Raw genomic sequence first — 243693 nt, forward strand, 5'->3', positions numbered from 1 at the left:
ACACCTGGAAAAGTGCAGTGACGAATGCATACTGATGGAAAATTTAGCAGTAGGTTGAGAGCATACTTTTTAAAACTATTCAGTAAAGATGCACATTTTGGTTTATTCATTCGTTCATTTTATTAATTCCATATAAATATAGAAATATATACCTAACTTGACATTTTGAGACAATAAATTACATTTTTGACTCGCCTCTGCCTGACAATTATTTATTTATTGAATTATTTATTTATTTTTAAGTGGTGGAAACAAGTAAAATATTGCATTAAAAACAGCACAATAAAGTAATTAAATAGTAAAACTGTATTTATAAAACTGTCTTTTTTCATTAAAACTTTTGATAGCATGATTTTACAACAAAAAAGACAGCATGGTAAGCCAAACATAAGTAAATACATAAAAGAAATGAAGCAAAAGTTCCTCATCATTTCAAATTTAAATATGAAAAAATTTAACTTTGAAAATTATAGAAAAAAATACACAAGAAGTACTGTGATAAGGCCATTGAATAAGTTACTTTAAGAAAAAAGGTTATTTTTGTGCTGAAAATACTTCTGTGGTGATAATAAAATGTTCAGTTTTAGTATAAATTTGTTAAAGGTAATAATAATAATTATTATTATTATTAATTTATTATTTGAAAAGAGTCAGTCCTCAGTCTGAAACACTGGAGTTACTCGGCTTGTGACTGAACTCTGAATGCTTTGAGTCGAAACGGATGAACGAGTCGTTCGCGGACTTCCCATCCGCAGATGACAACAACAAAACAAGCACAGCTACTAGAGAGGGTGTTAGCGTAGGTAGCCACCTGAGATAAACAACTAGTGGTTTAGTCCGTGTGCTACACCATTACGGCTGGAGTTTGCCAAATTAGAACGTTATTATACTGAAGCATGCTTACTTTGTGGAACTAATTATGACTGTCAGTTATTCTTCTCTGGTTTAGTATACCCAACGTTAGCTGAGGGGCTTGCTAAGCTAGCTCTATGTATGCCAATCCAAAACGGGTTAGCTAGCTAGCTAGAGTGCTAGCTTTTTAGCTAGCCAGCTCGCCAAGGCGAAGCCAAGAGCGAGAAGAGGGAGATGAGCAAAGTGAGGTAAGACTAAAGACATCGTTTATTTTAAAAATCCAACATGATATCTCATTCTCATAAATTATAAATCCAAACTAATGATTGTAATTCCTCTGGTTTATGGTTCTAAATTTGTCAAATTTATCGTCGTTAGTGTTGACTATCCTGCGCTAGCTCGTTTTAGCTAATAGCCAGTTAGTCAACGGGTTATTATTGACTAGCTAGCCTGCTAGCAGCTGTTGGTGACCACTTCATCGGTGTTTATGATGACGGACTGGAGGCCCGGAGGTTACTAACAGCGGTTGAGTGTTTTCAGTAGACATAAAAATAGCAAACATGAACCCCGGTACCGGAGTATCTCTAAAGGACTGGAGGCCCCGCAGATATACAAACCGTTAACGTTGTTAAAGACAATTAACAGACAAGCAATTCTGAAAGCAGTGTGGCTTTTAAGTTGTTTATCGTTGTAACGGCTAACATAGCGCTAACTATTTTTGTTCTATCTTCAACTTTAATTAGCGCAGCCCATTTTGCATTATTAATTTCAGAATAAACGCAAACCTGTGTGAAGAATCTACTACTTCAGGTAGTTTCAAAAGACAGATTGTGTCTTTGGTTAGAATAATATGTTGGGTCACTATCTGGTTACCAAACAACTAGCTAATAGCCCAGCCTACCGTGTAGTGACTCAGCTACCAGGCTAATTATTCGGTAGGAAACAATGCACGGGCTGTCTTTAGAAAAGTAAAATGTAGTTATATTGCCTTTTTGTTGTTGAGTTAATTTATATGACTGTACTGCATAAGCACACTCTATAGACTCTGTAAAGTATATTGTTATAACTACTTATAACATGCGGTGTAACAGTATAATATCAGTATAATATAAATATTAATCAAGTAGTTTTGTGCTCTGAATAAATGGCACCATTACTTGTCTTCAGAATAGAATAGAATAGCCCTTTGTTGTCATTGTACATGCACAACAAAATTATGGGTGCTCCACACCAACTTTGCAGGGATAAAATATTAATGGTAAGACAGCAGGTATAAATAATAAACAGGAGAAATAAATACAATCAAGAGGAATATATAATTCAATTTAATGATTTCAGGGATGTTTTTATTGTCTGTTCTCAACTACATTTTATGCGTTATTGTGTAATTTTGCAGGGTTGTGGTGAGTGACTAAATGAACAAGACAGGCAAGAGGGAAGAACTCTGGGAGATCAAACATGAAGTTGTATGTGTTCCAGGTCAACAATGGCAGCACACTGACATTTGATACTGACCTTGCTGTCCAAACGTAAGAAGCTGGCATTGTAATATTAATTTGAAACAGTGGTCAGTACGCCTTGCTTAGTGTGACCTAAAAAGTGTTTTCCCTTTTCTCAGTGTACAGGAGCTCAAACATGCCATCCAAGCCAAATATAAAATTGCAATTCCACATCAAGTCCTTGTTGTTAATGGAGGAGAATGTATGGCTGCAGAGAGACGGGTCTGCAGCTACAGTGCTGGCACTGTGAGTTTTTCAGTTTAAGTGTTGATTTTATTTCCTTGAATATATATAATGCTCTAAACACTGTTATTTTTATCTTTAGGAAACCAATCCTATATTCCTGTTCAACAAAGAGATGATCTTGTCTGACCGGGATCCAACGATCCCCAAAACCACCTTCTCAATTGAGAGTGAGATTCAGGTCAAGGTGGAGGAGTCTCTTTTGATGCCAGCTGTCTTTCACACTGTTGCCTCTCGAACACAACTTGCTCTGGTAGTTAACAGCATTTTTTTTTTTTACCTTGGCCTGAAAAAAGTTTTTGAATGTATTTGCCATGAAATGTTTTTCAACTGAATTTCATTACAAAAAATAATAACTAATCAATCATCTGTAGAATACTCTGAAAATGTTCTAATGTTGACTTAAATATTTGTTAATCCCTCCAGGAAATGTTTGAAGTTGCCAACAAACTTTGCTCTTTCTGTGAACGTTTGGTTCATGATGAACACCTTCAACACCAAGGCTGGGCTGCTATAATGGCAAATCTGGATGACTGCACCCTATCTTATCAGAAGTTGCTTATAAAATTCAACACAGCTTATACAAATTATCAGCATGATCTGGAGGAAATCAAAGTGAAACTTACAAAGTAAGTGTTACTGTGTAACTGTGTAATGTAAGTAAGTGTTGCTTTGCTGATCTTTTTCAATAAGTTTAACCCTAAAATGCAAAATATTGTGTTTTTATTGGTAAATAAGTCTACAGAGAATATGCTAGAAGAACCATTTTAAATAATGTAGTTATAATGTTATTTTTTAAAAACAAATAAAATAGTAAAGAAATTGAACAAGTCTCAACTCACAAGAAGGTTGATTCTGATCATCTGGATGTAGTGTTTTCAGTCGGAGAAATGTTTCGTCACTCATACAAGTGCCTTCTTCAGTCTCAGCTGACTGCAGGTTTCTCCAACCTTGTAAACAGTACATTTGCACAAAGATTGAAACTAGAATCAACCTTTTGGGATTTACTTACCTGGATGATTGATTGAGCATGCATCAAGACAAGTCTCAACTCACCTTTTGTTATAATTGCAGGTTAGGGACAGCAGTTTCAGTAATGGCCAAGATACCTCTGCTGGAATGTTTAACACGTCAGAGTTACAGAGAGAGCATGGAGAAGTCCAGCTCAACCCCTGCAAAGGATTCAGATGAGACGGAAGAAGAAAAATCGACTGACTCTGTGCTCTGCACAACTGAAACACAGATGCCCTCCAAGTCATCAGCATCCTTCTCCGCTTCAGGGACAGTCACTTGTGAGCCAGCTGAGGACCAGGAATCAAATGAAATGACTGACAGTGGTGGCCTGAGAGCTGCACTATTAGATGATGACACACCAGAGCTCACCAACCCGTCCGTGTTCAATGTTACATTATTAGATTGGATCAACGTCCAGGACAGGCCCAATGATGTGGAATCGGTTGTAAGGAAATGTTTTGACTCCATCAATAGGGTAAGTCATTGATCTATTTGTAAAAAGGTCTTGGTAGATTTTTAAATGTGCTGTGTTAAATTGGAATAAGAGGTTTGACTTTGATTTTGTGTCTTTCAGCTTGACCCGCGGATCATTCAGCCTTTCCTAACAGAATGTCATGACACAATTTCCAAGCTAGATAATCAAAACATGAAATCCATCAAAGGGCTTGAAGACAGGTTGTATGCTCTAGACCAAATGCTTGCAAGCTGCAAGAAGTTGGTGAATGAACAGAAAGAACTTGCTCAGGTAAGCAAAGAAAAGCAGTATTAAATAGTTTTCTCTGCTTTTTGTTGTGTTATGAATTGTGCTCACATGTTTTTGCTTCCAGGGATTTTTGGCCAATCAGAAGCGGGCTGAAAACCTGAAGGATACATCTGTTCTGCCTGATTTGTGTATGAGTCACACCAACCAGCTGATGATCATGCTGAACAACCACAGAAAGCTGCTGGAAATTAAAAAGAAGTGCACCACTGCCAAACAAGAGCTAGCAAACAACCTTCAAGTCAGACTTAAGTAAAACCGGAAACCATTTCTTCTTCCATATTAATTGCTGATCCTGACTAGGGATGTGCGATATGACCAAAATCTCATATAAGACATCTATCGTCTGATAATGACATAAATTACAAAAATTTTACATTTTCTGTAAATTCTGTGAATCTCGGGCAGCTCGACTTCCGTGAAGTGTTTCCAGCTGGGTGTCGTGTACCTGGAGTCGAGTGTTTTAATGATGTATGAAACTATACATTTTTAGACATAAGTTGTAATGACCGCCGTTTTCTTTGTGAGCGTTTATTACACATCGTGCTGCGGGGAAAAGCCTGTTCTAACGTTTGAGTCTAAGGTTTATTTTTTAGCACCTGACAGCTCTTTTTCGCTTCTCATCTGTGAATACTCTGCATACTCTTTCACGTGATTCAGTTTATTTTGAAAAGTCTCAACAGGATCTTGAGCTTTATTGTGAAAGGTTTATATGGAAAATAAACAAGCAGACACGCGATGGTTTTACCATTGTTGTTGCTAACCACAACGCATAAAAACAGTCGCTTGTCCGTCTGTAGTGTGATTATATTAAATATAAGAGAAAGAGAGAACTTTAAGAAATTAATATAGCCACTACAGTGATCATCAAAACGATGAAAAAATATTGCCGTAAACAGTTTATTTTGCGACACCACGAAACAAACGATAGCGTAAAATGAAACGATAGACGTTTTTATATCGTCATCCGATATATATCGTTATATCGAACAGCCCTAATCCTGACTGTGTTTAATGAATTGTACCTTGCTGTATTTAATACATGTTTAAAAAAATGTGATTATGAGAATTATGTTTTCAAATTCTAATGATTGGAATAATTTTAGATGGTGCTGCTACGTGATGCTTCATGCAGACCAGGATGCAGAGAAGCTTCAGGCTCTATTCAGACTTCTAACCGAGCTAATGGAAAGAGTGAGGGTGGTGGAGGCCCTCAGTACCGTGCCCCAGATGTACTGCTTGGCAGTCGTAGAGGTAGTCAGGAGAAAAATGTTCATGCGCCACTACAGAGAGGTCAGTACTGTTATTAGAAACTAATCATGCATTCAGATGTAGCAATTTAAAAAAACAGTCATCTCAATAAGATTTACAGAAATGACAATGTACATGTATGAAATCATATAATGAAAAATAGTATAAAGTACTTAAAACCACAGATATAGTCTAAAGAAAGGTTTTCTTTTAAGAATATTCTGTGTGAGTTCCATCTGGGTACTTACACTTCCTAAAAAGTTATCTCTTTATATTAATTGGTTATTCAAAATTATAAAGATGTGAATGGTGGTCTGTCACTGTGTGTTAGCCCTGCAATGGACTGATGACCCAATCCTGAATTAAATATGATGAGGGAAATGAATGGATGGATGGTCTTTGGAGGTTTTGTTGTGAGAATTCATCTCTGTTTCAAGTGTGTAAGAAATAACATTATCAACACAAAGCTGCAACCATTGGGCAGCCTGCGCTAAAAGGGGGAATTAAGATACTGTAATCAGCTATGAAGTGTCTAGATGTGTCCAATTTTCAAACATCTGGCCATTTGTGGTGTGCTGTGTTGGCAGCAGCAGGAAAAGAAAATAATGCCTAATTTGTGATATGTTATGACAGCTAAAGGTGTGTGACTTGTGTCCAAGCAATGTACTGTCTATGGTAAAGGTGCAAAAAGGGTGCTTAGCTCTGAGAAGGTTTGACTAATAAGACAGATTTTTGATGACTTTGATGAAACTTTCCTTCAGTTAAGCTTAATTTCTGGTCTTTATTATTTCACAGTGACAAGAAAGAATAGAAGTTAATACTTTATGTTTTGGGAATTGCTTGAAAGATTGCTCCTCTGATTGGTGTAGTTTTAGGCTAAAAATGTAACTGCTCGTTTTGACGGACACTGCATACATATTGGCTTTTTTTGAAGAGTGCCTGCAAGCCTTCCATTAAATTATGTCTAAATGCTCAAATCTAAATAACATTAAAACGATGTTAAGGAATGTAATCTTCTTGTGAAAATGTTTTTGAAACATAATTATTAATTTATTGCATAATCTTAATTTAATTTTTCTTAAATCTTTTCAGTGGGCCAATGCACTTGTCAAGGATGGAAAACAACTGTATGAGGCAGAGAAATTTAAACGGGAATCCTTTGGGAAACTCTTTCGTAAGTGTTTTTGAGAAACTCTGATTAAATAACACACCAATTCCACGTAAGAACAGAATTTTGACCCAGTTACTGTTTTATTTATTATTTAGGAAAGTCTTTTCTCCGAAATCGGTTGTTTAGAGGACTTGATTCATGGCCTCCAACATCATTTTGTGTAAGTTTGTATCGTGTTTGATTGAATTATTGTGTGTATCACTTTTTCTTTGTTAGCACTATTGTTTCACACTGTTTGACAGTCTATTTTTTCATGGTTCTTAATTGGCTATAGACCCGAAGGCCAAGAAGGTTTGATGATGAACTTCCAGACATCTCACTTGAGGACCTGCAGTACTTGAAATCTTGTTGTCCTGTTGAGGTGCAGCCTTTCCTCATGTAAGTCACTGTCCTGAATCATTAGAGTGGCTTTAAATATCATTAAATGGGGTTTTTTGAGAAAAAATGGAAAAACTATTTGTTAACTACCAATAGTTAACATAACTGAATTTATGGTTTGTTATCAAAATAAGCTGTTTGGTGTCCAACCAGTTCCCTGGCACTGTTTGTTGGTTTATTTAAATACATTTATCTTTGGTTTATTTAAATAAATAACACAATAAAGATATAAAAAACTTTAGATATGTAAGAAACTGAATAATGAATAAATCATGGGACATGTTGTGGTTGGTTTTACTTGGGAACTAAGTATGTCATAGTTGGAGTTGTTTATTGTCCTTTATGATAGAGATTATGTGAATAACCTGAATATAGTCTGAATGTGGTCTTACAACATTTTATGCAGATTGCACTTTGAAATGCAGGCTCTCTAATACTGTAGAGCAAAATATTTCAGTTTAAACTAGATATTAAAAAGTTAATTTTAAAAGTCAGACTATAATTAAGTGCTAATAACCAGAATTATTATAACTTGGTAAGACTATAAAGTAAAGATCCGATATGATTATCTATAAGTAAACGATCTAAAGTATTGTTTGAGCTTTATTTTTATTTTCAGTTGCCGTCAGTTGCATTCGTCACTGCAGTGATACATAGTTTCATGTATCACATAGTTCACAGTTTTAATTCTACTGAATTAAGGCTTTGCTCTTTATTTACCCATTACTGTAGTGATCATGGTCTCAGAACTCTGTTAATTATGCCTTTTTTTCATTTGCCATGTACTCTCTTAACTAAAAGGGAACATACTTGGAGTTGATCAGCCTAACTCTTAACAACTGTTTAATCCTTGATTAAGTTAATCAATTCAAGAAATAAGTTTCAGCTTTAGACTCAGTTTGCTTTCTTGAACAGATTCTTGGTGTGAAAAGTGGCCTAAATTTATTCCGTTATCTCTTAATGGCATCAAGTTTAAGACCTTCTAAGCAGTCTTTTTAAACGGAAGAAATTCACAACATAGTTTTTTACCAATATGTCCTTGTTTGCTTGTTGTTTGTTTACAAAAAAAACTTTTTCTGCAGGCTTCCCACAGTGTGCAACTTTGAGCCCTTAAATCACCACATAGAGACACTTCACCAGCTGGTCCAAGCTGCGCAGAGCGTGGACGAGATGTCACAGACGATTACTGACCTGCTAAGTGAACAAAGGGTAATGATTTACCTTGGTTATATTACACATATATGTATTTGCTGTCCTAGTCTGAAATGAACACATAACTTAGAACAGCTATCAAAAAGCAAACAATACTGAGGTGTAACTTTAGGTCAAGCATTTTCTAATTTTTTTCTTTCTTTTTTTGTAATAATGTATAATTTCTCTTTTCGTATTAAGATTAAACTCCAACTTTAAGAATATATTTATTTAAATCTTGGGTGTTTGTTTTTTTGTCCCTAGGCATTTTGTAGTCAGAGTGCCCACAGATCAACTACATTGTCTCCTCAGTCTGAAATGCCTGCTACCACAACAGCGGTGTCGCCCAAAACTCCTTCCTCTCTCAGCCTTCAGGGCCCCAGCTGCCAACCCCTTCATGTTCCTGTCCCAGCTCCTCTAGAGGACTTATCGCCAGACAGCATTGATGCACAAACATTTGACTTTGAAACCATTGGCCATCCAAACATGGATCCAGTCCTACAGCAGGGATCCCTTGATTTAGATTCTCTGGCAGAAAGCCCTGAATCAGACTTCATGTCTGCTGTCAACGAGTTTGTGATTGAAGAGAACTTGACCTCTCCAAACCCTATCAGTGATCCTACTAGCCCTGAAATGATGGTGGAATCTTTGTATTCTTCAGTCATTAATGCTATTGATAACAAGCGAATGCAAGATACCACAATACTAGAGAGAGAGAACTCAAAGATCGCTGTTCTTCAGCAAGTTATTGAGAGGTATCGAAGTGCTGCAGAGGAGTCCCATTCCAGCTTAAGAAATGTAAAGGATGACCTGTGTCATTTACGAGGTCTAGTATTTAAAGAACAACATGACTTTGGCTTTGTTCTGCGTAGTATGAGCACAGAGGTGCACAATATTGTGGACAGCATCCGCCAGACCCATGAACAAGCGTTGAAGGAGCAGCATCAAAGTGAGCTTCTGGCCATACGGCAGGACTTTGAGAAGGAGGTAAAGACACTAACCGAGGAAAACCAAGTAAACCAGAATATTGTTAGAGATGTTCAGCGTGCAATGCTGGAGCTCGAAGGGCTTATGGAGCGCAAGGAGAAGGAACTGACTCAGCTTGAGAATGAGAGAGAGCGATGGATTCAAACGGATGGTATTCAGACTGATAAGATCACCAACCTGGAACAGATTATCAGTGATCAAGCTGAAGAAAATAAGAAGCTTGCAGCCTCAAGAGACTCTTTGGCCACTCAGCTTGAGAATCTGCACTTTGAGATTGAACGCAGTCAGCAGAAGATCCGACAGGAGCTGGAAGTTGTTGCACAGAACAATTTAAAAGAGTTGGAGGACAGAATGAAGCATGAACACAAGGCAGAAATGGAGACACTGACCAAGGGTAACCAAGAGGCTCTGGAAAATCTTGCTGTTGAAAATAGTGTTAAGTTAAGCGAGGCAGCTGATCACCATGCCACTGCTATAAAAGAGAAGGACAGTCAGGTCAAGGACTTGGAGGCTCGGATAGCTGAGCTTGCAGAACTCCGCTGCAAGTTAGAGGTGGAGTTAGCCCTCAAAGAATCAGAGACAGAAGAGTTAAAGCGCTTGTTTGAAGAGTCCAGGATACAGCAGGAAGAGGCTGTCAAATCCCAAATAGAGGCTCAGACCAAAGTTCTTGGTGAAGAACTGGCAGTTGTCAAAAAAGAGCTTCAGCTAAAGAATGAAGAGTATGAAGTGGACCTAGCAGAGCTCAGGACTCTCATGAGGATTGAGAAGGACCACTGCATCTCCGAGCTTGTTGACAGACACGAAGAGGAGACTATTTTGTTGAGCAACAAGCTCTCTTCCCTGCAGCAGCAAGCCCAGGAGGCTGAGAGGAACCACGCTGAACAGCATCGGAAACTTAAAGAGGAATTAGATCAGCAACTGGCTGCTGTCTGTGAAGAAAAAGAAAAGCAACTGAATAGTTTCCAAGAACGGGAGCAGGAGTTGAGGACTGTTATCAGCAGTTTGCAGCAAGGAAATGACCTGCTTTCGCAAAAAGTAGAGCAGGACAGACTTGCATTTGAGAAACATTTAGAGAAAGAAAAGGCCACTGAGGCTGCAGCACCAGATGGCTTTAAAGACTTAGAGCATGAGAAAGAGGAGATGGAGAAGAGACTCTTAGGCAAGATTAGACAACTTGAAAATGAGCTTCATGAGGTCCGGTCCTCAAAAAGGTAAATGTTTAATCCAAAACAAGTGTGCTCTTCATGTTTCTTCACATTATTTTCACAGTTACAGGTTCATCACTTGGCTGATTAATGTTTTTGTTAGAGGTATTATGATTTTGCATTTTCTGTAAGTTGTTTTTAGTTTTAAATTTGGGTTTTCAGTTTAGTTTCCACAGTTTCCTGTGCTTAGGTTAGTTTAACATTCCTTTTAGTATTAATTTTAATGTTATTATTATTATTATTATTATTATATAGGTCGTTTTTTCAGAATTTAAGATGTAATAAGTTAGGAAAAGTACAGTAATAAAGTGTAATATTGTGGCCAGACATCGTAGCCTCTGGATTTCTATTATCTATATTTATTTCAGTTAAAGTGTTTTTCATGGTTAGTTTTAAGTAGTTTAAGTTGATAACTTTGTTTGCTATGTGCCTTTCAGTGATGAAGGGTTGTCCCTGCATGCTGACGGACGTGCAGATGCTGGAGCACCTCTGTCTCTAGACTCAGCACTACAAGAGCGTCTGCAACAGGAAAGGGCCTCTCTGCAGGCACAGATGGAGCTCATGGAGAAAAAGAAGAATGAGGAGATACAGAACATCAAAACATCACTTATTGCAGAGCAGCAGGTTTGTATTTGCTCTCCTTAAGCTTATTTTAGGGTTCTGCTTTTGTTGATATTTGTCTACACGGGGTGGAGTGCGGACCTATGCTAACATTCTTGTGTGCAGTCTTCCAAAAATCCAACCGCATGTGACTGAACGTGGATGATGCTGTGCATAGGTTGAATGCCTGCTGGTTGAAAAGCAAGCTGGAACAGAAAAGAGAGCAACAGCGGAGTTCATAATAAATGGGGGAACTGTGGGGGAAAAAACCCCATCAAAGATCATCACACACAGACAGTCACTGCAGTAGATGCAGTAGAATTTATTTAACACAATTCAGCTCTCTTGTATTTTCTAACTTTGCTCCTCTACGCGGTCTTTAAGTCTGACGTTATTAGGCGTTTCTGAGTCCAAACTCTTCAGTGATGTAAGTCAAACAAACACTGCGACATCACTAAGAGATGAAAAACTCTCTAAATTATTTCATCTGTAATAAAATGATTGGTGTGGCTGCTCTACCAGGTGTAACAATTAAGTTTAACATCCAGGCATCCATGAAAACAGAATTTCTGAAATTTAACGGAGTTAGAAATTAGCAGGGAGTTAGGTTGCTAGTTTCCATCTAAATGTAATATACCAGGTTCTGACTGAGAGATTTCTGAAACAAATTAAGATGTACAGCTCTGCTATCACTTCTGACATAAATGAAGACAGAAAACTAAACAGCAGTGACGTGTGTAGTGTTACTGAAGTTGAACTAGCTTGTATATAATGATGTACTACGTGAATGCTAGCAACACAGCTATGTTAGCATAATATAAACACAGTGAATCCGGAGGATGAATGCTAACTTTTTTCCAGTCGATAAAAATTAACGCAATGGTTAGGGACAAATGTGATTGCATGGCAGGATGCTGTCAGGAGAACAACTGAGATAATCCATCCACAATATGAGGTTAGTCAATAATATACTGCAGCATGGGCTGGGCAGTAGTTACATTGTATGATTTTAAAAACTGAGCGTTAAAATGAATAGTGGTAATAAAACCTGAGAGAGAGGCCGACAGTGATCACTGCCCTTTTTTAGGGTCTTGTCCAGATTAAATAGAACAAGATACAAGGAATTAAAACATGTTAAAAACAGCCTTAATAAACGCAGAGTAGTTTGGACCTGGAAGCAGGGTTCATACGTCATCACTTAAAGACCAGATAGTTGGCTGAAGACCAACAAGAGCATTACCAAGAGTAGCCCACAGACCGCTTGTTTGTGACACTGCACCCAGGCGACAGCAAACAGCTATAACATGTAGTAAACAATCTGCAAAACTGTTCATAGACTCTGTGTATGTCGATGAATGGGAATAGTAGTAGTAGCACTAGCGTGTTTCCTTGGCCATAGGAGAGTGAATGCAATTAGCAGTGGCCATCTTCATTTAGTCAGTCATAAAGTGTGTTGTAAATGGAAAAAGCTGTTTGTGAAGGGGATAAGACCTAAACTAACTCAGCTGGAAGCAGCATACACAAAGGAAGAAACTAGCGGCAATTTGATTACCACAGACTTGCAGCACTGACAGGCTAAATAACCTTTAGCTGTGCAAAGAGGGGTGGATGCCTATTTAAACTACTGTCAGTTTTGAGGAGAGCAATTATTGCTGCAAACAGTGGGAGCAAAGAGATACCATTGACTGACATGACAGTGCGGGGGATGTATAAGAGGGTTACCAGTGAACCTTAGCTTAAAATGTCCACTATAGTGTCCAGCTGTCAGCTACAAGCGATGCACGGTGACCCAATTTCTTTATATATGCACAACGCTTCTTGTTTGGCAGCAAAGATTTTAGCATGGCAGGCTGCCATGGAGAAATATTACCAGTAGAAAAAGTGCTTGTCAGTATAGTGTTATGGTAGTGTGAAATATTTTAAATACAGTTCATCCTCCCTATAGACAAAAGCCTTCAACATGCCATCAAAAGTTTCAGTATTGACCTTACAACCCTTGAGTACTGAGTATTCAGTACTTAAGGGTCAGATCTCATCAATTTTTTAAAACCTACCTTTAGTTTTCTGTCTTTTTTTCCCCACCTTCCTAAGTAAAAGTAGGGATGACTAATAAATTTGCAACTGGATGAATGACACTGTTTACATTTTACAGGTCATAAAATATTTTTCAGGATCACCCAGGAAACCAGAGTCTGGATTTTCCTCTAGGGACCAACTAGCTACAATGCTATGGACGATGAGCAGATCGCTTCATATGTGGATAGACATTTATTTTACTGTGCTATAGATTTTGTATTATTTCATTTACTGTTTACGAAAAAAAAAATTGGGGACATCTCACCTCACTTTGCTACACCTCCCTTTGTAGTTGAACCTGATAAGACAGTTTGATTTCTTTTGTTATTTTGTTATTTACTGTCTGGTGTAATACATGGATGTACAATACAAAAATATTAAAATACTAGGAGTAAAAGCTAACAAAACAACTGTAACTCCCATGGCTGCATGCTGATCTGTGTCCTCAGAAATTGGCAATTAAAAATGAAATAATTTGTGCTTTGATGTAAATGCTCTGTTCTCACTAAAATGGTTGTTAAGCTTGTTTTCAAATTTCTAAAATGTTAATAATAATTATTATTAATCTTTTTATCCAGACAAATTTCAACACAGTTCTAACACGAGAGAAGATGAAAAAGGAGCAGATCATCAGTGATCTCACGGAGAAGTTGCATAAAGTTACCCAGCAGCAGGAGAAAGATAAAGGTGAGTGTGTACTGTCCACATTTCTTACAATTTTGGAAATGAGACATCATGGTAGCACCTCATGAATATTCATTACTTGTCCTGTTCGCTTGTTCTCACTGCGATAATATTCATTTTTAGGCTTTTGTCAAAAATAATGTTATTTTGTGTTTGTCAGTGATTTTTATTTATACTTTTATTCCAGCTCTGATAGAGAAACTGTCTGAGGACCGGGCTAGTGTGATGCAGGAAAAGAAACATTTGGAAGAGGAGCTCAACCGTTTGCGCAGCACTGCACTGGTGTCCTCTGCCTTCTTCAACCCTAACCCCTCAGCTCAAGATGCCTCAGAAGCCGGAGCAGCAGCAGCTAGAGCTCTGCCCGTTGCTGGGGCTTGTTCTTCTGAGCCCCTCACTGAAACTGACAGATTGGCCTCTGTGGCAGCCATTCGAGATGACGAACATGTTGATTCAGCAGTGGAAGCCAGCATGGTGACCGTCCAGTAAGCATCTACTCTAAAATAAACATTGTCTTTAGAGTCTGAAATACGTCCACGTGATTATGTGCCCGACACTATGACTGCTCATGGGGAAAGAAAAATCAGAGTAGCACACATGGTGCTTAGACGGGTATCCTAACCGGTTATCCTATCCTAACCTCACCTGGTTAACACCTGTGTGGGCTGCATTTGGACAATGTGTTTATCCTTACTCCACACTTTATATTTCAAAAAACATTTGCAAAATATGTAAGAAACCTGCTCACCTGTGCATGATCTTGTAGCCACAGTTTATAGAGAGGTCCATGTAAAAGGAATGCACAGAATTTTGGTTATTCTATACATAATAGTTTTTGTGGAATCTGTGATGCACAATGTAATGTAAGTCCAGAAGTTTGGATAAACTATCCCTGGTTAAAATTTTAACAGTATATCCCCTTCAAGGTCATCTCCTGGCGTAGTGATGCATAGCTTGCAGCTCCTGCTTCACTGAGATTGCTCCCTGGATGGCCGTTCTGACCACTTTTATGTGTGCATTTTTTATTTCATCGTTGAGCTCACATTTACTTTGAAAGCAGACAGTAACGTCTGCATCAAACTGGCCAAACCTCACAAAGCTCATTACTATTAATGAGAACCAGGGCTCAAATGACATGACAGATGAATCTGCACTATCTAAACTCAAAAAAGTCCATAAAGTCAGGGGAATGACAGTGTTCACAAGAATGTACACAGTAAAATCATCCCATATTGTCAGGTGCAGTTGATCAGAGCAGTACGTGGATTTTATTGCACCAACATGTTAATCTCAAACAAATCCATAGTGAAACCTAAAAAGGTTTCCTTCATAGACAGTGAGTTTTGTTTAGATGCCGTCAAATTGATTGCGAGCCAGAGAAACAGACTTTTGTGTTGTGTTTCGAGAGCCAACTGTATAAACTAGCCAAAAATGGACGAACAGAAGAGACATTTGACAGTCCAAGGAAGGGAGGCTAGGAACCGAGAGTGTAAGTTAAAATAAATAAATAATTTTTTAAATTCTTAATATTAAGAAGCGCCTAGTCAACAAGTCAAAAAATGTTATGATTTATTTATTTAGTTTTACCTTTTGTATACTGCATCTTGTTAATTTTTGTTGTTGTTTTTTTTGTAGTGATACTATGATGTCAGAGGAGAAACAGCGGATAATCTTACTTGAGAGGGTAATTAAACATGCTGCATCTTTATCATTGCATCTGACTGGATAAGAGTTTGTTTGTGTAGGCATGTCTGACTAATTCATTTACTGTATGTTGCAGACTTTGCACATGAAGGAAGAAGAAAACAAGCGTCTCAGTCAAAGACTGGTCAGTTTATCATTTTCATTATAGGCTATGAAACAATTTCTCCACCAGGTGGCACTAGCATCAAAGAGTAAAATCCTGACCCAGGAGGCCAGCGAGCTCAGTGAATAAAAACGAGTCTTTAGGAAGAGGATCATTGAAATGTACAAGGGGGTGAATTTTAGTGAAGCACAAACTTGTATACTAATACAAATGTCAAAAATGTACTTTTCTGGTGTGAAAAGATTTAGTCAATACTAATATTGCATAACTCGAAGACTGGTATAGTTTAGATTATGATATAATTCTGTCAGGTGGTAAAAGTATGAGAGTTCAAAGCCTATGTCACAGACAAATGATTTAATAATCCCCAGTGGAAGTCAGTTCTTGTTAATATTATTAATTTTGCTTTGATAACATGAGTAATGTTGCCCTTTTCTTCTGTGTAGATGTCTCAGAGCATGTCGTCTGTGTCATCACGGCATTCAGACAAAATCGCCATCAGAGAGTAAGTGAATTTAAAAAAACAAAGCACACAGGGCCTTAACATGTCCTTGTTGGTGTGTGTGTGGTTTTTCTGTCATTATTATGTACATTATTATGTATGTAGGTATAATTATACACATATGATTACCGTTAATGTATTTTCTTTTGTGTTTTCATTTTGCAATTTGGTTTCATCATCATTTGGTCTCTTTATTGTTCTTTTTAATGTTTCAGTTTCCAGGTAGGCGATTTGGTTCTAATCATCTTGGATGAAAGGCATGACAACTACGTGCTCTTCACAGTTGGTCCCACCCTCTACTTCCTCCATTCTGAGTCTCTTACTGCACTGGACCTCAAACCAGGTCAGCTTCATCAAACCCTTTTGAGTTTAGCGTTGTATCGTTGAAATTTATTTTACACATTTCTTTTTTAATAATAAAATAAAAAGGCACGACTGATTGTTTTCTGATTTTATATATATATATAGTAATCAAACATGAGAGCTTTGTGTGCTGTGTACATGGGTGCTAAAATAAAATGTAGTTTAATCTTTGTTCTTGCTACTGATGCTTGTTGGCTTTATTTTACACATAGAATTGGTGAACATTTTCACGTTTATTTAACGATGCGATTTGTTTTCTTGTTTAGCATCAGGGACCTCAAGACGGCCGTGGGTGCTTGGAAAGGTGATGGAGAAGGAGTATTGCCAAGCAAAAAAGGTACTTAAGTACTAAAAATACTTTTAGTTTACATATTCGATTAATATTTAACCCTGTTTTACTTACAGTTTCAACTGTAGGCCTATAAGTGTCTTTTTTTTAAATAATTTTTTAAAAAAAATCAGAGTTGGATTTTTTTAAAGTCATGTCAGTAATGTTCTTACAATTAAGTACAAAGTTTGAACCTTCCTTGTTTCTTGTAATGATCTCTCTTTCCTTCTCTTCCTCTCCTTTTTCAGGCCCAGAACAGATTCAAGGTTCCTTTAGGAACCAAGTTCTACAGAGTGAAAGCTGTTCCATGGAATAGAAAAGTATAATAGCCAAGTAATGAGCTAAAATGTATATTTATATAGTTTAATTTTTGAACAGAAACATCACATCATAACTCATAACTTGAAAATCGAAAGACCTAAAAAATGGAAAGAATTAAGATCGCCATCATATTGTTTTGCATTTTATTTTAAAATCCCACCTGCTATCACTTTTTTTGTTCTTTTAAACCCAGATTTGTTATTGTGGACCAAATGCTATTAAACTTATTAGGGCAATGCCCTATACACTGTGGCATAATGCCATCTGACCTGTATGTAAAATTAAACGAAATTTGGATGTTCAATATTAGTTCTCATTATCAGCATTTGTCCTTTTGTGGAAAATACTGTCATTATCAGCATAATTAAATGAAAAATATACATTTATTATAAATGTTTATGGAGGAATGTTCATGGCATGCATATTGATATATTTTCTTTGATTTACTTATCCAGATAAATGTTGTAGTTGGAAATGTAGTTAATGCTGTTTGTTACTCACAAAACAGTATGGCCCTGTGTCAATACTGAAATGTACATTATGACTGACTAATGGAAACAGTCGTCTTTGCAATCCTTGAAATGCACTTTCAAAACAATGCTTTTGTTGATTTGAAAAGGGAAGTTAATTGAGCTGTCAGAACTAAGTAAATATATCAGCACAAACTTCTCACTATCATAGAATATTGATATGTAGAAAGGAATACTTTGTGACTGTGTTTCATTATCGGGAGACATTGTATATTACCCATCAAATCACATGTAACAATAAATTACTGTATTGTAAAAGCTAGAGTTTTGAAACAATAAAGGACTGATCCCAAATGGATTCAATAGTTTTTTTCTTTCCTTTTCATTCTTTCCTCTGATGCAGAAATGTAACAAATACTTATGTGCACATTAATATTACAGGCGAGATATTTCACGTTTCATTGGGGGGGGAGAAAGCCGACAATTATTATTTTTCACTGACACGTCATTCTAACCATTTTGTATAAAACAAAAACAGCAGAAGCTTTTAAGGCATATATAGTAAATGGCACCTATAATGATGATTTTTAAAATTTCCTGGGGGAAATTCAGGAGTCAATGTGGAATAGCATAGTATAGTGTATTCATTTGATTTAGCATTTTTGCTTTTGTGGAAACATTAATGTTGGCACGGTGCTGCAGGAAACAGACTTCAAAAAGGCTTCAAATCGGGGCCCAAGAACGATGCGGCCCTCATGGAGAAGGAAGCCCACCAACATCACTTTCCCAGTTCACAGCGGGGAGCATAGCAGCTCTCCGCCGAGCACTCTCTACCATGTGGGTCTAGGGGTGTTTTAACAATGTTTAGCTCTATTTTCTCCATTTAGCATAAGCCTGTTGTCACATTTGGATGGCTCCTTCATAAATTGATGGTGTGATTCCTACAATTTCGGGACAGGCCTGAATGACAAAATATGCAACACAACATTCGATACCGAGGTGCCTGGCAAGCACCAACCATGTGCACTGGACAGGCTCTTAGTGTAAATGTTTACAACCCCCCACTGAGCTCAGTGCTGCTGGGAGTCACTCTCATCAGGCTGAATGGGATTTAACACTGCCATGTGTAGTCTCAAGCTAGACTAGTCTCAAGACTTTTTTTTGTAACATTTTTGAATTCTTATCTTTAGTAATGAATGTGAAATTTGGTTGCATGCTTAGTAAGTCATAGTGTAGTGTCTGTATGTAGTTTAATTTCATCCATTAAAAGAAATGGCACCAGTTTAATTTATTTATATCTTTAACACGCACACACATACATAATGAGCTTTAATGAAATGACAATTAGCAAAAATTATGTATATATATATATATATATATATATATATATACACATACATATACATATCTCTCTCTATATATATATCTATATCAATATATATATGTATATATATATATATATATATATATATACGTATGTGTGTATATATGATCAACCAGGTCATTTAAATTAGATTTGATTAAATATGAAAATCTGATTTCATAATAAAAGGATTTAAATAAAAATTACTGTAGTCTGAGTTAATCAGGTAGTTCCTTCTGCAGTTTGGACAGTTACACTTTAAAAACCAATTTTAATCAAGGGGTATAACAATGAGAAAAAATTTTCTTCCAACTTGCACTTGATTATTTAAGAAAAAAAAAATTGCAAGACTTGATATTTCTTTCACATCTTTGTTAGTAAACACGGAAAATAGGTTACTGTATACGGAACATTGTAAAGAACACTAGGAAAACAGTCCCCTTGCAAAACATTAGGGACAGACTATAGCTTTTCATGCACAGGCTGGAATTGTATTTCATTTATAACTAGCATGAAAAAGTAAAAAAGTAATAAACTTGTTAATATGCTGAAGCACTCGGAAGATTCATTACAAATATACTCGGGTAATTGTGTAAGGACAGGTATATTAATGCAGCGCTCTAATGCCATCAGCTAAAAGTCAAAGACACATTATAAATACCTTTGTTTGCATGTCAACATATGCCAGAGGCACTAAATGAAGGTTTAGATGAGTAAATGTGAAATATCAAAATGATGTCAAAGACGACTCACAAATAATGTCTTACAGTCTGAGATCTTGCGCTTTGTTGCTGATATATTCTGTATTTGAAGATAATACACAAGTTGTATTTGATTTTCCAATATCTCTGACACTATACTAGATAGATGGTGCTGCAAATAAACAAGCATTATTTGTAGAGTAAATATATGCATGAACTTCAAATGATGGATAAATGAAAATAAATAGGAAAGCCTTAACGTAACATTTATATTTTAGAAATCTAAATGGAACGAGTGTGTTGAAGAAGAGCCAAGAGGCATTAAGGCTGAAACTGCAAACCAAGGAGTAAATCGACTTAATGCCATCACATTTCCACCCTATTCATGCCTAAGAAAAGGGTTAGGGAAAGAGATTAGGTTATATATCTGCTGTCAGGGACTGAAGAGACCAAGTAGAGAACTTCACCTAAACAGAATGATGATCAAACAGACATGCTTTAACAGACATGCTTCATAATCTCATCCGTTATTGTCCTCTCTCTGCCTTGACTACAGGTTCAGTAGAAAATCTTAGACAGGGGCAGATTAAATGTGTGATGAAATGTCTGAGAAATATGTGAGTATGTGAGAATATAAAGATGGTTGATTTTCTACCCACATGACGAACATAATCACTATTAGTAACACATATCTACATAAATATGATAATTCAAAATTTAAACACATTTATTGGGTTCATATTGGAAATCATAACCATCTGATGGCATAGTTTTATGGATAATTACCGTTATAGAGATAATGCAGCATGTGAAAGAAAAGCTTTGAGGCTTCTCCACTCACTGGGAGGAGAGTGCGTAGGTTTAGTTGTGCATCGGAGCTGTACCCAAAAGGCAAATATGTGGAAAGTTTGGTGACAAGCATCCAGGCGTGTGGTTAACAAGATTGCATCTGGTGAGCAGAAAGTGTAGGATATAGCTTAACTATGTATTTAAAGGGCAAATTATTTTCACATTAAGTTCAATGCCATCAGTAATCCTTCCAAATATAGATAGAACTATTTCATTTTCAGTAGAAAATAATTATTCAAATACCCTATAGTGCAAATCCCTTTAATTTAGTGCATGACACAGTTTTTGATTTCCTACCACAGAACAAAAACGGAGAAGAATCCAGTAAACATTAAAATCTGTTGTCTTATTTTGGTAATCTGGCTGCTTACTGACAAGTAAATAATCAATACAAATAGTTCCGAAGTGTCTGAAAATAGACAGGCGATTTAAACTGTAACTAACAGCCATGCGTTTTCCAGCTGCAGTGCAGTGTTGAGGAAATGACACCAGCTTTGATGGGCTGTATAGCTTTTGAGATGAGCCTCTTTATGCCGCTTGCAGTTCCATTATGGCTTTGTTCGAAAGCTTGTTTACCTGCTGATAACATACACTGGTGGATTCAGGAGCACCGATCCAAAATCTGCTGCCAAAGTCACTCAAGTCTCATTGTACTGCAGGAGGGGAAGAATGAAATGTTTATGCGGAGGGGAATGCAAATGCTAAATGTGAAATCAAACTATGGGACCAATAAGGGATCAGAATAACTTTGCCAGGTTTTATTTTTAGCCCAGTTGCAATGCTAGCTTTGTGGAACACTCTTCACTTTAGCCTCTGTGCATCTGTGTGCTTAGGTTTTGCTCAGTGCAAAACTGCTGCTCCAATTTTACAAATAAATTAACTGTAAGTTGTTTTGTTTTTTTTGTCTTTTTTTTTTAAAAAAGGGGGAGGTTAATCTGCTTCCATCACACGACACATGACTCTGATTAAACTGAAATATCCTACCTGACTAAAGACAGCCTGAATATGTTGTTGTTTGTCTGTGATAAGGCTTAATATCAAACAGCCAGCAGATCAAAAACGGTTCATCGAATCTCATCGTTGTACATCACTTGAATATTTTTGGATTTCACTGTTAGAAAAGCTACGGTCTTGGGTCAAAGGAATAGCCCCTTGGTTTGCATATTAAAGAGGATTTACTAGACCTCTGTTAGCCATGCATCCCCATGCAGGCCAGTCTCCAGGGGGCCAGCAGGGCCCCACAGACGGGCAACTAGGGGGCCAGGTGACCCTGTCTCTGAGGTTAGCAGGAAACACTAAAGAGGGATGGGCAGGGAGCTGAGGAGCCACTGAGTGCGAGTGTGCAAGGCTGGTGATGGCAGCTGTCAATGGTTTGGAAGGAGAAGCAGACAGATTGTGCGTTCTGTTGGTGCAGCCAGTTCGCCACCTGGCAGGCTTTTCCTTGTTAGAACTTCTTGCTGTTTCTGTTCTCATCAGAGAAATGTTTTTCCTCTTATCCTCTGTGTTCATGGGAAGTTAAATTTGTCAGAATGTTTAAAGATGTTTAATGAAAAGCAATTGTTTAAAGTATGCTCTGTGCATTGTACAGAATGGCTGCCGCTCGTGTTTGCCATGAAATGCAGTCAGGAAGCCCGATTTATTAATGTAAACCTTCCGTTTTTGTGATAAACTGCATTTTTTTTAAAGAAATTAAATTACGGATGAAGAGAATGTATGCAGTATGCCTTCTCGGGGTTGACCTTAGCTGTATTATTTAAGTGTTCTTTAAGAAAAGAAGGTGTAGGATTTGCTTAGAAAAAAATAATCTGTAACTTTCAAATCCCATCATAGCCATAAATACTGCACCATGATGCTCAGTTGTTATGAAAAAATGCAAGCAGAAACCATGAAAAGCTTAAAAGTACATTTAAAAATCTAATTTGGCAGTGAGTCCTTGTTCCAACAGGATTAAAAAAAAGTCTTTCATTTGATATAAATATATGCAAAGAGAGTGGTGTGGTGATCTGGGTGCCAGAGGTGGCGCTTTACTCTGGATATTCTGGCTTGGGCCGGTAAGGGACATAAATTAACATGAATTAACACATGCATGCAATAAGAAAATAATTAATTCAAGTTATCAGTCACCTCTTCCATTCCAGGAATCTGATTGACAAGATAAAGTAATGTGCAAACTGCTTTTCAAAGCTAACAGCCTGGAGCACCCCTCCTATTAGTTAGTCATTCCCTCAGTATCACACCCGGAATCTGTCATTTCACAATTTTCTCCTATAATGCATATGTGCCGCTCTCACCACTCCACTACAGCAACTGCCATCTAACAAGTTGACACAGAGAATGATACAATTCACGTCCAGTATTCAGTTCCATATACAGCAAGCATCTGAGGCAGACGGGTCAAGAATATGGTACATTCTGTTCTCTCTCAAAATTGCTTTTCCAGGACTCTAGAGGAGGTAGATAAAGCTCCCGTGATATCCTCCAGACACCTAAGGGAAGTTTTTAGGGTTAAAAAGTCTCATCAGGTGTAAAAATAGGTTGTAGCGATGAAATTATGGGATATTTCCTCTTAAAAGACTCATGCCTGCATAATTTTCATAGAACGTGATTCTTGGTAGGCATTTAAGTGTCTATATACACTCTATAAAAACAGCATCCTCCTAAGAATTGTTAACTCAAACTCACAAAGCACATAAAACAATCACACAACAAATCTAAAATGCATACATCCTTTATATATAATTGACAGTAATAGCCTTATTTTTTTTTAAATTATTCAAAAAATTTTAGTGTTTTCAAATACCAGATTATTGCAAACACATTTTGCACAGTAAAAAAAAAATTGTTTTGTACCAGGGGTCCCAGTGCTACAGCAAGTATAATACCATTTCCAAGAAGTTGAGATTCTGTTTAAAATGTGGATAAAAATACCAAGTCCGATGTTTATCAAATCATTTAAACCTTTTATTTTATTAATAATTGTACAAAGACAGCAGAAAGTACACCATAAGAGTACTAAGACAAACTCTTAAAAAAAGAGAGCATGAACAGGGGCATGTTTACTGCTGGGTTGCATCATCTCTCCTTTTAACAACACTGTGTTTGGCAAATGAGGAGACCAACTGCTGTAGTCTTTAAAGCAAATGTTTTCCTGTACTTGCAGTATTTCAGCAGCTCAACTTTCAGTGTTATATTTTTCATTTTATAATGTTTCTTTCAGTGAGGGACAGATCTTGAGTGCAGGTGAGCTAGTTTAGTGGCCTGAATAAATTACCACAGCGCCATGTTTTGTACAGGGTTAGATGGACATTGTTTTGCTGATATTAGCAAGGCCTTCCCTGAAAAAGACGTACGGCATTAATGGTGCCTTCACATGTGCGAGTTAACCCACGTACATGTTGTTTATATGTTTGTTTGTTTTTTTGTAGATGTTGGACTTCCTGACTAACTTGCGGGGATGCGGGGACTAAGTGTGCTTTCTGTTTTCACTGTTTTTGAGCTCTTGACTGATCTCTACTACAGAATAATGTCCATTTTTAAAGCAGCTATCTCAGGGCTCAAAGATCAGTGACCCTCAAAAATTATTTTTAAATTGAACTATCTGCTGAAATAGCTATATAGCTCACCATGTGAAGGACAGAAAAACCCATGCTCTCTAGAATGTGTTTTTTAATACTCCGACATGTTTGTTAATTAACCTAATTAACCCAGATGCTTTTTGTTTAACTTTTCCAGCGTTGTCCTTATGTCTGCCAGCTTCTAACTTTACTAAAATTGCTGTCTTTGCACTATTTCTAATAATAATAATAATAATAATAATAATAATAATACAGGGTGTCAGTGATATGCATACAATTATATTCTACTTTTATTTATAGTTTATACAGCATTCCACAGAACATGTAGGCTACATGTTACAGACACGTTACAGTAGGTTACATGATACAGAAAAGTCCAGGGTTGTTCATCTTTGTGTAGACATGATGCTTTTCTCAGCCCCTCCTCAGAAAAAGCGTGTCAGTTTCAGCACAGGCCATTTAAAGCATCCTTATCCCTTAACTTGTTGTCTGTTACCTTCCAAACATACTTTTGATAGTACATCAGTTACCCAAGCATCTCAGTCTGTGAACGGTGCCCGCTGTGCTGGCTAGTTTAACTTGGTGTTTAAGTGCCCCCTACCTAGTTGCTTTATTCACGCTACCAGCAATTAAAAATGTTTTAAGCCTTGCTCCATTTTTCTCAATTTTTGTTCAACCAGTCTAGTTACCCTGGTAAGAGCGCTGCTTAAAAGAGCTCTGGTGAAATTTGTCTGCTCACAAATAGTAAGTCTGAATAAGTCGAATAGCATCAGAATTTCTGTTCACCCACAATTAAACAATTAAGTATATGTGTGTCTCGTAGCATCTGTGTACACATGCTTTTAATGCAAATGACCACATCTATTATCGAGTTTTTAGCTTTGCAACATGTTTTATTTTTTAATGTCAATCATATAACGTTCTTTAAAGAATATAATCTTTAAAGAATATAATCTTAAAACCAAATTTTTTACCAGACAGTTTTTTGCTTTTTAAATTTGTCAGCAGTCTAAGGGGGATGAGGTAGAGCAAGCTGTAAACCAAAAAGCCTGGTTGTCCAATTTTGGGTGACAGAAAAAAAAAAAGGCTCCAAAGGACGATAGTGTGCACAAAAGTTGTTCTGTTGGCTGTGAGTGTGGTGTCAGCCGGTCCCAGTCCCTGTGGCCCTCACCGTGCACTGTGCAGGCCTGATGGGAAACTGACTGCAGCACAGGACATGGCCTCGTTTGTTCACGGTCCCCCCTCTCTGAAAAGAGTTATGCTGTCTGTTTTGAATGGACAGCGTTTTTCTTTGTGTGCTCGATCAAAACACAGGGCAAAGTTAGTCAGCAAGTTGCATAGCTTCTGCATTCTGATTCTTCAAGCCTCTTTTGTATGAAGTTTAGCACAATGTTTTACACTGTGTTTGACCTGAATGGCATGCTGAAGGTAGGAACATTTTTTAAAAACTATCAAATAGAAAGGAGTAGAAAGTCATTTTCATATGCAGTTTATTTTCTCACTCATTTCTCTGTGATAGAACAAAGTAAGTAACACGATCATATGGGGTTAAAAAAGCTCTGCTGTAATACAGGAAATGACAGAGTGCAGTGTTGCTGAAATATTTATATGCTTTTATCTGATCTATTTCCTAACCACAAGGTATTTGCCTGTGAATCCCTGGCACTTTTGATATTACCTGAAGGCAAATGGTATATAGATTTATACAAGTTATTTACAACAACAGCCAAGCCATTCCTCTGGAAACTAGGCTGCAGATCAAAGGATTGTTTTGATCTCTACTTAGCATATTTGTTTAACCTAGCCAGTGATTCTGAAAAGTGCACAAGCTTTTCGGTGATATGCAGAGCACCCTTTATCCGTCTTTTTCTTCTGTTAGCTCTGGATTTAAGTACTTTCTGTATTTAGGAGACAACTGGATTTGCCAGCTTTTGAAATTTAGTTGCCCACTGCTAGCAGTCTTGGCACTCAGAAATAGATAACTAGGTATGTTCCACTGCTAATCCTGATCGGCCTTGTAATAGTATTTGTGGACTGTACAGCACTCAATTAGGGCATAATGTGCTATTTTTATTTCCTTTAAGTTGGATTAAATATGAAAACATGTTTGTTTGTTTTTTTTTCAGCTTCCATCTACTGTTTACTGTGTGGGTACTTTGCAAAGTATTGTTTTATACTGTTTCAATCAGTACGACTCTCTCCACACAGGATTGTAAAATGTCAGGAGAAAAACAATGTCCAAGCGCTCTCTCTACAAAAGATGCCAGGGCAATCAGGAAATTTTCTGGAATGCTTAAGAGAATGCATATGCACACAATGCCCTAATTCTCTCTTACTTTGGGTTTGGAAAAGATGAGCCCAGGTTTATTGAGAGCCAAAAAAAGGGGGCAGATGGCTCACAAGAGGGATAAACCTGGGAAGTCATGCTGTAAATGTGTTTTACAGAAAACAATGAAAGGAGCGGACAAAGCGATTGTGGCAAAGTCCTTTGGAAAATGGAAAAGCAGCTCTCTAAGGTCCAGGACCATGGAGAAGCCGGATGAGCCGTCCGAGGAGAGTAAGGAGAAGAGCCTTTCCAACTGCACCTGTGAAGCCCCCCAACTCGGCAAGAAACCAGTTGGTAAAAGTACACTATTTTCTTATTTCAAGTCTATTCATACTAATGTGTCTATCCACTTGTTTTTCTTGTGGCAATTTTAATTATTACTGCGGTGACTTGGGTTTTTTTGTGTGTGTTTTTTTTTCATTTGACTCTCTGGCCTGCCATATCCGGTGAACAAACAAACCACATTGTTGGGCAAGAGAATTCCTTTTGAGGGAAAGTGTGTCTCCGATGATACAGTGTTGCCAGAAAAAGACAAAGCAAAAAATAGCAAACACAAAAACAGTCACAGGTGCATGGGAAAAAGAGAGAACCGAGTGAATGGTCACTGCGGTCCCCAGGAGGTCTTTCAGTGTTAGCCAGTGCGGTGGGTGGACTTCTGACAAGGACGCTGGTTAGCAGCCAGGTGGAGTGTGTAACTGAGAATGCTCCTGTTTATTCTTTTCACATGCTAATGCGGCTCCTGTGTGACTTTAATGCGGCAAAACTTTTTCTTGGAGTTAACATTTTTGTTGTTTCAATACCTGCTCTTGTATCACAGCAGTGGACTGATTCAAAAGCTCCACACTCTTTTATAAATGATTGGGACTGTGCCAGGGAGAGAGATACATTAAGTATGGGCTACATGGGGGGGGGGGGGGGGGGGGGGGGGGATACACTGGTTGAATATTTTCAATGCAAACAGGTACTGACATTTTACTTTAAAATAGGCAGTCATTATTTGTGTTAAAATTATAAACATGGACAGTATTTTCAAGTTAAAGTGTCTAAATGGACAGCAGAAAGTGTCCATATGGGCTCTTTTGGTTTCGCTTATCTTGATTGCAGCATATTATCTCCCATACACTGAGTGTTTACATGCAGTGTTATTGAGTTTCATCTACCCAAAAAATAAAAAATAGATACCAGCTTTCCAAAACTCTGTAATGAAGGACTGCATGAGGACCCACGTTTTGAGCAAATGCACCCCTATGTGGTCAAACTAAGAATTTGAAAGAAACACACAGGCCGTGCAGGCATTACCAAGCTTTTATAGCCATGATATCTAACGTGCTCTGTCAGTATTGCTCTAAATATTCAAAATCACATCTTAAGCTTTTATTAGTGCTTTATTAGTATACAGCCAACACAATATCTAATTGAGGAGCACAAAAAAGCAATATGGCTTCACGCTATGGGTCTTTCCATACCTTGTAGTGTACAATCTGTAAATAGCTTCAAAGGCACTGCATCTGCCATCTGCACTTCTAGGAACTCTTCTGCATAACCATTAAAACAAGCTGTCTCAGAGGACATCATTCGTATTTCAGCCTCAACCCTGAATTACAGTGTGTTCATTATAATTATAAGGGAGGAGTGTTGCCAGGCTAGCCTGCAGAATGCCAGGTGCACACTTCCATAATCTACCATTTTAAACAACTCGGAGCATTAACAACAGTATCTACATGCTATTCAGCCATTAGTTCTCTTTGGCTTTCATGCTCAAACTCACATCATGCATCTGAGCATTTTGTATTCTGCAACAGACATACGAGCAGAAGAAAGTGCAATACTTTGTAGTGTTCCATTTTTCCTAAGCCTGCTTAGGTTATGTGACTGAGCCATGCCGCTGTGTGAAATTTTATCCCGATACTGGCACTGTATCCTTGTGAGGGAGTCTTGTAAAATAGGTTTACTTAGCGCCTTTGCTGGCATTTTCCGAAGATAGCAAATGCACACACACTGTCCGTGATCGGATTAACTCTTCAACAAAATGATGTAACTCTTTGTCTTTCTTGTGTGGCATAGGTTTCTGTGCTTAAGTTTAGTGGTCATCCGGTAGAGAATAGAAACACTTGAAATCCAGTCACAGCATTATAATCCATATATTATATATATAATAGATGACAGCCTTGGTTAATCATTCTTTGTCAGCCAAATGTGATATGTCACTGCCCAGAGTGAGTCATTCACCAAAAAAAGAAGAAGAAAAAAATATCCCTAGATTTTTTTCAGATACTGCCTCAAACCGCACAGCCACAATCCTTAATTAAAAGCAAATTCTAATTTGTAAAGCATTTATATTTGAACTTTGCCTGGTGTTCCTCTGTCATGTTGAGGCACAGGATTTAAATTTCATGTGATAAGTGTGAACGATTTTTTAAGCATCCAATACAGTAAAAAGTACGCAATGCCAAGTACACGGAGAACATGAATTTGCACCTGAGGACATATAGCTTTACATCCGGAGTCGCAAGGTGTGTCAAGACAAAATGTTAATTGCACAATTTATGAGAGAAATCAGTTGAAATATCTCCACGGATCCCATTTATTTACATTTTAATTACTACTATTACTTATTCTTATTTTTTGGATGTGACCATAGCAAGCCCAATTCCTCCCCTACACTAGAAAGAAGCAGAATGACTGTTTTCCACTGGAGGTTTAGATGCTTGTTTATCACTTTTAAATACCATCATCTTTGCTGAAATCCCCTCTCAAAAGAACCTTTCACTTGCTGGAATAAATTCAAATTAAAATTTAAATCCCTCTTTGCATTTCTTCAGCCTTTTTTAAAATAGCTGCCTCCTTTTAGAAAGCTGTTTATGTAGTGATCTGTTCATAATCCAGTTTGTTTCTCAACAGCGAAAAACACAGAAATCGTATTATCACTATCTTGGAGAGATGATGCGAGAAATCAGGAAGTATAAATGTCTGGATCTGTGGAAGTTTTCAAAGTTGTAAAGCTGAAGAATATGGCAAAAGCCTTTAAATAAAGTAGTCGGTAACACTCCAATTTGACTTGTAAATATGCTGCAAGTAAATTGTGCCGCAATATCTCAAACATATTTCCCCAACCTTTAGCAAAGCTAATATAAGTGTGCTCATTCAGTGAATACAAAACGTTTTAGCATGTTTCAGACAACAGATAAACAACATTTATCATACAACTTAGATAGATTTGATATCAGAAATCTTGATATGTGTTACAAACAGCTACTGAAGAGAGAACTGGAGGATTAACCCCTGGCACTGTAGCTGACAAGTCATGCAGATCTCTGTAAACAGCTCTTTCTAATCTTAGGAAGTGCTCACCTTCCAGTATACCGAGAAAAACAATATCTAATCAAAAATGTAACAAATATAAACAGAAACAGCAGACATTTACATGCAATGCCTTTTGATAACAATCCATTTCAGATGTAAAATGACGCAGAAGAGGCCATAGGGAAATTTAATTTGCTCAAGCTAGATTGGATTTATTGTTTGGAAACAAATTATAATTGTGTCTCCAGAAAGTTAACCAAGATCTAAACAAAAGGAAATCAATGACCCACCCCCATTAATCACTCAAAGCCAGCTACTTGTGCTGTAGAAACTTACTTCATAATCAATTTCTTTGTTTTGCTCAAAGGGCATTTGCATTTTCGTTCATGTCAGCAAGCTTCCTGTATCTGGCGCAATCAAAAATTGCAAGCCATCCACATTAATGGAGGTTTTTTTTCTATTTATTCAAGTGCATATCTCTGAATACTCAAGATGATTTTAGCTTATTATGCAAACAGCCCTGCAAATATTTTGTTGAGTGATAAAGTAAACTTTTCTGATACCTCATTTTCCCAGTGTCATGGAAAGAAATCTTTTATTTTAGTAGCCTACATACATCTGACACATTTTTCCTTTAGTTTTAATGACCAACAATCTCTAATGAATATCTTATCCTTAGGATCTTGCTACAGAGCACCTCTAGGACTTCTGAGACCAGACACAAATGCCTCTTGTTAGTTGTGTCTAGACATACTATTACAGCCACCAAGGTCATTATCAAAGCATGCATTATACACACCTGTTACCATTGTGTAGATGCTCGTTTTTGGCTGAACATCCAAGCTCCTATCTCGCCATTTATAGGCGTGTCTGCTTCATTGTCTGCCTGCCTGAGTGAAAAAGATGGGCACTCATATCTGGACCTAACCTCTCAATGACACAACAAAGTGAGTCTACAGGCCTTTGAAAAAGAAGACATCGACTGACCAATCAAGCGCTAATTTATTAAATGTAAGCAATCAGACGCTCTCAGTTTAGGCTGGTAAATGTAAGAACCAGTTGTGATCGTTGCCACTGATACTTATAGATGTAAATATATTTAAACCAAACTCTTATTTTGTTATTATTTTGTTTCTATGACTGCACTGTATAGATGTGAGTATAATGTTTGCTTGATTACCTGCCCCGTTTTGTAAAATCTGATCAACATGGGAAAAAGAGAAAGAGGACAAACAATCGCTGACTAATGAGGCTTTTCACTGAAATTGCTAAATACATTATATAGATAATTGTGGACTCTTTGTGTTATCACTTTTACATTGTTTGGGCTTAAGCTTACAATGGTAAAACGTCTTGGTAAATAGCAAATTGTGAGCTATGCCATATAAAACATAAAATAAAATGTAATCAATTAGAATTGTAATGCAGTCTTAATAATGGTTTCTGGATTTTATGATCCCGTGTGCAGCTTTTCCGCCTTAAAGTTTGGCTCTTTGGTTAATTCATCAGTCAGATAAATGCAAAGCTAATAATAAAAGCTCCTTTTCATTTTAAATGTACTGGATGTATGGATGCTAATTCCACTGTAATTATGTTAAACAATATTTCTTTCTATGTAGTTTCAGTAAACATTTGCAAGTGACATACAAGCTCACCTATAACCTTTTTCACCTCAAAAGTTTGGTCACCTGTTTCTTTTTTTAAAAACAGAAATTTGGCTACAGAGTAATTTGTATTAGTTCATTAAAAACTGTATTTCACACCCTACTAGAGGAGGATTTATCAAGTTTGGAGAAACTTTTTCAAACTCAAATATAACTGTGGCCCTACAGTAGCTCCAAAGGCATTGGTTCAATGAAGAGATAAATAAAACCAACCTACATTTGTTCACAAAACATTCCAAATGTTATTGAAGTATCTTCAAAGGACACTGAATAAACATATTGTAAGGTTGCCCACGGTCACACATAAATCGCCCAAAAGGGGATTGCTGGGAAGTAATCTAATCATTTCCTTTAACTGAGACACACTGACATGCAGTGTAGATAATGATCCCCATGAAAAATGCACTGTATTTTCAAAAGAATATTCCCTGTCTGTTGACATTAACATAAAGATAGTTCTACATCCTGGAGCCATATCAACAACATGTACTTATGTTTGGTTACCCATATTTGCATATGCAAATAATTTATTTAAAATTTAATTCAGTCCTTTTATGTGACTTTGTGGCGATGAACAAGCGGCATCAAGTGGTTGCACAATGAGGGTTCAGTACCACCAAGAAATACCATTTATGTCATTTTAGACCGAGCTTGAAGCATTACAGCCGAAATTAACCACAGTTCAATATGGATTTCTACGTGTCTATCAGAATTCAATGGGACAGTGAATATGCATTGTTGTTTGGCTGTACGGGCTGCCACGCAAAATTAGTCGTGTTGCTTTTTTGAAATTACAGGGCGGGGTGTTGAGTGAGGGGGTTTGTTGAAGTTATACCGCTGACATTTTGATCCTGCAGTACATTAGAAGAATTCAGTTAAACATATTTGTGTAGGTTTCACAGGAGGAAGGTATAGTGCTCAAAACAACAGGGTGCTGTGACACTTCACTTTGCTTACATAATTTGCAGCAGAATGCAAAAAGCTTTTAGACACAGATGTGACCCATTGTAATACCTTTCTAAATGCAATCAAACACTTTCTACAAATATGAGCAGGACTTTTTAAATGTGAACCCTTGTTTGACATGTAATTTTGTCCAACCCACTCCTCTTTCATTTCTCCATCAGCTCTCTCCAGTTATGCCCACATTTTCAGTTGATGAAATAGCTTGACAAAACACTAGTTTATGTTGCATGTTGGCTCTGAATGAGTTCTCTCTTTTTCGAGATCCGAACAGATGTTATGGGCAAAAGAAAATGTTACATTTTCGTAAATGGTGTTGTTGCGCGGTCTTCAATATGCTCTCACAATTTACCGGGACTGCTTAACACGAGTTGATTGTTTTTGTGTTTTCTTCAAACAAAGCTGATGTCTGGTCGTGGACATGAAATAATCATCCCTTAGAACAAGCTTGCCATGGCTTCACAGTGAGATTGTCTACATCAGGAATGAGAGAACATGCCATGTGATGAGATGGTTACATAGATGATCCTTTACTTTCATATATTTGTACGATTATCAGGTACAAATTGTGAAAAAAGAGGGTAAAACAGAGCATGTCTGCTCTCTTTGTATGTCTCTTTCACAGTGTACCATGAATTGGCTCTTGAAGACAGTTAGAAATTAGACTTTCAAATGAGGCATTAAACAAGGTGATGATCAACTGCCAAACCTTAAGTAATGATATTCTCCATCCTCAAGTCCCCAGCCTTGCATAACCAAATGCACAAATCACAGGAAAAAGAACTGAAAATTCATTATTATTACATATTGTGTTCACACGTCAGTCCCCGGGGACTGGGGGGACATCACCGTCAGATAAGCGTGTTTGGGTGGCCCCTACCATCAGCTGGGGAAGGGCTAGGCTTGGCTCTTGAGGGGGGGCCCCCTCACGGGTATCACTTATTTTAAATCCTGAGCCTCACCAACCCACCCCCCTCTTTTGCCCCCCTCGCCCCAGGCTCCACCCAGAAGTGTGGTTGCCTTTGTCATTGTAATCTGGCCCTGTTTGCTAAACGCTTCCACTGTTTACTCTCTGCTATGGGGGCTTGTATGAACAGGAGTCAGCAGGATGCAGGGTGACATCACTTTGGCTGGGGGGGTTGGTGGTGGTGGTGGTTTGAAAAGCTGCATTTGTGATTTCTCGGGGCCCCTTTCTTCTTTTATTCTTCCGTGTCTCTATCCAGGCCTGTCGAACGCATGAGCTAACTCAGGAGGCTAACATGGACTACAGGGAGGAATTACACCTAATTACTTGAATAACTGCTAGGCAGCAGCTTTCCGTAGTCACCAAAAATCATTTCCAGGTCTGTGCCTTTTAGTGATAGGCAGACTTCTGATGACAGAAAAACCTCAGACAAAGCTTTTACATTGAAATGGTCCAAGAGAAACGAAACAGGCGGACAGGTACAAACACTAAAAAGGAGGAGAATCAAATTAACAGACAAGGATTTCATATCATCTATTTTTGTTGTTGCCGTAGCGATAAAGTCGCAGACATTGAAACTGGTCTGTTCAGCCATTGTTATCATCCCTGGCCATCTGCTGCTGAGGAGTGACATTCCCTCTCATTTGCATGATGAGTGATGTATGAGGAGCTTGGGAGGGCATATGCCCTGGTCTTATTACAAACCAAGGGAAAGTTTTTTGTTTTTTTAAACACATAAAACGAAGATCAATATATGAATAAGTCTGGATGAAGGAGTTAAAAAAAAGAAGAAGGAATAAATCATCTGTGAGTGCACCGTGAGTGTATATGTGTCCACATGTGTGTTTGCCTGCATGTAGGCTGCATCCTCAGTAAGCGCACACAAATCTGTGGCGCCTGCGTGTGTGTCTGTGTGAGAGTACGCGCGCATGAGTAGAGCCCAGTGCGCGCATCTGCCTTCTTGTGTGCCTGTTTGTGTGTTTTGCGGATGTGGGAGTAGAGCGAGGAGGGGGGTTGGTGGCTGTTGATGTGCAAATGTGCATCATGTTGAAGGGCTGTGAATGGGGAGGTGTGACGTAAAAAGGGACCCGAACGCAGGTGCTTATCTCGAGGCTGTCAAAGGCACAGTATGTCATATTCCTGGGGACTACCTTTCAAAGCCACAGCACCAGCTCAGCTATCAAGAGACTGGGAGAAAATCAAACTTTTGGATCACAGCACTAGGTTGGTGTCAAAGTTCTTTTTATTTAATATACTGTCAGTTTGGTCAGCATTTGTCATCAGTGATATGCTGTATCGCAAATGTGAACGACAAGGCTTTTAGCTCACGCTGTTAGATGCTGTCCTGTGCGATCCAAAGCAGCAGCTGAAACGCACAAGTGTTAGAAACTTATTTAGATTTACACTTAGATTTTCGATTTTTGATTTTTTTTTACTCGGCTGCGGAACTCGCCTCGTCCAGATTTTGCATGACTATGTGAAAAAGAATTGTGCTGGCAGTTGTTTTTAACTGTGTCGGGGAGTGTTTGTTGTAGAAAATGTTGCACAGATGAACATGAACACTGCTTTCCTGATACAAATCAGTGTTCTTAAAATCTTTGCTGGAAAGCGAGCGCAGCTTCTGTCCAGGTTTCAGACAGTTTGAGAGGAGATTAAATGGCTCAAACTGCTTTTTGAGAGGCATGACCTACTTTTGATCATCCAGATAGCATGAGATACTGTCTACCTAGATTAAGTTCACAGCATTTGTGTAGAGTATAAGCTTGTCTTAGGAATAACACATGTTCGTATTGTGTGTAGAGACAAAGCATTGTCAGGTTGCCTGTGGCTTTGACAGTGACAGCTGTACATACAAGACCACTGAGCCTAATGCACTTAAACATTGACTCTGTGTTCCAATAACGTGTTTGAGCAGTCAGTCAAGTATTTTATTACATCCTGTCCTGGCTTTCTGTAATTTGTATTACAAGTCTGAAAAAGATATGTTAATAGTGATCATAGTTTGACAAAAAAAAAAAAAATCCACAAATCAGCTTTTGTGTTATTGTCTGAGGAAAAAATCTCAGATTTAGACAAATTCACAGGGCCGAAGCACTACAGTCTGTTTTGAATTTATGTTATCATTTGCATCATAACTGTGGCAAAGTTACAAAACTATATGCTAATGCCAAATGTAGTGAGACAGTAACACAGTCCACTAGCGAACTTTTGTGGTGGACGTGGGCAAGACTTAGCTTTGACCAAATTGTAAGGGGTCAAAGCACTCAAGAGTCTCCAGAGCAACTATTGATTTAAGAGGATGGATGCTGGTTGGAAAAGTTCATCATTTACTAGTAAGTTGGAGCACACTAATGGCTCAGAATCTGCTTGTATGACCCATCTTCAAGCTGATCCCTGTTTTTTTTATTATTATTTTTTATTTAAGGAGCATTTTCTTTTAAATGAGAGTCAAGAGTAGATTAGTGTATGAATTATTAAAACGTGAATATTGTTTCTCTGTTTTTTTCTGCAAAAAAATCTAAATGATATAAGCTAAATACTTCAGTATTTCTATACAACTTATATAAATGTAAAATAAATCTCTTATATCTGCAGGTGATTTTTATTTTTTATTTTTGTGAGGGAAACGATTATTTCTGTCATTGTTACATCAGAAGAATTCCCACTGATATGACTCAGTGGTAAAATATATTAAATGCCACATGTCATTGTGCCTGTTTGTCTCCATTTGATCATAAGTTTTGTCATCATCTCATGACAGTCAACACTCATCTCTTAATAAACATGAAAAAGACATCAGATGATACAGTATTGTGTAACACATCTGAGTAATCCTTTGAAAAGTTTGCCCTGTTATACAGAGATTAAAACATATGAGGAGAACGAAGTTACAAAGTTGCACCTCCACACTTTGTTTTAATTATAAAAGCAGCAGAGCCTGTGGTAGGGCTGTGTGCTAAAGCAGTGATAAGTAAGAGGCATTATTCCTCTCTGCTCCACACCCTCCTCTTCAAAGCACAGGGAAGTTAGTTGCTACACAACACATTAACGTAACCTCTGTTTGCCTCCAGGAACTGTCCATGGTACCTGCTGCTCAACAAAACTGGATTCACAAACCCATTCACATAGCTGAAATACACTTTAAATGACCGTGATGGCAAATTTGGTTTGTACCTATTTTCATGTATTTAGCACACAACTAAATGAATGTTATTTAACTTCTGGCCTCCTTTAAAAAAAAACCACGAAGAGCTTGTCTTAATTATAAACGAATTGCCGTCGGGTCTTCACATTGTCAAGTATAAAATGTATTTCAGACAAATACACAATGTGTTACCTGTTTTTCCACTGCTCAAACTTTCAGTTAGTTAATCCAGGAAAATGAATTATGTGGATTTAATTCAACAAGGTCTCAGAAATGATCCATCTGCTGTTGAGCAGCTGGTGAAAGGATAAATGTAATTAATTACTTAACTTTTGAAGAGTATTCCAGAAAAAAAACAGTGATGTTTGTTTGTCCTGCTGGAGAAAAATGTAAAGCAACAGTGTTAACAGTACCTTTCAATATTATTATTTATTTCTCTGAACATTTGAATATAATTTGCCTGCAGTCTGAAAGTACTGTTTAAATATGCTCTTTTATAAATGTAAAAAGCCACAATTTGTCACAGTGGAAATATGTCCCTTAAATTAAAAGAGGTGATATTGCATTGATTCAAATTGAGCCAGTAATAAAGTAAATATTATAATATTTAATAAGTTGTGCATAATTACTGATAAAGGCAATTTATGTTATATAAATTAAAACAGGTTTGAGCTGTATTTTTACTGATTGGTGCTTTAAAAGTGGAATGATTCTAACCAAAGCACTGTAACTGGGCATTTATTCCAAATCTTAATAAAATATTTGGAGCTGCTTATAATGTCACACATGTTTTTAAGCTTGTTGGAAGCATACAATAAAATGATCTAAAAATGTTAATGTTGAATCAGGTGGGATTTTCCTGAAAAGACAATAAAAGACAAGAGAAAAAAAAGGAGGTTTAAGTGAATACATATATTTGCCTGACAGGGGCAAGACTATGAAATGTTCCCAATTATTACTACATGGGATTTTTTAAAAATGCCTTTCTTTCCTTCTTTTTTTTCCCCTTCTAAATATATTTCAGAATTTACCTTGATTGTAATGTACCTCATTGGCTGTGGTTTTGTTTGTTGGCCTAACTATAAAGGATCTGCTTATACCCTTGTGGGTTGGGAAGAATTAGGATTTATGAATTTATTTCCTCTGTTGTATTGTTTAAACAGCTTTGGTTTAGTTTTGATCCCTTCCTCTTGCCTTTGAGGCTGTTCCACGGTGTCAGCTGTTGACTGATAGTAAGAGAACTGCCTCACAGTGTGAATGAAAGAAAACTAGCGGTTGGTAAACACTGATAAGGGATAAATAGAAAGCGGTCAGGCAGAGATAGTTCTGTGGGAGCCCAGATTGTGTGCGGTCTGTTAAAATGAGATTCTGAGCCTGTCCTTTTTATTCTTCCTCCCCTCCCCTCCCCTCCCCTGTGCGGCGTTTGTCTGGAAAATCTCCAGTGACCCGGCTCGGCAGTCCCAGGCTGCAGTATTCTCTTTTTTGTATTTGTTTTGTTTTCTAACAAGGGTCAAGTTGGCCAATAGACATGTCCCTGATGCTTATAGACAGCTGTCATGACTTCAAGTACTTACAATAGTTACATTTTATATGCATTCAGGGTTCGGCAACAACACACCAGCAAGCGAAGTGTTAAATAACTAAAGCTGTACCCAGTTTTAAGACATCTATTTCTTTTTAATTCAACTATGGTCATATAATTAATCTAGACGGTCCTCTTAAGGTTTTTTTCCCCCTTTAAGTTGGAGCACAAATTCTAATGCATACTGTATGTATACCGTCAAGTATCATCATTCACTTTTGTTACAGTAAAACCACTCTAAATGACTCTTGCGTTTAATTATTTCAGTTTATTTTTATTATCCTTTTTTTCCCATTTTATTAATTATTTTATATATTTTTGTATTTATTTATTTGTTTATTGATGGGCTACCTACCTTTCTTTGGTTTAAAAAAAAGACCTTCAGAGGTCTTACCTTGAAGATCACCATGTGGTGTATTTATACAAAAAATAATTCAGACCATTGTAGCCCAGCAGCTAATGAGATTGGTTGTTAAGTGAATGACACAAAGGCTACAAAAAAAAAGAGGGGGAAAAAAAGCTTAGCGTTTCGGGTGAATATCACAGTGTCCCTGCACACACGCACGCACACACAACACACACACACATACACACAAACCCCAACCAAACACACTCTCCTCAGCAGCGAGACTCTGGACTACCCTGTACCCCACCTCGGTATCCTTCTGCTCCGTCTACCTCCCCGATGTCCCCGGGAGATGCAAAACAAAGGCTAAAGGGGCATGGTAAGTCGAGCTCGCGATTCTGCCCTGTCGGACATGTTAACACGAGTGCATTTAGATGCAGAAGACAAGTGATTGTGGCTGTGTGAGGATGCGATGTGCTGTGTAAGCCTCGGGCTCAGATAAGTAGATTCATGGCCGGGTCAATAACAGTGATGCTGTTTTATGTGGCTCAGAGTAAGATCACCACATTTCACTTCACCATTCTTAACTTCTCAATTCCTGCTCAAACTTTTTTTTTCGTCTCTTTCCATACGCCACAAGGCTGCTTGAACTTTATGTTAGTTTACATCGGAGCCATGACTTGGTTGTTATTCACGAAAAAAAAATAGAGATGTTTATACATATAATGGTTTATTTATTTTTGCGATGGTCAGATATCTTAATGTTGTTGTTTTGCTCGGTTTTGCCTAAAATGCATTGAATGTTTAACGTAAAAAAAAAAGAGGCAGGACAGCACGAGAGAGGCTCGGTTTGTATCGACTGCTTTACTGCTTAGCTCGTTCAAAGTGAACGGACGTTTCAGTGCAAACACGCACATCTGAGCGCCGTGCAGATATCGTTTACCTTTCCTCCGACTCCTTATTTTGATCTTCACAATAGTAGCAGGCAGCGTCAGTAGTGGCTGCTGTAATACAAAATTTGAAGTGCATTAGCTTATCGTGCTCTTCTGTCAGGCTGGGAAGTGGGTGAAAGTCCATCTTGTATATTAAACCCTGGACTTAAGTCAAATTTACATTTTGTTAAAGATTACTCCTTTTATTGATGCATATAATCATATTCATGGACCATCTGCTGATTTGGCAAGCGTGGATCAAACTCACAAAACAGCCCTGCTAACCTTTTAAGTACAAAATAGTCTGGCTTAACTCTGCTATCCCAGAAGTCTGTGTGTGTGTGTGAGTGCGAGAGATTGTATGGATATTGGATAATACTTAATTTAGATCCTCCAGGCTGCTCATGCCATATTTTATTTTATCATGATCGCTTTGGTAGCAGACCAGGACTTGTGTTTGAACAACTGAGCAAATAATGCCTGACAATAAGCAAAGCAAAAGCTTGGAGTGAGGAATCTGATTAAACTCTTGACCACAGTGTACAGCTCTGAGTTTATATCTCTCACCATGGTTATGTGGATTTCACAGTGCAGCACTGCACACTTCCACCTGGATGCGAGCGGCCATACGGGTCTTACCTTTTGACCGTACTAAAGCACTGCTTCAGGCTTTTCTAGTTGTTCTGATGACTGATTTAGTCCTGAACTGTGTCCAGTGTGTGTTTCACAGAAATAGGAATTCACCACTGGGCATCCTTACTGCATGAAATACTTATGTTCGACTCATTCCAAACAAAGCTTACGCAGATTGAGAATTCATATGCCAGAGGTAAATCCGAGTTAACACGGATTTATACTGGCATGAGTTAAAGGACTAGAGTTTGTAATCCAGGTGGCCGAGGGATTTTACCATACAGTGGCAAAAATCACTTAAAACTCCCCCAACATCCTGAGCCACTGAGCCCAGTGAGTAGACAGATTGTTCAGAATTGATGACAGCACAACTATTACAGAGCTGGACTCTGTCTCTGTGTGTGCATGTATGTGTATCCGCATGTTTCTGTGTATGTACGTATGCTCGTGTTTGTGTGTGCGCATATGTGACCATGTTTGCTTCCTATATGTGCTCAATTAATACTAAAGGGTCTGTTTAGAATAAGACCTTGACAGATTGGTCTTATTTTTCCTCAGCAGGGTAGGGGAGGTGTGTTGGGACTACTGCCTTCTATCTGCATAAACATCCATAGCATAAATACAAATACAGCAACCTCCATTTCGGTGGCCACGACTGACTTGCAGTTTGACCAAAGTCACTTTAATATCTAAATAATGTTTTAACACTCTTTGATCACCGTACACAATGCATTAAATATAATGGGTAAGAAAAACAAAGGGGCATGTCCGGTGCGTGTGGCGCAGGTAGTCTGTGAGCGTGACCGTGCACACCCGTGTGCACTTGTGCACATGTGTGAGGAGGACAGAGGAGCAGAGATAGAGTGGAGTTGTTTAATGACAGGAACAGCTGACTCATTTAGAGAGAGCAGTGAAAGGTAATTAACCCTGGGAAAACTACAGCTGCCATGCGAGCTGTTCACTTGAGCGCAATCTGATTAGGAATCACTGCTCGAGTCCTGACTCCTTTCAGACACTATGTGTTCAAGGTAAACTTTTCCCTCTGCCCCGGAGAGGCCCAGAGCGCCGGAGACCTGCCTTTTGTGACGGGGGATTAGCTGGAACGGTTACTACGTTTCTCCAAATTGCAGACCACCTGGTAGCATTCATGCAACCTCCTTCATGAAAGGGGCTCCTTGGGCAGGAACAATGAGCAGGATTACTCTGCTCATTGTTACATCGGGGCTGGAACTTCTCTCTCCCCAAACACCTGTCCCCAAATTAGACAGGTTTGAAAAACCATGTACATGACAGAATTCAAAGATTCAAACTAACATGAGAGCGGTTTGGCAGGCTGGAGAGTTGCCAATGGATGAATTGTTTGCCGCTCCATTTATTATCCTATTGATGGATAGTGCAGTGAAAGGAGATACTAATTTTATTTGTCTCAATATTTTGGTGTCCGTAATTGGATTGAAATTCACAAATAAAATAGCATATCATCTAGCCTTTCATACGATAAGGGAACTAAAAGCAGCAGAAATTTGGTCAAAAACAGAAATTGGCTCTTTGATGTCAGAAGAAACAATCTGGACTTGGTGCCTCTGTGTGGTCCGGCTCCAGATGAACTCAATTTAGAGGGAAGGCTTTGGGATGACTTTGGAAAGCGATTACAAGATTCATAAATCACCTCGGCAAAGGTGTCACCATCTGACTCTTTTATGGGACTCTTGCTAACTCTGTCCAATAACAAGTTTCCCCTGTAGTTATGCCATCATAACAAATCATTGAAGCGTTAGTGGCTAGCCAGGCTCCTAATTGTCTGTTAAGAATTCTGTGAGCTATGTTCTTTTATTGAAGCATCTCTGTCTTGGAGAAGTGATAAGATGCCAATACGCTTCTCTATAAAAGTACTCTTTGGCAAAAGGCACAAACACTTTGCTTGGCCGTCAGGGTAGCTGTGAGGCTGTTATATCTGAAATCGCAGTTGACTTCAAGATTTTGACTGTGTCTGCATGAATCCAGAAACCTCCATTACACAGAGGAATGCTCATAAATTGCTGGCAGATTCTTTCTTTTTTAAGATACAGTATTTTTTTGCACATACATACTGCACATGTAAAAAAGCTTAATACTTTTATTTTTCTGAGCTCTTAAAGTAGAGTTGTGCAAAATAGTTTTTTGTTTATATAAGGGGAAATGCAAGACTGTTCATCCTCTTTTGTCCCTAGATTCAGGTGAAAATATGTAATAATATTATGAACAGAGCAAATCTGCCAGCGCCGTGAAGTGTTGATAAACTGTCAATTTTACCATGAAGGTAACTGACAATTAGACATTGTGAAATGTTAAAAAAAAAAACCTATAAATTGCACTTCTAAAAATTATGATCACTTCACCTTCTAAATTACATATTTTTTCTTGTGTTCATGGAAATCTCTCAAAAAGACATAAAAAGTCGCTTTGAACAGAAGTTTATCCATTTTCCATCTGACATAATTAAAAAACAACAACAACAAAATCTGTCATTTTAGCTGTGCATACAGTTTTACCTGCTTCTACAGAGATGATGGGATCACTTTCCAAGCAGGTAGCTCACCCTTTAGCTTCAGCTAGGCAGGCTGTATGTTTGGCTGGTTCTCAAACCTCCTATAGGGTCAGTATAAACTGAGATCAGTTCACAATTTCCTCGCAGAAATTCATTACAAGAAAATATGAAAGTAAAAGGTGCTATCGCCTGCCGTTCACTCTTTATTATACACAAACAGAAAACACTTAGCATGTAAAATTAATGTGAAAATTATTCCCGGGGTAAACTATAAACACAGAAGTTACCCCGCACATTTACCCTTTTTTTCTCCTTCCCCTAGATCAGAGTGTAATTGCCAGTAATCAGGTCTGTTTGCTGCTGATAAAACCACTCTGAATGCGAGGAACCCTCTTTGTGTGATGACTCAATTATGCCAGAAGTGGCTCATCAAACCTGGCCCATCAGCTGCTTTAATAAATAAGGAGGAAAACTTGCTGCAGGCGCATTATAATTCCATTCATTCCATAATTAAATCCATTCCAGTTTTAACCCTTCACTCAGTGTGCTTCTGGAGGAGGAAACAAAAACAGGGAGCGATGGGAGGAGGGGGGGGAGTACACACCAGACAGTGACCTTGCACAGAGCACCCATCCGTTCCCTATAATTCAAAATGATACTGTTGAAGAAAGGTTAAGAGAAAAAGACTCGCGGAGAAAAGGATGGGAATCAGTTAAGACGCTGCTCCTGTGTTTTATGTATGCATTGTTTCTACACACGCACAGCCTTAGACAGTAATTATATTAAAAGAGTAATCTAATCATAACAGTTGGTTGGTTGAGTGTGCAGCACTGACATTTTGAAATCTTATTTTGTGTAATCTCATTTGCCTCTATCATCTCGCCTGTACCCCCCTATCTAAAGGAAATGTAAATAATGTAATTAATTTTATGGTCTCCAGAATCTTACTTTGCTACTCTGGCCCGCTTTATTGGTTTCAAGATGAGGTATCTGCTCAGAGTTTTTTTTTTTTTTTTTACTCCATCACAATAATGTCTGCGTTAATTACACGAGAGCGTCCCAAGTGCACGGATAAGCTGGGAACAAGGGGACACAAAGACTCAAGGTCAGTGATGAATATCCACAGCAGCTGCACAGTATTAATAAGGCATTATTTGAAAATAATAATAATAGCATCACTTACAACAAAATGCGAGAGTGCGGTTTGAGTAACGTCAGGAGTGTTGGGGTGTTTTACAGACATTTGCTCTCCACCATCTCAGCTTGGATCCAGCCTCTCTGATAATGGTGCGAGGCAATGGTTATTCATGATTGCTGGACTGGGAAGGTCTCTCTCTTTTTCTATCCCCAGTCGCAGCCCATTCTCTCCTCTGTGGTGGGAATGCTAGCAGATGGGGTTAGGGGGGAATGGGCTGGGCTCAAGGACAGCTAGCAGCCAGATTAACACATAGAAAATCTCATGGACCCTCAGCATCAGGCTGCCTCCTTCCCCCTGAGAAATCTGCCCTAGACGCAGGGAAACCATCCTCTGAGAAGCATTATTTATGTTGGACTTGGGGTGTGTGTGTGTGTGTGTGTGTGTGTGTGTGTGTGTGTGCGTGTGCGGGGGGCATAAATATGATTCAGCAGATGACGAACAAGCCCGAATAGTAGTGAGTCTTTTTTCATATGCTAATGAAACTGAGTGAATAACCCCCACCCCCCTACTTTTCCCCCCAGTTTTGTTTTTCCGGGGAAACGCTCTGTGAGCTATAATTAAGAAGATGGTTTTTTTCTTTTTTTCAAAGCTAACAGAAATAAATAATTCCATAATAAGATCTGTGAAGTGAAGAGGCTTAATGCACTCATTGTGTTCATCCTTGTTTTCCCTCTTGGATGTTTTGTATTAATTAGAAGCAAGCAATTTGATCCCTGTCAAGCAATCAATTTGCATCGTGTTCCTTATTCCATGCGATATGTTAATATGCTCTTTCCACCTGTTTTCTGAATACATGTTCATGTTCACACAACAATTTAAAAATGTATGAATACAAACCCTCCAAAAGTTGGTTTTGAGATATATGAAAAAGTTACAGATTGTGAGGTAAGATTTTAAACTTGTACTTATGTCTTTTTTATTTTTTCTTCATAGATAATGAATTACATGATCATTTCCTGAAAGATAACAAGCGTGAAATCGTCAACCAGGGTGAACAGTGTGGATCTGGCATCTTAGTCTACAGAGCGCTTGGGAAACTACAATCAAAGGTAAATAATCTGTCGCAGACATGGCACAGACAGAGCCTAGAGTGTAAACACAAAGTAAAAAATAAGTTTTGTTAGGGACAGAAAGGGATAAATGCTTGTGTAACAGTGTTTTGGATAAGTAGCATGCTAAGTGGTGGAGTGCCACTGCCCCTTTGACCACAGTGATCATAAAGTGAGATTGGTTTTTACTTATGCAGGGCTGTGGGTGGCTGGCAGATACTATACTCTTTACAGGCTATTGCTGAATCCGCTTTTTGTTAAGTGATGATTGCCTTTTATATGTCAGGTTGTCTCAACTGGATTTGTAGCCTAGTAGAAAGTTTAGAGAGAGATTTACTCAGCACTATTTCAATGCAAGGACTTTAAAGACACACTAGTGTTTCACCAACATTAAATTATGCAAAATGTTGATCACTTACTCTTTTCCTTTTTGTGCTGCTTTTTAATGTGTAGGTGTGGAACTCACAAATATATCAGTAAAGATAAATCAGTGACTTCGTATAGACAAAGTATAAATACAGAAAAAGCTTATTAAGCTTTAAAATTTACTGTTGTCGTTATTCTTTCCTGTATTCTGTTCTAATTTGAGTGCATTTACAGCAACCCCATTTATTCCTCTATATTGTGTGCACAGTTGGAAGAAATTAAAAAAAGAAAGAAAAATATATATGTGTGTGTGTGTGTGTGTTTGTGTGTGTGATATAACTCTCTATATATTTATCTTTCTTTATAGATTTTGATTTTTAGATTTAGATCAGTGATCTAAACTTTTTCTGACTTGCACACCTTCAAAATCTGAAAAAAAAAAAAGTCTCACCACCTACTTTACAATTTTTACAAAGTGGATTTTTTCATGAATTTAAGTTCAGCAGAATAACTTAAACAAATTATATTTATTTAACTTGGTTTGGCTGAATATCACTGACCGCCGCCAATTAATTTGATTTTTAGCAGATAATTACGGTGGTTAATATGTTAGAATTAGAATATTATACAGTAAAAATATGCATATTTTAAATTCCAACGGTAAAATTTTATATTAACCTGTCCCTTTAACATTTTTAAGGACAGTCTATGTTTGTTAACACAAGATGTTTGTGAACAATTGTGACTTTTCCTCTCAGTACAGACAAGACATTATTACACCCGCCTGTCTTTATGAGCGTAGAGGGTTTGGGGCTGTACTTCCTAACAAATATAAATGATAAATTACATAAATGTGCAAAATGTTGTTTATAAATGCCATATGTGGAGGTTTGATATAGATTATTATTATTACCCTGTACACCATCACAAGTCACCCTGTAAAATGTATAATCCACTAACGAGAAGAACTGTAATAGGAGAAAAAAAATGAAAAGGTAACTTATATAATGATTTTAGCCAGATTGTTTAGGGGATGTCAATAAAAGCTCCCATTTGACCCTGATTGTATCTATTTGTTCTGCTTTTGTAAACACTCCACATCACATGTTTACCCATGTTGTTGCCATGCCAGGAATACCTGTTAGGAAACCACAGATACCTAACAAGGCCTTCCTTGTTTTATTGTTACGTGTCACTCCTTGTTATATGGATTTGATACAAACTGTACTGTGTCACGACGACTGCTAACAGTGCGTCAGAAATGCCTGCGTGTCTCCATTTCGGAGCAGCGCTCACAAACAGAAAGGTTTCTTGTCAGACTCAGACTTCTATACGTGAAACTGATTGATTGAAAAAGAAGCTCTAGTTAAATATACAAAACAGCCACTAAAACTATTTATATCAAAATTGTTTTTACTGGTTAGGCTTACAATACTTACCATCTATTATTCTTATTATTCCTGTTAATATAATCATTAATGTCATGAAGCTTGCTTACTTCACGTACATAACACACAATACTCTTGACTGATCAGAGAAAATGTAGATACTATAAAATAATATAAGAAAGTTATGTAAATATTTACATAAGATAGGCACATCTAAAATGTCACATAAAGAAAGGGGGGAAAAAACAATCTGGTAACATTATGAGTCAGCTGTGATATTTCAGTGCACTGATAACATCATTTGAACTTTGATTAATGTCCATGTTATAATCTCAGGTTGCGTGATGCAAGACCAACATTTTGCCTTCAGAGCAGCACATTTATACAAAATGTTAAAGCATGTCTGTGTGGAAAAGTGTTACAAACTAATGAGGTACATTCATTTTTACAGAATGTAATCTATAGTGTTTGGGAGTTGTTTGTCTCAATAGGCTCTAGTAATCAAAAGTAATGAACCTATTATGAGCAGGACCTCTGAGGGCCCGGCGTGGCATTAAGAGTGTGGCACATAAAAGGTTTATTAAAGGAAATTAAGGTCCATCACTGCCACACCTGCTCCCCTATTATAAATGTATGACAGGTCAGTGCCTTCAATCACAACAGCAAACGAGAGAGAGGAGTCATGTTTCCCATTACCAGGGAAAAGTAACAGCATATCCTATGACTCACAGATTTCACTGGCCTGTGACCACTATACGCCACCATCAGCCTGGAATAATTATGTTTAATAGGTTTTATTTGGGACCCACAAGCAACAGCCAGCGAGAGTGGATGGATTTTAGCAACTATTTTTGTCTAAACACACTCTCTGAGGTGCTGTCCGTACTTTAATGTCATTATTTAGTGTCATTACATTTTTACTCACCTTTGAAACTTTTTTTCCTGGCATTATACTTTATGTGTTTGCATATTACTGGTGTTTTTAGAGCTCTTTGTGATGTTGCCCCCCCCCCCCCCCCCCCCCCCCAAAAAAAAAAAAAAAAAAAAAAAAAGATTTTGAGGCTCAGTGGCTCTGGTTACCCTGCTTACCTGCCAAACAAAGCAAAAAAAATGCACATTAATCTATTAAGTATTTAAGCCTTTTGTCATTTTAGAGAATTTAATTAATACACATTAAATGGATTAAAATGTCTCTTTTAGTTGCTCATCTGTACATTTAATGGTTTATTGCAGATGGATTCTGAAGGTGAGGAGCAAACCTTGAAAACATGTGACAGTAACACAGGTGAGTGCAGCTTTCAGGTTTAGTTTGCTTTTAAATACGTGCACACACACACATACACAGATATGCACGCACACACACACACACACACGCATTCCACTTATCACCATGGGCTAGGGGTATCAGTTCAACAATCCAACTTTATAACTGTCAATTTTATGTATTATCTTACCGGTCTGAAGAGCACTGCACCGCCATTTCATTATTCAGAGGGGAATAACTTCATTAAATTGGAACACTGGCTCAAATTAGTTAAGGAGTGTGTATATATTGTGTGATTGAAAACCTCTAGACTGGATATGTCATTATGCAAGTGTTCAGGGCCTCTGAGGCCTTCCTGCTCACGCTGGAGCTATTACTACAACTGGGAAAATTCATGAAAAGTGTTATTATTGGTCGTGCTTCATGGGAGTAGGGGTAGAACTTGTGAATGAGATTTATGCAGGCCTCTGGGAAAATTGATTTACCCTTTTAGATCATGTTGTCAACACTGTCAAAAGATGAGCTACTGTTGGTTTCCCAGAGAATGAGTAGACTGAATGAAAAGCTTTTCAGATCAATGAAGAGACCACTTCTACATCCTTACGCTGATTATACCCGATGGCATTGTAAAAGGGAGTAAAAAATCTATGCTAAAAGCTTGGATAAAGCGCGGGTAGCCCATGTGGTATCATCCCTAAAACATTATCTACAAAACAAATATTTACAGTATGTTGTAAAATTTCGTGACTAATAGCCCAAAAGTAGTCAGTTGCCTTAAACCCTTAGATGAAATACATGTTGACAGATGCTGTGCTGCTGCAGTGGAAATGTAAACATAACTTTTTTTATCTGTTATTTCTTGGCCTTTATTTTTCACAGGGCTGGCTGACTCCATCACTGAGACTCACAGGTAAGCATTTTATGAAGTGTGCGCACATTTTCGTCTTTAAGCCAGAAAGGAAGCACGTTCTTCCCAAATCTTAGATGTGATTGCTAAAAAAAAACTGTAGTCTGAAGTTTAAAATAGGCCAACTGAGGCCTCCGCTGACCCTGCTGGGTTTTTCCTCTATTCCCTTGTTCCCCTCCAGCCCATATGGGTCCATGGCGAGGAAGAGGAGTGCTCAGGAAGGGGTGCAGGGTGCCCCCATCAACAAGAGAAAGTCCCTGCTGATGAAGCCCCGCCACTACAGCCCCAGCGAGGCATGTGAAGAGGAGAGTGAGGACCTGGCACCGCCACAGGACAAAGAAGAGCTGAGGAACATTGACACTCCAGCAGGTAAACAGATGTCCTGTTGTTTTGTCTGTTTTGATGAACAATTGACGCTGAATTTTAAAATCCCATCTGTTGCATTCATATTTCCCTCCCTCTACCATCAGCCAGCAGCCGCAGTCATTGTGCAGTGGAAGTGAAAGACTACACTGCTGGGTCCACATTAGTTGTGTCTCACATCCACAAATTGAAGTTTTGACAGCTGATCTGCCATGATATTTTTGGCGTGGCTTCACCCTCTTTTGATGAGGCCAAATTTCAGACCCCTCATCTGTCCTTTTTCAATAGCCAGTCCAAATCAATTGAATCCATAGAATGAGAAACTGAATGGAGGCGTGCACCAGTTCACTTTGATTTAAATTAAACTTCCTCCATTCTTTTCTACAAAATTTTTATTGAAGTTGCCTTTTGTGAAAAACAAATGAGCTGTCACCGCTGCTTGGCTGGCGTTCTGCTGTTTTACTCTTTTTTTTGTTTTATTTCTTTTTCTTTTACTTGTTTTTTTTTTTTTACTTACCCGCAGGAACACTTCATCTGCAGCAGTTAAAAATTGTTTATTTTCACTTATGCTGCCGTCCTTCTCACAAGCAAAAATGTTTTCTTTTTTCCTAATAAATTGAATTTTGTGCATTTTGGCAACAATGCTCGTGGTGTACATGTGCATTCTCGCCCACTATAATCTGCACTGATTTGGTATATTTTTAACGATGTAACTAAGCAACAAACGTAATTGTCCCTTTCAAAAGCTTTTGTTAGGCCCTCTAACACAGTCTAATACATAATTAGGCATAATGTCTACAGCTCATTATAGTACACATGTGTGTAGTTAAATGGACCAGGAGAGTAGCTCACTAAATTGTGTGGATTCATTGGAAATGGAATTTATTTGTTTCCTGGGTTCATATTACATTACAATTATCTAAGTTATTCACTGTGCATCACCAGTGTTTCCTTTTGTTGTTGTGTATTCCAGATACTTTTTCTATTTATCATTGATTGACTGCTTTATATATTTTTTCCCCTTATTTGAACCTGATATTCACTAAAACAAAACAAAATCAAGCCAGAATTTTTTTAAAAACTAAACAAAATCTGAATGTGTCAAAAGAACACGAATATTGATAAACATATTCAGAACATATTTTGCTGTGATTGTCAGATGTGGGGGCTATTTTCCTGTGGTAAAAACAAAAATTGGAAAAGTGGACTGGAGGCAGTAAGAATTTTTGCAGAAGGGAGCTGGTCATATCTGCATTTTAACAAAAAGGGAGAAAAATAAGCCTCTCGTTTGGTTGAGCCACACTGTGTTCAACTCCAGCCAACTGCAGCCCTGCTGCAGAGTGCTGGTAATGGCTATTCTGGAGTACAAACTGTTCACCTGTTCCAACACACAAACCACCGGAGGGATCCAAGTTTTTTTCCTCCGTGTCTTTCCTTTTTTCATTGCACTGCTGTGTATGTGTGTGTGTGTGCATATATATACGTGTGTGTGTGTGTGTGTGGATGTCTGTGTGCTTGTCTGACTGTATGCGGCTGTGTCAGGCCTGGGAGTCCATCTGGATGAAAAACAAAACCCTTGTTGCTTGCCTCATAAATGTAAATATGTGTAACTGGCTTTAATTTTTCATTCAACAGGGTTTGTCTTTAGACGCCTCTTTCGAAATATTTTTCACAGCAGGGAACAGATAGTAACACACCATAATGTCGCCTGAGCAAAAATGCATGTAAAAGCACAGACATGTCAAACCAGACATGTGCACTTAACAATGCAGGAAATCGTATATTTAGCTTTTCTTTTTTTTTTTTTCATTAGTGCCACATAATTTCTGTCGTTTTTTAAAGCTGTTTTGGCAAGGATTAGGTTTTTGTGTCGCTCCCATTAATGAGTCGCAGCTGTCTGATAATGCCTGTATCTGTACCGTCCTCTGGACTGTGTGATCTGATTCTCACAATCCATCTCTATCTATCTTCTCGATCTATTGAATCCTACTTTTTGGTTTGGCCTCTAATGTGTGGCTACTTAAGAGGATATAGACTTCCATTGCAGCCTACTGAAAGTAAAACCCCTCACAGTCCAAAAAGCTTTAATAGCGCATAAGTTTGTATGATTTTCGAGGATCAAGAGAGATTTTGTTGAATCAATCCAGATGATAGCTTTCCATTGTTAATCACTGACCATGACTTAATATGATCAGTGGCGTTAATAAAGCGTTGTCTCAGATGCATTTTGAGGGATAACCCTAACCCTCTTTGTCTGTTCCACTGATCAGACTTTCAGTGCATAAGGTTTCACACAATCTTGTGGCTTTCTGTGCGTATGACTGGGATTTTTGGATTTATTCAAAAAGATGGCAGGCCAAAGGTCGGTGCAAATTGAATTATTTAGAGCACTCAGCAAAATAAGCCGGAAAAAAGAGATTATATATAAGAAGACATGCGTGCATATTTTATTCATCTGCACTCGAAACATTATATGTGGTTTCTTTAACACCCACATAGGATACAGAATGCCAAAAGCTAAACACTGAGTAATTTGCTTGATTTAATAAAAATCTGAATTTGTTGAAGAGCTTTTATTCGTTAAAACTTTTTCGTAATGAATCTACCTCCTACTGCAGTATCCCGCCTTTGATTTTAATCTGAAATAATATTATATGTGGTTCAGCTTCCCAGTAAGCAGCAAATATGTCGAGGCAAAAAATAAATAAATTAAAGATCTTAATAAGCTCATTATATTACATGCACAAATTCAGGCAGCAAATAGCATGTAGAACACAGGAAAGGCTCGTATCAGCAGCTATTCTGTGCTCTGCATACAGTACACAATCACACATTGGACATGTCATTTCAATATTTCACAAACACCTGTTTTAATTTAACAGTTTCAGTCAAATTTACTCGTAAAAGCTTGATAATTTTTTATTTTCAGTTCAGCTTTTGACACTTTGACAACCATTAATTTTCCATGTAAATGCCCTGAAAATTATTATTTTTTAAAGCGCTGTAATGGCTCTTTTTTTTTTTTATCTAATCAAATTAAGCCAAAGATTTCACATTTTCAGCAAGTTTGGGTCAAATTCACTAAGTCTCTCATTTTTGTGGGCAAAGCGGGCTCCCGTTTGTACCCAACAAATATTATCGTCAGTTTTGTGACTGCAGTGTATGGCTGGCTTTTCCTAAATCAGGTTCTGCCACACACACAGCACCATCTTACAGAGATTTGTCGCTTTTATCTATTTTCTCTATTCTCTGTTTGCAGGAATCCTCTTCACTTTTCTTGCTCTTATCCCTCGAAACAAGATGTACATTATGTTTTTCAAATCGGTTTTTCGGATGACAACATGTTGCTGCTTGGCTTGCACTTTAAAATACACATAACTAATTATAAACTGATGTTTTCCACCCAACACAGTGTAAATCCTTTCATAATCTTGTCCTAAATCTATATTGGGTTGTTGCTCCAATTGGAAACAACAACAAAGTGGAAAAACAATTGTCTTCCTCATGTCTGGGTTTCATGTTGAACTAGCAGAATGAAGGTTTATGTATGTTATCTAAAATATGCTTGAGGAATTGCTTGGAAATCTGACAACCTTGTGATTATCTTTCCAGTGCATCATGTACTCTTTTAAATCCCATAAATGGTTATAAAAACATGTTTTTCGCAAGATATTTGTCATAGAAAAGTAACACAAAATCTAAAACCTTAAAAGGATTTACAGAAGATTACCATGGGCGCACAATTCTTATCATGTTATGTGACTGAAGGGTCACAAATGAGCAAGTTCAGCATGCAAAGACTTGAACATGTCGAATAATCAGTGTTGTCTTATTGTTTTAGATGGAAACTTAAACACAGTCAATGGAGTGACTAACAAAAATGGCTGCCATGATGTGGCAGCAAAATCCAGCAGTTCACTTGGATGGTCTGAAGTTACGTCTGTTGGCTCGCCACAGTGTGAGCCGGACACATCTGAACCTCTGATGGATGAAGATGACGAGGAGTTTCTTAATAATGAAGAAGACCAAAGTCACGACAGGATGAGCAGTACGTCCTCGCCACAGAGTCAATATGGAGACATGAGGGAAGCCGAGTGGGAGCCTCTGGCTCTGTCTGCCAAGGTGAACAGCTCAGACTGCAGTCCTTCCAGACTCTCTGAAGATGTTACAGGCAGGAATGGGCACATGAAAGAAGAGCCTCACTTAGAATTAGGTGGTCCACTGGGCAGAGCGAACATTTTTCAGGCTGAAGCTTTACGATACAGGCTGCTCCCCACGGAGGCGGACAGCGAAGGGGAAGCAGAGGCAGATAGGCCGCCTCGGCTAGATGCCTGGGCTCTGGGCCTCCATGAGAGAGGCCTTGAAATGAGCCGAGGGAGGGTAAACCTGAGCCTGCTGGAGCAGGCCATAGCTCTGCAGACAGAGCAAAGGCAGGTCCTGCACCATGCCTACAGAGAGATGGACCGGTTCCTCATGGAGCAGATGACCAGCGAGAGGAGGCACCATAGAATGATGGAGATGGATGGCAGACTCACCTATCATGGAGGAAAAGGTAATAAGAAATAAAAAGGTTGATCTAACGAAAAATCCAGTTTCATCCAGTTTAAATCAGATGGACCACTTGTGATTTGGATGATTGGGCGCTCAGAAAACATTAAAAGGAATAAAAGAAGCATTTTTTGAGGGGGGTGGGGTAATCAGAGGGAGGAAATCCTCTTAAAGACTAAAAACATTTTGGCAACAAGTGAAGTAATAAATAAACAGTCTAAAATAAAAAAAGAACAAAATTTTCTGATGGAATTGCGTCTACTCAGAATATTGGATTTTGATAGGAATCAACTGGATATTTAACCATGACCATAAGTCTTAAATCCTCCTAAAGTACCTCTCATGTTTCCCTCTGATTCTTCAAATGACTGCAGCTAAATGTGTAATCCTAGATGTAATCTTTCGATGGGTGGGCATTAAGAAGTGAATGCTCTCCGTTAAACTGCAGCCATAACTAAAATGACAGATTAATAGATGGTATTGTGAAAAAAAGAGAGGCTGACTTTGCATGATATTTCAGTTTCTTGACCTTTGTGTAATATGAATTCAGAACAATATATACAATATTATATGACTCTCTTATTTCTTTAGTTCTACTCTTAAAGACAGCGTAGCTGCATTCATTTTGCCATCACTTAGTGGTTATGGTGCTTTCTTTATTGTAAAATCTTTCTTTATTGACTCTACAGATTCTCCACGGGCAGATAAAAAGGATATAAAGTGTCCAACTCCTGGCTGTGATGGCACTGGTCACGCCACCGGCCTGTACCCTCATCACAGGAGTCTGTCTGGGTGTCCTCATAAAGTCCGAGTCCCCCCAGAGAGTAAGTCACATAAGCGGTTCTGTGTGTGCAAACAGTGTAATGGATGGTTTACACTCACAAAAACGGCCAGTTTTACATTTTACAATCAGCCGACGGTAATTGAAATCCTCTTAGCACGAGCCCAAAACAAGAAAGGCCTGCTTATACATTTAGCTGAATTCAAAGACGTGCACAAAACTTTTCAAATAAACTTAAAGGATTTTCTCTCTCCCCCTCCCTCTTTTTCTCGTAATGTGTTGTAATGTGTGAATATTGAATTCTTTTTTTTTTTTTTTCCCCCACATTGGCGATTGTTAAGTCATTTCAATGTAACTCAACAAACATTCAACATTAAACAGTAATGTTACAAAAGGAACAGAAAAAGTAATTAACTTTTTCAAAAAAGCACATGCTCTTAGACTGGAGGCCGTATTTGCAAATCAAAGGGCTAGCTAACGCAGTATTCAAAAATAAATAGACAACTCCAACAAACTAATTGGAGGATATGTACAGAAAAGAAGTTTCTAAGGATACAGAGCGGACCTTTAACGACGTGTTTGTTTTGAAGAATATAATCAGCTGTCTTGTTACGCTCTCTCTTTGCACTAAGCTATTTACATTTCAGCCACATTACAGCATTCCTCACAATGAGAAAAGCCGTTTGTGTGTGCGTGTGTGTTTTTTCTTCTTCTTCTGTCTCTGTAGGATCTTTGCTGTGTAGGCTCTAATGTGCCGGTTATATAAAGCTTCACTTAATGCAGGAAAATGTATTTGTTTTATTTCCAAAATGCTCGGCATATATATATATACGTTGTGTGTTTACCATCCTAATCTTTAAGCTTGATTATGTCTTGCATGTTGCTAATTTAGAAATGTTTATCTTTGCTTATCTGAGCTTATGTCATGTCTGTCTGTTCTTTGTCATCCCCTCAGTCCTGGCGATGCACGAGAACGTCCTCAAATGTCCTACGCCTGGGTGCACAGGAAGAGGCCATGTCAACAGTAACCGTAGCACCCACCGGAGGTACATCCACAGGAGAAATCCATTAGAAACTCTGCACCCTGTTTATACATGAGTTACAGTATTAGGCTAATGTGTTTGATTTCCTCCCCAACCAGTCTCTCAGGCTGCCCCATCGCTGCTGCAGTGAAAGTCTCCAAACCTCAGGATGAGAGCCTGAAATGCAGACAAACACCTGACCGCTCACCGAGGTATTATGCCACATGACGTTTTCAGTGCTCTCAGTGTGGTCACATGCAGGAAAATAATTACAGCGAGCTCTGTAGTGGACTGAAGTTCTACAGACATCACTGAGGTTATGCAAAAAAGTGATAAACACTATTACTGTTAAGGGCGGTGTAGAATATTTTTATTCAGCAATCCCAGCAGAACATGCCTATTTTGAGCTTTCCAAGCAGACATAAGCAATGGTTGCTGGTCCCTGTGAGTTTCTCTCTATTAGAGATGATAAAAGAGCAGAACTCTTTGTTCCCTGTGGATATATCATGGGCAGGATGCCCACTCCTACTATATTAATTAGTCTGGCAACCTGGCTGTGGATCTACAACACACATCAGATCCCAGACTCTGAGTGTACAAAAGCACTGGCATCCCTCAATGGTTAAAAACAATGTCTGCTCTTTACTGCTTTATATTAACTTTCCAAGCACCTTTCTCACAAGTTCCTAGGCAATTCTTTACCACGGTAAAGCATTTTATTGTCATCTGTTTTCCTCCTCGTAGAGCCCTCGGCCTAATAAAGAAATTCGAGATGAACCAGCTGAACTATAGGCTCTCTCACCCGGTAGCAGCCTTACAAACTAGCCTCACAAAAGACATGGACAAGTACAGCAGAATTCGCTTTGATTACGCCAGCTTTGATGCACAAGTCTTCGGCAAGCAGCCTCTGATGGGGCCCAACCAGGACCCAGAAATGATGCATTACCCTGATTGTAAGTTTCACACATTTTTTTTTAAAACAAAAACAAAAAAACACTTGTAAATAAGGATGTTGGATAAATGTGGATGCTTTTTTTTTTAGCCACTAATTACAACCTCTATCTACATACGGCACAGATCTACATTGTATATATTTGCAAAGACTGCCCTTTATTTAAATATCTGTGATTGATGCTAAAACAACAACAAAAAATCTCCTCTTTTTTCTGGGTACTTTTAAGTTTGGGTTGAACACCTGGTGTCTCAATATCTAAATGATTTGCTAATTATTTGTCTTTTAGCCCCTCAGCAGTATCCTGGCTTCCTTGGTGCTCCAGGTGGCCGCCTGCCCACCTCTGGTCAACACAGCCCGCCGAGTCAATTCAAAAAAGAAGACGGTCTCCAAGCCGCAGCAGCGACAGCCGCCATCCTTAACCTCTCCACCCGCTACCGGAAGAACATGGAGGCTGTCGCCGACCGGCCCTTGGCAACCTCCACAAAGGTAATCAAATTAGACCACTTGGAAAGGTATTTAATGTGGTCATTTTTAAAGGAACTCTGATTTGTGTATAAAAAGGGAAGACATCAAAAGACTGGATTTGGCAAAGAGAGCCTGGCACTCTGGTGGCACAAAAACAAGGAGGTTTCCACTCTATAAAGCTTTAATGTACACAAATGAAAATTTGTGTAATCACATCAAAAGAAGAAGTACAATCAGCCTTCTTCCTCAATTACAACTACTCGCCTTTTTTTTTTTAATAAAACATGTGGTATTGTATTTTGTTTCGACATCAGCTGGCATGTAAAAACCTTGAACTGTTGTCTGAGAATGCATCTTGCCCGCTGCAGATGGCAGAGGATATTTTGCTTAGTTATATGATCCAGCATAGGCTGTGTGTCTACACCAGATAGTCTTTAAAAGCATTTGAGTGGATTAAGCCCATCAGATAAAGGAGTTAACATAGCAAAAGTTTAATTCACACAAAATCCAAACTCTTTTTGGAGAAGAGCGTAGATCCAAAATCTCTTCTGCTGTCATTATCTGTAATATGGCATTGTAGTCAACTTTTTTTCCAAGTCACTTCATGATTAATATTGATCGCATTCTGTGGGTTACATACATGCACACTGTACTGTAGATGATTCAAGGTTTCCACACCTACACAGCACAGATCCTTGTCTCCCAGCTTGTTGAGCTGAGAATGTGGCCCTGTACCAGGTACCAGCCCACTGAATGAATAAAACAGTGTTAGCAAGTTAATCATCTGTTCTCGTTTACAGCTTAGTTGTCTTGGAGAGACGTACAAAATAAAGAACAGCTTTCAAGTCTGAAAAAAAGGGGGCCATATTTAGAGTGTGATATGTCGTCTGGTGCTTTAACTTATACGCTTTGAAATATCAAATGCAGAAAAACGCTCGCTGAAAACGGAATAATTTTGCACGTTTAAAGGCCGTATTTACGTGTCAGTTATATGGGAAAAAAAACATATAGATTTAGAGTCTTTGTTTTTAGCTTCAGCTGACGTTAGAGGGAAAATAAATCACAAAAAGTCTGCGTATCCTTTAGTTTTACAGTGATGTTATTTTGATTAGGTACACACACCATCAAATGGCTGGATAATTAAACTGGACGGCCTCATCCAGTGTTCATGAAAATTATCCCCTTTAATTAATTTGAAAGATCCCACACGCACACACTTCTCTTTGTTACAAAAAATAATGATGTATAGGGTCTAATGAAACATATGGATTGAATAATTGGTTCCATTTATGGGAAAGGATTTTAACATCTAATGAGGTACAACTTTTAATACCATAAAACAGCCATAAGTCATCATGCTATTGCGTTTCAGCACAAAAACGACAAACACATCTGTCAGCGGGGAAACTTATGCCACATTAAGCTTTTTAATTTTTGCTATAATAATGATGACCTAAAACCAGCAGCCACCCCCCAGCTGCCATCTTGGTTGTGTGTCCCAGAAAACAGATGACACAGCTGTCACTGAAAAACTACACACCAGTGATTATATTTTTTTTTTTGTGTTCAGCAGAATTAACGCTGGCTTAGTTTGGTACTTTGTCTGGTGTGAGATAACCACCGTATGTATTATTTAAATACACTGTTTGTTTGCGCTGCTTTTCAAGTCAGTTTTCGTGTTTACAGAGAAATGTTACTGGGGTTCAAGTCTGCCATATTGCCTCATTGTCATATTAATGAGGTATTGTGCTGTCTTATTTACATTCCTGTGGCTGTAATTAGAGAATGCCTTTTAATTTTATCCTCTGGCTTATTTGTTTTCATAAGCCACATCCGATTCATTGTACTCTTCTGTAGCACATCAGATTTTGTGCATTTCACCTTTGTTGTCTTTAGGACATGCTCATAGAGGTGGATGAAAACGGCACCCTGGACCTGAGCATGAAGAAGTGCAAGGAAAACGTAAAAGCCCAGAGCAGGACGCCTCCCGACGACCCGCTGTCTCCCCCTGAGTCCGCTGTGGCCAAAGGTGGGAGTGTGCTCATCAGCCCCGCCTTCTACCAGCCGCTGTGTGAGAGAGACAGCTGGGAGAGCCCCATCCCTGTCAACTTCAGCAAAGCTCGCGTTTTACAGGACAAAGAGGTAAAAAAAAAAAGAAATAAAATAAACAAGATTTGGATTATCCAAATCAGAAATGTTTGGGTCAAACGATGAATTTATATGCGAGACAAAATATAAATAAGAAAATAAACCAAATAAGTTAGTGCCTGAACTCCCTCCAGGACTAATTAGGTTCTTTTTTTGTGTGTGTTTAATTCATGTATTTAGCTATTAAATATACCGTCTGCAGTAATTTCCCGAAATCTACCCGCTGAATTCTTAATTCTTCAGTTTATCTGTCATTGTGACCAGATTACACAGATCTTGTAAGGAAACTGGGGGGAAAAATGAATTTTCAGGAATTTAGTATCCTGATATGTGTTACCATTTCATTTTCACCTTGATTGTTGTTTCATAGCATTTCCTTACCGACAGGAATTAAAACAAACAAAAAAATGTATCAGTGCTGCCAGATTTACTCAGTTTTACTCAATAGTTTGACTAAAAATAAACTTAAACCTACCTAAAAAAATAAAAAAAAGTCCAAGTGTAGACCTCGCCCCCAGGCTGAATGACATGCAGTGTTTCTAAGAGCATTTATGGAGACATGTTCTAAGACCAAGCAGAAGCTCGAGCCAAATCTGTTAATCTATAAGATGTATGAATTATATTTACACTGAGGACGTGCTTATCTATTGCCCGAGGGTCTGAATGAGTCTAATCTGGGCTCTAAAGGTTTCGTTTCTTTTGATCTCACAGGTGGTATTCATTTGTACCACGTATTAAGAGTTGTCACATTTGCCCTGCTTTTACATCACGCACAACATCTGGTGACAGCACAGAAAAGAAGGCCCATACGTCGAGTTTGTACATCACAAACAACACGTGGATTAAATATGACTTTAAATGGATGTGTGGTTTACTACTGCAAGTGTAATCTCGTCGGCGTCGTGCACCGCAACCCCCACGACTTGTTTTAAGAGTATTATTCAGGGATTTTGTTAATTATTCACTTTCAGGTCATTGCAGAGTGATGTCTGATACTTCGGACAGTTAAGGTCATGCTGTTATTTTATTTCTGCCTCAGCAGGAGGATTATGATCAGGTCTCCTTGGAAGACCAACACTACCAGGGAGATAGCAGCATGTTAAGCTCCAAGGCCAAGCTGCCATTACGGGATTCGAAGAAAGAGCTTCTGAGGTATGTGGGATTAAACAGCGAAACATCTCGCAGCAGCTTTATCGAGCCAGACACGTGTGATGTGATCATTCCTTTTAGCTGGCAGATGGTCAGTATTAATAAGAAAAAGTGTCACTCCAAACCATACATTTGTTCCAATAGTGGGTCAAAACACTGGAATGAAACTCACTGTGTTACATATGATTGTAACTGGTATGTCTGCAGGTTCATGTGGAGAAGAAATGTATCTATTTAAAAAGTGAGTTTTCTCCCCGTATGTCCGACCTAAGCTTAACACAACTCTTGACTCTTTGTAGTTAGAGTGCATGCTCTGCTGGGTCTCCTCACGAGAAACGTAGGATCCTCTAGTTTCCGCAGCACAGCACCCCCCCCTCCCCCAGATCCCCCCTGTGACATTCAGAGACATTATTAAACTGAATGTTGAGCAATGTAATGAAAAATTTCTACTAAACTTTCCGCTGTACTAACTCTTTTTTTCTCTCTCTAATGAACATAAAAAGGTTCCCCCTGTATAAGAAAGATTCAGTTCAAGCTTGGGAAAGTCTGTGGGAAGTGGAGTAATCTGCGTATTAAATGCTTTGTGTTCTCATGCAGCTGTCCGACCCCAGGCTGTGACGGCAGTGGCCATGTGACGGGGAATTATGCATCACATCGGAGGTACTGTAATTAATTACACTCTCATTAGTACCAGCTAGCAGATATATAGACAAGGGAAACAATGCTTATTGTTTAATTATGTTGATTATTACAAGTGAAAACTTGTCACTTGTAGCTCGTAGGGTTTTTTGCAGCATATGTCATGTGCTAAAAATGTGATGACACAAAAAAGCTTTCTCGTGACGAACAAGCAGAATTGTGTTTTTTTTAAAGTCATTTTGTATAAATATGCAGTGCATTGTATTAAGATTATTTAATTCAGTCGTGATCAAAGAGTGAATTAAAATGACTGTTAGCTCTTTATCCTCTCTAGTGTGTCTGGATGTCCCCTCGCTGACAAAACACTCAAATCACTGATGGCAGCCAACTCTCAGGAACTAAAGTATGTGTTCTGAAAACTGTTATTGTTGCTAAAGGATTTTTCACATTAAACTAGGCAGCTTGTTTTTGCTTCAGCTTGGGTCATCTTGTTTTCCTTCCTTTCCTTTCCTTTTCCTTTCCCTTTTCACTTCACATTATGCATGATTTCCATTTACTCAACATGAAGTTGTTTTCTATTTGTGCTACTTTTCTGCATATTAGCATGAATCCCCAGCTCTGCTCCCAGTCTTTTGCTGTAAAAAGCACCTGGTCTCTGTGTCTCTCAACCTGCAGGTGCCCAACACCTGGTTGTGATGGATCTGGACATGTGACTGGGAACTATGCTTCGCACAGAAGGTAGCTGAGAGAAATCATCACAACTGAGCATGAAATACATTTGTCAGATGCATGGCATTCAAACAGATGGTGAAAGTCTCACTTTAAAAACACGCTGCACTTTTTGATTTCTTGTTTTTCTCGATTCATTTGACTGCCTTTTTATCTGTCTATCCATCTATAGGCACATTTCAGCTACATATGTGCTAATGCAGTAAAACGTATTGTTTATTTTTTTTAAAAACATGCAAAATTGCAACTTCCTAAACCTCACGGCTGCCTGTACAATTCCAGCCTTTATTGTACTTCATGAATAGATTCTTTCAAGTTAACTCACTGTCTCCAACCATTTTCAGCTTGTCAGGATGTCCACGTGCCAGAAAAGGAGGTTTGAAGCTCACACCAAACAAGGATGACAAAGATGAGCAAGAGCTTAAGTATGATTTTCTTTCTTTCTTTCTTTTTTCTTTTTTGCTCATCCTATGCTGTCACGTTTGTTTGTTTTTTGTTTGCTTGTTTTTCTGTTTTAAAAATAAAACAACAGAAAACATTGGGGAAATGCGTCATGCTTTTGTGCCCGGGGGAATAGTACCTGGAGGCCATTAAGTTAAACAAAGAAAATAATACTTCTCTTGTCCTAACATTAGTGAATTATTTTCAAAGGATTAGTAACATGTTTTTTTTTCTGCAGGATTTCACCAGGGTTTTTGTATTTTTTTTTCTATTTTCTGAATGGGATATCTGGCTTATCACTCTTCACAGAGTGCTTTCTTTATAATTATAGTATATTAAGAAAATGTTGAATTGCCGGCTGTGATGGCATTGCACTCATTTGGAGCTTAATCACTGTTGTCTGTTAAAGTGTTATTGGAAAAAAAATATAATGGAATTGATTTGCAGCTTAAATCCAAAGTCTGATATATGAGCCCTTGTTTACTTATACATCTGGACACTGATTTTTTTTTTTGTTTTGTTTTTTTTAATTACTAATGCAAGGGCATGAGCTTAGGAATTAAACTGGAATAGATCTCATACACATTAAGAGAGAAAGGGAGAGAAAGGGGGAGGGTAGCAAATGTCCCTAGATTATTGTAAATAGTGGGCCATATGGCATGCCTCCATTGTCCGGGTGCCTTGCATCAAGCTACCTACCTGTGGTAGATGTAAGTAATGGGACCGGTGTTGTTTTGTCCTCTAAGTGCTGCTTTGCTGTTGAGTAACAAAATGCTGAAACAGGCTTTTTGCAGCAGCACTCCACTGCATGTGTGCCATTTGTATCATCTCAGGTGACCTTTCACCTTTATCAATAAGGGAAAGGGTTAGCCACCTCCAAATTACATTCTTTCGCATGAGGGGATACATGACAATTATCTGTAATTCATGTCACTCCATTACTGACCTGCAGAAAACAGGCCTGAAAATGCAACTGACAAACTCTTAATGATATTCAATGTGAGTTGTGCTTATGTTTTCAAACACAAATACCATCCACCTGGAAATGTATACAGTGAACAGAGGGCCCATTCAAACTCAAGTTTAGAGGATTAGTTACTTGCAGTTAATGTGATTTTTCATAGCCCATCTCTAGTTTTTGGCGACTTCATTTTTTAATCAGCATTTAGATGGATTAATCAACTTAATGGTTAACAAATCTTCCGGTCTAGTTATTGAAAGAGATTTTTTTTTTTTAATGGTCCCAGAGATTTTTTATTTTTTTTTGCAGTTTGACAATAAAGCAGTTGCTGTTGTTTTTGCGCAGCTGGATGATTTTGTTCAGTGGGTAGCACAAAAAATAACAAATGTTATTAAATGCAAGCTAGTTAGATTTTTCCGTAGTGTATGCATGTTTTCAGCGCCTCATCCTCTTTGTTTGTCACTACGGTAGGTGTCCGGTAATTGGATGTGACGGACAGGGCCATATATCGGGAAAATACACATCCCACCGCAGTGCAGGCAGTTGTCCACTCGCTGCCAAAAGACAGAAGGAGTCGTCCATCAATGGGATGCCCTTTGCCTGGAAGTCCAATAAACAGGAACTGCCCCATTGTCCCTTGCCTGGCTGCAATGGCCTTGGACATGCCAATAATGTGTTTGCCACTCACAGAAGGTGAGGCCGCCTGTCCTCCATTTTATCTCTAAACAATACCGCTAGTCGACATGTCGCAGTCTTACTCTATCCACAGTCTTGAAGATGTTAAAGTTTAGTAGTTTCGGTGATTTTCTCCTGTCTAAAATTGTCATTTATGACCTGCTGAACTAGTTTGTCCGGTTGCCCGCTGAACGCACAAAATATCAAGAAAAAGTACTCCGAGGAAGAGATGATGACTATCAAATTTAAAGCCAGCAGTGGTAAGCTACTCTGACATTTTGTGTGGCATGGCAAGTTTTTTTTCTATTAGTGACACATATACTGGTACAAAAAAAAAACAGTGAATGAATAAAAAAAAATCTGTGATCTCTGCTGGAACATGATAAATTAGACTATCTCCTCTAACCCAGGTGTTGAAAACAAAGATGATATTCAACATCTGGATCATGAAATAAAAGAATTGAACGAATCCAACATGAAAATAGAAGCAGACATGATGCAGCTCCAAACCCAGGTAAGTATTTACTCTCACAAAAGTCATTGGTTAAAATAAAGGCGCGAGACCTTTGCCCGCTCAATTTGATGAGATCCCTGTTGTTTTGTACCCGAAAGCAGATCTCCTCTATGGAATGTAACCTGAAGACAATTGAAGAGGAAAACAAGATGATCGAACAGCACAACGATAGCCTACTGAAGGAGCTGGCTCACCTAAGCCAAGCTCTTATTAACAGTCTAACAGACATTCAGCTCCCTCAAATGGTACAGTAAGCCTTGACCACAGTATCCACTCCAGCTCACAGTGTTTAACCTGTCCAGAAAAAAATAAATAATCATTTTCCTGAAATTGTCATTTCTGCTGTGCTGTTTTCACTAATAGTCAAACATGTTTTTGTTGCAGGGGCCCATCAGTGAGCATAATTTTGAAGCCTATGTGAACACATTAACTGATATGTACAACAACTCGGAGCATGAATACTCTCCAGAGTGCAAGGCCCTCTTGGATAATATCAAACAGGCTATTAAGGGCATCCATGTTTAAGCTGTGGAGCTACCAAGAGGTTTCTTTGACTTGGGATAATGACACTAGATAGCTCTATTTTACTGAAGAGTGCTGGCTTGGCTGCATGTATAAGACAAGGCTTTCGGAAATGTGTTTGGCATTTTCCGGTAAATACACTGCACTGAGAAAATTACCAGCCAGATTTGTAATGCTTCTACTGTTTCTGCATTCACTCGATATGTTTATCCTGGTGAGATTTGTTTTTTTTTTTTAACCCCTCTTGCACTTAATTATTTTGTATGGTTTGCTTGATTTTAATCTGTATGTGTTCATGTCACTCTTATATTATTGCTATTTATTACTATATTTGTTCATCAGTGTATTTATTTCCTCGATTTTTATTTATTTCTAAAAACTGTAAATGCGTAATATTTGAGAAATCAGTTTGACTTTCTGCACATTGTAAATTACATAGAAGCACATTCCAATTTCATGGCATACTTTCGCCACCTAGTGTTGAAAAACCTATATTATTGTTAGTATTATTATTATTATCATTATTATTATTATTATTATAACATAAGTTGAATCTCCCTTCAAAGTGAAAACCTACCAAAACTACTAAGCATCAATGTTTTTAAGCATTGCTTTCTTTCCTTATTGGAGACTGAATGTATGGTAAGACAAAGTGAACACCAAGATTTAAAAGAAAAAAAAAAGAAATTGCAATGCAAATGTACTGTACCTTTTTCTACTCAACCAATAACAGCTGAATGCAATGAGGAGGTGACACTGAGCAAAAATGCAACATCATTCTGTGAACTGAATGTCAGATACTGCTTTGCATAGTGTGGCCACAAAAAGAGTGCAACAAAAATCAAAACGATCACTTTGTCAAGATGTCTTTCTTTTTTTTAAAAAACAAAACAAAAAAATATAGATATTAAACTGCCTTCTGTGCACACTTTGGAGTGTGCATATAGTATGTGCCTAAATGTATATGAATCCATAAAAATATACAAGTACTATGTTTTGTGGTAGGACAGTATTATGTGAATGGTGTCTGATTTAATATACAGTACAATTATTTTCATAGGCGGAAACGTTCCTGATGACTGTTTGAAAGCCGTTGTCTCAGTAGCTGTAATCTCAGAGTCAGGTTTTGAAATATCATGACTGAGATTGAAAGTCTGGTGTTAATTTTTTTTTTTTTTGTTTTTTTTCTTTGATGGCGCAGAGAGGGGGCAAATAAGAAGGAGTGGATATCTCTTATCTGCTTAAAGGCCTTAACATTTCAGCCAGTCTTACAGTTTGAACATCCTTGGGCAGATTTGAATAGTAGCTATTTCAAAACCGAGCTGACGACCACTGCAACCTGCATTTTAGTTTCAATCATTACAAGCAAAAAAATAAAAAAAATATAGAAAAATGATAGTTGTTGGCTAATCGGTTGTTTGTTTGCATCAATTGCACTTTTGTATATGAGTTATTTTGTGTTTTTAGTTGCCCATACTGACCTTTGATAAAAGAAAAGGACCAGCTGGTTAATCCCCAGATAATTAAAAAAAAGAGCTATCCATTTCAGCAATACATTTCTTTTAATTTCTGCAAAAAGACATCAACAACATGTAGCCTAGGACATTTTGAAGATGAAAATGTAACAGCAGAAGAGCCAAATTACAGAAAAACAAGACCCTGTTTTATCCAAATACTCGACACATTTTAAACAATTTTAATCTTTTAAAAACTGGATCACAGTCTTTAAATCTAACGATCTTTTTCTTTGTAACTTCTTATATGTAATTCCTATACCACACATTGTTTGCTCAGGAAGTTTTGTGAATAATATTTATTTTTTTCCCTGTTAGTATTTGATGTTTTGTAATGTGAAATGCTTTTTTGTGGAACGATATTAGTATGATATGAAATTGTACTGTATTTTTCTTTTCTTTTACATTAAAATGTAATGCTTTTTTCAGTTAAGGTAGTTTGTAAATTGAAACTTCCTATTACTTTTAATATTTCATAATAAAGATATGCGCTGTGTTGTACAGTTTGTGTATGGTAGAAATAAACTTTTCAAATGGTTGTGTGGTTTCTCAAACGTTTTGAGTCCACCGTGAATTGACTGCATCCCGTTTTCCTCCCCAATAAGTCAGTAGGCGTCAGCTTTCACGATGCATTAGCATCACCTAGTGGTGAAAAACAGGGACTAGATCAGCAGACGCTGGCAGTTCTCTGTGTGCAGTTTTTGTGCCATTTGGGGCTAAAATGAAAATAAAGGGATATCATGGCTTTAGAGCTTTTAGCTGTTGACTGCCACAGGTTCAAGTACAGATATGTATCTTTGCTACATGCCAATCCTACCAATGAAAAACAGCGTAGACCTCAATAATGTCCCATATGTTCAGCTTAGAGATGCAACTAGTGATCATTATTGAAGAAACGCCCCAATATTCAATTATTTGTTTAGTATAGTGTATAAAATGTAAAAAAAAAAAAAAAAAAACCAGGTGAAAATAGCGTTTCCTTTAACCAAATGTGACATCATCCATTGCTTTTATTGTCTGACCAACAATCCAAAGCACAAAAACACACATCTTCACACTTCATAACTTACACTAATTCAGTTTTACTTCAAAAACAACATAAAGGGCCAATCAATTATTGAAATAGCCAGCTACACAAAAAAAGGAAAATATCAAGGTTATCCATCTAGACCAAGAGTCAGCCTTTTATTAAACAGAGATGTAATTATTTTAATAGAGTTGTGTCATTGCTGTGACAGCCCTCCTGTTGTCTCAATGAAAGTCCTGGCCTGTTTATAATGGTGAGTGGCTGGCATAGGGGAGACCTCAGCTAATGCAACCCGCCTGGGCTTTCCAGGTTATAACACCTGGATCAGAAAAACTGGTCAATCTCGCTCTTCCATTGCACTTGGCATCCACCGCATTTGATGTTTTATGTCTTGGTTAGCTTATGTTTTAAAAATGATCTATTATTCAAGTAAACCTTTTGTGTGGATCCCCTTTTTGTCACATAAATGCGACATTATGAAAGTTGTTATGGTCCACTAAAACAGTGTAAAATGTTTTGTGGACTTCAGGAAGAATACCTGCTGGATTGCTGTAATTAAAAGGCTATCATAGGGTGAGAGGCTGGGTACATCTTGGACACGTTGCCAGTCTGTCACAGGTCCAACATAGACAGACAGACAACCCTTCATGCTTACAATCACACCTTTAGTATCCCCGTTTAGCCTAACATGCATGTCTTTAGACTGTGGGAAAACCCAAAGAGAACATCAGCTTTCTTTGAACACAAGATTTTCTTACAGTGAGGTGACAGTGCTAACCAGTGCACCGTCGTGCTACCCTAAACAGAAAACTCTTCAATTAAAAAGTAATAATAATAATAATAACAAAACAAAAACAAAATGCAACTTTAATGAAATAATCTACATTTAAGAATGATTACTAAAAACAAGACAAAGAGGAAGGCCTTGAGACCGAAATAGGACCTGATCATTCCTAAAAACTTTAATCATTCAACAGAAAAATAAAAATATAAGTAAGTAGATAGTAAAATAGGCAAGTAAAAAATAAATAAATTAAAATGACAAAATCACTGTCACTATTTTTCAACTTCAGTGTCAATATTATTGGACTTTACATTTAAATTTTACCCAAACCATCATCATCACTATTATTATTTTATTTTTTATTGCTAAAGTAAAGTTAATTCCAGCATTTAGGCACAGGAGACAAAGCGGGTTGTCTACCGTCAGAAGGTCAATGGTTCGATTCCCAGCTACTCTAGTCTGTAGCGCCCTGTAGTGTTGTTCTTCAAGATACTGAACCCCAAGCTGCTCCTTATGCATCCATTGCAGTGTAAGCGTGTAAGAAGGTGCTTAGGTATAGAAAAAAGTCCTTGTATGAAAGTGTGGATGAGGCTTGTAGATAAAAACACTTTGGGTGCTCAGTTACAGTAGAAACGCACTAAATAAGTACCAGTCCATTTACTGTTTACTGTGATTACTATCAGGTAGATGGATCAGAGTTTATATCTAAAATGCCTTCCATATTTAAATGTCCTTGTTTAAAAATAAAAACCATCATATGTAGGCTTATGCTGCACCAGTAAAAGAAATATGAGCTAAAGTATAAAACCAAAGTTCAATATGTGGTGGGAGAAAACCACATACAAAGTTTGAGGCAGGCATGCAGACAGACACACACACACAGGGCATGCAAACGCATTTCCTGTCACACCACACAAGGTGCCGTCTTCCTGTAAAGGACATGTTGTGTGTAAACTGCGAGAATGTGGCAGATATCTAAAGCCTCTTGATGGCTACGTACACTACAGTCGGTTTGCAGTGAGTATAACATTTATAAGGATTGTGTGTGTGTGGAGAAGACGTGTGGGAACACTGTTGCTAGTAAACACTTTCTCAGGACGATCACACTGCTGTGCTCAGTATCACTAAAATCGCGAGCTGCAGACACAAATCATGATGCTAAAAACGTGCTATTAATGGAAACGTTGATCGTGTTTGATTTACTAGTCGGGCCTATTTAGTGGCCCATGAGTGACATGACTAATGATCCTGTATGAGGTATTCAATTACTAAAGACCCTCGAATAAACCCAAATTAGAGAGTCAGCTTCCTCGTGTATTTTGTACTTTTAATAATTTGTGGTTATGTAATTGGAGATCAATACCTCCTGCTATATAATTAAATCACTGACTGAGAAAGTACACAATTTCTACACAAAAGACGAGCATCTGCAGGGGTGAAGGAGCTTGCACCACAGTAACAGAAAGTAAATTCAGCAGAGTCCAACCAGATCATGTCTTTAAATATATTCTGTTATTTTTTATTTCTATTTTATGTAAAATCAGGGGAAATCTACTATTTTTTTCAGGGTTCCAGGTCTTTGACTCAGTGTTTGGTATTCTGGACTTTGTGAATCTTATTAATTTATTATTGCTTTGATCGTGAAGAGTGGGTTACATTTTCTCATTATGCTATTTATCTCTTGTGATTCAGGGTTATTTTAGGTTCTTCGGTTTCCTTTAGCGCTCCCCTCTTTCTGTCTTTTCCTCAGAGTCTCGTCTCTGTTTATTTACCTTGCTGTGTCGCTCTCTCTCTCTCTCTCTGTCCCTTGCTCTCTGTCCATCTCTCTCGCCCTCTCTTGTGCCCTCTCACTCTTTCCCTGCATCAAGTTGTGTGTCTTAGTCTGCATTTGAGTGTGTTTCCTGTTTTATTTTGATAGTCCTTGTCTCTTGTGTTTTACGGTCAGTTTCCTTCTCTTACTTGTTATGTCTAATTTGTTTCCACTGTGTTTCCCAGCTTGTGTATATATTGTCTCAGTCTCTCCGTGTCCCTTGTCGGAGTCTCTACTCGTTTGCCCTTGTGTCTCTCAAGTTTCGTATTTTTAGTATTTCCCACTTTAGGTTTTCAGTTCATTTTGGTTTTCCCTTGTTTTGTATCAGCTTTAAATGGCTTGTTTTTGTTTACTGGTTCCTGTTGTCCTGCGTAATCTGCTATTGGGTTCTCTCTCTTCCTCACACAACCTGCGGCCGCAGATATTGCCAATTTTTTCTTACTGTTAATTGAAAAGTAAACAAACAGGTGGTTCCCAGCCTGAGCAAAGACAATAAAAACATAGAGTTAAGCCCAAAAGTGACAAAACATTTTTTAGGTCAAGGGGTCTAAGAAATGCACTGCATTAACTGTTTAAGATGTACAGCCATTTTCATTCACAGTTCCCATGTTCAGAGGCTCAAATGTAATTGGACAGTGGTGTCATGGTCAGGTGAGTGATGGTCTTCCAATATTTTATGTAAATTAAAGCAGATATAATATCTGAAGATAATCCCAAGTGTCAAACTTGTGTTTTGTAGCTCTTCACTGGAATTCTTAACAGGAAATCCAAAGTGATATAGGTGATGGAGATCATCATTAGGTTGAAAAATTAAAATAAACCTACCACAGAGAGAGCAACAACTTCAGAAGTGGCCAAATCAACTATCTGGTTCAGTTTTGACAAGAATGAATTCACTGACCAACTCAGCAACGCCAAAAGGTCTGAAAGACGACAGAAGACAACTGAAGTGGATCATCACAGAAAATTTCCTTTGTTAAGAAAAACAACTTTACACCAACTAGTGAAGAACACTCCCGAGGAGGTAAGTGCATCATCATCAAAGCCTATAATCAGGAGACACGTTCACAAATGGTAATAGAACAAGTCTCACACCACTGGTTACACTTTAGAGCAGGAAGATCAGATTAGACTTTGCCAGAAAACATCTAAAAGAGTCTGCACAGATCTGGGAAAATAATCTGGACAGAAAACACTTTTACCAGAATGATTGGAAGAGAAAAGTATAGAGAAGAAGAGAAATAAACTGAAGCATATCACATTACCTGTCAAAAGGCATGCATGGGTGCCCATCGAACCAGGACACTGTTGTTTTTATTGATGATGTGTCAGCTGATAGAAGTCACAGGATAGATTGTGAGGTGTACACGGCATACTTTCTGCTCAGATTCAGACAAATGCAGCAAAATTGATCAGGCAGAAGTTCACAGTACTAGATAGATAATGACCCAAAGCACACTGCAAAACAAACCCGGCAGTTTCTAAAGGGAAAATCTTCAATGATCACCTGATTTCAACCCAATACTTCTCAATTATTAATACAAACTGGATGCAGAGAGACCCACAAACAAGCAGCAGCTGAAGGTGGCAGCAGTAAAGGCCTGGCATAAGATCTCAAAGGAAGAAACTAAAGGTTTGGTGATTCAGACAGTAACTGACTGCAAAAGATTTCTGCACTTCAATCACATCTTGACCATCTGATCTGTGTACAGAGGCATAACTTACATAAACTTAAACTTAAAATTAGAATCGTAAAACTTTGTTGCTCTGACTGCATGCTTTCCACAGTCTAAAACATTACAAATAGACAAGCCTCCTACTATGGGAAGTAAAACCTTAGTGCAATACAAAGCGTGTTTAGAGAGAGCAGACTTTAGACTCATGTGTGTCTGCTGACCACAACTGCTTCCTTATTAAACCTGAGGACCTTCCACTCCCACACACTTCCCCAACAGGCCAGAAACCATCTGCAGGCTAAATTTAGGCCTGCATATTAAGGGAGCTCCTCTTAAGGGAGCTGTGTGAGGTTAGAAGGTGTGTGGAGCTTTCCAGGATCTTTCTAAGTTTAGAGTCTTCCGTTAAAGTCACGGTAATGAACAAGAACAGTGTATCATGAGTGTAACTTACATGCTTTAAGATCAAAACATAGATGGAAATTATATTGCTGTAATGCACCGTCCTCTTTATAGTCTATAATTTGACTACACCTGACTCACAGTGAGGTTTTTTCATGGCTTTTTGAAAATGTTTGACGCAGATATATTAGGCTATAGGATGTAGCTTACAGTAAGTTTCTTATGTAATAGAAAGTATATCTCATATATTACACGAGCATCTTATCTGGTTTTGAAAATTTAAAGCTGAAAAGAAAAAAGAAGTTATAACCAATTTAACATGAGTGATGGCGATAATTAGTGATGATAAGGGGAAAGGCTCATTTTCACGAGGTGTAATAAATGATAGATTTCTTGCTGTCTGGGGCAAAGAAGTGTGTCAGACTTTTTAGATAATAGATTTTTTTCTATCCACTTTGATATCTGATTCCTTTTATAAGGGCATGAGGAGAGGAATATATATATATATCAGTTTCCTATAATGTTGGAGCCTGGCTATGATTGGAGGCTTTAGGGCTCTTTCTATGAAGTCCTTGGTATAATCTACCAATTATACAACACCTGAGTCTGAAACACCTCCAGAAACTACATGCACAGAAACTTGTGAAAACACTATAGGCAGCTACATAGAACTAATTAAAAAATAAACATTGAAGGTGATTAGTTTTCTTTGTCACGTAAAAAGGATAAAAGTCATTTTAATCTGGGGAAAACAGTGTTTTCTTACTTGGACATGGAATACTTTCCAGAAAGATCCGTTGATTTTTATAACCATAAATCCATCCAATCGTTCATTTTCTGAACAGCCTCTCCATTCGGGGTCACGGGGGTGGGTCTGCAAGCCTGTCTCTGTCGTCAAAGGGCGAATGGCAGGGTTCACCATTTACAGGTTGCTAATCTATTACAGAGCCAACACAGAGGGACAGACAGTTTAGCATTACCAATTAAACTAGCATGCATGCACCTTGATTGTGGGAGGAAGGTACAGTAGCCGGAAAGAATCCACACAAGGTCCGGGTAAAACCTGAACCCTCCATCCAGAAAAGCCTCAGCAAAGAATCCTCTAGCTGTTTGGTGACCGTGCCAACCACTGCACCATAATGCCACGATTTCAAATTGACCTAACCTTAGATATGTCATGCTTATATCTATTAGTGAATTTAAAGACATCATAATCAATGTGGTGATTGTTTTTGTCAGGGGTATTTGTGCATTACTAGTGCATCCAAAAAAGTTCTCTTTTTTCCTAATTTATTTCTAAAAGATAAACTTTAATATGTTTCATATTTATTGTGTGTAAATGTAAATATTTCAACCTTTTTTGCTTTAAATTTAATTTGATTATTATGGTTTGTAGCTCAAGATATTTAGCTATATTTCTTAAGATAGATCAAAAAAGGATTTAGAATAGAACTTCCGGAAAGCATGCTCATTTTATATGCTCAATACTTGATTCCGACCTCTTTGATGAAGTGCTGCATCAATGAGGCGTAGCGTGGAGGGTTCCAGCACTGCTGAGGTGTTGGTCTGATAGCAGCCTCGAGATCCTCTGTTTTTCTGGTCTGGGTGATTCTTATCATCGGTACTCGCAGTACTCGACAGAAATCATAGATTCTCTGTGGGATTCAGGTCAGAAAAGTTGGCTGCCCAATCAGACATGCCACACCATTTATTACTAGTTTTGGCACTGTGGGCATGTGCTAAGTCCTGTTGGAAAAGGAAATCATCATCTCCATAAATGTTGTCAGCAGATGGAAGCAAGAAGTGGTCTGAAATCTCTTGGTAGAGGGCTGTGTTGACTTTGGACTTGATAAAACACAGCTGACCAACCATCACCACCACCAGCAGGTGACATGGCACCCCTAATCATCACAGATTGCAGAAATGTCACACTGGACTTAAAACACCTTGGATTCTGTCCCAGTCTTCCTCCAGACTCTAAATTGTGTTTAAAACTTACTTTCATCTGAAACCTTTGGACCACTGGGCAGCAGTCCAGTTCTTTCTCTCCTCACCAGGGTCAGATGCTGCTGCTGATGTCACTGGTTCAGGCATGGCCTGATATTAGGAATGCAACAGTGGATATCCTTTTCTGCAGATGTCTGTGCGTAGTAGCGCTTGATGCACTGACAACAGCCTCAGTCCACTCCTTGTAAAGTCCAAGCTCTTCAGTTGACTTGTCCTGACAATTCTCTCTGGGCTGCGATCATCTCTGTTACAATCACACTTTTCCCTTCCAGGCAACCTTCTATTATTACGCTTCAATACATCACACTGCAAACAGCTAGCCTCTTCAGCACTGACCTTCTGTGGCCTAACCTCTTTGTGGAGGTTGTTGTGGATTTTCATCTTGACAACTGTCAATCAGCATTCTTCCCCATGATTGTGGCTGTGTCTAATAAACTAAACTGAAAGACACAAAGCAAAACTCCAGTGTCACCTCTCATTTCTTTATATTTAAGATCTTTTATATTTTTATATTATATTATGGGAAAATGGGAAATAGGTGCTGGGATTTATTGAAACATGTACAAACAAACATGGAAATACAGCATTTAAGACAAAAACGGAGGTTGTACAATTCTAATGAGCTTGAACATCAATAATTAGTATGACTACATTTATTCTTCAACACAGCCTAAACTCTGTCAAGATGATCCCGCCTCCATCATGTTTTACAGATGATTGTCGATACTGTTGTATCTCTACTTGACTTCCTTCGTACATATTGACGACAATTTGAACCAAAACATTTAAATTTGGATTCATCACTCCATAAGACCTGTTGCCACTTATTTTCAGATCAGTTCTCGTGTGATCTGGCATATAACAGCCTTTTCTCCCCTTTCCCCTCATTGAGAATGGCTTCTTGACAGCCATTCTTGAAATGAAACCATTTCTGAGCGGGCTTCAGTGGACTGGAACAGCTGAATGAACAGCTGCACCCCAGAAGGGGTGTCTGTAGCTCAAGAGGTAGAGCAGGACACCTACTAACTGGAAGGGTTGTCGTCCAGTCCTTGGCTGCTCCCGTCTGCATGCCCAAGTATCCTTGGGGAAGATACTGAACCCCAAGTTGCTCTCTGATATATTAATTATATAAAAGTATCAATGTGTGTAAATGTTAGATGGAAAGTCAGAAGTGTTAAGGAAAAAAGCACGTGTCAATGAGTGCATGTTGTGTAAAGCACTGAGTGCTAGAGCAGAAAAGTGCTATATAAGAATCATTGACTGGAAGACTACATTTACCATCTCTGAGGTGCTCTGTCTTTGCTAATTGTTTTTTTCTTTTTCTTTTTTCTTTAAGCACATGACTCTCAGACACTCTGATGCATTTTTTAGGCCTGTCACTTCTCGACATGTCCAGTTTCCTAAATATTTTAGGGAGGCATTGCACACCATGCTAAGATATGCCAAGTTTTCTGCACATAGCACTTTGGGATTCACCTTTTGGTGCAAAAATGATAAACTGTGTCAAATTTTGTTATCTCTGGCACTTTCCATAGATTCAACTAAAGAAATTTGAGCTGCTAGTAACAAAATGCCTAAAAAATGCCATTTAAAATTGTTTATTTGCTAAGTCATCTGTTATGTGTGAACAACACCGGTTCTTCCCTTTGGTAAGGTACTTTTTAATGCTTGGTTCATAGGTCAGGGTCAAGCGACTCAACAAAGAAACAAAAAACAAAAAATATTCTTCTTAAAATTATGCTTGTTTAAAGTTTGGAAAACCCAAAGAACTGTTATTAAAAACTCCTTTAAAAATTAAAAGAAAACACAGCTTTTTGGAAGTAAAATACAAAGAAAGGTGAAAAGTGACTCAAAACTTTTGCACACTACTTTTTGCTCAAAATCATAATGAAATATTCTAAAAAGTTGAGATACTGGATTTCTGAGTTTCATAAGCCATAATATTTAAAATTAAAACAGCAAAAACTTTAAAATGCTCTAAATAGACTTTTTAATAAAAATGTGAAGCAAAACAACTTTTTTCACGACATTCTACATTTGTGAGATGCACTAGGAGATTTGATGTTGTATATCTTGCATTCTAAGTTGTATTTTGTTGCATTTATAATATACTAAATGTGTGCTGCTACTATACCTCGAATACGTCACTCTTCTAGAAGAACTTTGATTTGAGCGGAACGTCCTGGTGAAATAAAGGTAAACAAACATAATTCAACACAAACACTAATAAAAGAAAAATCCCAGTTGGTTTTGCAAAGATAAACAGATAGCATAGATAGCAGCGAGAGCAACAGTGCTTCCTTCTAACGACGTTTTAAAACCACGTGACCTGTGTTTACATCCTCTTCTCAGCTGTTTCTTTCTTCTTCCACTTCGACACAACTGCTCGCTGTTGCTACTTTATCTCTCCAACCAACCAGCTGGTTAGTTAGCACAGTAAACTAGTACTTAACCAATTGAAGAAGCTGCTGGTGTGTGAAAGTAGCTGTCACTGACCGTCGTACTGAACAGCACTTTACGAGGAATGAGTAAATGCGACACGGCATTGTGAGTATTTCTTATTTGGATTTCGTTATTTAGCCAGCGGCTATTTGTGTAAGAGTTACACGCTTTGTGTTGTCGTTGGCAGCTGTATTAGCTTTTCGTGGTGTGACACGGTTAAGTAGCTGCGCTGTGTGTTTGCTAACTGTGTAACGGCAGGATAAAGAGACGAGCTTACCTAACCTGCTTTGTCTGTTTTTAGTGATGGCGCACTCAGGCCCACAAAAAGCTAATGTTAGCCCGCTTTAACTGCAACTCGCATAGCGTTGTGTTGCACTGAATGATAACTCAAACCCTCAGGTTCTACCTGGAACACATAATTTCACATCTAAATTCGTATTCTGCTTTATTTCTATGTTGAGGAGTGCACACGCTAAAGCTGTGAGTGGGCCCGGGGTGACTTTTCTAACAGAAGTACGAGCTTTCTCGGGCGAAATTATACTCCGAAAGATCTCTGATTTATGATCGTTTTTTTCCTGTGAGAATATTTCTGTTATGATACGAGTCTGATATTTTATCCTCTCCTTACCAAACCGGTTTAGCTAGTTGCTGCTAAAGATTGGGGTTAATCGCACTGCAGAGAGAGCTGGCCAGCAACTGCGTTTTGGTCGACAAGTGGGAACAAAAGCTGCATAAAAGCCTCAAACCACAGCCTCTCGCTGTTTGACAGCTGCTTTAATAAGTGCTTGGCGTATGTTTCTCACAGGTGCGGGCGGCTTTGATTGAGGGTGAGCCGTGATTAATAACGCTTGACAGGGTTTCATGAAAACGCCGTTGTTGTTGTTTTGCCCCATCGTCACACGCAGTGCGAAGAAAGTCTGATTGGCCGCTGATTGGCTGACAAGCTGCGGTCTGTGTGGCAACCGCAAACACGTGACCAGGTTGCGCGCGGATTGGCTTCACCAGGTGTCAGTTGTGGGAATTTGGGGAACATCTGTGTACACCATTGCATGTAAAAACCGAGAGACCAGAAAACGGCGCAAACCTGGGGACTGCATTCCTTCCATAAACAGCATCTCGCTGGGGAGGTGTCACTGATCATATTTTAGTCCAATCAACAGCCTAAAAACCCCAACTATATGTAGGTTGTGATACCTATATAGATATACAAGCACCACAACTTAAAAACTAAAGTATTTTTTTTCTGAATTCTGATGAGTATGACTGCAACTAACTTATCAAATAACCTCATGATTATTTACTTAATACTTATATGAGCAAGGGACCAGAAAATGGAAACCTTTAGGCAAAGCCCTTGCCATAAACCTCATCTTATTTCATCAGTGTAACTTTGTGCTGAACATTGGGGGGGTGTCAAGATCTCTGTCTAAATAAATAAATCTGGGTAAATTCCCAGATGATCAAACATGCAACTATTTTGCTGGTAATAACTGAAATGAGTGAAGAAAATCAACAGACTATTTATGCAAGATAATTCATAATTTTATTTGGGGGGGGAGGGGGGGGTTATATTGATTGGGTCTCAGGGCTCGCAAAATTTCAAATTTCCCTGGTAGCCCTTCGGGCAGGGACTCTTCAGTTTTTGGTAGCCCAAAATAAATTTAAGTAGCTCGAATAAAAAAGAGCAGTTTTTTGATTGATGTTTTGTTTCCTGTTTTGTTTCCTTTACAATATTATACATTAAAGTATAATATTGTAAAGGAAACAAAACATTAATCAAAAAATTGTTGAAACACAAATTACAACATTGTATAAAAATTACAATCATCAACTCAAATACTTGGTTCTAATTGAACAGAAATTTCTATGAACTTGTAAGAACTGTGTAGAACATGAATCAGTCTGTGTCAGATCCTGAATTTGAAATTTCCACTGAAGTCACGGGTAAGAGGCAATTGGAACCAAGATCTAGGACATTTGCTTTTTGAAGTTTGCAAAGACTGCTAAATTGTGCCAGTGGTAGTTCACTCTTTGCAACATAGTACGCTGTTCTAAACAGATTTTCAGGTTTATTTTTAGTATGTTATTTGCAATTGGTGTTTGTTCCGGGAAAGATATTGCAGACTGAGCAATAATGCATTTCTTGCATTTCTCATGGGTTCTAATGGGGGCCTTTCTTAAAATGACTGGTCCCAGTAACAAAGGCGCTTGTCGACTCAGAAATCGAGGGAAAACCAACAACACACCCGGCAGAACATTATGTTATTTACATGGGTGCACATAAGTGGTCCACATGTGCGCATTCGCTGTCAAAATAAAAGACGCGCACCAGATAAGAAGTAGCAAGGCGCGTTTGCGTCCATATAAAAGGCTGTTTTTGTCCGCTAGAGTGGGATTTTCACGGCACATTCTGCACCACATCTCTGTGCGTTCATCATTTGTTTGAAGCCAGCTCACCTCCTGCAACCACTTTTCCGAGAATACGCGCTTCTTTTGTGGTTCGGACTCCTTCTGACGTTTCTTTGGAGGTGGAGGAACACCAAAGTAATTGCTTAAAGGAGCTTTCTTCTTCGACATCTTTAAGAGTTCTAAACAAATGTCTGTCCTCCTCCTGAAAATCTTATGTACGCAAACACGCGTTGCAACTTCTTATCTTGTGCGCGTTTTTATTTTGACAGCGAATGCGCACCTGCGGACCACTTATGTGCAGCCCTGGTTATTATTTAGCTCGTCATATTGCAGCCACAGAAATTCTTTTGTCCATGAAACCATAAAGCTGCACTTTCTTTTTGCCTTATAGTCTGATTTGTCATAACTTTTCCGTTTTGTGGTAAGCTTTTCTTTGGCTGTCACTTCTTCACCCTGACCTGTCTTATTTGGCTTAGCAGAACTAAAATATATATCCTGCTGCTTTTACACACGCACTCACGTTGTCAGCGATTCTCTGCGTGATCAACCTCTCACATGTTTAAGCTTGCTGCGGGAGATTTCACTTGTGATGTTTGCATAGTAAGCTAATGATTGCTAAGACGATGTCACAGGAATTGGTGCGCAAATTATCGTCACTCACCAATCAGTGCTGTCACTCTCTATACACAGTTCGCACGCAATTGCAAAGTGAAAGCAAAAAACAAGCGCAAGTTCAAATGCGATTTCAATATGTCACATATTGACAGTGGCTCACTGATGCCAATGACATAATTACCCAGCTACATTTCCGAAAGAATGCAAAAGCATTGACATACATTTTTCCTTCCTACGATAGCCCAACGGGCAGGGCAGAGATAGATTTTGGTAGCCCGACTGGAAAAATCGCTAGCCCCGGGACGTCGGGCTAGCGATTTTGCGAGCCCTGGGTCTGATTATTGGGGGGAGGGCGGGGTCATAACCCCCCCTGGAAATTATGCCCCTGTCTTATTTTAAAGTTGTGGTCAGAAGTTTGCATACATTCATCATGGTGCGATTGTTAAAATAATTTGGGGCTTTTAGTGATTTCTTTCAACTGTTCTTTTTCCAGGATGGAGCGATTGCACAGCACACATTTAACAACTTAACAACTTAAAAAAAAAAAAAAAATTGGGTACACAAGTTTAAATTTGTTTTGGATTTTCTCTTATCCGTAAGGTCAGAAGTATACACACAGCTTAAATATATATACACTATAACATACCCTCGATATAGTTGTTTTGGTCCGCAACAAAGTGCGATTACGGAGTTCACACCTGCACCAAGGATGAAAACGTACCAGTGTTGCTGCGATAAGAGGAAATGGGTTAGGGTTTTCAGGAACCAGCAAGGATGCAGCCTGTCACAAACTGGAAACTGCTCAAACCGGAGTGTCTCTGTCCACAGTGAAATGAGTTTTACATCATCAATGGACGGAGAGGGTGCAGACCAAGAAAGAAGTCCCTACTCTAAAATCAACACCTTCAAGCTTGACTGAAATTTGCAGCTGCCCTCATCGACAAGGCAAATGCTTGGAGAAAAGTTTTATGGTCAGATAAAACAAAGATTCAAGTATTTGATCACCACGACAAGAGGCATGTTTGGAGAAGTAAAAGTGACGCTTTCAAACCTAAGAACACTGTAGCAACTGTCAAGCACGGTGGTGGTAACATCATGTTCTGCGGTTGTCTTGCTGCCAGTGGTACTTGTACATTGCACAAGGTAGATGGAATAATGAAGGACTACTTCCAAATTCTTGAACTTCACCTTAACTGTAACTGTACCAGCAGGCCATCGCTCAGTATCTGCATTTGCGCTTGAAGCCATTTATAATTCTTAACTTGTTTGATGTGCTTCTTACCACAACAAGCACAAGCATAAACTTTGGTCTTTTAACTGTATTTTCATAAGTTTTACAGCTTTTCCTACTAATGAAAACCTCCCTTATGGCCATTAATGCTACACAAAGTAATTAAACAACAAACTTGTTCCACCCCAATGTCCCTGGTACCAGAGGCGAGAGGGAGAACTCTGGTTTAACTCGATGTACCGCCAGATCTGTTACTTGATTATAGACATGGGTGGTATCCACTGAAACATCAGGATCTCAAAGCCCAAAAACCACTAAAATTCACTGAACTAGCAGCAAAAGAAGACCAAAACTACGCTTCACGTTTAAAAACAAACAAACAAACAAAAAAAACCCCCACTGACTGTAGTGATTTTTCTGTTACTTTTGCTTTCACCACGATAAAATCGTACTTCCTGCACTGCTTTCTCTCTGTGTACTTTGAGACCTGTAGTTTCCCATTAAAAATCTATTTGCTGCATTATTCGCTTTCTTATTTCGGACCAATCTACCATTGCTATAGAAATCTTTTATAACTAGTTTAATGACTAGTTAAAAAAAACAACAACAAAAGAAAACTGGACAGTCTGAGCAATGAGCTACCTGCTTAAGATCAAAGTGGGCATGATGTGGCCCACGGTGGAAAATGAGTTGGACACAGTTAGATGTTCCAACAGGACAATGATCCCAAACACACATCAGAACTGGTCTTCAGTAAAATGAAATCAATAAAGCAGGCTAACATTAATATTCTGGAGTAGTTTTCCTAAAGCCCTAACCTCAACCTTATTAAAAATGTGTTCACTATGCTTAAAAGCTGGGTGCGCACCAGAAAACCAATCGATTTTAATGGACTCCACCAATTCTGCCAAGAAGAGTGGTCAAATATTCAGCCAGAGTTATGCCTGAAGCTTGTTGATGGCTACCAAGGTCGAGGTGCAACTCGGTAAGAGACATTAAACTACTCAAATATTTACAAGGGTGTATTTATAACTTTGAGCCTGTATGCATGTATACTCAAAGAAATCATTAAAAGCCCAACATTACCATGACACTCATGCTGAGTGTATTTAAAAATCTGACCACAACTGTAGCTATATGACAGGTGCACAATAGTCCACAGGATTAACACAGAGCCAAAGCAGATAAGAACGATGAGTAGTAACATAAGGTAGACAATAGCTGGAAGCCAGAGGCAGGGAGTTCTTATGTTTCTGGATACTAAAAATTAGGTCTGCAGACATGACCCATGACTATCCACGCATTTAGTGTGACGGTGAGATGCACCACCATGCATGCTTAGATTGAAATTCATAAATGCCGTTGTGTTCAATATAGTTGTTGATACAGACATAAAAACAGACAGCAGTACTGTGTTCCAGGCTGATAGACCATCAAAAAGTCTGTGTTTGGGGTCCTGACCAGTGGTAAAGCTGCCTGTTGATGTTATTGCAATAAAGGTTTAAGCTCCACTGACCTGGGAAAAAATTCCAAAAGAAATATCTTGAAACAAAAGTAGGAAAAACATTTTTTCAGAGTATAATAGGAGCAGTTACAAAACCAGGTGTATTCCAAACTAATAAAGTGTGACATGTATATCTCAGTGGTTGATGTCTCAATGTATTATCAAAGGTAAATGAATACATTTTATATTACCTAGCTTATGACAATTATAAACCTTTAATAATACAAGGTATTAATTTTCTGATGGTAAATGCTGATAGTTCGACAACAGCAAGTTGCAGTCATAGTTATCTATTGATTACATTCTTATATTTGAGTAAAAATCTATAGATTTTCAGAAAATATCCTTGAATATCTTGTATTTTCTTTGCTCTCAAACTGCTATTTTAAATGTGTTGTTTAGGAAACTGTTTAACGGATTTCAAAGGCAACATACAAATAACTTCATTTTAACTTCCTTTTTTTTTTTTTTTCATCTAGCACCAAACTGAGATAAAGTAATTCCTACTTGAGTAAAAACATTGTTTTGATTTTGACCCAGAAATTCACTCTTGTCGTGGGACTGTGTGACTCCTAATCATAAGTACACAAAGACGGCAGGGGCAAAAATGAGAGGATTCAAGTAAAAGTAGCTGGTGGATTTTTAAAAAATAAATAAATTAATAAATCTGAGCGGGTTCGCACGAACGAAGAGTCGGCCCCTGTTGTTAGTCTGGTACAACACACACCTTTACTGTCATGTCCTCTCGCTGTTTGTGGCTAATTAACACAGAATCCCGTGGTGAAATTTAGACACGTAACAAAAACACTTTTTATTTGATCGCTACCACCACTAGCCTGATGATGCAGCCATAGGAAAAGCCTCTCCATGACCTGCTTGTACGCGGGTTGTACATTGGTGAGCAGGTCGTCATGGTGAGCGGCACATTGGACTCCAGGATCTTAGTTTGTCATGCAAATAAAAGATTAAATCTTAAAGAGCAATTACCGTTTGGACCATTTAGTGTAGATATGTGTGGGGAAAATGCTTAGATCTGGCCTTTTCAGTACAACACGAACAGGCTCAAATCCAAAGTAATTCTAAATGAAAATTCGCTCACCATCATTGCAGCTTCTCATGGGAATTGTGCAGATCTTGCAATGAAATGTATTTACTGTATCGTTAGGTGAACTTCACATGAACTAAGCAGATACAGACATGGATATGACACAATTAGGTTGAATCCCATTGGGTGCACTCTTTAAAATGGAAAGGTCCTGACATTGGAGTGCATTGGTGGTCTGCAGGTCAGAAAAATCCTGGCATTAAATCTAGGGGAGACACGACAATGATGGTGGTAGAAGTGCAATTTCCCAGCGGGGGAAAAAAGATTTTTATAGCCTTTTTATTTTGGGGAAAAAATGGACTGATTCTATACATGCAGTTCTGTATTGGAGACCACTGAAGTTAAGTGCATCTTGCTTCCAGGAGAACTTTGTGCAGATGCTACGAAGCAAACCTCCATTTACATGCTGTAGTTATGTATGACCTGGAGTCAAGTATGTTGAATGACCAGTAATGTAAGAGATCAGCTCATGCCACAGGGAAGATGTTAGTCATCCGATAGTGAAGTGAACCTCAGTGGAAAGACTGTAAACTATTCACTGTAGCCAGTTTAATGTGGTTTTTCCTTCTTTTTTTTCTTCCTTGCACTTCCACTGTTGCTTTTTTCCTCCTGTTCAAGCCAACGTTGTAAACTAATCAGCATTCAACCAATGCACAGCATCATTACTGTTGGGCAACGTGCTGTTAGCTTTGTGAAGGGCTGCATGCAAGTCCAGCCTCTGCCTTTGGTTGAATTCCAAAAATCTCTCTCTCTCTGCAGAGCAAAACAGACATCAACATTGTGCTAATAATTACTTACATTAATTATTACATAAACGGACAAAACAGGCAGTAGACATTTGATCCTAACTTTTTCTGCTGCAACTATCATAAATTTGCCTCAAACTTAAATTAAAACAAAAGTTGAATCATGAATGTCCTCATCTGTCACCAGTACAAATGAAGTACTCGAATACAGCTTCTTATGCAGGTTTAAAGTCCAGCTTTACAAGGTAAATAATTATGTAGTTACATAGTGACCTTGAAGTTGGACTGCATTTTATTAGGAGTTGTTTGCGTGGTAGAAATTCAGTAAACAGGTAATAGAATTAACTTCACTATGACAGTGTCAGCAAGCCTTAACATTATAGGTATCATAAAAGTAGACTTTATAGGTGAACAGCTTTAAGTCCTCCTATTGAACCTTGTATTTATTTTCATTGCTTGAATCCTAGCTTTACAGCATCAGAATGACTCCGGCCTGCTCTTTAAAGCACAATTGAGACTAGTTTCTGTACCTTTCTTACAGGATTTACTGATTAGTTTTCTGCAAATACAAATTCTGTTGGAAAAGTGCCGTGGTATTAAGCCACAGGCACATAGGTATTTAGTTTCTTGTTTTTTGCCAACAAGGCTGTAAATTGTCTGAGTTTACACACTAAATGCTATTAACCATCGGGATTATCAGTTTACCTCACACTGTCTGCTGATCGGTCGAGTGCTTGTGCTGGTGCACTGCCTAAACAGGCCTGTCGTATTTGGTTGCAGCTCCAGAGCTGATCCTGTGTTGCTGGAGGATCTGTTACACGTTCAGTGAGGTGTTTATAACCGGGTCAAACAGACACTCATGACCTGAGATGCTGACGCACTTTCAGTTTGTGGGGGGCCCAACTCGGGACGTCATGTGTGTGTTTACCAGTGAATACTTGTTACAAAGAGGTATTTTTCTTTGTTCAAAATAAGCTTATTGCCTGGCTGGTCTTTCTTGATTTGTCTTTAAAGGACTTTGTTGATAATCAGAGGTTTGAGTGTACAGCAGTGCCCAAAAGCACTTTTCTTGAATACCTCCACTGACCCATTTTCCTGGATTTTCTTTCAATGCTTACAGAGTGAAAAGGAGGATTAAAAAAAAAAAATACACTGCTGTACATCAAGTGATGGTGAGCGAATCAATGGTTCTTTTTTTGCCAATGGAAAATTACCTTACTAGGCCTCCCACTACAAAGTCACCTCTGAATTTAATCTTTATTAGCTGAGTCAGATGTGGAGATGCTGAGGAGGCAGAGAAGGAATTCAGAACCTGTCTTCGTCGGCTGCATCACAGGGTGTGAAGGGTTTGATATTTTTTGTTATCAAAGCATTTATAAAATGTTGAGAAACTGGCACATGTCAGGAGTTTTCTCTTTACAGCTACTCTGCTGTATTACATAGGAAATCCAGCAGGTCATTATTTGTAATGTAAGCACCAAAACAGCAGTTCATATTTCAGCTGAAGCTCAGCCTTAAATGGCAGGTTTCACAGCTGTTTGGCTTCTTTCCTTCCTTGTTCCTTTTTTTTGACACCTCATCTTTAGTCTGAGCTTAGTTGTAAGAAGTTCAAATAAACAGCAGTTTTATTTTTGTAATTGTGTTAAGTGGCCAGAAGCAGCTTAAGTATCTGGTCAATCAAAAGTAATAAAATATTTAAAGAAATTTTTTATTTTTTTTGTCTTTCTTTCTAAAGGGAAAAAACTCCCACTTAATTTGATTTAAACTTGAGATACAAATATTTAAAACTATTGACTCTTTGTGTTTGATATACTGGTCCTGTTGTGTCTTCACAAACTTCTTGAAACACTTTTGTTTTGCTTAATTATTTGACTTTGACATAGAATCTCAGTCGTCTTGGCTAATGCTAATTGTAACCTGCCCGATGGTGACTGGGTGATGCATTTTAGGGCAGGGCAAAGATGCACCTGTACAAAAGATTTAGAAGACAAAAAAATCCCTCCATAATATAACTGAAAATAAAAGTGGATTATAGGCAACATAACTATATTATGTGCACATTCTTGCTTATAACTAAAATATTTTTATAGCCCGACTGATAGGCCGATATTATCAGTCGATATTGGCCTATTTGTTTGTGATTTATCTACATGGAAATTTAAAAAGTAAAGATATGACAGGATTTGATGCTGTGTAGAGGGCGCATGCACAACCTCTCGATCCAAGCAGAGTCGGGGAGACTGTGAACAAGTGAATAACTCCACACACGTTTAAAATTCTATATTGGTTGAGCTCTAAATGGCTATGTTTACAATGTCTGTCCATCCATTCTCGTTTGTTTATCCTTGTTAGGGTCACCGGGGGCTGGAGCCTATCCCAGCTCCCATAGGGCGAGAGGTGGGGTACACCCTCGACAGATCGCCAACCTGATGCAGGCCTAACACAAAGAGACAGACAACCATTTGCACTCACATTCATACCTATGGGCAATTTAGATTCTCCAACTAACCTAACTCTACTAAGTGCATGTCTCTGAACTGTGGGAAGAAGCCGGAAGCCTTTTGTAGATATCTCTTATCATAATCTATCATAAACAAACCTGTAATTTGATTAGCATCAGGCTAATCTTTGGGCTTTGACATTTTGGTGATGTACAAACTGATAACTCTCACATTGCAGATTTTGCTGTTTTTTTTCTTTGGTATTTCTCAGCGTGCAGGCTCGTATAGCCAGTACTGAGGATCAGGAAGTCTTGCACAAGATTTGGATATTAATTTTGGCCTGGGAAGGAAAAAAACCCTCAAACTGTTGTGTTTTCTCATAGCTGTTTTAATGCTGTTTCTTGAAACTTTCATATGTGCTGTGATGGAAGCTTGTGTCCATCTTGCCCTCCTCTAATGTCAGCTTTCTGTTACATCACTCCACATCTGCCCTGTGGACAGAACAGACTGCACAGTAGAATATGACATGACATTGGGGCACAGAGTCTCAGCTGCAAATGCCTCGCAGCAGATTTTTATTGTGAAAATATCTGAAAGTCAAAGGATCCAATGTGATTCTGAAAATATTGGTGATTATTTTTACTGTTGATTTACTGGCAATTCTTTCTGTCCATCACAAAAATGTCCAGCACATCTTTGCAGGGCTCTAACAGTTTATAAATAGTATTTAAAACCTTAAATGATGAACTGTTGGCATTTGTCTTTTAAATATTCTCTTAAACAAATCTTTTCATCTACAGCAAAAGCAGACGGTGTGATACATTCTTCTTAAGCTTCTTTTATGTCACATGTTTTGTCTTGTTGTTGCAAGAGAAGCACAGATAACAAATTGCATTAATGATGCTTTTCTTCCATTAAGTATTTTCCTGTAAGCCGCAATAGCGAGCCATGTGTTATTCCACAGCCTCTGTGACAAAATTTAATTTAGGGTCACTAACTGTATTTGTGCTGTGACATGCCTGATATGTGTTGGGGAAAAGGGTCTACATACATTAGATAAAGCATAAACCAACAGTAGAGGGGAAGCCTGCTTGTCACTGTACTACTGGATTTGTTTCATCGTTACAGCTTGATGGCCATTCTTTTACAAAGGCACTGCAGATTTAACACTTTGTAAATCTGTTTCATCCTGAAGGGATACTTTAAAAAATGGTAGTAAAATACATGTTTCATTCTTTTAGTCCCTTTCTCTCACTCATCAATTTTTCATCATAAGACAATCCCAGTTGTGGATTAATAAAACTGTTTTAGCACTTTAAATCTGCACTTCACATGTAGATTTAACCAGACACTGCTCCCTCACAGGCGTTAATGTCATAGTGTGTTCATCTCACGTTTTTGTGTTTCTCAGGTCACTTGCAGCCTGGACATGAACTCTGTCTGAACTGACACTCGAGGAGCCACAGCGGCAGCACAGCCGTTCATCTCCATGCACCTCTGAGGACGAAACAGTCATCCTGAATACGAGTTCGTCCCTTAGGGTTCCTCTGCTCTTTTCACCATGGGGGGAGCTGTGAGCGCCGGAGAGGACAATGACGACCTAATTGATAACCTGAAGGAGGCTCAGTATATCCGCACAGAAAAAGTCGAGCAGGCTTTTCGGGCCATAGACCGCGGTGACTACTATTTGGACGGCTATCGGGACAATGCCTACAAAGATTTGGCCTGGAAGCACGGTAACATACACCTGTCTGCTCCGTGTATATACTCCGAGGTGATGGAGGCACTGAAACTGCAGCCGGGACTTTCTTTCCTCAATCTGGGCAGTGGAACCGGCTACCTGAGCACAATGGTTGGCCTCATCATAGGTAATCTTGGCATACCCTTATTGTGGGAGGTGTTTAGATGTTCTCTAAAGTCTACATGGACAAATTTAGAGGAAATGATTAAGTGACTTCAATAAATGACATCACTGATGCTACTGAATATTGTCTTCATCAATCAATTGGTTTATAATATGTTCCCCAAAAATAGCACTAAAAACCTAATAAATGTCAGACAAGCAGTGTATGTTTGCATATGTTCAGATTTGAGAAGCAGAAATCAGCAAGAATTGGGCTTTTTTTTTAATTTATTTTTATTTTTTTGGCTTAACGGAGGCCATGAATTAATATGACACATTTTTGTCCCCCCCTCCCTCTTAGGGCCATTTGGTGTAAACCATGGAGTTGAGCTCCACAAAGATGTCGTTGAATATGCCAGAGAGAAACTGGATGACTTCATAAAGAATAGCGACAGCTTTGATAAGTGAGTATATGCTTATATTTTTTTTTAAGCTCACTTTCTGACTACACATTCACCTGAATCTCTGGTGGTTGCCTGGTGAACGGCTCTCGGCAGGAAACCGCTATGCACATGACCGCCTGTAAAACGTTTGGGCAGTTTTTAGGCTGACGTTAGCCCTGCACCCAAAAAGCTTTTGCTGCAAAGCATTGTCCTTTGGCAAGGTGCCGCACTGGTTCCTCTCAGTATGCAAGTACTCATCCCTGGTAGATTTCTGCCTTAGTGAAATATGGAATTTCCTTTGCGATGCACCAATTTATCTGTCAAACATCAGAGTTGGCCAATTTAGTGTTATTGACTGCTGCTTGCAAAAAAGATTGAATACATTTATGCTTATTCAAAGATGGTATGTTGAGGGACTAAAAGAGTCATGCAGTTATTTTGGGGCGGAGGGTTATAGTGCAGACTTCTTTGATCTTTTTTTTTTTTTCGTACAGAAAAATAGATTTAAAAAAAACCCCAAGTTTTATTCATTGCACATAATTTACTTATAATAGTTGTGGCTTTTCACAGTTTTTGAATGTTGTGTGTGACTTTTACAAAGTGCTCTGCTCTGTTGTGGCATCTCATAAGCCTTTAAATGCATTAATCTGTTACTAATTGTCACACCGGTGCAATAAATGGGTTAGCTGTGCTAACCACCTGCTGGCTCCAGCTGCATATTTATCATAAAGACATGAGTGTGAGAGTCAATCCTCTTATCTAACGCCCTGCCAAAAAAAAGCTAATAAATGTATCCCCCAAAACATAGTGTCCTCTTGAAAAAGAAGTAGCTGTTACTGAATAGGAGGCACTAGTGACCGTTTGCCGTCTTAAAAAAGTAATCTCTCATGTATATTTCTGCCACAATCTACAAATGTGATGATGGGCTTTGCAAAAAAACAAAACAAAACATGATTTTATTCCTTACCTGTCTGATTATTTCTTTCACAGGTTTGAGTTCTGTGAACCTGTCTTTGTGGTGGGGAATTGCCTCGAAATCTCCACAGACAGCCACCAGTACGATCGCATTTATTGTGGCGCTGGAGTGCAAAAGGACCATGAAAATTACATGAAAGTACTGCTCAAAATTGGAGGCATTCTGGTGATGCCTATAGAGGATCAGGTAAGTGCTGCAAGTCACCGGACTGATACGAAATCGACACATTGTGATTGCTGCTCAAAATGCTAACGCACAAGGGAAAACAAGGGAAAATGGCTCTGACCTAGTAGGCTTAGTTATGAAACTTTCCCATGCATTATTGAGCCACGGCTGCACCTGGATTTAAGCAGCCCTGTACAGAGTACCCACAGTGCTGTATAAATAAATGTTTTATTTAAAAAGTACGACAGGTGAGTGTGGACAGTCTGCAGGGCATGTGAGAGGGCACTGAGGATATTTCGGGATGTTGGTGGGGAAACGGTTGACAGCAACCTTTTCCAGTAAGAAGTTTAAAGATTGTGACGGATTCATGGTCAGTGCATTTGGGGCATAAAAGGAACTGAAGTAAAGCGAAGCTTGGCCTTGATCAGATATCATGACCCAAGGGTTGAATGTTTTATGTTAGTAGTTATACAGGATGCCACTCTGAAGTCAGACCATAGAAGGAAAACATACTTAAAGGAAATCAATCGGATTTATTTATTTTTAATAAAGTAAAAAAGGGAGGGGAGAGGGGAGCAGCAAAGTTATTAATCATGGCAGAGAAAATAATTAACACAATTCTGATCTAACAGCTTGAAAGCACTAGATTTACCCAGGCCATGTTCACACTGATGTGGATAATTTTCAAAATGCATCTTTTTTTCCTCTGTTGTGGCCTTTCATCAGCACCAAGCTGACATCCCCCATCTCCTCTGGAGCTTTTTGAAATTACTCCCCAGAGTGGACAAATATGAAACACCCATTCAGTAACCGGAAAGGCGATGTGGAGCTTTTTGAAAATGACACCCTTCAGCACTGTTCAGATATTATGCTGTGTGGAAGCAGCATTAAGAAACTTTATTATCTGTATCCACCCCCCCACTCATTTTATACATTGACACAAGGAAGTGAATTTTATGGATGTCCAAAACAAACCATAAAAATCTTCATGCGTTCATTTGGGAATTACTGTTAGACTTGGAAAAATGTCAGAGTAAAGCCAAGGATTGCTCAGTTATGGCAAAAATACAGACTTTGGGAAAATTGTGGATTTATTATGCCATCATAAAGAAGATGGTTGTCTTAATCACACAGAGACTTCGCAGTACGTCTGTGCCCCTTACAGATGGCTATGAATGGATGGACTTCATAGCCTCTTCTTTATCAGCCCCCCTCCAAGCCTCATCACACTTCTCCCTGCGAAGTTCTAACGGTGCACACTGAGTCAGCAACCTCATATGACTTTAAATGTGTTTTGAGAACTGTCACAGTGCAGTCTCATTATGACCCGAGCCAACATAATGATGGGTGATTGATGTCTCATGTAATCATTTATGTCTCTTGGATTAATCTTCTGTCTTTTCATATTGATATGTCATGAAGCAAAAGGGCAAAGACTTTAAGGCTTTTAGCTTTTCAGATGCAAAATGTTACTGTTTCAATTTTATCTTTCACGGTAGAACCCGGCTGATTTATCAGCAGGTCAATGTTATCGGATGATGTCAGCTATGTGCCGCTACAGCACTTATAGTAGCCAATACATAAAATTTGGAAAAGTGTCAGGAGAAACTGTTCAACCAGTTTTGACATTGAATAGTTTGTCCAGTAGAGGGCACGCCGCAATTTTCCTGTTGGCAGTACTTGTTTGGAACAAGCAGCTGAACCTAGCAGAGTTGTCAGATCGTGATAAAGTAAATATGTTAGCAAAATCTGTTTGTGTGTCATGTGTCTGCAAGAAAGTAGAAAGCAAGTATTGGCTTATACATCGGATTTTAAATTGACAAATATTGGTATCGGCCAGATTCTAGTAAGAGCAGCAGTGGAGTGCTTGCATTGTGGCAGGCTGTATATTGCTGCTTCTTTTCTCTACTTGACTCTTCTCTTTTGCAAAAGAGATCCGATTAAAATAATTAATTAATAATTAAGAATTGTTGAATTTTCTGTGAATTAAATATCTTTTTTCAGGAGTTTAAATGCACCATATTAGCGGTTGCTTTTAAATAGCTAAACAATTTTATGCAATGCTCAGACATTTTTGAGTCTTTGCTGGAAGCTAATTGTATTTGGAAACTTTTATAATGTTAAAGTCTTTTCTTCTGTTTATTTAAAAAAAAAAAAAAAGTATGGCAATGAAATTTAACCCACAATGTAAGTCCATTAATAGCTCATTGGAAATAAATGCTAAAAGTCATCAAACTAAATGATGTTTCTGGCTTGAATACACTGGGTAAAGGTGAGAAAGAACGAGGAGCACAGACAGAAGTCGTCTCCTTGGTCCTCTGATTTTTATTCAGCGCCTGCAGGTTATAGCCGCTAGAGAAAGAGATTTGGGGCAGGGATGTCTAAGCCTGCAGCTAAGTTTACAAGAATAAGCCAAATTTGGAAGGTATATGCAAATTGAAGCTACCTTTAGCTTGTCTGTTCAATTCAAATGAGCCTAACAAGCATGCTGTGGTTGTGTAAGACTTGGCGCGTGTGGATGGAAGCAGTTAGAAGGATGACTTTTCCCCATGGTGGTGTGATAGAGGCCTCTTATTGGATTGGGATTTATTACACCCACAGTAACAGGTGTACATGTCGACTCGAGTAAAAGTCATCTTTTGATTCACCTGAGTCCAATGTTTCCACTCCTCCTTGCTAAATGTGAAGCATTTGATGTTTTTCAGTGTAAAGTTCAGTTTTCGTCTCTTTATACAGCTGACCCAGATAACCAGGACTGGCCAGAGCACGTGGGAAAGCAAAAACATCTTGGCGGTGTCCTTTGCCCCCTTGGTCCAGCAGAGCAGAGCTGATGGAGAGAAGCCTGACACTGTCCATCTGCGTAAGTTACCGCGCCTCATCAAACAAACAAACAAAAAAAAACCTCCCAGTTTTTGTGTTTTATTATCTCTAACTCATCTTGAAATGCAAAGCAGGCAATATTTTAAATTCAACGCGTGATGTGTCGAGTCCTGTAGCGATATTGGCTTTGACATATGAAGCTCGCCCCGCGGCCGCTTCCTAGACCCAGTTATTCCTCTCCTTGAAATACCGAGACACTTTTCTCTTTCACGTCCTCGCTCGTTCATGCTGACCTAGTTGAAGGACTGGTGCGGCTGTATGGATTATTCTTATTTGTGTGGCGCGCCGCCCTGAAGCACCGTGTCATCTCTCTTTGTCCTCAGCCCCAGTGACTGTCCGCAGCCTTCAGGATCTCTCCCGGATCTACATACGCCGCACTCTCCGAAACCTGGCCAACGAGGACAGCCAGGGCAAGGGGACGACGCAGAGAGTCCCCCAGAAGCGCAAACGCAGGCGCTGTCGCAGGCGACGCATCAACACTTACGTTTTTGTAGGCAACCAGCTGATCCCGCGGATGGTGGAGAGCGAAGAGGAGGAGCACACCGAGGAAGAACACAAAGAGGTGGAGGAAGAGGAGGACAGAGACATTGGCGACATTGAAATCCTCAAGCAAGTGAACGTGTTGAGAGACCAAATAATGGCTTTACCGCTGCCTGAGTCACTGAAGGCATATTTGCTGTATTACAGAGAGAAATGACTTATTCACTTGATATCCATTCTTAATGGGTGCAGCGAAATGCTGAAATGCTTTTCTTCATCTTTTTTCAGTACAAATGTAGCATTATTTCCACTTAATCTTGATGACAAAACTGTAACGGAAAGAGACGTCATAGATAATATTGGATAATAATGTTATGATTGTTGTGAGTGTTAATTTTTTTGTTGACATGTTTGTTTGTTTGTTTTTCTTTTGGTTTATAAATGGAAAAAAATATAAAGTAAATGAAAATAGTTTCAAAAATCAATTTTGAGATTCAGATTTTATCGCAATGTCAGAATTTCTGCAGAAATGTGCAGATTAAAAATTGTATTAAAAAAAAGAGTTCTTACTATATTTGTTAAAATACGATCATGCTAAGATGAAGACTTTTATTGCACCTTTTTTAGAAGCTTTAACTTACTTTCAGTGTCTGGTGATTTAATGATACTGAGAGGAGACACTGAAAGGCAAATAAAGCCACTTTCTCCCATTTTTTTTTATTTTATTTTTTTTCTTTTTAAAGAGAGTTAAAGAGTAAGATGTTCGATAAGCCCGAATGGGGCACGTATGTCATTACTCTTCTTGGTATTTCATTTCAGGGTAATGTGTTTTATAACTTCCTATTACAAGAGTTCACTGAAAGACCAGACTGGTTCATAATTTTTTCTACAGGGCACCTTTTAATGAAACTTTTTCTACAGGGTGCTGACATTCTTGTTTCCTCACTACTACCTGAGCTGTCGCGGGCCTCCTTCTCTCTTTTTATTTTGCCCTGTTCTGGATTCATATAATATAATATAATGATGTAATTCTTAGTATTTGAATAAACCACATCAGAGGTTTAAAATAAGGGTGACTTGGATACGATGGTGATTTAAATATTCACCTAATTTTGAGGGGAACTGGTGAAGGCATGATGTTCGTCCATAATGAATACATGCATGAATATACTGTACATGGGTGTTCCTGACTTTGCTTCTTGTGATTGGTCACTGGAGGTGATGTCCCAAGTGATCAAACTTTGAAATGTTTCTTTACAAATGACAAAAAAAAAGGTTTCATGATGGTGAACCAGATTGATGGCCTTGACACAAATCTCGAATTCTGTATAGTACTTTTCTTTTCTTTTTTCTTTTTTTTAAACAAAATCAACGACAATGCAAAATCTGACGCCTTTTTGTATCATGGACAACAAAGCACCTTAATCTGCAGTCCTCAAGACAGAGAAAAAAGGAAAAAAAAAAAAAAAAGATGACTTTTTTTGGGCTTCATTTGTATTGTGGACTGGACTTAATGTAATGTAAATCCTCTTTAAGTACAATTTGCTTGCAGAACCTTCCTGATAGTGATGACTTTTAAGTGCCAACATCCCTCGCCCCATCACATTAGGACTTCTGTGAGTTTTCCAGCACAGTAAATTTCCCCCATAAAGGATGATATATTTCTACAAAAACATTCCACAGTGAAAAAAAACAAAACAACAAAAAAAAACCAACAAAAAAACAAAGAAGAAAAAAAAGGGGGGGAAAAACCCTAAAAACAAAACGGCACATCACTGATCCGACAGGTCACCGTTTTTCTTCACGCTTTACCATCACAGCGTTTGGAAAGTTCCTTCATCTTACTTTGAATGCATAAATTTAGTATTCCAAAAGCTGAGTTGAATGTTGTTGATATTAATTCTATTCAATATTAAAGTGATATATCTATATATGTATTGTTATCATATGATTCTGCATACAGTTGAATTAAGTTGCAGTTGATTTGTTGTAGCGCCCTCTTGCTGTACTGTATCTTGACACTGGGAACTCTGTAGATCAAATCTCCACTGCTGTCTGTTAAATAGATAAGATATATTAGTGCTGTAGGTCTTCATTTTGTTCTGGTGTAATGACGAATATTTTGTTTGAAAACGGGGCTGGTTATTCTATTTAGTAGTTTTTGTGTGTGAAGAGGTAACATTTATTTTCTGTAAGGCTTTTTTTTTTTTTTAATAGATTAATTCATTGCAGAGCTGTGCAAGTAAGCAATAATGGAATAATTTCTCAGCTTATAATTACCAATAACAACATAGTCCCATTTTATTTGCCTGGTATCCATTAAAATTCACATGACCAATTACAGCCATGCAACAGTTTATATACCATTATCGAAAATGTAATTGCTAATTAGCGAGCACATTAAGTATTGAAAGCAGGGGACCTACAACCTCGACTCTCAGGTCGCGCCTTGCACCAAAGTTAATGGGACTGCTGTGATTACATTTAATGTGGATGAGATTCGACTACAAAAATGGCAGCCGGTAAATACCAAGTCATAACCAATTATGTGCTCTTATATTAAGATCATTTGTTCAGAGCCAAAAGAGTTCTATTCCTGTTTTTTTGTTAGCTTTTTTTTTTTTTTTCTTCAGGCATAGGTTGATTACTCACAGTGTGTGCAGTTCATTTTGAAAATGTGGTGTTTCTCCGTAACGTTTGGCACAAAAATAAAGGTCACGATCACATTATGTGTCTTCTAATCATTCTAACTACGCTGCTTTTCTGATCTTATTTATTTACCAATGATGTCTAAATGTCGTCTGTTAGTTAAAGGAGTCCTTACAATAATTATAATGTATTTTTTTTTTGTTCGATTTCTTCCCGCTGCTCTTGTGTCACATTGTAGTTGTGGAGTGAATAATATCTGATGACCCACTGGACCATGGTATATTTAAGCTAAGTCGGCTAATGTTTGATTTAATGGACTTTGGAAAGTTCGGTAAATTTATTGGCAGCAAATTTATGAATGTGAAATTTATGAACTCTGCAATTGAAAAAAAAAGTGACATGAAAAAGATCCATCCATCCATTCTCTTCACCTTATCCTCATCAGGGTCTGGAGCCTATCCCAGCTACCACAGGGCAGGGAACACTGTCTGTCGCAGGGCTAACACAGAGAGACAACCATTCGCACTCACACACCTATGACCAGCTTATAATGACCTATAAACCTCCAGTTTCCAGTTAGATTTCACAGTCACATATGACTCCAGAATACTTGCAGAGCAGTTCATGGTCAACTGAGTGACTGCAAGGTGTCCAGATCCTGTGGATGCAAAACAAACACAAATAATTACCCCTTCACCACAGTGCTTGACATGTGGTATAAAATTTGTGCTAACTTGTCGTGTTCGGTTTCTACTAAGCATGGCGCTGTGCATTATGGCCAAACATCTCTGCTTTAGTCTCATCTGTTCAAAAGAAATTGTTCAGGAAAGTCATGCAGTTTGTTCAGATGTAACACTGGAAACTCAGTTTTGCTGCCATGTTCTTTTTATAGAGAAGAGGCTTTTCTCAGAGACCCTGCTAAACAAGCTATCCTTGTTTAGTGTTTTTCTATCATATGTGACTGAGGCCTATATAGTCTATGATGTACTATAGCTCTTGGGTGATTTTTGCAGCTTCACTGAGCAATGTACAATCTGACCTTGGAGTGAATTTGCTGGGATTGTGGTGTTGTATTAAAACACAACTAAATGCTCCAGAGGGGCAGCACGGTGGCACAGTGGTTAGCACTGTTGCCTCCCAGCAAGAAGGTCCGCCATCTGTGTAGAGTTTGTGTTTGTGTGGGTTATCTCTGGGTACTCTGGCTTTCTCCCACATTCCAAAGATATGCAGTTAGTTGGGATAGGTTAATTGGTAACTTTAAATTGCCCATAGGTGCAAATCGTTGTCTGTCTCTATGTGTTAGCCCTGCAGCAGATTGGCGGCCTGTCCAGGGTGTATCCTGCCTCTAAGACAGCTCTAATAATATAATAATGTCAATATATAAAATATGTGTTAATATAATGTGCTTAGCACATTATAGTTGACATTAATAGTAGAAAGTAATGTGGATTTGGCTGCCCAGTTTAATTATGCAGCATCACAGTGCTGCTTGTTAAGAAAATGTACACTTTATGAATCTGCTTTACCCAAGGATTTTTATATTTAAGTAACACTAGGCCAAAAACAGTGTGGAAAAATGTTTTGGTTAACCAAAATAAAGGAAACTGGAGTTTAAAGAGAAAAATGAGAAGTGTATTCCCAAGACTAAAGTATAAATATGCACAAAGTGCCCTCAGTTGTGTGTGTTTGTCCCATAATACCTGATGTAAACGTCTCAAACTTTGGGTCTGACATACACCATCTGCGTTATAACAACGAAAAGCTAAAGCTAACAATGGAGCAATGTGAAAGAATAAAAACTAAAGTAAATGTGAGCTGAACTGAACCGAGAACAAAAGTTTAAAATAAACGAAAACTACTGGGAAAAAAAAGTCAAGTATATACCATTTGTTTAAAACTGATTTTTTAATTTGCACAAATATGAAAAAAAGGCTTCTCTGACTTTAAAGGGAGCTCAACGGCACACTGTGGGGACAGACAAAAGGCAGACACAAAGAAGAATATGTGAAAATGGAGCAGCGGCAGAGAAATCTTGACTTTGAGTACTCAATGGCATCTTTTATTCAGTGTTAAAAGTTTTTTTATGAACCTCAGCAAAGATGAGTATAATGACATCTCTAGCGCTGACAAAAAAAGGAAAGTTGACAAAATTGCTGTATGCTGCGGATATGTACTAGAATTTTAAAATACAACTTTGAGGACTTCTCAAGAAAAGTAAAGTGAGTTCTCTTCGTAAAATCAGCGGCGTAGCGAGAAACTGTAAAAAAGTAAAGCCGACCACAAGTGAGCCATGATATAAAAGGTCTCATTTATTCATTTATTACACAGGATATTTGTTAATAAAACATCTGCAAAAAATAAAATCAACCTCACTCTGTAGATCTCGTGTTATAAGGGTATATGCGACCAGGATAATTTTAAAGCACAAAAGCTCAGACTTTCTTTGCATAGACTGCACCACCATTAGTTCCCATCAAACACTCGTATCAGCTTAACAAGGCCGCACAGTACAAAGCACTGACCCCGTTTAATTCGCAATCCTCTAGAGTTTACTTACCAACGGGCCCCTTGTGTTTGGATTCCTCTTTGTAAGTGGAAGGTAAGAGCATCACTAATTGCACTAATTGACCTGAACTCTTTTTGACTATGATGGTTTAGCTGTCGCTCTGCAGCATTACAAACAGTTTGTGCAGAGTTTAAAGGGGTGTCTGGAACATCTGGAGGCAACGGTGCTACATATTTCTATTTTCCTCCTACTGTTTTCTCATTTGTGAATGTAAAGTTCCTCTTTGTTTTATTTACAGGTCAAAAAACAAAAGGTAAAATATTTTCAAAAATACACCATAGCTGATTTTATTCCTCTAAATTGGTCCATAGAGTAAATGATGAAGAGAGCACAAGGTTATGAGCTATCTACCTAGTTGTCTAGGGTGCACATCAAATTAACAAATGCCTTAATCCCTACAAGTAATCCCTCAAGTAATCACCATAATTCATAATTCTTTGAGTTCATTTGAATGTCAGTGTTTATTTACATAATCAGGTTTGGGAGTAAAAAATCAAAAGTGCTATAAACATCGTGGAAGGTGTTTCTAATCATGTTTCGAGTGTTTTCGTCCCTTTATGGCTGAGCTGATGGTGAAGCTGATCATCAAAGTGCCTTCATAGTCAGTAATCCAAGACATAGACATATTCTTACCTCACACAGATATATAAAGAAAAGAGGAAATTAATATAAAGAAATCCATTTCATCCAGCAACGCTGCCAGCGAACGTCTGTGTAATTAAATTTTGTCAAAATGAAACTGATTTTGTGTTATAAGACCAGACTGATGTTGCCATTTAGCTTTTAGTTAGACTCTAATCTGAAAAATGTTTTTTCTTTCAGCAAATTGAATTATGGATAAAAGTTTCCACCTCAAAAACACACCAAAAAAAGAAAACGTAAGGTATCAAGTATCACAAATTACACACCATACCATCATATCCAGTGTCCACGCTTTACCTTGCAGAAATTCAAGTGACGTACCATCTGACGTGGGGAAAAAGGCTAGAATCTATGTTGCTTAAATTGCAAGTGGTCAATAAAATTACATAGAAAAGCAGACTGGCTTGGGAAAAGAACTGCATTTTCTTTTGTAATTGATTATAAGGATGTCTGAGACAAAATCACATTAAAAAAACCCTTTTGAGTCACACCTTATGTGTCCATTGAGTCTTTCTGTGAAGTTTCAGCCCACAGTTGTTCCAGAAATCTGAGAAATCTGCACACACGTCAAGTAATCTCTCACAAAGAGGTCTTTTATTCCAGCAGTGTGCACAGCTGCCCCCCATAATGTCCGAGTTTGTACGTGTTCCAGGTCTCCTGTCCACCATCGACACAGGCCACATTCATGATTAAGTGCAGCGTCCTTTTTAAAAGGGGTCAGTGAAAGCAGCACCTGTCAAGTGGCGTATTTCAGCTTAGGTGTCTGTGAATTACAGGAGAGACTGGAAAGAGAAGCGATCCCAGTGGTGGTCGCGGTGCCTTGGCTCTCCACAAACATCGGGTCCAGGCAAGCGACTTTGGCAGCGAAAAAAGCGTGAATACAGTGAAGCACCGCGAAGAGGTTTGAGAACTCCAGCTCCTGAGAGAGACAGAAAATCAATCCTCAAATCACACACGAGCGATTAATTTTTATAGGACCGTGCTGCTTTGAAAATCTTGTTGACTTATTTTCTGGCATGCAACATTAAACCTCCGTCAAATTTAATTACCTTTGCTTCGATAGATTTGGAGTCTTGATTTTGGAATAAAAACTTGATCTTGCTTTTCCCGTCGTCAGACGACCCTTTTAGTTGGGAGAACTTGTATCTCCACAGCACTGCCTGAAACGCAAACGCAACAACATAACTAAAGCAAAAACAATATGTCTTTATTTTCCGCACTCGGATTTGTGAATCATTTCTGGTGTCAATTTTTTCATGAATAATTCACGTTAAAATCCACGCGGATCCGGTGAGAAATGGGGCACGTCAGCAGATCAACCAGAAACTGGAGTGTTATTTTTACCACTGGGAAATTTAACCAGCCACAGTAATTTCACCTGCATAGCAGAGCTTCGGTGATTCAATTAATGCCGAACCGAATAAACAAAAGCTGTGCATTGACTCAGTTTCATGGCTCCTCTTGTAGACAGCTAGCCAAGTTATTTGCACATTCCCATACTGTTGAAACAACTCCCACCAGCCTAATTAAAACTGCAACACCAGTCTGATTAAATCTTTTAGCCCTGCAATACAGATGAACATTTTTCATTTAACTTAAAGCAGATATTCACGAAGCATTTTCGGTGTGCAGCCGCAGAAGTGTCACCTCTCCTCTGCTTTGCCTTTAAAATTCAATCTGGCTCCCGCTAACCTTGTCAGAGGTGCCGATATCACCATCTCCTTCATGTCAATCACTGCATTTCATATTCTGTATCTTTCTTGCATGAAAGATAAAGAACAAAATCAGCTTCCTCCTAAAGTCACACCCGACCAGTGCAATGCTCATTTTTATTCCTGCTTTTACTTTTCCTCTATTTTGTACCACAAAATCAACACATTAATTTGCAGTTCATTTACAGATGAAAAGAAAGAAGTAAATATTGATACTCTATGATATGATTAAATTACCACAAATCCTGAACTAAATCAAAGCATCTCCATTTTGACTGCATGAAGCATTGAACCAAGGCTTGCACAGTACTGTGTCAGTATTACAATCCAAAATATAGCAGTACGAGTGCTTAATGACCTGTATAATGAGAATGTTTGTAACAATCATTTATATTGCTTATTTGTTTTAAATATGCCGTTTATTGAAATCAGATATTATTTTTCATTCACAGGGCAACTGTAATGCTTGATAAGGAGAAGCTGCTTGCAGTGAGTAGGTCATATACAGACTATATGAAAACCTATCATTTCAGCCTTGCTGTTCATTTCAGGGACAAATGATCCAATTAACTGCAAAATAACTCACCGCCCACTTTATTAGGCGAGTGTATACCCTCCTAGTTCCTTTCAGTATTGCACTAATTCCTCAGAGATTTGGTCTGTATTCACATGACATCATCACACAGTTCGGCAGAGTTGTCGGCTGCGCATCCATGATGTGAATCTGCCGTTCCACCACCATCCAAATGTGCTCACTGTCGTGTTCAAGAAACCAGTTTGTGCTTGTTTGAGCTCATGGTGTGTTATCCTGCTGAATCGATCAGAAGATGAATAGACTGTGGTTATAAAGGGATTGACAGGTTTAGCAACATTACCCAGGAAGGGTTTGGTGAGTAAATGATCAGTTGATATTAAGAAACAAAATGTGCTGAGAAAATACCCCCCAGACCATCAACACCACTACCACCAGCCTGAGCGACTGATACAAGGAAGCATGGATCTATGCGTTCATATCGTTTACGTCAAATTCTGGCATTACCATCTGAATGTCAGAGCAGAAATCGAGACTCTTCAAACCAGGCAACGCGTTTCCAGCCTTCTCTTGTCCAGTTTTGGTGAGCCAGTGTGAACTGTAGCCTCAGTTTCATGTTCTTAGCTGACAGGAGCAACACCTGGCGTGCTCTTCTGCACGCTGGTTGTAATGCGTAGTTATTTGAGTTACTGTTCCCTCTGCATCTGCTGCATCCTTTGATGCACTTTACCCCAAAGAACCGCCGCTCACTGGATATTTTCTCTTTTTTGGACCTTGTACTATAAACTCTAGAGACAGTCCTGTGGGAAAATTCCGGTTTTTGAAATACTCAGAGCAGCCAATGCTCAAAGTCACTGCAATCACCTTCCTTTCCTATTCTGATACTCAGTTTGAACTTCTGCAGATCCTGTGATGGGCTGATTAGATATTTTAGCTACCAAACAGCTGAATCTAATTAAGTGGCCAGAGAAATAGAACAAAATAAACAGAAAGAAGATTTTAAAGATGTGATGTTTTCAACGTTTCTCATTGATTGCATACTTTGTCTCCAGTAACCAAAGTTATCTAACATAGTGACCTAATGCTTGGTATTTGCCCTGCTTATTTTCTATTGTTTTGTATACGTTAAACAGCACTATAAGTGCCTCAGTTTTTTTTTCTCCAAAAATAAGCACCAGAGTGACTGCATTAGTCATCAGTTTAACAAGAGCAAGAGTGTCAGCGGGAACCATGAATTCTTTATTTCCTATATAAATCACTGTTACAACTGTTTCTTCCAGGGTGTACTTTTTTTTATGATGCACGAGTGGCCCTTTGATTTAAAATCTCCAAACAAACAACCATCAACAAAAAAAAGATATTTTTTTCTCATGTGTTTTTTTCACTCAGCCTGCAAAAGTGGAGGATGTGAATATTTGTGTTGCATGAGTGTAATAGTGCACTGTAGGCTGAAAAGAGACTGTCCAACACACAAGTTCTAGCCACATTTACATTATACATGTTCCTGTGTTTGTCATATTGTCTCCATATCTTATCTTATCTACTGTACTGATATCATACTGATAGCTTTCACCTTTAATTGTATGTTTCATTAAGATTTTTTATGGAAAGGCAAATTCTGATAAAAAAAAACAAAACACCTCAGTTATATTTCAGCCTTTTTTCTTCCTCACTGAAATTCACATTAACCCGGTTTTTAAATCCTGCCTTTTCCACCTTTCAATCATGGAGTAATTCTGCTCCATGTATTTGTCTGCACTTGCAGTTTAGATTTGGATTGTAATTTGTGCATATCTGCCTGTAAACAATATTCTGGCAACATTTTTTATCATCCCTGGGGGACACTGGAGCTTCATATTGCAGGAATTAGGGCCAAAATCTTACAGAACAATATGTCAGTGTTTGTGTCCTGCTCATCCACATAATGTACACCAGTTGTGTAGTCTGCTCTAAGACCTGGTGAAAGGCCAAAATGAACTGCAGGCAGGAGTGAGACGTTTGAGCTTGGGGGAACCAGCTGTCAAAACGAATGTGCTCAAACTCAAAATGCACACAGTGCAGAATAAGTTAGCAGCACCATAAAAAGGAAAAGGGGAAGCTGAGGTTCATCAAACTGGGTAAAATAATGAATCTCCTATTGTAAGTGTCCCGTTTTTGTATTGATGACAAAACACTGTCCTTCACTCACCTTTGACGCAGCATCAAAGCACACAAAGCCCATGCCGAAGTCAATAGTGAGTCCCATAAGGTGGCTTTCCATAATACAGGCGTATGTTTTACACTGCAGAACAAGAAAAGAAGATGTCAACCACAGGAGTTACATAAGGACACAAGAGCATCTTTGCTCTTCTGCTAAAAGTCATGTGGGCGTTATCAATCTCTGCACTAAAACAACTGAGAAGGAACCGCATGCAAGATTTAAACTGTCACAATTCCCGGCACGTTTCCTACTGTTCAGGCGCAGACCTGTATCCTCTCCACCTCCAGGAAAGTGGCCATCTGGAAAGCTTTCTCCCAGATCAACAGCTCACACTCCAGCTCCACACTGAAGAACATGTCCTCCCCGCTCTCTGTCTGAACACTGAAGCAGTGCTTCCTCTTGTCCAGAAGGTCACTGTCCTAAAATAAGTACAGCAAGGCAGTCTCCTGAAGCGAATTACTAAAGCATTTTAGCAGACAATGTTTTCCTCTAAGGTCTTTGCATAGCTTTATATAACCTAAATTGTACAGGCAGTCTAAGGTCAGATTGAATATGTGAATCTATATGAATTAGGTTTGCCATAATGAGTTTCTAGATAATGAACTCAAGATAAATTCCCACTATGAAATTCAAAGTGACCTCGAACCTGGAGAGAATGAACAATGAAATTTGAACCTTGAGTGTCTCTGTGGGACTGGAAAAGAACACATGCAAATTAATAAGTGAGTTATATAAGGGCATTCCTCAGATTCAGTTTGCTACTTAGTATTCTCAGTGTATCCGATCTGAGAGATGCTTCTGTAAATGTTCAGGGAAGCAGATTAAAAGAAGGACGGACGTACCTTTAAAATCTTGCACATTATCTCGTACACAGTAAAGCTTTTCTCTGCTCTCGTCCAGTCCCATGTTGTCACCTGAAAATGTCACATCCAATTTTCACATTTTATTTGAGGAATGTATTTGCTTTGGTAGAAATACTTATAAATAATATTGCAGTTATTTGCAAAAAAAAAAAATCAATGTCAGGACAACATAAAGATAAGTTCGTGTTTCATTCTTGAAATATAAAATCAAATAAAGAGCCACTATATTTACTATCCGGTCGTTAGGTCTGACGTCACTAGCCGTGTCTGGGCCTAAACTCCGCTGCAGGTCCATATATCAAACGATCACTATGGCATTACTGAGAGTTGAAAAACTGTCTAAAGTCTTTCATCTTTAATAAAATGATCAGCGTTCTGCTCTACCAGGTGTAACAATTGAGTTTAACATCCAGGCATCTATGAAAACGGAATTTATGACATTTAACGGAGTTAGAAGTTAGCTCGCTAGCTTCTATCTAAATACAATATAGCATGTCCTGACTGCGGGGTTTTGGAAACAAATTAAAACGTACAGCTCTGTTATCACTTCCAACATAAATGAAGACAGAAAACTAAACAGCAGTGATGTTTGTAGGGTTACTGAAGTTTGGCTAGCTGGTATATAATGATGTGCTACTTGACCGCTAGCGACACAGCTATGTTAGCATAATATAAACAAGCCAACTTTTTTTCCATTCAATAAAAGTTAACGTGAGTGTTCTCGGTGGTCAGGAACAAATGTAATCGCATGGCAGGATGCTGTAAAAGGACCAAACTTCAGCCAGGAGAACAACTGAGATAATCCATCCGAGGTTAGTCATTCATATACTGCTGCATGGGCTGGGCTGTAGTTAATAATAATAATGGATTGCATTTATATAGCGTTTTTCGGGACCCCTCAAAGCGCTTTACAATACCACTATTCATTCACTCTCACATTCATACACTGGTGACTACTTTAGGCCCGGAAGTAGGATCCTTCACGTCATCACTTAACGACCAGATAAACTCCAAAAACTGCAGTTCCTCTAATGACCACTTGAGGCTATCACCAAAAGAGAGCCAATCCCCATAGAAAGCCATCCTGTATTAGATTTGCTGATGTGATTGGGATCCCTGTCCTGTTACATGATCCAGTGTAACAGGACAAATTTTAGCTTCCAGAGTCAGACTGACATTCATGATGACTCAGTGACTGCAGGGTACCCAAATCATCACCCCTCCACCACCGTGCTTGACAGTGAGTATGAGGTGTTTGTGCTGATATGCTGTGATGTTGCACATTGTGGGTAACGTCTCCACTTTGGACATTGTCCCAGAAGTCTTGGAGTTTGTTCAAATGCAACTTTGCAAACCTAAAGCTGCCATGTTCTTTTAGAGAACAGAGGCTCTCTCCTTTCATACTTATTGAGTCTTTCTCTATTTGTACTGGCATGAACATTTTTTTTTTTTTTTTTTGCAGTTTCTCTGAGAATTGGGTCTTATCATGTAGTATATTTGCAGTGACATCCACTCCTGGGAAGACTGGCATTGCTGATGATCAGTTCATTGTTTAGCAGCACCTGGCTCCTACCTACCCTATAGATTCCTACAGAAGCAGTAATACTAATAGGTAACATCATGCTGGCTCTAAAAAGTTTATATAGTCTGTTGTACTGAGCAAGAATTGTTTTTACTGTAATCTTTTACCCACTGATATAAAACAGTTGGTTAATGTTATGTAATTTAGAACAAATCCGAGGTTACACTGTAAGTAATAACACAACACATAAAATGGTAAATGGCCTGCATTTGTATAGCACTTTACTCAGTCCCTAAGGACCCCAAAGCGCTTTACACTACATTCAGTCATTCACCCATTCACGCACTGGTGATGGCAAGCTACATTGTAGCCACAGCTGCCCTGGAGCGCACTGACAGAGGCGAGGCTCCTGGACACTGGCGCCACCGGGCCCTCTGACCACCACCAGTAGGCAAACATGGGGTTAGCATCTTGCCCAAGGATATTTGGCATGCAGCCAGGAGGCAGCCTGGGATCGAACCACCGATCTTCTGATTAGTGGCTGACCTGCTCTAGCACCTGCTCTGCCACCTGAGCTACAGCCACCCCAGATAAACTCATTTATCAATCTTTTACAGTTTAACGTTTACATTTTTGGTTTTGAAAAGTCTACAAAAAAGAAGTCATCAACCTATACTCTTTATACTTTCATAGAAATGTTTGAAATCCAAAGCCCTCGAGGCTTGCCGTGCCCATCCACAGATTTCTAAAACATGACTGTACAATAGCCATTTGTGTCCACAGTTATTGATGAATGGTTGTCGGATTCAGCTGTCTCCTTGCCACGTGAATGGAAATATTTTTCACAGGTAACTTCAACAATAAAGAATCTGGTCCTCACTGCTGAATAGGCAGGCTCCTACATCCCACCATCTATTCACATTAGCATTTTCCATTTATATCAGCACATTCACATTGAGAAGGCAATTTCAGTTATCTATCAATCTTTTCTCATCTCCCGGACCATCGACAGCTTATCCCTCTTGTCATAATCACCTAAGTGGCTGGCAGAATGTAAACAGATTTAATGATCGCCATCAATCAAGTGAAAGATCAATGCAGCACAAATGATTATGAGTGAGCTGCTTCCTTTTTGCCTAAGCATTTTCTCCCTAAACAATACATTAGCATCAAATGAAAATCTCCCGATGGAGCTGAATGACATCCATTCAAATGCAGACGCTGGCAGGAAAACTTACAGGAGGTGCTGAAAACTTGAAGAGGGAGGAACCCCTCAAAGCGAGGAACTTTGGTGAATACATTCGGTCCTGAACGGAGTCCTGCTCCTTCTCGTCAACCCAGCCCATGTAGATAATCTATCAGAGGGTAAAGACAACAATAAAAAGGCATGTTATTTTATGCCACTCTGTAAAATCTGCTAAAGTTTTGTTGTTTGTTTGTTGTTGTTTAGTTGTTGAAAAGCTCTAAAAACAGACTTTAGTCAGTTTAGTTTAGTGGTTATTCGGTGGTGCTATATTTGACCGAGTACAAATGGCTCAATTGGAGCCTTTAGCTTGTACAGTAGTCATAAAAGCAGTGCACTGTAGTCTTTTAGAGAAATACTGATTTCATATTAAAGTTGAATAAACTTTATGGGTTTTATGAACCTTTAATAACAAAAGATTTAAATTAAAATCTATTTTCCATCAAGCTCAGGTGTCTCAAACGTGTGGCTCCATGGCTACATACAGCTCTTTTTCCCATCTCCCTTTGGTTTCCTGTGGCTTTCACAAAAAATTAGATGAAAGGGAAAATAGCAGTTTAAAATTGTATTTCTCATCAAAGTAAAAAGAAAAAAAAAACTATAAAAAAAACTTTTAAAAAACTTCTAAAAAAAAGTATGTCTATGTTCAAGGGTGTGTCCAGAACCCCACCATGGGGTGGCACCAGCCCCCCTGAAATATTACTTGGTGTATTCTTCCCACCAAAGCATTATTTTGAAAGCTTTAATTACTTGTTATTTTGTTGTTAAAATGTATTATAACAGATTAACAACAATATAAGTGATTAAAATCAGTCATCAACAGCAGCAATATGAAGATTTACATGTCAGTAATTCAATATTCAGTAAATATTACGTATATGGCTCAGAAAGCGGTTATTCCACCTAATGAAAACATTTACTTTAGCTACTTTAAATATATTTTGAATATGCGACCTGCGCACTATTAAGCTACGTAAGTTGGATTGTAGTAAAAAGTCAAAATACTTTTTTTTCACTTTACAAAACAATTTCCCAACACAAAATGTTTTCTACACTGACTCAGTTTAAATACTCTGATTTCCTGTGGGCCCCCCTGCTAACTGAAACAGCCCCTGCCTTTAAATTAATTTGTTTTGCTAACATAAATTTATTTGCTGGCTTAGTTTATCTGTCGCTGGGTTTTAGTCAAAATGCGATTAAAACTGGCTAAACCCACACTTTTACTATTTTAAAGCTATTATATGTTTTATGCTATATATTTTATTTTTGAGCATTATTGATTATTATTGAGTCGTTAATACAAACACGTGTAGGACTCATTGAAGGAGTACACCCTGAACCTAGAGTTGCCAACGTCTCACAAAGCTAACTCTATAGTTTCTTAAAAGCAAATAGAACATGTTATTATTCTAATAAAAATCCAAAAATAAAGTACCAAATTATCAATTATTATAAATAACCCAGTTCAAATTGGCCAAGATCAGTGAACAAACTGGTGACTGGTTTTCAGGGTCCCTGCATTTTGGACTCAGGGTTTTGAGCTCTTTCTGAGTTCATGATTTGTTTTGGTTTTAAGAAATGATTTGTCAGGTCTCTCCACTCTGCCTTGTTCCCTCATGTGTGTATTTAAGTCCTCAGTTCTTTGTCATGTCGTCCTCTTGAGCTGCATGTTCCCTTTTACCTGTTTCCTCTTACATTCTGAGTCTCCTGCATTTTTGACTCCAGCTATCTTAGTTTTTGCATTTTAGTTTTCCTGTGAGTTTTCCAGCAATAAAGCTGTTTTGAGTTTAGTTCTGCTTCTAAATCCTGCAAATGGGTCCACACTGTGCCTGGTGCCGACCAGTGTTGTATGTGTGACACGTAATCTCGCGAAAGATGCTGGCTTGTTGTTTTACACTGTGTTTTTTTTAGAAAGATTAAACACATAAGCTACAAGGTATTAATCATTAAGCTTTAGAGATGTTGTAGGATTTTGTTATTTTTGGAAAGACTATCCTTTTCCCAATTTCCTGTCTCAATGCTGAGGGTGGTAGCTTCACGTTTAGCACAGAGAGTGACATCAGAGTCTCAGAAAGGACAGCGAATAAGTGAATTTACTAAAATTACAAACTTTTCTTTTAGGATTGGAAATCAGTAGTCTTTCTTTTTTTCCAACAGATTGAAAAACCTGATAAATTAAGGTCAGAAAGTAAACATAAAAACACAATATTAGAAAGCAACAGTTTATTATATTTGCCCACAAAGGTCTACAATGCCTACAGGTGTTTAATACTGCAGTATGACAGGTTTAGTTACCTAGTAACAGCATTTAATAAATAGTTTATAGCATTTTGTCCCATTGCTTTAAGCAGACACAAGACTTTTTTTAGGGGTTATATTTAATAAGGGGCCATCATTGAGCTTTTGTAGTGACCTACTGCAGGTGTTAGTTGTCGTGGCCCCTGTTGTTAACCTAATTTGCCTTGTAGGACAATAAACTATTGAATTGAACTGAGCTGAAATATATATTTGACCATAGCTTCATATCACCTGTAAAGCTATAGTGACTAATATTTGATTGTATTAGTGCATTTTTTCTTCTCTGATGAATTCGTTTAAAGTTTATTAATGTGAGTCAAAAAATTAACCCGAAAGTTTAATTTCTCACACTTTACGGATCTGTTTATGTGTCCAATTACACAAGTACACCTTTTCAGTCCTTTATATTGTAGTCTGACCAAAACAATTACATGTGATGTGTGTGGGTGAGGAAAGTTACAGAGAAAACTGACACTGATTCATGATGACACACGGCCATCAGCCACGAGATTAAAACCACCGGCAGGTGATGTGAAAAAACATTGGTCTTTTTGCTACGGTGCAGCGCTCTGCTCGGAAAGTTTGGTTCCTGACATTCATGTGATGTTACTTTGTCTGTTTTAATGTTGTGGCTGATGTGTGTACTTCATTCTTTTGCGTACCCCAGCAAACGCTTTGTAATTTAGCACTCGCAACAAGGACAAGCAGCTAGACAGATGGGGAAATGAAGAAAAAGAAAGCAAAGCCTCTATCGGCAGTGCTGCAAGACATCAGTTCAGATATTAAACATATCATAGCATCACTCTTCAGGAAGCCACCGGTTGACTGCGCCAAGAGAAGATTGTTTGTTTGCTTTTCTTTTTTCAGGTTTTTGTTTATTTATTTGGGGGTTTTTTTTAAGAATTTGCAAGCAAGTGAAAGATTTGCGACAAGCACGTCTCACGTTGTTTAATTTCTTGAATGAATTGTCAAGTGGATTCATGTCTCTTTGTGGGTCAGAAAACCAGATTGAAAAAGTAACAAAGAAGAGCCTTGCTGTGGTGTTTTAAATGAAAGATGACGCTCTGCGAGTTAACTGGCTGAAAGCGCTTAAACAGTTTTCTGATCATGTCTCAGTGGACGGACAAAAATGATGCAAACGCTCCTCTTGTGCTGCAATAGATGGCTTCTTTTTAATTTATTTATTTTTCTTGACTGGTTATATTCACTTCTGATTGTCAGGATAAGGATGAAATGAATGCCCGACAATGCAAAATGAAGATCTTAAGACGCAACCTCTGCAGGAGGAAAAACATCTTACCTGCTGGTTAACTGGAAAATTCCGGTTAATCTTCTTCACCTGTGAAATTTAATGAGAATGTCAATAACTCATTAAAATATCTCATGCTAACAATCAGACACAGCTGACAAGGTTGACATATTTGCAGGACCCCACGAGGCCCGCCAATCAGTAACAAAGCTTCCAAGAATAAATAAACATGAATTACAGTTTCCGTGCTAACATACTAACCGCGGCACTGAAGGAAAACAGTTTGAGCTACTTCATTTAGTCAAAGCATGCAAATTTCAAAATGAGATTGAGTCATTTCCACAAGGACCCGAGGCTGTTCCTAAAAGAAATCCTTTTTTTAAGATCCATTCTCTCTGTGGTAATAAAAGTGGGAGGACTACAGAGTGAGCAGTCAGCCTTTAAATTAAAACATTCTCCTCAGATCACAGGTATCACTTGCACCTAATCCACACTTTACTATCAAAATAACTCTTCTTTAGGAGCTGAACACCAAATTAAGCTGTCCGGTCCTCATGCCGTCCTCCTATAGAAGCAGGAAAATGTCGCAGCAGCTTACTGTGAGATGTAGCTGAAGTTTGGGTCCAGAGAGAAAACACGATTTTTGGGTTATTTTTCCAGAAGATGAACTGTCAGGATGTGAGCCGGGATTGAATATATGTGAGCGGTGACGGTGGGTTTGTTCAGATGGCAGGTCTATCCTGTTCTAACACAAATTAGGAAATCCTGAAGGGTCCGGTTTTTCAAGTTTTGCAGGAGCTTGTGCACATTTCACCGTATCTAAAAATACAAACAGGAGAAGTTTGACTGAAGTTTGTGGGCGCCCTGGAGGTGGCGTTTTCACACCTATAGTTTGTTCATTCTGCTCCCAATGAGTTGATGAGCTTGTGAACTTGCAGATTTTCCTCATTGTTTGGTTTCTTTTTGCACAAAGAAAACTCCAAGTGAACTCCAAGTGAACCAACATGCGTCACGAATAACCAGTCTGCTTACAGGCCGGATGTGTCTGAGGTAGGAGCCACAAAAGTAAACACAGGGAAAACAAAGCAATGTTTAAAGAGGCTAAAAACACCCTATGTCACAACAGGAGCTGGCAGTGGTGAAAGGAGTACTTGGACCCTTTCTTTGGGGGCATTTTCACACCTCATATTTAAATCAGCTGATCAGTTTGTAAAGTTGCAGGTTTTTCTTGTGGGTTGGTTTCTCAAAAGTGAATCAAAATGTGTCACTACACACCACATGAGAACGCTCAAGTCCTGTTATTGGGCAGATCTGTCTCAGGCGGGAGCAGCAAAAGTAAGAACAGGAAGAAGGTGCTGTGTTCTGGAGTAGCGGATATCAAGTGAGCCCTTGGTTCATTTTACACAGCTATGATACTTTTCCACATCCCGGGCTGGAAAGCATACCTGGCAACAGGATAGCATACACCTGGTAGTTGGGTTGGATCAGGCTTAGATCACATTCTCACCTGAAATAAACCACTTTGGAGTTTGTTTGTAACCGCACCAAGACCACCTTCTCCAAAAGGTCTGTTGGTGGTTGCTTGGTCCACAAATGAGTGCAAGTGCTGTGGTCACGCCTGCACAAATGAACTGCACCAAAGGCTAACGAGCCCAACAGCAAAAACACCCTATATTCATATAGTTATATAGTATAACTGCACAAATTTAGCCAGTAAGTGTAAAAATAAAAGTTATGATGAATTTGCTGGATTACACATTACACAGGATTGCACTTCATAGTAGAAGAAGAATACTATCCACTGGGTACCAGACTCTCCAACAGGTGATATATGCCAGTATATGATAAATATCAGGGGGTTTTAATAAATCCATATAATAAGCGTCACTGTTCAGCTTGTTGATATCTTCTAATTTACTTATTTGAAATCTTAAAGTTAACAGCTGCAGTTAAAACCTTTAAATGAATAAATATTGTTTAGTTCAAATGAAAATCATTAGAGAAAATATAAATAACTTTATATTTAAATACAGTACTTATATAAATATACTTGGGTGCTTCCCACCACTGGGGGCTTGTGCTTTATTCGGGTGTTTCTTGCAACTAAATAACAGAGCAATTCAGTCTTCGGCTGTTATAAAAACAACTAAATTGCCTTCCAATTTAAGAAAATTGGCCTCAAAATTCATGACAGCACACTGTAAACCAAACAACTGCATAATGAAAGGTGAACAGCTCGCTGACAGAGGTGGACAGACACTTAACAGTGGAGCTGCTCAATGCCACTGAGCTACAGCTTTGAAAATTGCCTCAGAATCGAATCAGCACCTCTGAGCCCAAGTCTCAGCAGAAAATACTGGAACGAGCTGGAAAACCAGAAGCACAGCTGTGCTAAAGAAACCACAAGGTCAAGGCACAAAGACGTAACCTGGTGTGGGGAGCAGTAAACAAGAAAGAAATGAGTCATGACGAATGAGTCACGATTCAAGCTCATTCTTACTTCTGATTTGATTCACAATTACATTTGGAAGGGAGGCGGCAGGACGAGTTCAGCCTACGATATCTGTTGCTTCGCTGTGCAGCTGACTAGTGGGAGTTGTTAGAAGCAATGGAGTAAAAAAAACTTCCCTTCATAATGTTTCCACACTCCTTCAAATGATGCCTTAAAGTGCGCTGCTAAATAAATTAAAGAGTGTTTTCATGAACACCGGGATGGCCTCTCCAGTCACCAGACCTGAACATCACGGAGACTTTATGGGGATTTGTGCAGTGCTGAGTGGATTTCCTCCTCCATCATCGCCCAGAGAACTGGAGGCACTTTTTTCGTGACGAATGCTTCAGTGTTTGAGTACAAACAGATCAGCTGAAATGTAAGCGAGCGAAGGATGACCCCCGGCCTCCATTAGAGCCTTAATTTTAATATATCTCTGTCTCGTTTCCATGATTTTCTCTGGTTCTTAAGTCACTATTAACATTTACTTTGAGCTCACGATGCAAAGCCACAAATAAGTTTGGCGGTTTTATAGCATTTTTAAAATCTTTGTAGGACAATTTGTGGCTGATGTGCAGCACAATCAACCAATCAATAAATCCTTTATTTGTCTCTGGAGCATAATCAGTTTTATAGTGGTGGAATAACAACAGGATGAAACCACAAACACATTAGCATGTAATATAAATACAATTATTATGCAAATTCTAAAATATGCCAGACCCTGACTGAGTAAAGTGTATCTGGACTCACAATGTAGCTGGAAAACGCAAATTAAATAGTTATGTAATACTCTCTAATACTTACAGTATGTGCGGTTAGCTACACTGTGCAGTCATGTTGGTCTGGTGATTTGCTCTAGACTAAAATATCTCAACATCTGCATCTGGATTTAGATTTTGGACAGATTTGTGATTCCCAAACATGCATGGAAGGAGTTGCCATGATGTCACCTAAAGCTTTTCCATTTCGAAGCACTAGCAGGAGGAGCCTTGATTTCTCCCGTAAGACTATTTTTTTTTATTTGGATCATTTATATATATATTTTCAATGTAGTAACTCAACAGCATAGTGATTTACACATGTGCCAACCATGGTTTGATGCTGTGAGGAGACACAAATTCCTTTGGGGTTGCGTCAGGAAGGGCATCAAATAGTGCTTTCACCATCACACTGCTTACTCAAAGGGGGCTGTTTATTGTTGGGGTTTTCTCTGTATCACTGGAGGGTCTTTACCTTACAACATAAAGCATCTTGAGACAACTGTTGTTGTAAATTTGAAGCCATAATAATTAAAATTGTACTGAATTCAACTGAAAATATGCAGAGCTACCCACTGCAGTGACTCCTTCTGAATAGGGGACTAGAAGAAAGTGTTCTTGGGTATCAGCAAACAGCAAAGAGAAACCTTCATAAACATCTATACAGTTTAATTAGGTTTAGGCAACAAAATTACCTGATTAGGTTCAAGAAAAGAGACAAATGCATATCTTCAACGAGTCTGTCTCACAGAAAGCTCTAAAGGCCAAGACAATACGCATGCCCTACTTTGTTGTTGATATTAAAAAAAATGGGAACATTTAATTAAAAAAAAAAAAAGACGCTATCTTGAATACGCTTTGAAATTAGCAATTGAGATCATAAATCATCAGCAAAATGTTTACTGAGGTAACAAATCCAGGGAGTACTACTTTTCTTGTAGCCCTACTGCAACCTTCTCCTTATCGTAATCAGATGAGTCGCCTCCTGCTGGCCATTAGAAAGAATGCAGCTTCCATTAGCTTTACCATTCACACCTCGAGGCTATATCTTTCAGTTAGTATAACAGATCCCAAGAAAACATAGTCCAATTTTAAGACAGGGAACCTCTGACATTTTTTCAAAGCCCATCTTCATCCTCTGACATTTGTGTTAACAACTGGACAGCTTGCACTCTCAGCCTTTTAGTCATCATCCTCTCATCATGAACTGTAATCACATTGATGATCACATAGTTTTAAATGTGGAGTTTTAATTTATTTGTGTGCAATATTTCACTGCATTTTCCTCAATCTGCTCACTCCTACGACAGTGAAAGGTTGTAAATGATGCAGTGTAAACAGCAACAATACAGTTTGTGACCATGGTGAGTGGTGAATGGACGTGTATTTGTGTAACACTTTCTAGTCTTGCTGACCACTTAAAGCATTTTTACACTGCGAGCCACATTTAGCCATCCACATAGTCATACAGTGCTTTTTTTCCAAGCACTTAAGCTATCACACCAGCTCACACACCGGCGGAAATATCCAGGGCAATCTGGGGCTTAGTATCTCGCTCAAGGACACAAGGCCACCACCAGCAGTACCGCTGAAGTCGGTGATGCTTTATGAACAAATCAGTCCATCTCACATGGAATATTACACTGCATCTGGACATTCTCTGCATTCACATTCACATGCAATTCACATGCTGATGTGAATTACTCAGTCACATCAGCATGTGACCAAAAGACAAGTGACAAGCTGCAAAATGAACCGTAAGATCACTTTCTGATGAGTGAAGTCAAAATAAACAACCTTTTTTTTTAAAATGTCATGCAATAAGACACCTTTTATTTCAGCAGATCCATCTACTGTATGTTACCAGCTCACTCACACCCTTCACTAAGTACTCAGGCCAGAACAGGAATACATTCTTAACTGTTAAAACTGCTGGCAGTGAGTCATCAGTGTTATGTTTAGTATGTCCCTCACTTCGTCCACTCTAATTAATCAGGGCTCCATTATCCCCCCAAGACACTCTCTCTCTCTCTCTCTCTCTCTCTCACACACACGCACACACACACACACACACACACACACACACACACTCGCCGCCATGCCGAGGGACACATGATAATTACAAATCCCTGATTTTAACTGCTGCTCAGTCGGTCCCATGTTTTTATCTATCTAGATAGTAATTCTCAAAAAATACCAGAAGTTTCTACATGGAAATGAATGAAAATAAACCAAAATACAAAATGTTAAATGTATCAATTTTTCGTATATGAGCCATGATGTGCAGCAATGGAGCTTGTTAAGCAGTATTGGTTTTTCAGACCCCTGCTGAGCATGACCACTCATCTGAAAACACATAAACAGGTTTTCCACAAAGCTGAAGTAGAGCTTGTAAAATTGTATTCACAATAAGAGAAAGAATATAACCCAGTCATTTCTGTTTCTTTCTGCCTTGTGGTTTCATTTTAATGCAATATTTTTGGATGAATTATAGATAATATGAGTGCATACTGGTAGCTGGGAGGAATAAGTGTAGTACAGCGAGGCTTCTGTTATTGTGACTTCGAGCACTCAGGAATAAAATTTAACTTTATTCGTAGTGAGAAGCCCACTAGTACGTGTCTACGGCCCTTAATGTTGTGACATTCAGAAAGGAACTGTTAGATAATCCACAAACTGCAAGCGTGTTGCATGAACACCCAAACCAATTTCCTGCTGGTTTACATGTGGGACCACGAGCGCTAACAACTGTTATTGCTTCTTACTCACATTGTGCTTGGTGAGGCTGGAAATGTTGCTTGCAATTGCCTGAAGCCAGTCCAAGCATTCTTCTGCTGTGGGAAACTGTATAACTCCACTGCAAACACCATCCACTGCTATGACCTGGAAAGCATTTTTCCTGAAAGAGCAAAAAAAACACAAGCCAAAGATCAGGGGAGGATTTCAAATATTTCACACATTCATATTTAGTTTCTGTTTTTATTTTAAAAGGGGATTAGAGACAGTTCATTGCATCCCAGCATAGGAAACTCTTCCTCTGGGATTCCTGTGATAACAAACTAAGCAAAACTGACTGTGGTGAAAAATGCTGCTGTTTAATAACTTGAAAAACTGAGCGTCCAATTTTCCAAGATTAATTAATTTAGCAACGTAAGCTCACTAATTAGTTACTTTGCTTGTTTAGGCGATCCACATGCATAACATGAAAATAGATTTGAGGGAATTTATATTTCTTTCTCTCTTTTAATTTTTTTGAATACTGCACTACTTTTGGAACAGGCTGGTCAGGTGATGAAACACCTCAAAATATTAAATGTTCACTCCTTTTTTTAATATAATCCAAAAGCCATGCCTGCAATATGAAAAATAAATGCAAAAACATATACAGCAATATGCAGTTATTGAGATAAAACCAGAACAGTTACATATGTGATCTGCCCAGATTACAGGTTTAAATGCATTTATTGGCAGCTGAATGGCGTCATATGCCATGTTCTGTTTCTGGTTTGTGTTCACACAGTTAGTTTTTTTTTTAAGGGAACCTGCAGGAGTAAATATAAAGAGATGCAGACAGTGAAGCTGCTCATACTTATGAAATGCCATCTAATGGTAGAGGATTGTTAGTCTCTGTGTGTTATACAAATCTTTCTAGAAACACATGTTAAGTCCTCTGGTAGTTCAATAAGGAGAGATCGTTTGGATGATTTAAAGATATTTATTGAGAAAGAGAAATGAATGACTCTATTCTGTGATAAGACTCGGAACGAGATCCCATTGGTGAGAGGATTTAGGAGTCGACCTCCCAATGTCTAGACACTGGTGGTGGTGAAGATGAAGATGAAGGTTGGATGGAGGTCTGAGTGACTCAGGTGAGGTGGAGATGGGGAGGAGGTTGGTTGCACAAATGAGAGCCTGAAAGGAAGAATGACAGAGAACACAGACTTATCGGTATTGAGTTTGATAGTGTGTGAAAGTGGCAGTGATGTAATGAACAGACTGGCAGCCTAGGAAAGCGGCTCGGTTCACTCTGGCACAGCTGGCTGCCGGCGGAGCCAGCGGGCATGCCACTGCAGCCCCCTCTGGCTTCTGCTCCGTGGCTACTGGGTGACCCCTCATCTGGGGCTCTCCTCAGCTCTTCCCAGGAGGGTGGCATGGATGCCCCTCCGGTGGTCCGCCTTGGGCTCTCTCACCCTGGGGCCTCTGGATGTCTGGAGGCTGGATCTCCTCCATGCCTGCTTCATGCCCTGGGGGACAGGGCTATGGCTCTCTACATCCTCTAGCAGACCATTACACGGGGAAACCTTTTGAATACAAGCGTGCTAATCCACACAGGTGTGCACACGGGTGTTCACTGTTCATAGACATAAACTACACCTTTATTGCCTGCTATTTCCAAGCACATTGTGCGCTGTCTGTCCTGCTTGCTACACAACAACATTCAATATTTGGTATTTACTGCTGTTTACACTTAGCTAGATTAACGTGATGGTGTTGTGTTCAGTATGTTGCTGTTTTGTTTTTTTTTGCTTGTTTTCTCTTCTTTTTCTCTCAACAGGTGATCCAGGAGATTTTTTTTTCTCTTTCTCTAATGTAAGCATTACTTTACACTGTAAAGCACCGTCAGACAGCTGTTGTGAACTGGAACTACAAATACAGTGTATGTACTACTGTGTATATAAAATAGTTTATTTTGCTTTGTGGTAAACTTCACTATCATGTCCCTTTTCTGTTCCAGACAGGCGTCAGGCAACGAACTGTTTGCTTTTTGGTTCAGTTACTATAATCCTTTTCTCTGCGTATCCAAAGAGTTGCCCAAACTGACACGAGCAGAAGAACATAAATCTGGCTTTACTCACTAACCCAACCAAATCACAAGGCACCAGTGAGTGTTAACCCAGCCAAATACTGATCGTGTGTTTAATGGGACACTCTACACAGTCTATTTTTAGATGGAGCATTGCAGTGTGCTCTGTTTGAAAATCTCCAAGCATTTAAAATGTAAGAGATCTCTGCACTAACATCTTAAGAAGAAAGAAACTGACACTTCAGCACAAAGTCCCAGAGCTCACCTGGAAACGTCAGAGCCGGGGATATACTGTGACAAGCGTGAGTGTAGCAGAGGAATAAGGCGCAGGTCCACCCATCTCTTCTCCCAGCGAAGCCCTGGGGACGTGGGCCAGGACGAGCAGGACAGGGTGTCCTGCAGAAGTGTGAAACCGAAGTTAGAAGAGACGGCCCTTTCCCACCTCCAGCATTTGAAGCTGTTCACATGTCAAAGAGCCCGAGTCCTGCTGCAACTATACGGTTGTTGTGGATGCACAGACAGCACAAGCTGCAGATTAAAAGTGATTTGCCGTCCTCAAAAGATAAAGATAGAACATCCTAGCTATCAGCAAGCAGTGACAGTTGCATGGAAACAACTTTCTGGCATCGGGAACGCTGCTGCTGTGTAGTTACAAAAGGACAGCTACTAAATCAGCCAATCAAAAGAAAGGCTAATGAAAAAGTACCGTGTTGTTAGGATGGTAGTTCAAGTGCAGGCCACTATCACACAGAGGAGAGGAGGTCCCACTACTCTGGTCACTGGGGATGCCTGCAGCACACAGGAAAACAACAATAAACCCACAGCTACACCCCCGTCTATTTCAAGGTTTCTAGCAGCAATGAATCACAGCCATCATCTAAAGCGTGTTACTTTGTTCTGCTGCTCAAGTCGGCTCCAGCTCTCTGCCAATTTGTATTCCGTTGACTGGCTGCATGGCCAGTCAACCTGCCCTATATACGCAAATGAAAGGATTTCATGAAATGCTTTCATGTCTCACAATAAAGCTCTGACATACGAGAGCAATCAATCCTGAGATTTTGTTAATTACTTCAGTTTAGTCTTTAGCATCTTTTCTGAAGCTTGAGATGGGTTTACTCCTCAAAGCAGCATCTTTACTCAGTGCTTAACAAGACAGGAAGTCCAAAATAAATGGAGCAGGAGCTGGGCGTATTTTTCTTTATTTTTCTCAAGTCGACTCAAATTTATTGTTTCCAGGGCGACCAATTCTAGACAGGAAAAAAAAACCCCACCAGCTATAAATACTCTTGGCCAATTATTTTCCACAGCGGTAATAGTGATTATGTACTTAGACCTAATACCGGGGTGAATGAGAGGGTTCTCACATGTACAGTCCTCACAAAGGGGCAGTTTCAAAAAGGCTGGAGTCTTCTTTAAGAAAGAGACCGTGAGAGTCACTTCTTCACCAGCATTTCTTAAAACCTGGACCTGGAAAGCAAAAAAACAAACAAACCTTGGGAATATTTTTTTTTTTGGTCTTCTTTACAGAAGCTGTAAACTGTGAGGTTTTTCTCGCTGAATGCTTGCTGTGATGAAACATGGTGTGCCAAAGCCTCGCTAAGAATGGAAATCCAAGATAAGGGATTTACAGAGTGCAACTTTTATGCTCCTTACTCACACATATTGCTTACAGATGAATTTAGGCAGGAATGAAAGAGAAAAAAAATGGCTTTACATGTCAGAAAGATACAAATCATGAAGTGAGACAAGATAAGCTGTTGAAAGAGTTGTTGCAGCGGTGAGAAACTATGAGATATGAGCTGACAGCTTACCACTTCCTCGTGGCGATAGCTCCTGACATTTATTCCATTTATCTGGAAACAACAATAACACGGTTAGCCTAAATGATACTGCTGGCATCATATCACTGTAGCTTTATCTTCAAAATGATTAATGGGGCCAGCATAATAATTGTTATGACATCTGCGGCAAAAACTGTTGCCGTGTGGGAGATTTTCTTTAATCGATTTATTTATTTATTTTGGCTGAAAGAGATGCAACAAATTAAAGACCTTTATTAGCCTACAGGGACGCATAATTACGCCACACAGTTTTATGGACATGTGGCGCATGAATTATTAAAGAACGAGGAAACGTGTTAGCTCGCGGTGTGGGATGAGATGTGTAAACGCGCATTAATGCGGCGTGTTACCTGAAGGATGCCGTCTCCGATGAAAAGCAGCCCAGACAGTTCAGCTGGAAAGAGAACAGTCGCTTTAACGCAAACAAACAAGAGGAGGGGAAAATGATGGGAAGTGGGGAGAAAAAACCCTGACATTATACCTTTCTGCTCCTTTGATATTTTTGATATCACAACAGGGATTTTGTGCTCTGCTCCACCCTAGAGAGAGAAATCAAAAAGAATTGGATTACGAAGGTATCACAAATGGAGAACAAGACTCTTGAGATCAACATCCTTGGCTGACACAGTTGTTGCACATTGACAAGGAAATAATCAATACCACTTGTTCAGACTTAATTCTAGGAGCTTGGGAGGAGCGGCCCTAATCTGCTGGGATCTAAATTACCTTGATGCTCAGACCGAACCCTCCAATCGTCTGTCTCCTGATCGTTACAGTCCTCTCCTGCAGTTAGAAAGAAGAGTTTAGACTGCAGGACATGATTTCAGGCTGTGGAAATGTGGAATTAAAACGATCTAACTCCTGAAGCTTTTCTTTAACTGTTTTAATGATTACAACATTTTTTAATACAAAACAGGAAGGTGGTTTATTGATTTCAGCATAAGTTTGAGCATTTTACAAATATTTGCCTTCTTTTGGTACTTTTTGTTGTATTTGGTGTGTTTTCTTCTCTCAGGTGTAGTTTATGGATTTTCTTTTACAGTGCCTTACTGGCCACTTTAGTAGGTACACTCTTCGTTAATGCAAATATCCAATCAGCCAATCACATGGCTGCAACTCAGTGTCTTTAAGGATGCAGACATTGTTAAGACGAGCTGCTGAAGTGCACAATGAGCATCAGAATGCAGGGGAAAAGGTGATTTTGGTGATTTTGAAGTAGTTTTGATGTAGTGTGGTTGTTTGTGCTCAGAAACATGTTTCAGAAACTGCTGATCTACTGGGATTTTCCCACACAGCCATCTCTAGGGTTTACAGAATGGTCAGAAGAAAGAAAAAATATCCAGTGAGTGCTGGGTGAAAATGCCAGGTCTGAGAAGAATGGACAGACTGCTTCCAGCAGATGGAAAGGCAAATATCAGCTAGTTACAATCAAGAACATTGAAAGACGTGGACTACAGCAGCGTAAGACAACACCAGGTGATACTCCTGTCAGCTACGAGCAGGAAACCGAGGATACAGTTCATGTTCTTAGCGGACAGAAGATTGAAAAACGTTGCCTGGTCTAATGAGTCTCAATTTCCGCTGCAACATTCAGACAGAATCTGGCAGAAACGTCATGAAAGCGTGGATCCATCCTGACCTGTGTAAACATTTCAGACTGCTAGTGGTGGTGCAATAGTGTGGGGGATATTTTCTGGGTTTTTAAACACCACAGTCTACCTGAACACTGCCACACAGAAGACCACATTCATCCCTTTATGACCACAGTGTACCCATCTTCTAGTGGCTGCTTCCAGCAGGATAACGCAGCATGTCACAAAGCTCAAGTCAGACTGTCAGACAATAAGTTCACTGCAGTCAAATGGCCCCCACAGTCTCAGTAGAGCACCTCTGTGTTGTGCTGAACAGGAGAGTCACATCGGGGATGTGCAGCCAACAAACCCGCCGCAACTGTGTGACGCTGTCATGTCAACATGATCCAAAAGATGATCTCTGAGGCAATGTTTCCAGCACCTTATTCAATCGATGCCATGAAAATTTAAAGAAGTGTAGGTGAAGGTGTACCTACTAACGTCACCAGTGAGTGTATTTTATGTTTTGCAACAACTTTTGAAGCTAAAAGTTTTTCAATGACAGTCAGGTTTGTATGGCATCAAATATGAACACTCTGTTGCTCAAGGTGCATGCATGCAGCGTATTCAGCAATTTCTTAAATGAAATGTAAAATTCATCATTCAATCCAAATATTCAACTGAACTTGGTCACCAACACTTGGACTGATACGTTGCAGTTGTATTTGCATACCGGTGCCTTTGCCCTTTTCGCTGATTATTAATGATGTTTCACAGGACACAAACCTCCATTTGTCACTTGAGGATTTTTATCCAGGAAAATGTTATTGAATGAATAATTTCATTTTGGGAAAGGTCACGGACTCGGGTCTCAGCTGAATATTTTTTTTCGCACAAGAAACCCGCGCAATAATTAATGTGAAGGAAAAGTTGTCAGGGGTGATGACAAGCGAGAGCTAAATGTTAAACTCAGTAGGTGAATTATTATTTAATGACTACACTTGATTTATGAGGAACAGATTCACTCATGTCGGCTTTCCATTAACACAGACACCGAGCTGTGTTCTCAGCACTTTTGTGTTGTAACCTTCATTACCCTGCGCTGCTGTATACGTTACTGATTTCAGGGTCTGCAATTATGACTGGGTTACTTACGCTCGAATAGAAAGGCTCTCCTGACACACAGATGACATCTTGCTCTTGAATGGTCAGAATATCTTTGGCCAAGTGTAGTCGAATATTAAACGGCTCCTCATTACCTTCTTGCATCAAATAAATCCCAGTCTTTGTCTGTGAACAGTCAGAGAGATAAAATCATTCATCATCCCTCCATGACTAAATTAACTGGCCATGAAATGAAATGTCATTGAGAATACTCGCTGCAGAATGAACATGGAAATTAGGAAACAGGGTTTTGGTGTCTATTATTTTCTTCTTCTTTTTTTTAAATTACTCTTCTTGTTGAGGCTAATGCCGGACCAAATAACCACAATAGCAGCTCTGAGTAATAAACAACCATTTTGGATAACAAAATATACAAGAAAACAATTGATATATGGCTTATAAGCCGCATTCTGCGAGTCCAAATAACACTTTTGTACCCTCTGTGTGCTTTATACTTCCACACTGAGACACAGAAACCCAAATTATATCATCACATTGTATTATTATATCAAATGGTGACAAATTAAGAAGCTGTGAAATTCAGTGGCTCAAATCAAATCGAATCGACCTCTGCATTTGAATCTCCCTGCTTTCCACGAGCGAGTGTGAGAGCGGCGTGTGTGTTTCCAGTGAACCGTTTAAAACACGCTAATCTGCATGCATTTGCATTCTGCCTATCCTTCCTCATCCCCAGCTAATTGTGATGCCTGTCCTGTCCTTGACTTAAAAAGGTCTACATGAAAGGAGCACCTTCACCTGACAAGACTGCTAATAGAAGAAAGCCACCAGTGTCAGCATCCTTGTCGCCCAGGATACGCCACTCATCGGTTCACAAGACAGGCTGGTTGCATGGCTGCTATTCTCAGACAGAGAGAGAGAGCGAGAGTATCTCTCAAAATTGCGGGTCGAACTTGAATCAAAGTCAGTTTGCGGAGCATATTATCTTTCACCCTAAATGAGGAACGTGAAGAGCCAAGCCCTCGCCTGCAGCTGCAGCGTGAGAAATGAAATGAGGGAGCCATTAATTCACATTATTTGAGGTAATGCGTGTCTATGTGAAAGTCATTAGCCAAGCGAAATGAGGGTAGTAGTGTTTGTATATTAGCCGGGTCAGACAGCATCTCAGGTGACTGAGCATTATTTGACCCGCTGCAGTGCTTGTATCGTACATAATGAACCTCATCCTTTATCCTATTTTATAATTCACTATAATTCACACCAATCTCCGAAACACCCCACCATTATCAGCTGTAGTCTGCTGGCGTGCATGTGGCAAACTATGAAGAAATCTTCTTTTAATCAAGGGCCATTACAGCGAACGCCAAACACGTTTCATTTTTTTTAAAGGAAAATACATTTTTCTGATGTTTCCTATCAAGAGGACCTGCAGTAAACTTGAGTGAAAAGACCGTCGAGGAGCAAAAACGGAAAACCAGCTTGTCAACATCGCGTGCCTCACATCTCAGCTCCTCCCAGCTGTGAGATGCGATGCAAGGCAGAGATGCGAGGAAGCTGCCCAAAGAGAAATCCTCAGTTCCTCGGGTCAGTCTTTAGCAGCATCAGTTACTTGTGATGTGCTGCAAAACTGTCAACCCCAGCTGGTACGAGTGCCCACAGAACCTCTTCTCTAACACAAAAAAGAGGTCTTTATTCGTTTCGATGCACACTTTGATCAACATGGCTGCTCTGTAACAGCAGAATCACTGTTAATGATTTAGTTATCATTGAACATTCCTTTTAATCTTCTAAGTCAGTGTTGCTGGGGTGGGTTTTTTGTTATGATTTCTGAGCTATTTATTTACTTGCAGCACCATCTGCACAATGATGCACCATACAGCAGCGTCAGATTGCAAATTCAAAAAAATAAATAAATAAAAAGCTGTGGCTTTGATGATCTGTATATTTTACATTTCCTCATTCATCCATTAAGCGAGTGAAAAAAGCTGCGACTCTGTGACACCAACACATTTAGCAAGTAATCAGCCTGTATATTCTGAACTGTCAAGATTAATCACCCTCCCATGAGTGTGTATTGTGTTGCATCACAACTGCAACTTTGTTCTGTCATAGGCGCTGCAAGAAAAACTTGCAGCATGTATACATCATTCCAGCATATAAAAGACTTCAGCACAGGGTACACCTGTGTTTCCTCACTCTTACTCATCCAGAAGCCTCCACTCTCCGTGCATTTTCCAGGTCAGGGAAGGAGAGAGGATGCAAGTAGGCAGAAGTTAGCATGATGAAAAGCACAGAGGGTTTCGGTGTGCCTTTGTGCCGGCATGTTACATGGCTAGCCTCGCTAATTTATGATAGCTGGGTGATAAATGAAGCGGCTATGGTCTCTGCTTGAGAAACGCTATCAGAGAGTAAATCAGCCGCAGATCCATCATTACCACCGGATGGCAGATAAGGTGAGCTCATAAAGTGAAAGCTAAAAGACATTAAGTGGTGTGTTTTGTTGTGTAGCTTTACTTGTTGTTTTTTTTGTGGGGGGAGTTTGCAGTTGACAGATTAAAGGGGGATAAAGGGGGCCCAGTGAGACTGCACATTCACAAACTGCACTGTATGTGCCCCGCTGCTGTTGTAGCCACAGGCTCTCAGATACCTTGCGTGCTTTAACACTGTTTGCCTGAAAATGCCTCGCCGCTTTCTATAATCTTGCTCAATTGTTACATTGATTAAATTCTACCAACCTCTTCATTTGAAGTCTTGAAATCCATGTGCTACTATGCAGTGAGGGATACTGCAATAGAGAAAAACAAGACTGAGTTAGTCGGTGGAGACAAATGCTTAAAGACACGACCAGCCTGCTGCAGCAAAACCACAGAGCTGATTTAAACCACCACTGTTAGCGGGATGCCTATTCTCATTATAGTCTCATACAAAACACAGACAAAGGAGAGAAATGTTTTTTTCATCGAAACGTGCCTCTTCTAAGCGACAAGAACAAAAGAAAATCCTCACTGAGCAATGTCAGGAGACAACCGCAGACCATTAAGGGTTAATGAATAATTTATTACAAAGGTGAGAGCCCAGGTATCCTCATAAATGTTTCAATATCGAATCCAATGCTCCCAGAAATGAACCATGTTACTGGTGGAAGCAGAAGACTGTGGAAAGTGCTACTACAAAACTACTACAGATTATGTGTTTAGAAAGTAAAAGTGCGCTCTGCCCAAAATAATATGCACGCTTTTTAAATTATCTGACTGCTTCCATACAGACGCAAGTAGTCTTTGAGTAATGTTGTGAGAAAGCTGCATTTACATAAACCAGTTCCACTCAGTTATAATCAGACATGACTGCCACTTGACTCGACAAAACGAGCGCAGAGCAAAAATGGCTCATACTTGAATTATAGAACCTGTGCTGCAGAGGGAGTCGGAGACTTACCTCAGCAGAAAGGCCCCCAGCTCTTTGTACGTTCAGCCCTAGCCATCGAGCAGTGAGTTGATCCCCGATCTGAGCCGTAGCAGAGGCCCTTCCCGGATCATGGCTGTCAGACTTGGGTGGTGGGGGAGCAATGCTGTCACCTCTCCTGCTACTCTGTAAGTGCTGCAGGATTATTCCCAGAGGAACCGGTGCTGGAGAGCAAAAAGAGGCTATCGTGAAGTGAGGTTTCTCTCCTCGAGGTCCCTTATCGGTGGTCGTGCTGCAGTAACAGGAGGAGGATGTGGCTATGGTATCATCCTGATCCTAGAACCACTCGAGAGCTGAAACAAGCAAACAAAAGAAAAGAAAATGCAAGTCTTCAAGTAATGCTCTGAAACAAGGCTGACTGTAATCATAATACAGACAAGTGTGTTTTCACTGCAAATGCTGCGTTTATGTGGGATGTTGAATCAGAAGCAAATTTGCAGCTTTTTTTTTTAAAATAACCACCTGGTTAAAAAAAAAAAAAGCAGAGATGCAAACACAAACTCACAACTTTGAATCTCGTTTCTCAATCTAAGATGAAGGATGCACTCAAACACCCCACTGTCGATTCATGAACGCAAATGCCGAAATGCAATTAACTCATATTCTTCCCCTTTCTTGTGTTTTTCGTATGCTAAGCACACATGACTATCTCAACACGTTTATTAACTTCCAGTTGCTCATCCTTGAGCAACCCTCCTCGTTAGTATGTATTTTTGGCTGGTTGCCACCCTTTTGTTGAGTTGCGGCATTGCTACTTTGATCATTGTTCCGCGTGATTAAAGGAACTCACAGTATATGCATTTGAGGCCACATTTCATGCATAAATCACTGACTTCTGATTATACTATAAAAGTAGACTTAGTGAAACTTGCAAATGTTTGTTAATCACTGGAGAACAGAGAAGGGAACAAGAGCGCGAGCACCTTTAAGGAATATGGGCTGAATCGAAACAGAAGACAATTTCAGAAAACACTCAAATACTAATATTATGTCAGAATCAGCGCAAGAACTCAATATAGCTGTGTGATATGATTATTCTTTTAAAAAATGATCAGTCTCAACAGATCTCCAGCTGCTGATTCACGCTGTTGGACAGAGGTATTAGGCCTCACCTCTTACTTAAGTCTGGGAAAGAACAGATCATATTAAAAGGCTTAACATAATTGAGCGTGGTAGTGTAGGACGCCACCAGTGCAACAAATGAGTCTGTGAAATCTTCTTCTCTCCTAGATGGTCAGCTATCAACTTTAAGAGGTTTTATTGCAAAGTGTTTAGATAAGCACCTCAGCAGACCATGTAATGTCACAGAGCAGGGTCACTGGTTTTGGGTCCCAAAAACCTCCTCTGACATTAACAGCAGAACCAAAACTGTGCGGTGGGAGCTTCGTGGGATGGGTTTCAATGGATGAGCAGCTCCTACGGGTGCAGCGTGGATCTTTTAGTCAGTTTCTTTTAAACTTTCTTTCTTGAATGTTGAACTCTTTAAAATGAATAATGTCTGTTTAGTGTTTATTCTTTTTTTACTATAGTTTAGCTACACAGGTCTTTCACCTTTCATTGTGATGATGTGAGAATGTCTTTCTGTTACATGAGTGGACACACAAACAGGTAAAGGCAAAGTAATCCTGAAGTAACAATCATTTACTGAGTATCTACTGAGCAAGATGCTTTATTATCTGAGGCGGCGTGAAAACAGTAGCTGATAATTAAAATAAGTAGCGGATCATTATGATCTAATTATTAGCTAATGACTCACCGATATCTCCTCGCTTGGTCTTTAGAAAATAAGCAAGTATTTGTTTCCCTTAAAAAGTGTTTCCAACACAGAGCAATCAATACGCCTAAAATAGATTAAATACCAGCTAACACAGTGTAATAAAGCCCACAATGACAGTTTCAGTGTTTGTTTTCTGTTGAATGTGATTCACAAAGGTGTTGATTTAACCTCTCCCAGGAGAGAGGAAAAGTCCTCACACAAAGTCTGAACTGGTGACGACTGGTTTCCAGTATTAAGCACCTTAATGCTGGAATGAGCTGCAACACAGCTTGAAGCTGTGAAGACATTCATTTCTCTGGGTAGCTGTAAAACTTTACTGGCCCATATTTCCCATATATTTTGTGTGTGTGTGTGTGTTGTGTGTGTGTGTGTGTGTGTGTGTGTGTGTGTGTGTGTGTGTGTGTGTGTGTGTGTGTGTGTGTGTGTGTGTGTGTGTGTGTTTAGCAGTTGTCTTTAGCGGATTATATTACTACAGAGGTTTTGTGTGCAAAAGAGGTCTTCATCTCAGTGGGATGTCCTGCATAAATAATCCTTCACTAACTAACTATAAGTGAGGTGGATTTTTATTTACCTCTTCAACATTATTAACCTCAATTTATGGCAAAAAGATCCATTTGTTTGTGTACATGGGCCCAAATTAGCCTGTGTTTATAACACAGTCAGCATAGCTTTGAGTCTTTCAAGCATGTTTCCAGCCTGAAAGATGTATGTTGTGTGGTCTTCATAGTTACCCTGGCAACCGAGAAAGTGGAGATTTGAAAAAGGTGGCAATCATTTTTGGACCTTTTGTTGTTTATTTGAAATTATGCCATGATCTCTTTCTTCATGATTCAATCAAGTACTTTTTTCTTTGCAAATGTTTTATTAGGGGATTTTTAAAAACAAAAAAACAAAACAAAAAAACAATCCTTGTAGTCCTAGCTGGTTCCCGTGAGCTGTGAAATGATTTAAGCCACTTCCAAAGAGGACTTTTCCTCTTTAAAAGGTGGGAAATCTTCAATTCAAGTTCATGGATATGAATGAATGAATAAAGCACTGATCTGATGCAAACTCATGCTCAGGTTAACAAAAATAAGGAGGTAAGATTCCCGTCCAGTAACATAAATCACACGTTCAGGCTGTTTCACAAACTGCAGTGAGACTGTGTTGCATTAGAATATACTGCACTACATTTGCTTTAACAATATGTTCTTAATAAACTGGCATCTGACTGTAGTCTGAAGCTGTTCTTTACAGTGTAGCGTGAACTGTATTGCATTATAGTACCACTACTAGTTAATAAGAAGAATTTATCTTTACCAACTTTGATTTGTTTTTTTAATTCCATCATTTAATGATTTCTGTGCTTTTCTCTGTGTTTTCCAAAAATAATTTGATTATTTGTAAGTTTGAATGAATATTTATTAAGATAAAACCAGCTTAAATATGCAAAACCTGGATCTTGTGACTCCCAATATTAGAAATTTCCTGATGCAGTAAACTGAAAGGATGAGTGGGAGATATGGAAAGCAGTAATAAATGTTGAAGTAAATTAGATTTTAGCATCTATGACATGAACTGCCCTGTTTATTTCTGATTATTATTACAGAAGAATAAATATTTTTTTACCTATGACATGTTTTTTTTCTAAATTTGTGAAAGTGTGTTAGTTTCACTGATATGCTAATTGTTCTAAGCGCTGTTGCTAAAAGGTTGAACTTTTTAAAGCTTTTGCCTCCACTTGCTCTCCAAACTGTCAGTGTCAGAGTCAGGCCGGCTGTGTGTAACGGATGTAAGAAAAATCCTGACATCATTTGCAGGCCTGCTTGAAAAATGAATGCCTTCATATGGTCAGCTGAAAAATGTGTCTGCAGCTCTGATATGAGCACTTTGTCTTCACAGGTGCCCTCCTGTATATCCTGTCAGATGCCAGCCTTTCTCCAAAGATGAAATAGGCCAAACCTTTTGTGCCTTTTAAGTCGAGTCAGCAGAACTCCTTTTACAACCACGCCATCAGATATTTTCAGTCCTACCAATTTGCCAAGCAGTGTTTTTCAAATAACGCTCTTGTGTCTGACACAATGGCTGAAAACACAGCAAGAGAGCAGAGTGAGATTAGCTAGATGGTGTGGAGATTGTAACATGACATCTCCATCTCATAGACCTGAGGACAGCTGTGGCCCATACAGGATGATAAATGGCCGTTTGTGCGTAGGTGGAGCAGCTGTCTGCAGAGTGCTCCGCCAAACGTAGCTTTCCCTCTCGAAAATTGAGATGGGTTTCACTTACTGTATGTTCATTTGTTCTGCAACCTGGAACATATGGTGCCTGAGAGTGCAGCTTTTTTAATTTGGAGAGCGATGATAGGAGGTATTATGTTACTCAAATATTATGGCGTCTCAGAAGCAGTTCCACTCAACAGCAACGGCATTGCACTGATGAGATTTCACAAGATCTGCCAGTTCACGTGAGAAAACAATGACACTTCTGTTATGAGCTGGCAGCTTCATCTAATGTTGGATATGTTTACCTTCTGAATCCAGCCTATAACTTTTAAAGCTATAGAGACAACGTGGGCAAAGTATGAATTACATTTTGCTGCTTTGTAAAGAAATTGACATCATCATATCATTATCCTCCAACAGTTATTTCTGATCTGTGATCATAACTGCTTATCATTACAGACAAGCAAGCAAGAAACATGACTTGTCTTGCTTTTTAGCAAGGTAGAGTCATTCATTACCACCAGCATTACAAAATAATATTTGGGTTTAAGAACGTCGCTGCAGCACAGTCATGGGAACCGTCTTGTCAGTGCTCTGTGCGTTGAATATTTAGCAAGTGACAAAAACACAAAACTACAAGTTTTATAGTTTTATTCATGTTTACATTCACTGCTGCTGTCTTGAATTGTTGGCTCAGGGTTAGTGGGGCAGCTCTGGCTTTTTGAGAAGGAAATCCGAGGTTAAGGGGGCGCCAGAGAGGTAAAAACTGACTTAATCTGGAAAGTACCAGTATTCTGATATACTGCCAGATTTATATTTATTTCAGATTCTTGAAAGCTAAACAGTTTTTTCTAGCATTTGTGGTTATTTAATGACTCCTTTATGCTTACAACTGCTCGGATCAGCTGGTTGTTGTGATTGTGGAATTCCAAACACTTGTGGCCAACAGGGAAGCTACAGATTGCCATTTGGTGGGCAAACAATGCAACATTAACAGTGGTAACATATAGTCCTTTTCCACTAGAACCTTCTCTGCTCGGCTCAGTTCGTTCCACCGATCGGCCAGTCGATAACATCACTCGATGAATCATGAGAGCGACTCCTTAAAACCGCCAAACCAGGCAATAAAGCAAATGCCTGCACACAAATCACGGGTAACCATATCTGACAAACGCCATACACAGGTATACCATCACCTCCTCGTCCTCCATTGTTGTGTTGTGTTTGAGTCGCATACAATGACATAATGGGACATTTGCTCACATTGCTATAACCAGCGGTGCACATACTGTAAGTGGTCCGCAGGTGCGTAATCGCTGTCAAAATAAAAGACGCGCACCAGATAAGAAGTTGCAACGCGCGTTTGCGTACATAAGATTTTCTTGAGGAGGACAGACATTATTTTAGAACTCTTAAAGATGTCGAAGAAGCAAGCTCCTTTAAGCAATTACTTTGGTGTTCCTCCACCTCCAAAGAAATGTCAGAAGGAGTCCGTACCACAAAAGAAGTGCCTATTCTCGGAAAAGTAAACCAGGAGGTGAGCTGGCTTCAAACAAATAATGAACGCACAGAGATGTGATGCAGAATATGCCGTGAAAATCCCACTCTAGTGGACAAAAACAGTGCCTTTTATATGTACGCAAACGTGCGTTGCAACTTCTTATCTGGTGCGCGTCTTGTATTTTGACAGTGAATGTGCACCTGTGCACCACTTATGTGCACCCCTGGCTATAACAACCCCATGCACATTTGGTGGTACTTAACTGTAACGGAAAACAATCAAAATCAAAGTGAGCCAAGTAGGTATTTCTCTTGTCTCTTCTTGTTATATCTGTTATAAATGCCGATACCAGTAGATCAGTGTACAGTATCGGTCTGCTGATATCAGCCAGGCTCGATCAACTCAACACAAACAAAAAGACAATCATCTTTATATTTGGTTTGGTTGGGTCTGTTTCCTCTAGGTAGGTACGAATTATAGTTTTAAGAGCCAGCACAGTGATCTGCTTCGACTTTGTCTTCTGGTGTATGAACTATATGCTTCATAAAAAACCGAACAGCACATAAAGAAAACCTTCACCTTACTACACTCGACTTTATAGCTATAATTTTCTTATAAAATACAAATATAAATACAAAAATTCTGCACACAAAGTAAGCATTGAAGTTTCTGGGATCGATGATCCATCACCCAAATAAATTCCATTTTCTACCATAAAAGACCAAAAAAGCAGCAACAATTACATTTGAGAAGCTAAAATCTATGAATTTTGATCATCTGTGAATCAGCTGTTACTTTCATAATAACAGCAGGCAGCTCGAAGCAGTAACAACAAATGGACACAACTCTGAAGCCAGAATAATTCTCTGCTGACTGATTATTTGGTTTTGACATGAAGAATTGTGCTAAAACTGTTGTGTGCTGGCTTGTCTGCTGCTGACGCTAATAAGCTCACCCCTCAGCCTTACTCCAGCAGTGAACAGGCTCATGTCAAGAGGCAGCTGTTTGAACAGTTGCGTATTTACAGAGTACATCTTGTATTCAACAGGGCCTGTTTTAGTGTAAAGCTGGAGGTGCTACACTTCTTTCTTTTTTCTCTGATTACGTTGGAGATCGATCATTGGGGCGAGATGTAAAGAGCATCTCCCCACGTTTTCAGTTCTTTTAGCGTATTTGTCAAAAAAAAAAAAAAACGTATTTTATTACCTCGTAAGTCAATACCTGAGATCTCCAGTTACAGCCAGCGGCACTCTTCATGCCAGATGCTCGTGAATGATAGGCAGAGGAGTAAATTAGTGATAGACACATTTATAGACTGAGCTCATGACCTTCCTGACTATGATTTATGTTTTTTGGCAGCAGGGAGCCACCAGATATCAGGTAGGTGCCAACTTAAATCAGTGAGAATCATCTCACAAACTGGTTCCCTATTACATCGCTGGATATCTGGGGGCAGAAACAGGCACACGATGGATAACAAACTCTAAACTAAACCGATCCCGCAGCATGTTTGCTGCTGACAGGTTCTTTAATTGAATTGCATTTTTTTAATACATATTACACATGACATTATGATGCAACGCCTAAGGATAAATAGGCTGGGCAATTCAAGCATGATATCATACACGAGGGTCTTAATTGGGTTCATCAAATGAATGCCACAGCTTTTATACCACACTGAATAATAGAATTCACTCTCCTAATTATGAACAGATCCTAAATATATATACAATGTGCATGTCATCATTTTTAGATTTTAACCAATGAAGCCTGGAGTGCCTCACAGGGGAGGACTTTGGGGCCTGGAAATGGCACCATGCTGTGTGTTGAGTACCTGAAAGGATTAAAAAGCTCAGCATATTGCTGAAGGCTGGGCTACGCTGAAATGATGCTACACAGTCGAGGGACGCAGCTGTTCACTTACTAAATATAAAGTAGAAAAGTATAGAGCCATCTCTCAAACGCTTGGACAAATTATTTATAAACTCATAATGTGTGATGTGAAAATTACTATCTTGGGATTGGGTAGGGGGATTGATGAGCGTATATGTATGTTGTGCATGGGTAAATCTTCTGTTTGGAAGATTTCTATATGAATTAATACAGGAAAAAGCCACAGAGATATGAATGATTCCTCTGTTGTCATTTGATCTGCAACATATTTACCAGAAAGCTGCTCTTAAAAAAATCCCTTTGCATTATCCACAAACTTTTAATTCTATATAATATGGGGAAATAGTTTAAAATGCAGAGTGATATCTTCAAAGATGCATTATTGTCAATGTGATTTAAAACACAAGAAGACAGTAACAGTAAACAGTAAATCCTCACAATCGAGAAGCTGTAGCAGTATTAAAGCTTGATTTTTTTGGTGATGTCTCACTACTCTGGAGAGATCTATAAGGCTCATGCTTGGTGGAGCCTTTGCAGGAGTGCAATGATCTAACCTTGAGGTCTCTGCTGAGGCATCTTTAATCAGTAGGTACGAAGGACCAGCCAGGCTTCCAGGCTGCTTATTATCTAATTTTAGAGAACCTATATGTGCTTCCTTTTCTGCTCTTTGCGGAAGGATGTATTCGAGAACCGGATGAAACTCCCCCATTTTCCCCTTTGATATCAAGTATTCCAGTAATAAATGTATCTATATTTTATCATTTACAGCTGTTGAAGCTCTTGAAGTTATTCCTGCATGAGTGGACGCCACGGTGTTTCATGGCTTAAATAAAATAACTTTGGCTGACTAGCTGCTTCACCCAGACATAAACTTGCGGTGCGCACCGATCCACAGTTGTTTAAGTTGGGCCCATAAAATTGTTCCACAACTGTAAGTAAAAATTGTGCAGCTGAGGGCTGTTTTACTATGTTTGCCCTATTTTACTATTCACATGTTGAATGAACTGCAAATCATTCACAAGGAAACACAACACCGCAGTTAACAGTGCACAGGATCTGCTTCCACTGAGGCTGATTTGCGACTCTGGCGTGCTGTCAGAGCAGCAGTGCTTAATGAACAAGCAGATTCTCCACATTAATCAAATGTGACCTAAAATTGTCCAGCCTGGGCTCCTTACAGGTTGTAAAGCACAAAGGAAACACTGCTCACCCTCAACAGAAATCCACTCGTGCCGGTATAAAGGTTCTCTACACCGGGTTTTGTTACTTCCAGCATGCTTGTCTCATTTTATCATTATTGGTATTATAAGTTCTTACTGGTTTTCTCAAAGCAGTTATCATCTAGGTGTAGCTTTCAGTGAGTTAAGTCTACATTGCAGTCTCAAAGCTCTAAATCAGATGGGCTGGTATATGAGGTGCATATACAGTGGGGCAAAAAAGTATTTAGTCAGCCACCGATTGTGCAAGTTCCCCCACTTAAAATGATGACAGAGGTCAGTAATTTGCACCAGAGGTACACTTCAACTGTGAGAGACAGAATGTGAAAAAAAAATCCATGAATTCACATGGTAGGATTTGTAAAGAATTTATTCGTAAATCAGGGTGGAAAATAAGTATTTGGTCAATAACAAAAATACAACTCAATACTTTGTAACATAACCTTTGTTGGCAATAACAGAGGTCAAACGTTTACTATAGGTCTTTACCAGGTTTGCACACACAGTAGCTGGTATTTTGGCCCATTCCTCCATGCAGATCTTCTCAAGAGCAGTGATGTTTTGGGGCTGTCGCCGAGCAACACGGACTTTCAACTCCCGCCACAGATTTTCTATGGGGTTGAGGTCTGGAGACTGGCTAGGCCACTCCAGGACTTTCAAATGCTTCTTACGGAGCCACTCCTTTGTTGCCCGGGCGGTGTGTTTTGGATCATTGTCATGTTGGAAGACCCAGCCTCGTTTCATCTTCAAAGTTCTCACTGATGGAAGGAGGTTTTGGCTCAAAATCTCACGATACTTGGCCCCATTCATTCTGTCCTTAACACGGATCAGTCGTCCTGTCCCCTTGGCAGAAAAACAGCCCCATAGCATGATGTTTCCACCCCCATGCTTCACAGTAGGTATGGTGTTCTTGGGATGCAACTCAGTATTCTTCTTCCTCCAAACACGACGAGTTGAGTTTATACCAAAAAGTTCTACTTTGGTTTCATCTGACCACATGACATTCTCCCAATCCTCTGCTGTATCATCCATGTGCTCTCTGGCAAACTTCAGACGGGCCTGGACATGCACTGGCTTCAGCAGCGGAACACGTCTGGCACTGCGGGATTTGATTCCCTGCCGTTGTAGTGTGTTACTGATGGTGACCTTTGTTACTTTGGTCCCAGCTCTCTGCAGGTCATTCACCAGGTCCCCCCGTGTGGTTCTGGGATCTTTGCTCACCGTTCTCATGATCATTTTGACCCCACGGGATGAGATCTTGCGTGGAGCCCCAGATCGAGGGAGATTATCAGTGGTCTTGTATGTCTTCCATTTTCTGATGATTGCTCCCACAGTTGATTTTTTCACACCAAGCTGCTTGCCTATTGTAGATTCACTCTTCCCAGTCTGGTGCAGGTCTACAATTCTTTTCCTGGTGTCCTTCGAAAGCTCTTTGGTCTTGGCCATGGTGGAGTTTGGAGTCTGACTGGTTGAGGCTGTGGACAGGTGTCTTTTATACAGATGATGAGGTCAAACAGGTGCCATTCATACAGGTAACGAGTGGGGGACAGAAAAGCTTCTTACAGAAGACGTTACAGGTCTGTGAGAGCCAGGGATTTTCCTTGTTTGAGGTGACCAAATACTTATTTTCCACCCTGATTTGCGAATAAATTCTTTACAAATCCTACCATGTGAATTCATGGATTTTTTTTTCACATTCTGTCTCTCACAGTTGAAGTGTACCTCTGGTGCAAATTACTGACCTCTGTCATCATTTTAAGTGGGGGAACTTGCACAATCGGTGGCTGACTAAATACTTTTTTGCCCCACTGTAAATGAGAGTTGTGTCTTCTGTCTTCCCCGCCATGAAGAGTTTGGTGCACATTTGCTTCATTAGCCATCAGTCTCCGCTAAGCCAGACTAATGGTTTTCCTGTTGCCTGACAGTGACTTTGTGGCACAGACCACTAATATATTTTCCCCGTGCGCTCCCTCGGAGAGAAATATATACAGTTCTCTATTTATTTGCGCTGCTCATACATCACGCTGCAAATAAAAGCATATGGCTCCTCCTCTGTGGATTCAACATCTGGAGCAGTTTGTATGGATGGCTGGAGAAACAGTTGCTGTAAAAGCCCCACAGACACATCAGGTGTGATACATTTTTCCTCTCTGCTTTTTGGGCTCTGGGGCTAGATTGTAATGAAGATGTCCGGCCTTTCAAATGCCTTTCAGATAGAACAACTGCTGGAGGTAAAGTGTCAGAAAGACTAAAACACGTCCTTTAAATGTTTTCATTTTCACCTTCTATTTTCTTTACCCTGGCTGCCATATTTGAGTTTCCTCTGCCACCGTTGTCAAGAAATTTGTGCTACGTTTTCAGCCCGGCACTCATTTTTATGATCAAAATAGGTCACTGAATAAAGCCATGTGGCATTTTAAAGAAATGAACTTCTGCCTCGCTTAGAGTACAGAAAGTGGAACCCTTGAATATGCAGAGTAACTCTTATTACATATCAAGCTGCTGGCTAATGCTGGGGGAGTATAACAGCACTTCGAATGTGTTAACATGTATAATTAATGGCAATGTGTACATTCCCTGCTTCTAGTGATGCCTTAGAACGGCTTCTCCCACTTGTGTATTTCAAGACGTTTAGTCCCAATTTTTAAATGACCCAGTGGGATACAGCTGCAGGAGGAACAGCAGATTATTGATTAGTGTGTGGAGGAACACTTGGTTGTGCAGTGCAGACATTGTTTCCAAATCAATCAACAGTGTGTATGTGTATGTGTGAAGGTTTTAGATCATGATTTTCTTGGGTACAACTCAGTGTCTAGTCTCCAGTTATCAGCAGATCCAGAGAGCAACACAGCAGCGTGGAGGATTCAAACAACTTGTCCCGGCTATCTCTTGCCTGACATACGGACCAGACATGAGCGACAGCGTTTCACTCAGGCCCGATTTCCTGACAGTGTACCTCTGCCGCCTTGACCCAACACCTTTTTGATTTAGAACATCAGCACAAACGGGATGGGAGGGAGGCATGTGCTAGGACATAAAATCATCAATGACATGTCAATGTGTGTGTCCCCTCCGTAAGAAGTGAGACCCACAGTATATCAAACAGATTGCACCTGACCTATGACCAGGGAATGGAGCAGCTCAGCTCAATATGCCTGTACGAGCAGCAAGCTGGACACACTGAGGCTACAAGCCTGAAAGCACTGAGGTGAAGCTTGATTTCTACATCTCAGTGAGCTCCATAGATGCACACTGCACTGACTGTCTGTCAGCCCATAATGGATTAAAAGCAAGCCTTCCTTGTAAGCACCCTGCCACACCAGCTTATAGCGAGAGAGGCATCGTAAATTTTGTGAAACACTCAGGGATTCAAGAGTTTTCTGCGAAGCTAATAAAGCACACAGGGCCAGCAGCATCATCCTCAGCAGCAGCAGCAGCAGCAGGCTGAAATACTCCTCAGGTTTACCACAGATGGACGTTTGCCTTGATGCTTTCTGTAAGAAGCAGAAGCTGGGAAGGCTCGAGAAAGAGGATACAGGGATGATGAAGGATTTGTGAATAGTTGAGTGACGTTTGAGCTGTAAAAATGGCCTTTTTTAAAATAAAATAAAAAGTGGGAATGTTGTCGATTACTGGCATCCAGGGCAAAGAGTCTACTTTAACGCAGCTGAATAGCACTATGGAGGTCTGCTGCCACTGCACTGGCTGGAGGAACTGCGGGTGCTGCCTGTGTACCTGCACTGAGCCAATGTTAAAGGTTTCTACAAGCCCATATATCGCATGCATGTCATCTATTAAGGAAACTGATTTATCACGAGGCCCATCGCAAGTTCCGCTAACTGCATCACACAAACGTAACTATTGGTGGATGCCACGGTTTATTATCCATCACACCATAGGTGACTGACAGATACATCTCAGCGCACCATTAAAGCAAATAACATCTCCACCAAAAAAAAGTGCATTGCGCGAGGGTTAATGCTTCATTTCAGAGATGCTGGACATTATAATTAAGTACCAATGCATGTCATGGGCTGTGAATGTAAAAGCGACAAAAAGGTATGTGAGGCTTACCTGGTTTTCTAGTAACAGGTGGTGATGTCCTATTAGATTCCTTTGGACTCCAATCAATCAATCAATCATGTGATTGTTTTTTTTCTCCTTCTTCTTCTTCTTATTTTAATTTATGCATCGGTTGCTAAAACATCTCTGCGAAATCACAACGTATCCCTTGTGGCAGCATCGCCCACACGGCATCCTGGTCCACTACACTGTAGCAATATGCAAAAACCGACAGAAAACAGCTCGCACTCGCACGCCGAACCAGATTTGTCCATATTTCCTGGGCAGCGGTGGTTTCAGGGATTCCTCTCCGTCGACATCTCTGGCAGAAGGTCCGCTTTCACAGCTCCGCGTCTGTCTCTCTCTCTCCCTCTCTCTCTGTCTCTCTCGCATCGCGCTGCCAAAATGACTGAGGCTGGAGATCACATGCGGCTGGTTCAGCGCGCGCGTCAATCGCCTTCGTTTACCCAAGGCACCCGCACAACTCCGGATCCATAAATATTACATGATTCTACTTTTTTCTTTGCTGTTTTCAGGGACGCCTGTCGCTCTGTCCCACATTACACACACGAATATATCACAAAGCATTTTTTAAATTATTTCTACCAATCACATTTGCGTGCACTGCGGTCCTCTGTGCTTGCGTGTGCTTGTGAGCTCGTACGTCTATCTTTGTTAGGACCGGTTTGAGTTTTAGACCTTGGGATGGGAGGGCATTTGTGAAATGTGAGGACATCGTGACCGTTGCTCACTTTTAAAATGGGGGGTGGGGGGGGGGTTCGTATTTGGTTCATTATTTGGAAACTACAATCCAAAAGTGTGTGTTTATTAGTATTGCACATGTTGTGCAGACATAAATCTGTCCAAACTGTCACATTGTGGGGATCTGGCTAAGATTTGCAAGCCCCTTTGACATGAATCACTGATTTTTTAGATTGAAGCTGTGGTCAGGATAAGGTTAGGCTTAGATTAAAGGGTCAGGTTTCTGATAGATTTTTCTACCAAGCTATGCCCTGGTGCAGATGACCAAAAGAAAAACATAATTTCATGTCTGCTTATATGTGTAGACCATTCTTAAAAATGATTGGCGCACGTGAGTTACAATGCTCTGAGCTGAATGGTTTATAAAAGGGAAAAAAAAGGCATGGGTGGATTTCTCAGTCTTGCACAGTCAGACACTGACTCAGTTTTTGCTGTCAGTGAGCACATGCACATACACACACACTGTATATGCATTCAGTCACTTGGTAGTATTTGGATTCTCTCCCTCAGGCCCTCTCGTGAGCAGCTGCGCAGGCTGACCAGGTGCTCCTTATTTTCCATGCTGTCACCATGCCAGCTGAAAGATCCCGCTGTTTCCCCACATGAAGCAAGTTGACTCCTCTGACGTTTCAAGCTGCCTTCTCGGGCAGCACTTACTCATAAACTGTGCAGCACTCGTGCACATTCCAGTCTGAAGTCCACGTATACCGGATTTCCAGCCTGTCAATTAAGGCTTGTTAATTAAGGGTCAAACCCTGCTGCACTGGACGGCACAGTACTGCTGCAGCAACCTGCAGCTGCTCTCTTGGTTCTCTATGCCAAGGGGAGACGTGTGATTGGGAGATAATAAATGGAAGTGCTCAATGACTTCACACTTCACTATACAACAGCAGCCTCTATAGGTGTCTTCAGCAGTAAGGCTGTCCTCCTCAAAAGCTTAACTGTGATCCATTATCACCAAAACGAATTCACGCCTTTACTAATGCTGTTATATATTCCTCAGGTAGGTCCCAACAGAAGCCTTGGAGATATTTTGACCTTATTACAACTTTAATCTATTTGACTTACAGTTTCTTTGGCTATGTCATTAAAAATTCAGACTTTCCACCATCACTTGCAATAATTCTGTCATAACTATTATGGCAGCTGACTCAGCTTTACTGCTTTAGCAGGCAGGCCATACAAGTTATTTCAATGTATGCCACTCCCTAAAGACTTTAAAATCAAGAAAAATTGGCCGCTGTGTCAGATTAATCTGCATTTTAGGTACACTATCAAAAACTGGACTGTAAAAAAAAACAACAACAACAACAAAGGTGGAGCAATGGATCTATACCCATTTTCTTAATCAGCTTCTTACTATGAGCGATGAGGGTCTGCACAAACAGACAGTTATGTGCCAAAACGAGGACAGCTGCAATTATTTCACATGAGAGGTTTCTGTGCGTGCGTACGTGTTCTCGCCTGTGTTCTCCTCACTGGTCCAAAGTGGGAAAGGCTCATTAAGAAAATGGTGATAACATATTCGTGCACTGGTTGGAAATTGAATTTGAATTCAAATGTGATGAGAGTCATTGATCGTTTTCTATTTGCTGGGGAAAATTCTTTGGTTGTGATATGAAAACATGACACTGGGAAAACAGTTTGAACCTGCACTGTCCTGATGGATCACACTCAACTGCAATGAAAAACATGACTGTGTGGCAGAAAACACCTGTGCTTGACCACACAGTCCTGTTCACATTTTAACCGAGCACATTTAATTATTTATTTATTTTGCTGGCATTACACTGTCCTGATTTGACATAATGTAGGGCCAGGGATTCAAGGCTTCCTCTCCGTTAATTAATTTTAGAGCTCATAAAGTACAGCCTCTGCTTTTCAGAATTAGTGATATGATTTCAGTCGAGCCCCGAGCTTCTGCCCACCCTCCCTTCATTACTGTCAGTAGAACAGCATCCTCATGCTCTGAATGCAGAGAACATAACTGAAGCATGAAAACTGCAAGGAGACATTTTTCACCTAAGCATGCACGCAGTGCTTCACTTGCTTGCTGGGTAATATTGATTTCAAAGCATTACCTTCTACAGTGCACAATGTTTTCTGCTGGATCACCACCAAACACCACCATTTCTCACCCATCCTACGTGCCTACAGAGTGCTGAATGTGTGACAGTAGCCGGGAGTTATTATGCACAGATAACCTTCCCTTCCCTTTATAATCCAAGCAGGCACAAAGGGAAACTATTCATGATCTGCAATTATGTTTTCTAGATAAGATAAGCAGTTCACAATTAACTTAAGGCTTGCCCCAGACATAAGGAGCTTTTCATATCTGCTGACCCAGCCAATCAAAGTGCTCCAGGAGCTGCTTTTCAATATCACCATAGCTAAGCCTTTGCCTTTGTGGGTTTCTTTTTTTTCCTGCCCTGTTAGTTTAGATGTAAGACTCACACCCTGTCTCTTAGAACTGACTCCAACACAAGGGGGCGTACACTGCTAAGTTTGCCTCTCCCTGTCCAGTTCAGCAGCAGCAGGGATAAATTTGATTATGGTATGATGCTGACCTTGAGAGGGAACTACACTTAAATTTACATTTAAAGGATGAATGCCTTATTGCATTATTGGCAAAGAAATGTGTGGCTTTCCCCGCAGAAAACTGCATTAGAAAGGGGCCACTCTTTGCCTTAGCCAGTGAATGAGAATGTGGATGGCAGCATGCAGTTTTGCCATTCGGTGGTTTGCACTCATCCTGCAGTCACTTGCCTGGTTAATAAACATGTATATATAAATATGTGTGTGCACTATAAACCTCCCCTTTCCCTTCAAGCCATTTATTATCATCATCAACATTATTATGCATGCTGGTGTTGGTGGGAGCTTCCCCCAATTCAAGCATGCCACCCATAAAGGATAATCAAGTCCCCAGAGGTTTATAACACAACAATCATCAGTGACACTGTGCACACTCCGTGCAGTGATTGCATTAGCGATGGCATTTTAAGTAGCTAATCTATGTCACCCTGAAGTCCTAATTCCTGTTCTTTTGCTACTTCGATATTTTAAAAAAAATACTCTGCTCCTTTTCCTCATCTCACTACACTTAACTAACCCACTTGCACGCTTGAATCACAACCAAGTTTTTGCACATCTATGCACAAAGCACCTGTCTTACTGGAATAAATGGCACTAGCCCAGCCCCTTAGGGGGGTGCAAGCACCACTATAGGCTAAACGCGCATTTTGCAGTTCAGCGGTACACAAGAAATGTAATTGGTTTAAGCTTCCAGTTTATGTAAATAGCAGTCGGTGGCTCCTCCCATGCACCTGATAGGCAGTATTTACAGCTCTTTACAGCTACACTGTTTCCAAGTGCGCAGCGACGCAGGATGACACTCCACTGGACTTAAGCAATAAGGATTTCCGTCTTCGCGCAGCAAACTGACGCTCATCTCCTTTTTACTAAGAACTAAATAAAAAAAAGTTTGCCAAAAGTTGACTTCTTGTTTTCCAAGATGCCACGCTCCTTTCTGGTCAAGAAACACATAAACTCCGCAAAGAAGCCAAATTATAGTGAGTTGGAAAGCCCAGCAGGTAAAGTTTCGTTTGATGTTTTTTCGTTTTTAGAAATAAAGCAGCAGTGTTCACTTTTTAAAAAGTTTAAAAAGTTGTGTTTCCCACAGGCAGACGCGTGTCATGTTTTCTTGGTTTTTAACTTTGCAGAAGTTAGTTTCGTTTCAAACTCACTGGACTACCTGCTTTGAAATCTGTGCTTTTCACTGAAGTCATGACAGCCAAACATCTCATAACCCTTGCTGTCTTTTTTTTTTTCCAGTGTTCATCACACCGCACATCTACAAGGCTCTTCCCCTGTCAGTCATCCCCCAGCCGGAGATCCTGAGCCCGGCGGCGTACAGCCCCATCACAGTGTGGACTACCAGCAACTTGCCGCTATCTCCGCTCCCCAGTGACCTCTCTCCCATCTCTGGATACCCCTCATCGCTCTCCGACACCTCCTCTAAAGACCACAGCGGCTCCGAGAGCCCGAGGAGCGATGACGACGAGCAGATGCTGCCCAAGCTAACAGACCCTCACGGAGTTGAGGCAGAGAAATTCCAGTGCAGTTTGTGTAGTAAATCCTACTCCACGTACTCTGGACTGCTCAAGCACAAGCAGCTGCACTGCGACGCCCAAACGAGGAAATCCTTTAGCTGTAAATACTGCGAGAAGGAGTACGTTAGCCTGGGGGCTCTCAAAATGCACATCAGGACTCATACCTTGCCTTGTGTTTGCAAAATATGCGGGAAAGCTTTCTCCAGACCGTGGCTGCTCCAGGGACACATCAGGACGCACACTGGTGAGTTGACTTGGTGATAAGAGTGGGGCCTGCTGTGTGAAGAAGCAGCTTTAGATTCATCAGGAGCAGATTCAACATGCTGATATATGATGTAGTGGTTCTAACAGCTCCCCACTGTGTTGTAGTGAGACTGAACTCTCAGACTGATATTTTTTTTCATTTTCTTTTTCTCCTTTTGAGTCATCAGCAGTGCTTGCCTTCTAAACTGTGTTGCAACCATTACAAAAATATATAGTCCACAATTTCTCTGTGTGTGCAATCGCTGACAAACTTCTTCTCTCATTTCTACTCCAACAGGAGAGAAGCCCTTCTCCTGCCCTCACTGCAACAGGGCGTTTGCGGACAGGTCCAATCTCAGGGCTCACCTACAGACCCATTCGGATGTGAAAAAATACCAATGCAAGAACTGCTCCAAAACCTTCTCCAGGATGTCTCTTCTGCACAAACATGAGGAATCTGGTTGTTGTGTAGCACACTGAACTGGGATACCTTTTCCACCACCACCAAAAAAAAAAACGAACGAAAGAAAAAAAAAACCCTCCTCTTTTTCTTCTTTATTGTCTTTTTTTTTTTTTGCCCAAACCCAGGAGAACTGTCAGGGAATCACACCAAGTGGGTTTGTTCACAAATTAACAGACTTTTTTTTTTTTCTTCTACTACCGGCCGATTTCATTTCAGAGTGCGAAATAGCTCAGTGCTCGCAAGCCTCTCGTTTCAAGCAGTGTTTCTGTGATTGCAATCAGTGTCGAGCTTTGTCAAACCATGTACTCACCTACCTGTGCTATTCATGCACTTTTCTGCATGTCTAGAAAGTTTTATATGCCTTCACAATGTTATCTACAGTGTTTGTACCAATGTCTCTCTCAATGGCTGTTAAGCAGTTTATTAATATTTTTTTTTTATACAAGCAATACCAAAAGGTGCATTTTGAATGAATGGCAGTATAACCAGAGGAATATTGAAGCCATTGCTAGATAGGGAACAAGTGCAAACTTAGACTTAGGGTGAATTTATTATAACTTTTGCACAGTCTTTAGAAACAGTTCGCCAGCACTCAGAAAGCAATAGAAGTGCCTCAGATTTACTCAGCAATAATATGCATTTTCCAGCGACAGGTTCCTTTTTCTATTTTTATATATTGAATGTAAGTGTGACTGAGATGATTGTATATTAACAGTGAAAACTGTGATGCTAAATGATTTTGATATTTTCATATTATCATGACACTTTTGAAAATAAAGTTTCATGACATTTTGTATAACTCCTTTGGCATCGTGCATGAGTTGCTTTTTCCTCTGTCAAGCCTTCTTTGATTTACGAGCAGCTCCTTTGACAGATCGTCGCACGCTTCAAATGGAATAAAGACCACAAAAGTAAATGATATATAATCCGGCTTGCGCCATCCCGTGCTATGAAGATGTACAAAAAGGGAAAAAATGAGGAGAGAGGTGACTCAGCTCTGAATCAGGCCTGAACCTGTTCCCTGTGAACCTGTCCAGGCATCAAACAATCTTGAAATTTAACACATACTGGCTATATTGATCTGCACTCACTTGTTATACCCTCCGAGAGCCCGCGACACCCTCTTTGCCCGAGTTTGTGTAAGCTTTAACTGTGAGGGGAGTTGTTCTTATAGAAAGCCGTCCTCGCTTTTGAAACCCGTGCCATCAAAGTAGATAAACCGAAGCAAAGTTGGCTTTCTTTTATGTTCCTGCTCAATCACAACAATCACTGCAGGGTGCCAGGGCATACCGATCTCCAGGTTTTAATATGTTTTTGCAGAAAGATCAAATTTGCATCTGCTTTGACGACCTCCTTGAATTCTGGGATGCTTGCCATAAAGGATTAAATAGACTTCCCCGGGCTACGTTTTGTTGTCTTTTACCATATGCTGTCTTGAAGCAGATAGAGATTAGAGCCCGAAAAAAGAAAGTGCAATGCCTTGAGGGATACAGTCAAAGCTGAACTCTTTCTAACAAACCCCAGAGTGCGCTCCCATTTGCCCTAATGCCCCAAACCTGCGGACCAGAAAGATGTGATCTGACAAACAGACACTTGTTTTTCTAGCTGCGAGGGGCTGAACTCTCCTGTAGGTAGATTCTCCTCGCACTGAGTCATCGTCAAGCTATTCCAGGTGCTCGCTGCAGCTCTTTGGACTGGGCCAGGTGGCTCCAGGGCTCTTCAACCTCGCTGGAAAGCAGGTGCAGCTAGAAGGACATTAAACTGCAGTCACCACAGGTCTGCTGATACTGTAGAAACCACAGCCATGACCTAATGTGCAAACGTTACAAGCGGCGGGCCCTGTTATTCAGATCATTTGCCTCATAAAAGGAAAGTGCCATCAAGAGGGCACTCTAAACGATCACAAACACCGCCTGTCCTCGCTTTTCTTTGGAGAACCTAATATCTTCTTTCCATAGGCAACACTTTATCATTCTGGTGTCAGCTAGGAGAGGGGAGGGGGAAAAAAACGATGCATGCATAATGACTATTAGCTTCATAATCTTGCAAGATTTTCCTTTTACAACAACAATTAACTGCATGACTGATTTCTCAGATAACAACAACGTGTTAAGCGCTTTCCCCTCCAACACGAATATTTGATTTAGCTGTTGTGATAGTAGTGGGTGGAGATGGGGAGGAGAACGAGCAGGAACTCATTTGTTCCAAACCATATGGCTATTAGAAGATGTGCTAAAGGATGTGATATCAAGTATTTGTTAGGTGTGGAGACCGTTACTAGACGCGGTAGTCTGTTTTAAGCTGCAAATCTACAGAGGACAAATGCAGGTAGATACCCTGTGGGTGTTTTTGTGGGTAGATTCAAAGGGAAATGAAAAAAGTGTAATGTTTTGAAGGATAAACTAGAATAGTCATTTCTTCCCGGTCTGTTCTTCTTTAGCTTTCACTCAGTTTGGCCATGTACTGCTTTCATTTCCCCCAAAAAATCTAATAAAATGAAGAATTTAATTAGGCAATTTAGCACATTTAAAGCAACATATTAGCCCCATTTAGTACAAATCAGGGCTGCAACTGGCAAATGCACCATGTTTTATTAATTAATCTGTCTTTTATTAATGGATTTTTTTTTCTCAAAAAACTGAACACGAAATAATTTTCCCTTAGCCCAAGGTGATGTATTCAAATGGTTTGCTTTCATGGACCAAAGCCTCAAATCAAAACGTATTTAATTACTTTGATAAAGGACAAAGAAAAGCATAAAATCCACATATTTGAGAAGCTGTCACCAGAAAATCTTTTTCTTTTTTCCTTGAGAAATGACTAAAATGATTAACTGGATATCAAAACATCTGTAGTAATGGATTCATCGGCTAATCCTAAAATAAGATTTTGCCACTCCTTTTCTTCAGATGTTATTTAATTATCACTTCTTGTCGTTTTCATCATTGACCACCTTTAAAGCCTGCATTCATAAGGCTGTTTATTTCATCGCAGGCATTAAATCACACATAAAATAAATGTCCTCACTCTGTGGATTTACGCACCCACAGCGTCATATTAAAGAAGCCTCAGAGAACAGTTGTGCTGAATGTAAAGCGGGGCATGACTCCCCCCCCCCCCTTGATTGTCCTTTATGACAATCAAGTGGAACAAATACAGTTGAGGGCGTCCTCTGAGCTCCAACTGCGTTGGCCGGAAAGTGATCCCCAGCCCTCCTCTCTAACCCCAGCACATCAGAAAGGAGATGATTGTGTATTCCCCTTCGCTCCGACCACCTCAAGGAAGGTTTGCCTGCTTATTGAGCTCCCGCGTCTTGTTAAAGACTATTCTCTTTTATTTCCGTTGTCTCCTCAAGTGACTTGGTAGCTCTTTAGAATGATTCTGCTTTCTTTTAGCGCATTCTCCAGATAATACCGTTTTCCTCTAATTGTGTATTGTCCTTTGTGTTTGTTGATAAATTAGATTCATGTGGATCAAGCCAGCGTGATTTAATCAGCAGGGAAGATGAATTCTTTTGAATTTCTTTTTCGCTTTCTTTCAGTTTTATGTCTTTATCTCGTTAAAGTAAAAGAATTAATTCAAACAGTTGTTTAAAGACTCTGAAGAAATTGGATTATAGTTCGATGAAATAAGGAGCAGACTGCCTGTTTGATGTGCGCCAGGCTTGAGTCTTGCACCGAGGGATGGCGGCTGACCCTCCATGTAGGTCATAAATGATTTTTTTTCTTCGGCGCGTCATTACGAGCAGTGAAGTGTAGAGTCCAGCAGAGACAGACGGCGCTCTGTTGTCTTAATCAATAGCTCTGTGGCCTCTTTTTGTTGCCTTCTTCTCGAGCAGAGGTCAGCTGTCAGAGAATCCTGTGATCATATTCACTTGATTGTGTTTCCTCCTTAATGTTTAGCCCACTAAACCCCATGACCACAGCTGTAAAAGAACATCACTGTAAACAACACAGCCCTTTGTGACCACAAAATGATCTGACAGGCTTAAAGGTGCCCTTTTGTTCACTCTCTAACAGTTTTCGCAACTCACACGTTAAACTCTCAGATTCTCAGTTTCTTGCAGCATTTAAGCAGTAAACAAACCAGCAATAAATGATTTAAAAATACAGACACATTGTAAGGCAGAGATAAGGGTTTATTCTTTTATCCTTTAGAGACGATTCACAAAGTAGGGGAGCTCACTGTTTCAGTCCCTGCTTCACAGATTAATCTATTCTCTAAGTATTTTTAAGTAAACACATCTGGAGGGTAAATAAATCACAATAGACTGCAGCCTTGTTGCTGGGAAAGAAAACCAGCTTCACCCATGACTCAAGAAGATGTCTTACCACCAGCTTATCGTGTCACTTAAGACCGTTACTGACGAAGTATTTCTGCATGTGATGTTTGCACTTTAGCCGCAGCATAGAATTATTTTTCGAGTTAATTTCAAACGGATGGGTTTATAATTCTGTTATAAAACAGCATGCATGTTTGAACAACCATTAAAATCACGGTGTAAAGAATTCAAGTCTGCTAGAGCAAGTTAAGATTACTAGTTGTAAAATTATCATAGTATAAAGCCTGACAGTTAGCCTTTTAGACTGGTATTAATACACTTTATACACTTACAGGCCTATATACTTTCTGAGGAATGTAATTCCAGCAGTGATGGAGCCAGACAGTTTTATTGGAGTGGACAGGTTGAAGCCATTACTTACACTGGGGTGGCACGGGGAAAATTGGGACAGGTAAATGGCTCTGTAAAAGGCTCTGCCATAAAAATAGCAGTTATTGCATAAAACTTCAGTTTTAAGTTGGTGCACACTCTCCGAGCTCCTCCCCTAATGGGCTTCACTATTGGTCGCCTGTGGTGGAGCATGACTAGCCCCTGACCACCTGTTTGCTTGACCCCTGAATACCAGCAAGGCTGTTTTTGTTCTGATTCTCATGGTTTCTGGATGAACAAGATACAGTTTAATACATTTGAAAATTAGATTCACTGTAGAGATTCACAGCAAAGTGCATAATTTTTACTAGAGTCAAAAACTGAGGGTAGTTATAAAGCTACATTGTGCTGAATTTAGCTGTGGCTTTGATCATGTTGTCGACTGCCTCGATGCTAGTGGAGAACCAAACAAAAATCATTAAAAATTATATTTTTTATTCATCAGTAGAATATGGTTTAGAATTAAGCATTAGCTATCTGAGTAGCTCTGTTCTTTTAATGCCGTGGGGGTTTTTTTCAAGCTCACAATCTGAACAACTGCATCGCACAATCATACCTTAGCTTTGGGAAACTACCCTGACCGGCCACTTCACTAGTTACAAGTCGGGTACACTGGGTTGGAAACAAACATCCCTCATGACATGACATCATCAGACATTGCTGCAGATTTGTTGGCTGCATGTCTGTGATGTGAAGCTCTCCTTCCAGTACATCTCAAAGGTAATGCATTGGATTGATATGATTGTGGAGGCCATTTGGCTGCAGTGAACTCACCATAATGTTCAAGAAGCCAGTTTGTGCTTTGTGATCTGGTGCGTTATCCTGCAGAAGATACACTGTGGTCATAATGGGATGGACATGGTCAGCAGTGATACTCAGGTAGGCTGTGGTGTTTAAATGATCCTTGGCCTGAGCTAAGTGTGCTAAGAAATATATCCCCCATACCATTACACCATTTGAACCATTCATATAAAGCTAAATGAAATAAATGAGCTAAAATGGATCCATTATTTTATACATCAAATCTTCTATTCAGTTTGTTGAATCCATCTGAATTATAGCCTCAGTTTTCTGCTCTTATCCGACAGGAGTGACACCCAGTATGGCCTTTTGCTTTAAAGTTTAATGTGCTGTCTGTTCAGAGATGCTCTTCTGCATACCTTGGTTATAAAAAGTGGTTATTTGAGTTACTGTTGGCTGACTATCAGCTCCAAGCAGACTGGTGGTTCTTCTCTGACCTTTGACCTCCCCCAGAGAACTGAGCCTGGTCCTCCTGGAGGTTTCTTCCTATTAGAAGGGAGCTTTTCCTTGTAGGGTCTTTACCTTACAAAATAAAGTGCCTTCAAGTGCTATATAAATAAAATTCAATTGAATTGAACAGAACTGAAGTATTCATACCACCCTGCCTGGCACCAACAACCATGCCACTTTCAGCAGGTCATCTTGACCATGTCTACATGTCTAAATACACTGAGTTGCTGCCCTGTGTTTGGCTGTTTCAGAACTGGGTGTTGCTTTTTAGTGTAAGACACTGTGTAGGTTTGTTTGTATGTGTAGATGCATATCATTCAAGATCTATTTTAACAGTGTAACAAATGAAACTGCTGGGTTAACAGTTAAGGATGTTTCAGAGGCTGCTAATGTTGTTGATAAATAAACCCATGATCACAAATGCCTCTTTATCTCTGCAAAACTACATTACAGTGTGTTAATAACAACTGATTGAGTTTGCACACTTGTTAGCTTGAAAATAATGCTCTGCTGCAGTATTTTGTATGGCATGACTCCATTGTGAAGTCACTCTGAGAAACTACTTTACTGTCATCTGTCGCTGCACCGACTCTACTTGTTAAACCTTCAAAGAGCTTAAAAGCTTGTAGTGTTTTGGTGGCTAAATTACTGTTTTTTTCCAGCCCTATACCCCTTAAATTCTGCAAGTTTTCCATTTTCACATTTTCAATATAGTTGTGCAAAATTCTCCACGACAACCTGTTCTTCATGCAGCTCAGTCCACTTCCTTTCCATCCTACAGGAATAGAGACCATCTAGGAGTCTCCTCTACTGAGTTTCAGGACGAAGTAATAGTGGATGTCCGTCAGATGGAGAAAATTATAAACCCACAGATCCTCCTTGAATGGTTGTCAGTTTCACAATGTGGTGCAGGAGACTGGTGGTTTGACGTAAATCTGCTGTCACACTAAGTGGGGTGAGCCTGCTTTTAATTTGAATAATGATGATGACATTCTTTGAAAAGCGGATGCAGCAAATTGCTCATTTTTAATCCTTTTAGTACTCAGAGCTGCCTTTGACACCGTTGATCATCCAATTTAAATTTGAATGCCGTAAGCACTGGGTGGTATCACCTGTCCTGTGCTTGACTGGTTCATCTCCCTATATAACAGAAACTTTTATTTTACATATGGGAACTCGTCTTTCTCTTCATTGAACATGATATTTGGAGTTCCTCGGGGCCTGTGCTCGGGCCAGCCCTCTTTTCATTCATGCTTTATTCAATTTGTAAACACAATGCTTGATTTTGTTGCTTTCCACATGTTCTTTTAAAGCCTCCTAATCCAAATATTTGTGACATTTAAGTCCCATATTTGCATCTGGCAGCAGATCTGTGCAGATGTTTTAGCACCCTCTGAGCTTCGAGGTCAGCAGAAGCTGAATTTTGCTTACTTTGTCGATCCATTAAATTTTTCCTCTAGCGGTACCATGAAGTTGATGTGAGATTAAGAGTGAAACGACTTGGATGGATTCAATGGAATTTGCTTCAGAGATTGGTGCTCCCATCAGAGTGAATAATAAAAACTTGATTTCAGTTTTAAAAATGTATAAAGATGGTGTCCTGAAGGCCAAAAGACCTGCTCTTGTAATTTATCCAATACTAGTTATACGTCACTTATAAGCAAAAACTTGCACAGCTCAGGCCTTTTGGATCAGCCCCAATAGTTTGTGTTTGACGCCAAATGAAAAAAATCTGTAAGCTAACTTATTAAAGTTTCATTAAACTCATTAAAGCAGTTTTTAACTGACATGCCATCCATCTGCATTTAAGGAGATTTTAAGCATGCTAGTATGCTAAAAATCTCACAGAACCATATATGCAGTGTTGGGAAGGTTACTTTTAAAATGTATTCCATTACAGAATACAGAATACATGCCCTAAAATGTATTCTGTAACGTATTCCATTACGTTACTCAATGAGAGTAACGTATTCTGAATACTTTGGATAACTGAACATATTATCATGCATTTTACAACTACGTGAATGTACTATGGCTGTGTTATTTATTACTATTACTGAATTTCCGCGGCTCTGAACCGTAGCAAAGGGACCTCTGACTAATATGGGTTCCTTGTCGGGCTCCTAGCCAAAAAATAGCTTTAATTTTTTGTTCTGGGTCAACTCTGCTTGCGAGAGACAGAGAGAGGCGTTGAAAGGCTGCTCCAACGGAACTTATTGTTTCGGAGGAAAACACGAACAAAGTGTACAGTCGAGTTTTAATAGCTTACTTACAACTGGGCTCGTCAGGCACTCTTCTTGGCTGCAGTGGTTATTATTATATTTACATGCTTCCAGCTCCCGTTTTTGCTCGATGACAACTCGTACTTTTCGAGTCTCCTTTTTCTCCCACCTCGCGCTCACAGACACATAACGATTATGGCAGTCCATTCTCCCTGCACCACGGACTACACTGCCCATGAAGCTACATTCTGCATTCTGCCTATTAGCTTAGCACAACAACAACAACAACAACAACAACAACAACAACAATAACAACAAAAAAGCGCTCTCTCACCCAGGAAACACGCAGAGCGAGAGCATCACCCTGTAACCATGGCAACCGCAACGCTGACGCCTGGAACTACAGAACGTAGCTGTAGCCCAAACAGGCCTGACCCACGACAATATGAAACAGGAAAGTACCGCCGTGTAATCCATTTATTTCAACAAAGTAACTGTATTCTAAATACCACCCTTTTAAACGGTACCTGTAACGGAATACAGTTACTCATATTTTGTATTTTAAATACATAACGGTGGTACATGTATTCCGTTACTCCCCAACACTGCATATATGTGACCAGAGTCATCGTAAAACAAATATTAGACCTCATTCACAGAAGCCGAAAGACTGGTCGGCAACCATCCAGCAGTCACTGGTCATGACAGAAAATCTGTATTTGCTGACTGGTTGGCGAGCGGTTGCTGAGGTGAAATCGTCCACAAAGAAGACACTGCACAAAAATATTCCTTGTGATTGCTGTGGTTGCTCACAGTTTACATAAAAGACACCAACTTGACTGCAAGTCGCTAACTACTGGGTTAGTGGTAGTAAAACTTGAAAAATCCTTCAGGAAAAAGTTGTGTCTCACTGCTACAGCTGACACATTGCAACAAGTTTTCCATCTTTGATTTGCATCATATTTTTCATAGGTGGTTACCACTCAGAGCAACTGTAGGAATTTGCTAGTGACCAGAGCAATCACAAGGAAGTTTTTTGTCCAGCACTGTATACCTCTTTGCAACTGGTTTCAACTTGTGAGTGCTAGCAACCTCCAGCAACCACTGGTTTCCAGTGGGTTGCTGATCAGTCTATAGACCTGTATGGCTGGGGCGTAACGGCTTAATCACATTAGAATAAAAATAGGAAAAGCTATTTGCAATTAGGAAAAGTTGGTAATTGTCCAAACTGAAGTTTTTCATATTAGGCGAATGACTGAAAATAGTTGCAGTGACCAACTTCAGCACAGGTCACCCATCGGGGGGCAATGCATATCCAACCAGTCACAGACAGATTCATAAACACAGAGAGATTACAAACACATTTCAATCAGTCTCAGCCAGTCTGTTGCGATGAGCATCACGTGTCTCTTTGCAGTAGGGGATCTGACTTAACTGGTTGTCAACTGCTTGTATTCCTGTTATATTCTGTGTAAAACCAAGGTTGCTGATTTGCAGTTAAATCACCAGCCTGCAACACTTACATAACTAAATTTATGTTTCAAATTTATGAGGTTCTGGCTGGACTCTAAATAAGCTTTCAGACAACTATTTCAAAGGCAACAGAACATAAGTTTACTGCGCATGGTCGCAAGATATTTGGTCATGCCGTGGTCTCCAACCACTGTTTTCTCCAGTGTAACTGCAGCATGATCAGGGCATAAAACAGACTGAAGGTTTGAGGAAGAAAACAATCACAAGCTTCATCATCAGTTTAATTGTATCGCATAGCATTTCATTTATTTTTTCTTGTTCGGCCCAGTCTATATATATTGTCACTATCTGTATGCCACTTGTTTCATTTCAACACTATAAAAAGATCATGTGGAGGTGTTTTGTTTCGCATTCGCATCTCAAAGAAGGTTTTGATCGTTATTTTCAGCAACAGAATTCTCAAAAACATGAAATATTAATATTTTCTTCATTTACTAAGCCAAAGCAAAACTTGGCATGCCTCTTTCAGAGGATGTTTTGACAGCGATCGGAAGCTACAAGTAAAGTGATCCCACTGGAGCTTCACATACAGTCTGTTCACACAGAATGGTAGGTTCACAGTAATTGGTTATCATAATAAATTTCAAGCGTTGGCTGTTTTGTCTTCCACCAAACTCAAAAAAGCATAAACACTAAAAGGTAGGAGACAGGTAATAACGAAGGTAGTTCAACGGTTAAATGACAAATCAGGAGAACAATAGCGTGGGTTTTATGAAAGAAAGAAAAAAGCTTCAGCTGTAAATAAGCTGGTAAATGTTTATTGTGAAAGCACATGTGGGTGTTTGCCCTTTGGGATCTTAACTCAATCCAGCTAGAAGAACCAAATCTTGGCTCTCCACTTTCAGACGTGATTATACAATTTTACAATCAACTCTGCTCTGAGCAACAAATTAACGGTGGGAAGGTCCGAACCAGTTGCATATTTACCAGCTGTTTGTGTCCAATAGCAACTGGGGCTGCATTCATTCACGTCCAGATAAGGAGGAGAAATGAAAGAATAGAAACAGCCGGACTTTAGAAGACAAATGGAAACAGGATGTCCTCTCTAATTGTACAGCTGTGTCCCGAGTCACTTATTGAAATTACGGTCCTCGCTGTTGTGGGCCGCATGTTGCATGCCAGTGCGTTTATTTTTCAATCTATCTGTGAATTTAGAAAATTTCACAGGGCGCTTCTCATAAAATCCACTGATGAGAGGACACATAGTAAAAGCTATTATCCTACATTGATTCCAATCTCCAAATCCATAATAATCACACCGGAGAAGACTGAAACGTGGAGGACGAGATGGCTTCATAAGACAACAGTGGCACTAAATAGAGGGTTGCAAGTAAGAGGAAGATTACTGCACATTCAGTGTGTATTATTTTTATCACTGATTATTTCTGAGCGCTGTAGATGGGGCACAGCGGTGTATGTGAGGGTATGAACGCGAGATGATCCCTGAGAGGCCAACAGACAGAGCCAGTGACCTAATTATGATGAATCAGGGATGGGAGAAGCTGTCTAGCCACCAGCCGTGTCTAAGTGGTTGCGCACGCGACACCAAAGGGATGCACGGCCTCCACACACCAGCAAAATACAACAGAAATGTACTCAGCACCACAGAGGTGATCAGGGAAGTTTCATGACACTTACTGTTATTATTGAGCACAGGAAATGCAATGAAGGAGACGTGAGGTGATATTTTGTTGACACTTTTTTATAAGAGTAAGCGAGAAACAGAATTCCAATTTTGTTCAAATATGAAACAACCAGTGGCTCATTTGCTTACTATAAAGCCTGGAAACAATTGCAAACAGCTAGCCAGACTGTGTGACAAAATCCACTTAGCAGCACCTGTAAAGCGCACCAAAGGCCCATGTTCAAGACTCCCTCTTGGCTGGGTGCAGTGATGTTCTCTGTTGTAGCCTGCAGTGGTCATCTGGCAAATTCATAGCAAGAACAAGACTCCAGAAAGCCACCGATCCCATTGGAAGATAGACATTGTTGCCATGATGTCACCCACTGGTGTGTGAAGCTTCAGCAGTCTTAGGATTTGGTCACTTCTGTGTTTGTTTGTGTTTTTTAATGACATAATGGACCACATCTGGAGAGGGTGGAATGAGTGAAATTTTCAGCTAATCCTAGAAAGCTTGTGTTTTGACTTTCAAACCTGTCGTGTCTGCAGTTTTTGTGATCAGAATCATGATCTAAATGCTGTTGTGCCAGAAGTATTCGCTTTGTCAAGACAAGCTCTCTAAACTCTTAATAGGCTCGTGTTATTAGTGTTTATCTTTTCTGTATTTATTTATTTATTTTTATTATTATTCATATGAGTAAACAGTCGACCCCGCCTATTCACGGTTCGGTATATATAGCATATCTAAAATATTCACTAATTGTTTCCATTAGGATGACAGTTTAAGGTATATTTAGTGTTTGAACTATTAAAATAGGCAGTTACATCCATTTTTAGAGAGAGTCTCAAGTATTTGTGGATATCAGCTAATCGCAGGTTTAAGTGAGTTGAGGTTAGGATCAAACCATCATATAAAAGATGTATGTAGCTACCTTGACTGTTTAAAATCAGTTTAAAACAAAATCCTTAGTGATTATTCTGAACTATTTCATATTTGCTTTGTAAAGCAGCTTTTACTTCATATTTGCGTTTAGTCTTCTCGTTTTGGAAAGGTGCAATACAAATATAAAATAACATAATAAATATAAAAAAGTTTGTATTATTGTATTCTTGTTTTATAATCATTGTCATCTTATTTTTGAAATTGATTAATTCATTATTTTTATTTATTTGGTTTTAAGTCACCAGGATAAGCAACAGGGCTCATACCATGCCGTAAGCATGCCCAGCTAAAGAAGTGACCATTCTCTTATTTATTTAACTTTCAACTAAAAAGTAAAAAGTAAAGTAAAACTTTTCACTTTTACTCTTTATTTTTAACTGTAAATGGTTGGACTTTACAAAATATAATTTAGTTTTAAATAAGTCTCGAAAGTAGCAACTGAGACATTAAACTTTCCCCCTGCTGGCCATTAAAAATAATGCAGTCTTACCCTTTACTCTACGTCCATCTTCCATATACAGTTAATGTCCTGAAATGTGAACTTTTTAGACGTTTGCCTCTCTTTTCTGTCTTTTTGCTAACCTAAACAAACTCTAACTTCATATTTAGGAAATACCTGAGTCGATCTTGTCATCAGACTTTTGACAACATGATAAATAAATGCATTTACAAAAACATCAAACTATTCATTAAAGACAAAAAAAAGCTCATATTGGTCCAAATACTGTGAGCTTGTGACTGGAATATGCATATCCCCATTGAGTCCTAGGTAGCAACATCAAAGAGCAGCTGTTCAGGGACACACACATTACCGCATGACCTCTCTTAACTTAGAAGTAAATAGTGAAACTGAATCTTCTTGGAGTCTTGAGAAAGGCCTTCTCTGTAGTTTGGCATGACATTGGGCCCCTGAGAGGTATTAAGAAAAAATCCACATGATATTTAGGCCTTGAAAGTGTTCTTTTGGATTTCTTAGCTGGATCTTTTAGCCCTAAAGCACGATGCAGTATGAAATCATACTATAATATCCACTATGACACATTCTGCAAAGAGCCAGTGGCAGCTAAGGCTTCTCTGGAGATGGTTTGGATTTTTTTTCCTCTCTCTTTTTACTTGTTATCTGATCATCTGTGGAGGGAAAAGGTGAGTATGGAGTGTGAACAAAAGGTGCTTGAATAAACTAGCTCCCGGCCACATTATTCAGACTCCGGGTATTGTACTCCGCTGACAAGCCTCAACAAGACACGAACCTCCAGAGAAGCTTCTCTAGGGATGAGTGCGACTCCTTTGCTTGGAGATCTCAGTGGATTAAGGGGAAAAAAAGTGTGTAGATGATCTGTATCTTTAGTTCCACATAATCACAACTGTTGTAGTACATTAAAAAAAAAAAAAAGCTACCTCGAGGATGTTACACAACTTCACACAGCAGCCTTGAAGTAAATACTTTCCATTAAGCTGTTACTAACAAAGCTGCTGTGCGTTGCGGTGTGTCAGTTTGGACGGGTGCCTTCGATTATGTATAGGTGTTACGCTTTAAACTACAAAAATGTAATCAAAACAGATATAACTAATCTAGACATTTAAATGGGCCAGTAGCGCTTTGCACCCTTTTTGATTGGAGTTAAAAGGAAGCCAACAGGTAAAATCAGCCAGGAAAGCACAGGTGAGTGTAAAACTGCAAGCAGCTTTGTTCTGTGTCAGTGTTTTTCCTCTTTTTCTATCACCTTGTTATTCCTCAGATTTACTTTGCAACCCACTAATTGCAGCGACCCCTTGACCTTTCCTCATGCCTAGCTTCACATGTACACAAGCCAACGCCTCGAACGCACTGTAATGCTATGGATATTTACCCAACACTTTCAGTTCCCAGCCGGGAAATTAATTTGATGTGTTTGATGTCTGTTATTAGAGCGTTAATGAGTCGATGAGGCCTTTAATAGTCTGAACCTGGCTTTCGCTTACAGAAAAGTGCCTCGTTGTTTTCAGTCTTCCTTTTTACTTCCTTTTGGTGTGTTTTTACGTACACAGCTGCGTGGAGGAGAATTTACCCCTTTCTGATTTCTTTCTTTTTTGTCCCAATAACACGTTTGTGATCATCAAACAAATTTTGATATTAGACAAAGATAGCCCGAGTAAACACAAAATGCAATAGTTATCCAAACATAGCTGGCCCTGTGTGAAAAAGTAAAATTAGTAACTGGTTGTGCCAACCTTGGCAGTAATAACTGGCAATCTTTTGCAGAATTGATTTAATTAATCACATTGAAGGGTTTTCAAGCTTGAGCAGACTTTGACGAGGCCAATCTAAAACCTTCATTTTGTTCTTTTGAGCCATTCAGAGGTAGATCACTGTGGTGCAGCACAACCCATGTTTTTGGTTTCTTTAGATCGTGGCTCGGTATGTTGAGATCTTTTAACTTGCTTCACTTTGTCAGACAGATTCTGTTTAAGTGATTTCTTGATTCCACAGGTCTGGTAGTAATCAGACCTGGATGTGGTTGGTGAAAGTGAACTCAGCTTTCCAAGAAGCGTGGTTAATCACAGTTAATTCATGATTTAAAAGGGGCAGCTTTTTTCCCTTAACAAATGCATTTTTTTATTTACTCGGTTTATTTTTGTCTACTAGTGAAATTGGTTTGATGATCTGAAACAAGTGTGACAAATGTGCGAAAAATGTAAATAAAATAAATAAGAAATCAGGGAGGAGGCAAATGCTTTTTCACAGCGCTGTACAGATCATATTTTATTTTTTAAAGATTTATGGACTGAGCGCTAGTACTTCTCTGCCACGTTTAACAAAACTGTTGGTTACATAATCACAAAAAGACAACTTCAGTATGTGTTTTTTTTTCTTTTTAACCCAGATCTTTCTGTGATCACTGGAACAGAATAGACATAACAATGTTTACAGCGGTATCCAATAAAACTGCCCACGGTGAAGTGTAAACTCCTCAGGGACTGCCGGGTTTTATTTATGCTGAACAAAACTTGCTTTTGTTATTTCCCTTATTTTTCAAGAGGGATCGGAAATATTTCAGCACTCTAAGATTTCAAACACAACCCAGCAAGCAGCTGAATATTTGTATGGAGCGATGTTTGGCAATTATGAGTCTTATAAACACTGCATCAATATTACAATCCCCCTCCGAGAAACAGATTGTTTGTCTTTCCAAGCTAGTAGTCACAGCCTTCCCTGCCATAAATATCTTCTGTCTTTGGTGCATTCCTCTGCTCTCACCGCAGCCTTTGAGTATTTTCGGAGATTGTCTGGTCTGCACCAATGCTCTCATTCCAGTGGACTGATCACAAGAGACCAGATCCAGCTGTGTCATGAGCCGCAAAGAAAACCACAGCTGATAAGAGACAGAGAAGACGCGGAGTGATGTGGGATAAGGCGTGCCTTTAAAGGCAACGAGCATTTGGATTGCATTAGGAGATAGGGCTAATGACGTTCAGATTAAAACAAATTTAGGCCGGTGTGATTGAAGTAACACTAAATCAACCACTGGCTGGAGATCACTGATGATAGCGTCGACATGAGACATGCCGCTGAGCACAGGAATGGATATGGATCGAGGGCCTGCAGGGGCAGAAACGTCATCGTTGAACAACAGCAGCGCCGGTTGCCACAGACAGCTGGAATGTTCCACCGGGATGACAGAAGGTGTGTCCAATCACAAAAACATCCCCCCCCCAATCTCTCTCAACACCACCCTTTCCCATCAACATGCCTCCTGGTTGACCCACACCCCCAGGCTCTAATCCCTCAGTCTGAGGTAACTGGTCAGTCGAGACAAATGGCGAGAAGCTGCCTAGTAGGGAAGACGCAGCAGGTGCTGCGCTGTCAAAAAGCCACTTCACACTTCTTTTCTCTCTCTCTCTCTCTCACATCTTCACCACTATCAGCCCCCTGTGAGCCCTGGCCACCCTCACCACAGGAGGGAAGAGCAGGGCTCTCCAGGGTTTAGTTTGTTATCAGCGTACTCCAGCTTTGAAGTGAGCTGGGACAAAATCTGGACTGTGTTTACTTGAAGCCATCTCCCTTGTTGTGTGTGTCAGCCCGAGGTAATTACAGCTCAGCGAGTTGCCCTGACCGTGATGACATGGTGTGGTAGGTGTGGAGAAGTAGGCAGGGCTCAGTGTACATCAGTGTCTGGAGCTGCTCTTACTCACTAGGATGTGGTTTAGACAAAAAAGCTTCCAAAGGGGGGGGTGATTTGTTAAAAAAGATGACCATGGCCAATATTGTCCTATAATTGTATTGTTATCATCGAGTGCAGGCCTGCTGTGATTTTTTTTTGACTCTGTAGGGTGTCACATCAAGGCAGTAAACTGGAAAGTGCCATTTTTGTTGCATAATTTAAAGGGGCACCGTGTTAAAGTGGTTGTTTTGGCATATTGATGTTTGGTAAAGCACTTTTAACTCATTCTATTTCAGTGTTGGACTCTTACATTTTGAAATCTTATTAAGCTTCTTACTTGACTTCATACCAAGAGTAAGTTTGTCATGCAAAATACAAAACTGATGGGAAACAGACAGGTTTTGTGTACGCTGCGCGCTGTTTATGTGCAGTTTATGCATCCGAAACTTTTAAATAAACTACATTTTTCTAACAAACACTGAAAGTCCGGTTGTTCTTGATTGCATCACTGTTTAGTTGTTCATGTGCGCAGCTGGGAGTCTCCGTCTGTGTCTTTTTGTGTGCTGAGTCACATATATGCTGAATATATTTTACATGTGTCTAATACTTGCTGATCAGCTCCAGGTCCAGAAAACACAGAAGCTTTAAAAGAGAGTCATAAAAATAGACAGGTGACACATTAAATAAAAATCCTGCATCTTTGACCTCTACAGTGAGGTCACGATCTAGGGTTTGTCCTGGTGTGCGTGCACTTCACTTCAATGCAGGATCATTGCAAACAGCCATCGTGTTATGATGAAACACATTTCTATCCTGATAGGCGGGGTCTCCTCTAACATCCATGGAGCCCAAAGGGTCACTGAGCGGTCTGATGAGTGTGAAAAATGGTCAAATCTCAACCCAACTTAACAGCCGTGTCAGATTTTGGATTGATAACTACGACTGTGCTCTACCAAACAAAAAAAGCAAATCTAAACACGTTTAACATAATGAAGGAGCAGTTTTTAATAGTTTTTCTGGCAGTAATTTAGGAGAAATACATGGCAGTATAAGGGCTTCTAATTACGCAGGCAAAACTTGCTGGTTTTGCTCAATTAATAGGATTGTTGCAAAAAATACACACGTTACTATTCTTCACTTGGAGCTTCAACTGCATCACAAGCGTCCTGTGAGATTATTTTTGCATTTCAGCAGCTCTATTTCTAATAAAGGACTCAAAAAGACAAGCCAGATCTATCAGCGTTATTCCAAATACACTGGGCACGCACTGCTCAGGCTCTCTAGTGAGTGTTATATGATAATGAGGTTTTCCTCCCTTCAGCCTGTTTAGTAGCCAAGACATGATCTTAGTAGCTCTCAGAATACCAATTAACTGCAGAAGCCTTCAAAGCTGTTGGGGGGCAAAAAAAAAGGAGAAAAAAGAAGAAGTGAATATGTATATTAGAGTAGTCAGGTTTAAATGTCACAGCATGCGCTACGATACAGGTTTTTATCATCGATTGTGCTGTACAATCTTGTTTCCCCGACTCCAAACATGCTGATGATGTCACTGTTAGCATGAAGTCAAAGGTCAGATTCCACATAATGCTGCTGAAGCCTCGCAGAAGGGCGGACTCGCAGACCCAGGCGCGCGGACTCTGTAATCTGGAACTAAAGTGCTGCTGGAGCTTGGTGCATTGCAAAAGGCCAGATATCCCCCTGCAGTCCTAATGCAGTTGTCAGAGAAGATGTGTAAGCGCTCCGTCACAGTAATACCACAGAAAATAAGTCTTGCATCATCTGCAATATCCTGTGAGGTATATTCTTCTAACCTCGTGCATCATTTGAGCGTATTACAGTGTGACATGTTATGAAATCCTGTCCTCTTTGTGCTGGCTGAAGATTTCACTTTATTTTGCTGGTGCACGTATAAACAAGAAAAGAAAAATCTGAGCACAGTTAGGATATTTATCTTGCCGCGTTTCTTTTTTATCTCGCTACAATTAATTTTGATTGTTATCCCGATTTAATAGATTGTTCTCACATCTGAAAGACTAATCGTCCTTCTGCTCTGAACAGCGCTGCAGCACACAACTAATTTGAAGAAAAACTTAAATCAAAATCTCTTTACCAAATAAAAGCTTTAATTTTAACGACGTGCACGCACACAGGTGACGAATCGCACATGGCAGGTGATTTAATGTGACAGTGAAGGCTTTTCTCTTTCTTTTTACTTTCAAAGTGAGTACACACACAGATTAGGGAGGATCTACAAAGTGTATCGCAATCTGATAAGACTTGTGGTGTTTTCATTGGTGAGTGTCCCTGCTTTTATCTCCCACAACTGCCGAGTTTCTCTTATCATGTGCAGCACAGTCTGGAATTCCAGCCTCTGATAATTGTCTTGTAATCTTTGGTCAGCCGAGCAGAGAGTTAAACTATTGTGGACTGTAAAATACTTTAAAAAAAAAAACAGATCAGTGAGTCACTAAATTTACCACGAGGGATCTCTCACTAATACAATCTTTGCATTTTGTTGTTTTCCCCAGACCCCCTCAGCTAGATCTTCTGGTTATGATCAGCTGAGGAATGCAATTGAGTTTGGCTGTAAAGGAGCAGCAGAAGATAAAGATGCTGCAGAGGGAGGCTCTGCGTATGTACAGCCTGAGCTTTAAGGCTTGTTTCAGTTCGACGTGCTTCGCTGACTGCTTTTCTCTAAAGTGAAAGACATTTTAGGGATAAACATCATTACATCTATTATAATAATCACAAGATCATAAGTAAATCCTTTCTGTGCTGGAAGAGGTGGCCGATCATATGCTGCGCCTTTTGAAGTCTGTTCATTGCTAGCAATTTTGATAATCAATTCTTTGAACTAAATTTATCAAATAAGAATATCAAACAGTTGCTATTTTCCATTTTCCCTCACAAAAGGATTGATGCCACTCACGCACGCAGCTTAGTTTCCGATTAGCGCAGACTATGATAACTAATCTGCCTTCCAGCACCTCTAAAGCCTCCTAATGAACATGCTCCATATATTTCATGGATTTATTTGATCCATATAAAAACAAAAATGTGAAGACAACATGTTCCGCTTCAGCGAACTCACCGGCTGCAGGCTCTAGCTACACAGAAAATACAGATATAAGAGTGCTATTGGTCTTCTCATCTAAGTGAATAACCTTGACCATGTCATTACAATGTTCTGCTAGGAAATCTCGGGTCTTGTCATTTCTGTGGATGTTACTTGACACATAACATCCACCTGAACACTATTGTAGACCAAGCCCCCCCCCCCCTCCCCCAGTGGCAAAGGCACTCACCCGACAGAGGCTCTGTACCGCAGCAGGACAGTGTCCCCATCCACATCGCAAAAACTGATCAGAAACGACTCGAGGAACACGACAGAGCGCCAGAGGTGTTTGCTTAGTCTCCAAACTCCCTGGATCCCAATCCGATCAAGTGTCCCATGGATGCTTTCTGAAACAGCCAGAGCCACATGTGGCCCAATGCCAAACACTACAGGAAGGCTCCAGCGGTCCCTGTCAGGTCAGAGCATACACAGTACCAGGCAGGTGGTTTTAATGTTGTGGCTGATCTACAGTGATTAAAGACTACAGTGATTTCATATGTTGTACTCCTTGTGATCTTTGAACCAGCTGCCAGTGTATTGTTATGTTTTGCCCATTTAAAAAAAAGTCTCTAATAAGAGTTGGAAAATATGTATTTCATAAAGTGTTTTTTGCAACATATATTTTTAAGGGTGGTTAGATTTTCGATCTCCTGCTGCAAAATAAACCCGCTAACAAGAAGCCCGGAGGAATACAGCTTGCGCGTGAGGTAAAGCTCCTCTGCCTTGATGCCAAGAGAAAGCCGAGGCAATGGCTGACCTTGTCCTTCTTTGCTGTTGGTCTGTGGGTTTGGGCCAGGGACAGGAACTCCCAGTACAGACACTGTGTCTGCGATTGCTAAAACTACTCCACAGTAGAACGCTTTGTTCACTGCCACCAAGGAAAACCTAGACAACAAAAACACACACACTCTGGAAAAATGAGCACTTGAGAGGGGCCGTTTTCTCCCCAAAATGTCTTGCTTGGGTTTCAGTGGTCAATAGTATTCCCTTCAGAAGGGGAAAATTCATGCAGCTTTTTCTTTCTTTTTTTAAAGGAATACCTCAAGATAATGCATATAAGACCTGTTGTTATCAAACCATTAATCCATCTTTACAAGTGTTGAAGGGCTGTGATGGCACGTGTTAAAAAAGAGCGCATAACCGCACAAGACTCAAGTTGTTTAACTGCGGGGGGAGTGTGACTTGAGGGGAAACTTATAACTGATACGGTTTGGGGTCATGTGGTTATTTGTATCACTTATCTTAGCGATCTTAGCGTGAGCCAGCCAAAGGAAATAACAGCATAGCAGTAGAGTTTATTAGATAATTAGATTGTATGCACAAATATAATCTAATACTGGCTCGGCAACTCTTGTGACAGTATATTTAAACACCAGATATTTGGCAACCGCACGCTAAAATAAATATTAATGTTACAGCAACAGTTGGTGCTGTGCGGGCATTCAGCATTTGTCATTCACTTCCAATCCAGCTGACCAAATATCGCTGGCAAATAGTGTCATTTCAATCACAGTGCCCTCAAAGCTGATAGGTTATCCAATTATGTGTGTTGATGCATTTCCTGTGAAGCTAGGACATTGCTCATGACCTTTTCTTGATAGAAATGAAATTTTCTCCCCCTCAGGCTAAGCAAAATCTCACAGCACTCCACCCTTTGAGTGAGTCATGCTGGGATAGTCAAACAAGCCTACACGATGATGAATCTGCAGACGTTACTCCTGGAGAAGAGCTGTTTAGAAATCAGCCACCGTGCTCTCCGATGTGTCACATGGCTCTCTTTCCGCACTGGCATGTCTTGGGGCGTTAGAGAGTTGTCGACTTTGGGGGGGTGGCGGCATGGGCGAAGGTGGTGGTGGCGGTAAGTCCTTGCCGCTCTTTGCTCAGCGTCTTAGAGCAGGTTATCTCTCCCTGCAGCAAGCCGCCACGCGCCTGTTGCACCTGATTGTCTCATCGGCACATTCCAGGTGAGGAGGCCTGACAAGCCAGGACAGAGCACCCAGACAGTGATACACTTGTTCAGCAGCCGCAGGTGTAGCTGTCCTCTTTTTCTCAGCTCTCCCAGAGGTGTTTGGCGTCGCGGAGGAGTGAGAGTAATTTGAAGCCAAGACAGGGAAAAACCAGTGACAAATTACTTTTTTTCTATGAAGCACAGTAAGAAAAGAGCAGCCATTTTTTATGTAGTCATCTTATTGACCCACATGCCCATCCATCATTCAAAGTAGAGTCTGGAGTAAAAAAAATAGTAATAAAAAATACAATAATAGACTGAGTTCAGAAAACATCGGCTGCGAGAGGGAAATTTTCAATGTGCACATTAATTCTGCAACTGGGTCGGGCATTATGACATTGTTCAGTCAAGAAATTGAGTGCAGCAGACTATAGGGGCAAAATAATAGGAACACCTTATAACACGGTAAAATCCAAGCGGGAGTTAGCTTGAGCTCGCTGTTCTATATTTTTTTAGTCAAATTAATAAAATAGCTGTAATTTTCATGCACAAAAGCAGCCACCTCAGCTTACGAGACTTATTCAGATAATATAAGTGGGAACAAGAATTTGTGTCAACCACAGCTACAAAAAAGAAAACCAATAAAATACCAGAAATCAACTCAGGATGGCCCTTTAACAGCACGCCAGTCCCCTTGTTCTGATGTTCTAAACCGTGACCGCTCAGTAATCACCAGTACTTCATGACATCAGCAGTCGTGAGTCAAACCACACATGTATTCACACTCAGCGTTCATCTGCAGCTCAGCTAACGACCTGTTTTGTGTCTGTGTCCTGCACATCTTTGACGCTGTGTTGTTTAAAATCTGTCACAGACAAACACCTGCCAAGGTACTAAAAAACACTTTTTGTGGTTGTTCCCACTACAAAACATCATCATGACACACACACGCACACACATATACTCAGAAGCTGGAAACAATACCAGCCACGTTGCCATGGCTGCTATTTATTCAGGCCTCTATGCTGACAGAAAACAACCGTAAATGATATATTGTATAATTATATCATTAAAAACATCATAATAAAAACTAATAACGAGCCCATCTTCTTTTACAGGTTTGTGAGAGAACAAAAAAGTAGGTTTCGATGTTTACACTAGAATATTTCAGAGGTTTTGTAATTATTTTTTTATTTTTCCATACTTAGTGTGGCCTTTATATCATATATCTGTCTGCAGTGGAAGCTCTGTTTAATCTTCTTGTGGTTTGTTGTTTTTTTATTCTTCCAAAGTTGTGTTAAAACAATTACTTGTGACATCAATAAGTAGAAAAAGCACCAGCAATTTTCAGAGTGATTTCATTACCTTATTTATCAAGTAAAAATGTCCAACATTTGCTGTCTGCTTTAAAATCAATAGATCAAGTTATAATATTCATATCTTATCATATCATATGTCATATGATTGTTGGGCTTTTCTCTGTATCTATGAAGCGCCTTGAGGCGACATTTGTTGTGATTTGGCGCTATATAAATAAAATTGAATTGAATTGAATATCTGTAGGGTGTTGCATATTAAAGATGATAGGTTTGTGATAAGCTAAAAAGATTTATTAATGAAATCCGTGAACTTAATTCTCTAACAAAGCGTCAACAAAAACATGAGCATATTATACACCCCTATTATCTTTTATATAACGGTAAGGTGTTCCTGTGGTACCACTCCTCTACTCCTGCACCTAAAGTAGTTTCTGATTAGAAATTTTATTCCACCCCTCCGAAACCAAATAACGACCCTACGCTGTGTCCTCCCCCCCCCAACATTAATAACGTCTGTTCATCCCCACTGGTACGTGCACCTTCTAAATTTAGGACTTCGTGGGTCTGTTCGGCCGTCGCTGAGGGGCGATCAGCCATTCAGGAGGAGGGAGGAAACAGGAACTGAAGCATTCTGATGATGTAATTGGCAGCAGATGTGGGGGAAGACAGAGATAAAGGAGAAGGAATTCAAAATAATATCTGTTTGGGCATGCATGAGGGAGTTATCATGAGCACAGTGGGATCGTGTTTTGACTTTTGTTTCACTGATTCAGTGTTGCCCAAGTGCTTTCATTTTACAGTGGCCTGAGCTGTGGAAATCTGACATTTCAGTCCAGAAACAGCAGTGGAAGGATACCGAAAGAGCCCTTAATGAAAACATAGCTATACTTCACTGATCAGCGCGCACAGAGGGCCTGGAAGAAATAAAGTGTATATACTAATACTTGTTTTGAGCTGTCGGGGAGCTATAACATCAACTGAAAGGAGGATTTTAAAACCTGGCTTCCTAATGCAGGAAACAAGCAAAAAATATGCTCTCATGTGAAAGTCACAGCAAAGAAAGTGACTGAAGAGGGTCAAGTAGCCACTTTTTCCAGCCTTCCTTGTGGTCTGACAATGAGGCGGTGAGAACAACAAGACAGGACTGAGTAAGAGGATGCAGAGGGGGGCGGATGCAGGCTGGGACCTGCTTCGGCATTAAGTTATGCCTTTGTAAGGCAGAAGCACTTGCCTGTGGCAGGTGCAGGTAGCAGACGTGACGCTGCTGAGGTGTTTCTATTGAGAAGTACCCAACCTGCTGAGTTGTCGGGACAAGTTAGAGGACTCAGTCACCACCCTGCTCGAAAAAACTAACCAGATCCGCACACTATGACTTGCACTTCTAAAGATGCGATGGAGGAACTGGAAAATCCCAGGGCTTGAACGTAAAATTATAGGATTGTTGCGACGCTTGTCATGGAAGCTAATGTGGAAGATAATACATCATAACAGCAATTACAATCTCAGGGATTGTCTCTTTTATGTACCACCCAAAAAAAGCACTAAAGGCAGATTTAAATAAAGGCATATATCATCCACGAAGTGCTCAGCAGTTATATTTAAAATTCGAAATGTTAGCTTTTATGGGAGTGGACTAATCCTAAAGCTTGGGTTTAGAGGGATACATAATAACCAGGGCACTTCTGAAGCTTTCCAGGAGAGGATTCACATTTTCCACTGAAGTCCCAGTCAGAAATGTTTCTTAATAAAAACCCATCCTTCCTGTTCATCGGGGCCCTCGCGGTTATTCGTCCTTCTGGCTCTGTGTGCGAGGATGATTAAAACTCAGCTTCCCCTGTATTTACGCCACAGAGAGGCACCTGTAGCTGCCGTCATACACTGCAGCGGATCGCCAACAAATGGAAGCTTGCAAGCCTAGCCATGTCAGGTGGGATTCCTGTCATCGCGGCGCAACAGTAATCATCGTCACAGAGGAGTCTGAGTGAGGGAAAAAACAGGAATGAAAAGGTTCGGTGTGTTAAAAAAAATGCAAAGAAGAATCTTCTGAAGGAGACGTGACTCACCATGTGCAGCACTTGCTCAAAACATTTTCTTGTTGTAGGAGTGGCAATGAAAAGCCCGAGGCAATCGTTTCTCATCAAAGATGCTGCTTGCAAACTTGTTTCTGACATACTGCAGAGAGAGAGAGTGGGGGGTAGAGGGTTTCCTCGGTGCGATGGTGTTTAGCTATAACTTATATCAAAATTCCATATCAGGATGTTTGCAGTTGAATCTGAGCTCTGATATTTAAGATTCAGAGCCTGTTTCGGCCTGTGTTGAAAAAGAGAGAGAGAGAGAGAGGAAAAAAAATCCCCCCAGTGAGATGATGTGAAAGATTTTTAGCCCTCATGCTGGTTTAGAGAATCAAAGATCACGTCAATGCCCACCAACACAGAGTCACAGGAATTTAAATTTACCTCTTTAAGCCCTCTTTAAGCCCCACAGCCTTGAGCATTTTATCAGCAGGGAAGTTCAGTCTGGACTTAACACAATATGCTGGTATTTAAAAATTGTCTTAGTCCCTATAACTAATGGGGCAAATGTGATGATATCCATCTAAAAGCACAAAGTTTAGGGGCAATTACTGTGGACACCTGAAGGAGTGGAGGGTTTTAACAATGAGAGCAAAGTAAGCAAAAGGATCCGCCTTTCCCTTCCCTGTTTGCTTTGCCTGAATGAATAGCAGATCCACCAGCATGGCAGTGTCAGAATAGATTAGCGCCATGGTCCATCTCCCTGCCTTCACAAAATAAAATCCTCTTAAAAGCAGAGGATGTCACTCAATCTCCCGAGACACACATTTGCTTGGTGGACTCGGAAGCTCTCGCTTCTGGGAAATATACCTGCACAAATAGAGGAAGTTTAAACTGAAAATGAGCTGCCAAAGAGGAATTTGCCAAAGTATAAATCTCCCACACTGACTGTATTTCCTCAGACAGGAATACACGCGCTATTAAAGTTACTCATTTTTAAGACAGCCGTGTATACTCGTGCATTACGGAAGTGCAAACAGTCATTAACTTCAACAAATGATGCCCACTTAATCTTTCGTTTTAAAGAGAATACATTTAGGTGGCCATCTTTAAAGGATCTTTACGCCGCCTGCAGCTATCTTTTATTTTATAAACATAGCCCAGGGCTGTGAGTAAAAGGAGGATTTTCCAAACCGTTCTGTGTTTTCAGTGCGTGTAACTAAGAAAACAACAGGAAGTTCCTCTATGAGAGCCCAAAGGCAGAGGTTAAGAGTTCAGCACTCGCAAACCACTCTGCTGCTTTCCTTACAAAACAAAAGCCTTTATTTATTCAAAATAAGAAACTTGCAGGATAATGAATTTACAAAAAGCGAAGCATGAAGATGAAAAAAAACCACACAACTAATAAAACACACAAGGTGATATAAAGAAAAAGTGCAATTCTAAATATGCCCACATTTTGAATTACGCAGAGTATAAGATGGAAAAATCTTAGGCTTAGGGTGACGGCATGCTTCTCCATAGTGGTTTGCAGAGTCTGAGACTAGGAGGAGGCACAAACTCCTTGGGGCTTGCATTATGAAGGGCATCTAAAAAAAACAAATTTGTGGAGCTACCTTCTGTGGTGACCTCTTGTAAATAAGGGAGCAGCTGAAAGTGGCACAAAGTCTGTTCATTCAGGCAATTTTTTACATTTTCCCTACAAGGGCACCTAAAAGCAGAATAGTACTATTGGCATGGTCCCGGCAGGCCTGCTCCTTTTGCTTCCCCTTGTCTCTCCCTCTCTCTGCTCTCAGGTGGAGTTGGGCAGGCCTTGGTGCCTTGCCCCCTTGGGTGGAGCATTTCTGCCTTTAGTCCAGCCAGCACACCTTTCTTCCATTAACTCATTATCTCTTGGGAATAAAAGGCTAACTGAAACCACGCTTTGCCAGATTGTCATCACCTTTATGGTGGTAATCAGCCTGTAGGTGGGTTTAGGGTTTTTTTGTTTATACCTGACCCAGTTCTCTAGTCTTTACTCCTAGTTTCCTCCCTGTGTGTGTCCTGACTGGACTCGAGTAACTTGCAGTCTGAAAGTCTCACTTACTGTTCACCCAAAAAGCAAGGATATACCTGGAAACCCAAAGCTAGCCACCTCTCATTATGACTTACCGAGAAACTTCACGTGCTTCCCCCCCACCTGTAAATCACAAAGGAAAAAAAAGTCAAAGTTTCACTGGTTGTGGCAGCCTCAACACCAACCTGCCAACTCCTCTCTGGCACTTCCTTCTGTCCCCTTCCCCCCGAGTTGGTGCACGCTCAGAAAGACCACTTACCTGAGATTAACTTACCAGTGCCCTTGCTTTAAATCCTGTTGACATAAAAACATTTAAAGCTTGCATTGATCTCAGTTGTTCTGCTTTTAAGTCAGTTTGTTCCTGTAACTATGAAAAATATAATTTTAATCAAATTAAAACCAGTTTTAAAGTCATATTAGTCACAGTGTTAATTGATACAGTGCTTGTTCATTTTTAAGGTTATGTTTTATACTGTTTGAATTTGAAAGAATTGGCTTTTATAAAAAAGGGGGAAAATATTCCACATATTACATATATGTACATACTAAGCAATAAATAGGCCCAACACATGTTAGCTAAGAGCATCTCAAAAAGGAGTCGATGAAGGACTAATTAAGTTGGTGGGTGATATTTCCTTGATATTTCATATTTTTTAAATAATGTGAAAACTTTAAATAAATAAATACATTTAAAAAGTCTCTCATTCTCTAATCAGGGTGGGATAGACTGATAAATATGCAGAAACATACAGGGCTGAACACACTGATTACACCACATGTCGTAAAAACAAGAAATTTGTTTAAATTTGAGGCACACTGGACTTCAAAGAGAAGTCAGAAATTAATCAGCTATAACATGCAAATACTCTCTTCAGCAAAGCAAGTAAATATGTTTAGCATCTTACTCAATGAAAAAAATAATAATCTGCTATTTTCAGCTTTTTTGTAAAACTGGATAACATTAATAACAACAATAATTCTGTTTTAGCATTAAAAATATTTTAAATAAGTTAAAGCACTTGCACATAGTGGGGGACTAACCAGGTGGTGGTCTAAATATGTTGAACTGCACATTATGTATTATTTATACTGTACTCTGCACTCAGACATAGTCCCGGTATAAGTATCTGATGTAATAGTTGCTATGCCACACAATTTTGAAATAACTCCTGTGTTTTTGTTACCTACCCCAAAATTACAAAAAAAATCCAAAACAATAAAACAAACTGTTATAAAATGTAGAACAAATATGAAATTAGTGCTGACTTTGTCTTGGCTACAAACACTATGAATCCTGGGAAATATTTAACATTAATCTCCACTAGAAAATATTTATAAATAAAAGAGTTGTTCAGCTGTTATAAAGATTTAGATTTATACTTTTATTTTGAGTTTTTAGCCCCGTGGCTGCTTCTTGCTTTGAACCCCACAGACCTGAAAGATTCATGCACTCCATACTTTCTATTCATCTTCATCTCCCAAGGCTTTTTCTCTCCTGTAAAATAAGTTCTAAGATCCTCTGACCAGAAATTTTTTTTTTTATCAAACAGATGGTTGGGATAAGATACATGCACTCTAAGCTCTTTGGTTGTTATCATCATAATTTGACAGCACAGTGTGAGGGAATGATGATTCAGATGTTTTGACTACATGCACACAAAAAACCATCCTGCAATCCATTTTATACAAGTCACACACAGACACTACAAAGGGGAAGATGTGCAGGAAAATGCAACAGCCGACTGGTTTTCTGTGCTTGATGTGTACAATGTTACAACCTTTACTGTGTGTGTGTGTGTGTGTGTGTGTGTGTGTGTGTGTGTGTGTGTGTGTGTGTGTGTGTGTGTGTGTGTGTGTGTGTGTGTGTGTGTGTGTGTGTGTGTGTGTGGTTTAACACACTACAGAGTGTAAGGTGTGCAGGAATAGCAGGCAGGTTCTCAGTGCTATGTTATGTCGAGTGTCAGCCTGAAATGTTTTTTTCATTACAGTCAGCATCACTTTCAAACTAATGCACTGCAATTGGAAGAATGTTTTCTGCCTGCACGATGTATGTTTTTGAAACTTCCCTGAGGGGGACGCGTCACACATAACCAAGAAAAGGCAGCTTTAAGATTTTAAAGATTCCTGCAGTTTGATCACAACTATTACCAAATAGCTGATTGCCTGTAATTAACCAAGCAGGTCTGATGCCTAAACCTCACCGACTCAACCAACCAGCACGTGGAAACAAAAGTAAGCAACAAATGAAATGTAATCCAAGAGAAACTGTTAATAAATAAAAGCCTGCAGACTGTGGTGTGAGCGGGAATTTGTTTAAAAGTAGAAACAATATCAGTACACAAAGGTTGGTGTTCATGTATACATGAACTGCCATGAGCATCTGTGTGTACGTGGTGCACAGAGGAGCTGGGAGGACTATTTTTCCTTTAATATCTGCCATGTTTTATTGTTTTCATGTACAATCATTTCCACACTTGTTTCTTATTATTGCATTTTACTCTCAGGTCCAGTGAACCTGACTGTGTAGGGAATATACGATCAGTTTCTTTCAGTGTTCTCAGTAAATATATTGGTGTTTTTTACAAGTAAATTTGTTAATTTTTCCTTTAATAAAGACTGAGAACACCACACAGGGGTGAATGGCTAATCTGCTCTATGAATCATTTTCTAACCAGATAATTCAATCAAACTGGAGCTGGATCAAAATTAAAAAGAAAAAAACAAGCTTAATGAATTCAAAAAAAATTCAGTGAGTCAATACTCTTACTCTCAGTCTGCTGCTGCGCTGCTGTCAGAAATGTTGATCAGCTGTGTTGCACACTGGAAAAACATATTTCTGAGAAATGTTGAAAAATTACATGGAAGATTGGAACATGTCTCAAGGTAAAGCAACATAATATATATCTCTCAACCCATTAACCATGTTTAGACCACATCTAACAATAGCCTTCACTGACTTCCTAGCTCACGTTACAGGATGTGACACAATGGTTAAGCTAGAAAATAATTTTAAAATATCAACACACGTTCTGCACACAAGGCTGAGTAAAAATGTATTATTATTGTTATGGTAGAGACATGGCATTTCATTCAGTATATATTTCGCCATGTATTTCTGCGTAATGTTTGTTTAGATTTCATCAAACACAAACGCGTCTGCCAAGCACGATAGCAGCAAGTACAGAAAAATGTCTGCAGTGTAACTCTCAAGGAGCAAATTAAGCTAAAGCAGCAGCAAAAAGTGCAATTCCTCTGGTGGCCACTTGAGGCTGGCTCCAAAAAAGAAAATTTGTCTCAATACAATCCGATGTTAAAATGCCTGAAGTTACTGCATTAAAAGAGCGTGCTTACGGCTACAGCTGTGTAACATCATATCCACAATAATACCTGTATACATTTTTAAGTATCATTATCATTGCTGTAATAACATCATGTGTTTATGTTCCCTAGTACAAGAAAAAAATGAAACAAGTCTGGGCAACTCAGGGAGTGAAAGCAGCACATCAGCCTAAGATGACAATTTAGTACCTTAAAAGGTGCAACTTCCACAACCTCCAACAAGGTACGATAGTACTTTGCTACAAGAAAACCGAGAAGGCTACGATGGAGGAGATAATAGCAACTGGTGATGTGTGACCCAAATGTCAACAAATGACTCTACCAATCCTTACTGGAGCACTCCCTAGCTGCACTCCATATAACAGGAAGAGCAAACAGTGGATGGAAATTACTGATGTTGTTCCACAGTGGAAAAACAGGACTTTAAGCAGCTGGTTAAAAATCCAGACCCAAGTTACAACATCCCAAGTAGAAACTATTTTTTTGTCTTGTTATGCAACAGCTTTGTGCAGCTCCTGGCGAGTTACATGGTTACGTTACTTTACTTAAACTAAAGTGTTCCAGGGGAAACACTAGCTAGATAGGCTACTTTGCTGCTTATATTTAAATGACACTGCGTCACTATAACTGTGCTGCTGGTACACCTGTAAATAATGCTTCCTGCAAGCATCAATAAAACATTGTTCATTCTGTATTTTTGGAGCTATATAACCCACACCCCACTTTTAGCCTGTTGCAAAATATAATTTCTACCTCTGTGGAGAGTTAACCTGCATGGGCAGAATCTTTTGATTGGTGTCTGCTATTCCTTATCCCCAACTTTGAGTCAATATACTGGACCTCTTCATTGTCTGCTGATATTTCTGGTGCCTTCCTGTGAAGTAGACGCATGCGCTTCAGTTCTGGTGGAGCAAGGTAGAGCCAATGTTAATAACCATTATTTGGTGCTTAGCTTAGCCAGGTCAGTGCTCTGTTTATGACTTATTTACTTACTATGACATAGTCAGAAATATCAAACCATGGTTAAGCAGTTTTACTCATGTTCGCTGCTGCCATCCCAGTTGGCGAATCAGAGTTGGTGGAGCTCCAACTTTCTGGGTTGGGGATTCAACTTGAGAGTGGCTTTCTGTCTGAGAATTCCAGATTTCCAACTTTCCACTTCAAATGGGACACAGCATAAAGAGCTGATATGTCTGTATTTGTGTTGCATAGAGTTTGAGACAGATTGCCAACCAAACTAGCATTAGCTGGTTAATTAGCATTCCACCTTTTCATCCTAATACCATGTTGATTTTTGGGGGCTTCTGTCTCAAAAAAAACACAACATGGTGGGCAAGACACTAACGCTGAAGCTTAAATAAAGATTCCAAAACGAGTAAGGAGCATCGCTACCATTTTTTATACCGTCTCTGTCTCAGTATAGTGAATGAAATACCAAGTTAACATAAATCTATGCACAAACGTAGCTAATCTACTCAACTAAGTTAAATATACTACTAATAGTCATACCTTACTGTTTGTACAAAGCTGTTTTGTTAGCATTGTAGTTCTGTATACAAACTTGTTTAAGCACTAGCCTAGATCAGTTGACGACCATTTGGCAACCAACATTCACACAGGATAAATATGTATATTCCATGAGTGGTAGGTTGCAGGCCATCAATGTGAAAATGACTGCAAACATCCCAGTCACGCAAGGGCTAGGGCATAATTAATATAACAGTTAGCATTATGAGCTTTATTTTAAAAAGACCGTTTGAAACTCTGTTTGGTTATTTTTCGGCAATGAGGTTATTCACACATAATTATCATTAATATAAATGGCCTGTATTTGTATAGCACTTTACTTAGACCCTATGGACCCCAAAGGGCTTCACACTACATTCAGTCATCCACCCATTGGTGATGGCAAGCTACATTGTGGCCACAGCTGCCCTGGGGTGCACTGACAGAGGCGAGGCTGCCGGACACTGGTGCCACCGGGCCCTCTGACCACCACCAGTAGGCAACGGGTGAAGTGTCTTGCCCAAGGACACAACGACCGAGACTGTCGGAGCCAGGGCTCGAACCGGCAGCCTTCCGATTAGAAGACGAACTGCCAGCTCTTGAGCCACGATTGCCCCACAATATAATAGAACAGATTTATTTTATAAGCTGTTGAAACTGTTGTTAATGCAATACAGAATAAGGTAAGAAAAATGCTAGTTCTCTCACTTCATGATGCCACAGACTGCCCCCTGAGATATCCGGGGACAGTGACCTGTAAGGTGGATTATCTGCCTGGGAAGGAGATACACTGCTGGCCTGTCAACCTGATGCCTACAGCAACATCCAGAGTCTGTCAAAATGATCAAGTCACTGCAAACCCAGGCTCACAAATTATGTAGAAGCACACATCAGATCTACACACTCACAGTGTAAACATTTCATCACCGTCCACGGTTTTTGTTTGATGTGTGGAAAACAGTTTTGGTCTGGGGTTTAGCTCCTTCTCATGAGCTACAGAGAAGTCAGATTTTTTTTTCCTTTTTTCTGAGCTTCTAAGTAGGATCAGCTGTCATTTGAGGCAAGGACGTAATAGTCTACATTTTCAGCAGAGCAGCGTTTCTCTCTTCAAATTGATTGGAATCACTTTCTGTACCGCAACAGAAATCCTCTCCCGTTCTCCTTTTCATCTCTTAGTCTCACTGATCATTGGTGCTACTGAGATACAGAGTACAGGTGTGATCATCATCCTAATGCATCTTAGAGCATGTGTGTGCACGTGTGTGTGTGTTGCACAGATAACATTTCAATGGTGCAATCTGAAACTACAATAAATGAATGTTGACACAGCATCCGTAGTCATCCATAATTTATATCAGCTCAAAACACTTTGCAGAGCTTTTTGAATGTTGATTTCCATCATCCCATTGAATACAATGTTGTAACAATTTGGTGCTCAAAAATAGGCTGAATCGTGCTGGAGGAAATGGACAGCGCAGTACGTACACGTGTTTATGTGCTCCTGTGCCTGCATGCATATGTGTGTGTGTGTGTGTGTTTCAAACCTGGCATAATGATAGACTGATGCTGAGACCGACAGCACCACCCCAAGCAAGTAGAAAAGCCCTGCATTCCTGGGCTGCGAGCTGTGAAGCACATATTGCAAGTTAAAACATGCAGCCCGGAGCCACCTATGTTTTAGTAAATAGTTTTAGAGGTAGAGCTTGGAGATCATAGCTTCAGGTCAAGGCTGGGATTGATTGAATGTTTTGTGGTTGTCCACTTTTATGCAGAAGTGTAAAATAAAGGGCTGGGTATTCAATGTTTTCTGATGCTTTGAAGTTGTATGTAGTTGTGTCAGGGAAAAGGGCACTTTCCTTTTTATACAGCAATCGGAAGATAAAATTTTTGTGATTTTCATGTGTGCGCTGTATGATGCTACAGACAGCACCCCATTAGCGTGGTTTAGCAATAGAAACTGAAAGCAAGGAGAAACAGCCAACCTACTTCTGTCCAAACATGATCTGGCCTCCTCCTGAAGCTTCTTATTAAACTGGACGTGAATGTGACATCAACGCGCTCATCGAATTCTTCAATAAAATAAAAAAAAGCAAAAAAAAGCAAGTTTGTCCTTTTTTAAAACATGTCTTTAACTCATACATGTGTGCGAGTGCCTTAGAAACTGGATGGGTGGAGTTTCATTGATAAGTGCTTTAAAGTGGCTCTGTTTGTATTCCAGCATGCTGTAATAAGAAATCCTGTTTTCATGGAGTGGCTCACTCTAGCCGCATAGTTCTGCATAGATCACCACCTGTCACTCAAATCTGAAACACCTGTATTCTCCACAGCATCCACAACAGTTGGCTCTCTGCAGAAAAACCCTAAAATAGCCATAAAAAATGACTGACTGAGCCCAGAAACAGAGCCTGATCATTTAAGCTCATAAATGTAGATACGACTATCTCATAGCTCTTGCTTATCCCCCAATTTTCTAATATTTATTCCCTCTCTGTGTGCTGTTTGTTCTTCTTTCATTCCAGCAGCCCGGGGGGTGCTTGAGCTATGAGAAGAACTTTCTGAGTTCCCTTCCAACATAATCAAATAGAAGAGAGTCACAATAATAATACCCACTCATGGCATCTACTCACTAACCTTTTCCCCTTTGTCTTTAATTGACACATTAATCAAACAGACACGTTAGTTAGATTGTGCCGCGCTCGATATTGCCAGACTATAACGAGGAGGAATGGTGATTGCACATCAGCGTGCTTTACAGTTAGATGGCAGAAAGCTGATCAAGCTTCACGCTTGGAGGCCACGTATAGGAAGGAGGATCCACTCCACCTGCAGGATTTCACTGGACACAACAGAGTTTATTTCCCTTCAGCTGTATTGGCTCGTCCCAGCATGCTCTGCTGATTCCTTTCGACTTGACTTGATAACGAGTGTATTTGGCCTCCTGGTTCGTGTGTCTGCCTCGCTGATTTTCTCATTGTAATTCACTGCCGTTCTGCAGAATTCTGACCCGCTCTGTTGCATATGATTGTGTCTGATCCGTGGGGCTCCTTTGAACGCTTTTCACATCTTCGGGCCTCTTCCTTGACAATTTTTGAAGCTTCTTATCACCTAGTTTTCATTCTTTTGTCTGATCTCTGGTGGAAAAAGCAATGAGATACTTTCATTCAGGAAAGAGAGCAAAAAATCAGTGCAGAAATATTCCATTACTAGAAAAATGACAGTTATAAATACATTTAGTTATAATTAATAGAGGAGAGCTGATATCTTTAGTATGAATTGTGAGTATTAAAAGCAAATGAAATTAATATTATATTCAGTATAAATGTCACTCAGGCACAGATTGCTGTTTTGTCTCTTTTCAAAAAAGACAAATATAGAAATACTCCAGCTTATAACACATAAAGATGGACTACTACTGATCCAAAAGAAAAACACTTTGAAAATGTCCTTTATTGCTGTGAAAAAACTGTGAATGTCATTTCTAAATACTTTCAGTTAGAAAAAACTTTTACATTTTTATTTACTCCTTAGACTGATAAACTCATTGATTAATCAATAAATTTATGAGTAGATTATTCAATAATGAAAATCAGTGGGTATAAAACAGAAATGTAATCCTTGCATCAGTCACACTTTTTTACCTTGCAGCAGGTTGGGGTGATGCTAGATTTAAGTATACACTCACTTCCTTGGTTATACCTGTTCAGCTGCTTGTTAACCCAAATATTTAATCAGCCAATCACATGAATCACATGACAAATACATAAATATCTAGTAGGGAGCAGTTGAGACAACTCAAATAATCACTTGTTACAACCAAGGCATGCAGAAAAGCATCTCTGTGTGCCCTATATTGACACTATATTAGCACTCACACTATACTGAACCTTGAATCAGTTGAGCTACAGCCACAGAAGACCACACCAGATGTCACTCCTGTCAGCTGAGAACATTAAACTGAGGCTACAGTTCAACAAAATTAGACAATAGAAGTATATAAAAATGCTGCTTGGTCTGATGAGTCTTGCTTTCTTCTGCGACATTCGGATGATAGGATCAGAATTTGGTGTAAACAACATGACAGCATGGCTCCATCCTGCCTTGTGTTAATAGTTCATGCTGCTGTTATGATGTAATGGTGTAGGGGATATTTTCATGACTCACTTTAGGCCCCTTATGAGCATCGTTTAAACTTTCTTGCTTGCTGCCGACCACGTCCGTCCCTTAAAGACCACAGTAGTTCAGTGAACTCAAATGGCCTCCACAGTCACCAAATCTCAGTCCAACAGAAAACCTTTGGGATGCAATGAAATGGGAAAATCACATCATGGATGTGCAACTGAGGAGTCTGCTGTAACTCTGTGATGCTATCATGTCTATATGGACCAAACACTCTGGCGAATCTTTCCAGCATTTTGATGAATCTGTGCCACGAAGAATTGAGGTAGTTCTGATGGCAGGAAGGTGTTTAACATGACACTAGTATGGCGTACCTAATTAAGACGCTCTGTGTGTGTGTGCATGTGTGGTTGAGAAGATTTATTCATAATAAGAGAGAAATATATATTGTATATAAATACACCTTCCTAGTTTACATTGTGTAAGACACACATTATATATAGTGAAAACAGGTTTATAGGATGCTATATGTGGCGTTTTGCTTTTTTATTGTTAGATCGACTGTTATTTAATGAAAGAATTGATGGAATAAATCCCTCCAGCTTGCAGCTTGAACAGTCAAAATTCTGGTTGCTGTTTGTCAGACAAAGCTGCTTCAACTTGTCCAATTTGAATGACGCAAGCTGAGTGGAGGATTTCCAGAAGAATGTCAGACCTGCTTCAAACTTGAACTCACTGGACGTTTTTCAGTCCAAGTCAAGTAGTGATGCATTCAGTCCTCAAAATTGCTGGTTAAAAACGGCTATTTTGTTGGGGGGGAAAGGCAGTAAGTTTAACAGTTTAATGAAAAACAATGTCGGCATTAATTTATCCCAATGTGAGCAGAATTGCAGTAATGAGGCTATTTAGCTCACCAAATGGAGGTTAAACAAATTAATTTAACTGATTATAATATTTTTGTTCTCTTGGTAACTTTTTTTCTATTTTTTAACTAAATGAGAAACACTTTGAGGGTATTAAAAAACACAAAGGGACATTTAACATTTAAATCGCTAAAGGTAGACTTCTTGAGTAGGGATCGTGCGCTGTAGAGTAAAAAAAAAATCCTCCCATTTTAACTGCAGTGTGTAGGAGTGTAAAGTGTTTGTTGTACCCGATGAAGTGAGGGCCTGTTGCCACCAGCTGGAGCAGAGCTGCAGTGCAGCATCACCTGCAGGGAACACCTGGATCCAAACAGACAGGTGTGTTCAGTCATCCTAATAAGCATGTGTTGTTTATACACACATAAGCATTTGTTTGGTCAGAGTGCCATGTTGATGAGAAAAGGTGAAATTAATGTGGGAAAATTGTCTGAATTCTAGAGAGGCTGCTTATTATAGGCAAAAAACAAGCTTTTTAATTAACAGCAATCTCCACACAACCGCGGCTGTGATGTGTTTAGCGCTCTGTGTGAAACTGATGAGCATGGCAGCTTACTGATAACATTTCACATGAAACCTGGCACACATTATTGCATGTCACTGGAAAATAGTTGAAAAGGTAGGGAGCAAGGCCTGCTGAGTGCCGTGAGCGATGATTCGCATGGTTTTTAGTGATGAAAAGGAGGAGGATTCGTTAGAAGTAGTGGTGGAAGAAGAATCCAGAATCTTTGCTTAAATGGAAATGGCAATTATTTAGCATGCAAATGTTCAATTACAACTAAAAACTAATTCAAAATATTGCCATAATTAGGTTAAAGCATGTAAATGTTATCATAGAATGCTGATGCTTAAAGTGATGTATCAGCAATATCTTCAAACTGATATTTTTAATGGTACATCTATTATTGATACTGCGTGGGATTGTACAAAGTATTTAAAAGAAGTCAGAAATATTCACAATGATCACAAACAATATCCGACGTATGAGCAATACATTAAAATGCTCTAGCGATGAGACCTACTGTCACTCCTAGCATGTCACAGAGTGATGCCTGGTCGGGATATTTGGAATCGCTGTAGTGTAATTTTTAACACACGGGGCAGTTCCTTAGACTTTAATGGTGTTTCTGTCACAGGCTGACATTTAAACCATAGTATGAGCTCTTATTAGTTCTGAAGCCAAAAACGTACCGAACAATAACAGAAAAAGGAAAAGTCAAAAAAAGGAAGTGTAAAAATAGCATTCCTAGCAGTGAGCTGAACTCCTTTTTTCTAGGAAGAAACTGTGAGGTGGGATTATCCCACCGGCAGCCCACCAGCCACTCTATTCAGTTCAGTTCAGCTTTATTTATATAGCACCAAATCACAGCAGCAGTCATCTCAAGGCTCTTTATTTAGCAAGGTGGAATATTCGAGAGAAAACCAAATCAATGAGTGTATCCCCTACGAGCAAGCTCTTGGCAACAGTGGAAAGGAAGAACTCCAATTTAACAAGAAAAGACCTCTGGCAGAATCAGGCTCAGGGAGGGGCAGCCAGGCCCCCAGACATGGGGTGATGGGAAAAAGAAGAGAAAGGGAGTGCACACAGAGACAAAGACAACAAACAAACCCTTGGAGGAAAGAAAAAACAAACATTAATGACACACAGTAGCAGCATGTACAGTAAACGCATCAGGGGTCAAAAGAGGGGAGTGGAGAAGACAAGCTCAGTGCACCATGGGAAGTCTATTCCAGCATGGTTCAGGGTGACCTTATCGAACACCCAACTTTATAAGCTTTACAAAAAGAAACATTTTAAGCCTATTCATTAAAATAGAGAGGTTGTCTGTCTCCTGAATCCAAACTGGGAGCTGGTTCCACAGGAGAGGACCTGATAGCTGAAGGTTCTGCCTCCCATTCTACCTTTAGAAACTCTGGCAACCACAAGCAAGCCTGCAGTCTGAGAAGCAATTGCTCTGCTGGGCTCTGTTGGCATTTTCCCCCATTCAGCAAAGTGTTATTCTGCAGCAGTTCCCTGCATGCTGTAAAATTACTCTAAAAGGGTACCTGGAGTGTTAAAATGGGACGTGAAGGGGTTGTGACCAAGCATCAGTACATTATTGACTTAGGAGTAGGAATGTGTTGATCAAACACACTTCATCTCCATTTCCTGACACCGTGCATCAGTCAGGCATGGTTAAAGGTAAGCCCTGAGATGCAGTGAAACAGTAAATGCATGATTAAATTTCTCTTTCATTCAGGGTTCAGTGGAAATAAAGAAGAGTGAATATTTGCAGAAAGGAAGCGTGCATGCTAAGTACATCCATAAATGGGGTTTTACTTACTGATTAGATCTGTCCTTAGGAAAGCAAAGACATGTGCAAACTGCTCTTGACTGACATTACTTTTACCCTGTGATTGGTTTTGTTCTATCTGTTCTACACTGTCAAACTTACACCGGACAGTTTTAAAGATGTAATAAAAATCAATTCAGCAGAAGCGGACATATAAATCCCTGATTAAAATCTGGCTTCTGCATTACCCACAATAAAACTCAGTCTGTTATGATACCAACAGCTAATGGAGCCTTAACACATGAGGAGCACATTTGAGTTAGGTCCCTTCTTTCTACGATGATTTTTAAACCATTTACAAGCAGATAATATTTACTAAGTCCTCAATAGCTGTCAGCAGATGTGGCAATTTCAGCCACTCCCTTATTTACCAAAGGGTCGCCACAGCAGATAGATCCTCATTATTTGATTTGACACATTTGCCTTTGCTGATGCAACCTTCCCATTTACCCAGGTTTGGGACCCTCACAAGGAGTAATAATAACAATAATAATGGTAATAAAAACCTTTATTCATGTAGCACTTTTCTTTTCACCTTTTTGTCAAACTACTGTTAGCAGTGCTCTACATAAACTACGCCTGACAACAACAGTAGATGTAAACATTTTAAAAAGTATTCAGTAACTATATTCTTCCAATAAATATATATTTGTCTTTTACATGTGGTAGGTATATTTGCACACCTCCAAATAATGAATTAATATCTTTGCCCATAAGTACAGTGTTGAGCAACTGCACTTGTTACTTCACGCCACTGGTGAGGAGGGCTGGACTGTCAATGGGAGCATATCTCCAAAGATCAATGGCCAGTGAAACAATGGCATTGGGAGTGAATGCAGCAAGTGGCTCTGAATCAAATTCCCGTTTGCACAGGAAGCTGTAGAAAACCAGGAAAGACACTGCCCTCGCTCTTCCTTTGGTACGTCAAAAATACTCCAGCTCACGGCACCAGACGCTGCCCGATCAGGATCCTGTTTTCACTCTTTCGTTTTTGTGTATTTTTTCTTCTGTTCAGCATTTCTAGCTTCCAAACAGGAGAAAGGTCAAGATATCATTAGCTCTGTGCCATACATGTGACTCCTACTATAAGGGAAGTTATAATATCCTAGCAAGGCATCTAATTTTAGTGGATACATATGACCGAGTTAGATGATATCTAACTGTACTGTAGTCTAAAGACATTGAAAGATTTGAAGAGTTTGTTCGGTTTGAGGAAGTGATTACTGCAGCACTGCAATGATTCACTGAGCTATTTCTAACTCATGAATACTAGTCACATTATTAAAGTGACAGTGATTCATAAGTCACTTGACATTATTAAAAACTGCTCGTGAAAACTCGAGCTTTTCTCTCTGACCTTTAAGATGTCAGATGTCCAGTGTTGGAGTTGTTGCTGATTTTCTCTCCAGAGAGGGTAACCTGGTAATAAGCACGACACATTACACAACGTGGTCTCATGTTTGCAACACAACATAAATGGATAGACTGCACTTCATTAGATACACTTTTCTAGTACCACGCCTTCAACAAGGTGCAGTTAGTCCAGATTTTATAATTGCACCACATCCCAAAAATACTTTATTGCCTGGAGACCTGCTGACTCTGGAGGCCATTTGAATACAGTGAGCTCATTGTCGTGTTCAAGAAACCAGTTTGAGATCAGTTGAGCTTTCAGACATGGTGTGTTATCTTGCTGGGAGCAGCCATCTGAAGATAGGTTCACTCTGCTCATAAACAGATGGTCAGCATCAATACTCCGGTAGGGTGTTGTGTTTAAATAATGTTTAGTCGGTACTAAGGAGCTCAAAGTGTGCCAAGCCTGAACTGTTGATGCAAGGTAGGATGGATCCATGCTTCCAGGTTGTTTACACCAAAGAAATCAAGAATGATAATCTTCTGTTTTGTAAGCCTGGTTGAATTGTAGAGTTTTCTGTTGTTAGCTGACAGAAGTGGCACCCGGTGGGGTCTTCTGCAAGATTTGACATGTTTTGCTTTTAAAGATGCTCTTCTGAATACCTCTACCTGTTGTGTCCAGTGGTTATTTGACTTACTGTTGCCTTCCTTGAAACAGACTGACCAGTCTCCAGTCACCCATCGACTCACACATTCACTCAGTGCTTCTGTCTGTCACACACACACTGAAATGAGGACTGAAGGAACTGGAACTGCACCACTAAGCTGCCTGCTAGCATACAGCACAAATCCTTACCCTTACAAGGACATACACAAGATGCTAAATCTCTCACTCTAGTCATTTCACACAGCGAATTAGAAGTACTGTGAACGCCAGAATTTAAATACGCTTGACACAAGATCTCGTAATTATGAGGTACATATGTGCTCCTTGGTAAATCCTGTGCACTTTTGCATTGCTAAGCATTAGTGTTTTGTTTTTGCTTGTAGCTTCCTAAAGAAAGCTCTATACTGTAGTCTTACATCTCTGACTTAAAATTGTCCAATATTTCACTAAAAAAAAGCACCAAGTACAGTTTATTTTTTTAATGCTTTGAATGGGTCTGACCCTTCAAAGCATAAACAAGCTTCATCCATCGGTATTAAAAGTTATTTTCAGCAATAGTTTAGCATTTGATGCTTTGAGCACTTGTTATTGACAAATGTGCTACTTGCAATGAAATATTTCTACGTCTGAGTACTTCCTCCACCGTTGGAAGCACAGGAGCAGCTTGGCAAAGAACACAAGTAATGAAACAGAAATGGGAAAGTACCATGTAATGTAGTATCTGCATTCAATCTCCATCTCCTTCCTTGTTAAACTATAGCTGTGCTGCACTCCTGCTAAGCACAGAGGCTGAACTTCCAGCTGGAAATGTTCTATTGGGCTTTGGGCCCATTTCCTATAATCTTTGCTTATTAAAAGCAGCCCCTCCTGCTTTATTCACATGCTCTGTGCGACAGAATACTATAAATCCTTGTAAAAGACTGAATGTGTGAGAGAGACCAAAAGACAGAGAGAGAAGGAGGGAGAACAAGAGAGTGAAAATGAAAGAGAAAGAGGAATGGGCAGAGCAATTATTCACCATCATTATTACCATCTTGATCCATTATCCTACTAATTACTGGCTCTCCAAAGCAGGAGAAGGGACAATACTTTAGAGCGAACTCAGCATGCATGATTCTTCATTTGTTCCACTTCTTTTAATGACAGAATGTATTACGTTATGAATAATTTGCAAACTGCTGGACAAACACTACGACAAAAAGGTGATTTGTGTACGTTTTTATTACCTGATGTATGGTTTTGATATTTACCAGTGATGAATCCGAACAGGACATCTATAATCAGATCTCTGCATAATCAGGTTTTTGGGGCTTTTATGTTGGACTGAATGGAAAATGACAAATTAATAAGACCTTTCTAATAGGAAAAATATGCAGTTTTAATTAATCGTTTGGGGTATATTATTGATACCGATCGTGCTTCACTGCACAGACATCAATTTGCAACACACTGAGGAAAACTTTTTTTCTTCTTCTTCTTCTTTTTGGAAAATGAGTTTCAGACTTTTAGTTTGTTTTAGGGTGCATAAATTTCGTTGCAAATTAATGCTAATAAAGTGAATCCATTTAATTAGAATTTAATCAAATGTTTGCATAAACTCCAGGGCTTGTTTTTCAAATTACCAGGCGCAATATCACATGTCAGCACAATCTTCTTACAGCGAGCTGGGAGGATCCAAGTGATACACATGTTCAGCCACGATCCGAAGGGACCTCCACGTCATTCCCAGCTCCTAAAATTAAAATCAAGATTCCTTTGAACTTCCAGGCTTCTCGAGCAGTTAGAGATTTTTTTTTAAAAGGTTATTTCTGGCGAAGAAGAAAACAAAGATTGTCGAGCAAAAGATTTTTTTGATCTTTTCTTCTTATTGTTTTTTTTAAAGGCATTTTCTAAATTTAGATTAAAATTTTTTTTTCATATGTTTCAGCTTCATGGGCATGAGTCAACATGCGGGCAGGGGCTGTGGCAGCATGCTTCCTTAAAATAAAAGCAGGGGTGCAAGTCACTCCATGAACAACACAAAGAGATCAATAAATTGCATTTGTTTGTGCGTGTGGGTGGTTTTGTGTGTCCCTCTGTGTGTCGTGGGTGGGGAAAAGTCATAAATGCACACACACAAAAAAGAGACTGCGGATGAAAAGCTACATAATCCTGAAAGTGTAAGCGCACGCGTGTGTGTGTGGCGTTTTGTGTAGTACTGAGTTTGCATTTTCTCTAACAAGGGTCTGGCGTCCCCACAGCCGTCAGTGGGATCCACGCTGGGCCCTTTCGCAGTAATCAGCCAGACTGTCTTGCTCTAATTGTTTCCAGATTTGTGTGGGAGGTCAGAGCCCCAGAGTGCTGATCCTTGCCAAGTTTATAAACAGAGCAGTGTTTCCAGATGGCCACTGGCTCCAGACTGGCTAGCAGGTTGATTGGGACCAGAATAATAACAGGTGGAGAACAGACAATGAATTCCTTGACACTTTTTACCTCGCGCACACACAAACGCAGACACGCTCGCAGACGCACCGACACTGTCTCAAACGCACAGTAACGCGCTTTCACTACGGTGAGCAGGAGACGCTGCCTTTGTGGTTCGACCTCAGCCGCAAGAAGGTCTGAGAGAAATCCACAGCAGCCTATTTGAATATTTTATACACAAGAAAACCAATAAAAACAAATTATTTTAACATTTTTAGGTCTGAATTTGAAGATTTAGTCAGTTTTAATCTTGCGCTGTTACAAGAAATGACTTCTTGAACTACATTCAAAAAAGAAACCAGTTGCAGATTTGACTTCTCTTTTGTGTTGAGCGATGTGTGACGTGGTTTTTGTTTTTTTATTTCTTACAGTGTCATTTTCCGGACTTGGCCTTGTCCCAGCTTTATGAAACCTTTCCTTTTTGTGAGGAACAATGTCAGCCGTGAATTGCAAAAGACGAGATTACAAAATATCAGGTTCCTCCAGGAAACCATCTGCTTTCCTATGTTGTTACTGGATACCATGTCAGTTTGTGAAATGATTTCGAACCTGTGAAGCTTCCAGTCATTCATGTTTTTACATTGCAATCATACATATATAAATATATTTATACACACACACATACTGTAAAATCTATGTATAATTCAAATCTCTCCCTCAGTATTTTTCCCTTTAAAGTTGCCACTTTTCAAAGTTTTCATGTTGCAAACTTTGTCAAAGCTGAAGGTTCACTGTGTTCATACACACACACACACACACACACACACACGCTGTCACACTTTCAAAGTGGAGACTTCAGCAGCTCCGGTGAAGACATTCCCACCACAATCACATCATTAGCTCCAGCATGTCTCTTAATGCTTCTCTCAAGTTTTTGTTTACAAAATCCAGTTTTTCCAAGGTCTTTATAATAGCTTGAGAGATCTGCACTCTGAAGAGAAGGGGGGGGAGGGGGGGTTGAGGATGTGTGTCTGTGTGTGCGGAGGGGCTGCCTTTCATCGGCTTTGCTCGGCTACACTTGTTTGGGCCAAGGTTGGCCCCTGTTTTTCAGTAAGCGTACTCCACTCCAGATGTGCGGCGGCTCCAGAGTGGCTGCCATGTACAGTAAATCGGCATCTGAGGGCTCGTCAATCTGTGGGGTAGAGCGCTGCGGTGTCGTCAGCCCCAGCCACTGGTATAAACGGAAATTTGTACTGCTGAGCTCCCACGAGGCCCCGGGGGAGGTGGAGGTGGTGGTGTTGCAGGGAAAAAGGAGAAAAGGGGGGGTATTTGGAAGTGAGAAAACCAAACTGCAACTGATGAGTAGCGAGGGATAGGGATTGTTAACATGCACAAAAGATGCAGCAAATGTCTGAATATTCTCATCCAAAAGGGATAATGAGCTCAGCTGGCTCAGCCGCGGGTTGCTAAATGAGCAGACGAGGATGACGTCGACGGGAGACTAAATGATGACTTTTGCAGAGAACTTTATCCGCCGCTGAAATAGGAGACATGAGTGTGGAAGCAGGTCACAGTCGGGGTATTTCAGGGCGCTTTCAATCAAATCTTCCAGCTCAACGTAGATAAAATGATACAAGTTCATAAAGCAAAGAAACAAGAGCGTTCAGCAAGCAAAACCAAATAAAACCTGAATGTGCAGGAGGATTTTACAGAGCTGCACTGTGTTCTGGTGAGTGGAAGTGTCTGAGCCAAGCGATAAATACAGAAAAATGGAGGTTATTAAACAATACAATATGACTGAGTTAATGTAAATACACAAGGCTTGAGTCATAGTCAGACTTGAGTGAGGACACAGAGCAGACTCTGGAGTGTCATCAGGGTAGACAGCATTTCCCCCGCACATTCCTCTCTTTACATTTTCCCATGCTCTGAGCTCAGGCCCTGAGTCAGCGCCATTATCGCTGGGACCAAGTCATCGGAAAGCTGCTGATGACTTGCAGAGTGAAGCCCTCATGTCCAGACTAATGTTTTAGCTCCGCGTTCGATGTGGTTTCCTCCCGCCTGATGTTAGTGAAGGTCAGCCGCGCTGCAGTGTGAGGCATGAGAAGGCTACAGCTATGAAAGGAATTAAGTGGATAAGCCACTGATTGTGTCTGGACTATTACCTGAGTAAAAGCTTTATTAGAACAATCAGCGTGTTTGTGTACACTCAGATGACTGGGTTATGGCTTCTGTATGCTGTGTAATTTTGGGCTGATGGCAAATTTAACACCAAACTTTTCACTGTGAAATTTAGAACAAAGATCAGTGCGCTCCAAGTTTTGCCAGACAGTAAGTGGTCAGCTCCACATCTTTAATGATATGAACAGATGCAATCTAGTAAATAATTTTTAAAGACATTTAACCTCCTAGGACCTGGCGTCCACATATGTGGACATCACATTTTGGGTTATTTAGACCAAAATACTAACTTTTGCTCAACAAGGGCCTGATATCCACTTACGAGGACATTATACTGCCACTGTTCTATTGAAATTTTAAACGAATATCCTTATATGTGGCTCTCATTTTTCTTAGAAACAAAAATCAGGTAAAAAATAATAATAACCTGGTAATTCTTTGTTTTTACATTCATCAGGTCCCAATATGCCCAAATATCAAAGAGAAATTAAAAATGCATGCCGTGGAAGAGTTCGGGTCTTAGGAGGTTAATATCATTCTTGATGCAGAACTTCAGTCAAATTTCTCATAAGCAAGATATATACAATTAGTAGGAATGCAATCTTGTTATTGTTGAAATTGCTTAAATATGTTACAAAATATTTTGTTTTTGATCACCTAATTAAATATCTGTGGCAAAACTTAAAATCACAGTGCTGCTGCTCTCCTTGTAGAATTAGATTTTTTCTCTAGCTTATGGATCGTTTTCTCTACTTACTGTTTCATCGAGCATCCAGATAGATAGATAGATAGATAGATAGATAGATAGATAGATAGATAGATAGATAGAGAGGTGCCCAAAAGGCAGACTTTCTGAAAAAATGATATATGAATTATGAATTAATGATTTGAATTCATGGATGATATAAATTTATAATAACGATTTCTTTAATAGGATCTATGGGTTTAGGTGACTAGAGAAATCTCCTTTCAGCAGCTAGATTGAATAACCACGTAACCATGTTTCTAATCTCGTTCTAACATCTACATGTACAAGACCAAACGTGGGTGACTGCAAAGTAATGAATCGTCAAAGCTGCTGGATACCGAGTGCATATCTTAATTGTTGCTCAGTTGTTGTCCTTGTGTAGGAATGCCCACATCATGACCTTTTCCTCTTTGAAAGACAGACTCACTGCCCAAAGTCTGTCCCAGCTTTCCTCTGGGATCCCCCACACTCAACTTTGGGTTCCCTCCCCTCCCTGCCCGGTAACGAGGCAAGGCGTCAGAGGCCTGATTATTTGCACTGACCCGGGTCTGTCTCCTCAGGGCGGCTGCCTCGGCACAGTTGCACTGGATCCCATTGACACGGTGAGAGGGAGAAGACGGGGGGAAGAAAACAGGACCTGGCTCCAGTCAGTCGGCCCTCCTCGGCAGGTTGATGAATGTCCAGGACTTCACGAACTTTGCCACCCAAGCCAGTGGAGTCAGGCTACAATGAGTTACAGTCTCTAGGTTAGAAAACCCTCCTGCCTGCCACCAACACCACCACTAACCCCCACCGCCCCACCCCCGTCAGCCAACCCACGAGCCCCACAGTCCCCCCAGAACCCAAGCTGGCTGGCCTCCCTCCCTGCACAAACACTGGAGGTCTATCCTTGACTGCACCGCGCCGCACTCCTGCCACCACCTCCCTCATCCTTTGCGCGTTTCTATCTCGTAGCACGCACACACTCGCAGGTACAACCACACAAGTTTGCCCCAGCGTGCCACTTGGAGCTGCTTATGGCTGCATTCATGAATCTGACACCTGACTGTGACTGAAAACATACCTTGAAGTTAATTGTAGTTTTCCCCGTGACGGAAACTGCAAATAGAACATTTTGTCCCCCTGAGGGTGACACACATCACCACCAGCTGAAATATACTAAATAATAAATGAGATACATATTTTTTTTAAACCCTCCACCTTTATTTGCTCCTTACATCACAATGCGTCTACCTTGTAAATGCAAAACAGAGGCAAAAACGTGTGCCTGGGATGGCCATAAAACTAAAACCGCAATGGCAAGAGGAAAACAACAGCATTGTTAAGATCAGCCCCCTGCTGCTACAGCTAATTGTGTTTCAGTCACAGGCTATTCAGAGTCACAGCTACAGTAGCTGGAGGCACGAATCAACTGACTAAGAAATTCTCACTCAAGTGTTTCTTCCATCATTTGCGCTTTAATAATGAAGAATGGGCTGATGATAGTGGCTCTGCAGAAGGATGAATGTAATCACAGCCTCATACAACTGCTGTAATGTTTCGTGACACTTGCTGTCTCGTGTGAATGCAGTCTCCGAGCATGTTTGTGTCAGTAGGCTGAAACTTTGCTGATAAGCTGAAATCATTGGAATGAAAAGGGGGGAAAACAGCGGGTGGTATGATGCAACACCACAGAGCTGAGGACAAATATGCCATGCTATTAGAATTGCAATTATTCATTATTACAGCAAAGCACACTCATTATGTTACCCTACAATTGAGACTGGCAACATTCGCGGTAATTTGATGACGCACAAGTCCTGATGCTTTTGGCTGAAGCGAGTCTGAGTCTGAGTGTTTAACGCCATTTTTCCATCTTTAGCCAAAAATCCAGACTGACCTTTTTTAATCACCGCAGATTTTTCCCTCCTTCTGACTCGTTGGCCCACTGGGGATTTGTTTAATGTGAAAACATTAGAATAATTCCACCAAGTTCTGACAAAGTTGTTTCTCTGAGAACTTTATTCATTTGTTAACTCAAACCCTTATGAGACATTGTTGGGGGAGCACTGAGTCAGCACTTGAATTTAGAAGCAGGTTAAAGTTTGTCTTGTATGAATACGTGTTGTGCACGCAGACATTTGTATATATGCCTCTCGTCTAAATCAATGCATGCATGTACCCTCATATCAGGGTTTAATGAACCTGTATATGTCACGAAACCATCCATTTATGAAGATTTGGGGTAGATTGATATATCAATCATGACTCTAAACCATGAAAAAAAATCACTAGCAAAACTTTTGAAAATGGATTGTTTACAGAAACTTCTGACAAATTAGTTAAAAAAAGAAATTGAATATTCATTTTATTTATGGATTTTAATTTGGACCAAATTTTCTACATCCAGCATTTTTATTTATTTATTTATTTGCAATTTAATGTTTAAAAAAGTATCATGGAATTTATGTAGGCTTTTGGGGGGTAAATGATGTAGAGGTTTTAAAAAACTCACAAACACTTGCATGTCAAATATGGTGTTAAAGGGTTCATTTTTTTTAAGTTTCACTGACCTGAATACAGTTTGCGTTATTCAAACCACTTTGAATTCCCTAAAAGTTCAATTAGATAATTTCAGGTTTGTCTTGTCTTCCAATTTACACGCAGTACAAAAGCTTCAGCAAACGTTTGAGCTGTCACTCGAGAAAGGATCGTGCCAAAAACAACAGAAATCAGTTTTGGCTTGAGAAAAAGAACAAGCATATATCACAGTGTTTCCAAGTGTCAAGAACTGTAGTGAGAAGCGTCATCAAGAAATTCAAAGAGAGCGACACAGTACAGAACAAGCCTGGCAGAGGTACGAAGCAAAAAATGTCAAAGTCTTTGGAAAGAAAACTAATGAGAGATGTATCTAAAGACCCAAGAACAACTGGCAAGACAAAAATGAATGACTTAGCCAAGTCAGCATTTGTAGTCTCAAGAAGATAATCACTAGAACACAGCAATGGAATGAACTGCAAAGTGCAGGCCAAGAAAAAAACCCAAAGAACAGCATCCCCACAGTGAAACACAGGGGTGGTAGTATTATGCTGCGGGGATGCTTCAGGGCATCTGGAATTGGGATTGTTATCAAGGTGGAAGGACTCATGAAGAAAGAAGAATAAGTGAAGATTTAAAAAAAAAAAAAACTCAAACAGTCAGCAACAAAACTGGGTCTGGATCATTGCTTTGTCTTCCAACAAGACAATGATCCAAAACATACATGAAGGACTGCCTCCAGAGGACCAAAGTAAAGCTTAAGGACTGGCCTGCAGAAAACCCCGTGTTGAATCTCTCTGAAATCCAGTGAGGTGAACTGAAGATCAAGGTCCATGCCACAAGACTATGAAAGGACTATGAGGAGCTTAAGAGCTTGAGAAGAAGAATGGGCTGGGATTGGTTAGGAGACATGTGTGAGACTTGTTGCAAACTACAACAAACGACTGCAGCCTGTTACCCAGCAAAAAGAATACGCAATTGTCTATTAGCATCAAGGGTCGTAATAATTTTCGCCCTGGTAGTTTTTGGTTTTTGTGAAAAGTTTCTAGTACAAAATAAAATAATGTAAGCAAACTAGGCTGTTTCCTCCCTTAAGATACTCTGCCAGGCTTTTTCTTTTAGTTGCTGCTTTAGCTGCTCTCTGCCTTCAGTTTGGTATTTAGTAACTGAAGAGCATGCTCAGTTGGGTTGAGATTAGGTGACTGACTTCACCACTGAAAAATATCCAATTTCTTTGCATTGAGAAACTCTTGGGTTGCTTTCGGGTCATTATCCATTTGTTCCATGAAGCTCTGTTCAATCAGTTTTTGGTCTTTCATGCCTTTCGGTGTTGCTTCATTCTTTTTAAAATTGGCCCAAAATTGTTTATTTGGCCACTTGTAGCATTTTTTCTATCTCTCTGAAAGGTTTGTTTTGGCTTTTGAGTCTGATGATTGTCTCCTTCACTTGGATCAACATCTCTTTGAACCTCATGTTGAGAGTTTTGATAAACAACTACAAAATGTTACTTCGGCACTTGATTTTCAACTTGATTTGTCATGAATAACAAGAGAACGGGCCTCGTTTGGCCATGAAGCTGCTTTTCAGTTAATTGACTAATTAATTTTGAGCCTCTGAAAAAATCCTACAATCACATGTGGACTCTTTGATTTAAAATCTACTGTTGTTGAGTATAGAGGCAAAGCTATGAAAAACAACAACATCCTTAACATTCCTCAAAATATAGTGATGTAGAGGAGTTCTCCAGAAGGAAGTAGTAATGGAGAAATTATTAGAAGTTATTAGTTTTGATCCTTAACTGGATTGGTGGACTAAACAGGCAGACAATGTCAATATAACACTGCAGTGTCTGTGAGGCTGAAGTGTTTCTTCACATCAGAGAAAACAGCCAAAGGACTTGTAATCAGCTGACAAAGTCTCTGTCAAAGGACTCTTTGAATGGCTGTTCAAAGGAAACACTGTCCGCACACGGTTCATCCGTCTGTTCCCTTTAAACCATGTAACTTCCGCTCAGCTGGCCCCCCCCCCCCCCCCCCCCCCCTCTGGTGCAGGAGACATTCCTCACAAGACGGTTGAATGGCAGTCCTGTTGCAGGTCAACCTAGGCGGCAACAACAGGCGATTTACAGGGTCCCTGCTGTGCGGAGCTGTGACCCGGCCTCAGAGCAGTGCTCCCAGGTGACAAATAAAACACTGGCCCTCACAGTGGCTGACTTCAGGCTCCACAATGCTAATACAACACAATGTGTCTAATTGTAGCCTATTCCAGAGTGGCTAGCAAGATCCTATGCCAGCCATTCAGAGGATTACTGCTAATTGGGAAATAAATGTGTAGTAAAAGAGTCCGGGAAGAGGTAGTTTATGTGGAGCCATCTTAATGGACACTTAGAGCTTATTAGGTTCATTCGCAGAAAGTATTGTTTGATCAGAAAGGCACCATTATTTTCTCTTCATGGGTTCCTTGAGATTTGGGATGCAGATTGTTTTAGTAGGCTCCACCAAAAGGCAGCAGCAAAGTTAAGTAATGTTGCTGCTAAATATCAGCTCAACTATCTAGTCAATTTCATGCCACGCATTAAAGCATAAGAAGACATGAAAAAGTGTATTTTAGTAACAGACATGAGCTGCTATAGATACGGACTGGTCATTAACAAATCCAGAGACCAGACGGCTGCAGCTTATCGTTGATGGCTTTATTTGATATTTTGTGGAGCAGCTAATGTGAGAGCAGAAACTATGGACTCTACCAGTCCTTTAAGCGTATGCTAGCATTTGCACAACATGATCTAGAAATCAGTAGGTAGGCAAGCCTCTTTTAAAGGGATGGCTGTAGCTCAGATGGTAGAGTAGTTCCCCTACTAGTTGGGAGGTTGGTGGTTGATCCCCGTCTGCTCTAGTCTGCATGCTGCTAACCCCTATTTACATCATGGGACCATGCTCTTAAAAACTAGCATAGATGTAGTGCTTTGAGAACATGTGCAGGGACTCACCCTATGCAACTGAGATGGGTTCTGGCTCCTTTGTAACCCTGAACTAGATAGGTGGAAAAAGTTGGATTTTGCCACATAGGTTCAAGAAAACATTCAAACTTTAGGTGATGCTCTGTTAGGATTCTCCTTAATGTTTGTTAATGCTGCACTGAAAGCACTTGCATGAGTTAATTGATGGCTGAGAGCTGCTTTGCCGTCTCATGTAGGTGTTTTTATTTTTGTGGCTGATCAGTGTAAATCTGTAACTGTGATAAATCTCAAAGTGCTGCTTTAGCTAATATAAAATTACACAGTCTTAAAATTGCTGTTATTTATTTCTATATATCAACAGGTGAAAAAAGCTTGAGAACTATGATCTTATTTCTGTGTTCTGTGTTTTGACTTCAAATGATTTATTGCTTCAAATTGATGTATTTTTTAAAATAGACAGTTTCCAGTCTGACCCAGAAGGTGTTTTGACCTAGAAATAGCTGCCCTATATGTTGGTAATATAAAATTGCTATCATTTCGGAGGCAGTGCTTTAAAATAACACCTATCTGCTGTGCCCTCAATTTCAAGTTTGGAACATCAAATTGAGGGATTAGGTAGTTTGGGTCATCAATGAGACATATGGTCTATAAAGCGAGACTCACTCTGAAACATTGCTGCATCCCATTTGTTTCAGCCAACAGCACAATGTTGTTTCCTTCTCAATTAAGGGCATGAAGATGACCCTGAAAGCAAATTGAAACTGAGTGTTAACTGTGTAGGGATTAAGCTGAAAGTCTGTGGGGTAAGAAAATACCAGAACTGGGCCCTGACCAAATATGCTGTTGTTTCAGTGGCTGATGAGGCTCTTATTTATTTGTTTCCATTCACTTGTTGCATCAGTAGCTGCAATTATTCAGTGGACCTGAGCAGACTGCAGGATAATATTTTGGTAATTACCTGCATGACAAGAAGAAATCCACAAATATGAACCCAATATGTTTAAAACATGTTCAGCACATGGCACAGGAAGCCTGTTGTCTCCATGCAGGAGACTGTTCATGTAACACCTACATCTTGTAACTTTCACTGACCTTTTGCATTTTTAATAAACTGCGTCTCTGGTTTACTCAAAAGGTCACGCTGGTGCTTTTGCATAATTTCGCCAATTCAGTAGAAGTCACATATACTTTGCATTTCGCTGACCAATTTCCTAAAGCAAACTAGAGCTTTTAATACATTTATCATTTTAAAACAGCTGCAGTCAACTGCTAAACAGCAAACGTTGTGATTAGAGTAGTTTCCAAATTCAATTACTGTCAAATGAGGCTTTTCATAAGAACCACATTTGGCTTTTGTTTGTGGAAAGAATTTAGAAAAATAAAACTTATTTTCATTCAAAATGTTTGCACTGCATTATGTCATAAAAGCAACGTCACAATGATAAATGCACTCACCGGTCACGTTATTAGGTGCATCGGTTCAGCTGCTCATTAACAAATATCTAATCAGCCAATCACAACTCAGTGCATTTAGGCATGTAGAATGGGGAAGGAAGGTGGTTTAAATTACTTTGAACCTGGTGTGGTTGTTGGTCTGAGTGTTTCAGAAACTGCCTGTCTGCTGAGATTTTCCCACACAAGCATCTCTAGGATTTGCACAGAATGGTCAGAAAAATGAAAGTCATCCAGTAAAAATGTCTCAGACTGCACTGAACTAAACATTGTTTAAACACCACCGCCTGCTTGAGTTTTGTTGCTAATCATATCAATCCTTTTATGACCACAGTGTGCCCATCTCATGATGGCTACCTCCAGCATATCACAAAGCTCAGATTATCTTAAACTGGTTTCTCAGTACTCAAATGGCTTTCCACCTTCAACAGATCACAGTCCAGTAGAGCATCTTTGCGATCTGATGGTTTCTCATAGATGTGCAGCCATCATGCCATTTGCATCAACTTTGTGATGCTTTCACGTCAATAACATTTTCCGAGGAATGTTTCAAATACTTTATTATAAGATAAAAGGGTTTCCAACCAGGTGCTAAAAGGTGGACCCAATAAATAAGTGTAAATGAAACATGTTGCTTATTCTTGTATTCAGTTTATTTTAATTCTCTTTTATATCAGTTATACGCTATATACATATCATAAAACAGTAAGTATTACACCATTACATCGGTCAGGTTATTGACTTGAAACAGATCAAGGAGTCTTTTGTCATCATGAAGTCATGTGACCATGTGTCAGGTTTTATAAGCATCAAGTAATAAAAGGTTTATTAATGATTAATCAAGAATTTTATATAGCTCTCACAAGCTCTTAATGTCATCTCCTGGCTCATTTCTGGGTTGTACAACATTCCTTTGTGTTTGGTTTTATTGCTTTTCAAACAAGGACCCTTACCAAATGTACGATTATGGACTGGATTTTTTAAAAACATAAAAAAATATTATATTTCTGATGACCTATAAAAACTCATGTGCATTTATTAATAAATTACCAACAATTATTCTTGAAATATTGTTTATTTTGAAGCTAGATAGGTTTTTATTAATAATATAACATTAATGTATAATAAATAACAATTATTATACGCCCAAGAGAAACAAACTTTAACACTAATAGCTATTTCTGTCTTCCTTGAACCATTTTTTTCAGTAAATTGACCTGCACTTGCCTCTAGTGTGAAGAAACTGAATCTTGAGGATTGTAAATCTCATTTTGATATGCAGAATGAGTCGCCTCTAGATCACCCACCACTGAGATATCCAAGAAAGACTCCCACAGAGCAGCCTGCATTAAAAAGAAAAAAATCCTCTTTTGGTATATAGGACAAAGAGTCTGTGACCTAAAATTGCTAGTTTACATATCAAACTTGTTCCTGACTTTTGAATTAAACTTGACTTTTAAAAGTGTACTTTATGTGTCAGGGTTGTTGTTTTTTTAATATAGACACATAAAGACACATGTTTTTATTGTTGGTTAAACACACTTTAGTTTAAAGGTTGGACATTAGTGTGGATTTGTATGAAAGGAGACCAAACATGTGCATACTTATCTACAGGATTATAAATGAACTTTCTGATATAATCAAGTGGAAGACGCTGGTTGTAAAACAGTCCCAAGCAGGCTGTTTCTGGGATCAAATGGGCAGGTTCTCAGCATGCTATCAGCACTGTTAACATTGGCTGTAAACCAAACCTCCCTGAAGGTCAAAGGTCGAAATGTTTGGGCTTCAGAGAGACGCCACAGCTTGAGCATGGCCAGGATTTAATATGAAGTATGACACACAGTTACTGCCTGTGAATAAGTGACCCTCACATTCACTCTCATATATGGAGCAAGACAGTGAGGAAGTCCAGATGTACATCATTCAGGCATTATATGTTTTATATGAACATATAAAACATATAAACATATAATATGCATTGTGATATATAATTATATATACTTCTTCACAATATTGTTTGTTTGTTTTTTAGCAACGTGGCAACACTCTGTGGATCATGTTGTTGCTGTATAACAACTGAGGTTATTATAGTTACTACAGCTAAACTAAAAACTAAAAGTAGATTTCAGAAGTAAATGTCAGAAAAACGTGTTTTTTCTTTGTGTGCTTACAAAACTAAGTGAAGTATAATAAAAATGTGATCCCTTCTGTTTTAGTGTTTGTGCATGCAGTTGAAAACAACAAGCTTCAGGGGGCTTAAGTACATTTGTTTATTTAGACTGGAATGTCTATGTGACATAAGGTTTTGTGTTTGTGGGGCAATACCCACTCTGAACTTCACCTAACACGACAACTAATAAAACTTCTAAAATAAAGAAATATGTTTCAAATAATAAAAAACAAGAGAACTCACTGGAAATTGACTGAAATTAAATTTGAAAATGAAAATGAATAGCCTTTATTGTCATTGTACAAGGTACAATGAAATTGGAGTGCCACTCCCTTGGTGCAAAATGCAATAATAAATATAAATATAAAATATAAAAAGTACAATAAAACAACCGAAGTACTCAAACAATAATAAGTACGATATATACAGAATAGCAACATTCATATAATGATAGTATGAATAGCAGCATAATATAGTGACAGTGGCAAGTATGATATAGTTAAGCAGGCTCAATTGTTTTGTGCTTATTTACTGTGGTGATAGCTCTGGGAAAGAAGCTATCCCTGAATCTGTTTGTCCTGGTTTTATGTGACCTGTACTGTCGGCCTGACGGTAATAGTTCAAACAGTTGATTACTGGGGTGAGAGTAGTCCTTAATGATATTGCCAGCTCTGCTGAGGTACCGAGAGTTTGCATTGGCCTCCAGGCTGGGCAGAGAGCAGCCAGTGATCTTCTGGGCTGTGTTGATGACCCTCTGCAGTACTTTCCTGTCTGCAACTGTGCACCCTGCATACCACGTTGTTATGCCGTACGTTAGGATGCTCTCTATGGTGGCTCTATAGAATGTCACCAGCAGCCTCTCCTCCAGGTCAAAAAAAGTCAAAATCAAATAAAATTTCAAACTAAAAATTTAACCTAATGAAAACACTGTAACTGTAACACCTCGGTGGGTTCCTGAAGGAAATTAGTGTGTAAAAGTTCTTAATAAATATTGAATTGATCATCATTAGGTTTGATGCATTTGTCCATCTTCCCCAGTGGGAAAAACTGTAACACTCCTTTTCCCTGTTTGGGGCCAGTTAGCAAATGTCAGCAAGTTAACACAATAAACAGAAAGAAATATGGTAAAATAAATATGGTAAATTCTTCACCTGCCACATGTTAGCATTGTTATTATTGGTATATTAGCATGCTAACATTAGCATTTAGCTTTAAGTTGTTACTGTGGCTAAGATCAGGTGTTAAAGTTGGCCTATCCTCGTTTAATAAACAATTACATCTGATAGGAAGGTTAACACTTAATTCTGTCAAATACGTTAATCATCAAGTGCTTCCACTTACACACCCAATACATACTTTTGTCTTCTCACCCCTCACAGTAATAAAATAAAATCCATAAAAAAATATGGTACAGTTTACTATTTTAAAATGAAAGAATTTTAAATTTTTTAAGGATTTTTTAACCACATATTGAAATTTACCATTTACAGAAACTTCAGAGGAAAAAATGATAATGTACTGACAGAAAGTTACCATTACATTTTTTTTGTTTGTTTGTTCTTTTACTTGACCCTCAGATAAGTAGGATGTTGTAAGAAAGAGATGACAGTAGAGGAATTATTTCAAAGGTAAGGACTGCTAAACAAGTGAAATTTCATAAAGGGCAAATTTTAAGTTCCTAAATAATTTAGAGCTTTTTAATCACATGATGTGCATGATGTGTGGCTGAAATAGTTTTTCCATGTTGTGAAATGTCTTTTAAAGCAAACTGAATCGTACTAATTTTGTGTTATTCAAAGGCCCCGTGAGGCGGTTGAGTTGAGGCTAAACTGGTTAGTTTGCAATACTGAGGTGAAGTCTATAGTAATGCATTATGTCAGACTGGTGCAGAGCAGGCTATGGTGTTCATGGTCAGTGAAAGGTTACATTGAGGATAGCAGACAGTAATTCAAATTTGAGGTGATGATGCTGATTAGATTCACTCACCTTCATACTAGCTGTAGTTTACCCTATGTGGGTTGAAAATCTATGGAAGCTTGTTTCCACCACTGTTAATTCAAAATTTCAAGTTATTATCTAAAGAATTTGACTTACCTGAGTAGTATGAATTTCAAGTGCCTAACTCAAAAGTTTGAGTTATTAAACCAAAATTTCAACATATGAACCCCAAATTTTGACTTTTGAAATCAGCTATGGCCGCTGATTTAACATCTGCTTTTGTCTTGTTCAGTTCAGCTGTTTAAATACACAAAAATGTACTGGAACTCAGATTCAAATTATCATACAACTTATTTCTTTCCAATTTCCAATCTTAGGATTCCCTCACCTGCTAAATCCTACTTTAACACCTGGCTATGGTTGTTTTGCATCATATTAACAACTATATTTCGATCCACCAACTTAAGTTTGTTATCATTATATATATATATATTGTGTTTCTGGGGGTGGATCAGTTGTCTACTAGTAGAATTTATTAATCACATGTTAAGCTTCTTCTCCAAATAACCCCTGTTCATACTATTTAATTAATAATAATTCATTACAGAGAATAGGCTAATGTAGAAAAGTCAAAAATATGCAAGTAAGTACACAAAGAGAATAAAAAACAAATCATTAGCAAACAAAACCTATGCTGTTGTAATTATAATCATAGGAAATTTACACCTCTTTCCCTTGACACAACAGGAGAGAAATTAATAATAGTGTACCTCATAGTTGCTGGACCTCGTAAAACACGATGATACATTCAGTCTGGTGAGTGTGCAGCACTCAGTGGTGGTGCTGGATGATTAAACATGATACCACATCAGGAATCTGGAAACTTGTGTGAGGTGTGCATTTGGATTAACCCTGTTCACGCAGACTGGAGCAAGTGTGTCATGACGAGCTGTCCCGTGACACATTCAGGTGAATTTTCTTGTGGTTCTTTTGATTTCATTGTTAGTCAGTCACCTAAAAGAGAATTTCTTTCGAGTGGTTTTAAACTTGGGTTTTTGTTTTCTGATATTATCTGTAAATTTCCATCACAGCTGTTTCTGGTTACAACTAAAAGGCTCAAAGTTGCTTCCATTGTGAGAATAGACAGAAGCAGCAGTGTAAATACTAATGCAACAGACATAAACAAGGTGGGGGAGTTGTTTCATAAATACTAAGTGACAACATGGACAGTGAAAAAGATAAGCAGTAAGCCCCCAAGCTTGTAATTCATTTTCATAGGTTCAAAGGCTCCATTAAGTTAAACAGGAACTTCACCAGACAGAAAAGCAGTTTGTTGAGACGACGAGGTTAATTTAAAACACAATAGTTTTTTCCCCCTCTCTTAGATGCTTATACGATAAGGCAGATAGTGAAAGTGCTTCGACAACTCGGCCAAAAAAGCTACACTTCTATGTGCACTGCCTAATTGAAGGTTGCTTCAAATGAATTATTTCTTTAAAGAAATTTCAGTAACACCCCAGATAAGAGACTTAGAGCACTCTTGCCTGCTTCCCATGCTTGCTCTTCATTTGGCACGCATTTTGGCAGCCACCTCAATGCACTGCGCTCCAGGCTGGTGCAGATGATAAAGGGAGAGGAAGAGGGGGGCAGGGAGAAGGACATCCTCACGATGGGGAGAAGAGAAGGAAGGGAAAGTGGTCTGTTATCAGCAGCTGGGAGCAGGAGCTTTTACCTGAGACGTGCACCTGCTGGTTCAGCGGGTATACTTGCAGAGGACAAACCTCCCACCGTGCTACATCTGGACACACTTGGAACGTGGAGCCTAATTACCAAGAGTATTAAAGCGTCCTGTGACTGGTATCACAGAGATTTGTACGCACAGCACTCTGCAATGGCGCAAAGCCTAATTTTCACACATTTGGAGGTCAACCAAACTGAGCACAAGACATCCAACTACATGCCCACAAACCATGGAGACATGATAAATGAGAATAAAGTACTACAATAGTTTGGTGGAGTACGTGTTTTCAAGAGGAAAACTTAGAGCACTCTTATATCTGAAAAGAGCTAGGAGCTCATTTTTATCAAACTAAAGGTTGCATCTAGTTTGGTCTTTGGGCCATGTTTGTTTGTATTTTGATGTGAGAGTGCTAGGTTAACAACTAACCCTTACTAGCCTTGTTTGCAAGCGGGGTTAACCACACTTACCTGCTAATTAGTGCATATGTGCACTCACCAGCAACTTCCTTAGGTACACCTGTTCAACTGGTCATTAAGTCAATCACATGGCAGCAACTGAATGCATTTAAGCATGTAGACATGGTTAATACGGTCTACTGTTTCAAACCGAGTATCGGAATGGGGAACGAGGGGGATTTTAGTGACTCTGGCATGGTTGTTGGTGCCAGTGTTGGTGGTCTGATTTCCCACACTAGAAAATGTCTTGTTTATGCTAGAGGTCAGAGGAGAGTGGCTGGATTGTTTTGAGCTGATAGGAAGGCAACAGTAACTCAAATAACCACTTATTACAGCCAAAGTGTGTAGAAGAGCATCTGAGAATTCACCACTTGTGAAACCTTGAATCAGATGGGCTACAGAAGGCCACTCCTGTCAGCTAAGAACAGGCTCACAAAACAGGCTTTGCCTGGTCTGAAGAGTCTTGATTTCTGCTACAACCTCTTTATGACCACACTGTACCCGTCTTCTGATGGATGCCTCCACCATGATAACTGATTTTTTGAACATGACCATGAGTTCTATGTACTTAAATGACATCCAAAGTCAGCATAACTCAGTCCAATGGAGTACCTTTGGGATGTGCAGCCAACAATTCTGCAGCAACTACTCGATACTATCATGACAACATGGACCAAAACCTCTGAGTAATGTTTCCAAGACCTTGTTGAATCTTTGCCATGAAGATGTATAAGCCTCAGTGGCTTTTGGCTTCATTTTCCCACCTTGGAGGGAGGTTCCACCTTGGCCTGACTCTATATGAAGGCAACACAATCCATCTATCATAAAGCTTATTTATGGAATGGAATTCACATTAATATATATAAAAGCCAAAGCGTAACAATCACACCATTGTATAAGATTAACACCATCTTGTGGCTTGATTTTTAAATCAAGCCACAGCTAGCAGCTGGTCCAGCTAGCAGCTGGTTAGCTTAACTAAGCAGGAAGTCTGGAAAGTAAACAGGGTGGAGATCTAGCCTGGCTCAGGATCAAAACTTATTTTTATATCAGCATGCTTAAAGCTCAGTAATTAACATCTCATATCTCAATTGTTTGATCATTTTCCAGCTTGATTTTTTAATATGGATTTAACAAACATGATATAGTGGGTTAATTGGTGAGCTTTAGAGGTGCTCATACATGGATTATGTTATCTTTGGACAGAGCTCGGCGAGCCGTTTCCTCCTGTTTCCATGCCAGGCTAAGTTAGCCTTAGTTACATATTTATTTTTAATGGTATCACACTTCTTTGGCAAGAAGCTAACTATTTGCATTGTGTTATCTTGTTGTCAGCTTTACTCATAAAAGCTAATCAGTCGTTTCTTCATTTGTGTCTTTGTGAGGGGCTGATTACCCTCCTGTCCCTCCTGTGTGACTGAGCCCAAGATGAGAGCTATTGTAGGGCGCGCTAATACAAACCAGATGTTAAACTTGTGTCCTCAAAATGAATGGGTCTATTGGGAAACCAAAGCGAGTCTCGGGGGACATTCCACTGGAGGCTAAGCTGATTGGTTCATATTGAAACAACATGGCCAAGATAAACTGGGATTTCAAGAACGGGGGTCTCTGGACGCTGGAGTCTAAAATAAATCGTTAGGGCTAAAGGAGGAGCTTAGCTCATCCTCTAAGGAAAACAGTGAGTTTTGCAAGTGACTGACACACATGATGACTGTGGCGCCAGGCAACCTCAGTCTACAGCCCAGTTGTGGGCTGCATGGGAAGTGGAGAGCATCAGGGGCCATGCTTCTTTTGTGCTGATGTCACAAAGCTGTGGGGTATTACATTTTCCAAATTGTTGTATTTATTTTCCCCTCATGACTTGACTGTTTTTGGCAAGAAGAAAACTATGGCTCAAAGGGTCTTGTAAAGACAAAGATTGCCCTTTTAATCATAAATTTAAACACTGCTCATTTGTTTAATCTTGCATAAAGACATCAAAGGTATCATGTGTGACTTCATAACTTTGGAGACAGAGCTCTGTCTTAATCTGCTCACTTTAACACAGTTACTTAATTCACAAAACGGATATAATGAAGAGCAGAAAACCATTTAACGGTCTATTTTACCTCTCCAATTGATTATCAATTCAAATCCTTTGCTTTTCATGTATTCATCATTTAAAGATTTGGCTGACACACAGCCATACAGAGTACAGTGTTCACTGATATATATGTGAAAGACTGAGACCTACATACAAAGACAAAAAAAGAACATTTTAGAAGTAGAAATTTAGCAAAACTTTAAAAAATATGTTATCATAGATGCGTAACTGCTGCTGGCTCCAGTCTTGTTTTCGTGTCAGGAGGTCATTTGCCGAAACATTAAAACCATTTAAAACACATTTTAGGATTTAGGGTTTAACCCTTTTGCAGATTGCATCGAAGGTAAGTAAGTGTGCACTGCATACTTTTATTGGTAAGTGGGAGTGCTATATTTAAGTGCCACCATGTGTAATGGTCTGCTTTTCTTGCGTGAACTGATGTTGTCTCTTGTTTGTAATCCGACTATCTTCATATTCTTGACTTACTAGACTGCATTTTTTTCTCCAGGAGTTTTCCTACTAATTAATCTATAACTGAGATCACCAGATACTTTTCTTTTCTCGGCTTCTTCTTCAGTGAGCGTTTCGGTTCCACATTCGGTGCAATTAAGCTTCTTCTTTGACGTTGCCTTGTTTGCCCTGTGTGAAAACTTGAGGTGCAATCAGCAGTTTCTTATGCAAATGATAAAAAGGGGAGTTTCTGCATCAGGTGAACCCAAGCTTGTGCGTATCCCTAAAAAATTCAGGTTGATTGAGATTTATGAAAGAGGACTGCATGCGTGCACAGCTTGATAAGCGTGAAGAAAAGAATGCATATGCACTCCTCAGTTTTAGTCATGAAATGAGCTGTATGCATCTGGGCCCTGGACTGTTATGACCCTTCGTTGGCATTTCCTGTTCTTCTTCTTCTGTCTGCTGCTCCCTTTGGGGGTCGCAGCAGCAGATCATCTGGCTTCATCTTACCCTATCCCTACCATCCTCCTCTGTCACACCAACCCTTTGCGTGTTCTCCTTCACTACCTCCATGAACCATCTCTGTTTGTAAACCATATTTTCTATTTTAGTCATTCCACATTAAAAAAAAACTTTAAAAAACTCTACAAATGTGAATATTTTCGTCAAAGCTGAATAACACCCCAGGGTGCTTATTCTTAATTAAAACATAGAGTTTAGGCGGCTTATCAAGGAAGCATGCGCACAGGAGTGTTAACAGCAATTAAGCTAACGGGACTGTGCTCACGTTATGAGCCTCTCACCAGCTGAGATGATGTAATAGCGTCATTGTGCCCCCTGCTACATATATCCACCATAGAGCTTCATACATTAAAAAAGTGTAAAAAATCACACAGATACCAATTATAAGAGGTATTTTATGCCAGTGAGTTTGTGGGTTCTCATTATAGCATTTCAGCATCAGTGGTGCGAGCAGTTTTGTAGCCATGTGGTCGTCACAGTGCTACCACAGCTTGCTTCCTTTAGACTTTTTTTTTTCAACCTTTATTTAAACAAAAATTGAAAATACAAAGAATAAAAGACCAACGTATCTTCCAGGTCTGAAAAGTGAAGTCCTTGAAACCTGCAATCTGTTTAATGGCCACCAGGAGCAACTATTCCTCTGGTTTCCCAAAAGGCATTTGGTCTTATTGGGGTTTTGTAGACACAGGACCACTAACCAACGGACGTTAACTTGCCCACCGTTTTGGACGTGTCACAATCACGGTGACGGTGTAGGATCAAGTGAACAAGGCCGCAGTCACGCAGGCTTATAGAGCCTGACACCCAGCGGTCAATAAGGATGCATTTGTATTCCCCATCTGGTTGTGAATGGTAGCTTTGAAAATTATTTCTAGCCCCAGTCACACAGACTCATCAGTGGCCCCCTGACAACCACCTGTCACGGGAGAAAAGTATGCATTTCCCAACCAACCTGTTGGCAAAAACCTCCTTGTGACTGATTTGGCTGTTAGCATATTGTTGTGGTCGTAGTTTGAATGGAAGTGACACATTTGTCTGAGCAGTATTTGAACTTTGAAAAGTGCAACGCAAACTGGAAATGTTTACCGTCAAAGTAAAGAAGTTGCACATCTGAAGCAGGATGGCTGCAGCATTGAAGCACAACGTGTACTTTGAAGTTGAACCTTCTCCAATTCTGGTTTGTGTCGCTCTTTTTCAAATTGTACTGCTGTTGAGCTAGTAGTTAGCAAGTGTTTATAGACAAACAACAAAAACTACATGCAACAATAGCAATCACTAGGAGGTTTTTGGTGCAGCAGTGCAGGAACTTCTTTGCAACCAATGTCCCCCAGTGAGAGCCAGCGACCTCCAGGAACCACTGACAACCAGTCGGAGAATACATGGCTTTCCCTAGCAACAAGAGGTTGTATCACGTCCAATATGGCAGATGCCCATGATGTCACGTGGCAAACCTCAGTGGAAGTCAGTGAGAAAAAAGCCCTCACCAAAGTGGATATTATACATGGTTATGCTCAGGATATGTTGGCCAATTTCCACTGGAAATGCCTGTTGGTTAAACAGCAAGTAATTTGCATTTGCACTGTTAAATTTTTATATAGCTTTAATGCACATAAAACAGCTGCTTGTTTAAGTGTAAATACACTCATGGGGTTTTTTTGCACTAATAAAGTTGTGGGGTTGTAAAGTATTTTGTCTCGCTTCAATTATATCATCAGTTATATCGTTATTGCAAATTTTCAAATATATAATGTGATAAATATTTTGGGCCATATTGCCCTGCCCCACCATAAACTCATTAGGTAAATCTTTACTGAGGTCATGGACTTTGGTACTAGTTTCAAGTTCATTTTGTAAACTTTGGTTATTCTAATGGCCGAAAGCAGGATTATACAGGGAGGGTGTGCTGACTGGGTAATAATTTGTGACTGACAAGTGTTTAGCCAACGAGTGTGCAGTTAGATCCACCTTTTGCTTATCACGTCCGCTTTCAAAACATCAAGACAGTGACGGCAAAAACATTCAGCTCGAGGGTTGGAAAAAAGACTTTGTCAACCAATGTGTTACATCACAGTGGCAACGTCAATATTTTATACTCGCTCTGAGAGTAAAACCATTGAGATAAATAATCTCTTTTCTCCTGAGCTATTAAAGCTATCAGGTTATCCTGGCAGGTTTTTCGGCAGTGGGAGGAAACTTGTGCAAGTACGGAGAAAACTTGCAACAGCTCACCAGAGCTTGGGACACTCTTACTGTAAGGCAACAATGCTAACCAGTGAGTCACCGTATTCCTGTGTGCTGCCCAGAAAGGTTGTGATATAAAAATAATAATAAAATTCTCAAGGTTACAACAGTGGCATTTAATTACCATCAGTCAGTCATGGAGGTAATTGCTGGTGCCATGTCCTCCAGTACTCTGAGATGTCAGACTTCACAAAGAAAGATCTAAAAAGAGAAGCACGCTTCCACACAATAGCTGGAAAGCGGGAGTGCGGCGGTGCTTTCCTCTGTCAGTGAGCCGGCTGGCCTGTTTTGTAAGCACTTCCATCCTGTGAAAGCCCCCTGGTAGACCTCCACCTGCTAGCTCGCCACTAGTCTGCTGCGACTTCTCAGAGAGAAGTGAGCCAGCCTCTCCCCCTCATTTCACTGGCGCCAGTGCTCAATGGTCCCTGCACTTTGATTATTTGTGTTAACAGTTAATTTAGCACCACAGACACATGTGCCAAAGCTGGCTTCACTTCCTCATGCATCACCAACAAATGTGACTTTTATGAGTTCCTTTTCACAGGGCCCCCCCACCCCCCTCGGCTAAGTTCTCGCTTCTCGCCTCAGTCTCCCCCCACCCACCTCTCACCCTGCGCACACATACGTACGTTCACCCGTGCAGACACCATCTCCTCACCTCCTCCTCCTCCATCTCATTTTCCAACCTCCTGCCTCCACTCACTTATTTCTTTGGTTCAGTCTTAATCTCTTCCACATCTTGCCTGGGAGAGTTATTTCTGGCTCCCCGGTTCCCGATGTTTGCATTATCAGGAATACATTTCATGTCAATTTATTCATTGGTTAAATACCACAAGAGAGTGGCTCTCTGGGAGATTTGAACTGCAGTCGAGAAGAATGATTATTCCCCCAAAAGAGGGTCCTCTAAACATTTTGTGACTGCTCTTTCCACTTGGATCAGATCTTGCAAAAATAACTACTTGGGAGGAATGAAAGAAAAAACAATTTTGTACAGTAAGCTCACTTAAAAAGACATCGCAAACCACAAAGCATGCACGCTTTATTCCGATTGAGGATAAATGTGGCTGTCCTCCAGAACACTGGCTGAGAATAGCCACTATTGAGTAAAGTGTACCAGATATTAAGTAAATCCTGAGAAGTTGACCTGCACTTTTCACTATTAGGTAACGCAACGATATAATCTGCCTTTATGAAGACCTCTAGCCTCAATACCAAGTGGAGCCACAGTCTGGAGGGGAGTGGGAAAGGGAGCACAGAGGACTTTGTCAATGCCTAGTTAGCACTGACATTGATACTTACAGACTGGGAAAGAACTGTGCTGAGGGAGCACAAACTAGCCGCACACCGATGAGCTCATGCCAGGACTATGCAAGCAGAAGGCCACAGGAGCCATGGAAATATTTGGACATCTTTTTTGCTCCCCCGCTTGTCTGTAGTGCAACCCAGTGCATCATCTTTTGTGGTCGAGAGACACGTTTTCAAGTGGCCAGAGGCAGAACCTTAAAAGGTCGGGCTTGCATTTTTTTTAATTTTTTTTTTATTATTGTGCAACTGCATTTCAGCCACTCAGCAGGAGCAATTTGCAACCACATCACGACACCAGATTCTTCTTCATTAATTCCCCATCCGTCCCATGTAGTCTATCACTGCTTGAGCGCTGATTCATGTGCAGTGATCTGTAATAGCTTAGCTCGGCCACTGTAACGGCCTGTTTTCAGTCAGACGAACACGGTCACTGCTTGTATCTTGAAGCGGTGTTATATGTGACGAAACAGGTTGTGGAAACACGAGAAACTCACACGTAATCGCTGCTGCTTTAACATGTTCACAAAGGGTCACTGACATAAATTAAGCTACATTTCAGTATGGATTTAAATGTCATTCGAATTTCACATATCGAGAGGAACAAAAAAAGTCTTGACTTCAACTATCAGCATTCATTTAACCAACATATTTATTTTTATGATTATTTTATGCAAATATTTACTACATGGGCATAAGGTGTTGTATTAGCAAGTATTTCTAGCTGTGGCTAACTTGGTTAGCAGGATGCATTCATAATTGTCTGTTACATCATAAGGAATCCTGGTTTAGAGTTGTGAAAAACAGGATTTAGACAAAATGCACTTACTCTAGAAACAGCTGACTCCTCAGAGTAAAGGCAGATTATGCACTTTTCACCCAGAGCTGTTCACAAATTCACCTCACATACAGTCAGGTGAAAAACCAAGGTTTCACTTTGACAAAAAGAAAGTTATTCAGGCCTGTGAAAAACTAAGTACACCCCATGATTAAAGAGCTTACAGAGCCAGTCACTCAGGTGGTTTTGGAGGAACTTTGGCCCACTCTTCTTTACAACACTGCTTCAGTTCAGTGATATCCTTGGTCATTTGTTTATGCTGTCTTAAGGTCCCCCCACAGCATTTCAGTGAGATGCCTGAAGGTGCCTGAATCATCGCCCTTCCACCACTGAGGTGTTTGTGCTGATATGCAGTGTTAATTTTTCTCCAAACATGGTGCTTTGCATTATAGTCAAACGTTTCCGGTTTGGTCTCATCTTTCCAAATGTATTTCGTCACCCTGTATTCATGCATGTGTAATGACAATAAAGTTGAATCCTAATCCAAAGGACACTGTTACAGAAATATTGTGGTTTGTTCAAATGCACCTTTGCAAACCTGTGAGTCCCATGAAATCTTTCCGATTCCACAACTATGAAATGTCAGGAATTGTGAAATTGGCTAACAAAAGTGGCTTTCATTTCTGCTGGGAGTCTGTGGGGATGGACTTACTTTTGGAGTCCGCCTCAAGTGGTCATTTGAGAAACTGCACCTCTATGTTGGCTTCGTATTTTAGCACCAGAGGTTTCTGCTAGTTTTAAGTCTAAAAACATATAAAGTACCATTTCTACTTTGCTCCCTCTGCTGATGTAAGTAAACTGGAAAGGGAGTTTTTCAAAAATTATTATCATAAATGAACCTGGATGCTACAAATATTTCATTTTAAACACATTAAACGTATAGTTTTGGGCCAAATCATGAAGCCAGCATGGGCCTACCTCTATTAATAACAAAACCATGAATTGTAGCAAGTGTAGGAAGTGTGAGTCAATATGTCCATTGTCCTCGGTCTACATTAGTGTCATAAACCACTTGTTAAGAGGTTCAATGTTGCGTATAAATGCTAAATATGGGCATTTAAATAAAGCTTCTGAAGCCAACCAAATGATGGGAACACCTAAATTAAAAATGAATAATACCGCAGAGTAGCTGGACAAGAAGCAATCTGTAGTCTCGTTCCTTGGCCATGCAAAATGCAGAGGATGACAAAGTCTATCCTCCGGGGAAGTGGGGTTGAAGGGTGTCACAGGGGAGTGCTCTCACAGACACCCGGCTGACCGGGCTTCTGCACACAGCTCCGGGATTCCCTCCTCTTCCTTCCCAGTATTGTCTCACATCCTGCAGGGCCACATCTCCTCTTCTCTGTGGCCAGCGCTGCCACAATAGCATCAGCGGGCACCGGGCATTGAGGGGTGACCAGAGGGACACCAGCAGTCAGCCTGACAGGATGTGACACACTTCTCTCAACAATTAATGAGTACAAAAGGAGCAGCTGACACGACATGACAGCTTAGCGTGGCACTTCAGGCCCTAATGGCTCTCTGAGTGGCAACTTCACACGCGGCCATCGCGCTCCGAAACAGAAATGGCCAGCGATGGAAAAAAACATGATAAAATGTTAAACTCGGCAGGAGGTCGTGCTCTTGTAAGGGAGAAAAAAAATGACACAGCATTAGGAAATCGGTGACAAAGCTCATGCTCACTGGTAAAAACAAGTGCACTTGTGGATAATTGCATGTAGACATTATGATTTAGAGTCAGAAATGTCTTAATAAACTGCACCGGATTGCCTAAAACACAGAATACTGCATGCATAGTGATGCCCTGGCAATAATAACCCAATTTTATAACACTTACAGCCAGCTACTTAATGAATATTTAAACTTTTAATACTTAAAGTACAACTTGCTGCTCAATCTGCACTTTTATTTCCTGCAACAAAGCTCTTTCCTAGCAGCAGCTTTAAGTAAAATGACTTCTCCTTCTCCAAAGCCATTAAATAGTAAAGAACAAAACCTTGGCCCTCACCGAACTTAAAGCAAAGACAGTTATTTGTTGTTATATCTGTCAGGAAGAAGCCTGAAAAGGCGCCAACATAAAAACCTTCGGCAAACTAGTATTGATATCCTCTTTCCCCAGTGACTTCTCTGGCCTCCGTAAATGAGCATCAGAGCTGAATTACTGCCTCCTTTTGGCATCTCCTGCCTGTGAACAGCAGCTTTCTCAATATTAATAATAATATTACCGATGGCAGTGCTGAAATAAAATTAAAAAAAAAGAGGGATTAGCGCTCATACTGCTGGATGAGAAGTCACTGCCTGGCTGGTATACATGTGGGGATTTGATTTGACTTTTCTTTAAACACAGCGAACGGGAAGCCAAAAATCTTTTTCATTTAAGAGCAATTAAGTGGATCCCAGAATCACTGGCTCCAGCACGCCGCCGAGGCCTTTTTTTTTTCCCCCCTGGTTTTATTACCCATTTCCTCTCCCTTGCGCCAGCAGAAGGAATGCTCACTTTTCTCTCACAAAGCCACATTTCCAGCGTCAGAATCACACAGGGACCACCATGATTAAGTGCAAACCAGTGCTTCCCTAAACATGTGAGACATTACGGACCCCCCCTCCCCTCCCCCCCTCCTCCTCAAAACACTGGAGAAGTGTTGTGTTCCAACATTTATGTGAAGTAATTAAAAACATCCACCAGTAATTTAATAGTTCTCACCAAGCAGAGACATGAAGTCTACACAGTTTTTTTCTTTTTTTCACTCTGTATAAATAACCTGGAATGCAGTGAGTACACAGACAGACGATTTGGTCATTTTCTCTTCCCCCCACCCCTCCCTCCTTCCTGCTTTTTGCAACATTTTGTAAGAAGCCCTGTTCTGTGTCACTTTGACCCGCGATGAGGTTGTTCACTTACAAGCAACACACTTGGCTTGACTTTTAAATTCATGTTCCCGATAGCGTACATCCATACATCATACGCTGACGGCAGATTCAAATCAAAGCTTCCCTATAAACTGCAGGCTGTCACTCTGCGAGTCTCTCTCGACATCAGCGAGCATAGAAATGACCTCAAGCTCTCGGCGTTGCATCCGAATGTGGACGGCTGTGTGAAGTGCATGTCAATAGCCCAGGGAGCAGTGCAACAAGACATGTGGTTCCAATCTGTCTCCGTTCTCACAGCAAGAGTGGGAGCGTTCATTTATCTCACTGTAAGTACAGCACTTAAACACTTATGCACACACGTTTCCAAGCCCCCAAATACTGTCTGTGTGTGTTTGATTAGCTTATGCGAGCAATGTCACTGTGTTTTTTACCCCATTCTCTGCCACCATTTAAATGTATTATTTGAATCTGTTTAATGTTTGGATGCAAAACTCTGTTCCACATTAAATCCTCTGTTTGTTAGATGGGGTGAGGTAGCTGTGGCCCAGGAGGAGGTGAACAACCGGACTCCTTCTTCCCGCCTAAGAAAATATAACTTAATTGATAAAGGAAGTTGAATTTTCTCGTTTAGGGTTTCTGCGACTATCCACCTGTTTGTGATTAAAAGGTGCAAGAGAAGAAGACAAAAAGCCTGATTAAGCTGGCTGTTTTGTTTTCATGGCACATGTGTTTGTTTTAGCCACAGCAGGGCAAAAAGCTTGGATAAAAGTCGATATGGGACCCGATCAGTGCTGCTGATCCCAGTGGAAGGTCTGGCAGCTTGGCAGTGTCATATTTCCAAGAAGCAACCTGAGGAGCTTAAAGTGCAAAAACCTGCATTTCCTCTAGTGGCCACTTGAGGCTGACTTCAAAAGTGAGTCAATCTCCACAAAGTGCCATGTTTAAACATCCAACTATACAGAAGTCACAGCTGGGTGTCACACCTCTCCAGTTAACCTTGTTCCAGAAGCTTTTATCGCTATTTCATGTCTATTGTGTGTGTTGTGTATAGATACACCTGTAATTTTTACACCTGCCCGGTATTTTCTAGAACTACTTTAAGCTTTCCACAGAGATTCGTATTACAGAAGATATTCTAAGGACTTCCCTTAGTCACCATGCATATATAGAGAAGGCCATCTCCCTGGAACAGTTTACCTACATCATTAAATCAGTAGCTACATTATCACTGTTTAAGAAACATCCAAAAATGTTTACAATTAAACACTTTTTAAATCATATTTTATTTGTTTGTCAACATATGTCTTATCTAAATGTAATGTTGTTGGTTCTTTTAATTTAAAAGCTCTCTTCCACAGTGTGTCTTTCGTCCTGTCTCCCTCATCTCACTCCCAACCGGTCGCTACAGACAGCGTCCCTGCCTGATCCTGATTTTGCCAAAAGCTTCTTCAAGTTAAAAGGGAGTTTTTCCTTTCCAATATCGGCAAGCGCTTTCTCACAGGGGGTCATCTCATTGCTTTCTATTATTGTAGGGTCTTTACCTTACAATATAAAGTCTCTTGAGCTGATTGTTGTCATGTGGTGTTATATAAACAAAATTGAATTGAACTGAATAAATTCTTACTGTTGCCTGTGTTGATATTTAGAAGGGTGGTGTCTTAGTGCGTCTCTTTTGTCTTCTAACCTTCATCCTATTTTATTTTACTTTTACAATGAGTTTATTTCTTTTTATATAATGCACAGATAAACTACAGTAGTAGTTGGGAAAATGCACTTTGTTCTCCTCCAAGCAAGGCAGACACTCAGCTATCAGCAGCAATACAACAAGCACAAAGCAATGCCAGTGTTTTTACACCTAAAAGTGCTGCAGCAGCACGTTCACAGATTGAGCCTGGCCCGTTTTCTGTGTGTGACTTGTTTACTGAGTCACAAACACAATACAGTGGTAGTACAAAGTTTTGCAGTTTTACTGCTCATGCTCACTGCTGCCATCTTAGATTGCAAAGTTGGGGTTGGCATGGCTTCTTCATCTTCTTGAGTGAGAAATCTGCCTTGTGGGCCCTTTCCAGATAAAGATTTCCACCATCCCACTTCAAATGGAACGCAGGATAAAAAGCATGGACTCTGTGGATAGTTTACACTATCAAAACAACTCTAGGTGAGGTACAGCTTTTATAGCTCATTCATCTAGATACAGGAGCAAGAGCTTTAAATGATAAGGGTGCCTGTGAACAGGCAACTGGTGGCTGAGGTGACCTCACGTTTGCTTCACTGAAATGTGCTGTTGGTGCCTTTTTTCAGTGGACTTTATGTTTTGTGCGGTCCATCCAAGGAATCAATGCTTCAGTTTTTGTGAGTAAGATTTTAGTCTTTTCTTAGTCTGTTACTGTTTGTGGAGTCAGTAAACATTAGCTGATATCTTAGCACTCTGCCCTTTTGTCCAGATAACTTAAGCTAACATGAGATTGGAAATTGTAGAGTCTATATAGGATTCCCTCAGCACCAGGTGGCGACCAAAATAGAGAAAAATCAGAATCACATACAGGATTTAGATTCAGGGTGCTACAAATTACAATAAAACTTAACTGAAGCAGGTTAGCTTGGAATAAGTTACTCAACATGTTGCTAAATGGGTCAAGGTCTCAGAGGATGCAGTTTTCTACAATTTTACAAAGTGTTGTTCTTCATATTCACAGGTGATTCTCTGGTTCTCATCATGCAGGATCTATGATATTCTGCACGTTCAAAGGAGCCAGTTAAGGTGGGTCGGGCATCTGGGTAGGAGGTTTTCTGGGCCAAATGATATATCTCGTCTGGCCTGGGATCACCTTGGAATGTTCCAGGGAGGAACTGGAACGTGTGGCTGGGAAGTAGGATGTCTGGAATACCCTGCTTAGGCTGCTGCCACCAAGACCCGACTTTGGATAAGCGGAAGATGATGGATGGATAGATGGTACAACACATGTTCAAAGAACCTCAGTGCAAAATCTAAAATGTGTCTGACGCCAATATCAATATTTTAGAGAAATCTGACATTCTGCATTAGTGAAACACATGAATAATTTCTACACATGGGTACATTTTTTTCATATTTATATCCTGTTCATAGCTTGTACTCACTACAGCCTGTACATACTTATAGTTATAACATATTCATAACATACTTCATACCGTGTACATATTACATACCATAATACATACCCATTTCTGTAATATACTTACATATCTATATTATTGCTAATATATATTGTAATATATCTATATCATGGCTAAAGCACTTCTGGATGGATGCAAACTGCATTTCGTTGCCCTGTACCTGTGACATGTGCAATGACAATAAAGTTGAATTCTATTCTATTCTATTCTATGTGCAAAAAGGCAATATCTGTTAGCTGCAGATACTATAGATATTTATGACTTAATTGCAGGGGACTGTTGGGAGTATGAGGTTACCCTGAATAATGCAGATTAGAAAGGCGCTCTTCGCTTTAAGACTCAAAATGTAAGTGCATGGGGAACAAGTAGGGTTTCCCAGGAAGACGGACAGTCTCCTTTTAGTGGACATAAAGAAGACAAAGCTTTTTACAGTATCAACAGACACAAGACGTGCCCTCTTGGCCCCTCGGGGCAAAAGGTGAGAGCTCTGGGAGCAGAGGCCTGGTTCCAGCAGTCTGCCGGCAGACGAGACGTATGTCCTCCTCACCGCATTCCTTCCCATCTTAGATCACTGAACAGCTCTCTGCGGCTTTGTGGCTCGAGTCCCCTTCAACCCAGAGCAATATAACTCTTTATTTTTGCCGGGATGGCACCTTAAAAAGAAACTAAAATAGCACGGTTGGTACAAGTGTAATAAGCTCAGTTGGCTTCCAGTGCTGCTTCAGATGGTGCTTTTGTGCAGGTGCCTGAGTCTGAAATTCAGATTAGTCTGTTGGGACTGGAGGTTAAATAGTCAAGTAAGGATTTCCTACTTCCATTCAAATGAGATTCCCCCTAAAAAAAGAAAAAAAGTGGTTCAGAGAAGTCTACTCTGAAAATTCATGTGGTGAATAAAGGACTAAGCCTGTGTAACCTGAGGCTCTGCCTTTTATATATATGGGATGGCTGAGCCGCTGAGTGAACTGGCTGCAACACAAGCCACTTCTGATTTCATATTCATGACTTCCGAGGGGACAAGAGGGAGGAAAACAAACAAAACAACAAGCAGGGAGAGTATAGCTGATGGAGGCTAGGCCCATACACTAACTGTCACATCCAGAAAGTCAAATCCCGTCTTGCACAGACTGAGGATGAGCGAGGTCATCCTCCGCAGCAAACACTGACTCATCTCACACCCACATGCACGCACACCAAGTCGAAACAGGAACATTTGCCAGCTTTCAGATATCCATTGGTTTTATAGTAGAAATGCTAGTTAGATGTGCACAACCTTAGCTCCTTTTATAAAGACACATGGGAACACCAGCTAGGAGCTTCCGCACAGCAGCAGGGCTTCAGCTCCCTGAGCAAAGTAAAACACATCATGTTTCTAAAAAGTAATGACAGCATGCACAAATGGAGCCTGGAAGCATCGCTGTAGAGCTGCCTTTTCAGGCGAGCCATGTCCTCTAAACACAAGTCCCTTCTCAGGGCACTGCTAGGGACATACGTGAGTTTGGAGCGCCCTCTAGGGGACACAGCTCTGATTTGAGAGGACACAGTGTGGCCAAACACACAGACACACACAGACACACATAAAAGCTTATTCTTTGCAAACAAATTAGGAAACAAGTTACTCAATCATGTCTTGTTTTTCTATAAATGACGCTTTCTCAATTATGCAAATGTGTAATTTCCTGCCATGTAATTAAAAGATTCCTTTGTAATTCTATTCACATTCAGTTCACCTGTTTTGTAAGTAGCGTATTTATTTAACATGTGACTTAAGTCAAAAGGCAGGGTTTTACCAGCTATTTAACAAGCTGCAGACATGGCAGACAGGTGTGCAATCATCTCAGCCCCGAGACGAGACGAGCTGCCCACAGGCCACAGCGAAGGAGATATACAGCTGGAAGGTCACACAGGTTGATCTAGGACCACTGCTCATCATTTTTAGAGGTCACACGCTCACTTGGGGCCTGATTAATAAAGAGCTATGGTAATTTAGAAAAGTGGCCTTGCCCAGTGTCTCACCTCCACATAAAGGAAGAGTTATGAAGACATTAAATGTCATTTTCACTGGGATGTAACTTTGTGTGAACGGGCCAATATTAATCCTTTCAAAACACGTTCAGCCTGCTTCTTGTTGATTGTGGGAATTTAATTCAGCAGAAATAATGCAAACTGCAGTGTTAACCCTTCTTTCACAACCCAACACCCTCAGAGGAATAAAGGCTGCAGTCTTATTCAATCTTCCTGGTAATTAAAGTTTCAATATTAAGATTCAGACACCTCACTGCACAGTTTGACAGATAAACTTAATCTGCTACGTATACACTCACTGGCCACTTCATTAGTCCTACATTGTTAGTACCAGGTCAGGCCAACTTTCACCTTCACAGGTGCCTTAATTCTTTGTGGCATAGATTCAACAAGGTGCTGAAACTTTCCTCAGAGGTTTTGGTTCATATTAGCATGATACGTTGCACAGTTGCAGCAGATTTACATCCCAAAGATGCTCTATTGGGTTGAGATCTGGTGACAGTGAAGGTCATTCATCGTCATGTTCAAGAAACCAGTGAGATGATTTGAGCTTTGTGACATGGTCCTGCTGGAAACAACCATCAGAAGATGTGTACACTGTGGTCTCACAGATGGGCGCGGTCAGCAGCAATAATGAGGTGGGCTGTGGCGTTTAAAAGATGCACAGTTGGTACTGTGGAGCCAAAAGTGCACCAAGATAATATCCCTCACACCATTACACCACTATCAGCCTGAGTCATTGCTACAGGGCAGGATGGATGCATGCTTTCATATTGTTTCTGACACCATCATCTGATTATTGAAGCAGCAGTTGAAACTCATTAGGCCAGGCATTTCCAGTTGTCCACTTTTGGTGAGTCTGTGTCAACTGTGGCCTTGGCTTCCTGCTCTTACATGACAGGAGTGACACCCACCGTGATCTTCTGCTTTACGAGTCCATCTGCTACAAGGTTTGACATGTTGTGCCTTCAAAGACCCTCTTCTGCATACCTCGGTTCTACTGAGTGCTTATTTGAGTAACTGCTGCCTTCCCATCAGCTCAAAACAGCCTGGCCCTTCTCGTCTGACATCAACGAGTCATTTTCACCCAGAGAACAGCAGCTCACTGGAAATTTTCTTCTTCAGAACATTCTCTGTAAACCCCACAGATGATTTTGCAGGAAACTGCCAGTAGTTCAGCAGTTTCTGAACTACCAATCACCATGTCACATTTAAACTGAAATTACTCCCGATTGTGATGCTGCTTGAAACTTCAGGTCCTCTTGACCTCATCTCCTTCTAATAGCACCAAGCTGCTGATTAAATATTTGAATTAACAAGCAGCCTAATAAAGAGGCCTGTGAGCGTAATGATCACAGCATCTTCTTTAAACACTCTTGATACGCTCATTTGGTTTATTAAACTTTACGACTAATCCCACAAGCTGCACCTTGCTTCTGCTTCTCAGAACAGATAAAAAGCTTTTTATTATTCTAACTGGCACAAGTAACTGCAGCGTGGTTTGAACCGGCTTTCCCACGGCATAATCCACGACCTGTGTATGTATCTGGCTGTTTAGAGGAAGTCTATTTGTCTGGCAGGGCCCTCTGGTGGAAAAAAATAAAAAACACTAGGTGTGGGAGTCAAATACACGACGAGCCTTTTTTGCAGACAGTGATTTAATTTGAGAAAAATCACAAATTCATACACCTGCCGTTTCCACTAGAAGTTAAATGCAAGGGTTTCAGAACCGAACAGGCTTCAACGTCTGTTACATGTCAAAGAGCCGCAGAACAGAAACATATTGGTATCGTGTCAAATACAGATATATATATATATTTATATATATTTATAAAAAAAAAAATCTTTCTTACCTTGTGACACTACTTTTAGACTACAGCCACAGTATTCAATATTCAGCGATCTGCATGATATTTCAAAGAACCTGCTAAATTTTACTAACATCTCAAAAATGTGGCTTCTCTTTGACTAGGTATTAGTTACAGAACATGCCTTCATACACCCCCTTCCCCCCAATCTTGCCTTTTACTTCAAGCCATTTAAACAAAAGTACTGGGACTCTGGTACAACCTCAATGTGGCATCATGCTTCCCTCTTCAAGCCTACTCAAGCTGGAACCGGTCAAAACAGAAAAGTCATTGTCAAAGAAACTTTATTATAGGCAGATAAGTGTGGTCTTGTAGTCTTTTTACTATCTATTCAGTGCTTAACTGCAGGGACTTTTTTCCATTTTTTTTGAATGAGCTATGTAATAAGAAAGTCCAATCTTGCTCTTGCAGACGATACTGTTGATGTGCGAAGTGAGCCTCTTGATGATTTTACACAATATTTCTAAGAGAGTAAGGTTTAAGACAGAGGGTCGAAACAATCCATTACGATTAAGTGCTGTAGGTCTGTCCTTCTGGTGGTTGTGGAAGCTTCATATTTTCTTTGGACATCATTAGACGCCTTAACTCTTGAAGAACAATTTTAATGGTATAAGAATTCTGCCATTTTGCTAATATTGGTATGCTACGTGAATCCACCTGTGAGACAAAAGGGGAGGGGAAAAAAACAAACAGAATCAGTCATTGTGACAAGAATGCTGACAGTGAGTTATTGCACGGCTCGTATCCGAGCATCACAAAGCTGCGAAACAATTTCACAACTCCCGAAATGATAGAGAAGATAGCGAAAGCCATACATAACCTTGACAGATCTGTGATGACACTCACCGTCCCGTTGGAATTATTTATCCCATTCATGCTAATTTTTGTTACAAATCTAACGGTCGGCGCTGTCTCTGGGTATCTAGGTCCACATTCCACTTTCAGACTGTATATCCTGTTCTCGTAATTGGTCTGAGGAAGAAAAGAGCAGAATGGCTTTGGTTACGGTGTCTAATATGAATAGCGGGCAGTGTGTTCATTCACGAGTTTCCCGTGCTTACTCTCGCTGGTCCGATGATCATGCCTGTCCATCGTGTGAGAGTCATGTCTTCGTCATCCTCCAGGCCCCAGCTGACTGTGCCGTCGCCTTCGCCCTTCTGGCCCTCTTCAAGCTCTTCCAACAAGCGAAAATTGCGTGGGACTTTAACTCCTAAAATAACAGAGGAACGAAGAGAATACGAGGATCGATTTAAAGGTGTTTGCATGGCCAAAAAAGACAAAAACTAGCCATTCTTTAATGGGTTGAAGAGATGATGAAACTCTCGGCTGATAACAGGACCTAAAATAATTTGTCTATTGGTCGATGGCATTCATTTTCTTGGGCTATTTTACTTAGACTAACACAAAATCCCCATTGAATCTTTCAGCTCTTCATCGTACCATCTGTGAACAGCAAAAACACATCAGCCAATGCAATAAAGTTGCGTCAAAAGAAGCAACTATGTGGCAACCAGAGGCCACATGAAGTCAATGACATTCAGCAACGTCAGCCAATGACAGGCAAAATAACTGCTGGCAAAGTGAAATGTACATTCCCGAGTTACATCAGCAACTTTTTTTTTAATAAACACTGTCTACCAGCGAAGACGAATGATACTACTCACTGACGTATGACAGTGTGTCAAATAACGTGGAGGGTTACCCAGGCAACTACTGCCTAGAACAAGCCCTAGCGACAGCTACAAAACCACTACAGTGAGACGTCAAGGGACAAATTTTTATAACTCATCCAGCTGGATACTTCAGGTACAGAAACTAATTTCCACTATTTAAAAATAAATAAATAGTCGCGCATAAGACAAAATTTAAGGTCATTGCCTAAAAAATGTACTCAGATTTTGAGTCAAAAAGACAAGAATTTTGAGATATGCGACTCGAAATTTGGAGTTGGACGTCCCCGTTTTTCCTCGCTTTTTCCTCGCTTTTTCAGGAACGCATTAACTCAGGAGTGACGTTATTCCCAAGTCGAACATCAGAGTTCCGAGGTATCCTGAACAATAGCCTGAGCGATAGCAGCGTGGCTGCTCTAAATGACAGATGGCCAGAGCCAATCAGCGTCGCCAGGCCTCATCCACTACTTCAGGGTCATTAAACTAAAACTCTCCACAGCACTGGTGCCTTTTGCAGTAACGTATTATCTGACTAATATTAAGGCTTGCTGCACGCATAACTGGATCATTTATCACACTTATATCCTCAGGAGGCAGTGATCTTAAGACTAGGAATCGCTAACAGGAGAGCAAACAGTAGTGAGGCTCAGTGAAGTCATTGTTTTCTATAAGTTTAGCTTTCACGAGATTTGTAACTAAAGAACAAACTAAAATATTCATAAAGTATAAACAGATGTGTTCATAACAGCTGGTTTAGAGCTATAATGATCACCTGGTTTTATGGGAAAGCTGCATTTTGTTATGTAACATCTGTCACCTACTAAAAATCCTACCAGTCTGAATTTGCCTTTTGCTGCTTGTATGCAAATCACTTTTGTTGACAAAACAGTTTTAAAATGTCGATCTGAAAACAATTTTCACTGTATGACAATCTACAGGTCAAAAGATCAATTGCCTGACTGAATATATGGCAAATTAATTGGTACGGTGCACGAAGCTGAAACAATTAACTGACCAGCAGGAAAATATTCAGCAGCCACTCTGATAATCTGCGGTCTGCTTTGTTCCGCTGCTAGTGTTTCATGAAAATTTGACTTCACACTTCGGATCAAAACATGCAATCCATGCACAAGAGTGAAGCAGTTAATAAAACGGGACAAGCCGATACAAGAAATAGCTCAGCAGACCGCGGCTCACAGTATGTTACGTTCACCTTCTGTGCCTCGAATTTGATACCTTGATCAGAAGTCACTCGCTGAAGACATGCGATGCCGCGTTAACACTGAAGCTTGAAATATATCTGCGCTTTGACAGCTGTTTGGAAATGGTCAGGAGAGCTGAAGCACATGGGCCTATACTGCTGATTTTTAACGCCTGATTCAGAGTAAAATCCATCTTATGACCAGCGTCTTAATATCTGGGCCGATGAGAACATTGCTCAAAACTCTTCATCCCAATGTTTGGCTGCTCAGGGAGGAGGGTATTCGTAGGGGGGCTGATAAGTTGGCATTAAACACATAGCCTGACAGGCACTCAGCGGACTGTAAATGATGAACTTCTTACAGGAGCGGTGGCTGCGCTTACGTGAAACTATTGGTATTCATAAGTATGATCCTAAAGACAAACCAGCAGAAAGGGAAGTGAAGGGAGCTATTTTCATAAAAAAAAAAAAAAGACCACATGCCTGGAGCGGAAGGCGAAGAAATGTAATCTTTCATTTCACCTCATGGTCAGACTTCAGAGATAAGTTTTACAGAAAAAAAATATCAGCCCTTCATCCGAGACTGCAATGGCTGACTCTTAAAATGTCTCTGCTCCCTAGAAACTGTTGAAAGATTTCAGTCATTTCAGAGACACCGATGTCAACAGAACTGTCTGTAATAGGGCTGTGCGTTATGACCAAAATCTCATATCCTGATATAAGACATCTATCGTCCCGATAACGATATAAATCACAAAAATTTTACATTTTCTGTAAATTCTGTGGATCTCGGGCAGCTCGACTTGCGTGAAGTGTTTCCAGCTGGGCGTCGCGTACCTGGAGTCGAATGTTTTAACCGATGCATGAAACTATACATTTTTAGACATAAGTTGTAACAGCCGCCGTTTTCTTTATGAGTATTTATTACACGGTGTGCTGCGGGGAAAAGCCTGTTCTAACGTTTGAGTCTAAGGTTTATTTTTTAGCAGCTGACGGCTCTTTTTCGCTTCTCATCTGTAAATACTCTGCATACTCTTTCACGTGATTCAGTTTATTTTGAAAAGTCTCAACAGGATCTTGAGCTTTATTGTGAAAGTTTTATGTGGAAAATAAATAAGCGGACACGTGGGGGTTTTACCGTCGTTGTTGCTAACAACAACGCATAAAAACAGGCGCTTGTCGTCTGTAGTGTGGTTATATTAAATATAAGAGAAAGAGAGAACTTTAAGAAATTAATATAGCCACTACAGTGATCATCAAAACGATGAAAAAAATATTGCCATAAACAGTTTATTTTGCGACACCACAAAACAAACGATAGCATAAAATGAAACGATTGACGTTTTTATATCGTCATCCGATATATATCGTTATATCGAACAGCCCTAGTCTGTAATAGCAACATTATAACTGATTGAGAAAATAAATGACAAGTTAATTGAGTAATAACGGAGTTGAAGATCGTCAAAAGATGCTCAGAAATTCTAATGTAAGACGAGGAAAAAAGCAAGACTTTACATTACATTTATATTCACTGTGAAGGGCCTTTTTTGTGCAATTTGTTTTATTAAACAAAAATTATTTATACCTTTCTGTAAATACTTAGCTAATTACAAAGTTTTAGCTCTGGGAAAGAAAATAAATTCCCAATGGGAAATTTGTTGTTTGCGTTTTCTGGTAATGGTCTGTTTTTCAAATGGAAGATGAGCCATTAAGTGCAAGGTTTTGGTCACAAAACATACTTTGTTTGTTTGCAAAAATTCAGCAATTAAAAATGTAAAATACTGATTTATCAGTCAATATTATCTACATATACACACACCAGGGTAAAGTTTAAGTGAAAGAAAGATTAAGTAATAGAGCACAGGAGCGATCTTGAAATGTGCTAAAAACAGTCAAGAGGAGCAAAAGAAGAGGCTCTAAACCAGTTACCAGCATTTTTGTCTGTATTGCTAATTAAAGATTATTCATTAACACATAGATACGGACACAAATGCGACTGGTTAATATCAGCAGACCGATTCATCAGCTGGTCTCCACAACAGCACACAGAGCCGAGTTGGTGACTGTTGGTCTATCAGGTCAGGTTGGTGCAAAGGCCACAGAATAAAGGATCGGCTGAGTAATGAGTGTGTTCGCCACATTCATCACTGTCCAAACTGAATGCTAGTTTTGTTGCCCTCACCTGTCTTGACAAGTATTATCAGTTGCAGTGACGGTTAAAGGTATTGCTGCAACTCAAATTAAGAACTCGACTGGAACAAATCTAAACAGCTCCCCACATCCCCACACCTGTGTCGTTAATGGGGTAACTTAAATCTTAAACTAGGTTAAAAATGAATCGGCCGGTCGCGCCAACTTCTCAGTTTCGATTACGAACTTCTTACTTTCTCTACTTCGCTCCCTTTTGCCGTTTCGTCTCCGTTATGGTTGCTTAAGATCTGCACAAAAATAAAAGCCGTTTGCTGCGACTTGCTATTATTAATTTGTCGTTCAGGGCGTTTATTTTGCAAGTTTGAAAAAGCCACGCTTCCTGTTGGGGCGCTGAAGGCAAGCACGGGCCCCGACTACTTGCTGAAACAAAGCGTGCCCACTACAGCGGTTGTAGTTAATCGATCTGGTGCTCGACTATCTTCCCCGCCCTACAACTGCAAATACCCACCTCGTGTAAATACAATACATTTTTTTACCTAATGGAAAACGGGTTAAACAAATGCGTTAAGCGTGTCACAACAATAGCGAGCAGCGTGCTAATGAAAGCAGAGGCGGAACTGCTTCCCACATTAAAACATTTCCGATACCATTATGTGTACTGCCGTGTGCGATGCTTCATGGAGAAGCTATAAAAAATTCCTCATAAAGCATGTTTAACTGTTCGGTTATTGTGCTTTTGTTGCTATTTAATCACATAAAATACGCGTTTACGACGTTCATATGCGATAAGAATATTCCGATCAAGCTAGCTGGACAAAATGGGAGTGAGTGCCGCGCGGTGCTGGAATATTCTAGTCGCTAAGTTAGCTTCACTAGCTAATGCCATCTATGGTTGTTTGCAACACACATATTAACAGAAACCTACGCACCAAATCAAAAATTTATACTGGGTTTTTATAGCTAACGTTTGTTTCACATGCACGGTGTCCGTATGGGCCACAGTGAAGGCCACCTTAAGCTATTTCAGCTAACTCACGGGGCCAGCTTGTCACTCCTTCGCTTTATAGCTAGGGTTAGCCAACACACCAGTTCCGTGACATAGATGGCTCCCGTGAGGCTCACTGCTTCATCGACTGCAGTAAATTACAAATCAAAGAGATTTCATAAACCTCTCTCCTAAGTAAAAAGTCTCAGTGTCGTGACTGAAATAACATCGAGGCCTCGACTTGTGCCGCACATTGCGTCGCTGTATATGTTAGTTTGAAGACACACAAACCTGAGGAGGCCGCCATCTTCTTCAGCCGAGTCCAGAAGCACACAGATGTGTGACATCACGGCGGTTAAAAATCGGGCGAGCAGCATCACACCGGCGGAGAGCGGCATTACACGCTGCTGACAGGCTGTTCGCACCTGTCCACTCTCACTCTCGTTCCATTCTTTCACGTTTCATATCGTCAAACTAATTTCAGTGTTAGACGAAGGTAAACACAGCAAATAAAAAGTCCATTCATTAAGGTTCCAAAGTTACTCAAACCTGCCTGGACTTAATCCTGATAACTGGTTGTGGCACCCTTGGCAGTAAGAACTGCAACCAAGCATTTGTAGTTACTGGTAATGAGTCTTTGACATTGCTATGGAGGAATTCTGGCCCACTATTCTTTGCAGAATTGTTTTAATTTAGCCATACTGTAAGGTTTTCATGTATAAACAGCCTGTTTAACATCATGCCAAATCTGGACTTGGTCACTCCAAAACCTTCATTCAGATCTTCATCCTGCTGCATAATCCAAGTACACTTGAGCTTCGGGGGACAAACAGATGACTGAACAGTCTCCTCCAGGCTTTTTTAGTAGCGTTGTTTCTTAAGTACCATAGTAGCCCCAGACCATCACACTACCACCACCATGTTTGACTGTTAGTGTGATGTTATTTTCTTTGTTAGTTTGTAACAAAGAAAATGTAACAAAAGCTTCCCAGAAGTTCAGCTTTTTTCTCATCAGTCCACATAACATTTCCTCAAAGGTCTTGGGAATAGTCACCATGTTTTTTTTTGGCAAATGTGAGACGAGCCTTTGTGTTCTGTCAGTTATTTGATTGTATCGTCAGAAGACGCCTGCATTTATTTGTTAACTTGCTTCATGTGGTTCAGATTCTGTACTCCTACAGTAGGCCTTTAACTTGCTTGGTACCATCCTTGGCAAACTGGGGCATTAACGAGTCCCAGGAAAGCCTTAAGACCATGCCTGGGTCATGTCTGAACCCCTGGACACAATTTGATGACTGAATTGATGGGTTTTATTCTTGCTTAAATGCAAGAATAAATAATAAAAATTACAAATCCATTCTTGTGAAACTTCTTCAATTTTAGAGACATCAGTTTGGGAGAGGCCACCGCGGTTCAATTCCCAATTCTCCTGCACGTGCCTTGGCAATCAGTCTGCTATGTTAAAGGATGTCTTAGTTCCTAAAAAGGATGGTCCTCTCTTCTCTGCTCTATCAGCTGGGTTGAGGAGCTTTATCACGGGGTTGCACCGACATTTGTGGAAGTGTTTTTACATTCAGCATATAAAAGAGGGGGACAGCTGGAGTTTGCAAACCAAAGCAGTGGCAGGACTCACGAGACAACACGCAGACATACAATTATTTGCTTGTATTTGTCTTTTGGTGTCACTAACATGGAGCATCAGCTGCAGGTGGATGTGGATGTGTGCTTAGTTATGTTTTTTTCCTCCAAGGTTAGTGTTAGGTACTTCTTTTTGATTAGGATTAGAGCCTTAACAACTTCACTAACAGATTTAATATAAATACATGCAGGCTGTATTAGTTTTCTATCATACCCCCATACTTTGGACATTATGACCGACAAAAACTATCATCTTTTTCTGGTAAATTTCAGCCTGGTGGCAGCTGACAGCTCGGCAGGTTAGGATTTTGCACACGTCACACGTCACACGTCACCGTTCAAAATTAAACGAGCATCTCCCAAATTGTCGGGCTTTTGACCTTCTTAGACAAAACCTCGTCTGCTGATTTGTAGAGTTCAGTTACATTTAAAACAGGATGAGAAGGGTCGGATATTTCACAAAACAAAAGATTTATTTTATTTTTGAAACTTTAAACACACTTTTGTGGATAATACAGGTGTCCATTCCAGGTCCAGAATTTATGCAGGTTGCACTGTCAGAAGGAAAGAGTTAAGCTATCAAGAGCAGAGATCTGAGAGATTCGAGACACATCTGGCTTTACTGCATCTTTTCAGTGGTCGGGTTATTGGATAATTTAAGCTTATAGATCTGGATTAAAGGTTTTTCTCCCTCCAATATCCTATCCATTTATTTGGCTAATGTCAGACCTGATACAATTGGACTACAATAAAAATACAATAGCAAAAAACATACTTCATACATGTATAATCAGGCCAGAGATTAATTGCTAGAGGATGTGCAGCAGAAGCATTTGGGAAGCAGATGAAGTGTGGTCACAGATAAGACAAAATGGTGGATGTTGCTGGTCAAGTCACCCACTCTCATCGCTAACTCTGATTGCTGCCATGTAGCTGTAGTTGCTATAGCAACACATCATTCTGGCTCCAGCTGCAGGTGTACAAACTCCGGGGTTTCCGCCATAATCTGAGATAAAGCCATACAAAAGAGCCGCTTGGCACGTCCGTTTAGGCATGATTTTATACGACAGCAGGCTCTCGCGCTCATGTTTTACCACTTCAAAGCCCCCACCCCCCCTGCTGAGTAGGTCAAACTAACTTTTTTTTTAAATTCATGGCTCCGATTGCTTCACACTTGTGATGACAGATATTGAGCTAAGCCAGTGTGAGTGAAGGACTGCACCAAAGTGCCAGGGAGCACAAAAGCAACAGTACACTGAACACTGGGACAGATAGAGTCTGACTACATTTATTCTGACTACGTTTGGGTCAAGATAAATGGAAAAATGGTTGGTTGGTTCTAGTTTTGATGATATGACACAATGCTACCAAGACCAAAGGTTCTTAATTGAAAGCAGAGATGACTATCATACATTTTGACCTTTGAACTTTGGCAAAGAAATGACCTAAAATAGCCACTCTTTCTGAATTAGCCATCTAGTTTTGATTAAATTGGACTCTTCTGAATAATCAAAATATGAAAGTCAAATTAAAATTAAAATTAAAAAAAATTAAATTAAATTATGATTTTGACCCTTTGACCTCAATTCTGACCTTGGGCCTTGACCTTCTGGGAAATGTCTGGGAAACTCAGAAATGCTTGGAGAGTATATTTTTGAAGTCTTTTTAAACCATACTCAATTATTCATGCACCAGTGAAATGCTTTCAACATTTGGATTTCCTCTGCTCGAGCCCTACATTGTTCAATGATAAAACAGGTTTGGTAGTGGAGACATTCATAGACAAGTAGACACATGACGAGATGTCATTATTTAATGGTTCATAATAAGTCTCTGTATAGTTTTATCACTTGTTACATAATGGAGGAAAACTGCATTACTGTGTAGAGTGGCCACACACTGATCATCAGAACAAGGAAGAGAGATGCCTCAAGTGACTTGTAATGTGGTGTGGTTGTTAATACCGTCTCAAAAACTGCTGATTACGAGGATTTCCCCACAAAGCCATCCGTAGAGTGTACAGAGAATGGTCCAGAAGAGAAAATATGCAGTTCTATGGGTAAAAATACCTTGTTTATGCCAGATGAGACCGCTTTCAGCTAATAGGAAGGCAACAATAACTTAAATGATCACTCCTTACAACTGAGGTATGCAGAAGAGCATCTCCAGACCCATGGACTATAGCAGAAGACCACGTCAGGTACAATAAGAAAGAAATTAAATTGGAAAAACATCTAATAAGTCAGTTTCTGACATGTGACTTGGATGATGGGGTCAGTATCAGTGTAAATACGAAAGCTTGGATCCACCCTGCCTTGTTTCAATGATTAATCACCTGCACATCAGAAGCATCTTTGGCCAGGATACTGGAAACTGGAACAAATCTCAGTCCATTTACTACCAAGATTTACCCAGTAAAGTCAGCAGTAGGCTCTTCCGCATATATGATACAGCTAGCAAACAACTTAACATAGAGAAACTGGTGAAATATGCAGGTCAGAAGTAAGAAACCTTTAGTGAACATCATTTTATTTATTCTCTATAAACAAATAGTCAACATGAGCTATTCAATCAAAAAGAAAAAACACAAAATAGGTTCAAGCTTGCTTTAACAGTTTCTTAAAGACAAAGTCTGTGATTATAATGTACAAGTTATCCAAAGAGCTTTTTAATCACAGCACAAAACAAGTTAACAAAGAAAATAAGTACTTTCAAATATGAGCTCTTTAAGTCAACACTGGATGCAGTTTTTACACATTCCTATAAAAACTGCAACAGGAAACCAGCGTTTAATGAGTCATTGGGTCCTTCTGAATCTGGGGTCCTATAAACATCTAATACACCCAGATATTCAGCACATGCTGGTTCGGTTATACAAATACGTTTTTTTACAGCACAAGTAAAGAAGTCGACATGGGATAGGATTTAAAATTAAGGACTGTACATAATTGCAGGGTGTGCCTCAAGCAAGGAGACGAACAGTCTTTCCAGTGACTGTCAAGTAATCTTCGTCAGCCAGAGCTCGCAATGCCTCGTCGAACAGCTCCTTAGTAATAGCCTGCAAACGGGGCAAGACGGGAGGAAGTCATTAGAGAGGAAGTGATGCAAAAGTGCAGCAAATACTCAAAGAGTGCAAACGTGTTGACGGCTACTCTGGCTGAATTTTGTGATATTTCAGAGGATACAGACAGAAATGTTAGAGCTTGGCTTTTGTTCAGTCTAATGAGGAACGAGTGCCACGCTACGGTCATAGCGATCGCCATCTGAAGAGCTGAAATCAAACTGATATTTGAGCTGCTGGCTTAATAAAAATAAAGATTTAAAACACTCACAGTTTCAGACTGTCCTCTGAGGTCATCAAGCAGCTGCTGGTATTTCATGGCTGGCGTCTTCCCTTTAGCCTGGATAAGCTTCTTCAGGGCCTGGGCTACCTCCTCCTTGCGCTTACGTGCTGTGGCGCTCATGCCTGTAATCAAGCAAAGAACAATGCATTGAAATGCAACTGCAGGACTGAACCTAAAGATTATTTGCATAATTAATCTGGGGTTAAAAAGTTGTCCTATAAAGACGCCAGAAAAGCCCAAGTGGCACCTTCACAATGGAGAAAATGAAACTAGTGTTTCAAAGCAAGGCCATTGTAAAATGAGCCTGACCCTCATAAAGTGCATCTTTAATTTCTCATGTCAGCACCTTTAGAAATACTTTCATTGTCTTCCGTACCTGTTGTCAGAATAGAGATGTCTACAAATCCTGTTCTAGGATCTGTGGCCGACTGTTTCAAGGCCTCTCGGTGCAGCCGCTTGGCCTCCTCCACGTCAATGGTCTCCACTTTCTCAGAGAAGCGTACCTTGGCGTGGGCCTCTGCCAAGCGGATCAGGGACTCCAGCTGTCTGGGGTAGGCGGACACCATCCCACGGCCGCTGCCTATCTTTCTCATGTCAACGTAGGCCTGCGGATGAACATAAACAAGGTCAGCTGTATAGAACTCTAAGAATCGACTGAAATGTTTGCTAAAAGGGTTCAATTAAGCCACTGAGAGTTTCCACAGACCTCAATGAGGGCCTGGCTGGCTTCTTCGCTCAGTCTTGGGTTGATGTACGTTCGCGCGTACGCGATGTAGTCCTTCAGCACGGCCATGTCCAGGAACTCTTCCTCCATCTGCTCCTCGGTCTGGTAGTAGAGAGACACCAGGTGGTGAGCCAGCCTGCGGTCGTAAGCCTCATCCTGGGGATCCAGCATCAGGAAAATGAGGTCGAATCTGACGGTGCAACAAACACAAAGTTAAGTTTAGTTTGCAACGCAGCAACATGTGGATCTGTTACTTCTGAGCCGCTCGCTGCTGCTTTAGCATGATCAAAACAGAGGTGTGTGCATCGGGAATTTCAATGCAGTGATGTTCACCTGGACAGGAGAGTGTGAGGCAGCTGGATGTTCTCGATTGTGGTCTTTTTGGGGTTCCACTGGGATTCCACTGGGTTGGCAGCAGCCAGCACGGCAGTGCGGGCGTTCAGCTGGCAGATGATTCCAGCCTGAGGGCACGAAGAAAAACACAAACGCAGTGAGACCGAAAGCTCCTTCCGTTTGCGTACTTCCAAACGATTACGTATTAAATGTGGTGACATATACCTTTGCAATGGAGAGGGTCTGCTGCTCCATGACCTCGTGCAGCACAGAGCGTGTGTTGTCGCTCATCTTGTCGAACTCGTCGATGCAGCAGATGCCGTTGTCGCTCAGGACCAGCGCGCCGGTCTGCAGCACCAGCTGCCTGGTCTCTGGGTCCTTCATCACATAGGCGGTCAGACCCACAGCGCTGGAGCCCTTTCCTGACGTGTACTGGCCGCGGGGCACCAGGTTGTAGACATACTGCAGCAGCTGGGACTTGCTGGTGCCGGGGTCTCCGCAAAGCAGGATGTTCACCTCGGCACGGAAGTTCCCGCGGCCGGTCTGACTGAAGTCCTTTCGGGTGCCCCCAAACAGCTGGAGCAAGATGCCCTGGTACCAGGAGACAGAAAGAGAGACAATCAAATCACAACTTTAATCTAAATTCATCTTCAACCAAAACTTTTATTAGGGCATTTCTAAATTTCACCTCTGCTTAAAATTTTCTTTTTTTAAAAGCTGCAACAGAGTGACTGATATGCAGGAAAGAGGGCATGGCTGTTGTGGGCCTTTTTGGCTATGTGATAGCCAAGTGTTTCCACCTTAACAAGTAGCCTTTGGTCTTACCTTTTTGATGTCTTCATGTTCGTAGATGCTCGGTGCAAGGGCAGAGGAGAGGCGTTCGTAGACGTCCGGCTTGGCTGCGAGCTCCTTCAGGGTCTGCACGCGGTCTTCGGTGAAGAGCTTCTGCTCGGCCTCTTCGTCCAAACCGTGCAGGCGCTTTTCGTCTGTCTTGCGGAAGTGGATGGCATCTATGTGAGTCTTGTAAACCGACTTCACGTTGCTCTGGCGTGGGTTAACGCGCATTGGGACGGCTCTATAGATACCTGCACAGACGACGAAGGCTGTTAGTGATCCGACGACCTCCTTGCAAAAATTTTTTTAAAATGCTTTAATTTCATGCCAAACACTTTAAATCCACCTGATGACTTTCTGCAGCCAGGAGCTGCCCCCTGCTGGTCATTAGAAATATTGCAGCTCAGCTCTTGCTTCCATTTTCAGCCCCATCTTTTACTCTTCATACAGGTCATCATGAAATTATTATTACCAAGATATTAAAGAAATCTCACCAGTGATGTTCACCCTGTCTCCTGGCTGCACTTTGTCAACTAGATCGTTGTGAGCGTAAACGATAGTCGTGTGAGGCGTTTGACCGGCCGGCATGTCTTCGGGAGATTCCTGAATTTTTATCTGTTGCGGAAGGAAGAACGGTAAACAAACAGACGCCATGACCTCCGCGGCAACACATCGGCGATTACCACCTGTGTATTCTGAGATAAGGTGTCGCTGACTATGAGCAAACTCTCACCATCTGTTTGTCTGAGAAGACGGAGCGATTGTGAATCAACGCCAGGCTGTGGGTGGTGTTGCAGTGGCGACACACAGCCGGCTCGGCGATGCGCCCGCGATCCACCTCCACGCGGGTGCTGTAGGCGCACACCTGGCACTGGAAGAACGCCTCCTGCATCTCAGGGATGAGCTGCGAAGTGCGGATCACCATGCCGCTGATGGTGATCAGCTGATCGATGTCTGTGGAAGAAACACAGCAGCTGACACTTCACTGTTTACAAAAAACAAAAGACAACATGGTTTCCGTAACATGTGTGACGTCAGTGCAAACCTTCTGGGTTCAGGCTCCTCATGCTTTTGGTTTTCACGGCGTTGTAGGGGCGTACTTGGATCTGATACTCAAGGAAAGAGTCGGGGAAACGCTCGAAGAAAAGCTCATTGACCGCCATGTCAAAAGTTGGGATGACTTCCTGAAACCGACATAGTTAACTCCATTAATACGCAGCCAAATTCCACAGAATTTCTTCCACGGAAACAGGGAACGATTTAATCTTTAACAGAGTGCAGATGCCAGTGGTCCTGTGGATAAAGTGACTAATAATATTATAGATAGATATTATAGATATAAAATTAAATAAATCCTTCATAGAACAAAAAGCAAAATTTGCTTCTGTATTTGTCTTAGGATTCATTCACCTATCCATTTGTTTTCTATATAATCTTGTTTGCGTCACATTACACATCTCTTCTCCCTTTGCATTTGCATCCACTTATTTTTTTTTGTATTTATTCAAGACATCGCTGTACGGCATTACTTCATTATAAAAATCAGAAGGCCGCCATTTCACTCATCAGGGGCTCAAGTTTTCATCCTCTGTTTAATCCGTACTCACAAATACACCGAATGACGTAATGAAAACAATAGCAATGGAAAAAAATAAACAAATGATGGCAGATGAAGCGAGCTTTACCTGTGGGTAGCAGGTGAGCTGTCTGTAAAGTTCTGCATCAAAGGACTGCACGTGGCGGCAGTTCACGTTCATCACAGGATCGCCGACGACGCTGATCTGTGGGACGAGAAGAGAAACAGTGATATTACGTCTTTGAATACAATCCCGCCTCCTCCTGTATTCTCTCATTTCTTGGCTGTTGTTCATCATTCAGAAACACCATCATGCAGTGCGAGTCTGACTTAAAAATGTTTGGAGCAACAAACAATAAAAATTGCACCTCCTCCAGCTTCTGCATGTATAACGGCTCGTTCAGGTCCAGACCAGCGTTCTCATCTTCAGTGGAGGTCGGGTCAACAAACCTCTGGAGAAACCTCTGGAAGCAGCGAAACGCGAAGCATGCCAATGTTAACTCATGGACTCCCTACAGGACATTTATTATGGGATCTAGCTGACTCGGCTTCATACCTGAAACTTTTCCTTGCAGGTGCCAACATTCACATCAGTCCCCCAGATCACCAGCCTCTGCCCGGCGTTCGACTCGCTGGCCACGGCACCATCTGTGCTTGGCTGAGAGAAGATAGTGAATAGTTAACTTCTGAGGGTTCAGGCTTCATGTGAGCTCAATACATGACAAACACAAGGTTACTGACCGGCTCAGAGTGAAGATCAACTTGGGGAGCCTTCCTGACCGATCCCAGATCAGGACGCTGCCTGGCTGGTGTGCCCCGCACTCCGCTCCGTGGGGTTCCCTCAATCCTGGAGCTGGGAGTCCCGTACATCAAGGGGGAGCTCATGTCCACCTCATTAGGAGGCACTGTTAAAAGGAGGCAGATTTATAAAACAATCTAAGAATCCAAACTTGAGTCCACAAGACTACAAAAACTCAAACACGTCATACCTGAAGGCCGGGGGCTGGAGAGCAGAGACGTGTCCTGGGGTGCTGCAGGACTGAGCATGTCCGTGGCTGGGGAGGTGGGCATCGGCATCAGGTCCCCGGTGGAGGAGTCCTGACCTCTGCGCCGCTGAGAGGGAGGTGAGGTGGGGTCCTCACTGCTGGCTAAAGTCACACAGACACGAAGAAAAGTAGGCAACGGTCATCATACAATCACAGGAGGTCCATATGCAAAAGGATGGAGCAGGTGGGGAACTTACGTGTGGGTGGATTGGTGTTCCTTCCACGCTTACGGCCACCAGGGGTTGAAGCTGGAGAAGACATTGCTGCTGGGAAATCAACAAAAGGTGACACTCAGTGACGGAAATGTAATAACACTTGTTACATACTGTCGCTCTGGCTGTGGGACATCACTGATGGTGATGGCTTCAAGTTTGACTGAGCATTTAGAAAACTGACATTCACATATGTGGTTTTGAAAAACTTTAACTATTTTCTTTTTCTTTTATTAGATCTTTTTTCAGCTTTGTGGAGAAAATGACATGAGATGGATATAAACTTTCGCTGCCTCGTTAACAGCCCAACCGGTAAATGTAACCGGTATAGTTACAATGAGGTAATATTTGATGTAGCACAAATAACCTTGTGTAACAATTAGTCTTTAATATCCAAGGTTGGGACATGAAACAAACCAACTGTTTTTCCTCACATTTGGTGCTTGGATCTATGTTATGAATGCGTGCTTGAATCGCTTCCAGATATCAGTCAAACAGCACGAAAAGTTCACTTAACTATACAAAAAACACTTCCGGCGCGCTGATGTGCTACACTGAGTGTCTTATTTTCACTAAAGCACTAACTGCATTAAGCCCTCGACCTCCATTTGACATGTGGCTGCAGAGCACACAATAAGATGATCCTCGCCTGCGACGATTTAACTTCGATTAACATTAAACGTCAGCGTAAAACAACAAAACACCTTCGTGCACGTTTAAGTCAACCTGATTAGCGTGTCACGCTTTCACGAAACCATCAAAACTACAGATGTAATAACCTGAAAAATATCATTATATACGTCTCTTCTTACCTCTTCTTGTGTATACGTCCGAGCGGAGAAGATGTGGCGCGAAACTGCGGGTGACGTTATTTTCGCGGGGAACTTTGGGCCAATGAGACGCTGGGATTGTCTTTCTTTTCTTTCCGGTCGATCCCTTCTCCGAAAAAGGGGGGTTCCTGTTCAGCGTTTACGTATCCGGCTTCAGTTTAGCATCTTGTAGACTCAATAAACAAACAGATTAAATAGGAAATAAATAAATTATTGAACTTTTATTTGTAATTTTTGATATGTCAAATAAGATCTGCGTTTCCTGTGCGCTCATGTGCTCCATCAAACCCTCAATCGATTTGGTTTGGCCCAGCAGTAAGGGACTTTTTTTGCCCCTGCCCTAATCTTTATTGTAACGATGCAAACGACACGCAAGTGTGAAAGCGCCTCCCAAACACAAAATGACAGCAAATCCGTGACAGGCTACTGATGTAAAGATGTAACATTTGAATTAATACAACAGCAGAAGCTAACCGGGAAATACTATTCACCCACTTTTCCTACTCTACATGTAGGATGTATGTTCACCCGGTTATGTTACAGCGGTGGTTGTACTGGTTTTCACTACAGGTAGAGGTACTCATGTATGCCAGTGGGTGAGAAGAAACAGCTCTCAGTATGAGGTCCAGCGCATCCCACATTTCTGTGTTCACAGTAATGCACAGAAGTTTGTGTACACTCATTGTGGCCATGACTGTCATGATGATTTGGGTTTTTTAATGATTTCTTTAACTGATTTTTCCCCCTGTGTTGAATGATTGTACAGCACAACTCTTTAATGGCTCCACATGCAATCCCTTAAATCGTTTTATAACTGGTGCTGAAGGTTCTGCAGTGTCTTTTGACTCAACAAGGAAAGGGCGTATTAATTTCCCATTGTTGATTCTGATCGACTATAAGTAGTTCATCTCTCCCAACATTAAATTGATTTATTTAACAGCACTCATTGGATTGACCAATACTCAGAACAATAGGAAAGTCCAATGAACTCAGTGAAAGTCCAAGAATGAGATTTGCAGATTTGCACAAGTTGTGAAGGCTTCTTGGAGCCATTTCTAAACAACTGCAGATTCCAGGGTCATCAGTTCAAACTATTGTAAATAAGTATGGGTTATTCAGATGTGTCAGTTCACCAAGGTCTAGAAGAAAACCCTTAATTGTCACCCCCAGATTAAAGGAAATTGGTTAAGATTTTCAGGAACAACCTAGAAACCACTAAACGTCAAGCCTGCCAGCATTACTGCCCACAGTAAAGAGATTTTTACACCAGCATCAGAGACAATGCTGACCAACAGAGAATCATTGATGGCTACCAAAAGCACCTGGGTGAGATGCAACTTGACATTTGACCAAATATTAGTAGGGCTGTATAGTATATCTGAGTCTGTATATATACATTGGACCCTGGAAAATGAACAACTCAGAAATCATTAAAAAACTCAAATTCACCATGACATCAATGCCCATGATGAGCGTATGCAAACTTCTGACCACAGTTGAGACTCGTGGATGTAGAGAAGGATTCAGATTCAGATGCATTCACGTAGGTTTGATCTGCTTCACCCACAGTGAAACAGGTGGTGTACTCTGCACTGAATCAGCTCCACCCTGACCAAGGAGAGGCAGAACTCCATTCTTCAGAGACATGCCCCACCCTCTGGTTTGTACAACATGCAGCAAAATAACGACCCCAGAAACACCTCAAACTCTACGAGAAGTACTTGCACACTAAAGTGTAAAGTTGAGGATTTTGCTCCACAATCACCTGAACGAAACAAACTTTCACTCACAATTTCAGAGCTTTGAACCCCACTCTTCCCCCTTTCAAAAGAATCCTGAACAGAGATATTTGAAAAGTAAGAAGACCAAATGTTTGTCCAACTTCAAGAATGACTTTGCCACCTCCAATACTATGTAAACCTCTCAAGTCATCTCTCAATCCTTTTTCCCCCTCCAAGGATCCAAACATTTTAAAGTGGTCTGGAGCAGCATTTCTCCAGGCTTTCTGAAAGTCAGTGAACGTTTTTCTTTGTATCTGTGCTACTTTTTCAGTTATTCTCAGTAATCCTGGGTTTGAGGTTCACCTCAATTTTGAGTCAAGTTATCGTACATCATGACCACAGTTTGCTCATTGGAGATGCCATTCCTGTGGACAGTCTGGTGGGGATGGTAAGCACTGGTCGGCGCCTGTAGTTGTACCAGCTGTTTGAGTTGGCCACTGCTTTGCGGTGCCTTCCTCCTGGGTGGGAAACCCTTAACAAGCCCAAAAGTAAGACAGAGCAGAATAGGACAGACCAACGCATCTCCTTGCCTTCTGTGGTATTTGTTTTCTAAAACAACACAGGTGGCTCTGGCTGAGGTGGTAGATTAGGTCATTTACCTCTCGGAAGGCTGGTAAATCAATCCCTGCCTCCTCCATCCTGCAGAGACTGAACCTCAAGCTGCCCCCAACAACATTCACATTTTCCAAGATTCACAAGCACACTCAGTGTGAGTGTGTTTGTGAATGTTGGAAAATGCTCATGTATATATAAAAGGGCTGTATGAATGTGGGTGTGGTTGGGTGAATGCGAGTTGCAATTGAAGATGCTTTGATCGCTCAACTGAGTAGGAAGGTGATATAAAACTACCACCCCATTTATCATTTAAGTGCCGTCTTTGTACTTGAACATTTTCAGAGGATTACTTTTTGTTTGTTTGTTAAGCCTCTTCACACTAATCTATGAATCATTCATGCGTGGGAAAAAAACAACCCTAATTTAAGAGATGAACGAGTGTCGTGCCTACATATAACAGACAACTTAGTAAAGATTAAATTTTCAGTTGTATCTTTAAGCACTTTGTTAAAAGTAGCCTGTCTAATTTCTTCCCATTTGTTTAATTTAATCTATGAAAAATAACATAGCTTGACAATGTGATTCATAAAGAACTATAAGCTGAAAACCCTGCGGTGTGCAATGTGTCCTTCAAAAAATCTGAGGAAACTGGACGAGTGGAGGACAAAAGAAGAAATGGAAGGCCTAAGGAATATCTATATCAGGTGAAGAGTTTCTCAAAGTTAAGTCCTGAAATAGAGAAAAAGACCTAACACAGGACCTGAGAGATCTTCAGTCGATCAATCTACTGTTCACTGATGGCTCGTCAGAAGCTTTCTCAGTGAAAGGGTGGCTGTCAAGAAGCCATTCTTGAGGAAGGGAAACGGGGAGAAAAGGCTGAGGTATGCCAAAGTACACAAGAACTGGACTGAAAATCAGAGGTGATAGCTTGTGCAAGTAGATGCAGCAAATATTAGCAAATATTAAAGATTTGTTTCAAATCATCAGTAGAGGTCAGCAGAGAGCTACAAGAGTGAGTCTCTGCAGTTATCTGTAAAACACAGTGGAGACTCTTTCAGTCAGTGGTGTCGGAAATCTTGTGAAAAGTGACAGAATTATCTACGTAGAAAATTTCTGTCAGATTTTGATCCCCCATACAACACCACCTGGCAAGCACCTGATTAGCAATGGCTTGATTTTCATCATTATCCTAATGATCCCAAACATACTGCCAATGCAGTAAAAGCATAGCTCACAGACAAACACACAAGGAAACACTATCAGTCATGGACTGGCCTTCCCAGAACCTGGACCTCAACATCATTGAAGCAGTGTGGGATCATCTCAACAGAGGACAGAACAGAAGTCAGCCAACATCCAAAGAAGAGCTTTGAATGTCCTCCAGGAAGCCTGGAGAACTATACCTGAAAGCCGGCCAAGAGAGTTCACGCTGTGTTGAGGAATAAAGGTGGTGATACCAAATGTCGACTTTCAAGCCTGTTATAATTGTACAAACTTTGTTTTTTCTTATATGCTGTATTCCATTTATGCTTGCACATTTCAGTAAATTACCACAAGTGTGATTTCCCATTTTCCTAGCAAACTATGAAGAAGTGAGGAGAGACTCAATACTTTTTCACAATTCTTGAATCCAGAATTTAAATTAAAATCCCTCTCCTCACATACATCCTCTTTAAGAATCAGAGCCCATCTTATCTTAGAGATGTCATGGTACTGAATCACCAATAGAGCCCTTTGTTCTCACGCTGCTGGCTCATTTGTTTCTAGGATATTCAAAAGTAGAATGGGAGGTAGAGCCTTCCGGTTTCAGGCCCCTCTTCTATGGAAGTACCTCCCAGTTTGGATTTGGCCTCTCTGCTTTTAAGATTAGGCTTACAAATTTTCTTTGATAAAGCATATAGTTAGGGCTGGATCAAGTGATCCTGAATCCTCCCTTAGTTGTGTTGTAATGGGTTTAGACCACTGGGAGCTTCCCATGATGCACTGAATGTTCCTTCATCACTCACCTTTTTAACTCACTATGTGTTTACACACTACTCTGCATTTACTCATTAGTTATTATCAATCTCTGTCACTCTTCTACAGCATGTCTTTTATCCTGTCTCCCTGCCATTAAAAGGGAGTTTTTCCTTCCCACTGTTGCCAAGTGCTTGCTCATCAGATTACTTGTGTATTATTATGGGTTCTTTATCTTACAATATAAAGCACCATGAAGGGACCGTTTCTGGGACTAAGAGTGTGTGAGGGTGACAATAAGTGTTACCTAAAAATATCTGCGGGTGCAAACGGTGACCAGCGTGTGGCACTGTTTCCATTTCAGAAAGGCCAATGCGAGAGGACAAATACTGCAAACTTCCAAAGCGGAAAACATTGGAACAATTCCCAGAAGTATCGCAGTAGATATTTGATTTATGGATACTATTCAAAATATATCTATATATGTAGAGACAGTTGAAAAAAAAAAAAGCTTTAAAAGTTTCGGCACATCTAATTCGAGCCTTTCTCGTTCACTACAAGAGCTGAATGAGTGCTTTACAATGTAAAACTATTTGAAGCATGTTTAGCTCCAAACCAGCGCTGACTCTGAGAGCTGCTGGGAACTGGTTTGTGTCAGAAAGTTGACTCAACTTTTGAAAAGTGATTAGAGACGTGTGCTCCCCCTTGTAATTTCAAATAATTGTTACATGAGTTGCCACACATCTTTATGATGTAGCAGCATATAACTACTGCCACTGCAGATTGTGAATGAATGTCTGTAGGATAAATGGGTGTAAGGAAGGCAGCCTGTGGCCGTCGGTTTCTGCTGGTTTCCCCTCCTCTATAGCACCTTTTGTTAACTTGATCCCAGAATCGAAACTTAATCCCAAA

The 243693-nt window shown here is 39.9% G+C and overlaps 7 protein-coding genes and 1 long non-coding RNA gene across 16 annotated transcripts; 4 read left to right on the top strand and 4 right to left on the bottom strand.

Annotated features, from left to right (window-relative positions):
* The first annotated feature begins 737 nt into the window (after positions 1 to 737).
* rb1cc1 (RB1-inducible coiled-coil 1) lies at positions 738 to 18057 on the top strand. 2 transcript variants are annotated; one of them, XM_085141533.1, is made up of 23 exons: positions 738 to 1100; positions 2249 to 2381; positions 2471 to 2597; positions 2677 to 2847; positions 3021 to 3223; positions 3669 to 4083; positions 4183 to 4353; positions 4436 to 4620; positions 5475 to 5661; positions 6712 to 6793; positions 6886 to 6950; positions 7065 to 7168; positions 8251 to 8377; positions 8624 to 10557; positions 10989 to 11175; positions 13806 to 13914; positions 14099 to 14393; positions 15544 to 15592; positions 15689 to 15736; positions 16162 to 16220; positions 16433 to 16560; positions 16847 to 16917; positions 17157 to 18057. In XM_085141533.1, exons 2-23 carry the CDS (start codon positions 2311 to 2313, stop codon positions 17232 to 17234), a joined length of 4866 nt encoding a protein of 1621 aa, XP_084997659.1. In that variant the 5' UTR covers positions 738 to 1100; positions 2249 to 2310; the 3' UTR covers positions 17235 to 18057. The 2 variants fall into 2 exon arrangements, with proteins under 2 accessions (XP_084997659.1, XP_084997661.1); XM_085141535.1 differs by lacking the exon at positions 738 to 1100 and adding an exon at positions 1180 to 1662.
* Positions 18058 to 25194: 7137 nt separating this feature from the next.
* Positions 25195 to 67284, top strand: st18 (ST18 C2H2C-type zinc finger transcription factor). Of its 4 annotated transcripts, XM_085141699.1 has the most exons (23): positions 25195 to 25615; positions 26633 to 26807; positions 44704 to 44819; positions 47807 to 47858; positions 48717 to 48747; positions 48926 to 49113; positions 52949 to 53659; positions 54345 to 54479; positions 55392 to 55482; positions 55578 to 55670; positions 56203 to 56411; positions 56700 to 56899; positions 58775 to 59020; positions 60066 to 60178; positions 60773 to 60835; positions 61149 to 61217; positions 61490 to 61552; positions 61888 to 61968; positions 63417 to 63638; positions 63792 to 63880; positions 64031 to 64134; positions 64233 to 64379; positions 64519 to 67284. In XM_085141699.1, the coding sequence occupies exons 1-23, from the start codon at positions 25562 to 25564 to the stop codon at positions 64657 to 64659; spliced, it is 3393 nt and encodes a 1130-aa protein (XP_084997825.1). In that variant the 5' UTR covers positions 25195 to 25561; the 3' UTR covers positions 64660 to 67284. The 4 variants fall into 4 exon arrangements, with proteins under 4 accessions (XP_084997825.1, XP_084997824.1, XP_084997823.1 ...); XM_085141698.1 differs by lacking the exon at positions 25195 to 25615 and having other exon boundaries at positions 26287 to 26807; positions 64236 to 64379; XM_085141697.1 differs by lacking the exon at positions 25195 to 25615 and having other exon boundaries at positions 26289 to 26807.
* Positions 61756 to 76014, bottom strand: LOC146497662 (uncharacterized). The gene is made up of 2 exons (XR_014870917.1): positions 71057 to 76014; positions 61756 to 70714 (listed from the first exon to the last, which is right to left on the bottom strand). It is a non-coding gene; the product is annotated as an uncharacterized LOC146497662 (long non-coding RNA).
* Positions 76015 to 76216: 202 nt separating this feature from the next.
* Positions 76217 to 94511, top strand: pcmtd1 (protein-L-isoaspartate (D-aspartate) O-methyltransferase domain containing 1). The gene is made up of 6 exons (XM_085141717.1): positions 76217 to 76420; positions 87778 to 88234; positions 88571 to 88673; positions 89643 to 89814; positions 92530 to 92653; positions 92997 to 94511. The coding sequence occupies exons 2-6, from the start codon at positions 87928 to 87930 to the stop codon at positions 93368 to 93370; spliced, it is 1080 nt and encodes a 359-aa protein (XP_084997843.1). The 5' UTR covers positions 76217 to 76420; positions 87778 to 87927; the 3' UTR covers positions 93371 to 94511.
* sntg1 (syntrophin, gamma 1) lies at positions 94489 to 140362 on the bottom strand. 3 transcript variants are annotated; one of them, XM_085141714.1, is made up of 19 exons: positions 139348 to 140352; positions 126655 to 126974; positions 125955 to 126004; positions 123253 to 123387; positions 121253 to 121309; positions 121008 to 121065; positions 120877 to 120920; positions 120497 to 120538; positions 120026 to 120152; positions 119392 to 119474; positions 118951 to 119081; positions 116651 to 116780; positions 110681 to 110719; positions 107078 to 107194; positions 104297 to 104368; positions 103721 to 103873; positions 103443 to 103535; positions 100060 to 100170; positions 94489 to 99929 (listed from the first exon to the last, which is right to left on the bottom strand). In XM_085141714.1, exons 3-19 carry the CDS (start codon positions 125979 to 125981, stop codon positions 99747 to 99749), a joined length of 1602 nt encoding a protein of 533 aa, XP_084997840.1. In that variant the 5' UTR covers positions 125982 to 126004; positions 126655 to 126974; positions 139348 to 140352; the 3' UTR covers positions 94489 to 99746. The 3 variants fall into 3 exon arrangements, with proteins under 3 accessions (XP_084997840.1, XP_084997841.1, XP_084997842.1); XM_085141715.1 differs by having other exon boundaries at positions 120050 to 120152; positions 139348 to 140321; XM_085141716.1 differs by lacking the exon at positions 123253 to 123387 and having other exon boundaries at positions 139348 to 140362.
* Positions 140363 to 143448: 3086 nt separating this feature from the next.
* On the top strand, positions 143449 to 145707 carry snai2 (snail family zinc finger 2). Its single transcript, XM_085141721.1, has 3 exons — positions 143449 to 143690; positions 143932 to 144453; positions 144751 to 145707. Exons 1-3 carry the CDS (start codon positions 143612 to 143614, stop codon positions 144930 to 144932), a joined length of 783 nt encoding a protein of 260 aa, XP_084997847.1. The 5' UTR covers positions 143449 to 143611; the 3' UTR covers positions 144933 to 145707.
* A 76502-nt stretch (positions 145708 to 222209) lies between these two features.
* ube2v2 (ubiquitin-conjugating enzyme E2 variant 2) lies at positions 222210 to 228374 on the bottom strand. The gene is made up of 4 exons (XM_085141722.1): positions 228244 to 228374; positions 223004 to 223152; positions 222789 to 222914; positions 222210 to 222599 (listed from the first exon to the last, which is right to left on the bottom strand). Exons 1-4 carry the CDS (start codon positions 228257 to 228259, stop codon positions 222453 to 222455), a joined length of 438 nt encoding a protein of 145 aa, XP_084997848.1. The 5' UTR covers positions 228260 to 228374; the 3' UTR covers positions 222210 to 222452.
* A 3011-nt stretch (positions 228375 to 231385) lies between these two features.
* mcm4 (minichromosome maintenance complex component 4) lies at positions 231386 to 238587 on the bottom strand. Of its 3 annotated transcripts, none has more exons than XM_085141702.1 (17): positions 238472 to 238587; positions 237645 to 237713; positions 237391 to 237549; positions 237143 to 237306; positions 236958 to 237059; positions 236770 to 236865; positions 236511 to 236606; positions 235871 to 236009; positions 235559 to 235779; positions 235320 to 235440; positions 234817 to 235076; positions 234217 to 234582; positions 233992 to 234119; positions 233641 to 233848; positions 233311 to 233539; positions 232923 to 233056; positions 231386 to 232648 (listed from the first exon to the last, which is right to left on the bottom strand). In XM_085141702.1, the coding sequence occupies exons 2-17, from the start codon at positions 237706 to 237708 to the stop codon at positions 232553 to 232555; spliced, it is 2583 nt and encodes an 860-aa protein (XP_084997828.1). In that variant the 5' UTR covers positions 237709 to 237713; positions 238472 to 238587; the 3' UTR covers positions 231386 to 232552. The 3 variants fall into 3 exon arrangements, with proteins under 3 accessions (XP_084997828.1, XP_084997829.1, XP_084997830.1); XM_085141703.1 differs by having other exon boundaries at positions 237645 to 237710; positions 238472 to 238543; XM_085141704.1 differs by lacking the exon at positions 238472 to 238587 and adding an exon at positions 238094 to 238413.
* Between the last annotated feature and the right edge of the window lie 5106 nt (positions 238588 to 243693).

Source organism: Neolamprologus multifasciatus, chromosome 18 (assembly GCF_963576455.1).
Source record: "Neolamprologus multifasciatus chromosome 18, fNeoMul1.2, whole genome shotgun sequence".
Classification (NCBI taxonomy): Eukaryota; Metazoa; Chordata; class Actinopteri; order Cichliformes; family Cichlidae; genus Neolamprologus; species Neolamprologus multifasciatus.

What these genes read in the sequence shown, in the direction of transcription:
- rb1cc1 (XM_085141533.1), top strand. Translation starts at nt 2,311, where the DNA reads ATGAAGTTGTATGTGTTCCAGGTCAACAATGGCAGCACACTGACATTT. An exon ending in ACTGACCTTGCTGTCCAAAC is followed by an intron (nt 2,382 to 2,470) that starts GTAAGAAGCTGG and finishes CCCTTTTCTCAG; the next exon opens with TGTACAGGAGCTCAAACATG. An exon ending in GTTTTGACTCCATCAATAGG is followed by an intron (nt 4,084 to 4,182) that starts GTAAGTCATTGA and finishes TGTGTCTTTCAG; the next exon opens with CTTGACCCGCGGATCATTCA.
- st18 (XM_085141697.1), top strand. Translation starts at nt 26,540, where the DNA reads ATGAGCCCAGGTTTATTGAGAGCCAAAAAAAGGGGGCAGATGGCTCAC. An exon ending in ACTCGGCAAGAAACCAGTTG is followed by an intron (nt 26,808 to 44,703) that starts GTAAAAGTACAC and finishes TTTTCTTCATAG; the next exon opens with ATAATGAATTACATGATCAT. An exon ending in GCCAACTCTCAGGAACTAAA is followed by an intron (nt 61,218 to 61,489) that starts GTATGTGTTCTG and finishes CTCAACCTGCAG; the next exon opens with GTGCCCAACACCTGGTTGTG.
- pcmtd1 (XM_085141717.1), top strand. Translation starts at nt 87,928, where the DNA reads ATGGGGGGAGCTGTGAGCGCCGGAGAGGACAATGACGACCTAATTGAT. An exon ending in AATGGTTGGCCTCATCATAG is followed by an intron (nt 88,235 to 88,570) that starts GTAATCTTGGCA and finishes CCTCCCTCTTAG; the next exon opens with GGCCATTTGGTGTAAACCAT. An exon ending in GCCTGACACTGTCCATCTGC is followed by an intron (nt 92,654 to 92,996) that starts GTAAGTTACCGC and finishes CTTTGTCCTCAG; the next exon opens with CCCCAGTGACTGTCCGCAGC.
- sntg1 (XM_085141714.1), bottom strand. Translation starts at nt 125,981, where the DNA reads ATGGATTTCAAGACTTCAAATGAAGAG. An exon ending in GGTTCGGTCTGAGCATCAAG is followed by an intron (nt 121,066 to 121,252) that starts GTAATTTAGATC and finishes TTCTCTCTCTAG; the next exon opens with GGTGGAGCAGAGCACAAAAT. An exon ending in GAACCCTCTCATTCACCCCG is followed by an intron (nt 119,475 to 120,025) that starts GTATTAGGTCTA and finishes TGTGTGCTGCAG; the next exon opens with GCATCCCCAGTGACCAGAGT.
- snai2 (XM_085141721.1), top strand. Translation starts at nt 143,612, where the DNA reads ATGCCACGCTCCTTTCTGGTCAAGAAACACATAAACTCCGCAAAGAAG. An exon ending in TGAGTTGGAAAGCCCAGCAG is followed by an intron (nt 143,691 to 143,931) that starts GTAAAGTTTCGT and finishes TTTTTTTTCCAG; the next exon opens with TGTTCATCACACCGCACATC. An exon ending in ACACATCAGGACGCACACTG is followed by an intron (nt 144,454 to 144,750) that starts GTGAGTTGACTT and finishes CTACTCCAACAG; the next exon opens with GAGAGAAGCCCTTCTCCTGC.
- ube2v2 (XM_085141722.1), bottom strand. An exon ending in TGATCATCGGACCAGCGAGA is followed by an intron (nt 222,915 to 223,003) that starts GTAAGCACGGGA and finishes TTTCTTCCTCAG; the next exon opens with ACCAATTACGAGAACAGGAT. An exon ending in TAAATAATTCCAACGGGACG is followed by an intron (nt 222,600 to 222,788) that starts GTGAGTGTCATC and finishes TTTGTCTCACAG; the next exon opens with GTGGATTCACGTAGCATACC.
- mcm4 (XM_085141702.1), bottom strand. Translation starts at nt 237,708, where the DNA reads ATGTCTTCTCCAGCTTCAACCCCTGGTGGCCGTAAGCGTGGAAGGAAC. An exon ending in CCTCACACTCTCCTGTCCAG is followed by an intron (nt 233,849 to 233,991) that starts GTGAACATCACT and finishes TTGCACCGTCAG; the next exon opens with ATTCGACCTCATTTTCCTGA. An exon ending in CATCTCTATTCTGACAACAG is followed by an intron (nt 233,057 to 233,310) that starts GTACGGAAGACA and finishes GCTTGATTACAG; the next exon opens with GCATGAGCGCCACAGCACGT.